The 287284-nt window shown below is 33.4% G+C and overlaps 30 protein-coding genes and 1 long non-coding RNA gene across 43 annotated transcripts; 19 read left to right on the top strand and 12 right to left on the bottom strand.

The window, feature by feature from the left end:
- The first annotated feature begins 8568 nt into the window (after positions 1-8568).
- Positions 8569-14740, top strand: LOC122588607 (copper methylamine oxidase-like). Its single transcript, XM_043760756.1, has 12 exons — positions 8569-8975; positions 10289-10398; positions 10490-10795; positions 10945-11057; positions 11144-11474; positions 11905-12120; positions 12857-13093; positions 13234-13419; positions 13577-13717; positions 13818-14086; positions 14170-14251; positions 14421-14740. Exons 1-12 carry the CDS (start codon positions 8786-8788, stop codon positions 14553-14555), a joined length of 2316 nt encoding a protein of 771 aa, XP_043616691.1. The 5' UTR covers positions 8569-8785; the 3' UTR covers positions 14556-14740.
- A 537-nt stretch (positions 14741-15277) lies between these two features.
- LOC122589071 lies at positions 15278-16398 on the top strand. The gene has a single exon (XM_043761316.1). The coding sequence runs from the start codon at positions 15294-15296 to the stop codon at positions 16272-16274; it is 981 nt and encodes a 326-aa protein (XP_043617251.1). The 5' UTR covers positions 15278-15293; the 3' UTR covers positions 16275-16398.
- Positions 16399-17631: 1233 nt separating this feature from the next.
- Positions 17632-18084, top strand: LOC122588301 (oleosin H2-like). Its single transcript, XM_043760415.1, has one exon. It carries the CDS (start codon positions 17632-17634, stop codon positions 18082-18084), a length of 453 nt encoding a protein of 150 aa, XP_043616350.1.
- A 1260-nt stretch (positions 18085-19344) lies between these two features.
- LOC122589917 (AP-1 complex subunit mu-2-like) lies at positions 19345-22598 on the top strand. The gene is made up of 13 exons (XM_043762250.1): positions 19345-19417; positions 19488-19629; positions 19976-20122; positions 20220-20282; positions 20409-20585; positions 20754-20857; positions 21012-21116; positions 21253-21349; positions 21461-21558; positions 21689-21830; positions 21922-22044; positions 22265-22382; positions 22508-22598. Exons 2-12 carry the CDS (start codon positions 19501-19503, stop codon positions 22361-22363), a joined length of 1284 nt encoding a protein of 427 aa, XP_043618185.1. The 5' UTR covers positions 19345-19417; positions 19488-19500; the 3' UTR covers positions 22364-22382; positions 22508-22598.
- On the bottom strand, positions 22594-33480 carry LOC122589916 (tryptophan aminotransferase-related protein 2-like). Its single transcript, XM_043762249.1, has 5 exons — positions 32807-33480; positions 25854-26154; positions 25089-25369; positions 23049-23350; positions 22594-22953 (listed from the first exon to the last, which is right to left on the bottom strand). The coding sequence occupies exons 1-5, from the start codon at positions 33208-33210 to the stop codon at positions 22772-22774; spliced, it is 1470 nt and encodes a 489-aa protein (XP_043618184.1). The 5' UTR covers positions 33211-33480; the 3' UTR covers positions 22594-22771.
- A 19622-nt stretch (positions 33481-53102) lies between these two features.
- On the bottom strand, positions 53103-56763 carry LOC122588746. 3 transcript variants are annotated; one of them, XM_043760925.1, is made up of 3 exons: positions 56466-56763; positions 56061-56348; positions 53103-54153 (listed from the first exon to the last, which is right to left on the bottom strand). In XM_043760925.1, exons 1-3 carry the CDS (start codon positions 56640-56642, stop codon positions 54028-54030), a joined length of 591 nt encoding a protein of 196 aa, XP_043616860.1. In that variant the 5' UTR covers positions 56643-56763; the 3' UTR covers positions 53103-54027. The 3 variants fall into 3 exon arrangements, with proteins under 3 accessions (XP_043616860.1, XP_043616861.1, XP_043616862.1); XM_043760926.1 differs by having other exon boundaries at positions 56061-56333; XM_043760927.1 differs by lacking the exon at positions 53103-54153 and adding an exon at positions 54176-55092.
- Positions 56764-65022: 8259 nt separating this feature from the next.
- On the top strand, positions 65023-68883 carry LOC122589191 (short-chain dehydrogenase TIC 32 B, chloroplastic). Its single transcript, XM_043761442.1, has 7 exons — positions 65023-65282; positions 66895-67126; positions 67226-67305; positions 67738-67891; positions 68036-68114; positions 68239-68326; positions 68450-68883. Exons 1-7 carry the CDS (start codon positions 65063-65065, stop codon positions 68686-68688), a joined length of 1092 nt encoding a protein of 363 aa, XP_043617377.1. The 5' UTR covers positions 65023-65062; the 3' UTR covers positions 68689-68883.
- A 14273-nt stretch (positions 68884-83156) lies between these two features.
- On the top strand, positions 83157-86961 carry LOC122587033 (LRR receptor-like serine/threonine-protein kinase RGI3). The gene is made up of 2 exons (XM_043759102.1): positions 83157-86181; positions 86266-86961. Exons 1-2 carry the CDS (start codon positions 83376-83378, stop codon positions 86727-86729), a joined length of 3270 nt encoding a protein of 1089 aa, XP_043615037.1. The 5' UTR covers positions 83157-83375; the 3' UTR covers positions 86730-86961.
- Positions 86962-89276: 2315 nt separating this feature from the next.
- Positions 89277-98801, top strand: LOC122589868 (2-oxoglutarate and iron-dependent oxygenase JMJD4). Of its 4 annotated transcripts, XM_043762193.1 has the most exons (10): positions 95380-95489; positions 95854-95948; positions 96195-96359; positions 96452-96614; positions 96740-96857; positions 97097-97166; positions 97266-97346; positions 97450-97506; positions 97590-97701; positions 98243-98801. In XM_043762193.1, the coding sequence occupies exons 3-10, from the start codon at positions 96237-96239 to the stop codon at positions 98686-98688; spliced, it is 1170 nt and encodes a 389-aa protein (XP_043618128.1). In that variant the 5' UTR covers positions 95380-95489; positions 95854-95948; positions 96195-96236; the 3' UTR covers positions 98689-98801. The 4 variants fall into 4 exon arrangements, with proteins under 4 accessions (XP_043618126.1, XP_043618125.1, XP_043618127.1 ...); XM_043762191.1 differs by lacking the exons at positions 95380-95489; positions 95854-95948 and adding an exon at positions 89277-89528 and having other exon boundaries at positions 97097-97133; XM_043762190.1 differs by lacking the exons at positions 95380-95489; positions 95854-95948 and adding an exon at positions 89277-89528.
- Positions 98802-99690: 889 nt separating this feature from the next.
- On the bottom strand, positions 99691-102594 carry LOC122588599. Its single transcript, XM_043760746.1, has 7 exons — positions 102157-102594; positions 101987-102073; positions 101663-101887; positions 101398-101562; positions 101244-101297; positions 100710-100856; positions 99691-100184 (listed from the first exon to the last, which is right to left on the bottom strand). Exons 1-7 carry the CDS (start codon positions 102340-102342, stop codon positions 99807-99809), a joined length of 1242 nt encoding a protein of 413 aa, XP_043616681.1. The 5' UTR covers positions 102343-102594; the 3' UTR covers positions 99691-99806.
- Positions 102595-109812: 7218 nt separating this feature from the next.
- LOC122586435 lies at positions 109813-111595 on the top strand. Its single transcript, XR_006321992.1, has 2 exons — positions 109813-109963; positions 111289-111595. It is a non-coding gene; the product is annotated as an uncharacterized LOC122586435 (long non-coding RNA).
- A 2079-nt stretch (positions 111596-113674) lies between these two features.
- On the top strand, positions 113675-114914 carry LOC122589517 (heme-binding protein 2-like). The gene is made up of 2 exons (XM_043761816.1): positions 113675-113977; positions 114304-114914. Exons 1-2 carry the CDS (start codon positions 113754-113756, stop codon positions 114725-114727), a joined length of 648 nt encoding a protein of 215 aa, XP_043617751.1. The 5' UTR covers positions 113675-113753; the 3' UTR covers positions 114728-114914.
- A 417-nt stretch (positions 114915-115331) lies between these two features.
- On the bottom strand, positions 115332-117700 carry LOC122589055 (probable apyrase 7). The gene is made up of 2 exons (XM_043761298.1): positions 116462-117700; positions 115332-115973 (listed from the first exon to the last, which is right to left on the bottom strand). The coding sequence occupies exons 1-2, from the start codon at positions 117573-117575 to the stop codon at positions 115438-115440; spliced, it is 1650 nt and encodes a 549-aa protein (XP_043617233.1). The 5' UTR covers positions 117576-117700; the 3' UTR covers positions 115332-115437.
- A 7765-nt stretch (positions 117701-125465) lies between these two features.
- Positions 125466-135576, top strand: LOC122586486 (protein MODIFIER OF SNC1 1). 2 transcript variants are annotated; one of them, XM_043758470.1, is made up of 11 exons: positions 125466-125656; positions 129102-129178; positions 129598-129678; positions 129760-129804; positions 129927-130290; positions 130411-130510; positions 131219-131269; positions 131367-132555; positions 132652-132862; positions 133000-135227; positions 135301-135576. In XM_043758470.1, the coding sequence occupies exons 2-10, from the start codon at positions 129147-129149 to the stop codon at positions 135142-135144; spliced, it is 4218 nt and encodes a 1405-aa protein (XP_043614405.1). In that variant the 5' UTR covers positions 125466-125656; positions 129102-129146; the 3' UTR covers positions 135145-135227; positions 135301-135576. The 2 variants fall into 2 exon arrangements, with proteins under 2 accessions (XP_043614405.1, XP_043614404.1); XM_043758469.1 differs by having other exon boundaries at positions 131189-131269.
- A 1326-nt stretch (positions 135577-136902) lies between these two features.
- LOC122589811 lies at positions 136903-139211 on the top strand. Of its 3 annotated transcripts, none has more exons than XM_043762133.1 (5): positions 136903-137001; positions 137183-137246; positions 137645-137766; positions 137897-138277; positions 138687-139211. In XM_043762133.1, the coding sequence occupies exons 4-5, from the start codon at positions 137946-137948 to the stop codon at positions 139072-139074; spliced, it is 720 nt and encodes a 239-aa protein (XP_043618068.1). In that variant the 5' UTR covers positions 136903-137001; positions 137183-137246; positions 137645-137766; positions 137897-137945; the 3' UTR covers positions 139075-139211. The 3 variants fall into 3 exon arrangements, with proteins under 3 accessions (XP_043618068.1, XP_043618069.1, XP_043618067.1); XM_043762134.1 differs by having other exon boundaries at positions 136917-136935; XM_043762132.1 differs by lacking the exons at positions 136903-137001; positions 137183-137246; positions 137645-137766 and having other exon boundaries at positions 137805-138277.
- A 389-nt stretch (positions 139212-139600) lies between these two features.
- LOC122589810 (protein MICRORCHIDIA 6-like) lies at positions 139601-179289 on the bottom strand. Its single transcript, XM_043762131.1, is given in 15 exon segments — positions 139601-139928; positions 140034-140082; positions 140196-140288; positions 140406-140552; positions 140643-140744; positions 140856-140954; positions 141040-141174; positions 141333-141411; positions 141807-141882; positions 141976-142065; positions 142160-142238; positions 142348-142382; positions 142489-142563; positions 142642-142971; positions 179214-179289. Coding segments are annotated over 14 exon segments (1464 nt in total). The 5' UTR covers positions 142955-142971; positions 179214-179289; the 3' UTR covers positions 139601-139836.
- Positions 149988-155501, top strand: LOC122589809 (protein MICRORCHIDIA 6-like). The gene is made up of 20 exons (XM_043762130.1): positions 149988-150139; positions 150676-151005; positions 151084-151158; positions 151265-151299; positions 151409-151487; positions 151584-151673; positions 151767-151842; positions 152236-152314; positions 152473-152607; positions 152693-152791; positions 152903-153004; positions 153095-153241; positions 153361-153453; positions 153567-153618; positions 153691-153802; positions 153887-154131; positions 154223-154317; positions 154436-154500; positions 154649-154691; positions 155139-155501. Exons 2-20 carry the CDS (start codon positions 150693-150695, stop codon positions 155235-155237), a joined length of 2034 nt encoding a protein of 677 aa, XP_043618065.1. The 5' UTR covers positions 149988-150139; positions 150676-150692; the 3' UTR covers positions 155238-155501.
- On the top strand, positions 160432-162502 carry LOC122588300. The gene is made up of 4 exons (XM_043760414.1): positions 160432-160506; positions 161058-161324; positions 161491-161592; positions 161678-162502. Exons 1-4 carry the CDS (start codon positions 160432-160434, stop codon positions 162041-162043), a joined length of 810 nt encoding a protein of 269 aa, XP_043616349.1. The 3' UTR covers positions 162044-162502.
- On the bottom strand, positions 166286-169532 carry LOC122589808 (LRR receptor-like serine/threonine-protein kinase GSO1). The gene has a single exon (XM_043762129.1). The coding sequence runs from the start codon at positions 169418-169420 to the stop codon at positions 166478-166480; it is 2943 nt and encodes a 980-aa protein (XP_043618064.1). The 5' UTR covers positions 169421-169532; the 3' UTR covers positions 166286-166477.
- On the bottom strand, positions 174167-179314 carry LOC122589813 (diphthine methyltransferase homolog). Its single transcript, XM_043762135.1, has 6 exons — positions 179214-179314; positions 177783-178519; positions 176209-176272; positions 175685-175806; positions 175174-175554; positions 174167-174764 (listed from the first exon to the last, which is right to left on the bottom strand). The coding sequence occupies exon 2, from the start codon at positions 178473-178475 to the stop codon at positions 177804-177806; it is 672 nt and encodes a 223-aa protein (XP_043618070.1). The 5' UTR covers positions 178476-178519; positions 179214-179314; the 3' UTR covers positions 174167-174764; positions 175174-175554; positions 175685-175806; positions 176209-176272; positions 177783-177803.
- Positions 174377-176235, bottom strand: LOC122588299. The gene is made up of 4 exons (XM_043760413.1): positions 176209-176235; positions 175685-175806; positions 175174-175554; positions 174377-174764 (listed from the first exon to the last, which is right to left on the bottom strand). The coding sequence occupies exons 1-4, from the start codon at positions 176233-176235 to the stop codon at positions 174377-174379; spliced, it is 918 nt and encodes a 305-aa protein (XP_043616348.1).
- A 6006-nt stretch (positions 179315-185320) lies between the features above and the next one.
- On the top strand, positions 185321-187893 carry LOC122589245 (diphthine methyltransferase homolog). Its single transcript, XM_043761510.1, has 3 exons — positions 185321-185494; positions 186021-186342; positions 187048-187893. The coding sequence occupies exons 2-3, from the start codon at positions 186033-186035 to the stop codon at positions 187761-187763; spliced, it is 1026 nt and encodes a 341-aa protein (XP_043617445.1). The 5' UTR covers positions 185321-185494; positions 186021-186032; the 3' UTR covers positions 187764-187893.
- A 2859-nt stretch (positions 187894-190752) lies between these two features.
- Positions 190753-196741, top strand: LOC122586699. The gene is made up of 12 exons (XM_043758683.1): positions 190753-191166; positions 192081-192216; positions 192440-192567; positions 192664-192865; positions 193106-193462; positions 193547-193691; positions 193802-193944; positions 194024-194193; positions 194277-194543; positions 194621-194676; positions 194963-195174; positions 195413-196741. The coding sequence occupies exons 1-12, from the start codon at positions 190918-190920 to the stop codon at positions 196582-196584; spliced, it is 3237 nt and encodes a 1078-aa protein (XP_043614618.1). The 5' UTR covers positions 190753-190917; the 3' UTR covers positions 196585-196741.
- An 843-nt stretch (positions 196742-197584) lies between these two features.
- Positions 197585-199256, top strand: LOC122589679 (glutaredoxin-C1). Its single transcript, XM_043762001.1, has 4 exons — positions 197585-197783; positions 198635-198723; positions 198799-198897; positions 198986-199256. The coding sequence occupies exons 1-4, from the start codon at positions 197677-197679 to the stop codon at positions 199078-199080; spliced, it is 390 nt and encodes a 129-aa protein (XP_043617936.1). The 5' UTR covers positions 197585-197676; the 3' UTR covers positions 199081-199256.
- Positions 199257-200268: 1012 nt separating this feature from the next.
- Positions 200269-204344, bottom strand: LOC122587206 (U3 small nucleolar ribonucleoprotein protein MPP10). The gene is made up of 12 exons (XM_043759308.1): positions 203595-204344; positions 203459-203505; positions 202993-203152; positions 202796-202909; positions 202503-202709; positions 202358-202399; positions 202092-202160; positions 201860-201931; positions 201700-201753; positions 201464-201605; positions 200636-200695; positions 200269-200548 (listed from the first exon to the last, which is right to left on the bottom strand). The coding sequence occupies exons 1-12, from the start codon at positions 204240-204242 to the stop codon at positions 200532-200534; spliced, it is 1632 nt and encodes a 543-aa protein (XP_043615243.1). The 5' UTR covers positions 204243-204344; the 3' UTR covers positions 200269-200531.
- Positions 204345-209538: 5194 nt separating this feature from the next.
- LOC122587207 lies at positions 209539-212628 on the bottom strand. Of its 2 annotated transcripts, XM_043759311.1 has the most exons (9): positions 212369-212628; positions 211562-211931; positions 211259-211292; positions 210924-211121; positions 210753-210842; positions 210601-210666; positions 210425-210516; positions 209988-210035; positions 209539-209893 (listed from the first exon to the last, which is right to left on the bottom strand). In XM_043759311.1, the coding sequence occupies exons 2-9, from the start codon at positions 211822-211824 to the stop codon at positions 209776-209778; spliced, it is 909 nt and encodes a 302-aa protein (XP_043615246.1). In that variant the 5' UTR covers positions 211825-211931; positions 212369-212628; the 3' UTR covers positions 209539-209775. The 2 variants fall into 2 exon arrangements, with proteins under 2 accessions (XP_043615246.1, XP_043615245.1); XM_043759310.1 differs by lacking the exon at positions 212369-212628 and having other exon boundaries at positions 211562-212135.
- A 14051-nt stretch (positions 212629-226679) lies between these two features.
- On the bottom strand, positions 226680-227696 carry LOC122588298. The gene has a single exon (XM_043760412.1). It carries the CDS (start codon positions 227694-227696, stop codon positions 226680-226682), a length of 1017 nt encoding a protein of 338 aa, XP_043616347.1.
- Positions 227697-245035: 17339 nt separating this feature from the next.
- LOC122589565 (BOI-related E3 ubiquitin-protein ligase 1-like) lies at positions 245036-247159 on the top strand. Of its 2 annotated transcripts, none has more exons than XM_043761866.1 (4): positions 245036-245254; positions 245707-245865; positions 245988-246310; positions 246607-247159. In XM_043761866.1, the coding sequence occupies exons 2-4, from the start codon at positions 245751-245753 to the stop codon at positions 247129-247131; spliced, it is 963 nt and encodes a 320-aa protein (XP_043617801.1). In that variant the 5' UTR covers positions 245036-245254; positions 245707-245750; the 3' UTR covers positions 247132-247159. The 2 variants fall into 2 exon arrangements, with proteins under 2 accessions (XP_043617801.1, XP_043617802.1); XM_043761867.1 differs by lacking the exon at positions 245036-245254 and adding an exon at positions 245485-245501.
- A 2326-nt stretch (positions 247160-249485) lies between these two features.
- LOC122589106 (probable boron transporter 2) lies at positions 249486-253786 on the bottom strand. Its single transcript, XM_043761350.1, has 12 exons — positions 253173-253786; positions 252978-253060; positions 252693-252885; positions 252451-252589; positions 252160-252325; positions 251463-251629; positions 251220-251393; positions 251047-251142; positions 250826-250963; positions 250427-250746; positions 250070-250340; positions 249486-249993 (listed from the first exon to the last, which is right to left on the bottom strand). The coding sequence occupies exons 1-12, from the start codon at positions 253274-253276 to the stop codon at positions 249682-249684; spliced, it is 2163 nt and encodes a 720-aa protein (XP_043617285.1). The 5' UTR covers positions 253277-253786; the 3' UTR covers positions 249486-249681.
- Positions 253787-263983: 10197 nt separating this feature from the next.
- On the top strand, positions 263984-267510 carry LOC122587399 (iron-sulfur cluster assembly protein 1-like). The gene is made up of 3 exons (XM_043759558.1): positions 263984-264333; positions 265382-265436; positions 267135-267510. Exons 1-3 carry the CDS (start codon positions 264048-264050, stop codon positions 267280-267282), a joined length of 489 nt encoding a protein of 162 aa, XP_043615493.1. The 5' UTR covers positions 263984-264047; the 3' UTR covers positions 267283-267510.
- A 10546-nt stretch (positions 267511-278056) lies between these two features.
- LOC122587013 (pantothenate kinase 2) lies at positions 278057-286950 on the top strand. Of its 3 annotated transcripts, none has more exons than XM_043759071.1 (23): positions 278057-278214; positions 278927-279244; positions 279371-279583; positions 280072-280094; positions 280166-280282; positions 280377-280496; positions 280589-280683; positions 280765-280858; positions 281318-281449; positions 282597-282709; positions 282825-283017; positions 284006-284214; positions 284349-284393; positions 284474-284522; positions 284627-284709; positions 284997-285113; positions 285190-285253; positions 285443-285589; positions 285670-285816; positions 285927-286010; positions 286087-286281; positions 286388-286459; positions 286591-286950. In XM_043759071.1, exons 2-23 carry the CDS (start codon positions 278977-278979, stop codon positions 286678-286680), a joined length of 2670 nt encoding a protein of 889 aa, XP_043615006.1. In that variant the 5' UTR covers positions 278057-278214; positions 278927-278976; the 3' UTR covers positions 286681-286950. The 3 variants fall into 3 exon arrangements, with proteins under 3 accessions (XP_043615006.1, XP_043615007.1, XP_043615005.1); XM_043759072.1 differs by having other exon boundaries at positions 278904-279244; positions 280087-280094; XM_043759070.1 differs by having other exon boundaries at positions 278904-279244.
- Positions 286951-287284: the final 334 nt, after the last annotated feature.

Here is a 287284-nt window from a genome sequence, read left to right as displayed (position 1 = left end):
TTTCCTACATTATAATTGAATACATTTTATATTCTTGAGCCAGGGCCTGTTTTTTTTTATATTATCGGATACGACTATTATAATTATGACAAACGACATTTAAAATTGCCTCTTTCACAAAAAAGTTCTAGACCCCGTCTCTACACAAGATTATACCACTTAGTGAAAATTTTCTCTAGACACTTTTTTTTGTTTTTTAAATTATTCTTTTTGATATATACATCTATCTAATTATTACTTCATCATAAACTTTATTTATAAATTTCCATTGGAGGTGCTTTAATTGCAACGATGGAGTGGTGGACCATAATTGATACTAGATTAATCACAAACATCAACTATATGATGAATTATTGATAAATAATGATATTATAATCTAATAATTTTAATTAATCCAATAACTAAACAAGTATAGCATATTTTAAGAATGGTATTTATCTCAATATATACATTATGCGACAATGATGTGCAATGTTTATATATGTCTTGATCTATCATGTCTTGGTTGTTAGGTAACTCGTTTCGTGTTAGGTGTAAAAACTTGGAATTGTATCAATTGTACTTATTCTCATTCGACGTAGAAGTATTAACATTAATATAGGAACATGTTACGTCCAGATCTATCTGTCATATATATAGCTAAAAGCTTTTCACTTTGTAAGAATAATTTATACTCTATAATTGATATCATAGATCGATAACTCATATCTGATAATAACAAACCATGTAATAAGTTCACAGATAATAGACAAATTAGTTAACCCACTTATACGTAGTCAGTCACTCACACTATCACTGTATCACAATATCATAGATTTATTATTTATAGATGAAAGAAGTGAATTTCAATTAATTATCTCGCGATTTCTATCAATGATTTAGATAATTAATATTTTTAAAGGCACAACGGATACCCCCAAACTTTGATGCGTCACGCCGGGTTCGAATCCTGACAATGCCCTAAATGGTTTGTTCTCCCATGTGTAACTGAATATAACATTGCTAAGTCCCTTCACTACATTTACATATAGCAGAATTTGAACCTATGATCATCTAAGAAAAAACTACAAAATGGAAAACTCCCTAACCATTTTACGGGCTTTTTTCCTTCTATGTAAGTATGAAAATCTTTTACCAGACATGCCATAAATAAGCATATTTTGCTTGTATTTAACATTACTTTTTATGTAAGTTCAATGTATTGTCTATGTTGTCTCAATATAACTATTGCCTTTAATTAAATATTTACTGATTTTACTATTTTCCTGTAATTAATTATTGATAGTTTTGTTTCAAATATTATTAGAGTATGTCATATATTTTTTGTTAGCTAGAAACTACATTAAATTGACAAGTCTTAAATTCCCATTTTTTCTGTTGATATACAATAAAAGTGGGACGACAGACTATTTAGGTCGGCGGGGGCACTATCACTCAGAATCCTTTAGTTGTGTATCTTTGCTAACAAATAAATCGAGCAATTTTTCAATTAGAATTAGAAAAATTGTTGGAACAGTTAAAAACGCCTAGTTACTCGTGGATACAATTCTACTCTATAGTCTATATTAATGTATTAAATATCACTGCAAATAATATTGCATATGTCTATAATTTTAATGAGCGTAAATAAATTTAAAATTTTTTCACGCTTTTGTGTGTAAAAATAAAAATGTGTAGAAATTTCTACACACTAAAAAGTGTGTAAAACTAAAAGTTCACACTTTTTAGTGTATACTAATGTATAAAGTATACATAAATTAAACAAATAATATAACCAACGACTACTCTAGACTACCCGTCAAAAGAATGATTGTTTTAAAATTAGTCGGCTTATAAAACGTATCATGTATATAGGTTAAAAATAATTAGTCTTACCATTATGTGGAAGAAAAAGATTGTTCAATACTTTTAAATTCTTGACCATCATCATTTCCTCTAACAACAATTATAAGTAGTCTAAATCTTCAACGACAACAACAAAAGAAATAAAAAAGATAACTGGTTTAACTGTCTCGAAGTATTAATTTTTATCATAATGTACCAAAGTTAACTAGATTAATACCTGTGAAGTCCCTCACTTGATGGTTTAACCCATAAGAGTATAATACAACAACTCAAGTAATCACTAGATAGGACTAGTATGAATATAAAAAGTCAAGTAAGCATTAGATTTGACTAGTATTACAATAAATATAAAGGCAAGAATATATATAAAGTAATACGTACTTGAGCAATATAAAGATAAGCAAGTAAAGTGAATGGTGAGACACAATGTAATTTTTCAAGTGTATTTTATTTATTGATGTTAAATAAAATATAAGGTTGTTGCGGAACAAGATATTACAAAGTAAGTATCTAAACAACCTATAAATTACAAATGATCTAATTTTGCTAAATAAACTCCTTGATCGAAATACTTAAAGTTGTGAAATATAACTGTTTAGATCGAGAGTATTTAAGCAAAAGCACCAAATTGCAAAAGTGTGTGTGTAATTTGGACGAGGGAAGTGACTTGGTATTATAGGCAAAAAAAATAAATATAATATTCTTTTTGCCGTACAAATATGGTTACATGCATTTAAGGAAATTACTTTAATTCCTTAAATGCATTGATTAAAGTACAAGAATAAAGTCACTTGATAGTGACTTGTCTTCTAATTAACCAACCACCTTTACATGCGTGTAAGGTTTTTAACAAAAGACAAATTGATTGTCCGGGTAAAGGCATGTAAAGGCATAAAGTCAATTCCTCGTAATCAGTGTTCAGACTTGTAAGGTCTAGAACACTGTCAAGGACTCCAGTCAGGCGATCTGGTAAGTCTTCCAGTGAGCTTCGCTGTTTATCAGACTTCAGTGAGAATGTTCTTCAGTGGAAAGATCTTGACTGGAGTGAAGTCCAGTGAACAAATCTGGTGGAATCCAGATTCCTGTACAAGTAAGTTGTTCACTGGTCTTCACATAATTTCTGGACAAATCTTCAGAGGGCTCCAGTAGTCACGTCTGGAGCGAGTCCAGTAAATCTGGACCTAACAATACTCGGTCATTGACCAGGTTAAAATCAATAATTATATACAGTACATACTTAAAGTATAATAATCAAATCCGTCAAGCATTATTTTCGTCTGAAAATGTAAATTTTAGATACAAATCCAAAGTTATCATCTATAAAAATATAATGAGTAACCTGGGACTGGTTATTGTAAAACAACTATTAAATTAAAATATATATGACAAGATCTTGACTCTTAAATCATTATCAAATTGATGCATGAAGATTCATGAAGCACAAGTATATATATTGATGTACGATGATTTTCATGATGCACAGTGATTTTCAGTGAGGATAAACTTATTATTTTATTTATTTTACATTAATAGTTGTTTTATTTCAGCTAGAACCTGAGTTATGATAAATAAATAAAGGATGAAAATAGAATGGTTTAACTATCTCGAAGTATTAGTTTTTATCACAATGTACCAAAGTTAATTTCGCGAGGCATAAAAAATCATACTTAAATGTAAGTATGTAACCATTGGCTTAAATTTCATTGGCCAGGAGTATCTTCTAAATCAACTATGTGGGTCTCGGGGGTGAGTTTACCCAAGGTCTCAAGTTCGAGTCTTGGGGTTCTCATATCAAATGAATTTTTCATGAGGAGGAGATTGGAGGTCCAAAAAATCTTTGATTAAAATTATCTGTAACACGTATGAATAGAAACTTATTTTACAAGAATAAAAAAATGTATGTATGTAACATAGCCAGCCACGTAAAAATAGAGTACACTTTTCAATATTGGTACGTGTGGGTGCAATTAAATAAAATGTGGTAAAGAAGAGGACTTATCATGAAATTATGATAAATGTACAAACTAATGCATAATCATCATTGGCTTATAATATATGTCAACTAGCGTAGTTAGATGCTCCTATCAACTTATCGATTTGTGCCCTTCCCAACCCAAAAGGCAAACCAGCACTTTTATGCACTCTTACAATAATAATCACTAAGACATTAGACATGGCTTAATATATCCATATCTGCAATTTCATGGCATGTTGTCATTTTATTACTACTTTACTTTCTTTCTTTTTTTTACCATATATTTTATGAGAAAAACCAATATATTGTTAAAAGTATGGAAGAAATATGTTTCTCCCTCACAATCTCCCTCATGAAAATCACATGTTTGAATATAAAATCTCTCCCCCTCCCTGAAAATCATGATGGAAACATGCTGCTAGAAGCATACTAGTTAACCTCATATTTTATAGAGGTAAGAAAGTCATAAAAAAAAACAATCATCGTGCTCTAGCTCCTAGCCATAGCCCAAACTCAAAGCATTTTTGCCAAACATAAGTCATATATTGTTTCACAAAATAATGATAAATTTTTTTTAGAAATAAAAAGGCTTATACAATTTCAAGTATTTCAAAATGATACTTAATTAAGCCTACGACATCTTAAGTGAAGGATTACATCTATCGCTCGATAAGTATATATGTTATCATTGTCTACGGTTTTAAGTATAGTTTGACCAAAGCCACGTGGCTACACCGCCGCCAAGGTCGTGCTTTGGGTGTGGTTAATTTGATGTTTCATGGTTTGACAAACTGTGTTTCATACTATACTTCAATGAAAGAATTAAGGTTAAAAGTAAAAATGAGATGAAAAGATTGATTATTTGATTGAGAGTACACTTCAATGCAAGTCGTAAGGCTTACAATGATAAGACCTTTTAGACCTTTTGATGCAACATAATGGCAATGTGAACAATGAAAATCAAAATTGCAGTCAAAAGAAGAATTCATTTTTTATTTTTATTTATACTTTCAAATTTTAATATCCAATTATATATATATATATATATATATATATAGGGGTGAGTTATTTTGAGAACTTCTAAAAAAAAAGAACTCAGGAATCAATCTGGACCACACATTCTTTCCCTCTTTCTCTCTGTTCATTTAAATAATAAAATTCATCCAAATCATTCAAAATGTTCTAACTCACAAACCGTAAATCGTTAGACGAAACAAAAAGCATGGGTAGTCTTAAAATTTCGTCCTCTTTCATTAGAGATCCAATTCGGTATACTTTTGACGACTTTTTAATTTTCGTTTTTTTTTGTAGTTACACATAACTTACACATGGGTAGGTTGAACTTACACATGACATGTGTAGGTTAAACAAAAATTATGATTCGGAACGGGCTTCGCCCTTGAGGATATTCATAAACCAAAGCTAGTGGGGGTGATAGGTCATAGAGGGTGATAGGTCATAGAGGGTGATAGGTCATAGGGGGTATAAGGTCATAGGGGGTGACCAGTGAGGGGTGATCTACCTAACGGGCTCCGCCCTTAGCCGCTATGGCTCCGCCATGGACTGACGGGCTCCGTCCTTGGCCACCATGGCTCTGCCATAGATTGATGGGCTTCGCCCTTGACCTTCATTGTTGTGTACATATGTTCATTTACTAATTTACATGTGAAAACAATGATCCTACACATGTGTAGGATGAACCTACACATGTGTAGGATGAACGTGATGGGAAAAAAAATGAAAATTAAAAAGTCGTCAAAATTATAACGAATTGGATCTCTAATGAAAGAGGATGAAATTATAAGATTACCTATGTTTTTTGTTTCGTCTAACGATTTACGGTTTGTGAAATAAAACATTTTAAATGATTTGGGTGAATTTTCTTATTTAATGGAAGAGAGAGAAAATATAAGAAAATGAGTGGTCCAGATTGGTTCCTGAGTTCTTTTTTTTTTAAGAGTTCTCAAAATAACTTTCATATGTATATATATATATATATATATATATATATATATATATTTAAACACAAGTATATAATACACTATGAACATCTTTTCAAACCATGAAGATTTTGAGCAATATGATACTCGTATTTAGATAATTTAAAAGAACAATATGACTTTGATAATGTCATATTCATCACGCATTAACATTATAAGATATTTATATCAAAGGTTATGTGTTAAAAGTTTAATCAGACATTTCTACTATTGATATACATACTAGATTTAGTCCCGTCTTAAATACACGAAAAGTTATTAATACTTTTAATTTAAAATATATTATTAAAAGTTAACAAACAAAAAAACCTTAGAATTTCAAATTATACAATATAAGGAAAAACTGATAATTAAATTGTAAGGAGTTTAATTAAGCGAAATAAAATAGTGTAACTTTGAAACAATTCGTCTTTTGTGATAGTTGTTTGTAGATATAATTTGTTTTTAGTAATTTAATTATTAATAATCATAAGCTATAAAGTGTTATTATTATATTTAAATTAAGTGTAAGTATTTTGTAAGATTTATCATAAAAGTTAAAAAGTTTTAATGGAAAAAGGAAATAAAAAATTAATGATAGCAATATAACTAATATATATTTTTTTTGTTGGACTATATTTTACGTATAGTTTTTAATTAGGATTTAGTCACATGTTTAATAATTTTATCTAAAAATGTAGTATGTCACTCAAATATTTATGCTTAACCCCTTAAAACAAATCAAATGTTAAGTTATATGAAGTATTATCAAAAGAAATTAACCATGAATCAAAATAATAACAATATTTGCGTGACTTAAAGAAAAATAAAATTTGTTTTAGTCATTTACAAGTTAGTGGTTAAAAGTATAAAAGAGTATATATATTGTATAAAAAAAATGAAATTTTTTAATAAAAATTTATACTACTTTTATAATAACAGTACAACTAATTTCATGTTAACAAAATCCCCTTATTAACAAAACCCAATTTTAGAAGGATATTGCATTTATAAGAAAAAAGAAAAATAATAATATTTTGATATATCCTATCTTATTATGTCAATCGATAGATAATCAATAGATTACTACTTTCCTAAACGATGTACAACTATAATCGATGTGTTTAGAAGGACTCTTGTACATGTAAGAGTTTTTTTTTTAATATTTTTTAAAATATATTTTAATCATATATTAAATGTATCTTACATATAATAATAATAATAATAATCAGGCTATGTTTATCAAAAAAATAAAAAATAATAATAATAATAATAATAAACAATGCCCCTAAGGCAATGGTTTAGTTTTTCTATTATGAAAACTATTCTTCAATTCATGTTCCACATCATAACGTATCAAGAACCTTTAAATCACATTTATTACCTTTAATTCATTTACCTAATAAAATACTACTAAAATTCAGTTACTTATAATTCATTTACCTAATAAAAATATAACAGACTCGTATAGACAATTTTTTAATACTTTGACTAATTATATATATGTCATACGTACGTATATATCAATCTTCTCTAATAAATGGTAAGACACACAAATCCTAAATGGTGTTGCAATTCATGCATTTTGAATAATAAATTAATGTTGATGTGTTGTTTCTTATGTGATGATGTGTTTAGCGAGCAGAAAATGAATATATACCGGGTGATAGATAGCAATTCAAGATTGTGATGGTTGAGATATAGCAATTCAAGATTGTGATACTTGATAAATGTTATCACATGCCGCCATCTTCTCTTCCATAACATGTTAAAATGTTTTTTTTCAAAGTAATATGTATATGATTACACTCACCCTTCATAGACACCTTATTTCGTTAAAGATTCAATTTGTTCGAGTACGTGGTTTTTTACCTCGTATTCTGCTAGTGACACATCTTACAAACCCTTTTTTATTTAATAAATTGATCTTTACAAATAGAAAAACCATTTTGTAGGCATAGTGTGTTTGTAGAAAAGATGTGCCTTTTCGAAAATTTAAAAAAATTGCCGAACGAAAGATTCATGATCAATAAGTCTCATCTTCTTCTACGGTTGGAGGCTTTGTTCAAATCCAAATTACTCATGACTAGATACTTTACAATAGAAAGTTTATATAAAAACATCATTACCATATAAACATTACATAAATAAATTCTTACGAGTAAATATATTTTTTCAAGGGATTGAGATATAAAAAACGAGTGTCACACTGTCAACGATAAAGATTGCGTGTTTAAATTCTTATAAATTTTGAATGACATCCGCTTCCTTTATGTACGTATTCACTGAAATTGCAACATGGTTTAAAATTTGTTTCTTACCGTCTTTTGAAGTAGATCGACACACTCACACACACACATATATATACATATATATATGACATATATAAAAGTAGTCAAAAGAGTAAATGATTTGTTTTACATGTTATATTTTAATAGTAGTTTTATTAGGTAAATTAGTTAATGTTAATAAATGTGACAAAAAAAAAAAAAATTTAAAAGTTCTTGATACGTGGTCATTTGGAACATTATGTGAAGAATACTTTCCATAATAAAAAAACTAAACCATTGGCTTAAGGCATTGTTTAGAAAATCCCTAATAATAATAATGAGTAAAGAATTAAATAAAAACTAGGAGTATTTCCAATTAGAATAAGATGTGGATTAGGAGGCTGCTTTGTCACGTGATACGGACTCTTGTTCTGTCATATCACCACTATATATATATACACACTTGCACACCCCCCCTCTAAAATCTGTTTTACTCCATTAGATTCACAGCCACCACCATCCTTGAATTGAATTGAATACATATATTCCTGTATATCTATATCTATATATATTTACAGTAACCTCGAATCAATCGATCAGAGTGTTGGGTGAGAGAGAGAGTGGTGCAACAGAGCAGAAACAGAATTTGGCTTCTGTATGTCAGCAGTAGATTGTACGCACTGCAGTGGATTTAGTCAGCTTGCTAACCCTTTACAATGGCCTCAGCTTCGAAAACGACGTCGCATTGTTCCGATCATGATGATTCTATCTCAATCCCCCGCCGCCATCAGATTGTCCCGGCCTCCGCTTCTTCCGCCGATGTCGTTGTCGTCGATGATCGCCCCCTTCCGATTCCCAATTCCGTGATCACCTCTTCTTCTTCTGATCCTTCTCCTTCCACCAAAGGTTGTTATCAATCAATCCCTCACTTTCTATATATACATGTATCAATTGTATTTTATTTATACGTACAATTAAGTAGATATCATCCGAATAATATTAATTAAATTATTAAATAATAATACGTATACGTGTACACACACATATATATATATATATATATATATATTTAGATAAGGATTATTATTAGAGATACAAGAGTTGGAAGGTGTTTGTATAAAATTAGGAAAAAGGTATATATGCTTGGCTAGTTGGTTTGTAAGTATAGAATCAGATGATGATGATGAATGAAGGGGTCAGATCCAGGTGTGTTTGCTGATGAGATTCGTCAACATGTGTTTCTTTTTAATTGTCACCTTTGTTTGGTGGGGCTTGGCTCATATGTCTAATCACTCTATATTCTGAAATAATTAGTTTTTCATATAAAATTTGTATACAATTATTTATATTGAAAGAAAGGATTAAGTGTTTTGGGTTGGTAAGATGTTTTTTTTTAGTTATAATTATTAGGTGAGTACAGACTGTAAGGATAGTTATGCAATTGTTTATTAGTAATAATCACTCTCGAATAAGGCGAATTCATACTAGTCATTAGTGAGTGTGTATGTGGGAGGTTAAGTGTCACTGTTAGGCCTTTGTTTATATTTAGTTTATGCCTTTTTTTTTTTTTTTGCAAATACATGGATTCTGATAAGGTGTTTACTATTTCATATACCAACTTTCTTTCTGGTGTGGGTTGCATCTGTTTTATGGCAAGCGTCTTGCTTTTTTTGGATATATGATAGTGGAAGGTTATTAATATTAATAAGTGAGTAACTTATAACCAACTGTCTAATAAATTTGACACTTGGTGATATTCACCTGAGTTGACTCTTGGATGCCCATGCATAACTAGTACCACTACAATGGCATAGGCATATGATATTCTATTATTATGATGCATTTGGTTTTGTTGATTTCGTTAGTTGTTCTTAATCAGCACTTGAGACAAAGTGGAAGGCACTACTCAGACCTTTATGATAAACTTACTGATCATGTCCTATCTTGGAATTTTCTGCTTGATTGAATTGTGTTTCTTGTTTTGTTTAGTACACTACAAACGTATAACATTGAGAGATTCACTGTCGCTTAAGGAAAGGGAGATATAGAGTGTAATATCTTAATTATGCATGCCAATTTATCTGGAATTGTATACTATACGATAATCTCTGATCTCATAAGCTCAAGAATGCAGCATTGACATCTTATTTGTTTCAACACTTGTATTTTAAATGGTTTATATGATGTTGTCAAATGGCTAATCGATCGGTAACATTTAGGAATCCAAGTCCTCACAAGGGCTCAAACCAGTCATCCTCTTGACCCTTTATCTGCTGCTGAAATCAAAGTAGCCGTGGCAACTGTCAGGGCAGCTGGAGCAACACCTGAGGTACTTCACAGGATAATGATTTTAAACTGAATTGTGGTATGATGGTACTTGTGATAGTACTTGTAACATTCTCAATTTCTCTCCTTTTCAGGTCAGAGATGGCATGCGATTTGTGGAAGTGGTTCTTTCAGAACCTGATAAAAGTGTTGTAGCACTTGCAGATGCATACTTCTTTCCACCATTCCAACCATCATTGTTACCCAGAAGCAAAGGAGGAGCTGTAATACCTACTAAACTTCCCCCAAGGAGAGCTCGACTTGTTGTTTATAATAAAAAATCAAATGAGACGAGTGTGTGGATTGTTGAACTATCTGAGGTACATGCAGCCACTCGAGGTGGACATCATCGGGGAAAAGTCATCTCATCACGAGTTGTCGTAGATGTTCAGCCTCCTATGGTAATTTTTATTTGCAACATAATGTCTTTCAGATTCTGAATTGTGAACATTTTACTAGATTGGAAATTCTTATTGTCAGCATGTGGGAAGAGCCATTGGACTTCTTAGCTTCACATTATTTGTTCTCATGATACTGTTATGTTTTATAGGATGCCGTGGAATATGCTGAATGTGAAGCCGTCGTGAAAGATTATCCTCCCTTCAGGGAGGCTATGAAGAAAAGGGGCATAGAGGATATGGATCTCCTGATGGTTGATGCTTGGTTAGTTAATATTACATGGAAACTTTTGGAGACATTACATACAATGGAACTTAACGTGTTTCTTTTTTTGTATTAAACTTGTTCAGGTGTGTTGGATATCATAGTGAAGCTGATTCTCCTAGCCGTAGATTAGCAAAACCACTTATATTTTGTAGGACAGAAAGTGATAGTCCAATGGAAAATGGATATGCACGTCCAGTTGAAGGCATATATGTTCTAGTTGATATGCAAAATATGATAGTACTAGAATTTGAAGATCGTAAGCTTGTCCCCCTACCACCAGCTGATCCATTGAGAAACTACACTCCTGGCCATACACGAGGTGGTGTCGATCGCAGTGATGTGAAGCCTCTACAAATACTTCAGCCTGATGGACCAAGTTTCCGTGTCAGTGGGAACTTTGTGGAGTGGCAAAAGGTAACGTTTGATGCGTCAAATGTCTGAGTATCTCTATTAGAACTTTTGAGCAATGGTCAATTGCATTGGTTATAAGTCATATTCTTGTAGAGGCTACAGGTCTTGTCAGATTTGCCCCCCCAAAAGAAGTCTGCGACTTTTAAAAACAATTGCATAGTTATCGTGTTAAAAGATATAAACATTATTATGGTAAGAGTAATCTGAAACTTTGAATAACACGTGTATATATGCAGAAGACTGGGAGCAACTTTTTATCTGACTGGTCTATTCCTTTCTTTTTTTTTTTAAAAAAAGAAACAAATCTGACCCAATGGACATAGAACACAACCCTATTGACCCGTTAAATGGTTAATAGGTTGAAATTACCACCTCTGCTTTATACGGTGCATGTTTAATAGGTGCTTATTTTTGTAATATATTTTGGTTGCAGTGGAATTTTCGTATTGGTTTCACCCCGAGAGAGGGTTTGGTCATACACTCGGTTGCGTATGTTGATGGTAGTCGAGGTAGAAGACCGATAGCTCATAGATTGAGCTTTGTGGAGATGGTTGTGCCCTATGGTGACCCAAATGATCCACATTACAGAAAGAATGCATTTGATGCTGGGGAAGATGGGCTTGGAAAGAATGCTCATTCTCTTAAGAAGGTTTGTTTCATTTTCCATTGTGTTAATGCTAAAACATCTTACATAGTGGATATTGAGTTTTAGAGATTTTAACTAATTGAGTATTCAATTGTGTTTGCATATATGTACATATTACGAATAAAACCAAAAAATAAAAACTGAATTACGATATACATTTAATATGTAATACAAGCGTATAATACTCCACTCTTATCATCTTTTGTATGTACGCAGTGGGTCATTAGTAACTAGTCAGCTATGAGAGAATTAACTTGTTTTTTCTTTTCTGAAATCTGAAAATAAGCCTGTTGTTGAAATTTTGGCTCTAGCTGCCCAAATGGGCACATCGGGCAGGATTTGTATTACATGTCAAACCAGGTTACCTTTTAGTTTGAGTCAATATTGGCCAGGTTGACTACCTAATACCTTTTTTACTTCATATTTTTGTTAAAAATAGTGAAGAACAAACTTCTGTAACAATAATGATCTAATCTTTTTAATGAACAATATAGGAAGTTGTACAGAGTTAAGTAAGCTTTGGGTGGCTTCTATATCATCAGACCGATTTCTTTTTTAGCTAAACTTTAATATTTATAACCATGTGATTCGTTTGCCATCAAACAGAAGGTGATCCAGTTTCACATTAAGGGTTACCCGAGTTGTAGGCTTGTAGCACCTCAATTTTATATAAATCTTCCAGATCATTCTGAGAGTGAGGACTGTTGTGATTCCAGGCTGACAATATTTATCTTCACAGGGATGTGATTGCTTAGGATACATCAAGTACTTCGATGCTCATTTTACAAACTTCATCGGAGGTGTTGAAACAATCGAGAACTGTGTATGTATGCATGAAGAGGACCATGGGATGCTCTGGAAGCACCAGGATTGGAGAACTGGCTTGGCAGAGGTCCGAAGATCCCGAAGGCTAACAGTTTCTTTTATTTGCACTGTTGCAAACTATGAGTATGGCTTCTATTGGCACTTCTATCAGGTCAGGTTTTCAACATCGCATTCAGAAGGAATAATTGTAGTGTTGCTATGTTTATGTTTCGTATTTTTGCAAAGATAGTGTTCTTTGATTACTTATATGAAATCAATGCAATTAATATGCATGTTGCTTGTTTCCTACAGGATGGCAAAATTGAAGCCGAAGTTAAACTCACTGGAATTCTCAGCTTAGGAGCATTGCAGCCAGGAGAAGTTAGAAAATATGGTACTACCATTGCACCGGGATTGTATGCACCAGTTCATCAACATTTTTTTGTTGCTAGAATGGACATGTCGGTTGATTGCAAGCCTGGAGAAGCGCATAATCAGGTATGCATGGTCTCTTTCGATATGTTTAGTGTTTCGGTAAAGGTTTGGATATATCGCTTTTCATTTTAATAATACTACTGAATTGGACTTCTTATACGTAATGTAAACTACTGAATTTACACACATATTGTAACTATCTACTGTGATGTTCTTGTAGGTTGTTGAAGTTGATGTTAAGGTTGAAGAACCAGGAAACAATAATGTTCATAACAATGCATTCTATACACAACAAACATTGCTTAAATCTGAATCTCAAGCAATGCGGGATTGTAATCCGTTATCTGCTCGTCATTGGATCGTAAGTCATGATTCATTCTCATTGTGAATTTCGTACTTTTAGTTTTTGCTTTGAGAATTATTTTACTTATCTGATTTATATTCTTCCCATCTATCTGCAGGTTCAAAACACCAGAACTGTGAATAGGACCGGACAACTGACAGGCTACAAACTTGTACCTGGTTCGAACTGCTTACCTTTAGCAGGTCCAGAAGCAAAGTTTTTAAGAAGGGCTGCCTTTCTGAAGCATAATCTGTGGGTTACACCTTATGCATCTGGCGAGGATTTTCCTGGAGGGGAATTTCCAAACCAAAACCCACGTGTTGGTGAAGGTCTGGCCTCATGGGTCCAGCAAAATCGCTCTCTCGAAGAAACTGATATTGTCCTCTGGTTAGTGAATTCATGCGTTAATCTGCCTATTTAACATTCATGAATTTATCTGATAATAATTTGTTATATAATAAATTTTATAGGTATATATTTGGGATCACTCATGTTCCTAGGTTAGAAGACTGGCCTGTGATGCCAGTGGAGCATATTGGGTTTATGCTTCAGGTATGTTTGCTTTGATATTCAGAATATTGTCACTTTTTCAATTTCTAAATTATTTGCTACAAAATGAGTTACTATCTAGATGGCAACACAATTTGTTTTATTCTCCCAACTTCTGTTACAAGCATTTGTTCATTTGTTGTGACTGAAATTCAAACTGCATAAATGACAGCCACATGGGTTCTTTAATTGCTCTCCGGCTGTGGACGTTCCTCCTGGAGCTTGCGAGTCAGATGTGAAAGACAGCCATGTTAAAGATACAATTTCTCCCAAGTCGGTGACAAATGGGTTATTATCCAAGCTTTAGTTCGATCATCCATCTCCCAACTTGTATTCCTTTTTATTTTATTGTGTCTAAGTTTAAGTTGAACTATGTTAGACAGAATGTTTTAAAGTTACTGGGTTTCCAATGCTGTCCTTTTGGTGATTGTATCTGAATCAGTACATCTTTTATTGGGGTTTTATTTTTATAGACTTCTGTTGAAGTTCCAATGTTGTTTATTAGGAATTTCCATCTCCATCTATTTCTTTTAACCCGTAAAATGGAAATCTGGACTTTTGTGTGCAAGTTCACACAATGCACAACACAGTTGACAGTATATGGTTTGCATATACTCCTATATAAATAATGGGGGGTTAACAAGTATGCATCTCTATACAGTTTATCAGTTTATGCAAGTGTATAGGTTATATTGTATGAAGATGTGTTTATGCATGAATTGCGACATGTATTGCGTATATCAGCCATTGTATATATTTGTATGTAGATAGTACATATGTATATGTCTCAACTGTGTTGTATATGTGATGTCAAATGGTGCAACTTTGTATACCACCGATTTTTGGACATCTACAGTATATGTTTTTTAGTGGGTATAAAAGAAATTTGTGTATTAAAATGCTGAAAATTTTAAACGAATATATTGGAGACGCTAGTCAACATATTGTTTTGTAACATTAGAGGACAAAGTTGTAATTATCCAATCCAATTGATGTAATTACATTACATATATAAAATCTACACGACAACAAGAAGTCAACAACAATGGAATCATTGGCAGCAGCAGGCAGAGGAGGTATGTTGTCCCTCCAATTATTCCAAATCCAACCGTCAATAACTCCCCGCTCATTTCAAACCCCCTTCTTCCCCAAACCCAGAAAACTAACAATCAAATCCCACAATCCAAACAACGCCTCAAACCCCCAAACCAAAGAAGAAGGTATCCCAATAGACCAAGTGAAAACCCTAGTCAAATTCAAATCCCGACACAATTTCATTCGAGTCCTCGAAATCTCCCGTAAATCCGACCACCCATTCGCAGGTTCCCGTCTTCTGTTGCTCGACACTCCCGGCAACATCCACAGCATTTCCTTTCTGTTAAAACTACTAACCGGGACTTATTTCGACGTTTTCGCTACATTCCCACCAATACTACCCCCAGGCCCATTAGGAATACTCGGGTTCGGAGCCGGGTCAGCAGCCAAGTTAATACTTGAATTATACCCACAAGGGGTGATCCACGGCTGGGAACTCGACCCATCTGTAATTCAAGTTGCTAGAGAGTATTTCGGGCTCTCAAAACTGGAAAGAAAGTACGACGACAGGCTGTTTATATACATCGGAAACGCGTTGAATGCGAGTATCGATGAGGGGTTTTCCGGGTTGTTGGTTGATTTGTTTAGTAACGGGTGTGTGATACCGGAGCTCCAGGATCCGGAAACGTGGATGAAAATGAAAAACAAGTTGAAGCGAGGGGGGCGGATAATGGTGAATGTGGGAGGGAGTTGTGTGGAAGCCGAAGATGTTAGGAAAGATGGAAAAGTGGTAATGGAAGAAACTCTGAAGGCAATGGAGAAAGTGTTTGAACAAGGGGAAGTGTGTGTCTTGAATGTTGGAAGAAGAAAAGAAGATAGCTCAATTGCCATGACTGGTGGACTGCCTCCTAATCTGGACTTGTGGAAGCAGAATTTGCCTAAATCTTTGAGGTTTTATGTTGATATGTGGAAAGTTCATGATTTTTGCTAGACTTAGAAAAATGTTTTTTTTTTTCTTTCATTGGTGTATGGTGACATTTTGTATGCATGTAACCTGTTTGATGAATTGCGTCACTACTCAATATAGTGGATTTAACATTTCAAATTTTCAACTACTTCGTATTTTTTTTCTCTAATTTTCAGTATTTTTTGGCCAGATATGCAGATTGTGTTTATATGGTGTTTATTATGTATCTGTTGTTCTGTACGTAGCTGAGGCTAACCGCAATATCAAGGCTGTATATTGGATCCTTAGGAAATACTCGTACATAGCGTTGTAGCTACACAATGCAATGGCTTTAGTGACTTATGCTTTCATGCTTCATATCAAACACAAAACCAATACATCAGTTGGTAATGCATCTACAGGCATCCTAGTCTTACCGATATCGTTCTTAAAAATCACTAAAAATAATACTGATCTTGGTCTCATATAAACTGATCCGATACATGTATTCTATGATACAAATGGTATGTCTTGATATCGAAACTGGAAACCACCCAAAGTGGATATGGATTTCGGGATTTTGGTCCCACCGGAGATTAATACCATTTTCCGGTACCAAACCAATACCGGATCGGAATTTTTGAAAAAGATTGTACATCTTTCTTTTTTTTCATTAACATTACATTCTTGAGTTTATTTTCAAAGGATAAGAAAGTGAATGATAAGAAAAAATCTTGTTTTTCTATTCATGAGTTTTTTTAATGAAAGAAATTAAGGGGAATAATAGGATAATTTAAATGTTTTAAACCCAACAGTTTTCTTGCCAAATTGGTTAGATTTGGAAGGAAAGAAAAAAAAATTTATGTGCAATTACCATTATAGTTTCAACCATTCCAACATAGTATTATAAAAGATATTTTTGTAAAAGTATCTCTTTTTCATTTATTTCTCATAAACTCAAGAATGTATTTTGTCTATTATATTTTTTCTTTCTATCATTATCTAATATTTGTGTGTGTGTGTTTTTTTAAAACTTGATAATGGAGTGTAAGGGTTATAAAAAGTCTAAAGAATAAAAAAGCCAAACTTCCATAACTTTCGGTCTCTTACTAGTCAAGGCCCACTGTGTTTGTGACTGGTGAGCCCAACAAACTCAACATCCAAAATACAATCTCTACTTTTCAATTAACAAATGATCATCTAATTCGCAAGTCAGCTTCTTCTTTTTTTTTTTTTCTTTTCTAATATAACATAAGGTGAACGTATTATCCATTTTCACATATGTCGCACTGCATGCGTTCCACGTGTATACAATAAACCATATACCCCTTACATACGGCACAGGTACGATTTCAATATATATATATATATATATTTTTTGAACCAACACCGACAATTATTAATGACCGAGCACCCCATGGACACAACCAAGTCCCATTTCCAGCAAACCAGCCACACCTATTCACCAAAAAAACTTGTTGCCGTCGTAACCGTTTTCCCTATCACTGGCTTCTTCCTCATTCTATCGTCTCTCATTCTCACTGGCACCCTTATCGGCCTCGCCGTCTCCACTCCGCTTTTCATCCTTTTCAGCCCGATACTCGTCCCGGCCTTCTTAACAATCGGGTTGGCGGTCACAGGGTTTATAGTTTCTGGAGCTTTTGGAATCTCGGGGTTGTCTTCTTTGACATATATTATGAGCTACTTGAAGAGGATGAGGGCCAATAGTGGTGGTGGGTGGGTCCATGATCAGTTGGATTATTCAAAAAGACGGGCTCAAGCTACTGCTGGATCATATGTGGGTCAGAAAGTTACGGATGTGGGCCACAGGACCCAACAAGCTACTGCTGGCTAGCTAGCTAGATCGTAATGAATTAAGCATTTGTTGCTATCTATTTATAAATTAAGTTGAATAAGTTTGATTAATTTGTGCTTCTTTTCGTTGTTTGATAATTTGTGCTAGTGATCATGTATATATTTTTCGTATAAGTTTATGAAAATAATTCAACTTCTCCTATCTCGCATGGAAACATGTACACATCCAATCTTTTACATCAATATATAGTTAAGTTATACTTCAATTCCCCTTTAAAAAAATAAAAATAAAGATCTTACACCGTCAAATTTTGACAATACGTCATTAAATATGATTTACAGGATTATATTTTACAAAACAAATAAAAAAAACACATTAATTTGATAAATAAAATTATCGTAAAAATCTAGTAGTGATTACCATCCTTACAGAAAGTAAATGTGAGGTTCAAAAACCTCTTCTGCCTTCATTCAGCCAAACATCTTGAGGGCAGTTTGTGAAAGGGTAAATGGGTCGAAATCTTTTGGTCTCATCTACCATCTTAATACTCAGAATACCATCTTAATACTCAAAACACATACCGTATATACTTTATGTCTGGTAAAACAATATCTTCACACATGATGCACAAGTCATATTTTCATTTACCTTTGACAAAGACTGAACCTATGACCTTACAATTTTTATCTTATAGACCCCATGATCGCTTGTAACAGTTGATTTATGATTAATTGGTAAATGGTATATATATATATATACTCACGTAATATTCTGGGTAGGCGTGAGTTTTCACTTCCCAACTGCGGCACTACATGGGGGCAAAGGGGCCAAATGCCCCCTTTGAAATTTAGATTTTGTAATGTATTTTAAAATTTTCATAAAGTTTTTAAAAAAATTTGTAAGGTTTTTAATATTTTGTCCTCTTTCGAACTTATTTTTTACGGGTTTATAATTTTAATATTTTTCTCCGATATATATAGTTAGTTGTTCTTTGACTCGCCATATCTGGAATAATAAAAACCTTATTCGTTTACTTATTTATCGAAAGACATACGGTGATTTAACGGGTAGTCGATCTCATGCTCTTTTCTTATAACACGATTCATCAATTCATCATCATTAATAAAAAAATAAAGTTGGTCAAGAAAAACTTGGGCTGAAGAACTCTAAAATTCCACCACTTATGCCATGATTATTGGGCTTATTGTACGCCTCTCGAGGCCCAAAAACTTATATAAAAGTCCAGAAGTGAGATTTACTCGACAGTCGACCCAGATAGCTAACGAATAATCTATCATCAATCGATCATTATACACGAATTGAATTACAACATCAATCTATCAAATTAACGATACAAATGTTTTGATCGCTGGTAATATATTAAAATTATTCGTTTGATCACATTATAAATATTGTTATGATCTGATTGTTGGCGCTGGCAGAATAATCATATATATGGCGGGGGCGGCTTCAGCATTATTCATACTCGATATCAAAGGATATGTTCTCATCTCTCGCCATTATCGTGCCGATGTTTCGTCCATTGAAGCCCAAAAGTTGTTCACCAAACTCCTTGAAAAAGAGGTTCGTACTCCGTCATATCCCTGTTAACTTTTTACTCACCTTATTTTAAGATGTATATAGAATCATGCATCTTACATATGAGAAATTGGACATTTTGTATCTATGGTTTATTCCACATTAATACATACAATTCTGAAATGTGCATATGTGTCTCGGACATCTTAATTTGAGTCATACGAATGTTAATCTAATGCTATTTTCCGATGAGTTCTAATTGTTCATATTCTTAGAGAATCAAAGGTTGATTATTATTATAATTAGAGAATTGCAATGTTATACGACGTATGATATATTTTTTTTTATATATATGCTAACTCAGCTCCCACAAAACAATTTCGAATAACAGGGAGATATACAGTCACAGGGTCCAGTGATCATCGACAATGGAGTCTCGTATGTGTTCATTCAGCACAAGAATGTGTATCTAATGACCGCATCAAGGCATAACTGTAATGTTGGCAGCCTACTTGTTTTTCTCCACCGGTTAGCTAGTGTGAGTCACCTTTACTATTTTGTACTAGTAAATATGCACGTTTCTTCAATTCGTATATATGTTTTGAGTTTCAACTTCTTATGAAATTAAAATGCAGGTTTTCAAGCATTACTTTAGGGAGTTTGAAGAGGAATCTCTTCGTGATAACTTTGTTGTAATCATAAGAATGAAAGAGAATTAATCACTGTTTTTAGTGTTGTAGATAGGGAAAACATATATATATATATATAGCTCTAATTTGGCATTTAATTAATTTGTTTCATGATTGATTTGTAAAACATGGCAGTATGAATTACTCGACGAGGTAATGGATTTTGGTTACCCTCAGTATACAGAAGCTAAGATCTTAAGTGAGTTTATAAAATCAGATGCTTATAGGATGGAAATTACTCAACGACCTCCAATGGCTGTCACCAATGCGGTTTCTTGGAGAAATGAAGGGATACACTACAAGAAGAATCAAGTACACGTGACTCTCTCATTTCTGTTATGATCATTATGTTGTACGACTGACTGAGATCACTGATGATGCCCTGCTATCTATCTATCTATCTATCTATCTATCTATCTATCTATCTATCTATCTATCTATCTATCTATCTATCTATCTATCTATCTATCTATCTATCAGGTCTTCCTTGATGTGGTCGAATCTGTTAACACACTGGTCTACAGCAATGGGCAGGTACTCCGATCAGATGTTGTTGGGGAATTGAAGATGAGAACATATTTAAGGTGCTATTTATACTAAAGTATCAGATTTTATTACTATTTTTTTTTTGTTTCTTTAGAAGAGCAGATTTTATTACCATTTATGTATGAATATGTAAAAATTTAATGCATCTCGAGTTATTGCTTGTCATTAAGAAAATGTATTTCTTTTGCATAGTGGCATGCCTGAGTGTAAGCTTGGGCTTAATGATAGACTTCTGTTGGAGGCTCAAGGTGGAACAAGAGGAAAAACCATTGATTTGGATGACATCAGATTTCATCAGTAAGTGCCTCAAGCTTATGTGTTTACATCTATCTCCATGACCTTGTTATCGATATGATCTTGCTCGAGTAAACACATGGGAACGTTTTAACTTCATCACTCTTTCTTATTCGTATCTATTATTCGCAATATATAGGTGTGTACGCCTGGCAAGGTTTGAGAGTGACAGGACTATATCATTTATACCTCCGGATGGATCGTTTGATCTGATGACTTATAGACATAGTACCCAGGTTGTTTTCAGTTATATACAACTTAACCTTTCCATTTGATGACTTATATCCTCTTAATTGCTTAACCTCGGGATCATTTTGCCTTTTTGACCACACTTCATATTCTGCTAGGTAAAACCTCTTATTTGGGTTGAGGCTATAATTGAAAAGCATGCACGAAGCAGAGTTGAAATGCTTATCAAAGCTCGAAGCCAGTTCAAGGAACGAAGGCAAGCCCCCTTTTTTAGTGCCAAGATCAAGTTCATTACCTTAAATGAGCAATTGTGAAACTTTAATTATGGTTATTAATTAAGATTTCAGATTGTATGTCATTTCATTCATTGTAATTATTTAATACAGCACTGCAACAAATGTACAAATTGACATACCTGTGCCATCTGATGCTACAAAACCTATTGTCCGGACAACAATGGGATCTGCATCATATGCTCCTGAACATGATTCACTAGTATGGAGGATCAGATCCTTCCCCGGCAACAAGGTAATGAAATGAACTGGAAATTTTGTCGCCTTTTATTGTTTGAAAGTGATATCCCGTATTCCCTTAACTGCTCGATCAACAATGCTGGCAGGAGTATATGTTAAGGGCAGAATTTAAACTTCCTAGCGTAACTTCTGAAGATGCAACTCCTGACAGAAAAGCTCCAATTCGTGTGAAGTTTGACATACCTTATTTTACCATTTCTGGAATTCAGGTTTAAATGTTTGAAAGTTGTATTAACTGAACTCGTTTTATGATTGGAGAAGAAAATTTGAGAATATTGTCATATTCTTGTGGACAGTATAGGTTCTATCTAATTTTCCTTCATCATGAACATATCTTAAAGACTACTAGAGACTTTGCCAGAAAAATGGAAAATCTAAAAGCAATCAAGTCAAACATTGCAACCCTGATTGTAAGTTGCTTTGTTGCAGGTTCGTTATCTCAAGGTTATTGAAAAAAGCGGATACCAGACGATTCCATGGGTGAGATACATCACAATGGCCGGGGAATATGAAATACGAATAACATGATAATTGATAATCATCTTCAGTGAGTGATTCTTACATTCATCATTTTTTTAAAACTCGAGGTTTTCTCTGCTTTTCCTTTCTTCAATGGCAGTCTCTACTTTTCACTTTCTTTGGCTTTACAAAACACAACTCTCACTTTTGCAGGATAATACAAGCCTACTTATTATATGGTACATAGGCAAGCAGATATTTTATGGGAAGTTTGAAATTCAATAAGTAGCCAGAAATCAGGAGCTGAACCTTCGTCACACGTGACTTTTCGGTTATTTCGATCATTAATGTTACTATGTTTTGTCAAGAACACGAACGACCTAAATATTCATGTAAAACATTACCAAGAAGAAGGGAAAAAAACATCTTTTTTTACATAGGCCTATTGCTAACCCGAATTCCCCACTAGAAGGATTGTCAAGAAATGATTGCAGGCAGCCTCTGAGTTAAGAGTTCAAACTCACTATCTCTACTCAGCATGCTGATCCTCACATATTCCGTGCTAGCCCCAAAGTGCTTTCCACCTCTGGTATGTATCTTATGTTTTCGGAGGAAGCTTTCACAATCACCAACTTTCTCGCATTTTAACCAAGCAAAGGCTGCAGAAAGACGAAAAAGGTCAGAATAACTAATATATACTCATCATGTATATCTCTTACACGTAAAACAACAATAGCTTTCATTATGCAATTACCAGGTAGCTGTCCAAAAGTCCGCCCACTGAAAGCACATGTCTCCACTGGAAAATATGGCAAACTGAAAAGTTCAGTCTTATTCACGGCTTCTCTAATTTTATTCCACCTTTCTGTCATGAGTTTGTAGCTAAAGTCGAAGAAACTCTCGGATTGTTTCTGGTGGGCATGGTCACAAGTATCAGCCACAGTTTGTAAAATCTTTGCTGCTCGGATCTGTGAATCTTTAGATACACCAATGGTGTTAATCTCTATAAATGCTGTCATTTTCTTAGCAATCTCTCTATCTTTGACAAGAGCCCAACTGCCACACATAATCAAAAACTCTTATTAAAGGTAGTTCCTTTCATTCAGAAGTTTTCAAGCTCATGAATTTTTATAATTAAGGATTGATTGCATAAAATGATAACCAACTTCAGTTCAATTTTTACTGATAATCAACATTTTCACATGATGAACTGCAGCAAGCTTCTGCCTTGATAGAACATAATAAATATCTAAGTGTTCAATTAGTTCAGTACCTCCTAGAAGAAAATGTCAACCTGGTTTATTGGGGGTTCATTGGTAAGCAAGGTTGTAAATAACGGTCGGCGGTTCCTTCGCGGCGGACGACCTTTAAGGTTAAATTACATTTCGCGGCGTTATAACGGAGACTATAAAATATAAAGGAATTTATATAAAAAAATATATATTAGCAATATCCTAACAAAATTAGTCAAAAAGGACCGTTAAATCCGTTATTTGACCGTTAAATCCGTTATAACAACCGTTAAATCCCGTTATAACGGCCGTTAAGGCCGTTAAATCCGTTATTTGACCTTTATTGACTCAGACCTTTAAATTTACCCTCCAACCCCTATAACGTAACGGTGGACCTCCGTTACCGTTATAACGGTTGTTAAGGCCGTTATTTACAACACTGTTGGTAAGGTCTTTGACCTTGGGGTAATTCACATGGGTTCGAGTCCTACTACTCTCATTAGTGGAAGTGGATTATTGGAGGGGTTTCCGGAAGTCGTAGGTAGCATCCTAGTCATTTGTGTAGTTTAAGAGCAGAAGTAAGATACTCTCATTAGTGGAAGTGGATTATTGGAGGGGTTTCCGGAAGTCATAGGTAGCATCCTAGTCATTTGTGTAGTTTAAGAGCAGAAGTAAGATAGATTGTTTTTCTAAAAATAAAAAAAAAATGTCAACATGGTTTATTTTTGACGAGAGAAAGGTACCTGCGCGTTGCGGCGGTGATGGAGGTGGCGGCGATGGTGGTGATGTAATGGCGGCGGTGGTAGTGGCGAGCGGCGGTAGGGGCGGTGGTGGCGGTGGCGCCGGTGAGTAGTGAAAGTTATTGATGTAATGTGGCTATGATGTATGGAACATCATACATGTGTACATTGTTGAAACTTAAAAATTAATATTGAAAATTTAAGTTTAATGTTAAAAAGCATAAGTATTTTTGCTTTATAATATAGTATAAATATAGATATAGATAGAAATTTGAGACTATTTTTGGGATATTGAAAAGTATGCTTAAATTTCTAAAAATGGATTTGTAATTTGAATTATAAGGCAGTATATAAGTATAGATATAGAAGGTTATATTTTGCTTTGTGAAAGTTTAAGGTTTATGATACTTTGGACAAAAATTGATTACCTTTATATTTGGCATGGATTTCTAACCCATGCAAATAATTTATCCTTTTTTTTGGCCTCTGAAGAGCTAGGGTCGTCTCACTCGCATTGCGAGCAGAGCCTAATCCTAAGGCGACTCGCTTTGTAATCCCAAAGGTGAACCACCGTGGCCACTTTTGGGGGGGTGTCATAGTTACAACTTGTGACCTTCACATTGAAAGGCAAGTCTTGCCATTGGACTACCACCTAGTAGTTAATCATTTATCCTATTCTTCATTACATAGTTTAGTGTTGTCATCAAGATTTTCGAGGGGGCAAAAGAACTTGGTGGTTTTGGAGATCAAAGTTTTTCGTTTGACCTCAAAAGATCAATGGTACTATTTTCCTCTTCAAGGAGAAATGCGATGAGAAATTACCCAATTCGGCTACCAGCATGGCCAGTGCTTTTGGAGACAGTGAAAAGCATTATATCATAGTCTGCCGCTAATACAATCGGTGTATATTGTGGCCAATAGTAAGCAAGATCATGAATCAGAATCCCTTTATCTCCTTTGACTACATCTTGCCTTGTAAATCCATCGGGGTTGTTAGGAGAAGTCACTAGCTCAATGTAGGGCTCTTCTTTATTAAACACATTTGCATCACCTGCCCATTTGTGTAGCCCTGATTTCAAGTAATCAGTCATCAATGGGTACGACTGCAAGTAACGATTACAAGTCAATCAAAATCAACACAAAAAAAGGTATATATTTGTTAAATTTCTACTTTGTTAGATCCCATGTGCATTCTCATATATTGAATAAGCCATTCTCATTTTATACGGCTTGTAAATTTAATCCGTTGACTTCTTAAGGGGTGTTATATTCCCCATATACAAGTCTAACGTAAGTTTAAGTACAAAGAAAACTAAATGCCTCCGTGTGACTCATGGGTGAGTGACCTAAACACATGCCTCACCCACACATAAAAAAACATCATTTAAGGAAGTGAAAGCATGGAGAACAAGTCATTGAATACTCATTGATACAGTAAACACAAGCTGATTATAGAAAGATTTTGTGACTTTGCTTCCACAAGAAGTGATCAGAATTAGTTCCAGAAAAATATGAATATAATAATGAAACCATGTGTGCCTTTATTAAGCAAATTAGTAACTTGTAAACTTAGGAGCAATAGTTTACCGAGTAGAATGGAGCAGCAGAAACCACATTCGTAGGCCCTGAAACATAGGGCGATGAAAGAGCGTAAATTGCAGCCTGATAAAGTTGTGAAGAGCCCGTTCCCACAACAATGTGGTGACCCTCTGTGACTGCATTGCCAACCACATTGTGTAGCCTCGTGATTGCACTTACGAGCTGTGGCTCCAAAAACCAGCAAACATTTGTAACATCTGAAAAGTAACTTATGTGTTGCCAACTGGAAGTCACAACCGTCGTTTCTTCCTTGTGCTTCCAAAAGTTCTCATACATCGTTGGGTCGCCACTGTATGTTCAAAACATCACACATTGCCAATTAAAATATACTCAATTAGTAAAATAATCGTCGGTCATGATATAGTGAAAGAATTCTTATAAGAAATGATGTGGTGACATGTGTAAAGATCCCAATTTGCACCTAATACTAGTAAACTAAGAAGGAAAATATCATATTCAAGCATCAGGGTTCCAATAATGTATGGAGTTAGCAGCCAGTTAGGTATGTTTGGCAGATCTTGTCTACCACATAGACATTAAGATCCACCCAGTGTGATCTGCTTACTGTGCGTATGTGGACTACATAGTGTTAGGCTAGACTTAAACAAGATATAGCTCGACGAGCCTTTTTTTAAGCAGCTTAGAGGTCTGTTTGAGGAAAGATTCGAGCTTAAACCATCTGAACTATGCTTGGTAAAACATTTTGGAAGCGTTTAGTTCTTGAAAATGTCATCTATTATTCCATTTTTAATTTTCTAAAAAATGGAAAGATTTTTGCTATCTTTAGAAAACAAATGAAAATTTTGAAAATGCATTTAAAACAAAAAAATGCTACTTTAATTTTCATATTAGAAATCGTGTTCTAATCTACTTGGTGGAGGGGTTTAGAGGAGAGTGAATATAATTTAAGGTTTTAAAGTTTGGAAAAAGAAAAATGAAAAAAAAAAAGTGTTTTTCGATTTTCATTGAAAAGTAGAAAATTTCCATTGAAAAGTAGGAAATAGTGTTTTATGTTTTCTTGAGATTAATTTTAAAACACTATAATTTAATCGCGTTTTCTGTTTTTGATATTTTCTAGAAAACAAATTTGAAAAACAATGAGTGTTTCCCCCACTAAACACCCCTTTAACCTCTGAAATTATGGTTTTTAAAACCCATAGGCTTCAAAAATCCCTTTTGGAGCCATGTCTACATGTGGTGTCAATACTATGGTCTATCAATAAAAAGGTCTTTTGGAGCCAAATTACAAAGCTTATTTGTACACGAGTTTCATAAAGTTTAACTCGAGAGGATGGAGTTCAGCTATCTTTGATTGTAGTACATGCAAAATGACTTATGGTATAAACTATATTTTGTTTGACTTAAGCTGCTTATTAATGTATGTTAAACAGTGTTTGCAATGGAAGTGACATGGTAACATGTTTATTTATGGACTTTAACCAAACCACATGAGGAATATAACTCAACACTCGTAATAATTAATAGTTGCTTTGCAAAAAAAGTTTTAATTAAAAATAGACGAGCATAATGTCCGCGCGTTGCAGCGGCTAAAAGGTGATGGAAGACGGTGGTGGAGATTGAGGGAGGCGGTGGAGGAGGGCGGCGGCGAAGGGTGATAAAAGGTCGATGAGAGCGTGTAATGATTAGAGACAATGTGGGAAAGGATGATATATAAAGGTTTTATGTATAAGTAGGGGTATTTTAGGAAGAAAAAAAATGCTTAATTTTAAGAAATCTAATCCTCTTTATAAGGGAGTTTATAAGGGAGTATAGAAGTTACAAATGAATGTGCTGGTGAGTTGTGACTTAGTTACAGTTTCAGAATAATTAAAGAACTACGAGAAATGATATAGGTAATAGGTACCATTGGTTTTAATATATTTATCATACTTACAACCTTTATAGGTACCATTAACTTTTTTTTTATTATTATTTATCATAATTTAGATACAATTCCAGATTAAAAAAATATAACAAATGATATAGGTACCATTAATTTTAATTTATTTATCATAATTTATAACTTTTTTTTACGCAAGCTTATGATATATAGATAAAAAGAACTACATATATCATCTTTGTTTTTTTTTTTATAGATACAATCCAAATATAGTATATTAATGGGAATTTTAAAGATCAATATGACAGACAGATAGACACTTGAAGTGTTTGACTCAACCATGAACAGTAGATATGGTTAAAAAAAGCAGCTAAAACACGCAAATGCCTATTGCTGCATTAATTATTATTTAAGTGAAAGCAAATAAAGGTTAATTATTTTACTACTATTATTGAAAAGATCGAGGTGCATGAAGAAAGCTAGAGACAGCAAAGCAATGAAAATGATTAAGGGTGGTGGTGGTGGTGGTGGTCTTAGAGGTAGTGGTGGGCGGTGGTGCTTCTACTAGTAGTGGTGTCGCTGGTGATAGAGAAATACGAGTATAAATTTATCTACTTTTTTTTTTAAACATTTATAGCTATTATCTACTATCTGCTATTTTCCCCCTCTTCTTAAATTTAAGTAAGTATTTACTAGGATTAATAATGCTTTACGTTTTTAACTTTTGGTTTATATTTATCAAAGAGACAAGATATAACTTTTTTTAAATCTTCCTATCAAATCATATATTTATTTTAAAACAATTACAAAAGTAAAACGTTAATTATAGTCTTAAGGACGGTCGTAATTGGACCTTCTATATCAAAAGTCCAACCTTGGATCTTATGATGAAAACATAACTATTATATACACGTTAATGACAACGCATTAACAAGACCTATTTTAGAATCATAACTAAATTAATTAAATTTCTTTATTTAGACTATTGTACCTTTTATAAATAATATAATGAATTACATATTCTTTTGAAAAGCATAAAGAATAAACTGCTAACACCTTCGATTTTGATATGTCCAGCTCAAGATCGAATCTTGATTGTGTCTTAAAATGTTTGTGCTTTCGGTCTTAATGGGTATAACATCAATTATAGATACTAAATATATTTAGCTCTTTGATTCATATCATCCATAAAGTTAAATAGTTAAATAATTTCAACATTTTACGTATGTATCACTTAATTTCACATCTTTTATCTATAGAAAAATTGAACTAACTAAAAGCATATATAAACACTTATTTATACGGTAATTCACATATTAGCAAGGTGATCATCAAGATATATATAACCAGATAAAAGGTGGAAATAAGGAGAAAGAAATAATAAGATAAAAGGTGGAAATAAAAGAAAGAAATGAAATGCACTTGTCAATAATTAAGTTTATTAACCATATCTTGTTTTATCTATTATTACTCATAAATACTTTTTTCCGCTTCAAAAATAAATATTCATATTTTTCGTTTTTAATCAATCAAATAGAGTTTAGTATTTAAATATATTTATCGGTTAAATATATAATAATTGCACATTTTTAAAATTAAATTGCATCTTAAGCCGTGTATTTTGATAGTAATAGAATAGATTGACATTTAAAAAAGAGAGTCTTGTTTAATCTTTTCTTTTTAAAAAAATGGAGTTTGTTTTGTAGTCCGAAGGAGTATTAGTTGCAAAGGCACATCAGAAGTAAAAGAGAAAAAGAAATATAGGTACGTGAATAGGAAATAAGTGGGGAGAATGGGCACAATAAGCCAGAATACACGTTTAGCAAGTAAAACGGTAAACCCGAGAATTGGTAAAGTCAAAAAAATTGTAAGGCAAAACGGGGTCAGAATACACAACACAACTTCTTAATCTTGGTGTTTTGTCTTTGTCTATCTTCTGACAATTAAACCGTATGTGTATGTATATTCATTTTCATTATTATTCTCTATTTTCCAAACCCAGCTCAATTTGGCTCGGCTCTTCTTATTTAAACTAATTGGCCGATGCTACGGTGTGAAATTTTCATTTGAAAACTAAAATTTATGTGAAACTAGAAAATTAGTCAAAACACACTGTCATCTGAATCTAACCCAATATATTTTAATTGTGTTTTCTAAAAACACAATGTGTTTTTATTGTGTAATCTAAAAGCACATTATGTTAAATTTTAAATCATAGTGTGTTTTTAATAGGCGTGAAAATCAGAAAATTGTTTAAACACGCTGTGATATGAAATTAACACAATGTGTTTTTAAAAAAAAATTAAAAACACATTGTCTTAAATTCATATCACCAGTGTGTTTTCACCAATTATCTAGTTTTCACAAAAAAAATTTAATTTTCAAATGATCACAAGCCATGTTACGATAAATAAAGTTTAAAACTAAGTAAATAAAACTTGGTCCACATGTTTGGCTGTTATTACGTGTATAAGGTGTATTTTATTTAGAGAAATTATTAATTTTTATGTATAATTAACTGAAAAATCATGACAATGATAAAATCAAAGGATAAAATTAGAATAGAGAATTAGTAAAATTCAAATATTATCAACTAATGATTTAAAATGATTTTTAGGCTGACTATGAGGATATATCATTTTCTTTTTATTTAACTCTCAAAAGTATATACCCTATTCTTGTTAAACTTTTAATTTTTGTTATTGCAATTTTTAAACCGATGATATAAGATAATTGAAAAATATTAAATTTACAAATTAATTACAAACTAATATTTACAAATTGATGTGACAAAATTGACTAATTACATGTAAAACTATTTTTCCTTTCTTTATTTTCTATCTTCATTTAATTTGTTATACATGTACCTATAGAAATTTGTTGCATAGGGATCCTCTCAAGTTATTTTCATTTTCAACATGTGAACTTAAGAAATTTAAAAGAATCTTCATCCTAATTTATTTGTTGTTAGTTTGTCATTATAACATAACGATAAGGTAGTAGAGGACATGGACGTTATGTATTTGGAATGTCAGCAATATTATGGTCTCAAAGATGCGTAATTGAATATATACAACGACACCAATGAGTAGACTAAGATAGTGTTTGTTAAGGTTTTAATAAAAAGATCATGACTTGATAAAAATAGTTAATCCATTAAGTTATTAAAAGTGTTTGTTTTTTTAGCTAAATAAACAAAAAACAAGTATGTTAACTTAATCCTTAAGTACATTATTAATCTGGACCCTACATGGAAGTTTATCTTATATTTGCGTTGGGGAACACATTAGTTTCGTAGGAAAAAAATTTGCATTTCGTTCAAAAACTTGTTGCCTGCATGCATAAATACTTTTTATATATATTAAAAGAGATCACTTAATTAGAAAAAATGAAAAATCTGGACGAAGTTTATCTTATATTTTCCACTTTTAGATCAAAATGCTTACATCTTTTTTAGTGGACTTTTAGTCAAAGACGATTTTATTCCTCCAACTTTCATTATTATTTTTTTCACACACTTATACAGTTCGACCTTTTACAACTTTTCACTATTTTTTTTCATAATATTGATTGCAAGCAATATAAGAAACACTTTTTTAAATGCAATCAAACGAATTATTACAAAAAATCATGTCCAATATTTTAATAACAAAGCAATATGAGAAACACTATTTTAAACGATTTTTTTAAACTATGATCCATATTTTAATGAGGATTTTTAATTACAAGTTACAGATTCTTGATTTTTTAATATTATAATTGATACTCCATATTCTAATTAGAGTTTTTCTTTATAAGATGATTAAAATATAAGATAAATCTATAATACAAGATAAATAAGGTAATCAAAGAAAATAATTTTTCTCTTTCCAATATACAAATTTTAACTATTTTGACATGATTCTTTTGCGTTTCACGCGGGATATAAGCTAGTTAGATAATTTGTTAACCTTAATAAATTTAAATAAATCTGTATGGCGTCGATCGTTTAACCGTTTACGATATTGTGTTAACAACGGATAAAATATGGGATTTTGTTAGTATAGACGGGACTTTTCCTTTTTCTTACCCATAAAAAGCTGAATGTATTAAATTGTTGAACGCATAAATAATGTATATATTATTAAGTAAAATATAATTAATTGAGGATTATTTTTGTTTATTAAGTACTAGACTTATGCTCGTGCAATACGGCGGTGGTAGGGGTAGCAATGGCGGAGGTGGTGCTGGTAACGGTGGTGGGGGCAGTAGTGGGGACGGTGATGGGGGCGACGATGGTGATGAATGTAAAAGTAATTGATGTTAAAGGTGGTATTGTAGTTATTTTAAGTGTTGGGGATTTGAACTGTAAATTATTTCATTAAGGGTATTATAGGTATATTACATGGAGATGGTTAAATTAATGAATAAAAAAGATAAGGGCATTTTTAGTTTTTCAAAAGTCAAAAAGTTTAAAGAAAAAAATAAGGTGGTTTGTTTTATTAGATAGTATTGAAAAAAGAATCATGAAATTTAAAATTAACTTCATAATTATTAAATTTAATTAAATAAAAAAAATAGATAGTATAGAAAAAATAATCATGAAATTTCAAATTAACTTCTTAATTATTAAATTTAATTAAATAAAAAAAGAACATTGTCTTAATTAACTTTTTAGTCGTTTATACCATTTTACTGTATCTGAGGTTAGATTTGTGAAGACGTTTTGTGCTATTATATATATGACCTTTTCTAAACAGTCTATTTTAAAATATTTGGCCAAATAGTTATTTTGGTAGGCAGATGATAGTATATTTGGTTTGGATATCCAATATAACTTGTTTTGTTCAAAGTTCTCCTACAATCTAGAAAATATAGAAGTTAAAGTAAAATACGAGTAATAATAAATAATAAATAAATAAAAATAAAGGGAATGAAAATACATATCTATAACTACTTCTAGCCATCCATAACAATACAAGCATTATGTTATAGATGGATAAAAAGTGATTTACATGTATCACTCCCCTAAAAATAACACTATTAATAAAGTAATGTCTACAATACTTATACTTAATTAGTTGGAGTTATATAATTAAGTAGTTATTTGAGGGGTACTTACTGATCAAGATTGATGACACGAGATTCCCCGCCATCTGGAGTAGGAGCAGGAGTAGAGCTAAACGACGTCGTAGCAGTTGGCGGTAGTTCACTATTTTCGTCTGTCTTTCTTAACTTATTATTATTATTATTGTGACAACCATCATCATGATTATTATTATTAAGACAGATATTATTATTATTATTATTATTTTGGTGAGTTGCAGAAGAAGAAGAAGGAGGAGGAGAATGAAGCCTCGCCCGCCAGCTGCTAGTATTCCAAAAGGAGGAGGAGGAAGTAATTCTTAGGGCATCAACATCATCGTAGTAATAATAATAAAAATAGCTTATCTGCCAAAGCAAACACATATTCATTGCTAGCGACACTACTAATACATTCTTCAACGAAAACAATACTTCCACCATCTCTCTCTCTCTCTCTTTAAATTCTAAAAAAAAAAAAATTAAATAAACGGGCAAATTAACATATGAGGGGTTTTTTTTTTTCTGAGCTAGTTATTTAGGGGAATGGATATAAAGAATGAATCTAGACAAATGAGGGATTAATTCGTGTACTGGTATTTTTATAAAATCGAGAGACGGGTGATTTGAGTTTTGTATTAAACCAAGAAGGAAGGATCAAATCAGGAGGGAAAAAGGGGGATGGTTGAGTTGTGGGGATGGAAGGAAATGGGCTTCTGCGCTTTGCTTACTGTTTCTTTTATTTTCCAGTTTTATAAAGTTTTTTTCCCCTTTTATAACTACCTTTTAATTTTAAAGCAAAAGAGCGATAACCAACACCAATTAAAATTCCAAAAAAGAATCATATTTGATGGACTCCTTAAATTAATAAATAAAAAGTTTAAAGTTATTAGATACCAAAGAAAATTAACTATTGTAATTAAAAAAGATGCTGCTAAAAAGTTATACAAAATATCTATCTATTGATGAATTGGTATATGGTGGAGTTCAAATTTTGGTATGAGCAAAATGATCCACGTAGCTTTTTCCATGATAGGTTTTCTTTGAAATTGGGGGATAGGAATCAGGAACGGAGTTATGAAATTTTTTATAAGAAGGCAAATTTAAAAGTCGTTTATCATATTTATAAGAGTCATATCCAATAATGTCAACAACAAAAAATGGGCTATAGCTCGATAATAGAAAATGAACCCCTAAAAGAAATGATATTACAATCTAATCTTGTAAACATTAATGCAATAAACCCAAAAGTATATATATATAACTTTTTATTAAAGAATTAACTTATATATATCTTTCTTACATGACTATCATGATAAATATTGGTAGTTGCTTGTGATATATATATTAATAACTTGAAAGAAAATATTTTTTTCGCATACAACTACGGTATCAATTTACTACACATTTACACACTTACTCAAACAAAGATAACAATTTCTTTGACCTTTTTCTTTTTTTGTTAAAAATCAAAACAAATCAAACTATTTACTCTTCTAATGGAAAAAATTATCTCAAAACTAATGCTTTGAAGATCAATGACTTTCAAATGATAGTCTTATGGCAATGAAGGTAACATTTGTATGTATTTCTAAGTTATTTTTTATAGAGACTAATTACGAATATACCATTTAAATTAAAAAATTACATTATATTAAGATTGGAATGGGGGCAGCTGCCCCCACTGCCCCACTTAACTCCGTCCATGATGGGAATATAAGACTGTTAGGTACCTAAGGTTAGATGCTTAGACATTTATTTATTAAACAATAAATAATAAAATATTAGTATATGAGGGGTTTTACATCTACACTTATGTGTCGGACATCCTTATATTCCCTTTTTCATATATATATATATATATATATATATATATATATATATATATATATATATATATATATCTTATATCAAAATTTGTCGACAAAGATATTTTGTTCGACTTCCTATTTTGTTTATTTCAACCCTAGAAAGCCTTAACATTTTCTTTGATGTGACTTAACTTGTATTCTTTGAATGGTCGTGGCAACAATTGCAAGAAGCCTTTAAAAAAAATTAGAAGCTAAATCACCAAGAACAATAAGTAAGCTAAATCACCAAGAACAATAAGTAGTTCATGAGTTTTTTATTAATTAATAGTTGGAAAAAAATATATATTTTAAACTCATCATTGTGAAAGCCCGCTAACCAAATGTATTACACACATTTCCTTGATCACAAAATTATACGGTGCTAGAATATGTCACACAGTTAAAGAAAACATAATAACGAAATTTGCTTTGAGTTGAACATACCCATTTATCTATTATACTAATCAAATGCCCGCGTGTTACGACGGTGAGATCGTGGGGGTGCTAAGTCATAAAGTGTGATAGGTCATAGAAGGGTGATCGATCATAGGCGGTGATAGGTCATAGGGGTGATCGGTGATGGAGTAATCTACCTAACGGGCTCCGCCTTTAGCCGTACAAGCTCCGCCCTCATATTTAAAAATTCGTCGAAGGTATAACGAATGAGATTTCTAATGAAAAAACATAAAATTTTAGAAACACTCATATAATTTTTATAATTTATCGATGTACGGTTTTTACGATAAAAGATTTTTAATGGATTAGAAGAATAAAAATGATTTATGGAAAGGAGAAAAAAAATGAGTGGTTGAAATTTGATGAGAGAGGAAAATAAGTGGTTGAGATTTAAGAGTATTACAGGTATATTATGTAATGATATTTAAGCAATGGATAAAAGAGAGGGGTAATTTAGGTAGATCAATATCTTTTTTGAAAAGATGAAAAAGAGTAAATGTTTATAAAATAGTTTAGATTTAGATAGTTTAGATTTAAATAATTAATTGTGCAAAGATAAAGATAAATCCTCTTACAATATCATCATAATAATCAAAAGTTTTCTAGAGAGAAAATGGACAATAGTTACTAATTAGCACCCTTAAGAGCTTTTTTTTTTGGCTTAAAAATTTCTTCCTAATTAATCCTAATATTTTCTATATTTATTTATTTTTTTGGAGGCCCTCTTTAATTCTCTTAATTTATTTATTTTTATCCTTAAAACTCTTCCAAAAATTATTATATATACCATCTAAATTTTATTTATGATTCTATTATCTTTAAAAAACCCTCACGGCATATATATACTTTCTCAAGAAAAACAAAAATGGTTTCGGCTTCTCAAGGAAAAAAAACAGATTTTTTTTTATTTGACATTTTGATATTTTACTAAGGTTATTTTAGGATTCTTATTTGGTTGTATACATTAAGATTTACATTTAGTTTTTTGATTTTTTTTGTTTGATTTTGAAGAACCGAAAGAGGATGATTGAAGACTGAACAAGTTGCTTACAAAAATTCATTGGTATGACAATCCTTTTACTCAGGGTATTATTTAGCATGGTGTGATAACAACGGCTCTAATTCACAAGTTTCAATAGGTAAAAGACATTATCATTTTTTTGATTTGTTTTGTCATATATCATTAACAAGACAATTTTCTAAACACTATGAAATTCTATGGTTTTCTCCTTATGTTATCTCACACTCACATTAGGATGCTACACTATAAACTGATCGATTTGCTTTTATTTTGATTTTGAGAACCAATTATTACTTAAGTTATCTAAAATCGGTTTTTCTTAATGCATTGTAGGTGTTAAATTGAGCGATTCTTCAAAGAAGCTTGGGAAGACCTTTGCAACTGATGCTTCTCTTTTTAAGGTATGCTTCTCTTTTTTTTTAAGGTACAATCTCCATAATCTTAGTATCATGTTTAGTAACAAAAATTCAATGGAGGCATTTTATAAGTTCTATAGTTAGTCAAAGACATTTTTTAAGAGCCATATCTTTTTTCATTAATATATGTTGTGCATGTATGGACTGTTTCGGAGTGGAACAATCCGAAGAAAATAAAAACGGTCGAGATGGTCTTTGTTGATGAATTGATATGTATTTTTTTTCAAATTATATACTATACACTTTTTCTTTATGTTTTTGTTGAACTTTTTGTTTCTTTTTTGTGCTTAACTCTAAATCGTTTAGTCTAAAATTGTTGGTTGTGTTTGTAGTAAGTTTAGATATAACAAACAACAACTTTTTTATTTAACTAAAGTTTTTAAAAAAAAAGTAAACTGAAATCAATATTTATATGGAGTTATTTTTCATGAGTTTCTTCTTTAACTTTCGTATTGATTAAGTTATGATATTGGTCATATTGATGGTTGGTCAAATCATACTGTTAATGTGTAAAATTTAAATCGTTAAGTTGTGCATCTCCTTTTTATTTTTATCAAGCAACTGCTTTTTATGGATGTTTATTATGTGTTATAAGTATGTGATAACTAAATTGTAGCATGCTTTTATGTCATAACCTATCATTATTCATTACTTGACTTATTTTGAGTTTCCTTGAAAACATGAGTACACCGTGTCCAAACTAACCAAGGATAAACAAGTCCTTGATGCTTTTAGAAAGGATACTAACACGGAAGCGGTAATATCTCTGATACAAATGTGTATCTTTTTTAGAGCGTTTTACTTACCTTTATATAATATGTCGTGGAGAGTTTAAAGTTTTAAATTTTTAATTAAAGGAAAACGTTAATGAAGATGATCCAACGACTCCATTGTTTCAATCCGATGATTATGGTAATCCTCCTATTCTTTTTACGGTAAACATATTCTTGGTTATGTTTTATTTTTTAGGTATTTTAATTTTATTAAGTACCTATTTAATATACTTGAATTCTAATTTTTTAGCTTTGATTAATATAATTTGAGACTACCCGTCTATTGAACGAGCCTGAGCACTATTTAGGATATAAACTTGTTCCAATAGTTTTGACATCATTTATTCTTATACGTACGATTAATGTTCTCCATGCATAATTAAAGGAAAAAACTATCAATAACATGTTTACCACATATATCGTTGTCAAAACATTAAAATCCGTAGACCCACTATATGATTGATATTGTTAGACTTTTTAGAGAATATGTGATAATAAAAGGAAATATGAAAAGGATGAGTGCCGAGTGGTGCGAATTATCAATTATGTATTTATGTGAACACAAAGCCCTAAACTTAAACCTTTGAGCTTGTTTAACTTATTTGTGGGTCCACCAAATCAAGCCTACTTCAGTGGGTCCATCTTTGAGGGCCCAGCCCAACACAGTCATTAAATTTAAAATCTTTCATTAGATTTTAGATTTTTAGAGCATCCTATAATGAGTAAAAATCTAGCAATTTTAGAAAACTAATTCATGATACTAAACGATAACACGTGCAATGTTGATGTTAGTTAGTTAGTTAGTTAGTTAGTTTTGTATCCGTTTTAGGAAATGATTAAAGATAGATACATGATGTATTTTAGATATGAATCATGATAAGTTGGATGGATAGAGTTGAAGAGGTTTCTGCTAAGAACCTATAGATATTACATTACGATCCAAAAGTTTAGTAATGCATCAAGAGATGCATAGTAATACGCAAAATAAATATATTAAATTTTCATAATAACAAAATTAATAATTAAAAGTTAATATGTAAAATTAACTATATTACCATAATCTCATTTCTTTTAATTATAATACTCATAATACTTTTATTTTTTACATAAATTTAAATATATTTTATATTTTTTTACAAAAAGCAATATTTTTACAGTTACATGTCATATTTACTATGACATTTATTTGGGACAAATAGGTAAATCTATCCACCTTGTACATTATAATGTAAACTTTGTTGTGAATGTCACATTGTTTTATATTATATTAATAAATGGGATGATATGTTTTTTGAGAATTTCATTAATACATTAGATAATCATTTTTTTTTATCTATATTTAATTTTATATCGTGATTAATACAAAATTATAACAAACATATATGTTGGTGGGCCACTGGTAAGATATTAGATCTTGTAGAAATCGATCAGGGTTCAAATTACACTTCCTACAATTATAGGAGTGGATGATTAGGGGGTAAGGTCTTAGATCTTGGAGAAATCGATCAGGGTTCGCATACTGCCCAATTGAATGTAATTGTGGTGCCTCGAATGCTAATTATTAACTACTAACTCGTTTTTGGAAATATATATATATGTTATAGGGGGACAATCATTTAATAACAGTCCTAAAATAAGAACACGGTGAGAACACTTAAAAACTACATTATGCATTAAAAGTCCATAAAAACTGACATAGTGCACAATTAATTATCATTATTTAAGTGTTAAACGACACATTGATCCGTCAAAATCGAAAAAATCACGTTTTTTGTTGGATGCACAAAACAAAAAAACATGGTTTTTTCGATTTTGATGCATCAATGTGTTATTAAACACTTAAATAATGATAATTAGTTATGCACTATGTTAGTTTTATGGACTTTTAATGCATCAAAATGATGTTTTTAAGTGTTCTCACCGTTCTTATTTTAAGAGTGTTCTTATCAGAGTGTTACTCATATGTTACATATATATACTAGATTATTTTCCCGCGTAATACGCGAAATAAAAGTATACAATAACATAGCTAATAGTCATCTGTTAGATGCATAAAAATTTAATGATGTTATGATTCTAAAATAATTTGTATCAAAGTTTTTCAGTATATTATATCTTATATAATGATATAAAGTTATACATATATAGTATTTACGAAAAATTATGATCAATATATATTTGAAAATGCATTTTTTTTATTATTATCAATAGTTTATAAAATATGGAATATCATTGATATAACTTTGTATAACTCGAATGGTTAGGACTTTTCTAAAAACTACACGAATACCCTTTCTCAAGATTTCAATCCTGTATAGTATCTTTACAATAGGCCACCAATTCCATTAACGTATGTTTTCTTTTAAGCCATGTATTTTTCAAAATGAATATTTTCAATAGGTATGTTACATACTTAATTTTATGACTTAAACCTAATCTATAATACAACTAATAATCATAAGCTTTATGAAAACAGTTTATGTATAGATACAATTATAACAAAATAGAAGAAAAAATGTTAACTATACACTCGTAAGAGTCATTAATGTACATAAAAAACAAAAAATATAATATTAAAAACCCATTATGATAAAAATTATACAATATTAAATTTTTTTTATCTCTCTATATAACTAAGAGAAAATATGTTTTTTTATGTGACATTTTTAGTTTTTTGTCATATTGGATTTTTAATGAGTTGTCATTTTTTCCTTTTAATTTGATATATACATGCTGCTATGTGTGATCTTAATCATCAATTATAATTTTAATCATCATTCATAATCCTAATGATTAATATTTATTTTTCTATTTTTATATGAGTATAAAGATGTTTATATACATTATATTATGTTTTTTTACTACTTCAATGATAATTATCTTTTTTCAAATGAGATTAATAATTATGTTTTTTATTATTAATTAAATAAATATCATAAAAAGAAATTTTATGATGTATAAATATTTATGTTTCATTAGTCATGCTTTAACATATTTGACATATATTATATATTTATAAACTATATTTTTATTGTTTGTATCAGTCGTAATCTGAAAGTTTTTTAAATTATCATAAATTATAAATAATCATAAACATCATTTTTCCATTGAATTTGTTATATTTATGTTGTCATGTATGATCTTAATCATCAAATTTTAATCCTTAATATTTAATACAATCTTAATCATTAATATTTATTTTTCTATTATATATATAAGTATAAAGATATTTATATACATTATATTATTTTTTTTTATTAACTCGGTGATAATTATCTTTTTCAAATGAGATTGTTTATTATATTGTGTTTTTTTTTAAGTTTAAATTTTCGTATAAGAAATTAGTACTTTTTTATATAGATGTCAATGGATTGATGGCCCATTGGTAAGGTTGTAAACCTTAGAAAAATTCATCAGGGTTTGAATTTCACTTCTACATTTGTAGAAGTGGATTATTGGGGGGGGGGGGGGGGGGGGAGATTTTTAGGTTTCATCACAGATATTCGTGGTTCAAGCTATGCGCGCATACCGCCCAATTGGAAGTCACTGTGGTGTCTCGAATGCTATAACTACTAACTATTAACTCGCTGTTTAAGGGGAAAAAAACTTTTTTATATAAATATATTGTAGATGGTAAAAAAGAATTGTTAAAAAAAACAAATATAATAGTAAAAATAAAGAAATCGAAAAAGATTCCCAAATTATAAATATTTAGATCCCACCAAATGCAGGTGGTGTCGAATTTACCTTAACATGCATACATGTAGTATTGAATTAAATATATTGTTTTTAGTTGTATGTGATAGTGTATAATTTTTTTTAAAAAAATTATATAAAGTATAAAGACTAATGTCGTGTTTTTTCAATAATAAATTTGGAAATAACATCATTATTTTGATCTAAGGGTTGTAATTAAAAGTTTGAGTTTATCTAACGGTTCTTACTTTTTCAAAAAAGAATTTAGGACCTTGTTATATATATATATTGGTAGATGCTATAAAACTATTTTCAAATAGTATTATCATCACTTTTGCAGCTGGTAGTATCTCATTTTATTTTTTTTGAATGACATAGCTCAACGGCATTATCTCTTTATATAATCAACTCTAATTTCAAAGGAAACCTAAGTTATGCTAAGGAAACTCATGTCTTCCGCCCAGAGAGCATTTTGTACAACCCTAAATTTGAACCCAAAACCTTAAGTTCTTAAGTCTTCTCGAGTACCAATCTGTATATTATGTTATATTTATTGTAACATAATAATATAATTATTTTTTCGCGTAATACGCGAACTAAACATATTAAGTTTTCATTATAACATAATTAATAGTTATAGATAAGACATATTGAAAGATGATGATATTATCATTCAAAAGTTTTTATATATTAGAGTTGTTTAATAGGATATACATGTTGAGTCTTAATGTAATTGATTAGATTTTGTTGATAACAAAAAGTGTGAAAAATATTAAAGTCTTTAATTGTAAGCCGGGTGAGTTTATGCCCCTTTAAGTTAGTCTAACTTGGATGTCTTTAGCTGAATGTTTATTTGTTTATTTATAATAGAATATTAATGTTAACTTTGAGGGGACTGATATATACAAATGCATGCATCATATGTTAAACTCAGTTATTATTCCAACTTTATATAATTTTAATATGTATATGTCTAACTTAGTTATTTTATGTAAATTAAAAAGACTAACTTTATACAATAAAAATAAATTTTTAATGGTCCTTTGCAAATAATACTCATGAGTCAAACATGGTAGGACAAATAAATACATCAACTTATCCATTGCCGTAAGATATATAATAAGGCATTTATATATATTAAATTAAATATATAAGGTTTAATTATCTAAAGTAGAATGACTAATGTTGTTTATACTTAATAATAAATTTGGTAATAATGCAATTATTTTGATCTAAGGGCTGTGATTAAATTTTTGAACTCATCTAACGGTCCTTACTTGTCCATAAAAGAATTTGGGACCTTGTTATATATATATATATATTGGTAGATTTGATACGAGTACTACGGTTGTCACTGTTATTTTCAATACACGTGTATTACTTTTTTCTCTTTTAGTTATGTTCATATATATATATATGTGTGTGTGTGTGTGTGAGATTATTACGATTCTTAATGTCCGTACGATGTACGGATTATATAATCTTATTATATATACAAAAAGGCAACTGATCTAACTTCAATTTACCAATCACAACTTTCAATTTCTCTAATTTAACTAAATTAGCACATGTCATAATATATAAAGAATAAAGAATATCTACCAATAAACTAAAACAGGATTGAGATGTTCTTGAACAACACGTGGCGTAATCCTTGATCGACACGTGTCCTTTTAATTTATTTATTTTATTAAACTAGCTTCTTTAATTGTATATAAATTCTATTTCTTTATTAGACCTAGAATCAAACTCTAACGCTTGTGTTATTACTACAAAAGATATATAACCTTATTTGATTGATCGTTTTCTCATTAATAAATTGTCTCTTTTTCCTCCTTGATTCTTCAACTCCTATTACTTATATTAATTACTTATAGTAATAAATTATTAACATGAATACTTCAAAAATTTGAGTTTAGATTCGAAAACACCAGGCTATTTGCCGTCATCCACTATGCTTACAAGTTTCAATTTTGATGTGATTTTAAAATCTTAACATAGATCTAAAACTCTAACTAAACATATATTATATTTATCATTACTGTGTGTAACTTAGCTTCCATAATCGGTTTACCTTAACCACAATTTATTTAATACTCACGAATCATGTACGAGGCATATTTGAATTTCTTTATGATACAATCTATATAGCTACGGTATATCGTACGAGTATTAGGACTAGTGTGACTAATAAATTTCTAAGTTTGGATACAAATCCTTTCACAAGTTTTAAATTGTATAATATATTTGTTTTATTAGATGTTTAAACTTAATATATATATATATATATATATATATATATATATATTAGTTGTTAATATTATTAATTATTTTTATAAATCATATATGGGAACTTAGTATAATAATAACAAACTATATAATTAGATATATATTAAATTTAAAGAATAGTATATGATTACAATTAGGTAATCATGAATTATACATCTTTTTTTAGTTACACCAAAGCGACACATGTTATGCAAAGAATGCGTCAAATGTCGATTAAATATTTTTTATTTTAAATATAAAGATTAGTATTTGATTACAATTATGAATTAGGAATGTTTTTTAATTATACCAAAAGTAACACATTTCGTTTAAAGAAAGTTCCAAATGTGGATAAACAAAATACACAATCATGTTTTAATATATTGGTAATGTGTATACACTAAGATATGCAAAATCTTACTATAAGTTTATAATCCAAGATGTTTCGTCATATCATAATCATAAAATCAATTTGTTTTAACAGGACCACTGGTGCCACAAAATAAAGTCTCAAATCTATAGATTACTCACTTATATGTTCTAAAAAGTCAAAAAATAACGAATTTTCGTCTGGTCACATTTAATTTTAATTATCTAATCATTCTCCAGCTCTTATTTCTTTTTGATATGATCTACAACTAATCCAATAACAAGTATTAAGTATAGCACATATAGTCAATTCATAATAGCCGAATACAACGTGTTTAACTCTTTGCAAACTCTTTCAATTCAATATCTCAATTTATTTTATTTTATTTTTTAGGGTTACATAGTCCCGTTGTATATGATGTGATCACCGATAATTCCCTAGCCGCTACTCGTTTTCGAGAAAAAATGGCCCGACACCACACACATGCCCTAGTATTTTGGTCGTCGTCGAGCAAAATGGCACCTTGATGACACATCGGTCTCAATTCCTTGATCTTTGCTAAGTGAAATTGGCACGTCAACACCATACACAACCTCATTTTCTTGGTCGTTGCGAAGCAAACGGACAGACGCCTCATATATAAACCCAAGGTTGTGGAATTCGGGAATCAGGATCAAATCGGAGAGGGGGGAGTCACGATTTTTTAAAAATCGGATCGGAATCAGAATCTGTGAATAGTAAGTATTTTATGTATAAAATAATAGTTTTCAAATTATATGTAAGAAAAAATTAAAAATATATATAAAACATCATACTTAAACATAACATAATTTTTCAACTTAAACATAATTGTCTATAAATAATAACATAATTCATAAAAGCTTTTAAAAAAAGTTTGACTTTGGTTGACCCGATCCGATATAGCCGAGTCTTGACCGATACGGCCGAGTCTTGACCAAGTTGACCCGAGTCTAGAACCCTGACCGATTTTCAAACCGAGTATGGAAAATTGGTATCGCGCCTATCTGCCGATACACGATTCAACTCGATAAAATTGGTTGTATCGGTCGAGTTTCACAACCTTGTATATACCCCATTAGCCCATTGGCTATTTCTATCCTTTGTTCCTGAGAAAAATATGCCCGGCGTCATGCTTTTATGTATAATCTACGTTTATTAATTGTCTATAACATGTACTTTAATTTGCTATCAACTTTAATTAACATTTATTTTATATAAATTTGTATCATGGCACTACTCGGGACTGTGAGAAGGGATGTTGGCTTAGAGACCCGGGTCAAATCTCGATTTTTCATGGTTTTGAACATTTACCTTTTAAGCGTATGGAAAACGTGTTAACACTCCCGTTCCGTAGAAGTGTGTGGGTTCCTATCTGCACCATAGTGCTCACCTTATAAGTAACTATTGAAGTTCAAATCATTAAAATCTAATACTTATCGTTTTAATATATATATATATATATATATATATATATATATATATATATATATCTTAACACGAATTATTTTGTTTTATTTACTTTTGACAATTTTGACATTAATTTTAAGTTCAATTTATGAGCTCTTATAGCTTTTCATCAAGTTGCTACTTGCTACTTGATTCTTATCAGCAAAATATATAAGTGCACCAAAATACCATATCTAATTTGTCGCATGCATCAACTTTTAAGTCATCTATTATATGTATCAAGTTTTTCATTTAGTCTATTAAGCCTCTCTTACTAAAGCTCTTCCTAAATCTCTTACTCACCTCTTTCTAAATGTCACGTCAGCATGTTCCAATTTAAGAACTACCCCTAACATTAAGACCTTTTTTCTCAATTATACATAAACTTTTTTTTATTCTATATAAAAACCAAAAAAGAACAAACAAACAAAACAAAACGATATCCCCCGTTCCCACCTCATCATCTCGTCCATTCCATTCCTAATTCTGAACACCCTCCAAATCGACGAGCTCCGAACAGTTGGTAGCAGTAGCATCGTTTTTCGACGAACTTGGAATCATTTTCGACGAGATTTTAGGACTCCTACTACTACCTGGCCTTATAGCATCTAGTCTATCATACTATCAAACTTCTAAGTAGGGATGGTTTTCGGTACCAAACCGATTAGTACCGAAACCGAAACCCATCAAATATAGGAACCAAATACCGTACCGAAATTATGGTATCGGTACTGGTTCGGTATCGATTCGATACCGATTTTTCAGTACCAAAACCGAATAATACCGAAATTTAAACAAACTAGCAAAAAAAACTATTGATTAAAGCAATTTGGAAGGGAGGATGCAAGCTACTAATATGCACGACTAATATGACTATTTTAAGAAAATTAATACTACACTGCAACACACCTGTTCAAATCGTAAATGATAATTTCATATGATAGTGGCCGCTCCATAATATTTACTCATTACTCTGAATTAATAATAGTTAAATATCTAATGTAATATACGTTTATCAAATCACAGATAACCACGTTTATGAGTATATTGTATTTTAAGGAGTACTCCTGTTGATGATTACATGTACCAAGTAACTCGTCCATTTATAAAGTTAAAAGTCGGTTCTATATCGGTTTTACTGGTACCGAACTGATTAATACCGAAACCGAAAATGACCCAAACTAAGAACCTATACTTAATCCCCATCGGTATCGATTTTCGGTACCAGTACCGGTTCGATTTTGGTATTTTGGTAATTTTGTTCAATCCCTACTTTTAAGTCATCTATTATATGTATCAAATTTAGTGTATCAAGCTTTAAAGTCTTTTTTAACACGCCATGAAACATGTGTAACTTAAAGAAAAAGAATAAAACATATATAAATATAGTAGGTATCTTACCCGCACGATGTGCGGCAATTAAAAAAATTGTTTAATACATAGAAAAGGTTTGTTTGGGAAAAAAAGTTATATATACATATATAGGTTCCCAATAACTGCTTAATAAATTATTCTATAAGTTTATTATTATGTAAATATTGATATGTAGTTCATGTTCAATTCCTAGATCAATATTACTTTGAATTACATTATATTACATTTTATCACCAATATTTACATAAATTAAAAATGAAACATATCAATAATCCCTTATAAAATAAATTGGCCTTCCTATTTTAGGAAATTCAGTACTTTTTTCAATATCTCCAAATTACCTCTAAATAACCCTAACAAATATATTTAAAATTGTCAATTTTTTCACCTAATTACTTTTTGCATCCAATCCTCGACTTATATTTAGAATGATAACCACGGTTAGACGCATCATCGTCGCATTTCATGAAAGTAACATAAACAGCTTGTACTACCATTACGACATCTCACGCATTATAAACCGTTGCTGCTGCAATGCGCAGACACTCTTCTAATATCTCATTAAGAATCACTATTATTTTGACTTAATTTATATTATATCTTATCATCAACATCAACATAAACTAACTATGAAACGTATCTTTAATCAAAATGTCAACAATATCACCAATTATCACTATTACGTTGATAACCAAACATTTACAAATCCACAAAAGCTATACTGTGACTTGTTATAATTGATCCTATTGATAGTACAGAGAATAGGTCTGTCATCAGAAGTTAATATAAGAGGCCTAAAAAAAACTTTTGGAGGGGAGATTTAAGATTCATTCAGAATGAAAAAAAAATAGATACCACAATGGTATATTTAATTTAATGTTTATTAAATGATGAAATAAGTCATGATGGTATGTATTTGCCAAAGAGATGGCTTGTGCTTGAATACCTCGTCATGTTGTAAATCAAATAAATAAGTAAATATTGTGTTATTATTCAAGAAAGATTTGAAATAAGATGATAAAATATGAAACTAAATTTTTTTGGCATATATATCGCAAAGACAATATAGATTGCCGAACTTAAAAATTATTTAAAGTTTTCATTGTAATATTTTTCTTAAATATGAATAAATAAGATAAATAATCAGAAAAAAGTAAGAGGATGCCACATAGATTATAATCCTATGTGGCAATTTTGTAAAATAGGTTTTAGTTTTTAGACCTTCTAAAATCATTCGAATTCCTACTGTTTTAATAATTATATAGATAATAGACGGTCTATATAAAAGATCTACTCGTAATACATATACTAGTTTATTACGAGTAGTTTGTTTAAAAAGCTGAAGTATTTAAATCTTAAATATTGTATGGATTTGTGAATACTACGTACATATGTATTAGTTTAAATTTAAAATGAAAATTATAGGCAGGGCAGGGATGTAGATAGTGTGGTCAATTTAGAATGCTAAATAGTAGTGGTCCGAGCCAGAAATAAATAGTATGGACCTTTTTCTCAGTGAGACCCAATTTGTTCTCACGTCATGTCCATCTCCATTCACAAGGTCCCCTACTGGGTATCTGACACGTCGTATGTTCTATAAATATTATTACATGCTTATTGTCTTTTAAGTTATTTTTTTTTTTAAAAACCAATAAAATCATTTACCATTAAATCATCTTTAACCCACCACAATGAATTTCAGTTTATTGATTATACGTCAGCAATACACTGACTCATAACACTAAACAACTTTTACCATTAACCGTCATATTGGAATTTCAATTTACTCGTGCTATATCAACAGACAACAATTACTTTAATATTAAAATTTATAACATATTAAATCAATTCAAGATACATTCTAAATTAGAAAGCCCATTTTATTATAATAATAAAAAAAATATTTCTCAACTAAAAGTTAAAACATAAAACAGATTTTAAAAAGCTTATTTATACTAGATTTTCTCATTTTCATATTTCAAAGGCTGGTGATTTTTTCACAGAGCTTTATTATTATTACAAGGAAATCAATTATAACTAGACTATTATACCCCTATATTAATTTAGTTATTTTCATATTTCATCTTCAAAAGTCAAGAAACACCCGAAAATCATTCATCGTCCTATCTCTTCCATACAACAACTCGAGTGACACAATCTCAATCATGATATAATGTTTTCCCTTTGGATGATTTTTCTAATTTTTTTTATAAAAAATCTAGTCTTCTCAAACGGAAGTGATGAAACAACATGCCTTCCCTATAAAAATCGTTTTTAAATCTACACCCTTCTTGTGGGTCAGATCTAAATACATGCATCTTTTATTTTTTCGTCTTTTGGTAAAATTGATTTCAATACAATAAGAATTAACTTTAGGAAAAATATGAGATTGTAAAAATTATTTGAGGAATATATATAATATATATTTGATTTTGATGGTTTACTAAGTGTGTGGAGCATTCGTATTTCACCATAATGAAAATTTTTGTTCTTACCATCTCCATTTACAGCAGAAATATAAATACTTGCCGTAGTCAATTGATGAGACGTTGTCAAACTTAAAATCAGGTAAAAAGAACATAAGGGCATAATGGTCCATTTGGATAAAACTTCAGTGTATAAATAAAAAATGGCAGTGAAAGAATCAACTCCCTATTTCAAAAGTTAGATCCCATTTGTAAACAATCTAGTACTTTTGGGGGTAAATTGGAAATAGCTATAACTTATTCCAATAAAGAAAGCAAAAAGACAAAACCTTACCCTTTCTTCTTCATCGAACAGAAGTTAGGAACTACACATCCAAATGTAGGTAAGTTCTTTTTTTCATAAAAAAATAATAATTGATTACAAATTAAAAAAAATAAAAATAATTAAGGAAAAAACCCAACACGCCCAAATAACAACGCGATGGCCAATGCACTGGGGTAATACGCTGACAAATACATCGATCCCTTTAACCCATTGCGGATTGCGCTGTATTTTTGGTGTGTTGAGCTGGATACGCCGAGCAAAACACCTGCGTTAAAGATGGTCTTATAGTGTAAACCAACGAATCATTGGTCACCATATATCACCAATTACATGCACCAATACTATCACGACACCATAATACTACATCACATTATCTAAAACGAATGAAAATTAAAATCACACCACCATTCTCATGATAAAGCATTGTATCTTGACATGCTCTTAATCCATATGAATGCTAGCGCCCCGAATTTCATCTATGATTGATTCAGTGGACCCTCTTTTTGAATTGAACACAACATTGTTTCTATTCCTCCAGAAGCACCACATCGAGTGACAATAACCAAATGCACTGCTTGCTTCCAATATGACTCGTCTCTTAGTTGTTGAGCTAAGATCGGGAGATCTCTAACTCAGAAGAAAAAGAAGCGAGCTATCCGACACCAATGTGACACATAATCCTAAATTCGAGCAGCAACTTCGCAAGAGCCAAACATATGTTCCACATTCTCGTCCTCCAAACTGCAAACCTGACACTCGAATGACGGGATATGAACATTCCTTCTAGCCAAATTATCTTTAGTCGGCAACCTCCCCAACCAAACCCGCCACGCCAGAAAGTTGACTTTGATAGGCACCCATTTATTTCAAACAAATGTATTATTTACTTGCACTTCACCCTGCTCCTGAAATCTGGCTCTTACCGAGTATCTATCTAAGTTACATACATCATTCCTCTAGACATCATCGTCTCCATCCTAAGATACGGATGTTATCAAATCTAGTAGCACATCTATGTCGACATTTTCCACCAGATTGAGTTGTCTAGCCCAATGGAAACATACAGTTTGACCTTCACTTCCAAAACGGACCCTATCCCTCACCAAATATAGTTTAACAGATTTCAGTTGAAATAAAGTTGGGAATCTGGTTCGTAGTGACACGTCAAGGACCCAAGTATCAAACCAAAAGAACAGATTAGAATTGGTACCTGGTGTCACATGAAAAGACGCTTGCAAATCATACCCGAAATCTGTAAAATGATTAGATATTTTGCATATCTGTTCCATGGGTCCGGAATTAACATCTTTCCAGGAATGAAGTTCCAGACTCTATAAGAATTATGAAAGCTCCAAATAACCATTCTCCATAAGTTTTTTGGCTCGGTTTTAAATCTCCACCACCACTTGGACAACATTGCCATATTCATCTCTGTACTCGTCAATTTTGTAACATTAGTTTATTTAATCTTGTAACATTAATCAAATAAGAAGTCCAAACGTTTTTGGCCCGACCTCTGTTTGTGAGGGTTTTTCCGTTCTTAATTGACACGACTTTTTCGACCCTTTTTGTAAACTTCGCAGTTCGAATTCCAAGATATGTCTATGACTTTGTTGCGTGTTGATTTCTAGGCATTGTATTTGTAATTGTAATTGTAACTTTTGTTTGTTGCTTCTAGTGCTTCACTAGATGCCTCATTTTGTAATATATTGTGGTTCCCAACAAAAATATGAATATATAATGATATGTAAAGAAAAGATGTTTGTATTATTGAAAATAAAATTAAAGATTTTATAATTTGTAAGAATTTTGTAAGAATATATTATAACAATTAACAACCAACTATGCATATAAGGGCGGGGTGACTTTAGAATTGGATACAAGCTAATTTATAATTGTAGTATAAATGGGTAATGATAGATCTTTTTAATTGATTCTCTAAACCGTAAAATCATGATTATACGGTACATATAAAAATCAAGAGATAAAATGATAAAAGATTATAAATGTATTACACATGCATGTTAAGACTGTTTATTTTTTACTTATAATAAACTTAATAATTAAGAACTTAATTATCCAGTCAAATTTAATTTTTCTTTTTGGACTTAATAAACAAAAATAACCGTCAATTATTTATATTTTACTTAATACATACAGACATTATTTATATATTCAATAACTTATTACACTCAACACTTAATGATTAGAAAAAAAAGGTTTGAGTTAAAAAAGAGTCAAATTTAAAATTTAAAAGCATATATGATGTCTGATTACATAATACAATGCCTCAGAAATACCATTATGCCTTACTGGCTTCAGTAGCACCATGCCAGAAAGTGACCATTGGAAAAGAAGAAAGATTACGCTTCACAATTTGTTACAATTACTTTTTAAGATTCCCTGTCTTTTCCAGGATTCCTAGTCTTGAAATAGGACTCAATATTATATTGGCCCAATAATAATAATATCAGTAGTCATTCATTGATACATATGACTACCCATCAGCCAATCCTCAAAAGTTAGTACATGCACTATGGAAAGTTGGAAACTATACAAAATCATTAAACCAAGTGTCGCATACACCTTTTTAATAAACGAAAGGTTGAGGTCACATTTCTTTATGCCATTTCTATTTCTCTTTTTTAAGGCTCGATCTCATCAAGGCACAAAATCACATATTAGGGGGTTGTCAATGGATAAAAGGAGGGTGAAAGATTCACCGCGTAAGCCGTAAGACCACCGCCACCGACGATAAGGGAGAGTGAGGGGAAGTTTACCGCAGAGGGTAGAGCGGGGGGTCTTCACATTTTCTACTGTTGGAGCAAAATAGTGGGTGAGGGGAATGAATGTCAACAAAATAGTGGAATGAGGGGTGAATAAAAGAAAGATAAAATGAAATAAGAGGATTGGTTGGAACTTGAAAGTGAGAGGAGGAAAAAAGTGACAACTCCACTGCCAACGCCCTTACCAATCCCTCTTGGGCCTTGTTGGCTCGTAATCGACTCTTGATGTTTGACGTTACGAGTTTAAATCTAAAAGTCAATACAATTTAACTAGGAAATAACATATTCAAATCTTAATTTAAACTAAATGAAAATGTTAAAATCAAGCCCCGGGTATATACTTTTAGGAATGTGCATAGAGCTGTAAAAACAAGACTTTATAAACAGTTTGTGAAATTGTTCGACGGAAAATTCTTCTATATTTATTATCTAATAAACAAACGGAAAGTATATTATGTTCGTTTAATTAGACGAACAACATGAATGTATGTATTGTTTGTTATGGTATGTTTGTGAATGTTCATTTACTCGTTAACGGGTTTTTGTAATACTTGGCCATCAACATAAATAAAAATGAGCATTATATGTATTTTAAATATTCATGGATGTTTGCTTATGTTCGTTTACTTTTTCAAAATGTGTGTTCGTTTTTAACTAAAAAGAACGAACATGTCGTTTGGTTAATTTATAACACTATACGTGGAGTCGTGGATACATCACATAGGCACCTACTATGTACACAATTAATATTGTTGTTGTCAAATTAGTTGGTAATTTTCTTCTTTTAATTTTCTGCAATGGCCCACCCCAAAAATACAGTAGTGGGCTGTTTTCATTTTTTACAATTCACAGCAATAACAAAAGTCTTGGGCTGTGATCCAGGTTTGAGAATCCAAACGAGGCAGCCTTGTATAGTTTAATCTAATAATAATGACATTCACATTCAACTATTCAACTATTCAGTTTTTAACCTCACGAGTCATGACATCCAGAAATACCAGCCCCATAATAAATATGACGAAAATGGATTAGACCACAAACAAAATCACTGAAAGGATCGACCTAATGCACAAAGGTTTTGGGAAGTCGTACTTAAAAGAGATCTTAATTGCAATATATGTGATTCTGGATCTTTTTATCAAGAATATTTCAACCAGATATACAATTATATGTACAGTCAAAGAGCCAATAAGCAAATGAAGTATATTCACAAATGGCGGGGAACTATAAACTGATTTATACAAACATTACATTAATTACAGGCTATTTATATCGGATCATATCATTTTGTTCTTCATCATCCCATCAAGAACGGCATTGAGATCCACCGCGGCCCCGTCCACTGTCAATTTCTTCACACAAGCTCTTACAAGATCCCTCCTGAAACCCATTGCTGTAACCTTGTCAACTATATCGTCGATAGGAAATGCACTACCATTTTCTTCAGAACATGATCCTTCTTCCAAATAAACTGCAGTTGGCAATGCATGAGGCAAGGGTTGAATTACAGGGATATGCGTGTGATTACTTCTATGATTCTCTTCATGGGAAAGAAAAGAACTCTCAACACATTTCACATATGAGGTTTCATATGAAGATGGCAGTCCTCCATGAGTGTGAGTGTCGGAAAACTTGGCAAATTCAGGCATATACTTAGCGTGAAACTCAGATTTGTAGTTTCTGGGGGATTCGACATGCATCAACTGGGGCAAACTAATAGATGCCGTATCATAAGATGGTACATTCACTGTTTTTGGAGAAGGATTGTTCACGAAAGGATGACCTTGACGACCAACTACACCTTGGCATGATTGTATATAATGTGAAAACTGATGGTCTACTTTGCTTTTTTGAGGTGCACAGAATTGCTGATTTGGAGGAATGACGTGTTGCTGAGCATTGGTTGTAGGAGATTGAGAAACTGATGGAAGATATGAAACAGGTTGTGAAAGAGTCCCTCCGTTTAATGGTAGTTGGTTGATAAATGGGGTGAGTGGTATATGGGAAGTTGAATGTGAAGCAGGCAAAGGTTGCTACTGCTGCGGGTTTGTTTGAGCAGCAAAATTGTTGTCCATCTTTGAAATTCTAAGTTTAGCAAGCTGAAGTTGTGTTTCAGCTATTTCATGTTGGTCTCTCAAATATAGAACACCATCTTGCACCTGAACAGATCAGGCTAAAGTAACTGAATAAAAATCATCAAAATTGGCTTGCGAACAGAAAAGTAATATCTACATTTCATTAAGATATATATGCCCTTTGAACTTTACAAAAGCAAGTTTCAAGCACTTCATTATGATGATATAACTGCGCACCATGTAATGCTAATGATGAGGTCCCACGATAGTTCAACTCTTTCAGCCTAATTGCCTAGCTATTTGGGGATGCTAAAAGTTCAACCAATTTCAGCAGAACTGTGTGCTACTGTGCTTACAGGAGAACTATGTGCTTACAGGCGCACACCTGGCGTAAACCAGACCCCTTATTTCACCATATAGCTACATCACTTCTAAATAGGTTGCAACCGAACTGAGCCGAGCTTTCAGCCTGCCAAGGCTTGAACTCAGCTAAAAAAACTGAGTAGGTTTGATTTCAGCTCGATAACTCGACGAGCTTTCAGTATGCAGGCTAGAGCTCAGATCAAAAAGTTCAATAATATACCAAAGTTTTTTTAAAAAATACCATAAGTTGGAAGCCAACGTTATAACTACAAGATAACAACATTTCAATTCTCCAACACTAACATTCTAAAACCTGAGTCTAACATTAACATAAATAAGAAGTAGAGTTAAAAATTAGTAACAAAAAGTTGAAATATTTCAAATACTTCAACAACATGCTCTAACCTGATAATGTACTTAAGCACACAAATACTTTGAACATTACTTAAATGCTTGATAATATACACTAGGCACACAAAGGTTGATAACCACTCGAGCTGGGCCATTAAAAGCTATAGCTCGACTCAATAAGCATTTCAAGCTTGCATTTAGGGCTCAGGCTCAGACAAGATAATAGCTCGACTCGATCTCAAGTTACTCGGTAAAGCTGGTTTCGGTTGCAGCCCTACTTCTACATACCGTTCTCTACCAAGTAAGTGCCTAAAGAAGTAAAGATACTTAAGATACTTACATTCACCAAAAAGTGTAATATAATCAGATGACTTTGTTACTTACATTCACCAAAAAGGCTTAAGAAAAAGCCCAGATACCCCAATAACAATAGCCCAAGTAAAATCAGTGAAGATATGCGAGGCGAAGAAAAATCTCTAAGGCGCCTTTCACTGAAAGGTGCCAATAAAATGTTGCTTCATGTCTCCTTCTATACCAAAACCGCCTAATGTAACCTGATGTGATCGAGCTGACCATTGACTAGGGTGGCCTAGCTTCCAGGCACAGCTTTTTTTTCCAAGGTCACTTTTGGTTATGTTTTATTTTAAACAGGACAAATGGGTTGAATGTTTCCCTAAGTGTGATTTTGCAAAACATACAACCACCTAAAATGCTTAAATCAAAAAAATTAAAATTACTTTACTCTTATGAACATACTATTTTCAAAGATGCAATTTCTACCCGAACCCATTACCCAACACGCCCACCCAACCATCTTGCCACCTCTAGGTACTACAATGGGTGTACTCATTTTACATATTACTTTACGGGCTAAAAAGGAACCTCAGAGACAAGACCTCTGGATTAAAAGAGGTCCTAGCTTTGGTCAGTTTCAGATGATTAGGAATAACCAAATAAGGTAAGCAATTTCAGAGATGATGACCCAAGGAGTGCCTGGTTGGTATTTTTCGAGTTTTTCTGAAACAAGGAACAGCGTTGGAGGGTTTAGTATTGATCAACATCTAAGATATTATGCATTAGACCCCCGAGAACCTGAACGATTAAAATTCTAAAATGTCATTGCTTTAGGGTAAATTAGCCAAGGCATTATTCCTTCCCATCTCATCCATAGGCAGCAATTATATTATACGGAGTATTTATTTATATATCCAACAAAACAAACACAAAGTCTATAATAACGAAACCTGCAGGTATAGAAACAATTACTAGTAACCAACCTCTTGTAAAATACTCTGCACCCGTCTCAGCTTCGTGTACGTCGTCCCGTGATACATCTCCTCATAATTCTTCGCATCCTCCACACACTTATCAATCTTACTAGCTTCGTCATCAAGACGAGACACTCGCGTGCCGATATCGTCAATCGCGTGTTGAAGTTTATCAGCAAGGCTCTTCATTCGATCATCTAAGTGAAACACCAAAGCCGCCTGATTATCAAAACCCCCAACTTCCTCTACTGATACATCATTTTCATTCACCACGCCATATGTCTGTATATCAATTTCCTTTTATATATTCACAGTTGTTTCTATTAATTACTGAGGAAACTCTAAGATTAACTATTAAAACAGTAAGGTGAAAAATAAAATAAAATAAAAAAATTGGGGGAAAAGTGGTTGTACCGAGAATATAGGATTGATATACTGCGGATGGAGATTAAAACCAAAACTACGATCATCATCGGAGTTATCATGATCGTAATTGTGTTCATAATCATCGTCATCGTCTAATTCACTGCGGTCATCGTGAGGGTTAGTGAAATGGTAAAAATCGTTGTTTCGAGACTTGTAATGTTCCATTTTTGTGTTTTTACTGCACCTAATTATAACCAGTAATTACTGGTATGATCAAACATGATTGTTGTAGTCGGCTTTGAGGTTAGCGCTCTCGGTGACGGTCGCTAGATTGCTAACATATTGATTTTACTTTTCTGCCTTGTAATCAATCCATCTTCTTCGTTATTAATTTCAATTATTAATCAAAGGGTAATGCTCTTAATTAATTAGCCTAAAAATCAATTAAGAAAAAAAATTAATGGATTACATATATTAACAAGTGGATATATTAGAATGGTTTTTAAGAGGATTGATTAGGGGGATTTATCATTTTACTTGATTAAAACAAAGGGATGATGATGCGCCAGTGTAATTAAGTAGCCATGTATTGTCGCGATCCAGCAAATGCACCACTCCCTTATCTCTAGTTAGGCCATAGCCAACCGATGGACTAGTTCGTGTTTTTCTTCACTGTCACGTCAACTTTTCTCTCTCTTAAAACACCTCTTCCTCATTCACTATTAACCCCACCTTTTCCTCAACTTTTATTTTATTCTTATTTTATATTTAACAAAATTATATAACTTAAAAAATAAATCAACTTTTATACTATTATGGGTTTGTGGGAAAGGCAAAAGTACTTGGGAAGTCAAATGTCCGCAACACGACAAATGGTGGGCAAACGAAACCGCTTACTGTGGCTTAGGGAAAATGTCAATCAAAGATGGTGAAGACGAAGAGTAATCTTATCATTATGTATTTCGTGTTTTTATCAAGTACTATGTTTTTTTATTTTGTGTTGTCTTTTTTATTGTAATGTGTTCGGATTATAAAATGTGTTGTCTTTTTTATTGTAATCTTTTTTTTATTAATATACAAATTCTCTTCTTCACATACATAAATATATACTACACATATACAAATAAAATCAAAAACAAAAACAAAAAAATACAAAACAAAATAAAATAAAATAAAAAAGATGAAGAAGTTGACCCACTTGCACGCCCTTTCTTCCGCCGTCCGAGTTCGTTCCATCGAAGGGGAGCCATCGACAAGCTCCACGAACGGTTGCTGCCAACGCCTTCTTCGTCGACTAGGTTGAGGAAGGGGTCACGAAGGACCCGTTGGCTACGGCCTTAGCATCTTGGAAAGTTGGAATATAAAATAAGCCACGTGACACAAGTGCAATCTTTTCAGGGTCGGACCAATAATGTTAGTGGGTTACCGGTTGCCTAAAGGCCAAAGCCACCAAAGGTGAAAAGCCACCAAAGTTTTAAGGTTTCGGGCTTAGATTTTAGCCTGTACTCTTGTTTCTGGGCTTATAAATTACTAAACCCTTAACTTTGGTACAAATTGATTCTGTTTCTAAACCAATATACAATGTTTATGTTTATTTCTATAATATACAACATAATTTTTGTTATGTATTTTCTTGCAACTCATTTTTATTGAACTTTTGTACTTGTCTAGTTATATTAGATTCAGTATAATTTTGAAAGAAAAGATGATTTAGTGATATTTTGAAGGAAGATATGTTTGTGACCTTGTGTTGAATGGAAGGGTACTCTTTTGCATATATATTTTCATATTTTAATATTTCAGATCTATATTTTTGTGAGTGCTTGACAATTAATGTTAAGAAAAAAAAAAACAACCTATGGAGTATAAAGCTTATTTGTTTTAATTGTTGTAGAGGTATCCAGTTTGGTCGAAGTATTGTTCATTTTGACAAGTCACATGAAATAGTTAAAATTTTTACATTACCTGGTGTGATTAAGATTGATTTTGTTTCATAATTAAACGTTGGTTTAGATGACCTAACCTGGTGTGATCAAGATTGATTTTGTTTCACGAGACGGGGTGCCCGCGCGATGCAGCAATGATTGTGGTAACGACAAAGGTGTGGCTGCGGCAATTGTGGCGATGATGTGCAGCGGTAAGGGTTAATATGGTTATTTAAGGATTCGAGAATTTATGTTGTAGTTTATTTTATTAAGAGTATTATAGGTATATAGGTAAAGATGTTTAAATTAGTGAATAAATAAGAAGGGTAATATGGTCATTTCAGGTTCTTAATTACTTAAAGAGGAAAGACAGTTTGCTTTATATAGTAGTATAGATAATTAAACGTTGGTTTAGATGACTTTATTTGAGAATTAAAGGTTTGTTTGGACGTAAGTGAATATTTTTTTGTTAAAAACTTAGAAATTAAGATGCCCCAAAATTAGCACGGTTAAAATCCATAAAAAAAGTTAAGTCGACTCTTTTCCTTTCCCAAGATGTATCATTCTATTTAGCTTTATCATACGGATAGTACATTTATTCATTCCATCACGTATTCATTCTTACACTCATATATGTACTACTCGTATATCTTAAATATCTTATTATAAATGAAACCAATGTAGATGGGACTAAGACCATTTTTAACCAATCATAGTAAAATTCAATATATTGATGGGACATCATATCAATGTACTGACTCACGACACTTCACTATTAACATTAACCCCTATAGAAAACTCAATTTTTTGGTTTCATATCATCAATTATATTTACTATTATAACCACATTAACATTAAATTAAAATACATATTATATTTAATATAAAACTAAAATTGTTTTACCAATTACCAATCACTTGAAAAGTTAACCTTCATATAACGTTTAATAACATACGAAAAAAGTGAAGGTGGAGTTGTTTCTTACCCAATTTGGGTGAAAAATATTTCACATCTTGTTTTTTTTATTTCATAAAAATCATCGAGGCCCAATCACTTATTTAATATATAAAAAATATTTTAAAGATAGTATGTGAAACATTAACCTTCCTTGCCGAAAAGTCGACATTTTGAAGGAAATACTGTTAGGATTCATAACTATTATCAATAACAATTATACGAGTACCCAACAGAATAAATCATATGCAATATAATTAGTTAACAAAGTAAAAGTGAATGTGTATCTTTTAGCTTAGCTTCCAATAGTAATAATAATAATGATGATTATTATTATTTAGGGTTTAAAGTAAAACTTCTCTACGATCGCACATTTAACACCCCTGTGTATTTATGCTAGTACCCGATCACGAACTCACAACCCTTTGTGTTTTAACCCTCGTAGTTGAACCCCAAAACCAAAAGACCCTTTGAGTTTTGTTTATATCAATCGAACCAAGAGAAGAGAGAAAATAGTTAGGCTTTTCACAAATTTAATTGTCTTAATTGAATGTGTGTAAAACCCTTAACCCTTATATATAGGGATTAAATGTAAGGGTTTTAATCTTAGTGAACATTAGTGGTATGTGAACAAGTTTAGTCAAGACCCTAAAAAGCCTTGAAATTTCCGGCCCATTAGTGGTGATTAGGAAACTTCCTTAATTCCTAATTTCTACTCAAGTCCTTCTCCTTTTAAAATATTTAATTAACAAACGTATATTTAACTTTAATTAACATTTATTAATCATTTCGTGAACATATTTACATAGAGTATACGTGTCATTTCATGTGACTTCGTAAACTTAAATATTTTCTTAACATGCATTTATATTAACGTGATCCCATACCAACAATTACACATTATCTGTTAACAGAGATGGTAATAATTGAGTAGTACTAGTAACACGTAGGCGTACATAGCACTACCTATATGACCTTCTCAAAGTAAAAACATGAAATTATTCGTTTGGTGACACTAAATAGTCCAAGACCCCACTCTAATTAAATTATGAATTAATCATATAGTTTGTTGGACTAGTTAAGTAACCTTTTGTTTCAAACAAGATTTGTAAACCCTAATCAATCGGGTGTAGAAATATTGGGATGAAAATGATTTCTACTTTAGGCTTTTAATCAATCCCATCCTCTTTTAGCAAATTTCTAAAGTCCCACAAACACAGAACAGTGTACAAGTATTAATGGACAAGGTATAAATCATGATTGCATCAAAAGTTGGTTTGGAAAATGGGATTTCACCCAAATGAGAAAATTAACCTTTAATTGTAATATCTACTTTGGTTGGAGGGGCAAGAAAACAGTAAAAGGCATGGGAAAGTAAAAAGAGAAGTGGTTGTGAAACAAGAGGCAGCTTAATGGATGATGTAAACAAGTGAGGAAGCAAATGGGGCCATTTTTGTTTTCCATTTCAAAACTCCATTGTTGAGTAGTCAACTTCAATGTTCCTCCATTGTATACACTTCTTCTTACACACCAACTCATCCTCTAGAAAGACTTATGTCATCTTTCCGATATATTATGTTGTCAGATACATATCTTACTGTATTTTGATATTAACTTGATATACAATATATATTTGAACATGATGTATAAAAGTTGAAAGAAAGTAAATAAAGGGGAGCATAACATTGTAATTGTTGATACGTCCAATGCATGTGATCGAGTTTTCCTTTTGCATGTATGAAGATAAATAGTCGTTGTGAAATCATAAAGCTTTGGATTATTATTATTTTTTTTTTAAAGGTGAATTTCGCTGAAAACTTCGTGTTGCGATTCGACAGCGAGAGGTCTAGCATACGTTGTCTTAACGGGATCCGCGCTAGAGAGCTCTCTCGAAGTAGAAATGCCTATTTCAAATACTCGATGGGGAAAACCCCCTACTAATCTGCCCGAAGGCACGACGATTAATATGAGTAAACCCTGTCCCTTCAGATTTGAACCTGTGTAAACCAAAGGCGAGCCCACATAAAGGGACTTATGTTATCCTAAGGCTTAACCACAAGACCTCATGTATGGAGAGATAGACTTTCAACCATTGAGCTAATGTTCAAGGAAAACTTTGAATTAGTTAGCATTAATGTTTCATTAATTGTAACATGAGAAGGGATGTGCATGTACGCCTACGCATATTTAGCTACAATGGTCAATGATATAAAGTAATACATGGATCGATCATATTTTTAATTAACTGAATAATAATACTCCAATTATCTTCATCTCCGCTATATATACATGTTAATGAAGAACGTTGAAAGTGGTACACAATTCGTCGTTGTGTTTATGATCCAAACAAACTCACCCAAAAGCCCAAATGCAAGTAAATTGGTTTGGTAATCAGTAAAAACCGAAAGTCACAACTAATGCACGTGTCTTTAATTTTAACAATAACTTTTTTTTCTTTTGTTTGTTTTTATTAGGCTTCATTAATGAACCAATTAATTAAATCAATGACGATGGGACGTGACGATGGGACGTTTGAATCAACAACTTTTTACTGCTTTTAATTTCGTGGTTAGTTTGATTGTAATTCAAATGGTTTATAAGTAGTTTCTTTTTTTTTTTTATGTTACCTACTTGTGTAATTGTTGTATACTAAATTTGTACTTTTGTATCTTTGATCTCTACTATTTTGTTAGTAGCTTTTTTATATAGTATATATATCTTTGCCGTTATAAAAAAATTTTAATCAATGACTAATAAGACAATATTGATCAAGCACTAGTATAAACTCAATCAACATTTCGTAATAAAATATTTTCGCGTCAAACACGAGCAAATAATATTATATTTTGTAAATTACCGTAAATTAACATTCAACTATTCAATGGACAAAAGACTAAAAAGGGATTAAGTGGGTGGAAATTTTGGACCATAAAGATAAAAGACAAGAAAAGATGTATACGTGAGTGACACGGTTGGTTGCACGCATGAAAAGCACTTTTAATTAATTTGTCCTCAATATTGTTTGGAAAAATGTACGTTTCCAAAAATATATAATTTGAATGCTATCATTTGACCTGTTTATACCCGGAAAATGCAAATGGGTCGAACGTAGTTTCATACCTGATAACAAACAATATAATGAGCTAGGGCCATGAATCATATTATGTGTTGACTAGCCGTAAGTCAATTAATGTTGATTTAGTAAATGATAAGATTTTCGAACAACATATATAGTGCTAACGAAAAAATGATAAATCTATATATATACTCTTTAATTAAGTAGTAATCTTCTCACCATTTAGTTAAAACAACCTCTAGATCTTACGAATTTATCCTTCGACTTTCTTTACTATTAAAAGTATACTCACATATTATACCTATAATATTTTTAGTGGACTTACAACAAAAATCCCGACCCCCAACCCTTTAAATATAACATTCTCTCTTTTACATCATATACTTTTATATTAATAATCACACATGCATGCAATCGTCGCCACCACCACCTGTTGCCCCCGCCCCCACCGCTAGAGTCATAGTCGTCACCACCATCACTACACGCGAATATTAGTTTAGTAATAATTTTCTTTAATTATTACAGTATCTCTTTAAATTTAACCTTAGATACGCATATAGCACTATCAACTATCAAACATATTAAATTAATTACATGTATCATTTTTAACGTTAAGTATCATTGTTTTCTAACATAAAATAAAACTATATATATACATGATATGGTAAAATTTAAGAAGGAAACATCTATAGATACACCTACCAATTCGTTATAAACATTCACTATACTTGAGGATACTAATTTACCGGTATCATATGGCTTATACAGGGTGGGTCGATGGGTATCTAATTGTGATACCGGGGTTAGGATTCCCCATTACCCTATACTTGAGTATACTAAAATTATATGGGAAGTATACTCATAAACACCCACCTTATAGAAAGTATACATATATATACTTTCGTATAATAGGTGTTTATGTCAAATTGAGATATTTATGTTGAATTACGGTGTTAATATAGCAGGAGCTAAAAAGAAAGACAAACTTATTAGGAATTGGGTTTTCATCTAGATGTGCACGTGTGAGAGAGAAGAAACAAATGAGTATGGATGTTACGCGGTTGTTTATGGGGCACACCCTTTTCTCAATTTCTTTCCGTTAATTATTCTAGTGGTTGGTGCATGGCCTAACATAATATATTTGGTCTTACAAGTTTTGGAGGTTTGTATAGATTGTGTTTGTTTGGTGAATATATATATATATGAATTATAAAATAGCAAGATAATTACCAAAGTTAAATGCGAAAATGACGCATTTGTCATGTAAAGCTTTGGATTTTAATAGAATATAGTGCGATGTGGAATAATCTTGTGGCCATACATCATGATGAGAGAACAATGCGTGTTTCAAACTAGATCACACATGTGTAATCTCATACGCATTATTATTTCTTCTTCTTCCAAATTCTTTAAGATACCAAAAAGGTGAAGGAGTGAGCTGAGTACGTACGTAGATAGTATCCGATATAATATCAGTAATATACTTTGCCCGGCTACTTTAATTTGTGAGTATATATATATTTTCTCGCCAAAACTTAACATTTGGTAATTAAGGTTATTTAGTTACTCTCTATGTCTATCAAGTTATGGTTCGATAACACACATACAGTTTTAAAACTTCGTTCGACTTTTTAATCTTTATTTTTATTTTTCACATGAAAAGATTTTCACATCGTTTTATATTTATATATTTTATATTAATATACATAGACATCGTAAAACTTGTGTAAAAAATTCACATTGATGATTTTTATTTTTTAGAACGTCAAGATCTTGTAAATTTAATTGTCTTTCTTGATTTAAATTAGAATGAACTTCTTTCATCACCGTGAAAGTCGGGCGACCGCTCCCTTATACGTGAATTGCTAGTGCAAGCTATCATACTCTACTTTCTACTATATTACACGAATATATTTTGGGATGAAACTAATAACTTTTGAAAATCATACCCTCAATAATTAATCCACCATATGAATGTAAGAAATGAGACTTTTGATGATTAACATACATGTATACATACATCACTGATTGGTCCGTAAAATATATCAACATAAATTAAATAATATTATGATTAAAAGGAAAAAAAAGGGTAAATGTGTGAGAACTCTCTGGTTCCATATACCGTTTTAGTACCCAGAGCGTATACCGTATAGAACTCATTTCCGGTAAGTCACCATCCCCACACATGAAATCACAAGATATAATTTCTCTATTTGCCTTTGACAAGTTTTGAACTTGTGACCTCTAGTCTTCATCTGTGAGCCTATGTGGTCACATGATATGATCGATGACAATATCACTAGGATTTCACCACATTGGTTTATATAGTTAAAAGAATATGTTACATTAACCTGAATAATCTGACTTTTATTTTTGTGTTGCATATTCCTATTTAACAGTATAGTAGACTATCAATGGTGTAGAAGATATTAAGACAATGTAGATAACATCAAGTGTAGAAAACAATATAATTACCAACTAGAAAGAACCGAACATTGTTAATCATATGTTCCTCCACTATTAATCACTTGCTTCAATTTCAAATAATTCACCTAGGCAATAAATACACAAGTCAAATATTTGACTTATATACTCACTCCAATTCCCACTCCCACTAATAAGTACGAGATATTGTTACTAGTGTGAAGGCCACCGGCCAGCTTATATATGGTGGACCATGGGATGGGAGAATGTTGAAACTTGCCATATATATTTGTGTGTGTATATTTAGTGTCATAGAAGTGGTGTGGAAGGTTGTGATAAAGCGTAGTAAACCAATTAGCATGAAAGGAACGGTGCGGTACTTGGCTGGGATCGCAGGTCAAAGTGGGTATGGATCAAAATCAACGGCTGATCAAGTTACTCAAGATTGTTCTTCCCTTCCTCCCAATCTTACTGCCATTGTCACAGGTACGTGCGTACGTATATATAGTAGTATATATTAATTCCTCTCCATCGATTATTTCCTTTTGCCGAAAAGCACGTACATACACTTGGTGTATTTTTACGTACGTTTAATTAATTAAGGCGATATCTGGCTATATATGTTTACTTGTTCAACGTTTGAATTGAACCATGAACTCTAGGCTCTAGCTAGCTAGCTTAGATTATTATATCTATATATGCCTGTAAAAATCTATAGTTATTATATGTATAGTACGTACGTACGCATATGAAGAAATTAATTAATATAGATAAAAAAAATAATCCTAGCTTGACTCGATCGACCTTCTCTGCTATTTGATGGTATTCTATCTAGCTAGACTAGCATCTAAATCCAAGCCCATTTGACTCTATATATTATGTGCTTATAGATCATCTTATCTTATATGTGGTAACTCGATCTTATATTTTACGGTGTGGCTATATATTGATCATACGTTAATTTTCTAACTTTGATCTGGTTTGAAATTTGATATAGCGATATTAATTAATTGCCAAGTACTATGGTACCTAGCTAATATTATTAGAAAGATGAGGTGTCATGAGGAAGGAGAGTCGATCGATCGGTTTGTAAGATAATTCATAGAAACCTATATAGATATATATTCTCACCAAAATCAAGGTTTCATTACTTAATTATATCTTTCACACGGGATTAGGAGGGAATGAATTCGAGTTTTTGTTTACGAGTATGATATTATTATAGGTTTGCTTTCGAATGTATATGCTTGTATATATAGTTTATAACTTTATAAACTTGGTTAAAAATTAAGTTAAATACTCTCTCTCTATATATATACTCGTATATATGAAGAGAATAATACTACCTTAGCTCAGTGGGGCCTTTATGTTTAGCAAGAAATGGTTTTGTCTTTCATGAATATCTTTTCTCATTGGTGTACATAATTTTATTCACTACTTTCCAGACAATCCCCATGACAATATCACAATCATGTTCACTCGGCCTTTTTATTTTGTTGTTGGCTTCATTCTTCCACTATTGCATATGACCTTTTTTTTCACAGTAATGTGGGGTCACATTTTTCTTTACTTGATATTTTTACTGTTTTGAGTTACTTCATATACGAGTATTAATTATGAGTAGTGATATTCATACAATAAAATTTAGCCATCTACAACAAAAATATAAAGTTTATTGCGCGGTGTATAATTGCATCATGCTATAATTGTTGTATATAGTTAAAATTTGTTGTAGTTATATCACTTCATATTAATTATAGTATATGTAATCTTTATTTATTTTGAGCGAGATAACTTAAAACAGTTGCTTAATTAAATACTTATAGTACTATACGACAACGAAAGGAAATGTATATTTTGGAAAGGGCGTGATATTCGTAATTTTTTAATTATATACCGCAAATATGTTTTATTGACTTGTACAGAATGATTTTATAACTATACTGTGTGGTAATTAAATATATCTAAGTTTTGTAATATGAATATCAATTCTCATTTTGGATTGCGGAAAAATTATTGTTCTGAGACGCTTAACAAGCTAGACGAACAACCACGTACATGTTGTTTATATTTCACCTTTTTGCTTTTCTAAATAAAGGGGCTACATCCGGGATAGGGGCAGAGACGGCACGAGTATTAGCAAAGAGAGGGGTGAGGATTGTGATTCCGGCCAGAGATCTACGAAAGGCAGCCCAAGTGAAGGAAAACATACAAAAGGAGCATCCCAATGCCGAGATTCTAGTTTTGGAGATTGATCTTAGCTCATTTGCTTCTATTAGGAAATTTTGTTCAGAGTTTTTGTCATTAAACCTGCCTCTTAATATTCTGATGTAAGTTACTTTCATGCATTCAAATATATATTACAAGGTTTAAACAATTTTGAATATTGATAGATAATATATATGGTATATATTTCTTTCGATCGATAGAAATAACGCAGGAAAATTTTCCCAAAAGTTGGAGTTCTCAGAAGACAAGTTTGAGATGACTTTTGCTACAAACTACTTAGGTAATTAATTTTTTTGAATTGTTTTTTTTCTGTTATTAATTATTTATATCATCAAAATATCACTTTATAATTAGTATTAAAATTAGTTTGAAAAGCTAAAAGAGAAAGTAACTTTAGGAAAATAGAGGTGAAAAACGAATTGAAGGTCAACTAACGTCGCATCGATTAGCACTATATATGAATAGTCGATGCACTTCAAATGGTGCTTGTAGTGTACCACCATGCATTATTAATAAATTTATTAAATGCGCGCAAAATAATAATGTAACAGTTAATAATTACGAGTAATTTGTTTGATCAAAATAATGTACAAATTAAAACTATATATATTGATCGAATTGAATACATATATGATAAATATTATTGTTGGCATGATATATTTGAAGTTTTGTTAAAACTGATAAAATTAACGTACGTACGTACGTAATGCAGGTCATTTCTTGTTAACCGAGCTACTGTTAGAAAAGATGATAGAAACGGCAACGGTGAGTGGAGTCCAAGGAAGAATAGTGAATGTTTCTTCAGTGATTCATACTTGGGTTAAAAAAGATCATTTCAGATTCACCCGAATGCTCCAACCAAAACAGTATGTGCCAAGCAAATTAATTAATTACTTTTCTATTTTCATTTAATTAATTTATACATCGACTGATATATACTTAATGATCGACGCACTCGCTGTACGTAATTTACCTACGTATACCATTTGTCTTCAATTTGTGATAAATAGTTATAATGGGACCCGAGCATATGCCCAATCAAAATTGGCTAACATAATGCATGCTAATGAACTCGCAAAACAATTGAAGGTACGTACGTACATACACACGTACTATTTAATTTATTATTTTATTTTTTTCACGAAATCAATCGATACTAGCCAATTAATTAATCGGTATATATATATACGTATTCGTTGGAATCAAATAACAGGCAACTAACGCGAACGTAACCATCAACTCACTTCACCCTGGGATTGTCAAAACCGGAATCATCAGAGATCATAAAGGCATCATCACAGGTAGCTATATATATAGATCCATCGATAAATATATATATAGTACAACATGGTATATACATAATGCAATCGTGGTTATATCTAATCGATCGAGCTTTGGTACGTACGTGTTGGATCTTCGATCAGATTCTATGTTTTTCATTGCTTCCAAGTTGCTAAAATCACCGTCACAAGGAGCATCGACCACATGTTATGTTGCTGTAAGCCCGAAAACAGCAGGGGTCACGGGGAGATATTTCGCAGATTGTAATGAGAGTGGTTGTTCTTGGCTTGCCAATGATGATTCCGAAGCACACAAGTTATATAAACAAACTCGGGCTCTCATCCATAAACGACTAGGACTCCAATTACCAAGATCATCTTGATCGATCATCGAAAATTACCTTTTATATATTATTCATAAAACTAAATATCATTGCTACTACTATATGTATCTAGCTAGCTAGCATGCATTTTGTATATGTGTAGATAGATATAAATGATCATGTATGTATCCCTACACGGCATGTGCCACGGCAAATTGAATGATAAAGTACGATCGACATGTTTAATTACTACCATACTACTACTAGTTCTAATACGCGTACGATGTACAATAGCTATATAAATTGTATAATAAAGAAAATTTAAATATTCTTCATACATGATTTATAAGTATGAAATAAATTATGGTTAAGGTAACCCGTTTATCAAACTAAGTTATAATAAACAATATTGATAAATATAATATATGTTTAGTTAAAATTTTAGATTTACATTAAATTTTTACAATCACATCAAAATCAGAACTTGTAAACATAGTGGATGACGGCTAATAACCTTGTGATTTCGGATCGTAAATTTAAATTTTTGAAGTTTTTATATTAATAACTTATTATAACTTTATAAGTAATATTAGTTGAAGATTGAGAAAAAAAATAGATAATTCTATTAATGTGAAATCTCTCAATCAAATTAATAAGGTTATAATTTGTTTTTTATCTATAAGTCAAGAGTTAGAGTTTAATTTTAAGTCTAAATTTTTTTTTTTTGAATCTATATACAATTAAAAAAAGTTAATTTAATTAAACTAATAAATTAAAAAGACACGTGTCAATCAAGTATTATGCTACATATTATTTTAAGAATATATCAAGTCTGTTTTAGTTTATTGTTAGATACTACTATTATAAAGGGCAGAATAATATTGCAAATTATTAACGTATCCTAATCAAATCCTAAACTGTAAATAACATATTTTGAATCTATATAGCCATTCCATATTATATTGTATGGATACACATGCATTACTGATTTCTCAATGTTAAATGTGTCTCAATATTAATTTTAGTATTTTTCTTTTTTTTCTTTCTAGGATGTAGATCATTTGTGATTTGTATTGTTTCATACTTTCATATGTACCCAAATAGCTCGTACAATAATATGCCTTTTAAGTTGTATCATAGTCTCTCGTTTATAGTGGATAACAGGCTCTTGTGTATAGCATTCTATAGATTGGTATACAAATAGAAGTCTAGCCAGAGATTTTAAACTAGAATGTAGAAATTAAGTTTTAAAATAGGGGGTTTATATATCCTAAGTTTCTAACCAGTTCCGTGTTCCTACATTATTTTTACACATGAAGTTTTGGACTGACCCAATTTAACTCAAAGTGTCTAAGACATGGGACATTCTATTATCAGTTCTTGTAAAATTTCATTTCATATCAACCATGTAAATCCGGGCCAAACATACATATTTTAGATCTTAAACATCAAAGTTATGCTAGTAGTATATAAAGGTCCCATAAAATAACATATAAATATTAAATAGTTATAATAGATATGATGATTTATGTTGAAACTTTTTAATTTATTGATATATTAAGGTCATCCACCAAATAAAACTTTCATATATGCCGCTCAAATATAAATCTGGTGTCATTTATATCAAGTTTAAATTGAGAAATAAACAATTTATAGTTTTTACAAATTGCGTAATGAACTTTAGTGTTTTTTTAAAGATCTGTTAAAAATGATACAAACAAAATATTCCCTTGAATTTTAGCCTTAATTTGAGGTGCATGTGGTTAACGTGGTATTTTTGATGACAGATCACTTTATAAGTTGTCCTTTATGAGTTCAATTTTCATATCTTTCATTTTATAGATATTTGTAGAGTTTTTCTGGATTTATTTGGTTGCCTTTATAAAAATAATATTCCCCGTATTAACTAGTTATCTTAAAAAAAGTATTCGTTGCCTTCAAAAGTTCAAATCCTCAAATTATATGTCATTCCAGTTTTAAAGGCCCATTCATAAAAATGGTTACAAACTTGAAAGGCAATCAAAGTTAAGCCTAGCCCATATATTTGAAAGCCTAGTACATAATTTAAGTCAAAACTAGGCCCTGTAGTGTGGAAAGAGTTTTTGTCAAATATTCAAAGCCCATATATCGAACTACTATACTCTCTCTAGTAGGCTAATAGCTAACCCATAAATCTTTAGAAAATGCTTTACAAATCTCTAATTCTCTATGTATATCTACTATAGAGGTGTACATATATGCAAAACCAACCGACAGGGATTGCAGAGAGAGCACTCATAAATTGTTAAACGATAGTGTGTTAATACGGGGAAATGAGCCTCAAAATTTAAGAATGACCATAGGTCTGGTTTGGGACGGGGAGTGCCAAATCCGAACCCAAAAACCCTATAAGACCCGAAGCAATGTTACAACAAATCACATCAAATAATTCAGGTTAACATGTCATAATAACAAAACTAACTTATCTTTTTTATTACGATAGTTAATTAAAAAAAAAACATAGATACAATATCATGAAACATGTCAATGTTCTGTTCCTTTGCGAATTACCTTGTTTTGTTGTTTCCACAAACGCCATCACCATGTAATAAGAATCACTTCTAATCGCATGTAAAGACAAATAATTCGGGAGTTATTTTCTGCATTTTGAGGCTCGAAAATAGTGCAAATGATCATTCTTCATTAAATTCTTTTTGACAAATATTTAAATCAAACTATCTATGATTTCAAGGGGAAATAATCCAGACATTACCTTGAAGACGAAATAATCTGAATATTACTACTTTTTTACAAACCCTTAATATGATTTTTTCTTTTTTCTTCTTTATAGTGGTATTTTAACTAAAATTAATATATACTATTCGTATTACTCTTATTTTTTTTCACATGTTTTACGTGAGTTTTGTAGTTTGTTTAAAAACCAGTATATGAAAAACGACCCATCACTAGCCAACGACACATTGATACGACAAAAAGACATTGCATTTGATTAGGACGACACAGGTGTGATAATGTGAAGGGTACCCTACGTTAAATATTACGGAGTATATTTTTATAGATATAAAGAATAAAGTGACTTTCACTTGAACTTTACTTCGCTACTATTTACTTAGATTTTTATGTTGGGGAAGGCTAGACGACTCCTTACATTGATAACAATTCCAAAGGGCTAGGGGAGCTGAAATAGTAGAATAATATCAAGAAACTAAATTTACAATATTACAATAAAAATAACTAATCGGACTAATTTGCTAGCTAGTGATGACGTGCGCCCTCCGGACATTGTTACGGACAATATATGGATTAAGGCTACGGAATCACACCCTTGTCCGTAGCGAGCTGTACCACAAGGTGTAGTGACGTCTTCACTCGCACATTACAGAAGTCGTACTACAGCTTAGCGAATGAGACAAAGTTTGTTATACAGTACGACACATCGAATAACGGTTCTGCCATAGAGACGTCATGGACCAAGGACCACCAGCTTGGCCCTTCCTTGTTGCCTATAAATACCTAGTCATCATCCCAACTTTGTGATAATTAATCCATGAAATCACGTACACACTCATTCACATACACTCAATACTTGGTAGCGTGGAAATGATACTTACTTCCACACCTATTGGGAACCGCTAACAAGTCCATTTCACATACAAATACATTCTAAGCAAGACCAAAATCCTTGTAAATTAAGCATAATACCAACAAATTTAGACCCGTGTAATTTTATGCTTAAACAAATAGACTTATAAATATATTCAAAAATCTAGTGGTAACATATTGTATATTTAAGTTTCGTTTAAAGAAAATCAATGACCTCATGCAATATCTCTTTTTGAATATTAGCAACTGATGGTGAAATATGTAGCATCAAATTTTTAATCAAGTTGGTAAATGCATCAATTGGTAGATATATTGACATCACATGCTGGTTGTCCACCGTAGCAAAAACAAGTTGATCTATTCTTCCAATTCTACGAACCTTATAAGAGTATAAGACCACCATGGGTGTTAGATATACTTAGTGTAATCGGAATTTAATGGTACTAATTAATTAATCAAAGGCACAATGCCATGAGAAAAAATATTTCACCAAGTGAAATTGGGTGAAATTCTTTTTCCAGATGCTAATTAATGCCAATGTTGCAAATTGTCGACACTCAAACGTTTGGTTTTTAATAATGAAACATGTAACCATATTAGTGAAGGTAATTTTGATTAAACAAAAAATGTTAGCTCACCTGTTTGGTAATTTTTGAATTGTAATTAACTTTTTATTTGAGCTAATATGCAATAATAATAAAATATAATTCTGTTCAACTCGATCCGCACACATAGTGTGCCTGGCATGTGGGTTATACAAGTTTGTGGAAGGGTAATTAATTGTCAAGAAACTGGTAATATATTAATTTTCAATCAAGAGGTGAAATACCTTCTTTGATCTAAAAAAGGTAATTAATTCAAGGTTTATATAAAAATGGGTATTCGTTACGTATTTTCAATATTCGTTCAAATTAAACGTACGTGTCTTTACACATAAACTTTCGTTAACTACGTAATATACTACTCGTAATATATGACTGCGGGAATCAAAAAAATTACGTGGCATCTAAATACATACATAAACGACTAAATTTAAGATAAATGAACATGATCGAGTCGTGATGTATGTATTCCGCATATCGACAAAAAATGAATTAATTACTTCTGTTTTAGTGATCGAAAATATTTTACCTCGATCTTAATCCAAAAAATCAAATCGATTGTTCGTTTAGTGACAAATAAACCCTTGTTAGAACTATGAGTTAATTATGATTATATATATGATAAGTGATTATTATATATACGTTAATGTGTTCTAAAAATGATTAAATGCATTAGTTTCTATAAGAATGGTCTTACTTTGATGTATATCGTGCAAGCATAGGTTTTTGTTATAGGAGTGAATAAAAGGATGTTCTCTAGAGCAAGCGAACGGTACGGATTTCGCCAACAACAGACTCCTCCTTGTTTGACAGCTCTTTCAACATCACGACGTATCTTGGCCAATATTCCGCCACCAGCCTTTCGCTTTTTACAGCTGATGTAGTAAAACTTCCGGCCACTGCTTCCACGGCAAGATGGGTCCTAAGCTAAAACGGATAAAGTGATGCAAAGTAATTGAAGTTAGCATGCGAGACGGATGAAAAAGACCAAAAACGACTTTAGGCAGAATTAAGTGAAGTTTAAGGATGAAGTTCGGGAGATTTATGAAGGAAGATCTGGAGCTGAAACAAGAAAACACGAACAAAGCGGAGTAGCCAGCGCCTTCAAAAGAGTTCCCAGCGGCGCTGGGTACATAGTCAACGCCACTGGGGCTAAGTCGGCAGATTTAGGATTTTTCGTATTTTGCCTATGAATACCGCATTATAAACCCTAAAAAGAGATCAGAGGTAAATAGGTCGAAAGTGACGGCTAGAGTTCAAATAATAGGGTTTCTCAATCATTCCAACCATCATTCCATTCATGCATCAAAGATTTTCTTCATCAACCATTGAAGATTGAAGATGGAGATCGATGTCCCAGTAAATCTAGGTTGTCTCTCCCGATGAACAATTGTTGATTATTTATTTGATAAATTTTATATTCAGTCGTGTAAACATTGAAGTTGAATTGTGGTTCATATGACTGATTGAATATTATTCGTTATTACTTGATTTGGATTTTTCTAAGACAATCTATTACGAGTTAACGGTTTGTGCTGAGTTCATTAGCTTTAGGGATTACTACAGGTCGTATAATTAGCACAGATTGTGCCCAAAATTGTTCTTGTCAATTAATAAAAATTATGTCTATGTGATTTTGAATATATATTCGGTAAAGTTTATCAAGTGAATTAATGTGACTATTGGGATTCGGGAGTGATGCTTTTTCCAATCACTGTTTACATCTTATAATTTACTTCTTGCTTATTTAGTTTAATTTGCATATTCTTTGTAGTTTATTAAAATAAGTTTTCTTATTATTCTCAAACCAACCGAAATTGTTCAAACTTGACTATAACTAGTATAAGGTATTTAGATTTATTTTTTATCGGTACTTCGACGTCGATCAATATATATATATATATTTCCGGTAGAACAGAGAGAAAGAAATACACTTAATTTTCGATCTGCGTCATTGAACTTATTTCAGGTGAAATGGGTTATGGGTCTGTGAGTCGTAAGAGTTGGTGGGTAGATCTATTAAAAAATTTATACAAGTTTATAATTATTTCTAGTCGGATCGAGTATTAATAGCCACAATATGTTATACTAAAATATATACAAGTGTTAAAAGTTTATCTTAACATTATCTTCGATTTCATACTAAACTTCATCTTTGTTAAGACTTATATTTTTCACAATATACGATACAAGTACAAGATTATTTGTAACCTGGTCATCGACTAGTATTAATCTAATTTGATTGGCTAGCTAGTTCAAGTTCTCAAAAGTAAAGCTAAACTGATAATGTAATTTATAGAAAAGGCTCTATAAACTGAAATGCGTTACTTCAAGTTGTTGAAAGCAACGTAGCCACTTTAGTTGATCTAAACGAGAATACGAGATTATTAATGAAAAATGTCTTTAGAGCCGAAAGATTAAAAGTTAACCTTAAAACAAGGCAGGAGCTGGCTTTCCAATAAATACAACCAACAAGTTCTCTCGTTACAAATCTTTATCAAGAAGGATTCATTTTTAAACTATTTTTAAAAATAATTATGATGTGTCATGTTTATAAATTTCTTCAAATGTTTTTATCTATTTATGATGTTATATTTAATCAAAAATCTTTTTAAAGATAAATAGCCTATTAAATATTTTCAAAATGTTTTCTTTTATTTATGATGTCTACAAATTTATTCTTTTATTCGAATCAAAGTAAATTCTTTTTAATATAATATTATAAAATGTCTTTTTATATTTTGTTAATGCAATATATACTAATATATATAAATTATTATGTTAACTAATTTAATATCTTCAAACCGAGTTATAATATATCAATAACAAAAATTATATACACTTTTTAAGATTTTTTTTGCTTTTAAAATTTTAGTAAAATGCCCGGGTTGAACCCGAGTTGATTAGCTAGTATATATATAAATAAAAATAAAAAAGAAAGCAAAGGCACCACTTGCAATATATGGAGATACTGTTGGATAGTGGAAAAGATGTGTTACTTGTGTAGTGAAAAGATGGAGAAAACAAACAGAGAAGGAAAGATCGTCAATATCATGCTATAAATGTACGTAGTTGATGATACATCATTGATACTATTTTTAAAATAGTTATGTAAACAAATTTATAAAAGGAATAAAGGATACAACGATATTTCAGAATCTTAATATAATAAAAAAAAGTTATCGATTATTAAGATTAATTATTAACTAAAGAACCTCCAACGAAGTAGGTTTGAATCCAGCGGAGGGAAATGATTTTCTTCCAATTAAATGTCGTATTTTCAAACGATTTAGTTGGCGGTTTTCCCTCCTATTAGATATTGGAGGTGAGAAAGCTCTTTATTATGGACCCGTTCAAGACAACGTATTTTATACCATATGCTGCAAGTAATCCACACATTTCAATATAAAATTTTTTTACTATAACACAGACCCGGATAAAACAACGTAAGTCAGATCCATGTTGCGAACAAATGATCCATATCTTTCAAAAAAAAAAAAAAAGATGGAGATAGTTTGACGGCAGTGTGGCGGCCAGTTGGGCCCACCCCTATTTTGGTATAATCTAATATTTTTAAACTTTAAAAGTAAATTTTAAATCGCTTATAAAAGTAAATAAGTACAATGGGTAAAACATAAAACTACTGCATTAAATAGCTCCCCTCAAAATATATATTCTGACTCGGTCTGTGCAGAGGCGGCTTTACTATATACATAGGTTAAGCATGGGCCTAAGGCCCCCAAAATACATAAGCCTCCATTTTTATATTTTGAGCTTAATGTTTTAGACTTTAGACTTTTTATGTTATATGTTATTACTAGAGAAGGGTAACAATAATGCACAAGAAATAAATAGGCAATTAAACTTTATTGCTTCATGTTTGACCTTTAGAAAAAAAGACACCATACAAATAAAGTTACAACCATCAAGGGAAAAAAGCGAAAAAAAAAACCCTAACTATTAAGAAAAATCCAATAGCTGATTTTCACTCTGATTTCTTAGTGCTTAAATCTTTATTATATGAAAGACTTTCTCCTAAAAATGGTGAATAATATTGTTTCTTTACGTTCATTTCACATAGCAGCCTAGTATATAAGATGAATTACTTTTTCTTTTTTTTTTTGAATTTTTGCCTTTTGTGTTTACTTTAATTTGTATGTTAATCAAGTAGGCCCCCAATATTAATCTTGTTTAAGGCCCCCAAAAAATTTAAGCCGGCACTGAGTTTATGTTAACTAACCAAGAAAAAAAAAACTCTTAGCAAAATGAAAACCCTCGCACATCACTTCAACATATATCACATACTTTAAAAATTGTTCTTAAAAATTATGCACTACTTCCCGACCATTCTTTAACTTTCTAAATCATAATTGTAAATTGATGATACGACCTCTAAAAGTTGGCACTAAAAGTATTAAAGTGAACGACCTTGTAAATTCAACCATATACCCCACTAAAGCATTATGGTGAATTCAGAATTCGTGATAGCCTTCAAAATCACCATACTGTATAGCTATCATTCTTTTATTAATTATTTTAATTTAATGATTTTTTTTCCATCTTATAATAAACAGACTTTATGTGTAGTGAATATTGATATATATTGACATTTTTTTGATAGTACATGTTATAATTGTAATGTAATGTAGTGTAATATATATACATTACAAGTTATATCCGTACGTACGTATTAAGCGGGGTTTTTTATTTTATTTATTACTGTGTATTATTTATTTTTTTGGCAAAAAGAAGTCATCTAACATCATACGTGGTCATCAGACTTGAGCGCATATACATCAGTGGGAGGTACAATTGTTCAAATGCTTCCAATCCTTGAGTAACTAACATTAATTGAATCCTACTTAATTGGCTACATGTGGATTATGGTGTATAAGAGGTATTAAATTTGAATGGTAAAAAAAAATATAAGTGAGAGAAATGAATGGTTACAAATGATTCGGATAATATTCACTTTTGTGGTATTATATGAGTATTAAGCAAATCTATTTAACAGATTAAGACCATCTTTAACTGCTCACTTTTTCATCAACATTTTTTTTTGTCACATTAGCAGCACCTCTACGTTGTCTATTTCTCTTAACTGTTCATTTTCAAATTTAATACCTTACTATATCACACAATCCATGCAATTAGTATGTTTGAAATAGGTCTAAGAATACGATAAAGTTAAGGAAAATGAACAACCTATTACATGCTTAAAAACTTGTACATTATATATTAAAAACCGCTCCCTGATTTTTCTAACAGCAAGGTACAAATTTAATGCACCCAATTAGTTTTTACTGACAACCTTAAGGGCTGTCACTAACAAAACCCTAAAGTAAATTGACATGATCAAGAGAATGATATGGATAGAAAAATAAAAATCATATTCCAGGTATCCAATATTTCAATTAGAGTTACTTTAATGTGTATATATTATATATATCTAGAGGAAATGTTAGGTAAAACAGACAGTACCTATCTTATGTAAAGCAGAGGAATTTTGTAAAATTCAGGGGGCTATGTATGTTTGTCAAATCCAAAAGTTTAATTTTAACTTTTTTAAAGTGGCAGTATCTAAGCTTAAATAAAGTTTACAGTACGGATCATTTTCTCATATATCTATCCAACTATGTAGACTAATTGAAAAGAATGATTTTCCGATGCATGGTATTGTCATCGCAAAATTCCCAACATGTTTAGAGACGTAATTACGTCATGACATCGTAAGAGAAATTGACTTTGACCGCAAAATTACTAAAGCTATCTCCAACGCTAAGGACGCCCTTAGGCGTATTTGAGCTGCCACATCATATCCTTACAGATTTTTATACATTCTTACAAATCCTTCAAATCTTATAATTTTATCTTCAACCATACAAACATCCTTACATATCCTTTTACCTCCACTAAAAACAAAAATATATTAGGTAAGGACAAGTAAGGAATGCCCTTAGGTAAGGGCGTCCTTCAAAATTTTTTTAATTTTGAACAAGCTTCAACGACAAATGATATCCAATAAGAGACGTTTAGCCACCACTTTGCGATGACATGTTGTTGCTAAATGAAAAATTGACTTCCAAAGTCAAAAGGCAAATATATTTTGTAGTTCAGCGGAATTTTAGGGACGTCAAAAATCGTTTTATTGTAATATTACTAGTTACTGATTCTTTCATAGAAAATCTCAAACATTTCTTATACTAATACTTCTTAATTTATAATATTGTTGGAACTTACTCCTGTTAACAAGATCTCATTTTAAATTCTAGTATCACATTATATATATAGGTTTTAGGTAAAATAAAACAAGAATTAAAGTAAAACAATGAATGAAAATTATTATGCATCATGAAAATCATCGTGCATTTTCGTGCATCATGAAAACAAGTATTAAAGTAAAACAATTGGTTCGTGAATCTTCGTGCATCAATTTAACCATGATCAAAGGGTCAAGAGCTTATCTTATTTGTTTACTTTAATACTTGTTTTACAATACCTAACCCATATATATATATAAGACTGTTGGGTATCTAAGCTAAATGTGGAACACTCACATATTGTTTTTTTAATCCATAAAAATCATGGGCCCATGCCTTTATTCATTAAAGAAATAATAAAATATTAGTATGTGAGGGGTTTCACACCTAACTTAGGTGTTAGACAGCTTTATATTCTATTTTCCCTATATATATATATATATGAAACTTTAAAGGATTATATATAAGACCTATAAGGAATTTTCTCATAGACTGGATGTTGAAGTTATATACATATACACACATAGTAATACTGGTATTTAACTAGTATATATTAATTATCATGTGACACCCTCTAATCCAATCTCGTGCTTAGATTCCCCTAATTGGGTATACTTGAAAGATAATTTAAGTAAAATAATACCCATACTACTCCATAACATGGATGATGAAGTATAACAAAATCCAAATCATATTCTCCACATACCTCTTGTCACGCGACATCACGTGATCCCACCTCCCTTAACCTTTTCCTAATGTTATATAATCATTTGTCCTAATAATATGAAAATGTATTTGAAAGTGCGAAGAACAAAAAGGATCGAATCTTTGGTATAATAATAATAATAATAATAATAATAATAATAATAATAATAATAATAATAATAATGTGAATGTTGTGTTGTCACTTGTTTAAATTGGATGAAAAACTACTCACATACTAATTTTTTAATAATGATTAAATGACTAGAATGGGATGGATAGCATAAAATAGAGTAACATAGTTTTGACCAAATCAGAGCAATTCCGGTTAGATCATTATATTGCTGGTGTGTGCTATATTTTTATAATTGGTACTAAATAATATATAAATAAAATGCACGTTAAACAAAACTACAAGTACCGTTTGCCTTATTGATTCGTAAGTAGAAGTCTAATTACATCACATGATTTTTTTATTTTATATTATTTTAATTTAATTACTGAAAAGGGGGGAAAGTGCAAGGTTAATTTAAAAGGAGGGGATGGATTTTGTAATTAAGTAGCTTTTTGTCTGATTACATGAACTTTCAAGTGGATTTAACAGATCTGTTCGATAAAAAAAAAAAAAAAATCGAAATGTTGTAAAGGCATTGTTTTTAACTCCCTGTAGATGTAGATCTAGATCCAATGTGGCAGGATTTGCAACGGCTGCTAATTAACTTGGCTTAGCTACATCATTAGTACGTACTTAAGATACAATAGTGTACTCATTGCTGAACCACCATATATCAGTTTTAGTACGTAACTGTTAAGATACCCTACGTAGACTATATATGTTTTATATTTTAAAATTCACGGATGCTAACGAAAATTATATTGCTATTAAAAATCGTGTATGAAACTTAATTGGTTCAAACTCTAAAGTCAGAAAATGACTAGATTTGAACCGGGACCAGTTGAATATAGTTCAAGTCTTGGCAGTTGGCACAGGACGTGAAAAGTTTTTATTGTCATTGGTGTTCGAGGAGACATGGCTTGTTTGCAGTTGCCAGCCAAATTTTTAGGGGTTTTTTTCCCCACTTTATTAGTTCTAGTTCTTTATACGGTTATATAATATAATATGTATGTATATGTATATGTATATTTGTTGTGTATATGTGTTGTGGATGTAGCACAACATTAATATAAGAAGAAATAATTAGATGCTAAACAATTATTGAGTATCCATATAAAAAACGAAGATTTTTGATACGATTATTTATTATTTTCCTACCAACGACTTGGTGATCAATCTATTTGATAATTCACAGATTCGTATATGTTAGTACCAAACTATGTGGAAATATGGATCTAAACATGGGTGTGAATTTTTATATGATTCCAAATCTAAAATTTGATAATTCATCCATAATCTATTCTATAGATTCCAAATCTTTTGTTTGACTCCTTGAACATTGCCACGGGTTATCATTATTTACTACTACTAATTCTCATAAAAAAAATATATTCTATTGTATAAGTTAGCTAGACAATATGAAATATCAAATAAAATAATATGACACCGGCCTCGATATGTATTCCTTAGGCACTTCAAACTCGATCCAAGATATATTCTAACATAATACTCCGTAACCTTTTCGGTTAACTCAAAAACCCTTAAAATATTAATTAGTACTCAAACATGAAATCATTTTTAACAACTTACGAGTGAATGTTTACACCTTTGGGCGGTATATATTTATACTAATCCTAATATCCGGATTGTCTGTATGATGTACAATATCTATATAAATTGTATCATAAAAAAATTTGAATATGATTTATATATGATTCGTGAGTATAAAATATTATGAAAATAAATATGAAGATGTCACGTATGAAAAATTATGTGGCAAATTCTAAAGGTAATTTTGAGTTGAAGTTAATAGTTTTATAAAGATAGGATAACTATTGTTTTATTATGATATAGATATAGATAGATATAAGTAAGTATAAGTATATATGTAGATTAATTTTAATTTTACCGTATATGATAAGATTTCAAATAGGTAATTTTGTGTAAAACTCATACTCCGACCAAGGTATTAAATTTGGTGCAAACTTTGGATAAAATTTGACTCTAAATTTGGTACATTGTCAACGGAGAAGATCGATTCAGATATATGCAAACTAACCGATATATTTTTGTGATCGTTTCTAAATCCTTTCATAACCATCTTTTAGACATTTTTAACTAGGGATCGATTGAAGGTTGTGGTATTCCATTATATCAAAATGTCACAAAGTTTCATTCTAACTCTTTTTTATTAAGGTCACTAAAACTTGAAAAAATACTTATGCATATTGAGAGAAAAAAAAAAAAAAAACTTTTTCATTTGGACCTTAAACATTTTTCACGCTAATAGTGTAGTGTAAATATTGATTTTACATGATATGTTACTTATTTATGAAGAGTATCTTTTATGCATTGTCTTCTTTCTTCTCACTGATTCACCTAATATAGGTGAAGATTTTGGCTCAAAGAATCAAAGTTTCAAGGACAAGGTATGTATCTATTTTCGAATAAAGTTAGGAGAAGATTGTACGTGTTAAAAGGATATCAAAAACATATAAAGTCCTTCACATGTGATTGTGATAAAAGTCATGTACTAAAAAAATACTACACTCAGATCTCTGCCTCTCTATTTTTAAATCAAATTAAACCAATGTGGACCCTATTTGTTCATGCATTTGGAACTTGTACTATACAGTTCTTCAATGCATCAATAGCTTTTATGATGATTGTGATAAAATGTACTTCCTTCATCGGAATGCATGTACTATGTTACAATAAGGATTTATGTTGCATCTTTTTCATCGCACATAATTTGCATGCATATTTGACTCAGTTTCTAAATGATTTGACAGTATGACTTGATTGTTAGTTAAAAAGGTACTCGTATATGACAGCATGAAAAAATTAAAAAGTTTGAAATGGATAGATGACGGTATGAATTTTAGTTCCTCAAATTTAGTTTTAGATTTGATTTATAGTACTTAATACATGTGGCGTATAAATCTCCAATTAACTTCGTATTGCACTATTGTAGTACATGATGGTTGCTCTTAAACCCATGAATGAAGCATTATCAAAATGGAGATATATAATTAATGTAAGTTATTGTTTTGTATTTATCATAGATGAAACATCCAAAACTTAAAGTTTACATCACTCACTCTCCACTTTCTTGTAGCCCCATGCTACAATAAATAATGCCAATTAACAGAAAACAACTATATATAATATAATTCCTGATATATACTCGTATACGAGTATTTTTTTTTACTGTAAACATAATGGCCTAGCTGTCCTTGGATCCGCAGATTCTGGGTCTCTCACTCACTATAACCTCCTTTTCTTCATATTTTTATAACACTCAGAAAAGAAAGAAAAACCCACCCCCACTAAACTAATCCTCCCACAACTCCACAAGACAAATGATTTGGTTTTTCTCACATTGTTCCTCCCTAGGCTCATCCCCTTCTTTCCCCTGCCTTTCATCGGAATTTGCAACATTTTTGTAATTCTTCTATTGTTGTAATGCCTGTCTTTCAAGCCTTCTTCTTTTTACTCTTCATTTTTAATATTCCATATTGTTCTTCTCTTAGCCCACAAGGTGAAGCTCTTCTTTCATGGAGAAAAACCTTAAAAGGACAAAATTTGCAAGTGTTGAATAATTGGGATTCAGCTAACGCAACCCCTTGTGGGTGGTTTGGTATCACTTGTGATGTTAATAATAATGTTGTTGAGTTGAGTTTGAGCTATGTGGATTTACTTGGAAGCATTCCTTCTGATTTCAGCTCGTTGACGAGTCTCAAAAAGCTTGTGCTTTCGGGAACGAATCTTACTGGTTCGATCCCGAAAGCAATTGGTTCCTTACAGAACCTTAACATATTGGATTTAAGTGACAATGGGTTAACCGGCGAAATCCCAAAAGAGCTGCGTGATCTCTCTAAGCTGGTGGAGCTTTACATCAACACGAACAGGCTTACAGGTTCACTTCCCAATGAAATTGGGAACCTCAAAAGCCTGGTCGTGTTGACATGCTATGACAATCAACTTGATGGAAGTATTCCATCAAGTATTGGTCAGCTGAAGAATCTTCAGGTGATCAGAGCCGGCGGAAACAAGAACATGGAAGGCCCGTTACCAAAAGAAATCGGTAATTGTACTAGTTTAGTAATGTTAGGTGTCGCGGAAACCAGCTTATCTGGTTTCCTACCACCAACAATTGGCAATCTAAAAAAACTCCAAACCTTAGCCATTTACACCACCTTACTTTCTGGCCAAATTCCAATGGAGCTCGGTGACTGCACCGAGCTCGAGAACATATACTTGTACGAAAACTCGCTCTCGGGCTCAGTTCCTAGTTCATTAGGCAACCTAAAAAACCTCAAAAACTTATTACTATGGCAAAACAGCTTAACTGGAATCATCCCACCCGAGCTAGGAAACTGTTTACAGCTTGTGCTAATCGATATTTCCATGAACACGTTAACCGGAGTCATTCCTGTAACGTTCGGGAACCTGACATTATTACAGGAGCTCCAGCTGAGTATGAATCAAATCTCTGGTTCGATGCCGACTCAGCTAGGAAACTGTACAAGTCTGACTCATATTGAACTCGATAACAATGCAATTACCGGTACCATTCCTTCTGAAATCGGAAACTTTGAAAACCTAACTCTGTTATTTTTATGGCAGAATCATTTAGAAGGTGCAATACCTAGTTCAATATCCTCATGTCAAAATCTAGAAGCGGTTGATTTGTCTCAGAACTCGCTGACTGGACCCATTCCTAAAGGTCTTTTTAATTTACAGAATCTAAACAAGTTGTTGCTTTTAGGTAACGATTTATCGGGTGAGATACCTTCAGAGATAGGAAACTGTTCATCGTTGATTCGTTTTCGTGCTAATAATAATCATTTGGTTGGATCCATTCCACCCGAGATCGGTAGATTAAGGAATTTAAACTTCCTTGATCTCGGGTCAAACCGGTTGACTGGAATCATTCCGTTAGAGATATCCGGATGCCAGAATCTTACCTTTCTAGATTTGCATTCGAATTCGTTATCCGGAAACTTACCTGCTAGTTTAGATAAGATTGTGTCCCTCCAGCTTATAGACGTATCCGAAAATGACATTGAAGGTGCTTTGAGTCCGAATCTCGGATCACTTGTTTCTTTAAACAAACTCGTGTTAAGTAGGAACAGGTTTTCTGGTTCAATTCCGTCGGAAATTGGTTCGTGCATGAATTTACAGTTACTTGATTTGAGTAGTAACGATTTTTCCGGCGAGATTCCAGCGAGTTTAGGTAAAATTCCGGCGTTAGAGATTGCGCTTAATCTTAGTTGTAACAAACTCTCCGGTAAGATACCGGGGGAGTTTGCCGCTTTGGATAAGTTAGGAGTACTAGATCTTTCTTACAATGAACTTTCTGGAGATTTACAAAATCTCGTGGACCTTGAAAATCTCGTGGCTCTTAATATCTCGCATAACGATTTTAAAGGTCACGTGCCCGATACACCTTTTTTCTCGAAATTACCACTTAGTGTGATGTCGAATAATCCTAAGTTGTGTTTGGCTGGAAATGAGTGTACCGCGGATAGCGGTGGGGGTTCGGGACGAAGCAAGGGTGCTCGGGTCGCGATGGTGGTGTTGATCTGTGTCGCGTGTGTTTTGTTATTAGCTGCATTTTACATTATACTTGCTGGGAAAATGCGTGCTCGGGAGCATGGTTTTGATGACGCTGACGTGGAGATGGGACCACCATGGGAGATCACTTTATACCAAAAACTAGACTTGTCAATTGCTGACATGGCAAAATACTTGACACCTGACAATGTAGTGGGCCGGGGTCGGTCCGGGGTAGTTTACCGGGCCAATATCCCATCGGGGTTTCCTATCGCAGTAAAAAGGTTTGTGTTGTCAGAGAATTACTCTGCTGCAGCGTTCTCATCGGAAATTGCCACCCTGGCACGTATCCGCCACAGGAATATTGTTCGTTTGTTGGGTTGGGCTGCCAATGGTAAAAACAAGTTGCTGCTTTATGACTTTCTGCCTAACGGTACGTTGGGCACCATGTTACATGAAGGTAACATCGAGGTGGTTGAGTGGGAAACAAGATTTAAGATAGCTTTAGGCGTGGCCGAGGGATTAGCCTACTTACACCATGACTGCGTGCCACCGATTCTCCATCGTGATATCAAGGTGGAGAACATATTGTTGGGCGATCGAAATGATGCCTGTTTGGCAGATTTCGGGCTTGCCAGATTGGTTGAAGACGACAACGCTTCATTTTCAGTGAAACCTCAGTTCGCAGGCTCCTATGGTTATATGGCTCCAGGTAAATTGCTTATCTTATTAAGTTTATGTAGTTGCTTATGATGTGAACAAGACTATTTACTAAATGACTATATTTTGTTTGCAGAATATGCTAGCATGTTAAAAATTACTGAAAAGAGTGACGTTTTTAGTTATGGAGTAGTACTTTTAGAGATCATAACCGGGAAAAAACCAGTTGACGAGTCATTTCCTGAAGGGCAACATGTTATTCAATGGGTTCGTGATCACCTCAAGAGCAAGAAAGATCCTGTACACATAATAGACGGAAAGCTACATGGCAATCCTGACTCACAAATACAGGAGATGTTACAATCCCTTGGAATAGCTCTCTTGTGTACAAGCAATCGACCTGAAGACAGGCCCACAATGAAAGACGTGGTGGCGTTGTTAAGAGAGATCAGACACGAGCCTACAACGGCAAATGAGGCACATAAAGAGACCAACAAGTCACAAAAAGACTCAAGTGGTCTGTTTTCATCATCCTCAGTAACCCCGGCTCAGTTTTTCGTTCAAGGTTCATCAAATACCTCGCTTGCTTACTCATCCTAATCCCAATTCATATGAAGATTGCAACAATAAAGTCCTAGATTTAGTTGATATATTAGCATTGTAAAAATGTTAAAAGAAGTGTGCTTTTATTATTCATTTTTTGTAATTTTTAGAGATTAGAAAATACAGAACAAGTTGGGAAAGGGATAGAGCCATAGAGGGCCATTCCTCAATTGAAAATTCTAATTATTATAAACAAGAATACAACTTCCCTTCTGTTTGAAGTTTATCATTTTCTGATTGTGGACGGGTGCAAATTGAGAGGGACAATGTCTCTTATAATTGAGTCACAGATATCACTGTCAAACTTTTAACACTTATGAATGGTTCATAATCTTTGATATTTCTAATTTATAGTTGTATGAGATAAGATTCGCCGACATATGATAGGGAATTTGATCATTAAACAAGAACTTCGATTACAATAATCAGAGTTGGTTCTTATAGACTCAAAGATTTAGCCGATACTTACAGCGTTTCGTTCTTTAGCTTTTCTTTGAAATGGATAGAGTTTACTTAAGATTATAAGTTATCTCAGATGCTGTAAATTAGCTGATTATGAACTACTCGTATTATCTTTAATGTTTATCATTTGTAACTTAGGTTATGATTATAATGTACAAGTATCTGCTCAGAGTTTGAGACTAAGATTGTGTAAATGCCAACTTGACAAAATGAGTCGTTCCTGTAACAAGTATTAGTAAACAAGGGCTAATCAAGAATACATCTGCAATTCTCATTACAAAAAGTATCGACTGTTCTGTTACCTCCAAATCAGCACAAGTTTTTCCTATAGATTTTGTACTAAGTTAAGTTGTGTAGCACACTGCAGGCCATGGAAATAAAGAAATATCAGACACGAAAGCACGTGGATATGTGTGGTTTAAGAAAGCATATGGAGATGTGTATGGTTTAAGAAAGTGAAGTGAAAACTTATCAACAAAAATAGAATCAGTCATACGTTTTGGGTAGGACTAAGATATGTTTGGAAATTCCCAAATAGGCCTCTCTTCTTGTTTCGTAGCTCTTAAACAAATCTAATATTGAGTATTGCTTTAAAAATACATCAAGTGTTACTCTCTAACCAATTCAAAAACTTTCTAAACATATTTAGTAATGGAAAACAATCTCTTTGCTTCAGTTTAACTTTTACTACCATATAATGTGCAGTGCATCCCCACAACAGAACAAATACAATAACCTGTCCAAAATGTCAAAATCAAAGTATACATAAAAAGAAAATGGAATGTTTTAAAACAAAAAGCAGAGAGATACACAAAAGCAATGATCACAATATTTGCATTGCATCAAAGCCTATCCAATCAACAAGTGATTGAAAATAAGAAAGACCCCATTTCGGTTGGATGACGGATCGTGTCATACTCAATGAAGGAGTACAAGGATGTTGTTTGATATGAGTTGTATAGCTTGTTTGTTTACTTGGCAATTTTCACAAAATCCTTTTGTGAGTGTGGCCCTCCTCCATATGGTGTTAATTCCCATCCATATTTTGTCCAAAAGTGGCAAGAACTTTGCTTACCTTCATGCATCTAGTTCATCAATTGGACCCCATGCCATGTGAGATTGATGTAAGTATATATGAATGAAATGCATAAATCATACAATAAAGTGTCAAAAACAACATAATATCGCTTGTAATTTCACTATTATCAACAGCATTATCATGTATTGTCTAAACAATGGCCTAACTAAGTAACTATTAGTCACGATATCATTATATCACTATGCTTCACAAAGTATAAGTTGATTGCAGATGCTACCTTTTCTTTTAATCTTGGTTATAGCAATTATGCAAGTTGTCAAAATATCTTACACGCAACAAAATTATGATTTTAGTTAATGAAGCTGACAGTTAGAAATAAATCCAGCTAGTGAAAAAAAAAAATTCAAGGAAGGGACCCTGCCCCGGTATTCCGTAGCTTGGATACCCACCTATACCACCCCGTAAGGTTATGGATGCCAGTGAAACAACTCCATTTAATTCCCACAGGATATGGGCATCTCCACGGATTGAACCCTCGTCATTTAAGACTTCCCTTATGGGCCCTAAGCATCATGGGTGACCGATACCACTGACTATTGCCACATTAAAAGCTAGTGGTGCACATATAAACAAATATATATGATGTATATTGTTTTTTAAACAAATGTGATTAATGGTTCGGTCCAGTTTTCATAAGATGGCTCACAATGCCTTTTATGAGTTTCCAAATTCTTAAATTTTAGTCTCAAACATGAAATTAGAAACTTAAAAGAAAAAAAAAATGAAAAAAAAATACACGAAATATGAAAAAGTCCAACAGACCTTCAACATGGGATGACTATGGACTGCAAACAAACCCGAAACTGGAAAGCCCAATTAAAAGTAATCCAGCCCAAGCAATCAAGAGATCTCTTCTATTGACCAAGGGGCAATTATGAGTTTGGTTTAATAATATAAGGATGTAAACCGTAAAGTGTGAAACTATTGTACTCCGATCAAATACGTTCTGCCGGACGAAAATAAACACAACACTCGATCGGGAAAAAAAAAAGGTGGGGGGAATGAGGGGGTTAAATATAACAGGGAGCGTTGAGAAAGTGAAAGGAGATGAAATGAGTTACAGTGAATTTATAGAGAAATATTTATCAAAAAACAAACCTGTAGTTATAACAGGAATCATGGATGACTGGAAAGCTTGTAAAGATTGGGTCTTGACCTCTAATGATGATGATGGAGCAAAAACAACACCTAATCTTGATTTCATTTCTTCCAATTTTGGTACTTCTAAAGTTCAGGTGTCTTTTTCTCCACCCCCTCAAAATACTCCAACTTTTATTTGTCCCTCCCCAAATTTTCTCTCTCTCTCTCTCTTTTTGTGTGTGTGTGTGTATAGTTTTGTATATTTAATATGGATTATTTAATGTGTTAATGTGAGAAGATAAAACTTAGGCTGTAAGAATGTGTGTCTGAAATTTAAAAGTTGATGCCTATAGATTGCCACAGTCTGATGTTAGAATAGAAAAGATTTACGGGATCAGCAATGAGTCATCATTTCCCAAGTTAAGAGATATTGTCTTGAGCCACAATTCACGTATCATATGGACAGCAAATCAACGATTTTCTTTCTATATTTAAGCCCTTAAGACTTTGTATAAATAGAGATCATGAGGTTATTGTAAAATTGTCAATAAATAATATTACAAAAACCTTTTCTATCTTTTTCTATATATCGTGACATGGTATCAAAGCCTCTCATTGGGGCCTCATCATCTACCTAGTAAAACCAAAACCATATCACCAGAAATCAAACCCAGCCACCATGATAGGAACTGCCGGCGGCGATGGGTCAGATTTGGCATTACAGTTAGCCAACCTGTTACAAAACCATACCAATTCACAACCCCAAAATCCAAAGTTATCTGATAATCTTCAGATAAATTTAAAATTGAATAGCCAAAACTACGCCTTATGGACTCGAATGATTCGAGTAGCCATTGGCGGACGATCAAAAAAACTGTTAGATCATTTAACCGAAAACCCACCATCAAAAACAACATCCGACAAATTTCAAACATGGGAACAGGAAGACCTAATTGTGTTTTCCTGGCTCATACAAAATATCGAACCAGTTTTAGCCGGAAATCTTACCGAGTTTGCCACTGCCAAAGAACTTTGGGCTGCATTAGCAACAACTTACAGTAGCGGGAAGGATAAGCTGCAGACTTTTAACCTTCATGTGAAGGCCAACGAACTCAAACAAGTCAATAAGCCCCTCGAAGAATTCTGGATCTCCTTACAAGGAGTATGGGGTGAAATCAATTGAATCGACCCAAACCCGATGAAGTGCTCGGAAGACATCAAAACTTTTTCAAAAATCAGATCCGATCAAAAATTATTTCAATTTTTGAGTGGTTTAGATCGGAAATTCGAACCGATTATACGAGAAATTCTTCGAGTCGATCCGCTCCCTACCGTCGAGGCTGCTTATGCCACCGTTCGAAAGGAAGCCGCTCACCAACTAATTATGGGAGCAACAACTAATGAAACCCAAGGAATAGCTTCCGGTTTAATCGCCGGAGATCTGACCTGCGGCGATTTTTTTTGTCAAAAGGGTTTCGCCGGAACGATGGTAAGAAAAAAGGGATTTTAGATGATAAATCTCACCTTAAGTGTGATAAGTGTGGCATGAAAAGACACACTAAAGAGCAATGTTTCGAAATCGTCGGATATCCCGACTGGTGGATCGGACCCAAAAAGGGTACAAAATCGGCCAAGGATAAAACCACCACCCCTACCGCCGCAACAAATTCAAACAAAGAAAGTAGCAGTGGCCAAGGATTTGGTGGAATTGCAGCGGCGGCCGGAGTTCAGAAGAAGGAGGAGCCATTTTTTTCTGTGGTGGAAGGTAAAAGGGAAAAAGGAACGTATGAACCCGATTCCCAAAATAAAATCCCTTTCCTTAAAAAATCTAGTAATTTCCTTTCTTTATCTACTAACCGATCGGATGGAAAAAAAGGGTCATGGGATGGACTTAAAACATATGATGGGCCGAAAAATGTAATGGGCCAAACCAGGTTTGTTGTTGTAGCCTAAGCCCATCACATTTAAATGGGAAAGCACTCAATGTCCATGAAAATCGTAAAGAATCAAGCGGGCCATGGATATTTGATTGTGGAGCAACGGATACAATGACATATGAATTATCCGATTTTTCAAAAATTTCAAAACCTATGAAAACACACATCGAAGCATCAAATAAAGGAAAAATGGATGTAAAAACTGGAGGAACAATTAAAATCTCACCAGATATCAAATTATCTAATTGTCTTTATGTTCCTTCTCTGTCACACAAACTCTTATCAATAAGTCATGTGACAAAAGAACTTAATTGTTCGGTTCTTATGCATCCAAATTTTTGTATTTTACAGGATATCAGGACGGGACAGATTATTGGGCGTGGCACTGAAAGAGGGGGACTGTATTATGTTGATGAAGTAAATTCAAGTGGAAATGTGATGCTAGCTCATGGAACAAGTGAAAGAGAAGCATGGTTATGGCATAGAAGACTCGGACATCCTTCAGTTAGTTATTTACATATTTTGTTTCCTAAACTTTTTCCGTTAAATAAACCAATTTCTTGTGAGACATGCATTTTGGCTAAAAGTCATAGACAAACCTATAAACCCAACAATACTAGAGTTCAAGTACCGTTTTCTTTGATTCATTCGGATGTGTGGGGTCCTGCCCCGGTCTTTGGAGGTCAAAATTTTCGCTATTATGTGATATTTATTGATGATTGCACCCGAATGACTTGGATTTACTTCTTAAAAAATAAATCTAAGGTTTATGATAGGTTTACTATTTTTTATGCCATGATCCAAACCCAGTTCCAAACGTCTATTAAAATTGTAAGATCAGACAATGGGGGAGAATATGTGAACTCACAAATGAATTCTTTTTTTCAATCCAAAGGGATAGTCCACCAAACCACATGCCCACATACCCCGGAACAAAATGGTGTTGCCGAAAGAAAAAACAGGCTTTTATTAGAAATGGCTAGAGCTCTAATAATTGAGTCATGTGTTCCCAAACTTTTTTGGCCAGAAGCTATATCCACGGCTACTTACTTAATAAACCGACTCCCAACAAAAATCCTCAAAATGAAAACTCCACTTAAAACTCTCACTCAATACCATACCTTACCACCGGCACTTACACTCCCACCTAAAGTGTTTGGATGTACTGTCTTTGTTCATGTTCCAAAATCTTATCGTGATAAACTTGACCCATGTGCTGAGAAGTGTGTTTTTGTTGGGTATGGAGTAACTCAAAAAGGGTATAGGTGTTATAATCCGAAAACTCGTCATATGTTCACCACTATGAACTGTGATTTCCTTGAAACCAAGTATTTCTATTCCTCGCCACACAGTGGTCAGGGGGAGGAACAAGATGACACACTGAGTTGGCTGGGATACACTTTAAGAGAAAGCTCTAGTACATTAGTTGATTCAGAACAAAGAACAGAAGAACAGTCTTTAGTACAGTCCCCTCAGCTTCAAAGCCCCAGTGTCACCGATAATATGAGTCCGAACCTGATATCCGAGGTATGTAATTCTTCACCTGATGTTACACTAGAAACAACCATACTAGATTCCTCGAATGAAAGTGTGCAGGAAAGTGAAGAACAGATAAGTACCGAGGTTCCAACAGTTCCAGAACCAGAACGATATGTGCTTCCACCAAGATCCACTAGAGGAATTCCTGCAAAGCGATTTTCTCCAGAAAAGTTTTCAAAGGGCTCCAAGTACCCAATGGCTAATGTAGTTACAGGCGATTTGTCTGAAGAAGGGAAAGTTTTTTTAGCAAAGTTATATTCAGAAGAGATTCCGTCAAATGTAGATCAATCCTTGAAGATTAAAAGGTGGAAGGATGCTATGGAAGTTGAAATGGATGCACTAAAAAAAATGAAACATGGGAGAAGTGTACATTGCCTCGGGGAAAGAGACCAGTAGGGTATCGGTGGATCTACACAGTTATATTTAAGCCAAATGGTGAGATTGAACGATATAAAGCTCGTCTGGTTGCTAAAGGATACACTCAGACATATGGTATTGACTATTCTGAAACATTCTCTCCGGTTGCAAAACTTGATACAATAAGGGTCTTGTTCTCTGTAGCAGCAAATCAAGATTGGCCTCTCCATCAGTTCGACGTTAAAAATGCCTTCTTACACGGAGAATTGAAAGAAGAAGTGTATATGGATCCTCCTCCCGGTTTCTCTCAGAATTTCAAGCCTGGAGAAGTATGCAAGTTAAAGAATTCAGTGTATGGACTGAAACAGTCACCTAGAGCCTGGTTTGGCAGGTTCACGCTAGCCATGAAGAAATTTGGGTATAAGCAAAGTAATTCTGATCATACTCTGTTTCTTAAACATCAAGGAAGTCGAATAACGTGTTTGATAATTTATGTTGATGATATGATTATCACCGGGAATGATGAAAGTGAAATTAAAAAGCTAAAAGAAGATTTATGTACAGAATTTGAAATGAAGGATTTGGGAGATCTAAGATATTTTCTTGGAATTGAGCTAAAAGAGGGATTTTCATTTGTCAAAAGAAGTACATTCTAGATTTTTTGGCAGAGACAGGGATGATTGACTGTAAACCAGCAGATACACCCATGGTTATCAATCAGAAATTGTTTATGAAGTTAGATGGTAAACTTGCTGATAAAAACAGATATCAGCGAATGGTGGGAAAGCTGATTTACCTTGCTCATACTCGTCCCGATATAGCATATGTTGTTGGAATAGTGAGCCAGTTCATGCACCAACCTCAAGAAGAACACATGGATGCAGTTCTAAGAATTATCAGATACCTCAAGGGAACCCCTGATCATGGAGTTCTGTTTAAAGCAAATGGTCATTTGAATATCCAAGTATTTACCGACGCTGACTGGGCTGGAGACAAGGGAAATAGAAGATCAACTTCAGGATATTTTTCTTTAGTAGGAGGTAATCTTGTTACATGGAAGAGCAAAAAGCAAAAAGTTGTTTCCTTGTCAAGTGCTGAAGTAGAATTCCGAGGTATTGCTAAAGGATTGGCAGAAGCATTGTGGATAAAGAAACTTGTGTCTGAGATAGGTTTTCTTCCAAAAGAGAGTATTAAAATCATGAGTGATAACGAAGCTGCTATCCAGATCTCAGAAAATCCTGTACAACATGACAGGACTAAACATGTAGAAGTTGACCGACATTTCATAAAAGAAAAACTTGAAGCTGGAATTATCAAGTTACCATTTGTCAAATCCGAAGATCAACTTGCAGATATCCTAACAAAGGCAGTGGGAACAGGCATACTTAACAAATGTCTCGACAAGTTGAATTTTGGTAAGCCCACTATTCAACTTGAGGGGGAGTGTTAGAATAGAAAAGATTTACGGGATCAGCAATGAGTCATCATTTCCCAAGTTAAGAGATATTGTCTTGAGCCACAATTCACGTATCATATGGACAACAAATCAATGATTTTCTTTCTATATTTAAGCCCTTAAGACTTTGTATAAATAGAGATCATGAGGTTATTGTAAAATTATCAATAAATAATATTACAAAAACCTTTTCTATCTTTTTCTATATATCGTGACATCTGATTGGTAAATACACTAGATTTTTATTTTCAAGAAAATTAAGTTTCAAATTTTGAGATCAAGTGGTAGAAAGTTTGTTAGGGGCTTAGGGCAATATTATCAAGTATTTTAGTTTCAGGCGTCCTTTTTTTTTGAAAATGGCTTTAAAGTTTATGCATTCAGTAAATGAGCCACAACTTCCCGACTTTTGAAAATGCTCATTGGCTACAAGGAACCAAGCTAGAAGGGTGTATTTAATGGTGGTATATGATGGGTGTTTTCCTTAGTCCCTTAATGTTGCCTTTACCATCTTCAAGCAATTACGGGTATAAAGCTCTGTATTAGTCTACTTTTCACCCGTGGTGCATTTCGTAGAATTGTCTTAATTTTTGTAGTTGTGGGAGTCTCACATGGCATCCTTACATAAAGAGTATTTTTTGATTGCTTAATAATTTTTTAATGGAGGTATCGTTCTCCCTTTGTTCCTTTGTCCGGAGGAGGCTTTCCTCTTCAGGTTACCTGACGTAGGCGGGTCTTTGATTCAGAGATACGCAGCCTAATGGGGTATTTTTTGACTTGTTTCTGAACCCTTTCTCTTGCCACCGGCCAACCTCAAGATGTGTACCTAGGTATGTTCGAACTTGAGACCTCTTGTGAGGACAAAAGATGCCTGACCACTAGGCTATCTTGGTGGTGGTTAGGTCTCCATCTTCCCTAAGACCCTAACCTAATAACAAAGAAGTAATTTAGTGGCAATTGCTTATTGTGAAGGCCGTGCCATCTAATTTACCTGCAGTTATCATACTCCATCCTCTCAGTTTGTAACTTCAATAAGATCCCGTAACCTTTTTCTCTCGAGTGATAGCATGTAATTTCAAATTTAATTTGTTGCCAAAAGCTACTACCTCCCTGATATAAATGAAAGAACGACATAGATAATGTAACTTGGATTTGATCCTGTTGATATATCTAGCACTTCATTTCATATTTAAGGTGGTGCCAAGAAGTTACTCCATTCCTGAATTAAAGGGGAAAAAAAGAAGCCATATTATCAAATAAAGATGTAACACGAAGTCACCGCCAACAAGGTATTCTGTTGTAGTGAACATGGTCCATCATAGAATATTACTGTGGTAAAAATTAGATATTCCCAATAAGGATATAAATGAAGGGGCAAGCACCGAATTTATACTTGTTATAAGTTTGTTATGCCAATAGTTTACTCAGTTTGACAAATCTTACAATTTAAATGCATGAGTACAATTTATGTAAATGCCATGAACTTTTACTGTGTATTGGCTTTAACTTTCTAGATTCCACTTTGTAACCCATAGGTTGCTGACTGTGGTAGCAGAGAATTTCAGAGGAGGTTTGACATGTCAGTTGCTGAGTTTATTGATCACTGGCGTAAGCTTTCTTCTGTTGAACACAGAAATCATTCGACCAATGAGTTGAAGGGGAATACCCTGCTCTATTTGAAAGACTGGCATTTCGTAAAGGTGCGTACAAGTAAGGGAAATCATGACCATTTGAAGCTGAACTAGCATTTAAATGGTTGTATACGGTTACCTTACATATTTAAAGATTGCAGGAGTACCCGGAGTATACTGCATATACAACTCCGCTGTTCTTTCATGATGATTGGCTAAATTTGTATCTTGACCGGTACCACATGCATCAAAACCCTGATACATACCAAAAGAGAGACGACATAAGCTCTTCTGATTACCGTTTTGTTTACATGGGTGCAAAAGGTTAGAGCATGTTGTCTTGCAAGACAGAGAACATTGTTCTTGTGTTTTGTTGTGAAGAACACGTGTTAACATTTAACTTATTTTCGAGTGTACTCATTCGTTTTTAATACTTCTTTCACATTCAGGAACGTGGACTCCTTTCCATGCTGATGTTTTTAGGTCTTATAGTTGGTCAGCCAATGTATGTGGCAAGAAACAATGGTACTTTCTATCTCCAGATCAATGTCACCTTGCCTTCGACAGGTATATTTAAGTAAATGCTAAGCCTTTAGCCTTGTTCACTTATATATAGCATCTATTATTTACGAGGTTTGATATCAAGTGCATGCAGACAACACTTATTAGTATGACATTTTTTTTCGAAAAGCTCTTGTTGGAATAACATTAATTTAATCCCGTTAACATTTAGGGAACTTAGATACTATAAAATGCCTTTTTTATTTTCCCTTGATGCTGTGTCTGATCGTTGTTTGTACATCCAGAAACATGAAAAGTTCTGTATATGACATCTTTGAAGAGGTTAGTGAAACAATATTCCCCAATTTTAAGAAGGTACTTTTCCTTTGTACATCACTAGCTACCAATAACATCTACCTATTAACTTTAACTTCTATATTAATTGATTTGCTTATGTGCATGTATTTTGTGCAGACTTTATGGTTGGAATGTACACAAGATAAAAATGAGATAATTTATGTTCCGAGTGGGTGGTATCATCAAGTTCACAATCTGGTACGTCAATTAGCGTAAATGAAAGTTGTTATATGCAGATTTTTTTTTTTTTGTGGTACTTGTATGATTGTTCTTGCATTCATGCTAAGTCTATTTATTACAGGAAGACACGATATCAATAAATCACAACTGGTTTAATGCCTATAACCTCTCATGGGTGGTAAGTACAACCAAATAAAGCAAAGCTCTTATTAGATATAGGTTTTTTCTAAACTGAAGTTATAATTTGTCTGTTACGTGTAGTGGGATCTTCTTTCGAAAGACTACAAGGAAGCTGTGGAGTATATTGAAGATATTAAAGACATATGTGATGATTTTGAGGGTCTCTGTCAGCGGAATCTTGCAGCTAATACAGGTATATGCGTAAACCATAGCTAATACATTAATCTCTTCATCATAGAAGATACACATGAGGGTTTGGATATGTGTTTAAACTGATTGTTGCAAGTTGAAGTTGGAATGTTCAGTTTAGAGTGTTTTGGGTAAAAGCGCTAGCTGATGATTTATGATATTCTGATTATTTAGATATAAAATAGTCAGATTTGGAGAAGCAAGTAAGAAATTGCATCAACAAAAATATTTACAGACATATATGTGTAAATACATATTTTATTCTTAGCTTTAATCAACTGATCGTCTGATTCTGATCCATCAACTTGTAATAGACTTACCAATCTCATGGCTTTAATCAGGCTCCACCTTTTTGGATGAAAGATTATTATAAGAACAATCTGATGATCATTAGTGATACTATTAACTACATTTTGTTATTGATAAACACACTATTAATAAATTCTTAGTGGTCTGTCTCCCTCATGGGATCAACCATTAGACTACCTTGTACAATCGTTTTACTATATTATTCCTGCAATTCACAAAGTAAATTTCTTGCACAGGCATGAATTTCTATGACTTCTTCACCTTCATGGTTCGTTATTCCTTTGCAAACATCGTCCAACTTCTTCATCTTGCTAGAAGGACCACATTCGGAAACCAGTGTTCCTCTCATAAAGCTCAACATTTGATCTTCAACCTCAAGTCTGCAAAAGACATTGCAATAAAGATGAAACTCACATGTTTGTCTGAAAATCATAACATCTTATTGGATTTCAAAAGTATTCTGGAGGAATCCACTTTCTTGGAACTATGTTCCCAACTGGAAATAACATATGATTCCATACACTATCAACATACACCGATTGTTGATACAAAGAAGTATTTGACGGAGGATTTGGTGGACCCGGGTCTTTGTAAATTGTTCAGCACTGTTATATGTAATCCTGAAAATCTAGCGATTCTTATAGATGACACTTTGCAATATCTCAAACATTCATTTGTTTAACCTGTTAACAAGCTGTGTTATTAAGATACAATGATAACATGGTATTAGGTGATGTTTATGAGTTCATTATTGTGCTTTCTTTATGTAAATTTTGACTGCCAGTTAACACAGAATACACATTGGTAACCACTCTAGCTATCGTTGGAGCTACCATTGACTTGTTTGTTGTATTTCTTTTTCATATATTTTGGATTTTGTGTTACAGGTTATAAAGGACAAAAACTAGATCTTGGAGTTATGCCCACGGTTCATTATTTCTTTAAATGCTCGAGAGTCAAGAATCAAGATGGGTTGGGTTTACAAGTATGTTTGTCTTATCTCCCTAAACTGTGCTGTAGTTGACTGTTTTAAGTAGTCCAAAATTTTGAAGTGTTAAGTGAGATATCATATTATATAGATTAATAACTTTTCCCAAAGCTAGGATTGTATAGTAGTTATAGGAGTTGTGTTTCTCCATCTCAATGGAAGTGTTCAATGATACTCGTACATTACTAGAGTCACCTAGCATATTAAACAAAATAACATAATCGTACATGTGCTACCATTGAGCTCCCCCTTTAATCAAGGATGATTTATTGACTAGTTGAAGTTGTATACTTACATGTTACATGATATGTATCTGTGGTACTACCATAACAGTTATGACCTGGTAGCTAGCGTAACCCCCAATCCTACCTCCGGTTGGTCCACGATGAGTTAAGGCTTATGGATTGAATAAGGACTGTGATGGTGATTGAGGGTGTTTGGTACACCAAACTTAGGTTACATTGATGGATGTTCCTTTCAGTATCAACAAATTAGAGAGAAGAGAAGTAGATATACAATCCATTGACTTCATTTTTAAGATATGATTGTTTCACACTATTGCACAATGCACATGCACCATAGAAAAAGCATGTGTCAACACTAAATAACAAACCATGATATATATCACTATACATAGAACACCTAATATACAAGACTTTTGATGGTGGAATATATAATCAATGATAACATATATTATGAAAGAAACTGATATTTATAGCTAGAGATATAAGAGTTTCAAAACTTATCCAACTCAAATTACTATATAGAGAAAGAATTAACCATATGAATATAATGGTTATAGATCGACTAAATTATTGACACCTTTGGTTCCTTCCAGGACCTCCATAATAGATATAATTCCCCCATATATTGTTTTTGCCTGCTTTTATATCATAACAATTTGGATGATCAGCCAAAAGATGGAGATTTGTTAGAGGAAGCAAGCTATTGTCCCAATCAACAACTTTCAAATTTCTAAAATAAGAAGCTTTTCCAAACCCTTCATCGGCGAAATGACCACTGCCCATTTGTGTTGAAGTGTGATATCCCCTTGATCTTGAGTTCACTATCTCCCCTCCAAACTGTATCATACTTGCATGTCTTTGTAGATGACTAAACAAGAACGACGGCCAATAGCCTATGAGTAGTCCTGACCCGAATTGGAGCCACCAATGTCCGTGTTTAGGGTCCTACACAAGCAAACAACTCTGTTTTAGTTTCGTATAATCTTGATGTAAGTTAGTAATTATAAATAACACGAACATCACCTAAAGGTAAAACAAACATATATACCAAGTAAACTTCACAATGGATCAATTATAGACACTTGGTATCAACTAATTAGTAATACACTAATAGTCTATACATTAGTTTAACAATATATGTCAACCACACAAAGAAAAAGTCTACACATGGGAGACACTTCCTCGAAGACAAAAAGAGAATCTTATAATTTAATACTGTGCTTGCAAGATCAGTGCTATAATATTGACAGAGAAACACTGTTGTGGAAGTTTTGGTCCATAAAAATGACAGAAAAAAGTAGTGCCCAAATGCATGTGCAACTAAAGCTTTGAATAACCATATACCTGATATATGCTAGCTATGTTAATTTAAAAACTTACTACTCGATCGTAATTGGTAACCCATATTTGAAATATAATAAGTAACTAGCTAAGATCTTGTTAATTATTAATTTAGCACTAAGTATGTACCTTCCATATCATGATGCCAATATCGAATTGTTTATTTTTGTAAGATGACCTTGGAGAGATTGCTGCACCTATTGCGATTCTATTGTTGGTTTGAACAAATCCTGAGCAAAGCAAGTTGTAGCATCCAGTGGTTTGGTATGCATCTGTCTGTTAAAGTATATTAATGATCAACCAACCCATATAATTAATAATAAGCTTAATTTATATTAACAGCATTATCGATCATAAGTAATTTAATGGTCGTGGTCCTGTAAAAAGTGGTTGCTTGGTGAAAATCTAACACTGACCACTAGAAGCAGCAAGTTCAACCCATTTAGTACTTTTGTAGCGGTGAATGGTGCAACTAATGTTAAAAAGGGAAATTCACTAAAATGTTAGACATTTTTGACACACTAGCAAGTTAATCGAAGAAATGAAATATAATTCAGACACATAATTATGTTTCAGGGTCAGCCCAACCCAAGCTGACCGACCCGACCATAGTCATTTTACAGCAAAAGCTAAGTAACACACGTTGATAGCTATAGAAATTACCGTCCAATAAGTGAAAAATCTAGGGTAACCATCTCCATATAACTCTGGGCTAACCTGTATAATCATCAATAATTGCTATTAATTAGATACTCATATTATTATTAGTGACTTGATATGTTAAAAATGTGGAGTAGCTAAAAATATAATTCGTTACCTGCCAACCAGCTTCCACTGTATTCAGATCATTGCCAAATGAACCAGAAATAACCCATAGCTGTGAAAGACTAAACTCATATGGATCTGTAACGGCCGGCGTCCATACATTTATACTGGCCTTAGCTCCATAGTATTGACCTCCATTCACAAATGCAACTGCATGCTGTATCCATATTTATCAATGAGCTTGTATGACATTTTATTATCTCTATATATATATTATTGTTAAACTTGACACTTAGGTGTATGTATGTACTAATTACTTCATGACCGCCGCTGGTTGTATCGCGCCTCACGCGTCTTATGATCTTTCTTCCAAAGCGTTTTACAGAAGTCGCACGTAAAACATCATGTTCTGTAGTTCTTCTGATTGGAACAGTTCCTTGTGGGCAGAACTCATTTGATTGTGTCCATAACTGCATAGTTTCTAATAAGGTGGTCTCTTCATCACTTGAGTTGTGTCCCTTTGGCCTTTCCAATGGTGGTTCCTACATTTTATTCAACACGTACTAGCTTTTAATACGTAGAAAGAAAGAACAAATAAATAAATAAAAACTGATCGAATAGTAGTTCAAAAGGAATTATACCAACGGTTTTTGGCCTTTGAGCTTAGGATGGTCAAATGCTGGTTGAAGATGAGATAAAACACAATCTATCAAGTCTCCATCAGGACTCTACTTAACATCACGTGTTACTTGACATTCAAGAAAACGGGGAAAAAAAATGAAATAACAAAAAAAAACAAGAATTAATGTACCTTGATGGATTTAATAGAAGGCTTGTTGATTTTCTTGAGATGATTTTGGATTCTTTTTAGCTTCTTTAACTCTTGCATTGGTTTGAAATCGGATTCGTTCTTCGGTAATGAGATGACAACAGGTAAAAACATGATAAGTAAGAAAACAAATGTGAATGTGGTTTTGGAATAAGAAGAAGAAGCCATAGTTTTTTTGTTTTCTTGATGTTTGGTTGTATTCTAAGGTAACATAGATTGGGTTTAATATAAATTTATGTGTGTTTGTATATAGTTGGAGTTGTCTCCTTCTAACAGATAGAAGTAAGATTTTATGAAGAAAACAACGACTCGAGTGCAAGAAACAGTTTTTGGTTTTATTCCAATATTTTGTCACAAGCTAGGAAGAAAACACACAAAACCCAGATGCATACAAGACAGAAGAAGCTTGAAGTTTCAAATTGGACAAAGAGTGTGTGAGTTTTTAAATGGGAAAATGACTAAACAAATTTGCAATCCCCTTTACATCTTAATGACATGTATGGTCATATAAGTCCAAGAAATATACCACTCACATAACCATTTTAAACTATACTCTGTCCGACTCAAAAAAAATGTACTCCAACCAAAAGAAATTAACAAATTAACATATGAGAAAATAATTCGTACTGTATCTAAGCTTAAGTATTGTTATTTTAAAAAAAGTTATAAATTAAACATTTGAATTTAATAAACATACATAGTTCCTAAATTTTACATAACCTCCCCATGAATTTTACATAATCCTACCCCACTTTATCTAAAATAAGTACTACATGCTTTATCTAAGAGGTAAAGGTGTAGTGCCAATAATTTGGCAAATTGGCTAAATTTAAACCAATAAGGAGATGCCAAGTGTGATAGCCAAAAACTTGCCAATACTAGCCGAAAACTTGCCAAATTTGTGGGTATAGTGCCAAAAGTTGTCACAACTAGCCGATGAAACTTTGACCAAAAAAACACGCTCCAAACGTTCAAAAGTTCAACCCCAACGTTCACTTGCATCGGCCAAAACTAGCCGATGAAACTTGCCAAATTGCCGATTAAACTTGCCGAGTCATGTGCTATGGTATAACCGATTAGCCGATTCTTGCCGATGAAACAAGCCGACTACACCCTTGCCCCTAACAAACCCTTTAACATGTATATATATATATATATATAGGTCTAGTGAATGATAACACAACCTTAGCTTGAAAAAGTGTATTAATAATATTTAATTAATTAAGGCCGAAATTGATATAAGAAAACAAGTGTCAGAGACACTTCAAGTTTTATACAAGATCTTGAGTTTGATTTTTAGGGATGATAAAACTTTGGGGGTTTTCCCTCTGAATACTTGTAATGGCTCATTATCAACATCTCGTTGTCTAGAGTACTTACAAGACTTCACCATTATACTGTAAGGTTTTCCCAATGTGATATATCGACTGAGATAAAAATACAACTTTTAAAGAATGAATAGTTATTTGAAGACAAACAAATGGATAGTTATTTGATGACAAACGAATATGATATGGACTAGAGAGACATTTTGAAAGGGAGTATTTTCGATTATTTTTATGAAGTTATAGATTTAATATTAAGTATCGAGTTGGGAAGCGATATTCGTACCATAAAATTTGATAATTTACCACTCTTGTGCATTGAATACATGTACAGTGTGCTTTGAAACATGTATAGTGTGGTAAATGCATTAAAATATGCGGTACAATTATCACTTCTCATTCGAGTTAGCTTAAAAGTAAAGAGGAGATGATTTGTGGTTAAAGTTTTGATACTATATAAGTCTAGCTATACCTTTACCTAAAGTGAACGGGGTTGAGAGTCTATTGGTATATAAGTTTTTTAACTTCGGGAGGATACACATTGTTTCGTGTCTCATATCTCACATTCATGGGAATGGATTAATGGAGTTTTTTCGAGGAATCTTAAGTTCTATCCAAGACATTCGTGTATGTAATAATAGGCATAAAATAAGATGTCGTTCAAAAATAAAACCTTTGCATAAAATTTTATACATAATTAGCCGATGAGGTTAATAGTTCATCGCATACATTTTTGACATTGCGGTTTTTCATCAGGGTTCGAATCATTTGTAGGATTGGATTATTGAGGGGTTTATATAACAATCATTTACCCAAATTTTATTCATGATTATTCGGGAAATAATTAGTAGGTGACACTTTCATATTTTTTTTACTAGCTAGACGGGTACATGCCAATGCAGTGGTCAGTGGTAGCGACGGAGGTGATGGGTGTCGGGGGTGGAGTCAGTAACGATGTGGTTATTAATGTAAAAATAATTTATATAAATGAGGTTAGTGTGGTTATTTTAAGAGTTGATGTATCATGTATGTTGTATTATAGGTATTATAGATGAAAATATTTAAATTAGTGAATAAAAAGGAATTGTAGTTTAGGTATTTTAAAGGCTGAAAGTTGGAGAAAAAAAAGATGTAGTTTTTTTTATACGAGAAGGTTACTCGCGCATTGTGACAGCATCAACGGGTAGCGCCGGTGTTGATTGACCTAGCGCCGAGGTTAACATATCAAGATTTAAAAATAAAATATTAAATATCTCAAATATCCCCAAATATCAATCCATGGAATATGATCTAGTTACGAATTCTATCAATCAAAGTCATTTAAACAATAAATATTAAATATTATTGATAATCAAATTAAAGTCATTTAAACTATAAATATTAAATATTATTGATGACACAATTAATATGTGTATGTTTTTAAGATATGCAATTTTTGTCACGGTAAATTTGAGATGGAATGAGTAAAAAGTAACGAGCATGGTACCCGCGCAATGCGGCGGCGATGACATTAGTTGCGATGTGATGGTATCGGCGTCAAGTGGTGTTGGTAATTGATATAAAAATATTTGATTTTTAGAAATAGTAAATATCTTTTAAAAGATTATGGGATGGTTGTGTAAGTTAATTAATTAAGGGTAAAATGGTAATTTTGCATGTCCTAAAATTATAAATTTTTAAACATAAAGATATAATTTTTATATAGTAGTAGAGATAATAAAAAAGAAATGAAATATAAAAAAGAAAAGATAAAAGAGATGGGAGATTGACCATGCATGTGGCACCCAGATGCCTAGAAAGTAGAGTTATTTACTCGCAATTCGCAAAACTCTTGTTTGGTTTCATAGGTAGTGCGGTCTGTCCCGATACGGCGATATGATATATATCTATATTACCTAATAAAGCAAATTTTTCTCAATTAATTATTTCTGTCTTTGAAATATTAAATTTGTCCTTGTACATTTTTTATTCCCATAATACTCTCTCCATCCTAAAATTAGGCACGCTCTAACCACTGTCCTTTTTTTGTAACCCGCAATTTTATTAACGCTGATATGAAAATTACTACCATCAACCGCTATCACTTCCGCCCACTGCCGTAGTATACCGCCGCTGCATCGCACGGGTATCCATCTAGTAACAATTAACATTAGGAGGCAACCCAAGGTTAATCATCTATTTTCTTCAATTTATTTTTCCTTTTGTCAAATAATTTACTAAATATTTAAAGAAATATTTGCTGAATAATATAATATTCATAATAAGGTGAGAGATGATATCAAAAGATAGGAGAATTATAACATCTAAAATCTTTTTATTTTGACAGTTAGGCTTAATTAATGTTACTTTTTTTTATGAGTTTTTGCTAAGTATTATGTGTTTAATATGTGATTATATGTAATTAATTTACTTAATGGAAAAAAACTTTGTTCTTTTAAATTCGAACATGGTTCTCCCCAAATCAAAGTTTTAAAATAGGGATTTTTTTTACCGTTAGGTTGTTGACCCGTTGATAGTTTAAAAAGAGAACATTTAAAAACTTAATTAGGAAAATATATCATTTTTCATGTTATGAAAAGTCCACGACTTTGTATATACCCTTTGGCCCTTTGCCTTTTTCTATAATCCAAAAAACGAAGTTTAAGATGACTTGTTCCAAGTAACACAAAGTTTTCAAGGTTGTACCTTAATTATGCATTCAACAATGAAAATCTATAGATCGTACTAATTTAACCTTATTTCAAACAACATCAAGCATCTATTCATGCATATCTATAGTTGTAGACTCATTTTCACTATTTGTGAGTTATATGATTACTATGCATCAAATGACAACTCTCATATATGTCTTTCACTATTATTGAGCTCCTTGATCATTTATGCTTTAAGGAAACTTTGCTTTTTGTACTATCAAAATGAAGGCTAGCTCCCATTATTGGACTGAAACTTTATCCAAGAAACGAAAAAAGAGACTATAAGGACTGTACATTGTGCATAAGTAGTTGCACATAAGGTTGTCAAAAGACACAAACTTTTCAAAGTAAATAATAGAAAACTCATCTTTCTTTATAGTCATTTGGACCCCTTAAGATAACCATATGGCAATGGTTTGCCACTAACTTAAAAAAGGACAAACGTTTATGGGCTTTTTGATATATTTCTTTTTCCTTTTTGTGGATTTAGGCACAAAATGCCCTCCACTTACTATGATAATTGAATTCAACTGTTTACTATATATAATTAGCATTCCTACATGTAAACAATAAAGCATTCAATTTTTTAAAGTAAGCTAGTTGTATGGAGAGCTGAAATTTTTCCAAAAGGGATACAGGTTTAAATCTCATAGGATAACATTCTTGGGTTACCAAAGAAATGGTTAGGAAACCACTTCTAATACTCCAGTTAAATTGTTACATTTGAGTTGAAAGTATTTTAATTTACACGAACTTATAATAATCTCATTCGTTCCCCATATAACAATAAAGCCACTAAAACGTGCTGGGATGAGTAAGACTTACGATAATTTTCTCTCAAGGTAATTGATTGATAAATGTATGAGATAGTTTTTTCATTTTTTAGTTTATCATATATTTTTAACATTAACTTAGCATTAATTTAGCAAATGAAATGCCACTAATTTCAAAGATAGTCAAGGCATGTAATCGATCAAATCATTACTGTAATGTCAAATATCACATACTGGTTGTATATATATATGTGTGTGTTCATCTTTACCAAAAGACACAAGTAAGTAATCGAAAACATGGTTATATGTATAAGAAGATACCAAACTTGAAACAGACAAATCCCACCAGCCAAAAGAAAAGTCACAAATGGCCCATAACCCTGACTGACTCCCTCCCATTATAAAGATGGCATGCATGCTTGTATAACAATAGCTCCATTTCAAAATCATTTTTCACTTTTACTAGAAAGAAAGCATTAACATAAAACGTACATATTAAGTTAAAAATATATAAAAGTTTCAACAATGATCGATAAAGATGAGAAAAAAGAAAAAATATAATTCATGTGTCAATAGTTAAGTCTGGTAAACGCCTAATTAGTCTAATCTTAATATAGTAAAATGACATGTTTTGCAAAGGTTAATAGACGATAAGGACGTTTTTATCTTTGTTTAAGTGTTTCAGGTCATAAGTGGTGAATTGGAGCTAAATGAATTGGAAATGAGCCAAGGATGCGAAAAACTGGAAATCTGAAGAAATCAAGGAGCATACCTTACGCCCATCACTGGCGTAGGTTACGTTGGGCAAAAATAAGCAGCGCCCAGTGCTATTTTAGTTTAATCAAATCGGTTTTAAGTCTATGCCTAGATTAATTAACTTTGTAAATTGTTTAACACTCTCCCATGATTCCCTGTGGAAACGATACTCGACTTACCCCTATTAATTAGTGGTATTTAGTTTATATTTTTGATCGGTCCTACGACATCGATCGAAGTCCATTTCCAAAAATCATAAAAAAAAAAACGTCCAAGTATATGGCAGTATGGCACACCCACGACGATCGAGGATGTGCTCAACCTACAGTTTGTGTCTTCTTTAAGTATCTGAAATGGTGGCCATCTTCATCTTGTTGGAGTATAATGTCTTCTCTAAGCTATGTAAAGTCTGACCTGCTTTATACATAGAAAAAGTTCATTCCCACTAAGTAAAATCATCCTCCAATTAAGTTGCAATTTCAGACCAGACATAAATACATAACCCAAACGTAATCCAATCGAGTATTAAGTGTACTAGTATCGTTCATGCGCGCATTCTGTCGAAAATTATCACCAAGCTCTTTTGAGCGAAACCTTGAAGTAGAAAATAACTTATATTGTCGTATCTTGTACGTGAAGACATCGAAACATCTAACCATCAAAATACTTTCGTGGTAGTTCAAAAAGTTAAATTGTGTCTATGTCTTGATAATAAACTAATATCAAATTTAAAAACTTTTGATAATTTTGTAACCTATGTATATATATCTAAAAGTTCTATGATGGTCGTGGAAAAATTTAGCGCATTCTTGACGTTTTATCGATGTGTACTTAATAGGTTATTGATTAGTGTACTAAATTGGGTTAATTAGGAGCTTAATTGCATTTGTTTAGTTACTATACGATATCATCATAGAGCAATGAGGTTAGTGGGGTTAATTAGGAGGTTAATTCATTTGTTTATTTACTAACGTATGTAAGACGATATGATCATAAATGAATGAGGTTAGTGGGATTAATTAGGAGGCTAATGCATTTGTTTATATTTGATAATGATGATAGTAATATGTATTATATATAAGTTGGATAAGGGGTTGGAAAATTTGCCGCTTTTTAGCTTTCATTTACGAGGATTAAAATAGGGATTAATTATTATCATCTTATTTTTTCATTATCAATCACCAACTATGCATTACACCCATTCATTGAATTGGACGTGGGTAAAGCGGTTAATGTTATTAAATGTGATGGGTTAATGTAACGTGGGTAAAACGTAGAGGTTGAGATGCAAAAGTGAGCTTATTAAATGATACTACATGTAAGAAAGCCAAGAGTTGTAGCAATTAACATCTCATTAACCCATCTTCTGGTAGTTGAAAAATCATCAGGTAAAGGATGTGTGTATATTTATACCAATATTCTAAACTTACCCCACATATTGTTTAGCTAATAACCCCAAAATCAAATATACTACTTCCATTTTAATAGAATCATTTTTTATCCGGACTCAAATTCTTCTACTTAATCAAGATATCAAATTTAGTCCTTCCATTTTAATAGAATCATTTTGTATCCGGACTCAAATTCTTCTATTTAATCAAGATATGCTTAATTTGTTGGAATTTTTCATTAATATAATTCTTTTAGGGTTTTTTATGTATTGAATTTGCGGATGTTGGTTTTTTGGTGATGACTTTTGGTACTGTATTAGATATCTATGATCAATTGATTGGATGCAATTTTATTACTGTATTATTTTTGCATTATTGATGTTATTTTCAAAGTAAGTAAAAAAGTGATTTAAACAGTTCATCTATCATTGATCTGTTAGTCTATTGTTTAGGGACAGATCGAGCAATAAAGCTCTTTCACCAGCAAGAAAAGAGAGTACATTAAATAAAAGGAACGGGCTGATGTAAGAAAGCACCTGAAATGGTAGTTTATGAAGGTTGGTGATGCTTATAAGTATAAACCATTGAGTCCTGATGTTTTTTGTTATTCATTTATTTATGTCCATTTCGGCATTTTGTTGTTCAAATTCATTCAATCAACCAATTTTTTTTTTGTTTGACTTATTTAAGGCAGAACAAAAAAAGAGTTCCATATTTAATTGATGATTTTGAAACTTCTTCAAGAAATGGCAACTTCGATGCAACAAATACGCTTGTAAGAGAGACACTTGGATCGCAATACAAAGAAAGACTAAGATGTTCTCAACTTCTCATAATAGAACAAGTGGCAGGTAAACAATTACTATTTCATTACTCATGTTTTTAGTGTTTTTTAATTTGTGTAAAATGATGATATTTTAGTCTAAAATTACGCCTTATAAGTAGCCTCCTTATTATCATATCCAGTATCATGTAATATACAGTTGCTGATGAGCATAGATTTGCAAGCACTGAACGGGTCAATACATAGGCCACTATGTTTTGAGGAATATGTTTCGGGAGGGTAATACATTCAAGACTTCTATTAGGTTATCATTCGTAGTTACAGTCCCCATATCTATTTTTTACCAATGTTTTTTTCTTGCTTGAGTCATTGGTGTTGTTTTTTAAGTTTTGTTGTGTGCATGTTGGTGAATACAGTGAGTCAATCACTGCTATGGTCGACACTTTGTATGAGCTTTTTGGTTTGGGCCCGTAAATGTTCAAGTAAAAAGCATGTCATGTGGTGTTTCTGGGTTTCTTATTTTGGATCTATAGTTTTTCTTTTACTTTTTGTCACGCGTGTTTAAAAACAAAAAAAATATAAAAAAAAAAACCCTGATGTTTGATCCTCATATCTACCCTGTCTGTGGCATTCAAAAACACTGTGGAGATCACGTCCATTCGTACAAAAAAAAATAGTTGGTACCTTTACACGTGTTCAGGTGGCAAGTGTCATAAAGGTATTACACGGAAGACAGGTTTTCCAAGTGCAAGGCCTGTAAGGCTAAAGTCGACTACTTGGGGACAACGTATGTGTATCTTTAGTTTCTTTAATTGAAATGTTTGAATGTTGTACCAGATGTGTATGGTTACCAGAAAAGCTTTCATAATTATCCAAGATTATTACGGGATTATCCATTCAAAAAGCGACGAGTGTACCGGCTAGATGATCACAATGTATCCTAAATGGTGATAATTACAGCAACAAGTTATTTTAATTTTAATAATACAATAAAAAACTGTCATTACCATAGATGTTGCCAAGAGTTGGAACTGTATAACCCAAGTTAATGCCTTATTCGATTTGAAAAATTTTGAAATACTATTGTTTAAAGGTATTGTTTTAGGATTTGCGTTATATTCATATAAAATATACACTTAAAAGAGACATGCATTAACATAGTTCTGTTTCATAGACCCTCATACTGTTTTGGGACAGTATTCAAAATACATGTTGGCATTGCTACTCCTTTTGTACGAAAACAATTGCCTACTCTTAATGATTGAAATTAGTTCGATTAATATTAAAAAGGAAAAATCCTTCTAATGCTCAACTTTTGTGAATTTCCTTTATATATGTGTTTATTTTGATCTAAGTCTGGTTGGATAATTCATATTATGTAAATCTTTGCAGATGCTAAATCTCTAATTGGAAGGCGGTACTCTTATCTATCAGTACTAAGTGATTTGATGAGTGACATGAAGTCATGAATCACTGGCCATTTGAAGTTGTCGTTGGCCCTAGAGACAAACCCGTGATTGTTGTCTCATACAAAAACGAAGTGAAGCAATTCTCTGTTGTATAAATCTCTTCCATGGTCATAAACAAGACGAAGAGAATGTAGGTGTATATGGCGTTTAAAGATGTGACTGTCTTGAAAAAAATGTAATAGACATTTATGACAATTAGTTAATACTCCCCCGTCTCATATTAAGTGTCATAATTTGACTTTTTGAGTCTTCTTCTTTCAACTTTGACCGTAAATATTTTTTGTCTGTGTTATATAACACTGATAAAACATATATAAATTGATTGAGTTTTAAATGTATTTTTCATTGATATAACTTTCATCAACTACTAATATATAACACAAACAAAGATATTTACGGTCAAAATCAGAAGAAAAAGACTTGACCAGTCACAGGACAATTAAAATGGGAAGGAGTAATAATGAACTTCGAACCACCATAAAAAATGCGTCCCTGCCTACTTGAATGACACGCAGCATCAGGCCACAAAGGACAAGCTATTGTTGATGCTTCTCATAAAATCAATCCTGATGCGATTGTATACAGAACAATCTAATGTGTAAATGACACATTAATTGTTGGATCATTCACAAATATCAACTAAAAGCAAGAAACACGAATACATCTAATTACCCAATTTGAAACCATCATATATGAGAGATCATCATCATTCATGTCTTCGGATATGTACATTCCATCACCTTCATTCTATTCTAACAACCTCGGCTCATTAACAGGCACACCGACATCAAACTCGAACTGAACAATAAAAAACTTCAAAATAAGACAAACTTACAAACATACAAACAACCCGTGAAGCCCGGCCGTGCAACGCACGGGCCTTCACTCTAGTTATTAGAAAAGGGGTACATTCTTTTTGGATTTGAATATAACATGACGTAATTGAACTTCTACGAATAAAGTGATAGAAATCATGATAAATATTTTGATTATTTAATGTCTTTAAAATCTAGTAATTTTTTTTTCTTGTTAATAATAGCTTTATGAGTTCTTGTTAACATGTATGAATAGTTGTATTTTATCATAAAATTGAGGGATAAACTTTTGATATATTTCATAAGATCCAGGGTAAATTTTGATATAAAAAATGGAAAATGATAAATCCTTCTTAAAGATTAGCCAAAAAATCCCCCTAAAATTTTAAGAATGTAACATGTGTTATTCACTAATTCTCTTTTATAATTTTGCCTCCAGATTTTTCCTCATCTCCTTCTAAGAAGATTTTTAAGTTATTTTGTTAAGATTTTTGTGACTTGTGACATACAATGTGACACAATGTGACATTGTGACTTGTTCAATGTGTTCTTGTATCCTAGGCTCCAAGTTTGCAAGTCCTAAGCCCATTTACATATCCGGCCCTGTTTAATCTTTATCATGCCCAAGTGTTATTGGATGAATCCATATCTCTTTACAATATCCCCCACTGACAAACAAACTCATACCAATGTGAAATTTTAAAATAAATTGTTCAAAACTTACCAAGTCCAAAAGATTTAGATTGTCCGGAATACCCTGAACCTAAGTGTCTTTGGTATCGACCACCATTGTCTGTCTGCATGGTATAACTCTGGTGACTTCAGTGGTAGAGTTATGATTTTAAAATTTTGGGTAGCGCACGTATAAGCCGTTTACAAATACTAACGAGTGTATTAAATAAACCAATAACTTTACAATTAAGCTGGAGTGGGTTGTGGGTGTATAAAACTTTAAGCTAATGAAATTTCAATTTTTACATCATTTAAACTTACCATGGCCGAAGTGGGAAAAAATGTTGTAATTACAGTTCACATCAATAATTTCTATTTTTCTGTGTAAAAATTCTAGCCCCCTCTCATTTTAGAAAGTTGAAAAGAAAAATTAGTTAGTAATGTAACTAAAATACCCTTAATGAACCTATTTTTTGAAAATAGTTAGATGTAAAATGATCATTCTATTCTTAATTAATTAATTTACACCACTAGTCTTTTATCTTTTAAGATATTCACATTACCGCCACCACGATCACTATTCGTCTTCACGACGTGGTATTGTGCTGGTCTATTTTTAAAAAACATAAAGGGTTGTTAATTGCAAAATGTATGTAAATTTAATGAAATTTTAATTTTCTTTTATTTCATGGTAGGTTAACTTTGAAAATTCTACATTATATTTTATTAAATTCCCATAATAAGAAAGAGCCTTAAGGTTTTTTTATATAAGAGAAAGGACAAAATAATTTTTATAAAAAATAAGACTCATTTGTTGAACAATAAGTTGGTTTACCGGTTGAATAAGAAAATGGAAATCATTTCCAAGTCGTCCTTCCTTCAATCAAATTAACTAGTGCAAATGAAGAACCTTAACACAACGGAGAAGATAAAAACATTAGCGATGGTAAGCATCTTATTATTATTATTATTAGGGCATCATAGCAAGGCTTATGAATCACCAGATTACACCGTCATCCATTCCGATTCCGATTTTGAGATCAGATTGTATGAACCATCCGTCTGGATGACCGCTCCCGTCAAACAAACTAACTTCCGTCAAGCTACTAACAATGGCTTCCATAGGTATCCATCTACCTACTTATTTACTTAATTTATGATTCAATTTACCTTATTCAATTACTGTTCACTAGTTTAATTAAATCTAATTATATATTTCAAATTAATATAACATTAAGCTAATGCCATTTTTGAAGGTGTGCAACAAATCGTTATCATTACATTACATTACATACTTAATAAAAACAAAACTTTCATATTCATATAACCTACATTAGCAAAAATTAGATTTTTATGTTACTTTTTTAGGAAATTTGCCAATACTATCTATCTGCTGAATTTAGTAGTTAGCGCGCGGTCTGATTGGACTAATAACTAGACAACGTTAACAGGTTGTTTCAATATATCGAAGGTGCGAATCTGAACAATTCTCGGGTATCAATGACTGTGCCCGTGTTAACAAGCCTTGTCCCAGGACTTGACTCATCAGCATACATAGTTCAATTCTACCTGCCTGCTAACTTCCAAGCGACGCCTCCACTTCCTCTTCCTGAACTTAACCTCAAACCCGATTCATGGCCTACCACTTGCAAAGCAGTCCGCCAGTTCTCTGGTTTTGCCAGAGAGAAGAATACAGTTAAAGAGGTTGAGAAGCTAACCACCAGCTTAAGCGGGTCACAATATTCTACTTCTTCCTCTAGTGAGTTTGCATACTCAATTGCACAATATAACTCCCCGTTGAAGTTCTTTGGCAGAGTAAATGAAGTTTGGATGGATGTTGAGGGTTGTGAATCTAATAACGTAGCTGCTTATTAGACCTTTGGGCGGGTTTCGCTTAGCTTTTTGATAAGCTGGCTCATGTTAACTTACACCACTAGGTTAGTACTTAATACCACCTGGCTTGTAACTTGTTTCTGTTTCGTTTGTAATTACTTGTATAGTGAAATAATATCAATGTCCAGGCTGTTGAACGTATCTTACCTAATGCACAAAGTTCCTGCAATATTACTGTCTATGTGTGTTTGATTAGTTTATGTTTACATTCGTTGTGTCCAGTTTATCTGAATGTGATAAAGAATGAACATGTGATTCTCATCTTATGTAGTTGATTTAAGACAGTAAATGTGAGAGGTAAATGGTATAGACAACCAGCCCTGCTACACAACTCGGCAACTTGTGACCTTAGTTGTTTGAACGCTTACCTCTTGCAATGGTAATCAGGCGTACTTTTTCAAAATAATTATACTTGTCTCATCTGGCATGCTAATTTTTACAGTATAACCAGAAATGTAAGAAGCAAAAAAGTGTTTCAGATCAACCAAGCCCTTTTGGTCCCATCTAAAAACTACTTGTTTTGACCCGTTACCCGCCCCACCCATTTTGGCAGCTCTAATACAAGGGCTTACAAAACACAACAGCAGAGCATGGAGTTTTGTCATCGTTATTCACAATTTGTAAAGAAAAATAATGAATCAATTGTTGATGTACAAGTAATAGTTACATGTATGAATCAACTGTCACGATCCCTAGGCAGGCCTACGTTTGGGACCAATGTAAGATGGCAAAGACGCCACCTTCCTTCCTAACATAGGCAACTTAACCTGGCTACGATATACAATAAATAGAAGAAATGCAAGAAGAACAAAAAGAAAGTAAGGTGAGAATATCACCCTCTTAAATCTAATATATGAAATGAAACTCTGAGCTCTAGAAGTGTCACTTTGCCATGAGTATTTTCCTTTAACTAATGCAGCTCCTAATGTCCAAGAAACTTCGCCTGGACCAAATATAATATCTTTATCGCCAACACAAAGGGTGTTTTCAATGAGTGAAACTACATAAGGAACTCGAAAACAGAAAAAATCAGCATACTTATGCTTTATTGGCAAGCTGGATAAACCAGCCAATGATCTTGAACAAATTTCCTGGCCTTTCTCCCACATGTTTGATAGTTTTGCTGATGAAGTCAAGTTTAACAAATTGTAAACAGCAAAGAATCCAGATAATGCATGGAAGCGTGCAACTGAATTATTACCTTCAAACTTATTGAGTATGTTTTCACCTGTAATAGAAGTTGGTGGTGAGTTATGTCTTACACTGTTAATGGTCAATCAAATACATCAAATAGATGGGACCCCTAAAATTAAAGGTTTCCTTTTCGACTAGATTTACTTATGGATGGGTCAATTTGAGCTTATATAATATCAAATGGGTCGAATAAAGCAGCTAGCTGAAGGAAATGGGTCGCCTGGGTAGAAAATTGTCAGAAGATTCAATTCATGGAGTCTCCTGAAATGTATCTTATTCAAAGGTTTAAATAAATATCTAAACCGTAAATAGCACAAGAATTATTTACTAAAAATGGAAGGCCCTGTCTGTTAAAACATGTACTAAAAGTGACTTGCTTTAATCGTACTCGCTTTGACATGTTACCTAACAGGAACACTCAACCCACCCATCTCTCCATCTCTAGATATAATGAAAATATTAAGTATGTAAACGAAGAAAACATGTAAACAAAAAAGAAGTTGACAAAAGATCTAAATTCACCACTCTTTGAAGAAAGTCCTTCGCAGTATGAATCATCTGATAGCTTTGACCAATTTGGCAAACTGCTTGAATTAATGGCTGCAACTCTTGCTAGCACTTTACATTTCTCCCAATTTGGATCCCCAACTAAATTCAAGGAAAAAGTATTAATTCCTCTCGTTTTCCTAGTTGAATTTCCTTTAAAGCAGCCATGGCAAGTGTAGTTATGCATAAATCCATAACCTAGACATGGATGGCTGATTTCAAAAGGTTCTAAATCCCTATTAATAAACGCTTTCGATTCACTAAGCATAACAACAGTTCTGTCAAAAGCTTCATTCAATCCAAAAGCCGGCAATGAAGCTGCCATAATCTTGTGCTCAAAAGAACCAATCTTTGAATCAAAAACACCATGATCATCCACTTTCGCCTCTTTGATCTCTGTAGCTACCTGCAACGAAGAACCTCCAAGATCAAGAAGGCCTAAAGTGGGCAATCTTGAAGTGTTCCCAAATACACCCATGTAACGATTCAGAGCAATCCAACCATAATAAGCCTCTTCTTCACCACTCAAAACCCGAATCCAATCTCTCCTATACTTAAACTCATGTAACTTAACAACATCCTCCACATCATCCAAAACCATCTTAACAACATCCTTACTCAACCTTCTTAATCCGGCCGTAGCCAACACAAATATCGGAGTATCTTTATGTCTGTCATAAGGCACCCAATTTTCCGCCCTACGAATCAATGGCTCTAAAGCCGCCTTAACCCCAGACGCATTCCCCACAAACTTATCTAACCCGGGCTCAGTTTGCATACAATGGTATGCACAACCATCTTTCCGATCATCGATCTTTGTTAAATTATCAGGAAAAGAACGTAACAAAACTGGAAATTTCAAATCTTGATTACTGAACTGATATACATTTACTCTTGTCCCACTACTTCCGCAGTCTAACACAACAGTGAAATATGAAGTATTTGTAGCAAAACCCAAACCCGGGTTACGAATAAAGAAATAACCAGTTAATATTAAAAGTGTAAGTGATACAATTGTGATGGCTAGTTTGAAGTGATGAAAAAGCCCCAAAATTGGAAGCTTTGATTTTGAAGGGGATTTGGGTTCCATTGTGATCAATCAATCAATCAATCAATCAATCAGATAGTGACTCCGGGATTTATGGGATCCGGGTGGTAGTGATGATCAAGCTTTTAGATGACTAAATTACAATGGATTGTCAATGTATATGTGAATTTTACATACCTTTGTTGTTACATAATACGAGTAAATAATTAGGGTGTCAAAGTGATATGTTGTATTACTTTAGGGGTAATTGTGTCAAGTTTAAACTAGTTGGTTAAGTCGGTTAGTGTGGTCTATATAAGTGTAACTCCTTACGATTGAATATCAGATTTGAACATTGATACAATTCTTCTTTTTCTCTGAAATCCTTTCTTCTTCAATTCCACTCGTAAAAATGGTATCAGAGCCGTCGATTCTCCGACGAGCTTCCGGTTCCGGTTACATCTCCGATTAAGATGCCGACTCAAGTTTCAGTAGCTTATTGATTCTCTCCCTCTTTAAAATCAAAAGAGACTGGATTTGTAGTGTTTCTTCTTTGTAAGTTCCGATCATTTCTCCGGCGAACCTTCCTTCTCCGGTGACCTATCCTTTATATAAAAAAAAAAAAATTCAGAAAAAAAAAACCCCCCTAATTTCCACAATTTCTTCATAAATTCTTCAAATTCAACAATAATCCACTTCAGTTCTTCACAAATTCATCTCAATTACTTCAATTCATCAATAATCCACTTCAATTTCACAAAAGTTTCGCCCTAATTTTGAAATTAATCACATATTCATCAGTAATTCAAAATAAATACCCTAATTCAGTATAAATCAATGGCGGCTCCGAAGTTTAATGGTGATGATGCTAAAGGTTGGAAAAAAAAATGCGAGGAATTCTTTTTGATGAAACACCTAATAATCGGAGAGTGATGTATGTTGCTATCAAATTTGAAGGCAGAGCATTACATTGGCATCAATTTTATGCAAAAACTAGTGGGAAGTCATTGTTGGATATGGAATGGGATGATTATTCAATAGCAACATTATTGCATTTTGGTGAGAAACCAGAATTAGAAGATGAAATCTTACACATTCAGAAGGAATTGAGCAATTTACAAATCACACTTGCACGAATAGAAGATAATGTGTCAAGACTGCAAAAACAATCATTGATGATACACGAATCTTCTGATGAGATTGAAGTTCAATTGGCTGAGTGTGAGGAGAAATCAGAAACTGAAGGTAGACATTCTCAAACTAATTCTTCTTCTTCCTTATGCTATAATGAGAGCAATTCAGCGAGTTTTGGAACTGAAATTAGAATAAATTTAGAAATAGAAGATAATGCACACTAGGTGTTTGATGAAATGCTTGACCAAAATTTGGTTGGATTTGAGGTTGGATTTAGTGATATCTCTCTATGTAGGACTATTTTAAGCAACAATTCAAACAATTCAGTAGGTTTTGTAGCTAAAAATGAAGTAAGCGAATCATGTGAAATTAATGCATATAAGGTGTTTGATGTAAGTCCTGAAAGAGTTATGGGTGAGAGTAATGCGGAAATTACGACTCAATTCAATGTTAAATCTGGCTGTGGGAATAATCATGTTGGGATTGTTATATTGGACGATAGTAGCAATCTTATTCTTAAGCATTTTACAGGTCAGATTGGAAGTTTAAGTCAAGATGTATTGGTTGAGGTTATGAAATTCCAAATTTTCAGTAATATTGTGTGTTTTGATGATTTTTGGGGACAAAAATCTCATAAGGAAGAAGTAGTAGGTACTCAACTAGCCATCGATTCATTTGGTTGGAAACCGGGTTGGATGGTAGTCAATAGAACAAAGGATAAGGAGATGGATGTGAGTAGCACTAGGGGAAGTGGACTATTAAGTTGTGTATCTATGTTTGAATGGAACCCAAATTGGATTGTTTCTGTGAAGAATGGACTTATTGGTTGTGATGATTCTGTGAGGAATGGACTCATGGCTTGTGATGTTTTTGATAAGAGTTCTTGGTTTATTGTTGATGAATTTTGTTTTGAATCAAAAGATGGACACAAATCAAATCATATTTTGTGTGATGTTTGTAATAGTCGAATGGTTATGGAAGTCATGAAAATTGAAACCTTTAGATGGAAACCTGGTTGGAACACTAGGATAGTTACTGGAAGGGTTTGTATCCATGAGAGTAATGGGGTTGATCATTTGTATATGTGTATGGGGAGAAAAGATACTGTGAAAGCATCGGGTTTTAATAAGAGTTGTTGGCGGTCAGATGGAAGGGTTGCTGCCAATAATAAGAAAGGTAATAATATTAGTTTAAGGTGGAATGATTTCATTGCTCGGGTTGCGGCTGAAGCTTTGATACATCTTGGAAATGGAAGCTCTGTAGCACTAGTGTTGTTAGATAATATGTATGATGACATGGGACAGTGGGGTCACATAACCGAATTTTGGGAATTAATGGAGGTTACCTGTTGCGTATGCTTAGATGATCCAACTATTGTTAAGGATACTGATGAAATTAATCGAATGGAAGAGATATTGCAGTGGTGTGGGGTCGGTATGGTGACTGAGTTACAAGGGAACCAAGTGATGGATGATTTATTAAAAACAGTAAGGATGACAATCGCAAGGTACATGAAGATTCTGAAGCTTTGTGGTTGGGAGATAAAACTCTTGCCAAGATTTGATCATATCAGAAAAATGGTCCTAAGAGGCGGCACGGAATTGGCAGTCAGAGTTGTTCATGGTAGACCTCGTGTTAGTTCATCTACTGTTGGCCCCTTCAGTGGATCTCATAATGAGCCTGCCAGGGGAACATACGAGCATAGATCTTTCAGTATTGTTTTGAAGAGAAAGTCCATTGAGGCCACACAACTGGAAGGATCAGTACTCGAATTTCCAATCAAAAGTTATGGGAATGGGCTGATCTTACAATGTTGTTTTCATATTCCAGTTTCTGTCAGGCCATATCACCAAACTGATGATAACATTCCATCCGAAATTGTCACGAGCTTGATGGTATCTGATAATCATCTTGGTCCATTAGGAATCCATTGGAAAGTTGTAGCATTTGATGTAAGAAGTATTACGTTTGACAAGTATTGGGGTTTAACAATTGACATTCCAAGGAAGAAAATCAAGAATGAGGAAGACTTAGGATCAATTGTTGAGCTCACTGATCATTTTGGAAGGATGTTTTGTGATCAATCAGAACAGTTTGCACAAGAAAATGTGACACCGAGCGTGCATTTCAACGAGTATCCACCAGTGATTAAGTTCACCAGTTGTATTTCAGCAACTAGCTATATACGACCAGTGAAGAATCAGTTCCCCAGTGAAGATAACCACTGGACAGTTTCAGTAACCGACTTCAGTGAGCTGCTTTAATCACTATGCTTCAGATTAGATGCTTCAGTAAGCAACTGGATTACTTCAGTGAACAACTTCAACAAGACGGTTCAGTTGATGTGCTTCAGACAAAATGCTCCGGTAGGCAACTAGACAACTTCGGTAAACAACTTCAGTGAGTTGCTTCAGTTGATTTGCTTCAAGCTTAATGCTCAAGTGAGTAACTTCATTCATAATATGGATCAGTCAAGATTGCAGTCAAGATATTGGACCATTGGGAGAGGTTGCCTATGGCTGAAACATCATGAAAGGATGTGGGAATTCCCAGATTCAATTCTGGATTTTGAGTGCTGCTGCTTGCTTATATGCATACCATTGTTTGAGGACAAACAATCCTTAAGGGGGGAGTATTGTTACATAATAAATAATTAGGGTGTCAAAGTGATATGTTGTATTACTTTAGGGGGTAATTGTGTCAAGTTTAAACTAGTTGGTTAAGTCGGTTAATGTGGTCTATATAAGTGTAATTTCTTACGATTGCATATCAGATTTGAATATTGATACAATTCTTCTTTTTCTCTGAAATCCTTTCTTCTTCAATTCCACTCGTAACATTTGTTGTTCACTTTAAAGCCCAGATTGACTGGACAAATGGTGGTGGTACCAGTCCGAATGAGCAGATCCTTGAATCTGTTGATACCACAGAACCTGCTCTTTTCATTGGTTCACTATTAGGGGGTTGTTTGGTTTGGCTTATTTGTACAAGGCTTCCATTCATTTTTATTTTTTTTATTTATTTTTTGGCAAAATACATAAAAAAGAACCTATTTACTTAAAAATTATAAAAAGAAAAACCTATTTTGTTTTCATTTATTTAAAGGATACAGTTTTCATAAATTTCCTAAAAAAGGGAATATCGTTAATTCTAGACGACAGGCTGCTATTAACTTCCTTAGTTTGCTTACGTGGCATTTAAAAAACAGATTATAATTTAAATAGTTAATTACACATTATACAGGGACCAAAAGTGTAATTAACTCAAATCTATATATCAATCTTTTTTCTTTCTTTTTTTTTATAATAAATTTATAACTCTACTGATTTATTTATTAAATATGTATAATCATGATTAATACTCTTCCACTAAATTAATTAACAAAACAGATTACATTAAACCCAATAAGTTAAAACAATAGTTTAATTAGATCACAACACATAGACACAATATACTAGTAACTTGGACCACACCGATACCATCAACACCTCGTATGGTTGATAATCGACGAGCCACTAGAACTGTGGTTCGGCCTCTCATTAGTCTTTCAAGTGCTTCTTGAAGCACACATTCAGATTCAGCATCTAGAGCACTAGCTTTCAGACGGTGGTTGGCCTCCCGAGAGTTGAACACCTCTTTCACCAATCACTGAGATTTCAACAGATCGCGACGGCTGACCTAGGTTTCAGACGGTGGTTGACCGCCGCTTGCCACCGACGTGACGACACCACCACCACTCTCCAACACCACCGCAAGTCCGCAACACCACCACTGTCGCGATTGTCCATGATGAAAACCAGAAAAAACCCACCATAACCGGTTTCTCCACTACCCACCACCACCACTAAACCAATACCGCCACCCATCACCACTACCGCACCTCACAAAAAAGTATAGACATAAACATAGATATAGATATAGATATATATCCGTATTTTATAATAGATTTGGATATAAATATTTGGCTTTATGATGCAAAACAAAAAGAACAGAAATTGATATGTATATATATATATAAGATGAGATGCGGAGGAGATTATAAAGCTTGAGGTAGTGATGAAGATGCAGTGGTTCAAAAGACAGAACCATTCATTTCCAATGTCTCTTCAATCTTCAAGATTATAAAGAAAGTGAAACTTTTAGATCCATAAATTGAATATAGATATCGATTGATACAGATACATATGGATCATAGATTGATGTATGGATTTGAGTTCATTGCACTTTTGGTCCCTATTGATTGATACAGATAAGTATACATACAAAGATTGATATATAGATTTGAGTTAATTACACATTTGGTCTCTATATAATGTGTAATTAACTCTTTAAATTATAATATTTTTTTAAAATGACACGTAAGCAAACTAACGAAGTTAACAGCAGTCTGTCGTCTAAAACTAACAATATTTTCTTTTTTAGAAAATTTATGAAAACTGTATCCTTTAAATAAACGAAAACAAAATAGGTTCCTTTTTTTAGAAATTTTAGGTAAATAGATTTCCTTTTTATGTATTTTGCCATTTTTTTATAACACTTAGTCGGTATTCGACATCAGATAACACCTCATCGTATAATGGTGAGACCTTGCACGTAATCTAGACTACGAGATGTAAACCATAAGCCGTTACAAGTGATTCAGAGGAAAAAAGCCACAGACTTGTCACTCATAAGAGTTGAACCCAAGACATGTGAAAAAATTAGGGATGCATCTGTCAGTAATTAATATGTCTAAAAAGACAATTGTTGTTTTAAAACAGCGCCACGTGTCGTCTAATGAAGGTTGCAATCCTGTTTTAATTTATTGGTAGATGCGGTACATTGTTATCAAACTATGACTTTATACACTCTCTCCGTCCCAATTTAAATGTCTAAATTTAACTTACTGAGTCTTTTTTTTTTAAATCTAATTTTGACCGTAAATATTTTTGTTTGTATAATATAATACTTGATAAAATTTATATCAGTGAAAAATACATCTAAAGCTCAATCTATCAATATATTTTATATCATTTATTGTATAACACACACGAAACAATACGGTCAAAGTTGTAAAATATATAGTTCAAAAGTCAAAAGAAGACATTTAAATTAGGATGGAGGGAGGATGATTTTTACCATTTAACGTAATAAATATAAAATAAATGAGTGGAATTATGGTGTTTAGAATAATTAAAAAAAATAAACGATTTTAAAATGACAACACTATTTTTGAGCATCTTTTATCTATTGTTTAATTTCAATATTTTACAAATTTAACATGTCATTAATTATATCTGACATATAAAAACTTTGAGCAACTATCACCCTTGCCTACATATGAGTAATTTGGAAGTGCATGAACAATTATATCTGATGAAAAAACCCTTTATTTGCTTTGCTCTTAAGGAAATAAAAGGAATTAGTTTTATCTGGTTATCTAATAGGTCAACCTTACAAGAAATTATTTGGTCTCAATTGAATAGCCTCAATTTGTAAATTTCCCATATGTTTAATTTTTCTGAACTTTGTATGCATCATTTAGTCTCTTGTTAGAAGTCATATTAATAATATTTTCAAGTTTAATGTTAAAAAAATATTTACATTTAACTTTATACCATTATTTTATATTATTTTATAAAAAGAAACAATTAACATATATATCCTATTAATAATTATGATACAAAATATTTTTTAAAATAATAGTATCATAAAATTTCAACTTGTCTTATTTATAATTATTAATTTGGTATCTAGTATAAGTCGTAAAGTAAACTAACATGTCTTACCCGCATAATATGCGTGAAATAAGTTAACTAAATACACTAAATAATATTAAACTATTCTGACATAACTGATTAATTTCATCGCATCTTAATATATAAAATGCACAATAATAACAAATAACATTACTAATCCCATGTAAATGTTAGAGGTCTTATTTCATTATTTAAATAGACCTGAAAATAACTTATATCTCAACTTTCTTTATACAAACTAGTTAATAAACACGGGTTTAACCCGAGTATTTTAACTAAAACTTTTAAAAGCAAAAAAATTATAAAAAAAAATATATGTAATTTTTGTTATTGACATATTATAACTTGGTTTGAAGATATTAAATTGACTAACATAACTTATATATACGAGGGTTGGTGTCCGCGCGTTGCGAAGGTTAAACGGTGATAATAATACCAAACAGTGGGGAAATCGATATGCGTGTGTGTAAATAGGAAGGAGAGAAAGAAGTGACTGTGTGTTAGATATTGATAAGATGTTTGTCTGATTGTTGTTAGAGATATAGAATTAGAGGTAACGTGTGAGGATATTGAATAGATTGTTGAATTTCTAAAATAGGGAGTCCAATATATTTTAGAGGAATCATAGATATATGGGTACCTATTGCATTAACAAAACATAAAAATATTTTTAAATAGAAATAGAAATTTAAAATAAGTATTTAATGAACAATTTATCTTTAAAAATATTCAATATTAAATATGACATCATAAATAAAATAAAATTTTTAGAAAAAATATAAACATGCCATATAATGTTGTTTTCTAAAAATAGTTTTGTAAGACAATTTTCTTTTATTATATATAAAGAATAAAGATATTAAGATCTAAAACTTGTAAAATACTATTTGAATGTTAATTATTTCATATTTTTATTTGATGATTTGAATGTTACTTATTTCTTACTTTTACTTGTGATTATGTCATTTTTTTGTTTTTTATTATCTATCGTTTTGACCATCGAGCGGGTAAGCCTAGTTCGACACTTTTCTAATTCCTATATAATTTTGGGCTTTAGCCTATTTCCGTTACAAGACCCACACCGACCCAACCATCAGTCTCCTCCCGAACCCCTTCGATTCTCCCCTTTGCATCACTTTCTCTTTTCACCACACACACGCACAACCTAGAGGTCCAGACCATCGGCTATCATCGCAGATCGCTCTTCTTATTCTAGATCCGATTTCTATATCTGTCTATCCTTATATCTCCATATCTATCTATCTATCTCCGGTGAGCATTTTTTTTATATCTCCCTGTATATTTATTAATAGTTTCCGTTTTTTATTTTTTATTATTAAAATTGTATATCATCGTTTATTAGTTATTACTAGATTAATAAATTGTAGTGTTAAAAGTTAGGGTTTGGAAATCAATCTGCAGGTTTGATAATGTTTATACAGGGAGTTCTTTTTTATTATTCTGCTTTTATTATTTATTTATTATTATATATATAGCGTAAGGTATACTCTTGTGAGCATATGACATGATTTATATTATATACGTACACCAATGCTCTGTATATTGACCAATTATGTTCCGATATTAGTTTGAATTATTGATGAGATACTTTTATTTGTTACTAATATGCTATTGGAACTGATGTGGTGAAAGTAAAAAGTAAGGAGCAGGTTTTTTTTTATGTATTTCTGAACGAGTCAATGGTCGATTATATAAGCTGATAGCTCACTTTATCTAGTGCTTATTTTGGTTATGTTATTTAAGACCAGAGAATGCTGGACTTTCTATTATGATTAGTTAGTGTAACTTCCTGATGTTTTTGACTAGAGGTGAGTAGCTAGTAGTTAATCATGTCTTTAGCACTTAAGCATGATGCAAGTTTTTTTTTTTTTTTTACTTGTTGGCATGGAGCTCTATGGGGTAGCAGACTGATGCATATTTTGAGTTTAGCATCAAGCGTTACCCGACACCAGACTGATGCTTATTTTGAATTTGAGTTTAGAATCGAAAGTTAAGGATGGAGCTGGGACAATATTATATATTGCTATTAAGCTTTACGGGAGACCAGACAGATGCATATATTGAGTTTGAGTTTAGAATCGAAAAGTTGAGGAGAAAAACGGGACAAGAGAACTACTTAGTTTAAAAAAAAACATTCACTTTTATATTCTACTTTGTACTAAGTGTCTGCTTAGTGCATAAATAATATAGTTATAGTTTTGATTGTGCAAGTTTCCATTTTTACCCATGTCTTTACAGTTTGCCATTTTCCAGTCAAGTCAAATGATATGTTTATTGTGTCAAGGGTAAAGTTTGAATTTTTTTTGCTAATAAAACTGCATTAAATGCACATCTATCTATAATATAACTAAAAGAGGAGGTTGGGGGTACACTTGGCACCCCTAATCCCCCTCCTTTAGCCTAAAACTCTCTCCTCATTAATCCTTTATTTTTTTAATATTTTTTTAATTATTAAAATCTAGGCCGACCTTATTTAATAAATTTTTTTTTTAATTGGTATGTATTTTTCAAATTATATACTCTACAATTTTTGTTTCAAATTATAGTCTAAAATTGTTGTTTGTGTTTGTCTTAAGTTTAAATATAACAAACATCAAATTTTTTATTTAACTAAAGTTGGAAAAAAAAGAGTTAACTGGATTCAATATTTATATGGAGTTAATTTCATATGTTTCCTTCTTTAGTTTTCGTAATTATAGTCTAAAATTGTTGTTTGTGTTTGTCTTAAGTTTAGATATAACAAACTGCAAATTTTATATTTAACTAAAGTTGGAAAAAGTACAATGAGGACTAGCTATTGGACAATTTGAGCAAGGTTATACTTAAATCAAAAGAATATCTGCATAAAACCTGGAAAAATTAGATGGGATTTATAAGAAATGCCACTTAGAATAGTCGGTCTTTACTGTATAACTTATTTTGAAACCCATAATAGGTGTATTTGTATATTAATTTAGTCTTAGCCGTTGATTTATATGTATTTGACAAGTATTTTTTTTTTCAATATATATTTATATAAATTTATGTTGAAGCAAAATCTATAAACTAGATAATTTGAAACTACCCGTCCATTGGACGGGCTTGAAGACTAGTTAAATAAAATGGGGAACGACAGATAGAATTACTTGTTAGACTAAGACTTTACTCTTTATCTTATTCTTCATGTATATGCTGTTGATCAATGATCACTGTGTTTCGCATATCAAAATACTTCTTAAAACCAACATTATGTATAAATATTGTTCAACATTTTGTAGATCACATTAAAATACATAAACACATCTTCTTTTTCACTAGACTTTGAGGAGTTATAACTTATAACTTGGCTGTCACCTTCAGAGTGTATTAACTATTGCACGTTGGGTATACACACAAGTCCTTTGATATAAACAAATGAAATGGACTAGTGAACGCTATTGCCTACACTTGAAAAATGTAAACGAATGGACGATATCTACGTGTTCATTTATTTAGCTAAATGAGTAAGATGTTGTGTCAATGTTCGTTTCTTTACTGTATAATTAACTTCAGACGGAACGGTTCACATACTGTTATCCGAACTTTTTGTTAGTTTACAGCCCTACACATAACTGATCTTAGACCACTTAAAATGTCATAAAACATTATCATTCTAGCCTACCTCTTGGACATATTCAACAATGATATATGTTAGTCATTACCTACTACCTCAGTTCATGGTCACTAATCTGATTAACATGATTCATCCCCATAAATATCAATAATTTTGTTTCTTAGGATGTTATCTAATGCCCCTTGTATATTTTTATTTTGTGTTTAAGCCATGAACCTGCTACATCTTTGATTTTGAGATATTTCCTACTATTTGCCTCTCTTTTTTAGAGTACTCCGTATTAAAGTAATTTAGCCAGTACAAAGTATCATTACAAATTTCTTGTGCGATCTTTGTCTTAAATCTGAAAGACAATCTCAAAAAAGAAGCTCTCTATTTTCAGACCGGTGGAATCTTATTATGGACACTAGAATTATAGTCAAATACTTATATTAATGTGAACAAGTTGAGGTGTTCTATCTATAATCTATTATGGGCCAACTGCCAAGGGAGTTATACATAGCAATTTTTAGTCTTTCCCTCTCTCTCTCTCTCTATATATATATATATATATATATATATATATATATTTATATCTATTCTCTTTTCCAAGTAGCATAACTAGAATCTAAAACCATGATCTTTGATTTCCGTTGTTCACATACCCTCTTAGCTTTCAAGGGGCATTCAATGATCACTCTCTTAGTCAGGCCGTGAGTTAGATATTATAAAGCAAGTTACAATAAGACTTGTGAAATATAATGCTTATAGGAATTGATTTAGTTTAGTTCCCTGCAAGTAGTTAGAATTGGACTGAGCTGGTTTGAGCTCTTACTGAATTGTGTGTCTCTGGTTTATACTTTGTTTTGAACTAATCAAGTATGCTGACTATATGATACTTGTGAGGAAAAAGAGGGGTTTTTTACTAATTTACTCATTTTTTATATTACTTGGTTTACGGTGTCCTTATTGAGTTATTGTTTATATGCAGATTTATTGATGTTGTAATCCTAATATAACATCTATTGCGCATGTTGTTTATATGCAGATTTCTACTCTGTTGCGCATATCCGAGTGTCTCCAGTTCTGTATGATAAGAAAACTAAATTTTGATTTCATTTGCAGGTTCTATTGATACCTCTTGGATGATCTTGGGATTACCTTTCAATAATGACGTCAAGTATGCTAGCTGGAGAGCGGAGGTATAGCGCTTTCACCTATATGTATCCCTCTGATTGTAGTTGCATGCTGTCTTGCCACATAGTATATTTTTAGTAAGCAAATAATCTGTGGGGAAAATGCCATCGTATTAGAAAGATTATCTTACAGTTTTTTAATTTACATATAGATATTCGTTTCCCTTTTTCAATTTTGAGTAGCATGGGAAATAACTATAGTGATGGTTTTGTTTGGGAAATTGAAAAGCCACTGGAAGGCGTAAGTGCTACATATATAAATTATATTAAGCAATCATGGTCATGGCATGTAGAAATCATTATACAATGGTATAAAATCTATGGACTTGAAGGAAAATCTAAATATCAGGATGAGTTCAGTGTGGAAATTTTTTTTAGAGTATAGTTACGATTGATGCATTTTAAGTTTCTATTATCTGTTTTAGGTGGGCCTCTGCAAGAAGAGGTGGTATGACTGTCTTGGGTAAAGTTGCGGTTCCTAAACCTATCAATTTACCTAGCCAAAAGTAAGCTTTTACCGCTCAATTATGTAATTGGCGTACGATCTATGTAGTAGTATACTGATGTTTTTGTGCTGCTGCTTCAAGGTTAGAGAATCATGGTCTGGATCCAAATGTGGAAATTGTTCCCAAGTGAGTATTGCTTCAATGCTTCTTCAACCATTCATTTACATACACTTTTTTCTTAAAATGTCTTATGCCATTTCTACCCTTTATCTCGTGTGTCAGTTAATATTTGTGTTTGTTACTAACAGGGGTAGTCTTAGCTGGGGCAGTCGGCCATCTTCATCTACCTCAAATCCTTGGGGCTCATCGGCAGTATCTCCAAATGCCGATGGTAGTTCTGTGTCACCTAGTGGCCGTCCTTCATCAGGTGGAGGTCTTAGTCGACCATCTACTGCTGGCAGTGATAGACACGAGCCTTCCACTACTACATGGGGTCCAAATTCTAGACCATCATCGGCATCTGCGGTATTGACATCAAACCAATCATCACTAACATCTTCGCGCCCACTCAGTGCAGAGACAAGACCAGGTAGTGCACACTTATCTCGTTTTGCCGAGCCTGCATATGATACTCCTGCGGCGTGGGGTCCTAATGGTACTGCTGATAAGCTGGTAAGTTATTATTCAATGCCTGCTGTCTCATAACAGATATGTTTGTGTGTTCTTCTTGAGCTGTTTGTTGTTTGTTACATTCAGATGTCATCTTATAATCAGCCTTTCTTTTTCTTGCAGTCAGTACCCTCCAAAGCTAATGACTTTTCCTTGAGCTCTGGAGATTTTCCAACATTGGGTTCAGAGAAAGATAATAGTGGGAAGAGCAGTGAACAACATGGTATTTTTTACTTGTTATGCTACAATTTTAAGCAATTACTGGGGCTGGTATATATTGTGACTGGATGTATCATTGTAGGTATTCTTGATTAACATGTGGGGATTTATTAAAATAGTTACTGTCATGAATTTTATTGCTTTTGTCTTTTGCTAGATGCCACATTTTTGTACCAAAAGGTTTCTAGTTTGTTTTTGCTTCATATGGGAGGTGAGGAGGTCTCTCCGTGGCCACTACAGAGATAGACGAGTCCGTAACAATACTGAAGAAATAATAATATAAGAAAAAACTGCTTAGCTACATGCCTACATAACCTGTGGACACTAATATCAGTAAGAACAAAAAAATGACCCAGGAAAAAGAATGTAGTTTGGTTGTTGAAAAGGTAGAAAAGATATAGATGAAAAGATGGAGAGCTTGAGGAATACGAAACATAAATATAATAAGACAGACTAAGAAGATTGGTACAGAGAAAAACTAGGCTCTAAACAAATATGTTTGAAGGTTTGAAATATGATGCTGATGGCTCATAGCTGGAGGCTATTATAGCTTTACATTAAAAAGCCCCAACTGATAAAGTCAATAAAACCATTTTTTGCTTTGCATTTACTTTCTTCTTGTCAGAAAATTGTTTTTGAAATTGCATTAGACTACATTTAGATTTTTTTTTGTGTGTGGCAGATCACGGTTCTCATGTACGTCCTGACTCAGGTGCTGGCAGGACTGCGCCCGCCGCTGACAGAAATGCAATGGCTCCAGCTGGTTTGTGTCTTTGCTTATGATTTTTCATTATTGCATCGGCTCCTGAAGTTGGACTATTTTAGCTACTACAATATGACTTATGTTTTCTTAAGTGCAGACCACAAGAGTGGAACTGTTGACACTTGGACAAGAGACAGTTCTCATCATTTTGAAGATGGAGTTCGTCCCAGTGCCGACAACTGGCAGCATGGGGACCCACAACAGTACATTAATCCTAATATTCCCCCTCAACATTTTGATGCCTGGCGTGGTCCACCAATGAATGCACCACCTGCTAGTGTTTGGTATAGAGGACCACCACCTGCAGGTCCACCATATCCTCCTGTTCCACGTGGCGGATATCCAATGGAATCCTACCATTACTATCGTCCTCAAATTTCCCCTAACTTGGCAAATTCACAATCTGGTCCTCCACCTGGGCCTGTTCCAAGAGGTCACCATCCAAGAAATGGAGATTTTTACAGGCCGCAGATGCATGAACCTTTTATTCGCCCAGGTATGCCTATTAGACCTGGCTTTTACCCTGGTCCAGTGCCTTATGATGGCTATTATGGTCCTCCGATGAACTACAATCCTAATGATCGTGATATGCAATTTATGGGAATGCCACCTGGGCCACCTGGGCCACCTGGACCACATGGGCCACATGGACCACCTGTCTACAACATGGGCCCTGCTCAAAACCCTCCAGAGCTTCACGATCTGCACTTCAGAAGTGGTGGGCGCGGATCAGTCGGAAATATGTTTGCTTCAGAAAAATTGGATTCTATTCCACCCGAGGAGTCTCGTGGGCCGTATAAAGTTCTTAGAAAACATGAAATTGGAAGGGATGCTGATCTGGAAGGAGAGAGTTGGGAGCAGAACTTAGAAAAGAGTGACCAGACAAGACCATCACTTCATAAGAATGAGCGGGGAACAGATATTAGAAAAAATGAAGACATGCCTTCAAGAAGAAACTTAGGCCACCAAGGTAATCTTTCTGACACTCCAAATTTGCATTCACTTGAGGGCTCACACAAGTCTAAAGCATCTAATGAGAGTTGGGGAAATAAGTTGTCGTTCCCGGAAGCACCTAATGATGTTCCAATTAACCAAAGAGATTCAAGCTTAATACAGAAGATTGAAGGTCTGAATGCAAAAGTGCGGGCTTCTGATTCTAAGGTGGATGCAGAGCAGAATAACAGGCAATTAGTTAGTCCTAATGACCACCCAATGATTGCATTCGGGACCATTTCTGACACAGGAGATCTTAAATCTACCACTGCCACTGTATCGTCATATTCAAGGTTTTTGATCTGCTGCTGTCATGGCAAACACATCATGCTCAAAGTTCATGATTTGTGTTTGGTGATGTCTTAGCTAACTACTAGTTCTTTTTTCAGACATTTGCATCATGGAGTGCGAAGTCGAGCCGAGCAACATAATAAAGGAAGAATAAACAATCAAGATACTGATGGGTGGAGAAAAAGACCTCAAATTCTAGGTTCAGAGGTTGCTACTTCAGTCTCTGCTGAGGCCGTCGATAACCCTGAAGCTATGAATACTGATGAATCTTTAGCTGCACTTGCTGATCCTGCTGATGGCCAAGCACAGGTATTTTGAATGGGCACTCAATTGCCGAACCTCCTCTATATTAATTTTAAACTTCATTTTTTTTTTGACTTATACCATGACTTACCATTAATCGCAAATCTTTGCATATGTACATATGTCTATATATGCATAATCAGCGTGCTAGGATGAGGGAGTTGGCAAAACAGCGTACAATCCAACTACAGCAGGAAGAGGAAGAAAGAATAAAAGAGCAGAAAGCAAAGGCTCTTGCAAAATTGGAAGAGTTGAATAGGCGTACCCTAGCAGCCGGAGATGGTTCAATCCAGAATGCAGAGAAAATTCTGACTAGTGCTCCGGGGCAGAAAGATGTGGATGGATTCCAGAAATCAACTGGACCGGTTATTGATTACAGCAAACTTGAGCCACCGAATCCAGTTTTGGATGTAAAAGCTCAAGCAGCTGCACAGATCAGTGAGACAAGTCAACAAGAGCCTGTTGACCAGTCATCACTTTCGAATCAAAGTGTTGCCAATGCAAATGATGCTGAAAGCAAAGGTGCTTTGCATGGTAATGATGGTAACTTTCACAGACAGAAGCGTGCTAGTCATAGACAAAAGCTGAGTGTACAAAGTGTAGATAGTCTGGCTGACAAGTCAACGAGTGGTACAGGAGAAGCACATATAGGTCCTGGAGGTGAAGCTACAAAGGACCATGCAAGTCATGCTGTATCAGGTGAACCTGGACCACATCAAGATTACAACTCTATATCGGTTGAATCAACACAGCAGAGAAAAAGAAATAGCAAGAGTAGCAAGAATAAACATAAACTTGATGATGCATCTGCATCAAGAGAAGGTGGTATTGCTACTGAAAGCGGAAAGCCAGAATCTCAAAATGACTTTAATTCAAGCACTATGTTGGTGACTGATGGCAAGAATTATATGCAATCTAATATGGAGGAATCCCATGATAGAGTAACAAACCAGTATAAACCTCAGCACCCCAGAAGGATGCCAAGAAATCCACAAGCTAATAGGACAACTGAGAGATTCCATGTTGGTGATGTTGCTGTGTGGGCCCCTGTGCGGGCCCCCAAAGAAGAGCGCGGAGATGATTACAGTCAGAAAGAATTGCAGGATGAAGCGTCTTTGCCTGCAAAGAGTATTAACTCGGGCCAGACTAATCTGAAAAGCAAAAGGGCAGAAATGGAAAGATATGTACCCAAGCCAGTGGCTAAAGAGCTGGCTCATCATGGAAGCATTAACCAATCAGCATTGCCGTCTTCACCTGGGAAAACTACATTAGAAGATATGCCAGATAAAGAAGACTTGGGTTCTCAACCAGAAATCCCTGTATCTGTGAGTGTGGGGACTACTGTGGAGTCTAAGAGTGGGGACAATAAGCAAAATAAACAGGCGAAACCCCATGGATGGAAGCAACGTGGACCGACTGATGTGCATCGTGATCATGGTTTTCAACAGGATTCAAAGAAAAATGATCACAAATCTAAGACCCATGAAGTCCCGATCCCTGTTTCAACTGAAACTAATGTTTCACATGAATGGGACCCATCTGATGGCTGGTTCATGCCAGATGAATATCCACCGAATGAAGCTATACCCGTCGCATCTTCTGTTAAGGATGAAGGCGGAGTCACGGGTAAAGGAAAAAGACCAGCTTACAAGGGTCAGAAGAGCACAATGAAAAGTCACAATGTCGATCACAAGGATGTCGGTGGTGCAGAAGTGGAGATAGAACAAACAGACAGGCCTGCTTCTTCCAAAGAAAACCGTTCTTCTCACTGGCAACCCAAACCTCAAGCATATAAGAGTGGTTGGTCCAGTGGAGTTCATAATGCTAGACCTGAGATTAAAAAGGTTCGACCTGACGAACCTGCTGCTGACTTCAAGGATGGCAGAGGAGCACCACATGAGGGCCATCATAAGTATAGGAGAGAAAGACAACCTGCGTTGTTCAGGCAACAACCCCACTCTTTAATAGAAGATGAAATCCCAATTGAGCAACAACATGGTACTACTGGTTTTAGGAAGTTTGGAGGTCAAAATAACCGTTCTGGTTGTCAAGACGATAGAAGGAAGCATAATCAGCATAATGCAAGTATAAACCGGGAACGGCAGAAACAGAATTTGCATTACGAGTACCAGCCAGTCGGATCCAACATTAACAGCAGTAATAAATCCAACATTCTCGATGCACCTGCAGATGGATCTGGTAATGCAGTTCCAAGGTACAAAGAGAGAGTTTCTGGTGCAGGTCAACAATCCAGACGAGGTGGAGGCAACTTTTATGGGCGACAATAATGATGGGTTTTTGTAATTGAAGAGAATTCCGAGGAGCTTCTTTTAACCTTTTTATTAGTCAGAAAATCGATCCGAGGTGTAAGGTAAAGATTGTGGTTATAACTTATAAGGTAGCAGCTTTATAATTTCTACTTAAATCTCTAATTGATATGGCAGGCACATGGAGCTGGGTTGTTTATAGGGCAAATGGTAACCAAGGAGAAATGTTCGGTTTACACGGGAAGTTAAAATCGAGAATCTTGGTTGCGGCGGTTGCTTATGTGCTTAGTGTCTTAAAAGATGTAATTGTTCTGAATGGTGTAATTCAGTCTAGATACGATGTGGAACCTGTGGATAATTTGTTGTCGAGATGAGGCCGTTCTTGTTTGCCCTATATTGGTTAAGTGGAAAACTTTGAATTTGTTTGCCTTAAATATTGGTGATTAGATAGAATTGATATGCGTTTTGTTGGATGTGTGTTTTACTTGATCTTTGCTAGCTAAGCAGATAGCCTACTGAGCAAGTAGGATGTATAATGATTCTAATTTTTTGGCAATCTTATTTCTTCCTATTGGAAATGTGGGTTTAGTGGTTAATGATTAGAAGAGGTGAAATTAGTCGGTTCGTTTTGACAAGAAACGTATATATTTTTTGTTATAAATAACTCTATAAATAACTGAATGTCAAATGCGTTTTTATTGTAAAAGACTTGTAAATACTCCGTAGTTGTTTTGAATTTAACCCGGCTGAAGTTTGCGGGACAGTGGTTAAATTTTATGATTCTTGACATTATTTTAATGTGGATGAAGTGCCCGTTTTGCCGAGGAGAAAATGAGTGTCTATAGTAGGATAATTGGAAGGATAAAAAAAAAGTGTCTATAGTCTATTTAGAAATTGATGGTCTGAAAAGAATTATTTAGGTTTTTGGCTTTTTTGAACAATTTGAATTGCAGGAGGAACAACGCTATCAGCATACTTGATGAAATTGTCTCTTGTTGGGTAAATGAAAGTTAAATCTCAGCCTTTCGGTCTTTGGTTGGACATAAGACAATAGTCTCTTTGTGACGAATGAGGTCTCGGATCAAACCTTGAAAGAGCAGGGTTTTATCCCTAATTAGTATCATGCTTTCGGACGACTAGTTAGGGAGGTTTTTCTTCCTACCGGGTATTGGAGGGTGAGAATATATGTAAAACTAGCTTAAGCTAGAGCCTTCGCTGCGATGATTAATTCACACCTTTCACAAGAATAAAAAATCTCTGCCTTTCTTTAGATGTTAATTAGTTTTCCTTCAATGCCAACACCTATGATACTTATTTATTATAACGACTCCTAGTAGGGAAGGCATTCGACTAGTGCATTTAGGTCATTCTTATTCACAACTCAACCCAACAAAACTATTCATTAAAAAACTACTTTCTCTTTTTTATATCCATCCAACCCAACTAAAACCAATTTTTACATCCCTATTAACAACCCAACCAAAATATATTTTTTACTATTAAATAAACTCAACTTTACACACTCACCAAATTAAATTATATCCACTCAACGTCATTAAAATATTTTTTTAAAAAAATAGGAACTATGAATCTGTACGAATATCACTACTTTTATCGGGAAATGATATTTGTACTGTACAAGTTAACAATGCACAGTTATGGTATATCTATCAAAAGAACTGGTACGAATATCACATCTTTTATCCGATAATATGAGTCAAAACCTTTATTCTACCAACAAAAAGGAAAATTAATATTAATATGTGAGTTGTGTTGCTCAAGAATCATCTTTTCTATCCAAATCTTTTTCAGGTTAGCTGAGCTCCTTCCCAACCCAAACAGAAACAGCTTCAGTTCTTGTTATAGTTGATCCCCAAAGTATAATTCTCAATCCTACAAAACACAAACACATTCTCTCACTTTTCTCTTTATGCAGTTCAATACACAACTGTATTTCTTGTAATCTTGGAAACTAAAACAAGAATATCCTGAAAATGTAGATCGAGTTTTTGTAGGTAGATTCCTAGCAGGTTAACGTTGTTTGTTTTACCTTTTTCAGGTTTTGTATATAATGCAGTTGCATATATGATTGAGTAATGGCATTAGTGATCCAACAAGTTCAGGTATTAAAAATGGGCTGTTGCTGTGTTTACTGCTTAATTTCTTTATGTAAGATTATACAACAAAACCTTCAGTGACGTAGGTAGCAAAATGGGTGGGTCGTGATATAGATAAACGGGTCAAAATAGGTAAATGGTTAGTGTGGGGCAAAATGATATATAGATTCTCTTGTATCATCATAGTACTGGCCGGTTGGTTCAAAGTGATAAGATTATTTATAACTTTTCAACATGTGAAGTTCTTATTGAAAATGAGTATTTATTACATGCAAGTCTTTTTTATGTAGCTAGAATTGGGCATTTTGGAATTTTGGTGCATATAGTTACACACTGTATTGTTATTGTTGCTTCCTAAAAGATGTAGCTGATTTTTTGATATATTTTGTATATCTCCTTTGAAGTGTTCATATACTCCTTTAAGGCCTATATCTTGGACTGGTAAGATCGAGTCGAAGAAATTTTTAGCAGCGTTTCCAAAGGTTGGAACATATGGTATTTTATAGAATCACACATCACTCTTATGGTAAGAGTTCATTATGGTTATTCTTACATTTTGATTTCCTGTATATTTTTCATATGGTAAAAGGCCGACAAAAATTCTATTTTAAGCACCATTTAACCTTGAACCTTGATGTTGTTGTGCTTGTATCCAGCATAACACTTCCTCCACTTATTCATGTATTAAAGCGGAAATCACTAAGAATGTTATCCTTTAAAGCCGGTATTCAAGATAACAAAGAAATAATGTATGATGCACAAGAGTTGCAAAACATTGAATCCCCGGTTACAGTTGAATCAAATGGGACCATAGCAGGCTCTGTAGCTGTGAAGAACCTATTCAAAAGTTGGTTGACATTGTTACGTATGCCTTCACCCCATCAACCAGCAGAAGGGATGCTAGAGGGGCCATTCTTGCACAATATAGTTGAAGCGGAGGACAGTGTTCAAGATAGTGGAAGAGGTGAGATATTGAAAATAGTTTGGTGCGACCTTTTGGGTTTGCATTCAACGATAAAGATAACCGCGATCATTTTGTGAGTAGCTCCTTCTGATCTTTCCTACATCTATATATCTAATGCTTGATTGAGTTCCGGTTAAAGTGATTGTTGGCGTGTTACGTGTTTTGGTCATTTGTATTGAGTTAGAATTTATGCCATGTTTCCGACTTTCCGGCATTTGGGATTTTCTAGATGTAGTATTGGTCATTCTCTTGTTCTCGTTTGGTTCATGGTATTGTTGAAAGTATATGTTGTCATTTCATGATCATTCTTAACATCAATTTCTTGAACGTCAAGTCCAATAATCAGATTATGAAACTTCAAATGGCAAATCCAAGTACTCCCTTAGATATTTGGCCTGTGAATATTTATGCAAATCCATATATATGATGGATCTCTACTTTTGAATTTTTGATTTGTTAATGGAGTAATGCTGATTTTGCAGCATACCCATGTACCTGGCAGTTAGTATGAAATATGGAGCAGAAGTTGTAAAGGAGCTGGCTCCTTTGTGGACCGGTGGACCTCTGATCGTGGCTGCATATGCAACCATGATTCAGTTGATATCCTCGCTCTATATTTTTAGCTTCAGGCAATCAGTTAAGCTACTAAAGAAGTCACCAATGGTGTACGATTATGTTGCTGGTGGCAAGCTCAATGACTTGATGATACCCGTGGCCCGTTTTTGGAGCTTAGGCAACAAAGAAATGTCGAAAAGAATGCTGAAAGATTTTCATCTATGGGTGGTGGATATATGTATGGACTATGTGGAATCAATATGGCCTTCTTATTGCAAGTTGATCAGGTTTTTGAAGAGAGCAAATTTCATCTAGGTTCTTGTATCACATCTATTAGAGTGGTTACAAACCGTAGGATAATTGTAGGCTCAAATGTAAGATTCTACTGTACCATCTTTGAAATTTCACATTATATAAATATGTTCAAATATAGCTGTTACTCGGCAGTTTTAGAGGAGTGAGCCAAAAGTTGCATTGTTTCAGTGTTTTTGCCAATACTTGTACTTTGAAGATAGTGTGGTTAACTAAACCATATACTACCACTCTTTATAAACAAAACTATAGAGTCAAAGGTCAAACATAACATAGCCAAAAGTCAACGTTGGTTGTTAAAAAGGTTTTTGCCTACCTACATCTAGCTAGACATTTATTTGTTTATATAATAGTCTGTTACTCAATGACTGTGTTTGACAATATCTTCAAAACAAAAATTACCCGCATACAATGAGAGTCCCTTAGCCACTGGATCTACGAGATTAGATAACTAGTATTCGAGTGCGGAAAATCCCGAACACTAGCAAACAACAATACAATAGACCGAACACGAGTAACAAAATACGGATGAGAATAATACGAAGCTTTGTATTAATTCGGTAATAACGATTACAACTAACACACGAGCTTACTTAAACCGAAAACAAACTAGAGAGATTTTTCTTAAGCATAAGGTTTAATCTCCTATTTATACTAATCGAATATGGACCGAAGCTATTACTCAAGACACGAACCCATAATCATTTCGGCCCATTGAGGTCTAGCTAGACCTCCCAAGGTCGACCTAGACCAAGCTAGACCATTCTAGACCGATCTAGCTACCGTTTCTATTAACTTGGTCGCGTTAAGTCGCACCAATTTAACCCGCATTCCTATTATGACCCGCATTACTATTCCTGTACATTTAGTGTTTGTTGTGAGTTGGTTCAATAAAATTGGTTTCAAGAACACCTACAAATATCAATAAGTTAATTAGATAAATGACCAGTTCAAACTCTTACCAACACCTCTGCCTCGACTGTCAGCATATTGGACAACCGGCTGAAATGCCTGAAAAGAAAAGCCAGCAACATTGCCAAATAAATAACCAGACTGGCCACTTTTTAGTTCAAAAACTAAATTAACGTCTCAAAACAAGTGAAAAAGGAATGAGAGCTAATCACCAGTATCAAACGGGTCGTATGGTAGATGTTAAAACCATGGTAGCTCACATTTGGAGCCTCCTTATCAAAGCCTATCGTTGTAACCACCGCACCCTTAATCGATAATCAAATAAACAATGGGTGAACATCGATACATCTCATACACACTTCTTGAAAAAATATAAGATAAAAATAAATGTGTGTATTTGTAATTTGTTAACTTATTACGACCTCGGAACCTCTGTCACTTTGAGGTTTATACAAGATATATTCCGTGTGCTTCAGATCGTTAGCAATATTATGATACATAACAACTTTCCCTCGCAGTACCATTGTGAAAGTCTCGGGTAATTTTAGATACAAGATGGATAGGTATGTCTGAAAAAAAGACGAGATGTAAAAATTTAAGAGGTCATATTAGAATTGTCAAAGAAGTTGATACAAATATTAATGAAGTTCTAAACCTACACGAAGAGAATAACGAAGCTGCTTAGAGATGTGCTGATCTGTCGCTGCCTTACGGGAACCTTCTTTCATTTTACCTTTTCCATCCCAGGTAATAAGGATGTCCTGAAAGCAAATTTGGCAATGATAAGTCACATTCAAATATTAAGATATGTATGAATGCATGGATGTATGGCAAAAACAAGGAGCTATATGTAAAAGGGAAAGGCTAAACACCTCAGGATCAGAGTCAAAATTAAGCTCCAAATTCCCGTCATCATCAAGCCATAAATTGTATATAATGACTTTTGTTCCGTGAGAACCAACATCTTCAAACTACATACATCAAGAACCTCATTATGTTTTATTGATATAATAATTTCCCAACCAGTGTAATAAAGAAATGGAGGACCAGAGTTACCTGCTTCAATAGTTCCTCTTCTGTTGAATATGGAGACCATTTCAAGATGACAGATAGGTTTGAGTTTGGGTTTTCATTACTTTGTGGATATAGGGGATCAAAAGTGCCTGTCATAAAGTTCCACTCGTAGTGAACCTGCAGTTTAGAGGGGAACTCGGATCACTCATATTTATTACGATTAGATATATACATTTTATATTGTAGGATCCTTTAGAAGTAAATTGAACTGATGAATTCAACCATGACAAATCAGCCACCAAAAAAACAAAGTATTTGAAATACTGAATTCTCACCATTGGGACTACTATCCTGTCATAGCCTGATTGAGTTAAAAATGTATATGATAGAAGTCCAATACTTTGGGTCAATGAACTGTCAATAAGAAAACATAGGATTACCATATATATTAGTGCACCTACATATAAATAAACTTACACACAAATACAGGATCGGAAAAGAATGGAGGATGAGAAAACAAGATTCGTGAAATTTTCCACTTTGATTCACAATTCAAATTCAGGAAATTCTTAATATTAGGTAACAAAGTTGCAACTTGTAACTTTATTCACAATTATGTATATATATATAATCGTGATCAAATAAAAAAAAAGATCTTTGAGTAAAATGTGAATCTAAGTTATAAATTATGTAAATCAGTGTCTTTTCATCCATCTCTCCGAATACCCTTCTCATCCAGTTATCCGAGCCTAAATGTAATAAAACCAAGAAAGATCTATTGATGATGATTAAGCCAATAGAGGTCAAACCTTCCAGTTAAGTAGCGGGTAAAAACTATCACATCTGCTCCAAGCCTCATAGTACTGGTCTTGAAGCCATTTCCATCTGAACGTGCCTACAAGTCAACCAATCAAAATGAAGGGACAAAACATACAATAGGCAAGAAAATGAAAAGGCCACATGTCCTGAACAACATACACTTCCCAATTGCAAACTCTGACTTCTTATCTGAAAACCCAAAGCTCAAACAATGGCGCATCGCTTCTGGGTCCATCCCACCGCCATCATCTAATTTGAGTAAAATAAAGTTAAATCAAAACCTCATATGCCAAAAAGAGACCTCTAGAGCATGTAAGAAGAAAAAAAATGTAAGAAATGGTACCTTGAATTAGCAAGCCTGTACTTCCATCTCTTGGGCTTATTACTTTATCTACAATTACATATGTAGCCTCCTTTTGTATCTACAAGAGATGCGAGATGCAATGACATGAAGCATGTGGAAGTACATAATAAAAGTTCAGTATAGTGTAACTCACAGAAGAGACAATATATGATAATAAAGTTCAATACCTCGTCCACCGCATTGTCAATCAGCTCGGCTATGGCTGAAGATGCAGGTTAACAGATGGTTTGTTATACATGTGAAAATTCTAAAACTTTATCCAGCACTAAGCAAGAAACAAAATGAAGATAGGGTTAAGCTTAACATACCACCAAATGCCCATTTGTGAGAAGTAGCATTTGAGTGAAGGAATTTTGGGTGTATGTGTAGATAACTAGAACCCGCTGTTACAGACATACTAAATCATTAGAAAAATTGAGAAAAACATGCATTGCAATATTATCATTAGAAAAGATGACTACGTTTAGTTGTTGACTTAGGAGCAAGATCATCATTGTAGGTTCCAGCTTTCCAAAACTGTCTACAAACCGGTGCAGCACACACTGGCGATGTTGAACAAAGGTTTGCGTCGTCTACTAGTGATTGTTCTTGATCCAACACACTTACACCACTAGAGCTCCAGTTTTCTTAAGCATCTTGTCTTACACCCTGAATCTTGGACTTTTTATGCGGCGGGGCATCACTATAACTATTCCCACCAAGATTCGACTCCGATTTAATAGGTCTACTCTCCTCTTCGAGATTATCAAAATTTAAAAACTCAGAAATGTCCATCAAGATTATTTCATTCACTGCAATGACACCGGAAAAAGTGAGCTATTAATGGACAAAAAAAGAAGGCCGAGATAATAAACTCAAAAGCAAGAGGATCCATTCACCATGGAAACCACCCTAACTACCATCCGGCTACCAAGATTTCTAGATAACAATATATTTAATTGATGCATAGCTAGAAAGTATAAAACTTTAATTAAAAAAAGGGAATTTGACACACAAATAATAATCTCTACAAGGCCAAACAACAATCTTGTTTACTAAATTAACAATAATTACAAGATGCACATTAACTAAACACAATTAACAATAATTACAAGATGCACATTAACTAAACAATATATTAAAAGTTACTAACTTACAGAATATTATTGGATGTGAATTTAATTTTGCATAGTATCACACTCGTTATAAAATTGTTAGCAATATTTTAGTGAATCTATCGCACTTCAATCACAATCTTGATATTGATATATACATATATATATACACACACACACATATACAACGAAAGCTACATTAAAAATGGAAATTAAGGTACATGCGATACACCTACCAGTGTGTTTGAAATTAAGAACAAAAAAGAAAGAAAGAAAGAAAGAGGGGGAAAAAATTGAAATGAAGAAATATTATGGCGGTGAGACTTGACGCTGTGTTCTCAAGTTTTTTTTTTTAAGAAAGGAAAAGATGAGAATTGAAATAAAGATAAAAGAAAGGATAAGAGATGGAAGATCTTATAAAATCTTATAAATTTTATGTTCTTGAGTTTTATGGAAATGAAAAGAAAAGAAATGAAAATATAATATTTTTATGTTTTGAGTTGAGGACAAGAGAAATTTGACAATTATGCCCTTTTAAAAAATGAACTTTAGTTTGATAACACTCCACCAATCCCGTTCTCACCTGCATTTCAAATAAGATAACTTAGATAATGACTAACTTAAAGAATAATATAAGGCTTGTATGTTCAAAAAAATATAAGGCTTGTGCTTTTAACAATCTTTGCAAGCTTGTATATAGTCACACTCATTTATGTACATGTCATCTGGATATATTCCAGCAGCTATAATATGAATTCAGTCTCTAAAGTAAGAATTAAAGCTACTAACAATAGAAATGCAATGTGCTTTCAAGATTACCTGTTGACTCGTCAAACTATCTACTTTTTACACCAAAAGAAAAGTAACAGCAATCACTATAACCTAATGCACAGTGGCGGATTCAAAATGTTATTAGGGGGTCACAGGCCCACTCTCAAATAGAAAAAAGCCCAACTATTTTTGTTAATTTTACTATTAAACCACAACTAAAAAAATAATTAAACTAGAGTTTGTTTTTTTTTCATTTTTTATTTATTTGTTTCTATTTTTTAAATCAATCCAATTAACACTTCTGTTTTCAATTCACATGCTATAAGGCAATTTCTCAATCCACTTCTTCATCATTACGAACATTCAATAGAAAGGTAATTAAATTTTATAAACCTTAAATCCTTCTTTTTTTTTTTTATAAAAACTATTTTAAAACATGAAACAATTAATTTGTTATTATTATTTTTTATAATGGCATAACTATTTGAATTGTTGGATGATATGACAATTTGCTATGAAGTTTGTTATTAAGAGTTACACATAAATAGTAATGTAATGTGTAATTTGTGAATTATTAATAAATTGTGGATTAGTTATATATATATATATATATATTTTTGTTAGGAAACATGGAAAACTATCAATATGCATGTTTATTTGTTTATGCAGGTTTTTTTGACAGGTTTCTTGCTTTTCATTTTTCTTTTTGTTTTGCATTCATATTAGTGTTGTCTAAGAGCTATTTATTGTCTTGTTTTGCAATTGTTTGGGAGCTTTTTCGCAGCTGTTTTGGTTTCGTGTTGTTATTGTGTCCTTTAGCGGCTGTTATTATTGTTGTTATTGCAGTTATTTGGACCTTATTTCGCAGTTGTTATAGCTCTCTTGATGTTCTAGTAATTTTTTTTTGTTTGCCCCACCCTCACACAAATCTCTGGATCCGCCACTGCTAATGCATACAGAAAACATAAAACCATAGCAAGCACTTGAAATACTTGCATAGAACAAAAACCACTTCCACTATTAACCTGATGCATTCAACACAAGCAGAATACCAAGCTTGCAAGCAACCTTATGCAGACCACTGCTAGTCTTACGGGGAAGCCGGGTAACAGCCCAACGAGTCACAACACCTTCGTAACCCTTACCTTTCGTTACCATGGCCATTTTGACAGTATTGGACAAACCCAGACCATTCCGACCTTACAAAAAACGGCCAAGTTTGACCCATTACCCATTTTGACAATATCAAAACTATTAAATGACCCCTACTCAATACTACATAAGTCAAAACTAACGAGATTCAAGCTCTCTTTTTCGAGTAGTTTCATCATTCCCTTTTTTGCTCATACTTAAGATCTGCATAAAAATATAATAGACCTAAAGTAGCAATAACTTCGAAAAAAACAGGTCAATAAATTTGAACAAAAGACTCTCATGCTTCAAAAATACATAACAAATCAGATATTAAGATAATGAGTAATGGTGGAGGTGACTATGTATTATTGATCAATGAGGAAAGTGTGGCCTAAATCATTATAAGAACACATGCTGAATCAAGTTCCAACCAAGATAAATAACAAATCAGTTTAGGTTAATTAGTATTTTTTTTTTCATAAACACACCAAACCTTGGTAGCCCTATTAACCTGATAATTCTAACATTGCTATTACTGTACTTTCTTGTCAATAATCATTGTTGATGAATAAAATAAACAAATAAGTGCAGAAAAAAACCCTAGATAATAACTTGAGAAAATCAATTAAAATATAGATGATTAAGATGCAAATAAGTTAATTACCTGAAGTGTGGAGATCGATGGTTGTGGAATAGAGAAGACTCTGTTGGCGCCAAAAAAAGAAGAAGTAGATGACTGGTTTGGAGGGAAGAAAAAGAGTATTATATAAAGGATAGATAGGGTATATTAGTAATTTGAGAATATGACCACTTGTTTTCCTTTGTAATCGGCCCAAATTTGAGCGGAAGATTTGATATGGAAATTGTATAGCTATCGTCCTTCCAAATCTTATCTAATCAATTCTTTTCTTTCTTTCTGAAAAAAACTCAAGAATCCATACTTTATTATTTTCTTTTCACATCACTTATTTTCCTTCTTAATTTACACTCAACAACTCAGTGCAAGTGTAATTATACCCAATTCCGATAGGTGAGATGTAGACAGTTTTTACTACTAATCTAAGCCTATAACATATATATATATATATATATATATATATATATATATATATATATATATATATATATAGACGCTTTACATTACAACAAAAACAATATAACAATTCATTATGATACTGCATGAATCTTACCAACACCAAAAAGGCAAAAACAGCCTGATGCTAGAACGGAGAAACCTGTCTGAAGGTGGAATGTGACTAGCTAGTGATATATCAAATTTTCCCTAACCACGAAATTATATTTCTTCTTAATTAATCTTCCAAAAAATATAATTAAGAAAACACAGTTAATAAAATTCACGCATCATGTTTTGATGTTCTTATTAAAAAAATAATTAAAAAAAAAGGTTAATAAAATGATTATTAAAAAAAAAAAGAGTTAGGCCTCGTTTGTTTTTCACAGAAATTTGTATGGGTGTTCATCAAACCGTCAAATCGTGAAAACCGAACCAAACTGGGGTACTTGGATTGGTTTTATCGGATTAAGTCGTTAAAGTCTGGTCTGCCATTTTAAGTTTTGAAAAACGGGGTCCTTGGTCCGGTTACAGTTTTAGCAAAACGTAACCGTCAAAACCAAACTGGACCAAAAGATATATATGTATGTCTATAATATATTTACTTCACATATATATATCAAGTTATCAACCTTACCGGAGATATTCCATTTAAGATTTACATATTTTAGTAGTATGTGTAATATATTACCAGCTATGTTAGTTTAGATATACTATAAAAGATCTTTTGGTAGACAATTATAAGATATTCTATTAAACAATATATTTATTTATATTAATCTACTTGTACTTTCATCCTTTCCTATTTTAACTTTATCCTTTTATTTTTTCATCTTCATTACTTCATCATTTTTCTACTCGAAGATGGAAATTATAAGTCTTGTCCTTCATTACCTATAATATTTCATATTTTGTAAGTATAAAACATAATATAATTATAACTTTATTAACGCTTTTATTATTAATATTAAGATCATAGTGTTTCTGACATCTAATTGTGTGATAAAAGAAAGAAAAAATATATATTATACGGAAAATATGCATAAAATTATTTGGAGATAAAAATGAAAAGAAAAAAGAAAAAAAGGATCACAAAGCCGTTGAACCGGTCAAACCGGACCAGCTTACATGGTTTGGTTTGGTCCGGTTAGACAATACACTTGGTCTGGTTTGATTTAAAATATGTTGAAACCGAAAATCCCGGTTTAGGTTTGAGATTTAGTCAAAACTGGACCAAACCGGGCCGCGAACACCCCTAGAAATTTCTGAATATCCTCTTAAGTCTGAATCAGAAGTTTCAAGAGGTTTTATGAAAATTGGGTGTTTCTTTTTCATTAAGATAAAGAGGTTCAAACATCTTAAAAACACCATATTCTCTCCGTTTACTTATTCTAAATATATCAAAGTTTGAACTGGCACATTATTACTCACCCTCGAGCCTAATTTCTCATGACCCACATGTGTTAGTCCTTGCCACCGCCAATCCGCTATTATCACTTGTCACCGATGTTTGCTGCCCACCTCCGACCACCACTATCAGTCACCCCCATCTCCTCTGCATACATCTATACATTGTACAGAAAGAACGAATATGACTCTTTTCTCTTCTTTTTTTTTGTTTGATATAGACTGAAGAATTTTGGATGTAATAGATTGATGTATCACTGTGACTTTTGTTTGGTGTTGAGGGTGAGAAAGGTCAAAAGATTTTGCAGATGATGGAACATAGTTGGAGTTTTGTTTTCTTTTATTATTACAAGTGATCGCGACCGCGTGTTGCAGCGGTGAGACTGTGGGGTGATAGGTAAAGTATGATAATGTCTTAGTCGTAAGGGCTCCGCCCTCGGATTTAAAAATTCGTCGAAAGTATATCGAATGACATCTCTATTGATAGAGCATGAAATTTTAATAACATCCATACAGTTTTTATAATTTATCGATATTCACGTTTTGAGATAAAAGATTTTAATAACATCCATACAGTTTTTATAATTTATCGAATGACATCTCTATTGATAGTGTCTTAGTCGTAAGGTCTTGCTTTTGTTAAAATGTGAAAATGGGCAGGTGTAAATTTCAGCAAATTGTGAAGTTGTATTTGGACGAAAATAGCGTCAAATGGGTAAACGACCCATTTATGGTGTTCATGGGTTTTGAAACTAGACTAAGTTGTAAATATGTCTATAACGTGTTTATAATGTTGTTGGTAATCTCTGAAATGTGTTTTGTGAAGTTCGTTTTGGAATTTGGAGGTCACAAGTTCGATTTAGTGTCAAAAATGTTTTTAGGGTTGCTGATATGGTGCCCACTGCGGCGCAGTGGTGGTGATTTTACCCACTACGGCGCAGTGGTTTTCCTCGTCCAGGATTTGTGTTCTTCCCACTGCGGCGCAGTGGGAGGGTGTTAAGTCCACTGCGGCGCAGTGGGGCTTTGTTCCTTTCTTTGCCGAGGCTTTCCACAGCGGCGCAGTGGGAGGGTGTTAAGTCCACTGCGGCGCAGTGGGGCTTTGTTCCTTTCTTTGCCGAGGCTTTCCACTGCGGCGCAGTGGGGAGTGCTCGACCCACTGCGGCGCAGTGGTGTGTAAAAAAAAAAATTAAAAAAATTGTATTTTTCGGTTTATCGAGTCTTGTCCTTTCAGTAAGGTTAAAAGATTTTGCAGATGATGGAACATAGATGGAGTTTTGTTTTCTTTTATTATTACAAGAGATCGCGACCGCGTGTTGCAACGGTGAGACTGTGGGGTGATACGTAAAGTTATAAAATATGATAGTGTCTTAGTCGTAAGGGTTCCTCCCTCGGATTTAAACATTCGTCGAAAGTATATCGAATGACATTATTATTGATAGAGCATGAAATTTTAATAACACCCATACAGTTTTTATAATTTATCGATATCCAGGTTTTGAGATCAAAGATTTTGAATAAATTAAAGGAATAAAATGATTTAAGAAAAAAAATGAGTTGTTGAGATTTGAAGATAGAGAACGAAATTAGTGGTTGAAATTTAAAGTTATTATAAGTATATTAGGTAGAAATGTTTAAATTAGTGAATAAATGACAAGGGTATTTTGGGTAGTTTAAATCATCTTTTCTTATAAAAAAAAGACAAAATATTTATAAATATAAATAATGGATGGTTTATTTTTTCCACTAAAAGGAGGTAGTTACAAGTTGACTTGAATACTGGATGTATATTCTATATAGTAAAAAAACCACACTATTGGTTATGTCCAGTTAAGGCCATTTTACATACATGAAGTAAAAGAAGGACATGCCAGATTTATGGAACATCATGTACAATAAGGATCTTTGGAGTCTTGTTAGAAAAATTATGAGGACTAATGCCTCCTTAAGAAATAGTTAGACTCACTCCTTATGAAACTCGAATCGGCTACTCTTTTATACTTCATTATAACTACAATCAACAACATATGAAGATATTTTACAACATGTGTCTAAAAGTTTGTCATCTCATATTCAGATGTCACCTCATACGCCTAGGTGTCATCATAACTTAGTTTAAGTTTTCACTTTACAGTTTAAAAAAGAACTTTCACAACTATAGGATTTGAATCCACCAATAACCAATTATATTAATATATTATATGAAGAAAAAAAATTAAATAGATTTTAGTTCAGAGTTGATTTAATGGGTGGAAGTTATTTATAAAAAATTGTTTTTCTTTAACCTAGAATTCCTCTTTTAAATTTTGAGCAACACCATTTAGACCGAACAACAGCATCGATCGAAACACAAGTTTTTCTTTCAAGAACCAACCCCCCCCAAGTCTCACCGCCATAATATTTCGTTATATTTTTTCTTAACTCCAAACCCTAATTTTTTTCCCCCTCTTTCTTTCTTTTTTGTTCTTAATTTCAAACACACTGGTAGGTGTATCGCATGTACCTTAATTTCCATTTTTAATGTAGCTTTCGTTGTATATGTGTGTGTGTGTATATATATGTATATATCAATATCAAGATTGTGATTGAAGTGCGATAGATTCACTAAAATATTGCTAACAATTTATAACGAGTGTGATACTATGCAAAATTAAATTCACATCCAATAATATTCTGTAAGTTAGTAACTTTTAATATATTGTTTAGTTAATGTGCATCTTGTAATTATTGTTAATTGTGTTTAGTTAATGTGCATCTTGTAATTATTGTTAATTTAGTAAACAAGATTGTTGTTTGGCCTTGTAGAGATTATTATTTGTGTGTCAAATTCCCTTTTTTTAATTAAAGTTTTATACTTTCTAGCTATGCATCAATTAAATATATTGTTATCTAGAAATCTTGGTAGCCGGATGGTAGTTAGGGTGGTTTCCATGGTGAATGGATCCGCTTGCTTTTGAGTTTATTTTCTCGGGCTTCTTTTTCTGCCCGTTAATAGCTCACTTTTTTCGGTGTCATTGCAGTGAATGAAATAATCTTGATGGACATTTCTGAGTTTTTAAATTTTGATAATCTCGAAGAGGAGAGTCGACCTGTTAAATCGGAGTCGAATCTTGGTGGGCATAATTATAGTGATGCCCCGCCGCATAAAAAGTCCAAGATTCAGGGTGTAAGACAAGATGCTGAAGAAAACTGGAGCTCTAGTGGTGTAAGTGTGTTGGATCAAGAACAATCACTAGTAGATGACGCAAACCTTTGTTCAACATCGCCAGTGTGTGCTGCACCGGTTTGTAGACAGTTTTGGAAAGCTGGAACCTACAATGATGATCTTGCTCCTAAGTCAACAACTAAATGTAGTCATCTTTTCTAATGATAATATTGCAATGCATGTTTTTCTCAATTTTTCTAATGATTTAATATGTCTGTAACAGCGGGTTCTAGTTATCTACACATACACCCAAAGTTCCTTCACTCAAATGCTACTTCTCACAAATGGGCATTTGGTGGTATGTTAAGCTTAACCCTATCTTCATTTTGTTTCTTGCTTAGTGCTGGATAAAGTTTTAGAATTTTCACATGTATAACAAACCATCTGTTAACTTGCATCTTCAGCCATAGCCGAGCTTATTGACAATGCGGTGGACGAGGTATTGAACTTTATTATCATATATTGTCTCTTCTGTGAGTTACACTATACTGAACTTTTATTATGTACTTCCACATGCTTCATGTCATTGCATCTCGCATCTCTTGTAGATACAAAAGGAGGCTACATATGTAATTGTAGATAAAGTAATAAGCCCAAGAGATGGAAGTACAGGCTTGCTAATTCAAGGTACCATTTCTTACATTTTTTTTTTCTTCTTCCATGCTCTAGAGGTCTCTTTTTGGCATATGAGGTTTTGATTTAACTTTATTTTACTCAAATTAGATGATGGCGGTGGGATGGACCCAGAAGCGATGCGCCATTGTTTGAGCTTTGGGTTTTCAGATAAGAAGTCAGAGTTTGCAATTGGGAAGTGTATGTTGTTCAGGACATGTGGCCTTTTCATTTTCTTGCCTATTGTATGTTTTGTCCCTTCATTTTGATTGGTTGACTTGTAGACACGTTCAGATGGAAATGGCTTCAAGACCAGTACTATGAGGCTTGGAGCAGATGTGATAGTTTTTACCCGCTACTTAACTGGAAGGTTTGACCTCTATTGGCTTAATCATCATCAATAGATCTTTCTTGGTTTTATTACATTTAGGCTCGGATAACTGGATGAGAAGGGTATTCGGAGAGATGGATGAAAAGACATTGATTTACATAATTTATAACTTAGATTCACATTTTACTCAAAGATCTTTTTTTTTATTTGATCACGATTATATATATACATAATTGTGAATAAAGTTACAAGTTGCAACTTTGTTACCTAATATTAAGAATTTCATCAATTTGAATTGTGAATCAAAGTGGAAAATTTCACGAATCTTGTTTCCTCATCCTCCATTCTTTTCCGATCCTGTATTTGTGTGTAAGTTTATTTATATGTAGGTGCACTAATATATATGGTAATCCTATGTTTTCTTATTGACAGTTCATTGACCCAAAGTATTGGACTTCTATCATATACATTTTTAACTCAATCAGGCTATGACAGGATAGTAGTCCCAATGGTGAGAATTCAGTATTTCAAATACTTTGTTTTTTTGGTGGCTGATTTGTCATGGTTGAATTCATCAGTTCGATTTACTTCTAAAGGATCCTTCAATATAAAATGTATATATCTAATCCTAATAAATATGAGTGATCCGAATTCCCCTCTAAACTGCAGGTTCACTACGAGTGGAACTTTATGACAGGCACTTTTGATCCCCTATATCCACAAAGTAATGAAAACCCAAACTCAAACCTATCTGTCATCTTGAAATGGTCTCCATATTCAACAGAAGAGGAACTATTGAAGCAGGTAAGTCTGGTCCTCCATTTCTTTATTACACTGGTTGGGAAATTACTATATCAATAAAACATAATGAGGTTCTTGATGTATGTAGTTTGAAGATGTTGGTTCTCACGGAACAAAAGTCATTATATACAATTTATGGCTTGATGATGACGGGAATTTGGAGCTTAATTTTGACTCTGATCCTGAGGTGTTTAGCCTTTCCCTTTTACATATAGCTCCTTGTTTTTGCCATACATCCATGCATTCATACATATCGTAATATTTGAATGTGACTTATCATTGCCAAATTTGCTTTCAGGACATCCTTATTACCTGGGATGGAAAAGGTAAAATGAAAGAAGGTTCCCGTAAGGCAGCGACAGATCAGCACATCTCTAAGCAGCTTCGTTATTCTCTTCGTGTAGGTTTAGAACTTCATTAATATTTGTATCAACTTCTTTGACAATTCTAATATGACCTCTTAAATTTTTACATCTCGTCTTTTTTTCAGACATACCTATCCATCTTGTATCTAAAATTACCCGAGACTTTCACAATGGTACTGCGAGGGAAAGTTGTTATGTATCATAATATTGCTAACGATCTGAAGCACACGGAATATATCTTGTATAAACCTCAAAGTGACGGACGTTCGGAGGTCGTAATTAGTTAACAAATTACAAATACTTACACATTTATTTTTATCTTATATTTTTTCAAGAAGTGTGTATGAGATGTATCGATATTCACCCATTGTTTATTTGATTATCGATTCAGGGTGCGGTGGTTACAACGATAGGCTTTGATAAGGAGGCTCCAAATGTGAGCATCCATGGTTTTAACATCTACCATAAGAACCGTTTGATACTGGTGATTAGCTCTCATTCCTTTTTCACTTGTTTTGAGACGTTAATTTAGTTTTTGAACTAAAAAGTGGCCAGTCTGGTTATTTATTTGGCAATGTTGCTGGCTTTTCTTTTCAGGCATTTCAGCCTGTTGTCCAATATGCTGACAGTCGAGGCAGAGGTGTTGTTGGTAAGAGTTTGAACCCTGGTCATTTGTTAAAGGAAAATGAGTTTTATCTAATTAACTTATTGATTTTTGTAGGTGTTCTTGAAACCAATTTTATTGAACCAACTCACAACAAACAAGATTTTGAGAAAACCTCTGTTTTTCAAAAACTTGTGACCCGTCTGAAAGAAATGACATGGGAATACTGGTAAGCAATATTCTGTGTAAGCCTACCTATGTACGCTGTTCCTCTAAATCTATGTTTGATGCCCAAGTCATTAAATATGTTTAGGGATTATCATTGTGGACTGATTGGTTATCAAATTAAGAAAAAGGCGCGCCCCCCGTCTGCAACTAGTTTTGTGCATCAGCATCTTGTTGATCGTTGTATTAGTAGGAAAGGCTTATCTAGTTCTGTCCCCAATAAAAAACCTCCGTTTATAGCTACTTTAAACAGCAAGGCTGCTTTTTCTTCTCGTTCCCCACCTGTAAAACCAGTGGAGTTAATATCAAACTTCCCTCCAGGTTTTAAAGAAGGTACGCAGTAAACAAATCTAATGTAAAAAGTAAAGGTTCAAAATTCTTCATATATACTTTTATTCATCATGTTCTTTGATTGTTTTTAAAGGGTCAAATTTGAAAAGGAAGTTGACAGGCGACTCTCAAAGTTTCCGGTCGGATCCCCATATGGGGAGTGGCCTTGTTGATGTCAACTCTAATCTGGTAATGATATATTCCCAGTATTTTTTAACGTTAAAGATTTAAGTCCAGCTGTTGCCTTTATCTTTTTTTTTTTTTTTTAAATGTTTGAATTTTAAGTTCAATGATTTTTTATGTGTAGACACATTTGGGAAACAATGGAGGGGCATTAAGCGTGATAGATGAAAACAGAAAGCTCAAAGCCCAGTAAGATTTACTTGTATCACTGTATCCTTTATTTTGTGATTATTTCACTGGTTTTCTCTGTCCAAGAATCATCATGTGTGTCTAGTTATGTTCGGATGTACTTAGTTGCAAATAAGAGAATCTTGATGGTTTAATTGCTCTCTTTCAGATGCTTGGAGTTTGAGAAGGTAGAAGAAGAACTTAAGCACAAGGTACAATTGTTTCCTTGCATTTATTAGGGATTCCATAAACGTTTGACATATTTATAAATGATAATAGATCTGGCAACCCATTTACTTCTGAAAAGGCCACCTAGTGTTTTCATCTCAAATAGGCCAGATAAGAAGTTTTTAACCTAAAAAGAGGTACAGTTCAAATGGTTGAATGTCACTCTAAGTAATAATTTTATGCATACTATCTTCTATATTTTTTTAATTCCGTGTCTTAAAATCTAATTCTGACGATAGTATTTTGTAATCATACACATCAATGGACAAAATAGTGTTTCACTGTTTTGGATCAATCTGATCCGACATGATACAACAAATACCGGAATCGACTTGTTTCAGTTAGTACCAGTTTTTGATCTATTCTGTTCACCTTGCCGCCGACTAGGGCATTATGTTTTTATTGATTTATGGCTCATGTATTAATGGCAGGTTGCATTGCTTAAAACGGAATTGGGAGATGCACAAATGGAGTATGATCGTTTGTTGAGTGAATTGCAGGTCCTGGAGATTGTGAAGGGTGAAAACTAACTGGATTATTAGGTGTAAAGTTTTGTGTTTTGTTAGTTCATTTATTAGGTCTGTTACTTGGGTAATCCCTTCGTTGGAAGATTCCTGCATTGTTCAGATCCGTAAAAGATTTGACGCTTTTGACCTTGGACGTTTGATCTTGAAGGTATTGCCCACATGACAACATTTCAATCTGTAATGTTTTGATGTTTGTAAAATTTAGGCAGTAAAACTAACATGAGTTATTGATGTTTTTGTTCTACTTGGTATGGAATTTTTAAAGCCTCAATGTTGTGCCAATTGTGAAAGAGCTTATATTATGGGAGGTGATAAACCTGCCATTTCAGCTGATACATTAATTCAATTGATTGTATAGTAAGAAATGAATTTTAAAGGTAGTAAAGGCGAGTGCCTTTTCATTGGCATTAAGCGTGGAGAGTCTTGCTTATATGGTTAGGCTGTTTAAAGGTTACTAAGGTTTTATGGGTTTATAGGTTTGGAACCCTTTAATTATTATTCTGTACTATCCCTGTTTCTGAATCAACATTGGGTTCAAGTGACGTTATACGAAGTCTCCTGGTAGCTGCAGCAGTTAACTAAGACCCAAAAAGGCATCTGGGATAGGGTCATTAAGAGTATAAAATGGTTGCGTAGGTAGAAGTACACCAAGCTAATCTCACTAGTCTTGACTTCATTATTTTCTTTCTCTTAGATCTTACTTAGCTATTGGATTAACAGCATGGAGAAGAAGTATTCCTATTATTTTTGTATTTGCTGAAATTGTACGGGGAACCCTCTTTTTTCAGACGTACTAACATACTAGGTTTTTCTTTTTCTTCTTTTTTTTTTTTTTTTTTTTTTTTTAATTTATCAAACTAATCAACTTAAATTTAATGATAGCTTTTTATCATCTTAACCAATGAATTTAAAACGGGTATTTTAATTAACTGGTGTCCGGTGGTTGAATTGGTTAGAGGTTGGCAGAAAAAGCATACTTATGTAATTTAACTAATAAACATGGCAGTTACCTAACTATTTGCCTACGCAACTCCCACTCTGATCTGGGTACTAGAAAAGTAGAAAATGCTATCGAATCTCAGGTGGGATTGATGCTGGTACCCCCTATTGATAGTTCTCGGGATTGGTATCGGTACAACATTGGGTATTGCCGCACGCCACTATCACCCGTCACTGTCGCCACCATTGCATCGCCACCACTGTCGCCACTATTGCATCGTCACCACCGCTGCCACTTCCACCACCGCTGCTACCACCACACGCCGCCACTACCCATTGTTGCCGTCACCATTGCTGTCATTACCCCGCTGCATTGTGCGGATACCCATAGTCATATTAGTTGTCTAACTTTACATTTCATGGACATGGACCAAAGTAGTCATATTAGTTGTCTAACTTTACATTTCATGGACATGGACCAAAGTGATATATATGAGACTGTTATGCACCCAACTTAGGTGAAAAACCCTTCACATAGCAATTTTTTAATATTTTGAATTAATGTTTGGTCCCCATGATTTTTATGGTTTAAAAAAAAAGTATGTGAGAGATTTTTCACCAAACTTAGGTGCATAACAGTCTTATATTCCTTTCCTCATATATATATATATATATATATATATATGAAAAAGGTTACAAAATAATATTTAAAAAAATAAATAACATAGGGGCTAATATAAAAAAATAGATTTTTGAAAATAAAAAAAAATAACTATGACATCATAAATTTGTAGAGAATAGCTTAAGAAAAAATATGAGCATGTCACCTACAAAAAAAAGTTCTAAAAACAATTTTGTTTTATTTATATAATATATATATATATATATACATGGTAGGGTCATGACCCATCTTGTTTGCCAATTTAGCCCAGCCACTGGACTCCAGTAGTCCGCTTGACCATCTCCAAACCGGCCCCAACTTGTGGCAATACAAATAAATGAACATTGAACAATCCAGATCCAGATACAACATATGATACATATACAATTATTAATTTATTATTATTATTATTATTATTAATAGTATATAGTACGGTCAGGCCATTACCGACTATGCATTATGCAAGTTGCACCACCTTACCTGCCCGGTTGCCCTAAACCCTACCATAAATAGCAACACTTATCAACCATATTCTTTGCAGCCTCCATTTCTTTCTTTCTTTCATATATGTTTTTGGCAAACATTCATATTTCTTAACTTGCATTTAAACAAGCAGTTCATGTCAATATGAACTAAACTGCTTATTTATTGTCTATCTTTCCTTTTTTATATCAAGTCCTTAGTTTTTTTTTTTTTGTTTTTTTTTTTTGAGATTTATGCCTTACGAATCTACCTTTCTATATCTAGAAAGTGTGTACAACTACTAGATTTGCTTTTATCATTTACTACTGCAAAATTCTTCCATCCGCATGCGACGTGTAGTGGGCACTGCGGCCATATCTTTGCGGATATCATTGCTTTTAAACGTTTATTTCTATAAATGAATGTTTATTGGCCATTTTAGAGATACTATATATGGATGTGCAGTATATTCGCATCCATTTTTTCTCTTAACTTTTCAAATGGCCCACATTTAATTTTTTGACTTTTTACGTACTAGTACTATATTTATCTGTATTCTGTAGTGCCCATTTTATTTTCCTTTATTTTCATTTACATTATAGATCTGAGTTTAGCTAGCTAGCTAGAAGAAAATTTGGATTTACAGGAAGTAATCTTTGATTATATGGCATAATTACTAACAACTTAAGATTAGAAATAATTACTTTGAAATAATTTAATAGTAAATACTGTATGAAAATTAGAAATCTACTTGTTTGAAATTGAATCTCCCTATGATTGAAGAAAAAATAGTTTCAGCCTTATCTGAATTTCTTTGTTGAATTCTAAATATATTTTTTCTGAGGGAGATTTAATTTTACACATTTATACATGAATATATTTGAAATGATACTCTGGGTCCTACTTTCAATTAATTACATATGCATAAAATAAAATTTAAAGTATTGTAAACATAGCTTATGAATTTCTTATTATTGCTTGGGTATATGGTATTGATAAATTCACAGTATATATTTCTTATCTACAGTCATTTTTATTTTAAACCAATAATTATTTTTTTGTATATGACCAAAATATATGTGACAAAAATATAGTGTGTTTATTACAACTTTTGTTGCATGTACACATTAAAAAAGTCTTATGATCGAATGACTAAAACTAAGACCCAGTATTGGAAAAATTAAGCTGTCATAGTGTAAAAAGAAATTTGTTTGAAGCAAACATGAAAGTATATGTAAGGGTGCAAAGTGAAATCTGTTTCAACGAAGGGTAAAATAAGAAATGGACATGTATTTTCATGAACTGTTGGCTGAGAAACTTTTTGCCTGCTTTCAGTAAGATTCGAATGTGAATAGTGACGGATTTGGATTGGAATTTATTAAGTTGGGACACTAAAAAAGAAGAGAAATAATAAATCTTCCTAAAATAAATAGTCTAAAACATTTTCTATGACGTATAAAAAATCAAGGAATTAGTGGATTACTCGACTATCTAATAGTTTTAAAATGATATTTAGGCTTAATATTTAGGAAAGATAAATTGTTTTCCTAAAAAAATAATTAACCCGGAATAAAAGAAATTATCCATCAAAGCAAGTAAAAACTAAGACTATGATAAGGGAGACTTCCATTGGTCATGACATAGTGTTTTTGTCACTTATTTAGATCTTGATGGTCAATTAGTCATGACATAGTGTCTTTCTGATGAAAATGCAATCATATGACCTCATAAGCAATGTTTTATCTTACTGACTCTGTCTGATCTGGCTTTGCATAAATATATCTACGCGCCCGTATCTCGACCACCATTTTTGGTAATTTGACCAGGCAGATTTTGCAACGACCCTCGCTGCAATAACCCTCGCCACGTCAGCATTCCACTCACCGCTTTAAATGTTTGACCCGACCGTTACTCCACTTATTGCAGCGACCCTCGCTGCAATAAGTTAACCCGGAACCGTTTTTAAACACCGATCCACCCATCCATCTATTCTATCATTTTCCTTCTTCCACCCTTCAAAATATAACATTTTCTTACACTTTTTCTTCCTCCACCCATCTATTGCAGTACCGCCGCCAGCCACCACCGTCCACCGCTAGCCACCACCGTGCAGTACCGCCAGCCTTCTCTTCCTCCACCATCTATTGCAGTACCGTCGCCAGCCACCACCGTGCAGTACCGCCAGCCGCCGCCGCCGTCCACCGCCACCGCAGTACCGCCAGTGTCGGGATTATCCTCCCCCAAATTCCGGTCGGTCGTCCTCCCCCAAATTTTCAAGCCATTTCAAATTGTGGTATGTATTTTATGCTTTTCCCAATATCCAAACCATTATTTTTTAGTATCTAGACCATTACTAATTTTTGCAGCGACCCTCGCTGCAAAAAGTGAAAAAATTCGAGCCTCCATGGTATGTTAGTATAGTTTTTGTATATATATCAGTTTTGTTAATTTGTTAGAATTATTAGTTGTTTATAGGATTTTAATAGGTTTGTTAGTATATTGGTATGTTATTATTAGTTTTGTTAGTTTTGTTAATTAGTTAGTTTTGTTAGAATATTGATATGTTAGTATAGTTTTTGTATATTTATTAGTTTTGTTAGTTTTGTTAGAATATTGGTATGTTAGTATAGTTTTTGTATATTTATTAGTTTTGTTAGGATTATTAGTTGTTTATAGGATTTTAATAGGTTTGTTAGTATAGTTAGTTTTGATTTGTTGATAATTTAGTGATTTGTTAGGAGCCACGAATTTGTTTTGTTAGTGATTTGTTAGAATATATATCTTTAAATGCAAAAATGACGTAGATTAAAATTTGTTAAAAAATTGATTAAAATAAGTAGCCAAGATTATGTTAAAAATATATGTATTGAACTAAATATACAAAATTATTTAAAAATTTGAATTAAAAATTTTGATTAAATAAACTACCTTAGACGTATTAAAAATTACTATAAAGTTAAATTTAAAAGTATAAAAGTAAATTTATATTGTATAAACGGAGTTCTAAAAATTATTATCAAGTAAAAAAGATATATATAAAAGTAATTAAATTTGTGATAATTTTGTTATATGATTTGTATTTTGCAAAAAACGTATAATATGATTTGTATTTTGCAGTATAGATGACGACTTACCATGGCGGTGATGACGGCAATAAAGACCCACATCGACCATGGTGGAAGATTACATGGGGCTGCAAAGGCAGCGGCGGTAAGGAATTTGGTTTTTTTATAATTCATATTTTAATTTAATATTTTTTTACTAACTTGTCTTTTTAGAATTTGGTTCTTTATAATTCATATTTTAATTTAATATTTTTTTTACTAACTTGTTTTTTTAATTTTTGCTAGCCCCACGAAAGGGAAGGGGAGGGGGCCCTGTCAAAATTTAAATCTGGAGGCTGAGTTCGCGAAAAAGGGTCGCTTGTCGATCGACTTTGACACGAGCAACTTAAAAACGTGGCAGGCTTTCGGCCCAAATTCTTCTATGTATAAGAGCCTCATTGGCACCTTGGTTCGCCACATCCCTCAGACATACGACTCCTGGGACCATGTGCCTGTTGAAAGAAAGGATTTTATCATCCCGACTCTGAACGTAAAAAATTATTCATTTTTAACTTCGTCTTTGATGTTTGTATCAATTTTTAATTTCGCTAACTTTTACTTTTATAAATTGCAGACTCGGTTCAAATTGGACCACTTTATTCAGATTCCTAACCCCGAGGATCCTATCAGGCGGGGGTTCAGGCTGTGTGTTGATAGGGACTGCTCCGATCAGTATCGGCTCCGAAAGAGCCAGTTCAAGAGAGCCCACTTTTCCAAAAAGGGGGGCTGGATGCAGTTCCCCAGTTGGAACAGGCTGTTCCTCCAGAGAGTATGTCACAGGAGGACTGGAGAGCTTTGTTGGGGTATTACCAGAGGGAGGACCGGGTGAAGCAGTCGGCGAGAAACAGCACGAACAGGGGCAAGCAAGTTCTTGCGGGGACCCATGGTCGTAAGTCTTACTCTCAGTACGTCCACCAGGAGAAGGTTAGTTATGAATTATATATGTATTAAATATATATACTTGTGTTTAAAAGTATAAGTTTAATAATGTATATTTCTTATAATATATATGTATTAAATATAAATACTTGTGTTTAAAAGGATAAATTAAAGAATGTATATGTCTTATGATAAATTGATATGTTTACAGGTTGAAAAAAACAAGGATGTGGACTTGGTGGATTTGTTCGAGATTAAGCACAAGAAGATGAAGGATAAACAATGGGAACACCCGATGGCTGAAGAAATACATGTATGTGTCTCTATGTAGGATTTTATATTTTTTAGTATTAAATGTTAATTAATCAACCTTATGTATAATGTAACGTTTTTTACAGTCTCAGCTCAAGAAGAAGAAGGAGGAGGCTGAACAGGACCCCGTTCCAACACCAGATCCTGACATTGTCATGGATGTACGGGGACCCCGGGCAGGGCATCGTCGAGGCATAGAGCGGGTCATCAGGCAGATGGGTACCGAGGCGTATGACTATACGCATCTTACCCAGGGACAACCACGTGCATCATTCGACTTGAACAATGACCCACCTCAGCCTAGCCAGACGTCCTCCTTATTTGAGGAATTATTTAACTATTCTAGTTATGCACAGGCTCCTTTTCCTCCCCAGCCGTCCCAGCAGTTGCCCACAGCTAGTCCACACCTTACACCTGCATTTTCTCAAGTCTTTTCCGATCTCATTTTTTAATCGTTTAATTTCATCGACCATTATATCAAGAGCTGTCACAGATACAACACAAAGCAGGTCTTTCAAACATGGGTAGTTGTGTTTACCAGCTCTGTAAATCCTGCTTTCTTCCAGTTGGCCCTTGATTTCTGTATCTTGACCGAGGAGGACATCATTAACACATTGAATTATTCTTTGAAATGTACATCTCCCCTGTAACTCGGACTTGAGGAGTGAATGCTCAGCCTCAACTCTGTTGGTAGTGTAGTTACGGTAGTTGAGGTGCTGATCTACCCAAAAGGACACAAACTTTTCCTTGTACGGGGAAAGCCACTCCTTCTGTAGGTACTTGTAAACCTCTGTCAATTTAAAATTTGATTAGCTTGTGTAGTCATGTGATTTACCAAAAATTAGAAAAAAAAATAAACTTCAAAAGCACTTCACTTACTGTCTAAACGAGGACCCATCTTCTCTTTTAAATATGATAAATTGTTGGTGTACTCTTCTAGTGTGCGGGACTCGTAAAGTTTTTTCCACCATCCGTAAAAAGGCCCCCATTTCCCTTCCCCTTTTAACGATGGCATGCTAAATTTGTCTATGTTCCTCCATATGTGCACTCTACACAGTAAATGGTATGCTTCAGGCATAACGGTTTTGCATGCTTTCATTAGCGCCAGATCCCGGTCTGTGAGTACCACACGCACAGCAAAGCCTTCACCTAACGTCGACTTCAAACACTCCAACACCCATCTATAATTATGCTCTTGTTTGCTTATGATAAACGCATATGATATGCTAAAGGTCCTGTTTGTTGGAGTGACACCAACGATCTCGACCAATGGCATGTTGTACATATTAGTTTTGTACGTGGCGTCTATTTGGATAACATAAGAAAATGCACGCCACAACTTAAATGATGTCGGATGTATAAAAAACAGATTCTCCAACCGACCAGATACACTGTTTGTTGTATGATAATACAAGTAATTATGCTCCTTAAGCAAACTGAACATAACCTGTTTCGTTTGAACAATATGACGTACATATGTCGTTTCAGATACTCTATCATAGTAAATAAATAAAAAGATATGTAAATTTGATATAATATACCTGCATTGGAGTGTTCCCATGTTTTTCGGCCGCCTTCTTCCGCATAGCTTTTTGGAAATTGTAAATGTCATCACTGCGGGTCAAGTTTCCTGGAAATTTTTCTTTCAATAGCTTTAACATCCTACGGGGCGTACTACCACGATGATATTCTTCTTCCAGAAACAATCTCTCCTCTTCAGTCAACCTTCTTGCGTGCGCGTAACCCTCCAGATTCTCAGCTGGATAGTGATTATGTGTGTCGTCTACAACGGTTATCCTCCAACCATCATCAGTCAAACGACCGATTAATCTAAAGGGGCACTGACATTTAAGTGTCTTTTTAACGAGCCCGCCTATCCTATCATCCATTTTCCCAGAAAGATTACAGACTATCGTCACTTTATTTTTTACACCAGCTAAGTTGGAATTTGTTCGTCGTTTGATTAACACATAACCAAGCTGCAATCCTGTACTTTTGGCCCAGTTGAACAATTCTTCGTGTGAATCGAACACCTAAATTAGTTATTTTTTATAAATTATCATTAAATTGTATACTTATAAATATCTAACATTTTAAATATGCAATAAATATAACAACGAAACACAAATTAAATAGTACTAAAATATAAATATTCTAATGATATTTGCATAAATTAGTTTTTTTTTAACAAATTATCATTAATTTGTATACTAACATTTTAAAATTGCAATAAATTTAACATCCTAACACAAATTAAATAGTACTAAAATATAAATATTTTAATGATATTTGCATAAATTAGTTTTTTTAAAAAAAATTATCATTAATTTGTATACTAATAAATATCTAACATTTTAAAATTACAATATCTAACATTTTAAAATTGCAATAAATTTAACATCCTAACACAAATTGAATAGTACTAAGATATAAATATTTTAATGATATTTGCATAAATTAGTTTTTTTTAAAAAAATTATCATTAATTTGTATACTAATAAATATCTAAGATTTTAAAATTACAATATCTAACATTTTAAAATTGCAATAAATTTAACATCCTAACACAAATTAAATAGTACTAAAATATAAATATTCTAATGATATTTGCCTAAATTAGTTTTTTTTAAAAAAATTATCATTAATTTGTATACTAATAAATATCTAACATTTTAAATATGCAATATCTAACATTTTAAATATGCAATAAATTTAACAAAAAAACACAAATTAAATACTACTAAAATATAAACTAATAATGATATTTGCCTAAATTAGTTTTTTTTAAAGTTAACAAGGATACCTGATCGGTGTGGAAAACCCTAGCGTCGTAGTCAAAATGAGGGGCCGCCTCTGGTATGTCAAATTCTTCATCAGGTTCTTCTAAGTGAAGTTCAAAACCTTCCGCACCCATTTCGCCCCATATACTTTCAAAATCCATCTGAAATAAAATCTAATGTATATCTATATATCTATATCTATATATATAAATGAAAACAATAATATATATATATATATATATTGTGAGAAATAGAAAGAACAATAATATATATATCTAAAGATTGTGACAAATAGAAAGAATAAATTTACTAAAGATTGTGAGAAAGAACAATTAGAAAGAACAGATAGAAAGAACAATTACAACTTGAAAGCGATTGTGAGAAAAACGGACGCTACGAGTTTCCATATATAGAACCGCACGTACACTGTGGACTTGATGGTCCACAGTGGAGTTTGGTCGCTGCAAAAAGTGGATATAAACAAACTCCACTGTGGACCATTAAGTCCACAGTGTACGGTTTCGTACATTGACTTTTTGCAGCGACCCTCGCTGCAAAAAGTGTGGTCATTTTACTAAAAAACTGGTCGGGTCACCAGGCGCCTATACATCTAAGTTAGCAAATGTAACACAGTATTCACCAAAAACAAGGAAGTTCATTTTCTACATGTTGAAAACAGTATGTAAAAGATGCAGTAGTTGAAGTAAGTATCAGAAAATGTCACAACTCACAATTACTTTGCACACTTTTTTTTTGCAATTTAGCTTAACAAAAGCTGCACATAGTAACAAGTCAAAGCTCAAAACTAAGCTAAAAACTTCTGATTAACGCATAGAGCACAACTAAAACCAACGTCAAGATTCAAGAGGATAATTGATTCTACCCCCTATGTACGCATATACCACTTTTAGTTAAAGCCTAAACTCGTGACATTTCTGTGCCGTTACTAAAAGATCTGTGACATCTTGTCATGGAGATCTCTTTATGCAGTTGCACCTCCAATTAAGTAATCAAAAAAAGTCTCCTAACTTGACCATCACTTTTAGTTCCACCTCCAAATTTACATTTCTTATCGGACCCAACACACCAAATTTTAATACAATCATTGTCATTGAGAACAAAAGGAAAGTTTGGGGTTAGGGTTTCACCGTTATAACCGTGCCGTTAGCAGAATTGAGATCGGATAAGGTCCATCTGGTCAATTGAATATCGAATTTAATGCAAATGTGTTTAGATGAGATACCGGCGTCGTCTTAATTAATTGCGACGGTGTGTCCACGAGATACACGGCTGATTTTGACGACGGAATGAGAGGGGGTACTGTAGGGTTTCGCCTTGTCTTGGTCCCTTTTCAATTATTAGTTCCATTGTTTGCTATTGCTTGTATATATATATATAACTGTGAGAGAGATGGAGAATATTTGTGCTTTGAATATTTGGCGCTTCAATTTTCACGGAATTACATTTCGGATCGGGTCAGTTATCCGGATTGTGTTGAGACAGGTTTGGACTTTGGTAAAACCTAACTGGATTATTACTCCATAACATATCCAAAAATTTTGTGTTTAAGAGATAATCATAAAGTTTGATCAAATTTACCAATTGTGCATTAGATATATATGTAATTAAATTTGTCCAGTATACTAAATTTATCAAAATCAATTGTACCAATATCGCTTCTTCTTTTAAAAGGATGCTACTACAGACTCTTTTTCTAACATATACATCTCTAAAACGTTGCGTACGACCCTCTTTTATCATTCAATAAACCTAATCATAAAAGGTAATAGCAAGCGGACGACGAGTGAGCGTATTGGGACCTCTCTAATGCTTACCAAAGTCTCATGGAGGTAGAGGAACTACTTGCAAATATCAATGTTACCATTTGGAACATACTATGACAGACAACAGAGCTAACAAAAACACAAGTTTGATTGAATTTGTGACATCTCCAACAGGCTCAAATAAGATACACCACCACTTTTAACAAAACCTACTGAATCACACCATGAATCTCTTCCTCTCTTCTACACAATATTTCACATGTATATTCAAATAATGCCCATACAAATATTATATCATAACCAAACCAAACCAAAAAACAACCTAAACTAAAGCTCTCATAGAATTTTCTCTACTCATACTGCTACTATGATGAAAAATACAACTCGTCATGGAAACATCCTTCTTAGAATGCTCACATTGCAACAGTGTCATCTTATTCAAATCCCAATACTCATCACTCTTAATCACTCTATCTCCATAACTACCCCATTTCTCATCTTTCCCCACTCCATCCCCACCACCACCACCATTACCGTTCTCTGCATTTGATATCGAAGCTTGTTTCCATCTACACCATATCCTCAGCATTATATACAACATGTATAAACATATCACCGTTGCACTGAACACAATCGCTACCACAATCCCAGCAGCCGCCGTGTTTGAAAGATGTTTTCCGTTTTCTTGGTTTGGTTCCGAACATGATTGTAAAGGTGGACCGCATAACTTGTCGTTGAATGTAAAACAAGTAGATGGAAATCTTGAAAATGTTGATGGGATTTCGCCTTGGAAGTGATTACCTGTGAGATTGAGTTTATGGAGACTTGTTAGTCTTCCCAGTGATTCTGGTATTCGCCCATGAAGTTCGTTGAATGAAAGATTTAATCTTTCTAACTTTACAAGATTCGCGAGAGAAACTGGGATTTCACCAATGAGATGGTTCCTGCTTAAGTCAAGAATTACTTGTAGTTCGGTCAGAGTTCCTAGTTCGGGTGGGATTGGGCCTGTTAATGAGTTTTCTGACAGGCGTAACTCAAACAGTTTCTGACATCCACCAAGTGTTGAAGGGATTGTCCCGGAGAGATTGTTTCTTTGAAGTTTTAATACGTTTAGACCGTTTAGATTCCCAATCTCTTCTGGGATTAAACCTGAAAGCCTGTTTTGGTTGACAGAAAGCTTGAGTAATCTTGAACAGTTACCGAGTGCTTTTGGCAATGTTCCATTGAAATTGTTGAGGGAAAGATCGAGCTCCCCAAGTTCATTCATCGTTCCTAACCATGACGGAACAATGCCAGAAAGCTGGTTGTTGCTGACCAAAAAATGGCTCATCTTTTTGCAGTTTGAGAGTTCCAATGGTAGGTCTCCTGTGAAGTAATTAGATGAAAGATCAAGAAAGTTGAGATCACTTAGTTGGCCAAATTGGGAAGGAATGGTGCCATTTAGATGATTATTAGCAAGCCGTATGCGCATTAGATTCTTGGACATGGCTACTTCAGAAGGGATACGACCAGAGAAGCTGTTATTTGTTAGATCCAATATAGACAACAAATTTGAGCCCGAAACAGGATGAATTGAACCATAGAATTTGTTATGAGAAACATTAATAATTGTGAGATTTTTCAGGAGAAATAAAGACTCTGGAAGAGGGCCTGAGAATGAGTTATTGTATAGGCTAAGAAGCGAAAGCTCGGTGAGATATCCAAATGTTTCTGGGATTGATCCTGTTAGCTCATTATCGCCTAAAGATAGCGTTTTAAGCTTTTTGCAGTATCCCAAACTTAATGGAATAGGGCCTGACAGATCATTTTGCCTCAGCTGAAGAAAAACTAGATTCTTGAGCTTCCCTATAGTTTCAGGAATTGGGCCAGTAAAATGGTTACCGAAAAAATCAATATCGCTTAAACTGGAACAGTTCATTAAATCGTCTGGTATCTTTCCCGACAACTGAGTATCGTACATATACAGGAAACTTAACTTCTGCAGCTTTCCGATTTCTTTGGGAATTTCACCTGTAATCATATTGTCATGCAAATAAAGGCTCACCAAGTTACTCAGGTTCCCAATTTCAGGAGGCAGCGGCCCTGAAAAACTGTTGTTGTTTAACAAAAGATCGGTGAGATTCTTCAGATTATCGATCCTAGATGGTATTTCGTTCTCAAAGTTATTACCAGAAATTTCTAATATTTCAATTGAAGGACAGCTTAGCAAACTCAAAGGAAAGTTGCCAGAGAGATTGTTTCCTGAGAAGAAAACATAGCGCAAACTTGAGTTTCTAGAGCAAAGTTTATTGGGAAAGCCGGTGAAAGTATTACCCGACAAAACTAAAGCTTCAAGGTTATTGTTTGATTGGAAATCGAGAAGGGTTATGTTTCCGGAAAGATTGTTTCTTGAAAGATCAAGATTCTGGAGTTTGGGATGTCGGGCTAAATTCAATGGGATTTCACCTGTCAACTGATTCCCAAGCAGATTTAAGTATATCAGGCTGGAAATCCCGGATAACTCGGATGGAATGGAGCCCGAGAGGGAATTATTCGCCAAATTCAAGATTTCAAGGAACTGAAGTTGCCCTAGTGAAGCAGGAATGTCACCTTCAAGCCGGTTGTTTGATGCTGCAAATTCTTGTAGTTGTTGACATTCACTGATCTCTTGTGGAATAGTTCCTCCAAGATTGTTGCTTTGTAAGTGGAAAGATTTTAGTTGCTTTAATTTGCCAATTTCAGATGGAATGCTTCCATTAAATTGGCAGAAAGCAAGTGCTAACACTCTTAACTCGGTTAGCTCACCAATACTATTGATAATTTCTCCTGTTAACAAATTATCTCCTACTCGAAGAACTTGTAATTTCTTCAAGAGACGGAACTCTAAAGGAATGTTACCTGAGAGATAATTTGAGAACAAAAGGAGTTCTTGAAGGTCTTGAAGCTTCCCAATCTCGGGAGGGATAACACCCGTGAGTGAATTCATAGAAAGATCGAGTCTTTGAAGTGAAACCAGCCGTGAGAAGTCAGGAGATATTGTTCCTGACAGACCCGAGTTAGAAAGATTTAAACCAATGATACTTGTTTGATCTTTTGAACATTGCAAGCCATTCCATGTGCACATGTTTGATTTAGGAGACCAATTGCTAAAGACTCCCATCGAATAGATGAATTGTGATTGAATTTTGAGCAACCAAAAGGAATCATTTGAAGTAGCTCCATGTGAAGCATTTAGGAAAGAACTGAGTAGTATAAACAGAAAGATTGTATTTGGCATGTTATCCATTAAAGTACCTTGGATTGAATGACTAAAAGAAAAAGATCATCGTTTTGTTCATGAAAACAAACAAAAAGAGGAAAGATACTAAAAATGAGATGAAATCTTGGTGAAAGATGAAGGTGAAGAAGATGGAGGGATAATGGGCTTAGAAAGACAAGTTGATATGGGACAGATCGAAGTTCATGTAATCATGTTTGTGTACAAAGTTTATAATGATTGTTAAGTTGCATGAAAAGTGAGTGCACCTTTTAACTTCCTAAACTTTATATAAGCCTTTGTTTCTCCCATTTAAGATATTATTTTAAACACTTTTCACAACTTTTATTTAAGTTTATGATGATTGTAGCCTGATCACATATGCTGATTTGGCCGGAGATTTTTCTAGAAGCAGTCTCAAAACCTAAAGGTATGGCTCTTTACATTTTACCTCCCCGTCCATGTCCCATTCATAACGAGATTAAGTATCATCGATGTTGACATTGGCAGTATAACTATCTATACTAATCTTTTATTAGAAAAGCGTGTTTTAACCTAGACTATAATGGATTCTTAGATAAGTTTTCTTAAACATTGGTTTTATTCCATAGATTTCTGCCTCTACTTAGTTTTCAGTATTACTTTGCGCAACAGCGCAAGGTTTAGTATTTAAAACAATTCCAAATGGGTATTCTAGGAAAGAAAGTATAAGAAGATAAGATTGTGATGGTTGAGAAGGAAAAAGAGAATTTGGGGGAGACCCACTTGCTCTTGATGGATTGGACCAGATTAATTAAGCCCTAATATCCAATTCATATCCAATAAAAAAAACTTTTAGAATCTTAAAGTACATCAGTACATCACAAAACTTGGATTGAATCTGTTAACTTTGTATGTGAAGTCAAAGTTTCCTCATTTTAGTCAAGTTAATTGGTATGAACCCATTTACTCATCATGGAAAATGTAATATATGTGTCCTAAGGGTGATGAATATGAGGCGTTGTTATCCTTTCATGATGAAATTCAATTCATAGGAGAAGAAAAAGAGTCAAACTTGGGTATAATCTAGAAAGGCGATATATACATGCTTTGACTTCATTTTGATATGCATCTTCTTAAATTTTGTTACTCTTTCATTTTCAAGATATGTATGTATTGTATTGTATTGTATTGTATTGTAAAGTCATCTCTTTTGATATAAGAAGAGCATCATATCTCATGCCAAAGGGTATTTACCATGGGGATAGTATTTGTATTGCTGTTCCAATTTTCGTAAATGCAAGCCCTTAAATTTAGAGAGAAGGGGGGGGGGGATTATTTATTTTAATCATGTGAGAAAGAGAAAATGGAGAAGATGATGTGAGGAGCACTACAGTACTGCTGTAGTACTCATTGAAGATATATGAGAATAATGCGAGTCCAAATCTCACTGAAGATAGTTGTATGGATTATTACTTGGTTTCCACAAATTTGTCTTTAAGCTTCATATATGGAAAAAGGATGGTTCTTGTTTCAAGGACTAAATTGCGGGAACATTTTGATTTTGCCGTTACCTTATGGACGATTTTCCGTGCAGTGTTATCATTGCTTGACAAACCTAAGATGGTAATAGGACATATAACCAGATCATTCGGGATTAGTCCTAAACAACTTCTTCAACTCAAATCACTCCACCAAATCCTCACCTAATACTAATTAATTGCAATAACCAAAAGTTACAAATTTGAATAACCACCACATGGAAGTTTAGACTCTTCTGAAATGTCTCTTAATCCTCAACCATATGTGTTCTTTTCAATGTCAAAAATCATGTTTCAGTTGCACATGGTGCATTCATAGTCATACTTTGTGCTATAATAGATAGAATACTCAAGAGAGATTCCCTTGTGGGATTGAAACCAAAAAAAGAAAGGACAAGGAGTTGGCTTGATACTTGTTACATGTTTATATTTTCAAATTGTGTGTGTGTAGTGGGTAGCTAGACAAGCTTTATGTCTTTCAATATCACCTTTCCTTAGTGTTTGTGTAATCAAAGAAGATGCAACCACTTTGGACTTATGTCCCATGAAGTTTTGTCCCATCAAAAACCCATTTAAGACTACCATTCTTGGTGGACCTTTGGACCATCCATCACCCTTGAGTGCTTTTGTACTCATCTATTCATGAGTCCTATTTTACATGCCAATTTTAGCATTAAAAAAAGGCGTTAAGCTTACTCGTTAGTAATCACATTTCATTTTCGTGATCCAATCGTATGTGAAAATCGCTAAACAAGATGAGTATAACCCGTAAACATAACGGTCACATCTTCTTGTTCTTTTCAAGAATATTGTAACCCGGAATTTCTTTGTACCTAATCTTGAAGAATACTATGTTCACTAGATATAAAACAGGAGTAAAAACAAAGTAAATGACAAGAAACCGGGACATTTAATATGAAGAGATGGAATGAAATTAAAGAATTGTTGGATTATTATAGTAATAGACAACATAAAAAAACTTAGTAAAGAGAAAACATATATATGGACAAGACATAAAATCCAAGGTAGCAGGTAATGTAGATTAATAATGAATGTCTAATAATTGTAATCATTTAATAGTGATTTAGGGGTGGAAAAGAAGTGCTAAAAGGCTATTACTTTTGGTTATTGCATAATTGTTTTACGTCTTAGAAGAAAGTCAATAAGCAAAGGAGATAGAACAAAAGTTAGGATGGTCCATTGCGTTGAAGATCAAGTACATGCCAAGAGTTGTTATTGATGATATCCTTGTTTATATTATAACGGATGATAGCAACAACTATTGCTTTTGTGTACAAATAAGATGAACATACATACAACAAACTGTACTCGGTCTCGACATAGGGTATGGAATAAAAAGATGAACATATGGTTTACAAATACTTATTAAATTTGTATACATTAGGTTTGACCTGTCAAAACACTTTTGTGCATTTAATTTTTTTTATAAATAGTAGATGACTTCATATGATCATAAGAAAACATTAGTCAAAATAGTAATGTAGATGTTTTGAGCAGTTGACAGTGCTATATACAATATTCTGCCTTTTCAGCCCATTCAACATGTTCTGTTTCGGCTAAGGGTTCTTTACATGTAGACACATTCAAGTTAAACTACAGTCCATCTTGACCTACCCAAAAATGGTAGTGTAAAAGTTCTTAACTACTAGAAGTATAAGAAATGATCATGGCCAAAACATGCAGATTGATCAATAAAGATGTGAAGAAACGAATGATGTAACGTTAAGGATCAAGTGAAGATGACGTTAGTCTTAAACATGGGTTCTCAGTTTTATCAATCCGATATGATTAAAGCTTCAATATTACTGTATTCTCATCTAATCAATCATAAAGACACAAATCACCTTCTTTAGAATCAGATAACCCAACACATGATAAAAAAGAAAGAAGTTTAGTGATGTGTCATGTGTGAGTTAAATATCGTGAATTCCCGATTTACAAATAAAGTGACTTAAGATTAAACATGAATTTACTTTTATATTTACCTTTTGGTTTTTGTTATACAACCACACATGAAAAGATATAGATCGACACTAGGTCTGGCAAAATGGGCGGGGCGGGCGGGTTAGGGTAACAGGTCAAAACGGGTGCGGGTCTAAGTGGGTCATAATAGGAATGGGGGTTAAATTGGTGCGAGTTAACGCGGGTTGGGTCGATTCAACACGAATCAAACACTAAATGTACAGGAATAGTCAATAGACTTAAATCCAAAATCTTTTCTAGAACGCTCCAAATGTTAACCAACTATGTAAAGCATATGAATGTTGTATGTTGGTGCATTTCCGGGTGACAACATCATTATAGAAGTTTATCTTGAGTCATTTGTATATGTAATTATTAAACGATACATTTTTGTATGTAATAAGGTCAAAATGCGACCAAGTTAATAGAAACGGTAGCTAGATCGGTCTAGAATGGTCTAGCTTGGTCTAGGTCGACCTTGGGAGGTCTAGCTAGACCTCAATGGGCCGAAATGATTATGGGTTCGTGTCTTCAGTAATAGCTTCGGTCCATATTCGATTAGTATAAATAGGAGATTAAACCTTATGCTTAAGAAAAATCTCTCTAGTTCGTTTTCGGTTTAAGTAAGCTCGTGTGTTAATTGTAGTCGTTATTACCGAATTAATACAAAGCTTCGTTTTATTCTCATCCGTATTTTGTTACTCGTGCTCGGTTTATTGTATTGTTGTTTGCTAGTGTTCGGGATTTTCCGCACTCGAATACTAGTTATCCAATCTCGTAGATTCGGTGGCTGGACTTTCATTGTATGCGGGTAATTTTTGTTTTGAAGATATTGTCAAACACAGTCATTGAGTAACAGACTATTATATAAACAAATAAATGTCTAGCTAGATGTAGGTAATACAATAGGCAAAAACCTTTTTAACAACCAACGTTGACTTTTGGCCATGTTATGTTTGACCTTTGACTCTATAGTTTTGTTTATAAAGAGTGGTAGTATATGGTTTAGTTAACCACACTATCTTCAAAGTACAAGTATTGGCAAAAACACTGAAACAATGCAACTTTTGGCTCACTCCTCTAAAACTGCCGAGTAACAGCTATATTTGAACATATTTATATAATGTGAAATTTCAAAGATGGTACAGTTGCATTTACCATTTTCATAATTTATTAATGATAAATGGCAGTGTAATACTAGTTGATAAGCATACCCTAATGAGATATTGATATATTCAAAGAAAACTCTTATTGTTTAAAGGTAGCTGACATGTATCGTTTAAATACATCTTCAATCATGTTTTAATTATACTGGTAGATATATGAACAATTGAACACAATCCGTATCAAAATGGGATTGCTGGTCTGTCTCAACTCGTGCTTACAAAAATTACTCAAAAAATATGAGTACAATAGAATCTTACATTTGAGCCTACAATTATCCTACGGTTTGTAACCACTCTAATAGATGTGATACAAGAACCTAGATGAAATTTGCTCTCTTCAAAAACCTGATCAACTTGCAATAAGAAGGCCATATTGATTCCACATAGTCCATACATATATCCACCACCCATAGATGAAAATCTTTCAGCATTCTTTTCGACATTTCTTTGTTGCCTAAGCTCCAAAAACGGGCCACGGGTATCATCAGTTCATTGAGCTTGCCACCAGCAACATAATCGTACACCATTGGTGACTTCTTTAGTAGCTTAACTGATTGCCTGAAGCTAAAAATATAGAGCGAGGATATCAACTGAATCATGGTTGCATATGCAGCCACGATCAGAGGTCCACCGGTCCACAAAGGAGCCAGCTCCTTTACAACTTCTGCTCCATATTTCATACTAACTGCCAGGTACATGGGTATGCTGCAAAATCAGTATTACTCCATTAACAAATCAAAAATTCAAAAGTAGAGATCCATCATATATATGGATTTGCATAAATATTCACAGGCCAAATATCTACGGGAATACTTGGATTTACCATTTGAAGTTTCATAATCTGATTATTGGACTTGATGTTCAAGAAATTGATGTTAGGAATGATCATGAAATGACAACATATACTTTCAAAAATACCATGAACCAAACGAGAACAAGAGAATGACCAATACTACATCTACAAAATCCCAAATGCCGGAAAGTCGGAAACATGGCATAAATTCTAACTCAATACAAATGACCAAAACACGTAACACGCCAACAATCACTTTAACCGGAACTCAATCAAGCATTAGATATATAGATGTAGGAAAAATCAGAAGGAGCTACTCACAAAATGATTGCGGTTATCTTTATCGTTGAATGCAAACCCAAACGGTTGCACCAAACTATTTTCAATATCTCACCTCTTCCACTATCTTGAACACTGTCCTCCGCTTCAACTATATTGTGCAAGAATGGCCCCTCTAGCATCCCTTCTGCTGGTTGATGGGGTGAAGGCATACGTAACAATGTCAACCAACTTTTGAATAGGTTCTGCACAGCTACAGACCCTGCTATGGTCCCATTTGATTCAACTGTAACCGGGGATTCAATGTTTTGAAACTCTTTTGCATCATACATTATTTCTTTGTTATCTTGAATACCGGCTTTAAAGGATAACATTCTTAGTGATTTCCGCTTTAATACATGAATAAGTGGAGGAAGTGTTATGCTGGATACAAGCACAACAACATCAAGGTTCAAGGTTAAATGGTGCTTTAAATAGAATTTTTGTCGGCCTTTTACCATATGAAAAATATACAGGAAATCAAAATGTAAGAATAAACATAATGAACTCTTACCATAAGAGTGATGTGTGATTCGATAAAATACCATATGTTCCAACCTTTGGAAACGCTGCTAAAAATTTCTTCGACTCGATCTTACCAGTCCAAGATATAGGCCTTAAAGGAGTATATGAACACTTCAAAGGAGATATACAAAATATATCAAAAAATCAGCTACATCTTTTAGGAAGCAACAATAACAATACAGTGTGTAACTATATGCACCAAAAATTCCAAAATGCCCAATTCTAGCTACATAAAAAAGACTTGCATGTAATAAATACTCATTTTCAATAAGAACTTCACATGTTGAAAAAGTTATAAATAATCTTATCACTTTGAACCAACCCGGCCAGTACTATGATGATACAAGAGAATCTATATATCATTTTGCCCCACACTAACCATTTACCTATTTTTGACCCGTTTATCTATATCACGACCCACCCATTTTGCTACCTACGTCACTGAAGGTTTTGTTGTTTAATCTTACATAAAGAAATTAAGCAGTAAACACAGCAACAGCCCATTTTTAATACCTGAACTTGTTGGATCACTAATGCCATTACTCAATCATATATGCAACTGCATTATATACAAAACCTGAAAAAGGTAAAACAAACAACGTTAACCAGCTAGGAATCTACCTACAAAAACTCGATCTACATTTCCAGGATATTCTTGTTTTAGTTTCCAAGATTACAAGAAATACAGTTGTGTATTGAACTGCATAAAGAGAAAAGTGAGAGAATGTGTTTGTGTTTTGTAGGATTGAGAATTATACTTTGGTGATCAACTATAACAAGAACTGAAGCCATTCCTTCCTTGAATTTTAGTCTAACTCGGGCATGTTTAAACATGATTTTGAGCATAATAAGTCAATTATTGAGAATAACATTATGTGGGAATGGGAAACCCTTTTGGTCATATCTTCTCAATTTACACACTTTTTCTAGAGTAGTTTTCATATGTTTCTACTTGGCAACAGTCCTTGAATGGAGTGTTTCTGTCTATAAGTATGGGTGGATTGAGAGTGGTAGAAAACAAAGGTAAGTGAACATGATTATGAGGCCAAAATAGAAGGAGCAATCCATCATTCTCAAAACTATAGCAAACTGCCAATATGCAATACAACAGAATGAGTGGTCCTTCATCATTTACTAATGAGTGGTAACTTTTTCCTTTGACTGTACCTAACTTACCTTCGTTTTTAGTTTATGTTCACCAGGATGTATTTACAGGGGTTAAAAGAAATATTCCTTTCTACATTATTTATGATAACTTGCATTTTTAAAGAGGTTATTTCTTTGACTATATAAAAGGTCATATAACTAGTAACTTTACCTGGTTTTGAAAGTCTAATGTGGGCATGTAAATGGGTAAACAGATGAGGGTGTCCTTATTCAGGTTATCTTGGAAGGACGAGTCTTTTTGACTCGGATGTATGTGACCTTAATCAGAGTATCCCGTGACCATTCCCAATCCTTTCATGGCTACCCCCAAGATTGCACCTACTAAAGTTCAAATCTAAGACCTCTGGTAAAGATCTCATGATGTTCATCGCTAGGCTACTTTGGAGGTGCTCTAATGTGGACTTGTGAGAGGATATAACCATTATAATTTAAAGAGACAACAGTGGAGAATTTCTAAATGCTTCCAAATCAAATTGCAACGCCTACTCAAGATGATTGCGACTTAGAGAGCCACCTAAGAAAATATTCTAGCTTCCAAATTCTTTATGGCCTACAAGTATTTTTAGTGTAGTCCCCTATATATTATCTCTAGACAACTGGTTATAACCACAAAAAATCTATTTCACTTTAGCCTCATCTAAATTCAATTATGAAAGCTAAAAGAAATTTCAACCCTATGTATCCTTGACAATTAATCAGAAAAGGACACAGTTTTAAGAAGACCTTTGCTTTTTGATATTGTATATGAAGAAACATAGATAGATCTAGTTATCATGAACATGAAAAATCTTGCAGAAGTAAAACAAGTGAATTTAGAAATTTATCGTCTTAAATAGATTAATGAATGTTCAAACATTCTAAAATACAAAATATTTATCAGTATGGTACATAATGTAGCATGACACGTGAAGTAAGATTACCTGGGGAATGTGAAATACATATTAGAATATATCACTTTCTGGCACCCATACTCGAAGGAGTTGGTCATAAAATGAGCAGGTAGCAACTATAGTTTTCTCTTTTTTGTCTTCTTGGTGTATACTCCCTCTATACCAATCTGCTCCATAAGCAAGGGATTCATGCTTCTTGTATGTTTCCACAACTTTGACTTCATTTCCATCGACCTTAACAATGGCAAACCCGTTGTGCATACAAGCGGCCAGAATCAACCCAGGCACTACAGAATAGTTCTTGATTCTCCAAACTCCACCACCTAAATTGATTGATGTTTCATTTACAGGCCTTGAGATAGATCTTACATCCCATATTCTTAAGTGTTCATCATAACTTCCGGTAAACAAAGTATGAGGATTATGAGGAGACTTTGCAATACAACATACACCCATCTGATGGGCTTTTGAATTCTGAAATGCCATTTGAGATGGACCGTTTCGTAAGTCCCAGCCCATAAATTTGCAGTCATCTGAGCCTGTGTAGACTAGATGTGGTTGGTCTGGGTCGAAAGTGGTAGCCCAAACTTCGAAGTCATGGGCTTTCCATTCTTGCAATATACTTACTTTGGTCTCTTCAAAAGAGATTACTGAGACTGAACCATCAGAAAGGCCCACCGAGATGGAAGTAGCCGAAGGGTTCCAGTCTAAGCAAAGACACATATCAGGGCTGACAATTTGGTTATGTGCCTCTTTCAGAGCATCCCCTGTAAACATAAGTGCCTCATCAAAGTGGAAAAAAAAAGTGCCTCACCAAAACTATCAGTTGTAACTAAAATACAATGATCTGATAGAGAAGGTTTCAAGTTCATAAACTATTTAAAAATTCTACTTTATCAAACATCAAAATGATTACGTTGAAACATAACATGATGATTATAATGAATACTCGATCAGATATAAACCACATAAATGAGTAACCATTATTTTAATTGATGGATCCATTCACCATGGAAACCGCCCTAACTACCATCCGGCTACCAAGATTTCTAGATAACAATATATTTAATTGATGCATAGCTAGAAAGTATAAAACTTTAATTAAAAAAAGGGAATTTGACACACAAATAATAATCTCTACAAGGCCAAACAACAATCTTGTTTACTAAATTAACAATAATTACAAGATGCACATTAACTAAACACAATTAACAATAATTACAAGATGCACATTAACTAAACAATATATTAAAAGTTACTAACTTACAGAATATTATTGGATGTGAATTTAATTTTGCATAGTATCACACTCGTTATAAAATTGTTAGCAATATTTTAGTGAATCTATCGCACTTCAATCACAATCTTGATATTGATATATACATATATATATACACACACACACATATACAACGAAAGCTACATTAAAAATGGAAATTAAGGTACATGCGATACACCTACCAGTGTGTTTGAAATTAAGAACAAAAAAGAAAGAAAGAGGGGGAAAAAAATTAGGGTTTGGAGTTAAGAAAAAATATAACGAAATATTATGGCGGTGAGACTTGGGGGGGGGGGTTGGTTCTTGAAAGAAAAACTTGTGTTTCGATCGATGCTGTTGTTCGGTCTAAATGGTGTTGCTCAAAATTTAAAAGAGGAATTCTAGGTTAAAGAAAAACAATTTTTTATAAATAACTTCCACCCATTAAATCAACTCTAAACTAAAATCTATTTAATTTTTTTTCTTCATATAATATATTAATATAATTGGTTATTGGTGGATTCAAATCCTATAGTTGTAAAAGTTCTTTTTTATACTGTAAAGTGAAAACTTAAACTAAGTTATGATGATTTTTTTACTATATAGAATATATTAATATATTGTGGTTTTTTTACTATATAGAATATACATCCAATATTCAAGTCAACTTGTAACTATCTCCTTTTAGTGGAAAAAATAAACCATCCATTATTTATATTTATAAATATTTTGCCTTTTTTTTATAAGAAAAGATGATTTAAACTACCCAAAATACCCTTATCATTTATTCACTAATTTAAACATTTCTACGTAATATACTTATAATAACTTTAAATCTCAACCACTAATTTTGTTCTCTATCTTCAAATCTTAACAACTCATTTTTTTTCTTAAATCATTTTATTCCTTTAATTTATTCAAAATCTTTTATCTCAAAACCTGGATATCGAAAAATTATAAAAATTGTATGGGTGTTATTAAAATTTCATGCTCTATCAATAATAATGTCATTCGATATACTTTCGACGAATTTTTAAATCCGAGGGCGGAACCCTTACGACTAAGACACTATCATATTTTATGACTTTACCTATCACCCCACAGTCTCACCACTGCAACACGCGGTCGCAATCTCTTGTAATAATAAAAGAAAACAAAACTCCAGCTATGTTCCATCATCTGCAAAATCTTTTGACCTTTCTCACTGAAATGACAAGACTCGATAAACCGAAAAATACAATTATTTTTAATTTTTTTTTTTACACACCACTGCGCCGCAGTGGAAAGCCTCGGCAAAGAAAGGAACAAAGCCCCACTGCGCCGCAGTGGACTTAACACCCTCCCACTGCGCCGCAGTGGACTTAACACCCTCCCACTGCGCCGCAGTGGGAAGAACACAAATCCTGGACGAGGAAAACCATTGCGCCGTAGTGGGTAAAATCACCCCCACTGCGCCGCAGTGGGCACCATATCAGCAACCCTAAAAACATTTTTGACACTAAATCGAACTTGTGACCTCCAAATTCCAAAACGAACTTCACAAAACACATTTCAGAGATTACCAACAACATTATAAACACGTTATAGACATATTTACAACTTAGTCTAGTTTCAAAACCCATGAACACCATAAATGGGTCGTTTACCCATTTGACGCTATTTTCGTCCAAATACAACTCCACAATTTGCTGAAATTTACACCTGCCCATTTTCACATTTTAACAAAAGCAAGACCATCAAAACGAAATGTATCAAGAGCCAAAAGGAGAGGGACTTCTAAGCCTCTAAAAAGCCCAAGCTAGCCATTCGTCCATGAATGACCCAATACCTTCAAGTCTTGCAAAATTCAACTTCAAGCTCTATCAAATCTTTCGAATCAACCACACTAGTTCCTTCTTCCGGAACTACCTATAAAAGGGTAAACAACTAAAATATAAGCAAAGGCTTAGTGAATATACTTGCATACATTTACGAATACGAAGGAGAGCAAGGTACAAGGATTTTCACATGTAACCTATGGCATCGTCATGTCTCATTTACATATTCACCTTGCACAAAACATCACATATATGGATCCATATATAGCTAAACAACATAATCATGATCATCAATCGGGGTTCTTAGGCCACCGGAGGTTCTTAGGCCTCAATAGATCAACTATCGGGGTTCTTAGGCCCCGGAGGTTCTTAGGCCTCAACAAATACTATGCCCCACATGGGCTAACGCCGCATCAATTTCCACACATGGACAAATAAACTTCAACATGGTGGTCAACACCACCATGGACAAAAGGCTTCAACATGTGTGGTCAATTGATCCAACATATACATAAAGGTATGCAAATATACTCACCTCCTCCGCAAAAAGGGACAACAACGCTAAAACGAAAAAGCACAAGCAAGCTTCAACCTATAATCATATCATAAAAGTGCATAAGCTTACATTCACAACTTGACTAGCTCAACCTAGTCATACTCAATCACTAGCCTTTTTTAAACCCAAAACCCAACCCATTGGTCATTGAGTTACCTTCATCTTCATCATTAGGTAGTTCATTCTACCATTTCATCCACATTTCAATAACTAGCAAAAATTCCTCTTTTCTTACAAACTCAAAATATCACTTTGAACTTATAAATTTCATAATCAAACACATCATGTAACTCAATGACAACTAAGTTAACTAAGGAATTGGGAAAAATTAATCCATAATTCATTTTCTAGCAAAACTCCCAATTTGATTCATCCATGAACCCTAATTTCTCAATAGCATATAAAACAATGAAACAGAAATCAATACCTCACTATGGAAGATGATACTTAGGGTTTTCAATTCCCAATTTCTTCCCTTTTTCCTCTTAAATTTTCGGCCACCACCACAACCCACAAACCCTGATGTGACTAATTTATACCTATTACCCACATCATTATTGGCCATTTTACTATATGTTTTAAGTCGTTTTTGTATGCATTTGGCGCGTTTATGGTGTTTGTTAGTGTTTACAGGCTCTAAACAGGATACACGTTCATTTGGTACATTTTCGGATGATTATTGGCCAGGAAGTACGTTATGATGATGAGAGTTGATTTGAGTGGAAGAAACGACGGAGTTTGGCAAGTAATCGAGATCGGAATTAGATGGTTCTGTACAAGCAATGACTGCGCCGCAGTGGGGATGCACGTAGCCCACTGCGCCGCGGCCAATATCCTCGGAAACAAATGAAGATTGCCCCACTGCGCCGCAGTGGGGGTCGTAAGTGAATGAATGCGCCACAGTCAAAAAAGGAAGAAAGGAGGCCGTGGATTCATACTGCGCCGCAGTGGTGGTCACACAAGCCACTGCGCCGCAGTCGGCCGAAGTCAAAGTCAAATAATACCCCACTGCGCCGCAGTGAGGGAAGTCTCAACCCCACTGCGCCGCAGTGGGTGCACGGGAGAATCAGACTTGCCTTGTTTCTGCATCAGATTTTGGAGGAGTATAAATAGAAAACTCTAGGTCGAAAATTATCATCAAAAATCTTTCTAGGAGCTGTTCTACTAGGGTTTTTCTTCCTCCAATCAAGATTATTTCTTAGGCGGATTCGTTGAAGATTCACGGGCACCCATCTAGATCGTATCTACTTATTGTCTTGCATTTTTATTTTCTTCAAACGATTGGTACATCATGTTTCTCTTCTATTTTATTTATTATTGCGAATTGATCATGAGTGGCTAAACGTTTAATCATCCACCTTGATGAAACTAGACGGATAATGTGATTGCAATATTTTTTTTTTTAAATTAAAAAGGGTTTATTTGATTATCGTTGTTTAGTGATCTTGATGATGTTAACTCTTTTCATTAATTAATTTTGATATTGGTTGCATATGATTCTTCGTTGGTGGTACCAGCTGAATGTGTATGTGATTTTAAAACAGTTACTTGTCTATAAGTAATTATCACTAGTTCATGGTATGATAGTGAATATCATTTTAAGAAAAGATTAATTTTGTCAACGTGATTGATATCGGTTGGTGGTACCACGCTATTGTCACATAGGTTCAATTGATAATTTGATAGTCAATAAAATTGATTGTTAGAAGAATTGTCTTAGTTTTGGTGGTACCGGCTTGGGTAATTCGACTAGTAGTTAGGTGGTTCGATAATTTGTTCACGGTTGGTGGTACCAGGTGAGTAGCTTAATCTTGTCACAATTATCTTTAAACTCTAGAGAATTTGTTCTTCATTAAATGCAATCACATTTGAAGTCGAGGGAAGTCAAGGTGGATGACTTTTAATTATATTGTCTGAAGTGTTCTTTTAAATTTATGCAATTATTTTGCAAACCCATTTACTTTATTTGTTAAGAGGATTTTCGAAGCAACACCCGTTTTTCAAACCATTTCATAAGCAACTAATCATTTTCAATCACTGAGAACGAACTCAGACTTATCTCTTAACTATATTACAAACGATCGGGTCCACTGCCCGTGAGTACGTAGTAATGAGTTTTTGGGTAGTTTTAGTTTTATAAATTTAAAGCTCGATTTTGCATATCAAACCCTAACTTTTTAAATCCTTGAATAAAGGTTATTTGATGGTGATTATTATTATGGATGTTTCTTATTCTTGAATTAGAAGGAATTAGCTTGATTTTGAGGGAATGAAATGAAATACATGTAGAGAATGAAAAAGAAGAAGAGGATAATGGGTGGAAGAGTGATTCATCACAAGTGAGATGGCTGGCACATCAGGGGCTTGCCACGCCCTCTTCTCTTTTTGTGGGTATTTTTACCTGCTATCCGTTAAAGTTCCAACTAAATTAACCCCATAACTAAAAACAAAATACTAGGAAATTAATTTAATGTCAAAACTATGAAAAGGGGTTAATTTCTTTTACCTTAAAATCTTGGGGTGTTACACCCACCCTCAACACCAAACAAAAGTCACAGTGATACATCAATCTATTACATCCAAAATTCTTCGATTTCTATCAAACAAAAAAAAAGAGAAAAGAGTCATATTTGTTCTTTCTGTACAATGTATAAATGTATGCGGAGGAGATGGGGGTGACTGATAGTGGTGGTCGGAGACAGGCAGCAAACATTGGTGACAAGTGATAATAGCGGATTGGCGGTGGCAAGGACTAACACATGTGGGTCATGAGAAATTAGGCTCGAGGGTGAGTAGTAATGTGCAAGTTCAAACTTTGATATATTCAAAAGAAGTAAGAGGAGATAATATGGTGTTTTTAAGATGTTTGAACCTCTTTATCTGAATGAAAAAGAAACACCCAATTTTCATAAAACCTCTTGAAACTTCTGATTCAGACTTAAGAGGATATTCAGAAATTTCTAGGGGTGTTCGCGACCCGGTTTGGTCCAGTTTTGACTAAATCTCAAACCTAAACCGGGATTTCCGGTTTCAACATACTTTAAACCAAACCAGACCAAGTGTATTGTCTAACCGGACCAAACCAACCCATGTAAGCTGGTCCGGTTTGACCGGTTCAACGGCTTTGTGATCCTTTTTTTCTTTTCATTTTTATCTCCAAATAATTTTATGTATATTTTCCGTATAATATATTTTTTTCTTTCTTTTATCACACAATTAGATGTCAAAAACACTATGATCTTAATATTAATAATAAAAGCGTTAATAAAGTTACAATTATATTATGTTTTATACTTACAAAATATGAAATATTAAAGGTAATGGAGGACAAGGCTTATAATTTATATCTTTGAGTAGAAAAATTATGAAGTAATGAAGATGAAAAAATAAAAGGATAAAGTCAAAATAGGAAAGGATGAAAGTACAAGTAGATTAATATAAATAAATATATTGTTTAATAGAATATCTTATAACTGTCTACCAAAAGATCTTTTACAGTATATCTAAACTAACATAGCTGGTAATATATTGCACATACTACTAAAATATGTAAATCTTAAATGGAATATCTCCGGTAAGGTTGATAACTTGATATGTATATGTGAAGTAAATATATTATAGACATACATATATATCTTTTGGCCTGGTTCGATTTTGACGGTTACATTTTGCTAAAACCGTAACTGAACCAAGGAACTCGGTTTTTCAAAACTTAAAATGGCAGATTAGACTTTAACGACCTAATCCGATAAAACCAATCCAAGTACTCCAGTTTGGTCCAGTTTTCACGATTTAACGGTTTGATGAACACCCATAGAAATTTACGTGAAAAACAAAAGAGGCCTAACTCTTTTTTTAATAATCATTTTATTAACTTTTTTTTATATATATATTTTTTATTATTATTATTATTTTTTTTAATAAGAACATCAAAACATGATGCGTGAGTTTTATTAACTGTTTTTCTTAATTATATTTTTTGGAAGATTAATTAAGAAGAAATCTAATTTCATGGTTAGGAAAAATTTGATATATCACTAGCTAGTCACATTCCACCCCCAGACAAGTTTCTCCGTTCTAGTATCAGGTTGATTTTGCCTTTTTGGTGCTGGTAAGATTCAAGCAGTATCATAATGAATTGTTATATTGTTTTAGTTGTAATGTAAAGCGTCTATATATATGTTATAGGCTTAGGTTAGTGGTAAAAACTGTCTACATCTCACCTATCGGAAACATTTGCTTCTGATTCTAAATTACACTTACAATTATTGATTGTTTCTGATTGTAAACATTTTCTTCACTCTAGTTCAAAATCACGGAAAAAAAAACTCAACGTAATAACGTGGCAAACACACTTGTTTCACGAGGTCGAAATTTGAAAGAATATTTGCATTTGTTTTTAAGTAATTTGAAGTTGTTATGAACTGATTTCTTCTAAAACATAATGTTTGGTTATCGATTTATGTTGCTAGCTGTCATTGTCTTCATCGGTGTTTGGCGCCCCTTTTCAGAAGTCAAATCTTTCATGTTCATTAGACTACTCATTTAATTCGGTCCATCCTTGTTTTTTTGTTAACCTGTTCGATGAAATGTCCAGCTGAAACTTATTAGCTTTTTTTCCATTCTTATTTTTAAAGTTTGCTTAAGTTATGGACGTGGGACATTGTAACTTAGACGGAAATGCTGACGTTGTGGAGTTTTGTCCCCATGATTCGTTCCACCATGTTCTGGCTGCTTCGACTTACACGCTGCAAGAGGGTGATAGGCCGAGTAGATCAGGAAGCATTTCTCTATTTAATGTGGACTTGGGTCGAGTTGATTTGTTTTGTAGGTTGAAAACGGCTGGCATCTTTGATATGAAATGGAACCCGGTTGGAGGGAATACTTCACGTCCGTTGCTTGCTCAAGCTGATGCTGATGGTTGCTTAAGGGTTCATGATTTGCAAAACTCAGTAGACGGTAAGTTAAATTGATGAAGCTGAACTTCCAATATGTAGATTAGTTTTCATTGTAAGTGCCTTGCAAAAAAACGGGTATTCATTGTAGGTTATTAGTTTGGTTATGGAAATTGAAAATCTGCAGTGTTGAGTCGAATGGAAATGTTTAATGTGACTAAGTATTGGGTGAGAAACGAGTTTTTTGCCGGATAATGAGTAATGTGTTTATAAAAGTACCATCAACAACACAATACTGACTCCCAATTTAAATGCCTGATTAATGCCAATTGGAGGAAGTTGTAGCTTTAAACAAGCACGAGAATGCTGAGATTTACTAATCTCAAGAGACCAGAAACTGATGAAATTAAAATAATGGTTACTCATTTATGTGGTTTATATCTGATCGAGTATTCATTATAATCATCATGTTATGTTTCAACGTAATCATTTTTATGTTTCAAGTTAATGAACTTGAAACCTTCTGTATCAGATCATTGTATTTTAGTTATGACTGATAGTTTGGTGAGGCATTTTTTTTTTCCACTTTGATGAGGCACTTATGTTTACATTATCTCAGTAATCTAGGTTCTGAATCTTCTTGGCTGATGATCAGTCACCTATGAAATTTATGCCATAAAGTATAACCCATCAATTGTACTTTGTTTATTGCTTTTGTTTTTTCTGTTCAACCACATGAGTTGCTGTAATCGTCATGAAATTGATGCAGGGGATGCTCTGAAAGAGGCACATAACCAAAAAGTCAGCCCTGATATGTGTCTTTGCTTAGACTGGAACCCTTCGGCTACTTCCATCTCGGTGGGCCTTTCTGATGGTTCAGTCTCAGTAATCTCTTTTGAAGAGACCAAAGTAAGTATATTGCAAGAATGGAAAGCCCATGACTTCGAAGTTTGGGCTACCACTTTCGACCCAAACCAACCACATCTAGTCTACACAGGCTCAGATGACTGCAAATTTATGGGCTGGGACTTACGAAACGGTCCATCTCAAATGGCATTTCAGAATTCAAAAGCCCATCAGATGGGTGTATGTTGTATTGCAAAGTCTCCTGATAATCCTCATACTTTGTTTACCGGAAGTTATGATGAACACTTAAGAATATGGGATGTAAGATCTATCTCAAGGCCTGTAAATGAAACATCAATCAATTTAGGTGGTGGAGTTTGGAGAATCAAGAACTATTCTGTAGTGCCTGGGTTGATTCTGGCCGCTTGTATGCACAACGGGTTTGCCATTGTTAAGGTCGATGGAAATGAAGTCAAAGTTGTGGAAACATACAAGAAGCATGAATCCCTTGCTTATGGAGCAGATTGGTATAGAGGGAGTATACACCAAGAAGACAAAAAAGAGAAAACTATAGTTGCTACCTGCTCATTTTATGACCAACTCCTTCGAGTATGGGTGCCAGAAAGTGATATATTCTAATATGTATTTCACATTCCCCAGGTAATCTTACTTCACGTGTCATGCTACATTATGTACCATACTGATAAATATTTTGTATTTTAGAATGTTTGAACATTCATTAATCTATTTAAGACGATAAATTTCTAAATTCACTTGTTTTACTTCTGCAAGATTTTTCATGTTCATGATAACTAGATCTATCTATGTTTCTTCATATACAATATCAAAAAGCAAAGGTCTTCTTAAAACTGTGTCCTTTTCTGATTAATTGTCAAGGATACATAGGGTTGAAATTTCTTTTAGCTTTCATAATTGAATTTAGATGAGGCTAAAGTGAAATAGATTTTTTGTGGTTATAACCAGTTGTCTAGAGATAATATATAGGGGACTACACTAAAAATACTTTGTAGGCCATAAAGAATTTGGAAGCTAGAATATTTTCTTAGGTGGCTCTCTAAGTCGCAATCATCTTGAGTAGGCGTTGCAATTTGATTTGGAAGCATTTAGAAATTCTCCACTGTTGTCTCTTTAAATTATAATGGTTATATCCTCCCAACAAGTCCACATTAGAGCACCTCCAAAGTAGCCTAGCGATGAACATCATGAGATCTTTACAAGAGGTCTTAGATTTGAACTTTAGTAGGTGCAATCTTGGGGGTAGCCATGAAAGGATTGGGAATGGTCACGGGATACTCTGATTAAGGTCACATACATCCGAGTCAAAAAGACTCGTCCTTCCAAGATAACCTGAATAAGGACACCCTCATCTGTTTACCCATTTACATGCCCACATTAGACTTCAAAACCAGGTAAAGTTACTAGTTGTATGACCTTTTATATAGTCAAAGAAATAACCTCTTTAAAAATGCAAGTTATCATAAATAATGTAGAAAGGAATATTTCTTTTAACCCCTGTAAATACATCCTGGTGAACATAAACTAAAAACGAAGGTAAGTTAGGTACAGTCAAAGGAAAAAGTTACCAAATGATGAAGGACCACTCATTCTGTTGTATTGCATGTTGGCAGTTTGCTATAATTTTGAGAATGATGGATTGCTCCTTCTATTTTGGCCTCATAATCATGATCACTTACCTTTGTTTTCTACCACTCTCAATCCACCCATACTTACAGACAGAAACACTCCATTCAAGGACTGTTGCCAAGTAGAAACATATGAAAACTACTCTAGAAAAAGTGTTTAAATTGAGAAGATATGACCAAAAGGGTTTCCCATTCCCACATAATGTTATTCTCAATAATTGACTTATTATGCTCAAAATCATGTTTAAACATGCCCGAGTTAGACTAAAATTTAAGGAAGGAATGGCATACAGGAAGCTGAAATTGCAATGGAATATATAGAGATAAGTGTATATGATGGAGGAAGGGAATAGATAGGCAAAAAAGTAGAATAGATTGGAAGATAGATATATGTACAGTCTAATTTTTTGTTTCTGCACAAAATGTAATGATCTGGATATTGATTAATAAAATGAGAGGCAGAAGCCTTTTTTTGAAAAGAAAAAAAAAAACATGCCCGAGTTAGGATGCGTTCAGTGATTCTAGCTTCTAACTTAAAAACTTCATCTGAAGACAAACGATTTGTGGGCATAGAACTTGAATAGTTTGGTTCAGATGGATCGTAGAGAATACAAGCGAAGAAGTAATATGTGCATTACATATTTTTTCCATACAAGATAACTACGAGCAATAAAATGCACCATGTAGAAGTAGTAAGGTGAGATTTAAACTCCAAACCTATTGGTTATAGTTACCAACCAGGTTACGTGTAAGCTTCATGTTCTACGATCCTTCAAATTTTAAGGCCTAATGTTTTGTATTCCCTACAACCTAATTATGAGTTTTTTTATATAAAAAAAAGTAGTATATTATTTTGATTTTGGACTAGAAAAGGTAATGTTGCTTAGGGAAAAACACGTATTTTGAAATTTGTTTCACTGTAGGTTCTAAGAGAAATATATATTTGGTCTGTCCTTGGTATACTATTTGCTGTCTAAGCATGTTACATGTCTTCCATTTTGTCTTCTCAACCAACATGTGTGTGCCACTGGCGGTTAGTATTATATAGAATCTTGGGTTTTTATTTAGAATGAGGATTCCATCAAGCTAGAATACTAATTTGAGTCAAGTTGGAAAAATCATGATCATTGGATTAAAATCAAGGGCCAAGATTCAATGATTATCATTAAATCTTGACCTTTGATTTTAATCTAAAGGCTATGATTCGTCTAACTTGACCCATGAAGTTGTTTTTCCGTTTATTTATGTCCTAAAATCTTAATTAACAATATGCATATAATCATTTATTATATTTTTAAATGAGTTTCAATCTACATTTTTCAACTGATTGACCCCTTAACAAAAACTAATAAATATACTCTTTTTAATCATTAATCAATCAAAAGTTTGAAGATATTTCTCTTAATTATTAATCAAAGTGTAATCACACAAATTAACACTTTTTGCAAGAGAATTCTAAGATAAAACTGTAATTTTCTAGTATTCAAATCCTTTTAACCATTGACCTAGAAAGGTCCAATTTTACCTTTTTATCTTCAGAGTAGTTAATTATGGATTTGAAGTTGAGCATATAATATTTGACAAACACAATCAATCAATGAATACATGATAGATAAAATTTGAGATTTGGATTTAATAGATTTAATTTCATATCTTAAAGATCAGATTCATAATAATAGACATGAAGATTTTGGTCCATTTAAATTCGACATTTTGCATTCTAGGCAGAGTATAAAGATATTGAAATGTAAACAGTGATACTTATACCCGATGATAGAAAGTGATTGCCAACATTACAATAAAGAAAGAGAGAATTTTAACAAATTATAGGTAAATAAAATAAAACAGCGAAAGACAAGGGTCCTTCCAGGAGATATCGATGGCCGAATCACAAGTCCTATTTTTCCTATAATTAAACATTTATTACATACATTTATTTACACTTTAAATCTCTCACTCTCAGTCTCACAAACACTTATCTATAGAAAAACTCACACTTGTGTATATGGACTGTCAGTTTTGTGCATTATTTCATCTTCTAAAAATCTCTCTCATCTCACCCACACATACTTACAGCCATGCATCTACTTCTTACTAAGCACTACTCTTGACCTCAAAACCACTCTCCAATGGCTGCTCTACTCAAACTCTCCCATACAAACCACACAAACAGAACAAGTTTCTCTACATGGCCCATTTGGGTGGTCTTCTTCATTCTTGGATTCTTTTGCATGAAATTAGTAGAGTGTGATACTTCAGAGATTTCTATCAAGTTACTAAAGAAACCTGAATTGGTATCTAATCTTGATTCCCCTGCATTTTCTTTCCAAGTTGGCAATGATGAATCTCCTTGCACCAGTTGCATCTCCACCTGCAAGGTCTGTGCATTCTCTTTGTTCTGTTTCTTGAACTCGGGATGCTAAAAAAGGCTGAAACTTGATTAAGATTCATACCTGTTTTCAAATGCTTCAAAGATTCAGACTTTTTGTTAGTAAAACATACTATGCAAATTATTATTGGTGATTAAGTTTATACTCGATATATACTTTAAGTGAAACTCTGAAACTTCACTTTAAGACCTATAGAATTACAATTCTTGTAAACCATGCAATGGTGGTCTTGAAGTGTCAGTTCTCAATTCACAGATATGTCTTGACTCTTGTGGTCAAACATGCAATTCTTTAACTCTATAATAAATATGAGTTTATTTTAGTACAAAAGGATTATTTTTTTTTGTTCCGGTATTAAATTTTTTTGTGGTTGAACACAATATCTTTGTGGATGTACAAAACTCTGCATCAATTTGCCAAATTTTTTTCTATCACATGTTTGACCACAAAAGTCAAAAGGTAGCCCCAGCTTGGAAATTGAGAGAAGTATCCAAAAGGAATGGATGCAACTTCCAATTGTGATATTTGCATTCAGAAAAATATGTTCACAAAGTGAAAAAGAATGTACTTTCTCCATCACAAAATTATTTTAAGACAAAAACATACAGGTGCAACTTATTTTTTAATAAAATGATAGTTTTACCCTTTGTCTAGTTGATGCCTTTTGTTTTTAGTTTTGTAAAATCCATCTAATGTATTGCATTATCGTTGGTGTGCGAATCTGGCATTTGTAACTAACCATTTTTAGTATGGACGATTTTTTTGAGACTATATGAAATAGTAAAGCAGACAATCATTTTGGGAATTGTAGAGTATTTAGAGTTAGTACTAATTTCAACCATTCAGTTAAAATCAGACTCCATGTGCAACATAGTGACATAAAAATTATTATTTGGCTGCAGCTGGATGATCTCCCACCATCAAATTGTTCATCCGGGGAAGTTTCTTATGTTAGATTGCGAGATGGGAACCATACATTTGAGGTGTGCACCAACGGGTCTCATCTGCTCCGTTGTGCTACATATAACTGGACCATTGGTTATTAAACTCTCCTTTATCCTTTTAGCCATTAGTCAAATATTAATTCCTATAGTAGCCATAATCAAGTACAAAACTTTTAGTACCGACAATTTTTCTTGTTATTTCAAAGAGATCTAGTATAAACTCTAAGATAAATAGGTCTATGTGTATAGATAAAATGCATCTTTTTTGAGGTACTGATTGTATTCAATCTAATTCTAGTTACCAATCGGCCCTGCAGATACTGTTCTCCCAACAGGATACGTTACAGCATCAACATCTTTTACAAATGCTTCAAGTGTTTCTGCGTATATATCGTTCAGTGAACCTTGTAGTGGATTTAGATGTTTGTCTGCGAATGACTGCAGCGTAAGTAGGTGCTTTATGGTGGTTTTACTAAATTTATGATTTTCTATGCACAGGTTATACTTTATGATCTAACTAAATCAGGTTTTCCACTTGCAGCTTCTAGTTTATGGTCCTGGCAACGTTATTCCAAGCACTCTAAAGACAGTCAAGCAGAATCTTGAATATTCTATTTCAGTAAATTTGTCTTCAACTACTGAGTTTGGAAGAGTTGTCTTAGTAACAGACAAAGATTTTTGTAGAGATACAGCTGGGAATCAATTTATACGAAACATGGCTTCCTGGTTCATAGTTCATTTTGGTGAGCTAATTTCTTTGATGTCAAACATAATAATTCTAAAAATCTAAAATTCTGTTAGAGTTTGAAACTTCTTGAAGAGTCCTGTTACATACATTAATTTTTAAAATAAATACTTTGAATACATATTTGTTTTCAAGTTTATAGCAATATGTAGTAAAAAGAAGCACATATTTTGACTTAAAAGTCAAAGTGTAAGTCAAGATTCAGTAATACTGATAAATTCTTGGCTTGTTTTTACAGACAGAAGAAATGTATATGTTGATCTACGGACTCATATACCCGAACAACTAATTCAACTTGATGATAGTGTTAGATCGGTTCAAGCGACTAATAGATACAAGAACCTGAAATTATATCTATATTTCACCGAACCTATAGTCAACACATCGGCCGAAGTCTTGAAATCTATCGAAGTTAGTCAAGGATCACTAGTTCTGGATACCAATAACAACGATAGCCTTGGTAATCGAAGATTCGGTTTTCAGTTTGTAGATATATCCAATACTGCCATTGTCACTGCGAGGCTAGACTCAGGATTAGTCCTAACCAGACAAGGCACTCCAGTTAGTCCTGTTGCACCAGTCACTTTTCTCTTTGGTACATATGTAGCTCGTTTCTATGGTTTTATTTGATTATTGTAAGGTCTTTAGTAGCTGATGTCCATGTTGGAAACCTCTGTAGATGTTCAACGGCCTAATGTAAGATTAAGCACAACTAGCCATATGAGGACTCAACAAAACCATATCCCGGTAATAATAAAGTTCATGAAGCCCGTTTTCGGATTTAATTCGTCTCAGTTATCTATTTCTGGAGGATGGTTGCAAAGGTCATTATTTCTTGTGCATTGAAACTATCTGACTATCGTGACGTGTAACCATAGTACACGGTTTTTAATGTTTTGATGTACCAATGAACTTACGCAGCCGATCTTTGCAGATTTCATGAAATAAGTAAGAGTGTCTACACTCTGGATATTCAACCAATTGAAGATATGATTTTTGTGCACGTTCCAGAAAATGTAACGACAGATGTAGCTGGAAACAAGAATCTAGCATCAAATATCTTAAAGCTATCTCACTGTATGAACTATTGAATTCATTTCTTACTATCATTCAGCTCAATCTAGAATCTACACTACTCAAATAAAAGCTTTTGCAGATACCGTACCAACTGCATCCATGGTTCTTTCGAGCTCTACAACTGCTGCTTTTGTGTTGACCGCCTTTGTTGCAACCTTGCTCACTGTCTCCACTGCTTCCCTCCAGAATTATGGTGCATTTGCAACACCATCTCCATTGTTAACTTCAAGCCCAGCTAGAATTCTTTTTGTAAGATACTTTCTTATCTGACTTACTATTCTTAGATTTGTTACTTTCTAACCTTGATTCGTTTAATTGCTTCGTTAAATCAGCGAATTGTATGTCACATTCAAATCTTTGTCTTAACTGGATGGTTGGCGGTTCCTTTGCCGATTGAATATAGTGAATTTGTAAAGGGATTAAGATGGAGTATACCATATTTCAGACTTCCATGGGAATCTGGTTATGTGAAGCCTATTTGGCCTACGAATCCACATTCATACGGTTCTAAAATCCATGATTTAGACACAAGTCTAGAAAAACCCGAATCGGTATATGGATTGCCACTCACTGCAATGGAGTATAAGTCGTTTTTTGAGGTTAGTGGGCTGTCGTTTCCCCAAACTGCATGTGTCTTCTGTTTTCTAAGATTTCTGATGATGGTTTGATCATGCAGAGCCAAAATGTTATTCCTGAGGCTGAATATATCACAGATTCAAATGATTCACACGGGTGAGTTCTTACTGTGCTGTATTCTATATGATCCAATGTATTTTGAGATTGCTTAATATGAGTTATAATCTTCTATGGACATAAACCATACATCCTTGTATTAAAGTGCGTAAGTACCATCCAAATACTCAAAACTGCATCTGCTTTATTAAGACGCAGTAAGCTGATACACTCTTAAATAAACTAGCTTATATACACTTACTAAGATACCCTGTAATTTTCTTTATGCTATATATTAATATGTATTTTTTCAGCTGTTTCAATTGAAATTGGATTCTATGTTCAGGTGGAGAAATTTCAACCGGATTATGTTTTGGCTGGCAGTCATGAGCGCTGGCTTGATTATTTTGCACATTTTGTTTCTTCTTATACTAAAACTAAGAAAGAAAACAGCGAAAGAGACCAGTTATGTTTCTGTTATATTTCCGAGATTCGAGGTCTTTCTGGTAATTCTTGCAGTTCCTTGTGTTTCTGCAGCCTCAGCATCACTACTAAAAGGTATTTGTACTTGGTCATTTAAGGTCAAACCTATCACTTTTTAAATTGAAAATGTTCATTAATTTTCTTACTATTCTAATTTAGAAAATTTTCCTCCTGTTTACATGTGCTATAGTTTTTACAAAATGTTTCAAAAGTACTTGAACAAAGCTAGATTCCCTCCCCTCCATTTACCGAGTTTGGAGATTAGTCTTTTTGACTTCAAAAGTCAAACTTATGTTTGGTTTTTTCTCCTCAGGTGGATCAGCTGCTGGGATTGCAGTGGGTGTTCTACTATTAGGAGCCGTGTTATTCCTGATACTAGCATTATTTATGTTCCTTTCTATTGGAATATCATTCGGGAAGCTACTTCAGTACAAAGAAGTTCACCACGAAGATCAAAAAATGCATTGGTATCAAGCACTAGTGAAGGTAACTTTGGGTCCTGGAAAGCGAGGCCAATGGACATGGATCAACACCTCAAACTCGAAACTGCTACTCATTTTAGGCCCTCTTTTCGAAGACCTAAGAGGACCACCAAAGTACATGCTCTCTCAAATTGCCGGAGGACTAGGTTATAACACAACTAGAGGCAGTATAATCGCATCAGATGATGAAAACGAAGATGCAGAGGCGCCATTTGTTCAAAAGGTATTTGGGATTTTAAGAATCTACTACATTTTCCTGGAGTCCATTAAACGGGTAACTTTAGGAATCTTAGTGGGTACTTTTTCAAGAAGCGGATACTCTGAAACACCCACGAAAACCTTACTATGTGTTACCTCATTTCAACTGTTTTTCATGGTCCTCAAGAAGCCATTTATCAAGAAAAAAGTTCAACTGGTGGAGATCATAGCAGTTGCGAGTCAAGTTGCAATCTTTGCTATATGTTTGGTTCTTTTGAGAAAGAATCTTTCTACCCATGATCAGACAAAGATCGGAATAGCCATGCTTTGCTTGTTCTTATTCACATTCATTGCCCAAATCTTGAACGAATGGAACTCTTTGATGTGTCAGATAAAACAACTTGACCCTGATAACAAATCTTTGTGGATGGGTTTAAAAATAGCATCATGGGGTATTCTTCTGCTTTTTGTCCCTATTAAGTTGATGAAAAGCATTGAGAGTCAGTTCCCGTTAAAAAGCCAGAGGCGCGAGGATGCCACAGTGTTGCCGGTTGGGAGATTTAGAAGCTCTAGTACACCAGATCGTCCATGGATGAAACAACTGAGAGATTTGGCCAAGTCTAGTTTTAGCAGAGAAAGTGGTACTGGTGGAACTCCAACTGACCCGTCAAGCAGTCAGACAAAATGGAGTGGGTTTTGGGGCGGAAAGAGAAGTACAAGTTCGTCAGAGAAAACATCCATGGATTCAAAAGCGAGACCGAAAGGAATGTATAAGGAATTTGAAGCCATTTTTGGGACCAAATAAGTTAATTTTATTCATCACTAATAAACATTTGCTAAATGGTGTCATGGAATTTAACTACCTTGTGAATATGATTAGTGTAAGAATGTGATTCTGTCACCGGCTTTGTCTTCTTTACAAGTAAACATTTGCTAAGCTTATAAACAATGTGATTTTGTCACTGCCTTCTTCTTGCTTACAAGTAAAGGTGAACAATCCAGCGTGAGACCCGATTCTTGACCCGGTTAAGCCAGTAGGCCGTACAAAGCTTTGTTAGATCATCTTGATATCACGACCTTACTTGAACAGGATCTGTTCTATAGGCTCGTACCGCTGTATCCTTAGATCATCTTGATATCAGGCGTTTTTTTTTATGTCCAACATAACAAATTACGAATGTACTATTTGAATATTCTGACTTGTTTTTTTTTTTTTGAAAGGCATTTTGCTTATTTATTTAGTTATATTCTTGACTTCTTATTATTATGTACTTACTGATTTGATGCATTTTGGTTTTAGTTATATACTTATATATTAGGCTGTGGTTCCAAATGTGATTTTGTTCTTTTGGGTCGTGGATGATATTTGTGGTATGATTCGCAAATAACAGGTTTAGGGTTTGATCCTCTACTTTTGTGGAGCTTTATGTGTAAGGCAGTGTCATCAATATTGACAAGACTATTAAGATGTACACAACATACATTATTTATTTATTTTTTTGCAAATTAAGACATTTCATTCATTTTTTTATTTTGTATTTTTTTATGAGATTTGATAAATGAACAAATAAACCAATAATAATTTTTATAGAAATTTTTAAAACCATTTTGGACTGACCAAATAAAATTATAAAAATGATTAATCTGTGACCCCCAACTAGAGGCCAAATACTTTTGGTTGACCAAATATTTTTAACCGGAATAAAGTTGAAGGGACTAAAGTTGTAAATGAGGGTCGAAAAGCCGTGTAGTAAAAGGAGATGCCAAATTTGCCAATGTAAATACGGACACTAAGCAAAAGCCGGCATTAAACACGTCATCAGCGTCGTCAGCATCAAAAATGAAATCGGTGTCTGCTTGATCAATAAGCCACCATTTTTGTAATAGTAGTATATAAATGGGAAGCGTGTGGAGCGGAGGAAGAACTACTTCTAAAGAAGAAAAAGAGATGGCTCTTTCTAAAGTCAAACAAACCATTTCCTCTAATCCCGCTGTCGTCTTCAGGTTTGTTTTTCCGATCTCAAATCCTCCTAGATATATACAGTATATCTACATCTGTATTGGTGTTTTATGTGTTGTTTTGTTTAATACGGAGTCAGTAATTGTTAAGTGTTTTGCCGTATATCGTTTTTTTCACCTACCTATGTTTTCTTTTGTTCGGAACAAGTGTTTTTTTTTTTTCCCTGTGGTTAAGAAAATGAAAATAAATAGGTTTTCATATTATATATAGCAGTTATTTCCCAACCTATTACATGTAACATTTGTTGTAATTGTCATCTCGAATACTGTTAAGTCGGTACCTTAATTAGGTTTAACTACAATACTATTAGTTAATGGGATTAATTGTTGTCTCCGCGATATAATTTGGTTTAAATAAACTTTGATTAGGTCCTTGACATCATCACACACACCATGATGGAAAAAATTGTCACATCAACACCACATTGAAAAACGATACTAAACACTTGCTAAATCACATCGATCCTTACTCTAGCAAAATGTTTAGATTAGCGGACAAACCCTAACCCAGTGATCCTTAAGATCCAATTGACCCTTGCTAGGTTTAAGTATTTCTCTTTGGGTACCACCCTAAAGAGTGGGAACCGATTTGAATACGTGACCTCTAGTAAAAACAAACTCTCACACACCAAAAAAAAAAAACAGATCTTAGGAAGCGCCACTCAAGAAAAGCACGCTTGAATCGTGCCCGGGGTTTTAACTAGACGTCACCACTAACTTGGCACGGTTGGAAATTCCTTGGATTCGTAGTTTTTGTGACATAGAAAAAGAAAAAAGTTCCATGGGGTTTATTTTCTGTGGGAAATTAATAAATTTATTACTCACATTTTGGGCAGCAAAACATGGTGTGGATACTGCAAGAAGGTGAAACAACTGTTCTCTGAGCTTAATGTTTCTTTCAAGCTTTATGAATTGGATGAAGAAAGTAAGTTTCTAATTTTTCCATTATGACTCGATTTTATCATTCATGAACCACTAACATATTTATTGAATTCGGAAGGTGATGGTGGAGAAATTCAATCTGCCTTAAAGGAGTTGACTGGTCAAAGCACTGTTCCTAACGTATTCATTGGTGGGAAGCATATTGGTGGTTGTGATGGTTAGTGTGTTTTTTTCCGACACTCTTGTTTATTTCCTGGTTTTTGTTATGGTGTGTTTGACTTGTATTATGTGGGTTTTGGTTGCAGCTGTTATGGAGCAGCACAGAGCTGGGAAGCTGGTGCCTATGCTAACTGAAGCCGGAGCCATTGGCAACACCTCTGCTCAGGTTTCCAGTATCTGAATGTTGAAGATTGTTATCGATCTCTGTTACTATGTTATATGTATGAATCCTATGTTTAAGGATCTCTGTAATAAAAGCTTTAACAAATCCAGTACGTCATTGTGCTACTGTGTACATGTATAACAATATTGTACTCTTTTTCTTATTTATATCTCAGCAATTACAGGATTATGACATTGCCAGTGTTCATTTTCTCAATAGTTCTCATAATCCTTTTTTTAGCATCTTTGTATGATCAAAAGGTTCGGAACTCAAAAAAATGCATTGGTGAATCGATGGCCGAAAAAAACCTCATGTCGCCGGTGTATGATTCAAATAAGAAATTTGAATTCTCTCACCCCTAAATTACCCTCTTCTTCTATTAGAATATGCTACAAAGTACAAACGTACAAACGAAACTTGATCGTAATCGATCTGCTACAAACGAGATCTTTACGGAATCTGTTACAGATGGATATAATTGCTACAAACGAGATTAGATCGGATACTGGTGCATGGTGGGAAAGGAGATAGTCGGCAACCCTTTCTAGTGGTGTATGATTTATATAAGAAATTTGAATCTATTTATGCATGTTTATGTATTGGATTTAGTATGATATAGAAATATAGGTATACATGGATACATATGAATGTGTGTTGATTTTTAAGTGTGTGTTATTTGATTGATGCTACTGTGTGAGATGAAAATTATAGAGTGTAATAAAAAAATGTTGTCTACTTGAGGTACCAAAAGTGAAAAAGTTGACAACTTGAGGTATCAAAACTGTAATTTTTCTCAAAAAAGGAGGGTCAAAAGACTAAAATACCCCTCACGTGAGGGCGTTAACGACAAAATTTAACACCGTATGAACGTGGTACCAAAACTGAAAAAAACACAAAACTTTAGGTATGAAAGCTGCAATTTTTTGAGTTGGAGACTAAAAGTGCAAAAGTTGCCAAGTTGAGGTACCAAAAATGTAATTTTCTCTTAAAAAAAAAGAACGAAGAAATTTCACCTTTGCAGGCCTAGTGTCGTCTAATACGTTTCTTGCTTATTGTAATTTCGATATCAATGTTACTAGCTTCTTGCTAGTATCGTTTATTCATAAATATTTCACCTTTACCGTAAATATTTAATAGAATGAAGAAATTTTCTCCCTAGTTGGTCATCACAATCAATTATGTTTATTTGAGCACAAGAGTAAACGGTTGGGATTAATTATCACTTTATAACCAAGTGTAAATAAATAAACCTGGCATGGAAATGAAATTCCATTAACTCAAACGATATATTCATTTCTGTTACCTCTATAAATATTAGAACAAAACTTTCCAGATGAATGAAAGGCAACCAGCCATCATTTGCTTTTCTGATCATTCCTTCGCACAACTGGTGCAGAATCAAAACTATCAGAAATCTTCCATTGTAGTTAAATGATCGGTCAAATAATAAACCGATATGTGCCAGAAACTCATGGTTCTCCCTTGCCTGATAGAATAGGAAAAACAAAAAAGGTTACATAACTATCCCGCAACAGATACTTGTATTATAACGTCAAGGGAATTTGGTAGTTACCATCATCTGCTGATATTGTGCTTTCGCGTGCCTTCTTCACTATCTTATTAGCGTTCTCAGCTGTCATCAAGATTTACGACAAACAATAAATCACATGACTTTGCTCGTCCAAGAGGAATAAGTGCTAATAACCCATATGAACAGGCAGTCTCTAGGTGGCATATTTGACAAATTTATGGAAAGGAAAAATGTGGTCCTTTGCCTTGAATTGGTCAAATAAGTAAAATTCTAGACGATGGTTAATATTATAACACAAGTCTCGCGGGTTGAAAGTCACAAACAATGTCTTCAGAATGCATAAAACCTTATAAACTAAAGAAAAATCAAAGTTATTGTATTCATATCGTTTTCGATCAAACTTAACTAATGACAAACAAAAGGAGAAAAGAAGTCTTCATGGGTTGGATTGATTACCCAGCCCTTCCATTCCCACTCATTGTCACCTTTTCTATAATCTACCCAGCATAGAAGACCAACCTATGTAATAAGTAAAATTTCAAAAAAGTTATTCTCCTTTGTCCCATGAAGATTGTAACATTTCTTTTTTGTGGAAAAGTTCCAAATTATAATCTCTCTTGTTTGCCTTTATAATCACTACCAATAGTTCCTTTGTGTGAATCTAGGCTTCCAAGTTTTCTCGTGTGTGTATTTCAACTTTTGAAGAAGCACTTAAGATTTCACTTAAGCTACTTGTCGAGTTAATATCATGTAAAGGGGGAACTTCATAACTGAATATGGCAATATTGTGCTGCCCTGGTTATTAATCAGAAACATTAAGCAAGCAAACACTAGAAAAAAAAGTTACTGGTGAGTGGTGACAATGGCTACCTTTAAACTTCCTTTTCTTATTAGCTCGCCTCCTCTTTCTATCTGCCTGTGTTAGTTCTGCTTCTTCTTTAATGTCTCCTTTGCCAGAAAATACTTCTTCAGGAGCCAGCATAGCTACATCCGAAACTGCCAAAGGTGCAATCTACATCCACGGGAAACAAATCAAATATGTGGCCAGCGAAATTGTGAACAGTCGAGATGCACTATTATGAAGTACATTGTATAAAAGTAGATACCTCTTCCATTGCAAGGGCAGGAACATTTGGTTGAATAGACATGTCTTCAATTATCTGTTTAAATCATTTAACCCATAAATTAATACAAAAAGAATCTCAAGTGGCGGAAGATTAACTTTTTGACAAATTGTTCGAAACAACAATACGTGAGGATACATACTGGTTTTGGAGTGAAGTGGAAGTGGGATAGGGCATCCAACTTCAGACATAATTTCTTGAAAATTTCTGTTGCCTAGCAATATAAAGGTGAATATGCATAAGAAACTTACAGTAAAATTGCAGTAGAAAAAAATTGCAATAGACCAATGTGTATAATCCAAAAGATTATAAAGCAAATAATATGACAACAAGAAGAGAAAAGTAGGTAGTATCCAAGCAAAGACAGGGTCTACCTCCTTCTTTTGCTCATCTAATATAGTCAATGCTTTTGACACCAGGCCGGTCTTCACAGCATACTCATCCTGCAGAAGGGATAAGAAGTAAAATAACTCGAATGCCACATGTAAATTGATGAAAACCACTAAGAACTTACTAATGTATTAATGTGCAGCAACACATATAATGCAAACTCTATGAGACCAATACACTGTGTATTAATATTTTAACATGCTTAATTTATTATCGACACGAACTGATAGAGCAAGTAGGAGATACTAACTGCATATATTTCGCCAAGGCCCTTCTTACTCTGATTCTCATCCTGCAAAGTTAACATGGAAACATCAATACACCAAGAAACATACATCAAACCAGCAATAAAGAAAAAACATTAAAACAATCAATATAGCAGTGTGATGCTTTACCAATTCCTTCATTTCCCTTGGTGCCTTGGAAGGTGAGCTAGGAGGCCTTTCGACATCATCAAAGTGACCCTCGGATATCCTTTTCATAATTAGTTCTTCAATGGACTGGGAAACCTCCTCTGTGATAACTGGTGGTGGATTTACATTGCGATCCCAATCCAAATCAACTTCTAAAGCACTATTCTTGGGTCTTTTAGTTGCACTTACCTGCAACCAAAGATTCAATCAAACAAGTTGCTATTAAAACTACTACATGTCACAAGACATGTCAACTAAAAAGTGAGAATTTGCACCTCTCCCCGCATGGTCCACGACTTTGCTGCTAAGTTCTCCCTCTCCACCTCCTCTATTTTAGCTCGCTGTTCTATAAGCTGCTTCTCATGTGTAGAAAGATTGGCATCCTTCACCTAAAAGATTTGAGAAAAATATAAACTAGACTGCTCGAGCTTTCCAGTAAAATAACACATATTTAAAAGCAAGTACACAATACCTCGTCATCAGATACCGCATCATCACCATCCTGATCACCCTCGTCTTTTGAATCCTCAGTTTCTTCTTCATCTCTCATCTCTACATCCTCCACCTCCTTGTGCACTATAGGTTTCTTATTTTCAGCACGTTTCTTATTAGATGTAAAGAAATCCTCATATCTAAAGTAGACAAAAACACATTTTCAGAACCCACATCTATCATAGATCCATAACACAAGTCCACATCCAAAAAACAAACAAAAACTGGTGCAATTAAGAAAAAAGAAGGCAAATGCTCATGCAATGTCATCATACAACATCTCAAAAGGAAATCCATCATCAGATAATTTTGTTATTTTTTTAAAAATGTGTTATCATTCACCAAGCAATACTTACTCGCACACACATATACACATATACCATAACCAAATCAAATTCACTAATACAATACATCACAAGACATACATAATTAGAAAAGATCATTACCTAGCATCTTCACCTTCTGAATCGTCATCATCGCCTTCACCAAACAACTACAATAGCCAATTCAATTTTTAAAAAAATTGATTTTATTTTATCATATCATATAATAAACAAATTAAAACCAACTCAATGTCCTCACCTCATCATCATCATCATCGTCTTCGTCATCTTCTTCTTCCCCAAACTCGTTTGCCGCTTTTGTCGCTGATTTTTTATTTTTCTTAACATCAATTCCGTACTCTTTAGCTTCATCATCTTCCATATATTCCTTCATTTTCTCAATACTAAAAAATCCATCCTCCAATCCACCTTCACCTCTCTTCTCATCATCCACATCATCATCATCATCATCCACCTCATCCTCATCATTATCGACATCATCCTCATCATCATCATCCTCCACGTCATGAATCACGTCATCATCATTTTCTACTTTCTCAAAACCTAAATCCTCATCAATATGTTGCTCAGATTCACCACTTTTGAAAATGTTTTTGAGCTGTTTTGGATCCTTTTCAAATTTGTCAACTTGACGGCGGATGGCGGAGATCAGCGGCTGAGATTGGAGGTCAATTTGCTGCCAAATCTGTTCGGCGTCAAACTTGTGGTCAACGAGAAGACGGTCAAATGGTGATTTAGATGTGTAGGGTTTCAGTGAAGCGAATAAGTGTTCTGAAGCGATACGAGCGGCGTTTGCGAGTTCAGGTGACGGAGTTAGGTACATCGGTGGCTCTGTTAGTTTCAGGTGGTGGAGTGCTTCTACTCCGGCGGAAGGTGTCGCCGCCATGATTAATTGGGTGGTTGGATGGATGGTTGAGCCAAAAGGGTTTTTGTTTAGGTATTCTAGGGTTTAAGGGCGAGAGGCTGTGTGTTGTGTTTTTTTTATTTAGAGAAAATGTTACAAATGGTCTTTGTGGTTTGTCATATTCGCATTTTGCCCCCTGTATTTTTTTTTCGTTGCAAATGGTCCCTGTATTTTTCATTTTCATTGCCAGACGTCCCTGACACTAACTTCGGTTAGTTTTTGTCCGTTAATAAGGGTATAATTGTCCATTTCAATTCAATCTCTTCACTTGATCATCTTCTTCAACTTTTATACCCATTTTTGTCATCTTCCTGTGAAACACAACCCATAATCCGATGATTTTACCATCCACCATATGTATTTTTTATTTTTATATTCATATTTATGCATATATAAATCAAATAAAAAAACAAACAAATATAAATACATACATATACACACAAATAGATATAGATAATTGATCTAGTATCCATCTATTAATCTATCAAATATCTTAAACACAAAACCAAGATTTTATATGGTTTTAAGGATTATATATCGAAATAAAAAACAATCTTTTTAAACAATAAAACCACTACTCTAAACACATCATTTCTTCATTTTCTTTTCTTTTGTATCTCGTGACCAACAAGAACCATGAAAAACAAGAGACTAACTTAAAATTCAGATCTAACAAATTGAATTGCAATTAGTAGCTATATTCTTATGTAGATAAATTTCACATTCAAAGTCTAAAGCTAAAAAAAATTCGCACTTTGATGATGTCCTGAAAGATTCAACTAAATTTAATTAAGATTATACTTTAGTAATTAATTAAAAAATATATATAGAAAACAATAATCTCAAATCATCATATGTAACAAAACCCACAGATTATTAATTAAATTATGGATATAGAAACTAACCTCAAACAAACAAAGTTTAAATATAATCCAAACATGTACATGGAACACAATTTCATACATCTTTCTTTCACTTTGTAAGTGAAGCTATTCCATATATACATCAATATCCATCCACCGGAATTTCAAATATTCAGATCAAAAACAAAACCACAGCTTCCGGTTTTAAAGTCCAATAATGCGGTTTGATATATAAAGTTTATCGGGGTCGATTAGAATAGGTGATTTACAATGGGTGTGGCAATAATAAAAAAACGATTGGAGGTCGTTCTCTTCGTCGTGAATCTGATCGGAGATAGTCGTCGCCTTTGGGGATTTGGTCGGAGCAGGTTAACGACGATGAGGATCTAATTAGAGCAACAATAACACGAATTTCGAAAAGATCTTGAAAATTATACTTAGGAATGGAGGAATGTGTGGGGTGGAGTAGGAGGAGCTTTTGAAGATAGATAAGGTTCAGATACATATATGTAAATGCATATATATGTATGTATGTATGTATGTTGTTTAAAAAAACTTTTATCACATATGGTCTTTGTGATTACTAAAAAGACGATTATACCCTCACGTGGTTCGCGCATGAAGGGTTTAAACGCCCAAAACTAACAGAAGTTAGTGTCAGGGACGTCTGGCAATGAAAATAAAAAACACAAGGACTATCTGCAACGAAAAAAAAGCATAGGGAGCAAAATGCGAATATGACAAACTACAAGGACCATTTGTGACATTTTCTCTTTTATTTATTTGTCTTTTTTTTAAAGGTATTTATTTATTTGTCTTCAAAAATTATTTTTTTTAAAACGATATTTTGTCTTCAAATTAAAAAAATAAAATTTCTATCCTATATATCACCTATGTATATTCTTACGGTGACAATGATGATATCAGCAGTGATGTGGTGTTGGCGATGATAATTGGTGGTGGTGGTGGTGGCGAGATTATTAATTAATATAAAAGGATGCACCAGATAAATACTTATCTTGCTCTAACTCGAATACTTAAGATAGATACCTAAGATGAAGTCCGTAACTTCACAATAATACTCGTAAATAACCCCTTCATAAAATTTAAACGTTGATGACAAACCCCGAAATATACAAATACCTTATCAATACACTATCAATCCCATTAATGAAACGCATGTTACAACTTAATAAAAATAATTGTGCTATTGTATATCATCAATTGGGAATGCATACATAAACACTACATTTATACTGTGAACCCTATAATAACGCTAATATACTATTTATCAGCATTGTGATATTCTCTCGCAAGTATATCAATCTTCAGTTTGGACTTCAAAAACATAAATTGGTGTGACGGAAAAGTCTTTGTAAAGACATATGCAATGTGATCATCTATAAATATAAAGTGAACATTCAACTTTCCGCAAGTTTTTTTCTCTAACAAAATGGAAATCAACCTATACATATTTTGTACGTGCATGGAATACAAGGTTTGCAAAGAGATAATTGGCCCCAAAATTGTCACACCATAAAAAAAAAGGTAAATTGGGAACCTCATAGTCCCATGTACCGCGTTAATACCTACACATAACCATTTCAAGTCTTTGTACATCAAGTTATTTCTACAAAAGAAATACACCACACAAAATCGGTTGAAGCAAGTGTATGTCGCACCATAATGTGGAGATAGTTTTCCATGTATTAACAAATGTTGTGAGGTGGTTGTTGTCGGCATAGTGTACGTTGTTCGCTTCACTCCATCACTATCACTATGTTATTAACTAGATTTTAGATTCGTGTCAAATACACGGGTTTAACATTATCATTATAAAAATTAGTATATGGAGAACAAAAATATGTATACGTTAAATGTAAAGATATACTTAAAAAGTAATTGAGATATTCAAATGTAAATCTCGAATATAAATCATATCAAGGCTGGATAGGGTTTCTTTTATACAAACTCTTTCAGAAAAGTGATATCTTAAATTTGATTACACAATTGACTGAGTTCTGATTGATGTATTGCAAAAAAAGTAATTTTATTTTTGTTAGTCATGGTTGTTAAAAAGAATAAAAATAGCAGCTCCGTGGGGTTTTCAATTATTTTGTATGTTATGCTTTTATTTGTAGAGCTCGGCTTATATAATAAGAATTTGTATCCTAAATATAGTTTGATTTTAATTACTAATAATAACAATGATTATCCTAATTACTGTATAGTCTGATTACAATTACTAACAACGACAATATTACAATTAGTTTGATTACAATTAATAATATAAAATAAAATATTGATATGAATATTAATTTGTATCAATCCAAATGTTTTAACTTCTCTATTTTTTAGCATTATTTTGTTATTAGATAAACATTATGTAATAAGTATTAACTAATTTTAAATATGGTTAAAAGTGTAAATTAATGATGAAGAACCAAAAACTGTAAATTACTTATTTTTAAATTGGGTTAAAAGGGTAAATTGGTGATGAAAAAACCAAAATGTGTAAATTAATTTAGACATGTGTTGAATTAATTTTAAAAAATTGGTCAATTAAGGTTAGGTCAGTTGTCTTTTAATATATATTAAGATTTAGATAAAAGATTTTTGGGACTGAGGTATTTTAGAGTTCATTTTTAACATACTCATTTAAATATTGTGAAATTAGTATTTTTATTTTTTTATTTGAGAATGGTAGGCATATTGGGAAGTCCTTACCAATTTGGTGAGGCATGAGGGTTTTCTCTAGCATTTAGCTGGTTTTCTTCAGAACGGTAGTGAGAATTCCACCGCCAGTCATGCCCTCGGATTGACTGTGCTTGTGACGTGGTCGATCTCTACCGAGCGATCAAGAGACATGCCGCTAAGTGCAATCAACAATGTTAGAAAAAAAAAAAGTTAATTATCATTTTCTTTGACAAGTTTTACAATATAATGTTGCATTTTTTATTTTATTTTTTTATGCTTTGTTTACCATTCGATTGATAGCTTATCTTAGAGCATCTCCAATGGTAGTTTTTTAAAAGCTTTTTGTAAAGCTTTTCACTATTTAAAAAAGCTTTTGTATCACTTTTTCTCCATTGGAGTGAAAAGTTTTTTACTAATAGCTTGACCATCTTCAAGTCTTTGGAGAACTATGACACTCTCTTTCTTCTTAGTTTTATTATTAAACAATATTTGAAAGACTTTTTTTTATAGCTTTTACCATTTGAGTAACAATTTGATCAAAAACTTTTTATAAAAAGCTTTTAAGAAAAAGCTTGACCATTGGAGATGCTCTTATAGACCACAATTTGGAGGCATAAAATTCTTGTATATATAACTTGATTCACCATTTTCCCAATTTACATACATGCATAAATCTTGTAGATACCTTAGGATACCCAGTTAGGCTTGTTCATCTTAGTTAAAGACTTGTCTTTCTGGACAACCTGGACAATAGTGCAGAGCTTGAGGCCATCTCAAGTCCTATACATGTTCAATTAAGCTGTTGAAATTGATGGATACATGCACTACCTTTATAGATGACTATTCATGCTAGTGCAGATCTCGCGGCTCCAACCAGTAGACTTCAAAATTGAAGCACATGATGTGGATGGCCACTTTGAAATGTCTAGCTTGGTGCAAAAAAGCATATAGAAGCTGTGGCATGTGGCCAATAACCCATAAACTGAATTAGTTCTAAGTGTATATAATTTTGTCGGCTGAGATGAAATGAAATGCAAAATTTAGCAAAAAATGAAAAATTCATCAAATGGGACAAGTATCATAAAAAAAAAAAAAAAAAAAAGGTGTACTGGCTAAGCCTTCTATTATGGCCCATTAGGTGCACAAGGAGATGCCCACACCTAAAGTTCAATGCCTTAGAATCTTGGATGAATATGATAGCAATTGCTTTTATGTAGACAGTCTATGACTAGTAAGAGGTAAACAGATTTGATAACACATTTGTTCAAGACTTATTATGCATAAAATCATACCAACATATCAAACTTTATCTTCTTCCAATTTTGCTTATTTGCTTTTCGGAATGTGTCCCAGTTACTTGAAATAATTTGTGCCATAAACTTTTAGCAATTCAACTCATGATAACAATAATGATCTAATTGAATTCTATGTTTCTTAAAGCTCTAAAATGGTGGGGTTTTAGAACATTTTGAATGGGGTTTTTTGGCTCAAAATCAGATGCACCAGAAAAGTGTAAAGTTCCCAATTCTGCAATTTCTTTTTGACCATGGTCTTAAGAAAAACCCATAAATTTCACAATGAAATTGATCAAAAAAGTTACTCTTCTGATTTAGGACACTTTTTGCATGTGTTTTTGTATATGATAATTTCACATTTTTCACCTATATCAATCAATTATCCAATAAAACATACAAGACAAGTTACTATTTGGTATGACAATGAAAAGGATCAAGAAACATGCCTTCTATAATGCTCCAAACTTGTGTATAATAACGTATAATTACAGCAAACAATTATATTCCAAACTTTCTAGGAATGCTATTAACATTCTAACAACTTTATCAGGCTCACATGAAAATCTTGGAGTTCCATCAATCTCTAATAATAATTCGCCATCGTCTTTAGAAAGAAGACTTTCCTTTTTTAGAAAGTCAAACCACGGTTATTCAGGTAAATTATAGAACGAATCGGGTAGAATCGGGGAACCATTTTGACAATAGACAATGTTTTAGTTTTATCACTAGTACAAAAATTCCATAACATGGCACTTGCAATAACGCCACTGTTAAGTACCTGCATACATACATATATCAACGATTAGAAGGCAGTTTTTTGGTGAAGACACATATATGCACAGACCTTCACTTTGTGTTCTAAGTGAACTTACCATAACGGAGAGAATGGAGACGAGAGATCAAGAAACGGATAAGGCCACCTGTTAGATTTAATTGATACGTAGTATGTTAGCAATGATCTTGATGAGCGAAACGAGTAATACGTGACTAGTATTTCCATCCATCTTTATTAAAGGTAGCTTTTTGGACCCTTTTACTTATGAATAGGTTGATCAAATATTCATCTAGATGTTTTTACTTAAAATGGGTATAAGTCAAACGGGTCAAGCGGATTGCTCCCAGAGTAACTGCAATCATAACTAAAGCTTTCAATGTATATTTAGAAAAACAATGGAGAACAAACTATTTGCAGGTCAACATGTAGTTTCAACCACATTCTGTTTGACCCATTACGCAACCTGAACATGACCATCTGATTACCCGTAATTTGTTATGTGTAGGCAGAGGAATAGAAAGGGTGATAGTTTACCAGATGTATATGCATGCATGAACGATCCACTGGAAAACAACAAAAACGCAAGTCCAAAGGACAAAGTATGCGATTCGAAACCAGGGGAAACGCTGAAAATGGAAACTTTCAAGGGTCATAAACGAAAAGAAAAAGTCCAAGGTCAATTTCTATGTAAATAAAGCAAAACAACTTACCATGCTGTTCAACGCAGTGTCACCAAGCAAAAACACAGCATTGATCGAATGCATATTTATTATGAACTGCACCATGTAATCCGCGAACAAAAAATCAAAAAACAAACACAAACTACATGTTTTCAAATCAAATAACAAGGGGTTGTACTTACAAAATTCAAGTTATAGTCTTTAATGGCAAGAAATGGGACTATGATAAACCAGAAAACACAGTCGGTAAGCACAACTGCGCCTGCCTGCATCTGAAAAACAGAATATCGTCATGACATTTCTTGTTTAGTAACTTTTCTATTTGTGTTCTTTGAATTTTTTTTTTTTAATACCTGAAATATGATCTGAAAAGTGTAACCCCAAAAGCCAGCGACTTGGCGAGGGTATCTTTGATCATTTGGGCCTGCAAATTTGGAACCATTTGGCAAACTGCTAATTTCAGCATGCTCTTCGTCGAATTCCTCACTTCTGTCACCACCAACTTTGTTACGATATTGGTTGCAGCCATAAATTGACAACAATGATCCGATCTGTGCATAGAAAGACACAAAAACCACAAATGCAAGAAAGTAAATATTAAAAAAAAAGAGGTTGAAACAAAACAGCTTTAATAAAGAAAGATAAAGGGAAAGTATGCAAAGAATCAGATGATGGGTATGAAACATACCGCGAAATATATAGTAATCAATGTAAAAGTCCATCTGCAAAACACCATATAGAAATTTCAGAATCAAAATGTTGCAAATCACAGGTTTTAAAAAGTTCATTAGAGTAGTGAAGAATCAGAATAAAGCCATTCTGATATTTTACTTTCAAAAAGTGATTAAAATCTTATAATTATACATTAACTAATAAAAATCCAAGCATAAACAAATGACTTAAACACCTTCAAGAAAGATTCTTTCTGCACCTGATGGTAACATGGGTAAATTGGTAAAGTAATGAATGAATTGAAGAACTGATAACTTACTGAGTGTAGTAGTAAAAAATGCTGCCTCCATCAACAATGGCATTTAGGATAATAAGAATCAATAGCACAAAAAATGCAAATATTCTGAATGTCATTAACCAAGCTGGATGGATTCCTGTCAAGCATGGCTTCCATAATTCATCATCATATAACACCCCTCCATAATCATCATTATTATCATTACCTTCTTCTTCTTCTCTTCTTCTAAATTTTCGACTCACGGGTCCTTCGTATTTCGTAATGAGATAACAAGCCATACCCATTGCAGTCAATATCCATATACATATTAAAAACACTCTCCAGTTTAACCAATAATTTGAGGTTGTTGTATCTTGCCCCAAAGATGGCTGCCAAGTGTTCTTTGACCCTCCTGTTATGAAATCCATTATCTCTTTTGTTGTTGCAACAATGTGTTCTTCTAAGGTAATTAACCAAATTGACCAACAATTAATGTGTTCTTCTAAGGTTACTAAACATGAAAAAGATAGGGAAGATTATGGTGGTCTAAATGTTTTGAATGAACTAAAATTTGGGAAAGCAAGAAACTTTAATAAAGATTAAGTTCAAGAAAGGAGATTATGATGATCAGGTGATATATAACAAAGAAGGGAGACTAAGAAAGACAAAAACTGATGCATGTTTTATGTTCATTAATGGCTGAAATGAAGCATAAAACACAAGATTCTAAACTTTAGGAATGAATTTGCACAGAAAGATATGGATTAAATAAGTGAGAAATGTAGAAAGAAAATGGAAAGATGTGAAGTTGTTAATTGCAAGCAAAGGAAAAGCTGATGAGATACTTACAAGAGAAAGCAAGGAGGGATGCAAGAATAACTAGAGATGCTTTGCTTCTTTGGTTCAGATAATTTTTTGTATTTATATTATTTTAAAACAGTGTAATGTACCCTCTTCAAGATTTATATATAAAAAAAATACTAATAACTGAAAAAAAGGGTGGGAGAGGGATGATGTGCTTGGAGCATAAGCTTTCTGCTTTAAAGGTGTTTTTATATGAGAAAGATTATGGTTTAGGAAACAGAGAGAGCTCTGTTTTGTATTGTGGTCTTATGTCACAATCTCAATGCAATATGCTTCTCCCATGCATTTATTTTATTCTTTTCAAATGGTGAGGTGGTGTTTGTCATCTGAGTTTTTCCATGAAAGTGAAGAGATAGTGTGAGGGGCCCATCATGCAAAATGCTTTAAAATGTGGATTTTGTGTTGGATTTTGGTATATGTTGTTGTACCCCATATCTGACTTTGTATAAACAAAACCGTAATTTAATTTTTTAAATTATGTAACTTTTTATTGTTTGATATCTTGTTGTAGTATTACAGTTTTCATCTAAAACAATAAATTTCTATGGAAACTCTTGGTAAAAAGTTTCAAATTTCAACAAACATCTTAAATACTATTGCCCATTAGTTATAACATACCAACATCTTTAAATACCATATTTATATTTATGAATATCTTAAATATTTAATTAATTACGTAATTCTTAAGACTTCGTTGATAGTTAGACTATGTTATTTCTAGCTAAAAATCACATATCTAAGCTTATCAAATTACTATATCTATACAAGAAAAGGAAATTATACATAAAAGATATGATGTCATACATGATTAGGATTAGGATTGCAAGTATGATTTGAAACATATGTTAGAAACTGTTTTATAACCTTTGTGAAAGGGAAACATTGGTTGTAATTAAAGATAAAAGTCTAGTGCTTAATTGATCGATGACATAAATAATCCACTTTAGTCATTTACATGTAAGAATCTAACATATTTTCATCATTTGCATATAAACATACTTTTTTGTCCATCATAACTTTGATCTTCTATTTAAATAGCTTTATATTTGATTTTATGTGAGATTTTAAAGTGGTAACATGACCATCTTGGACCATACCCTGATACCCTCTAAGTTTTCTGGTACAAATATTCCCACACCGATAAAAACACGCAAAGTATTTGCCGTCTCCACTTTCTTTGCAAAAACTATTCTTACGAAGAACAAAAAGAGAAGTAATCGTATTATTTACATTTTTTATTTACCACCCACTAAAAAAGGAGTTATTTTCAGGTAGGAACTGTTTGTTTTGTTATTTTCCTCTAGTTTTTTTATAATGTTTGTTTAGGAAACAATTACTTTAATCGAAAAAATCGCATCCGTTTATGTTTTATTTCATTTTCTTCTTACCTTCTACATATTATCTTTTTAAATTTTTTTTAAACGACAATTTAACTTACTATTACTCCTAAATTACAGGAATGTAAATTAGGACTTCCGAAAACCCCTCAATAATGCATCATAATAAATGTGAAGAGTGACACTCGAATTTAAGTAGATTATCCTAAAGTCAAAGAACTTACCAATGAGTTACCAACTCCATTAACAGTAAATATACTTAAATAAATTTTATTTTCACATATATTTGAGTCCCACTTCCATTTCTTACATTTGTGATGATGTATAAATAGGTACTAAAAGTAGGGGAATAAGTGGAGTGAAATGCTGAAAATGTCTTTCACATGAATTGCACATGGGGGACTTAACAGAATTAGGGATGAAGTACAAACCACAAAGATGATTTCGGCCGAAAAGTTAACTTAGGGATGAAAACTATAAAACTGACAAACCACATAGACAATTAACCCTTTTTGTAGGGGAAGTGATATTCGTACTATTTATATTGATGGAGGTACCACTATTACGCATTACCAACTTGTACAGTCAACTATATAATGTGTATATTGTGGTACATTAATTAATAATTGTGATACGATAATTATTCTCCTTTTTGTAATAGTCTTAAGTTTTGTCATATAGATATTCATGTAACTTAAAAATAAATGATAAGATAATATGACGTTTGAAAAAAAACTTTTACTTCTAACTCCATTAGTCTTTTTGTTACAAGCATTCCTAGCCATATGTTTAAAACTTGCTGAGCAAGACTTGGTAGAAACTTACGAGGAAAGCGTAGACACACAGCTAGCTATAGCAGTGTTGCATCGATCCAGACTTTCCAAGACTATGCATCAATGCATGAACAGTTGTATCATGTGCTCTGAAAATTAATAAACTTTCTAAACTTCATTTTGTTTATCACATCCAGAACGATTTATAGCCTAGATTTGTTTCACAACTATCGATCGTTGTTTGAATTCAGGTTCAGAAAAGATTACTCGCTTTGGGAAAACGAGTAACGATTTATATTTCTTTTCTAGAATGCAAATATTATTTTGAAAAAGTAGATTTGTTTAATCCAAATATGAACGAAAAAAAAAAGAAGACGACAAAATTGTGTTGACCGGCCTAGATATGACATGAATCGATATAGGTTTGCTTACGATGGTGATGCAACGAAATTGTTCTTTTATGTTACTTGGATTTTTAAACACTATGCGGCCGAAGATATTAAAAAAATATCAAATCAAAATCACAGTTTGAAAGCTAACTAGTCCTAATTATATAGATTGTATTATAAATAAATTCGAATATGTTTCACACATGATTGGTGAGTATGAAATAAAGTGTGGTCTAAGTAAACCGATGATCGAAGCTAAATTATAATAAACATTAATGATAAATATAATACTCGTATATGTTTAGTTAGAGTTTTGGATTTACCTTAATTTTTTACAATCACATCAACATCGAAACTTGTAAACATAGTGGATGACGACAAATATCGTTGTGATTTTATATTGTAAACTCAAAATTTTGAAATCTTAAGTAATATAAGTAATATGAGTTGAAGAAATGAGAAGGAAAAGTAGACAATTTTATTAATAAGAAAATGATCAATCAAATAATGTTATGATGTGTTTTGTATCTATTAGCCAAAAGTTAGAGTTTAATTTTAAGTCTAATAAGGAAATTGAATCTATATACAATTAAAAAAAACTAACTTAATAAAATAAATAAATTAAAATGACACGTATCGATCAAATATTACGTCACGTGTCGTTTCAAGTACATCTCAATCATGTTTTAGTTTATTGGTAGATATATATATCCGCGTGCGTGATATAATCTAGTGTTTTAATATATTTATAAATTATTATTTTGAGGTTAATTTTTAAAAAAGTTACTCTACGAAACAAATGAGGACTTGTAGAAGATCTAAAATTCATTATAAATACTATATTTAATCCTAGCTAATCATATATATGTTTCGTATACTAATCTATCAATAAATTAATAATAAACTTATTATGACAGATATCGTAGTTTAATTCAGATAGATGAGATTAAAAATAAACTATTAATTAAATAGATTTTTTTAATGAATATAACTAAAAAGATACTTGGCGTTTTAATACAACGTCATGTGTCGATCAAAGGATATTACAATACTGTTTTAGTTTATTGGTAGATAACTTTTAGCATATTTAGGTCAACAATATGTCAAACGATTAAAGATGGATAACTTCGGAAAGTTGGATACATGATTATTATAAATATAAAAAACAAACTGTTTAGAAAGGGAACAAGATGAAGTTAGAGGTGTAATTAAACCAAGTCAAAAGTCCTACTAGAACTCAAACTTGATTATCAAATTTGATGCTAGAATCTTAACTTGACTCGGCCTAACCAACCCTTATTTTTCAAGATTCAGCTCAACTCTACTTGATCAGCCTATTAAACCTAATAATATTGATTAAAACTAGTGTATGATGTCAATGATTTTAAGCTCAATTCAACAGTTTTGAAGTTGATTTGGTACTTTTGAGTTGGATATTATGATATTTGAACTCAACTCAAAAATCTACTCAAGTCGCTCAAACTCGTCACGAAAGTTTATATACTCACGAGCTCGACTCGACTAATTCAAAGTGGGTTTTCCAAATATTTTACGAGTTAATTTCAAGTAGCTCGAGGATATATAAGTTTGACTTGTTTACCTCCCAAAACCGATCGAAACATATTTTATTTATTATAACTAATCTTGAAAGTTTTATACTAATAAATCTAAGGGTAATTACATAAACCGTCTTTGTGATCTGTTAACTTTTTTCATTGTCCATCTCTCGTTGAAAATTTTGCATAAATCATCCCGGTAAGGATAAAGTAATGACACAAACCGTCCCCTGTCCAATTTGAATTACTAAAGTACCCTCTTTCAATATTTTAATAGTTAATACATAATAGAAAATTTTCATTTTTATTACCATGTACTCCAACATTTTTATTTACGATTATTCTCATTTTTTTTACCACAATATTTTTAGCACTCATTTAAATATAAGAGTAGACATTTATATTTTAAAGATGAGCAATGTACACAACTTATTGTGAAAGATATTTTTTATATAAAAAATAATTAATCTTTCTAACTCATCTTTCTAATAACCATCTTAAGGCCTAAACTCAATGTCAAGTGTAATCAATTAATTCTCTCTCATAATTTCATCATTTAATTGCATCATGTGTCATGATCATATTGTTGCGAGGATTTCTAAGAGGATGAGTTAGGAAGATTATTCATTTTTCTCTTTATATATATATTTATTTTATTAAAAATATTTTTTTTTTAAAATCAGGTGTGAAATGGTTGTTCACCTAAGTTGGGAGAGGAACGATTTCACATTTACTTTTATCTAAAACTTTTCGAATAGGGGTGATTTTTTTTCCGTATGCTTGTAGTTTTAGACTTTTTTTTTCTAAGAGTTATGGTTTGTTTTATCCGTTAAACTACACTAGATGGATGCCCGCGCGATGCAGCGGCGGTATACTGTAGTGGTGGGCGGAAGTGACAGCGGTTGATGGTAGTAATTTCCATATCAGCGTTAACAAAATTGCGGGTTACAAAAGAGGGATAATGGTTAGAGCGTGCGTGATTTTAGGGTGGAGGAAAACTTTTAAATAGGGGTGATTTTTTTTCCGTATGCTTGTAGTTTTAGACTTTTTTTTTTCTAAGAGTTATGGTTTGTTTTATCCGTTAAACTACACTAGATGGATACCCGCACGATGCAGCGGCGGTATACTGCGGTGTGGGCGAAAGTGACAGCGGTTGATGGTAGTAATTTCCATATCAGCCAGCGTTAACAAAATTACGGGTTACAAAAGAGGGATAATGGTTAGAGCGTGCCTGATTTTAGGGTGGAGAGGGTATTATGGGAATTAAAAATGTCCAAGGGCAAATTAGATATTTCAAAGACAGAAATAATTAATAGGGGGAGATTTTCTTTATTAGTACGTTAAACTACATGTGAAGCCAAAAAACATAAAACTATCAAAAGAAAAAAACTTGCTAGTTGCTACAAAGCTAATATATTTAAGAGGAATACGGTTACACTGATTTATATTAAGAACAACAAAACTCATTACATTAAAAAAAATCTACAACCTTACATAGTTACATCTATGCTTTTGCTATTTTTGCGCTTCTCTTACTTAAAATCTTTGTATTAAGTATTAAAATATTGAAAAGAGGCTAATTTAGTCATTTAATTGACTGAGGGATGGTTTATGTCATTAATTTATTCTTACAAGGAGGTATCATGCAAAAATTTCCAACAAAAGACGGATAGTAAAAAATGGAGAGATCACAGAGGCGGTTATTAGGCTTATCTCTAATGGGTGCCCTTGGGTGCCCTTAGATATCATTTGTCGTTGAAACTTGTTCAAAACTAAGAATTTTTTGAAGTATGCCCTTACTTGTCTTTACCTAATATATTTTTGTTTTTAGTGGAGGTAAAAAGATATGTAAGGATGTTTGTATGGTTGGAGATATATTATAAGATATGAAGGATTTTTAAGGATGTATAAAAATTTGTAAGGATATGATCTGGCAGCTCAAGAATACCTAAGGGCATCCTTAGCATTGGAGATAGCCTTAGTAACTAAACTACATACAAATACCCCTAGCCAAGAAGACCATAGTGAAAGACCTTGTTCAGACTTCAGAGTGGCCTGCTAAGTCTAATAAAAGTGACATTTAAAAGTGGTATCATATTAATTTGTTGCGCTAAGTGAAATAAACCTACAAGTCAATTAATACCAGGTATAGTGTAAAACCTTATTTTTCCCAAATAAGGAAGGCTACTGGAAATGAAGGATTCCTGTTATAGCTAACTAACGATCTAACATTATATAACAGTTTCAAAATAACACCTAGTTAATATGACAACAATTAAAACGAAAATTTAACTTTAAACATAACATGTGGTCCTTTTCTGTATAGGTTGTGGGGTACCTATATATATGATCAGTTGATCATCACATTTGCATGCAAAAGAGATAGAAATATTGGTGTGTGATATTAAAGCTGTACATCTAGAAATAAGCACTTAAAACATGAATCTAAAATGCAAATCACAACACAAGTCCTGAAATTGTGAATGAATTATTTATTTATTTATTTTTATCTAAGAGACCTTCACTTTTAAGTTATAATTCATTTTCATTCTTCTTCTTACCAAACTGAACCACCACAATGACCACGAACCCACACGGTTCATGAGGCCCCCGGACCCCGGTTAGACCAATCATATCATGAAGCGACAACCTTTTATTTTCAACCGGTTTATCTGGGTGGTCAAAACAAATTGGGAAAACCAACTCATGTAACATTCATATGCTTGAACAAGACACACACCAAAAATATCAAAGAAGCAGATGAGCAATGTATGTATAGAATAGACATACTGTCTAGTTTTTTACGATTTACTTATGACATCTAGATTCTAGAAACGGCACGCTACTACAATTTCTCAAAGCAAAATCTCGCATATATGCATAAATGCTATGCAGACAAAATCATAGCATTTCAGTTTTAATCAGGGCTAAAAAGCATATAAAAACATGTTTGAAAACATAAATTGCTAGGAGAAAAAGGCATACCTTTGGGTTTCATGGTAAACAACATTATTAATGCTGGTAATCAGAGAGCAGCCAAAACCAAAGAGTTCTGCAAATTAATCACACAGGTTTATATTTCACAATTTCATAAGAAATGTTTATATACTAAAGAGTATTTGCGTTGTTAAAGAATCCCAACACATTCAATGGTAGATAACTTTCCCTGTAGGGTAACCATAATATAACACTAACTTTTGTTACCGACAGGCTTGTTTATGTTATTTATATATGAGGAGCAAACCTAAGCTTAACCGAAAATAGTGAGCAAAAATCACAGAAAAGAGGAGGTAATTAAAAGAACGCTACACATGGGATAGAATATAGATGCTAAATAGCTCAATCAACAGTATATTTTAAGAAAGACAAACAGGTTGGCAATCAGTTCATATGTTTTGTGCAATGTACCAGACTAGCTACACAAGTACTTAACGCAAAATACTTAAAATATTCTAGCATATTTAAGTAATTGGATGACCCGGAACAAGAAAACAGGACATAATGTGCTAGCAAACAATAAACTAAACAAACCCCCCCCCCCCCCCCCCCCCCCCCCCCCCCCCCCCCCCCCCCCAAAAGTAGAAAACCATAAGCAGATGATCACAAAATACCATATATCACAAAAACTTTAGACTAATTTTGTAATTTACATTTAAGGATGAATGATAGATGCAAGATTTCACTCACCTCTGGCTTTATACTTCTAGAAAACATTATGTAACATGTACACTAGACGGCATTATTAAACCATAAAGCTTAATGTACAAACTCTTATTGTGATAAATTTAACCCCTCTATTACATGGTAGCAGCGCCTCAAAAAAGGAAAACTTGAAGTTGCAGGACGTTTCTTAAACCACCAAAAAAGTAGGCCTCTAATAACAATATAATCAACAAGCACACAAGAAACACATGAGCAGCTGATATTATATGTATAATATCTTAGGTGGTTAAGTCATGGTTCATATGATCTACATATATGTCTCATATCATATGACAACCAGTAGTTTGAATGTATGTAAGTTTCAACATGTTATTAACATATAACATACCTAGGAAAAAGTTTAACCATTTACTAATAATTTTCATACATTAATAAGTTGGTCCATTTAGACTCAGAAACAAAATAATTGCTGAAAATCATAGCTGCTTATGATACCAATTAAGGTTGCATAATTTTCACACACCTTTAAAAAAATACAGTGACCAAATTCTTCATGCCATCTCAGAATGTGCTTCATACAGTCATTCAGATCCTGAGGGCCCAAAACATGAAACAATAATGAATTTGAAGCCACTAAAGGAAAACCCGTTAGATGATCAAATAAATTAGCATTGTAAAAGTTTTTCGAATATAAACTAATGTCTGTTCATAGGTCAAATGCAGGCAGAATATTCAAGCAGAGGGGGGAAAAATGCACCCATGGCTATCCTCATCTACGCAAAGACATAAAAAACTGAAGGCTTGTCATCTTGATATGAATTCAATGAGCACGGACATCCGCAGCCTCTTTTTCGTCTTTCCAAAATATTGTGTCTAAGATTAACCAAGGATACCTTCTTTAGGTAAAAAAAATATATATAAATGTATAAAAAATTTTCTTGTTTTGCTATATGTATGTATCCAAATGTTAAAACATTTAGGGTATGTATCAATATTTTAATCCATTGCTACTGTAGATTTGTATGTATCCATTTATCACGAAACAAGTATTTTGTCCACCATAGAAGTTGTATCGTCAAACCGATGAGGCGATATGACATGACAATGATTTACAAGTATAAGTGATCACATACATTTAACATCAAAAATATAAAGGTTAATAAAAGTTTTTTTAAGTTGGATACATACAATAAAAAATCAAGTCAAGTTTGATACATTTTTTATGCAATTTTCCTATTGATCAATTAATGTTTGTATATACTTATAAATGTAAGCAATCTCGTCTCGAGCTAAACTTATCTTAAGTTGAATCCAGAGCCAAATATATTTTTGAGTCAAGTGGAATTTGGAAACAGAACGTTCCTGCTCTTCAGAATCGATTTAATGGCTGCGAAAAGCCCTAAAATCGGATGTTTGTAGAGATAATGACATGACAATATTAAGTAATACAAGATAAATAAATGGCTAAACATATACACCACTTTTTCAGCTTTCAAGTAGTAAGCATAATTGAATAAAAGAACGAAATTATACTTCTTTTGCATAACTTCGAGTGACACTCGGCTTCACCGTCTTCATAACCAGTAAGTGCACCTGCCATTAAAAAAAAATGAAAAATAAACTGCAATTTAAAAAGAAAAAACGCAGTAATGACAACTGGATTTTGTTCCTTGTTGAACCCTAACTAACTACTGTCATCCTTTTGTTCTTCGATTCATATATTTCTTAACGAGGTGCACTTTTAAATCTTGGCGCAAGCAATTTTTTTAAATTATTCCTATCTTCTAAAAAAAACACAATTTCTACGGTTCTACCCAGCCAAATAAAAGTGAAAGTCATATTAAATCGGCCCATGGGCTTGGTCTTTTGAAAAAAAGACTTTCTTATATAAGAGGGCTATCGGTTATGTATTGGGCTTATTTATACCAGGACCAGAACTCATCTCTTATTATACTAAAACACAGTTGCTCTAATAACTTATCAATCAATCACAACTCTCGATTTTTTAAATTTGACTTTTGTTTTCAATTTTGACTTTAATTTACACTTTTTTGTTTTCCATCACAAATATATACTTTTTACTTAACAATTTTAATATAATAAATAAATAATAATAATAGCTAATATATATATATACACGATACAATAATAGCTTATATTTATCCGATGGAATAATAACTGATATATATCAAATAAAAAATAATTAATTCAAAATAGATGAAATTTAATGTAAATATATTAATAACTATATTATTATTTTCTATTAAAGTGTTTAGTAATTGTCCTGACGCATATAAAAAAAACATATAAAAATATAATTCATTATAGGAAAAAACATATACCATTTTCATATTCTAATTGAAATATTTAAGATATCTTTCACCTAAAGATAAAATATTATTTCTAATAGTGTAAATTAAGAATATAATACACCACATGTAACAATAAAGCAAATAAAAAGATAGTAACCTATTATGATTTTTTGTAATGGCCAAATATCACTAAGTATGTCACAGTTTACAACTTTGATGAACATATTATATTTTGTAATATTCAAGATCGTTAAACATGTCAGGTAAACAACTACGATGAAAATATTTTTAGAAAAAATTTCAGTATAAAACTCAAAGTTTTGATATATTAATCAATTTTTGATTACTCAAAATAGTATATTAAATTTTAAACTATAATAAATTAACATCAAATATTGATAAGTCTGTAAGCCCTGTATTATACACGGAACAAAAATCTAGTTTTCGTTCTATACTACGGATGGACAAATTGTTTGCATGCTTCTTTATTGGATTGGATATAATATATGCATACCTACGGGCTACGGCTGGCTATACATATTTTAAATCGATAATCTTAAATATTGATTTGAATACCGCAAGGAGATGGAGTTTTTTCTATTTTTTTGATATATGTATCAGAATAGTAGTTAATGATAATGATAATTTGTTGTTACATGATGCTTGACAGATAATGTCCAAGTAGATCGATAATTTGACTCATAATATTCGAGTTTTTTTCCAAACTAGTGTAGTGTGTAAACTTATTTATCAAATTAGTATTGTTTTAAAAATATTTACCAAACTAGTATAGTTTAAAATAAAAGCTCTCTTTACATGATTAAATTTGAATTTGCCATTAAACCCAACTCAAAAAAACATCAAATTTGTATCAATGTTGGTAGATCGACCTCTACGACAGATTTCATGTGTCATGCCATTTTGAAAGTTATATTGATTAATTATCGTACCATATTTGGAGTTGATTCAATGAGTAATTTTGTATTTCATACCACATACGTTCATTTTGTTTCTCTAAATATGATTTGGAGCTCACTTAAGGTTAGTCTGTTTATCCACCAGTGTGTTTTTTAAATTTGCTTTTGTTTTGATGTTTAACTATTTTCAAATAAAAGCAGTATTTTAGATATTTGCGAGAACATATATAATTGTTGCGTACTTTCATAGATAACTTGTGTTAGTGTTTTTTTTTATTTCTTCAAGAAAATATCCAAAAAAAACAAACTTGTTTTGTTAGTTATGTCGATTATAATCAAATTAATAAAGTTTATTCCATATGCTTTTATTTAAAAAATTATAATGAAATAAAACTTTAAACTTATATCTTATTTGATCTGAAATTATTGTTCATCTATCTAAATGCTAACTTATGTATATTGTTTGATTAACAAAATAGATTAAACAATTGAAGGGGTAGTGGAAAAAGAAATTTTTTTTTATGAAATTATACTATTTTGGTAAATATTTTTGAAACTACACTATTTTGGTAAATAATTTTTCTCGTTACACTACTTTGAAAAAAAACTCTATAATATCCACATGAAACATAAGAACTTCATATTGATGGCTCAACGATCAAACTAATTGCATATATTTATTCACAAACCAATTAACTAATGAGATGTTTACCTTAACCTTACAATTCTTACATCTAATTAATCTCGAAAATGCTTCATTGAAGTTTGATGTATCTTTAGCGATAAATTTCTTAAAATCTATCATATATCCATTAATTCATTTCATCCAGTGGATATGGATGAATGAGATGGACTCATATATATATATATATATATATATGGAGATGGTAATATAAAGCTGTCGGGTATCTAAGCTTAGGTGTAGAACACTCACATATTGTTTTTTTAATCCATAAAAATCATGGGGGCCCATGCATTTATTCATTAAACAATAAATAGTAAAATATTAGTATGTGAGGGGTTTCACACCTAAGCTTAGGTGCCGAACAACTTTATATTCTCTTTTCCCTATGTATGTATGTATGTATGTATATATATAAATGGTTAATTACTTGGAAAGTGCTTCAACTTGTCACTTAAACTTTTTTTGGGGTTCGAAAAAAAGGTCTATTTGAATCTAGAAAACGACTAAAATACCTATTATGGGGTCACGACCGATTTATGCTTATGCGGACATTTATTAGCCAGTTACACCCTAAAAAAATTCCCACGTGTACATTATCACTTTCAAGATGCAAACATCCCAAATTTATACACACATTCACCATCACATATACATACAAGATTTCTATTACTTACTATCATCATCTTCATATCCCCTTTCTCTCTTTTCTTCTCTGATTGAGGGCACCTCACTGCGCCGCGCACTTGACGGAAAAACTTGGTTCAGCTCAAACACCCACTATTACGCCTGAAAAATGGTTTAATGGTTTATTCTCTTTAGCAGAAAGCATATATATATTGAAGTTGGAGAATATGGAAACTAATATAGATCTATATGTATAATCGATATTAATATCGATTTCCTCCCCCCTTCCCGTGGTTGAGAACCCTTGCCTTTCTTACTAGATTTCCTGTTGATGGGGAAGGTTTGGCAAAGAAGCTTGTGTCGGAAGAGAAGTGGAAAACTAAGCTGTTCGGGCTTAACTTGAACCTGATTGCCCTAGTAGGAGTCAGAATAAGGTTGAGGCTGTATAACGATTGATCTATATGTTGGAAATCATTGATCTGTATAATCGATTTTGCAACCCAAATCGATATTTAGAGATGGATTTGTAAAGCGATATTCTCATTAATATCCACATTTTCTTTCACATCATCTTTGTTAATATCGATCTGTAAAGCAACTCCATTTTTCTGATTCAAACTCCTCAATCTACACACCTTTTTTGGGTAAGGTTGCCAGAAATTTACTTGAGATGGTAAGGGAATGTGCCAAAAACTTGCATTCAATTGGCTACTTAAATCAAACTTTCGATGGTGAGACAATGTTCTAATTCAAACCTCTGATCCACTTTCTCAAGTTCATTGGCTACTCAGGCCTTTCCTTATAAGGAGGATAGTCCTTGGGAGTCCGGACTGCCATGTCAGCAGGACTCCCCTCAGTACTCTCCCTGCCTATGAGACAAGATTCTTTCGGACTTCTTTGTCACATCATCAATTCTTTTATATTTTTTTAATTAACAAAACACCATTCAAATAAATACTTTTATTATTAAATAAAACATTACAACACTTATTAAACTAACATTACAACACTTATTAAAAAAGTTAAGATCCTAATACTACAAAATAAAAATTACGAAAGTAGACATAATAAAAAAATCAACGTTGACGGTAATTTTCCGGAAGGTGTCAAACATGATCTACTAGAGCATTGCGAAGTCGATGGTACGTCCTTCTATCACGTATCTCTCCGATGACTCGCATTTGAGTTGCAACCCTTTCATCCTACGTACGTCTTGGCATATTAGTTGGATCGGACAAATAAACCTCCTCAAGGTCGGAAATTGTGTTACCGTTGTATTGAACAATCATGTTGTGTAGAATGACACGGGCATACATCATACGTTTTATCTTGTTCACCGAATACGGGCGGGCATTTTGTTTAAGGATTGCCCAACGACCTTGAAGCACCCTGAAAACTCGTTCGACATCCTTTCTTGCAGCCTCTTGGTAGTGCTTGAACTTTGTAGTCTTTGCGTCCATCGGGCATTTAAAAGACTTGACTAGTGTGACCCATTAAGGATAAATACCGTCAGCTAGATAATATTCCTTCGTAAACTCTTCGCCATTAATAGTACATTGCATTTCGGGGGCCCTATCTTGGAGTAGATGAAACGACAAGACTCGATAACTTGAAATCACGAAAGGTTTTTTTTTTTTTTATACATATGCCCCACTGGGAAGGGAATTAAGTTAGCTTGGAAGGATTCCGTAACAATTTTGATTTCACAATTTTTATATACATCTCTTACTATCTCCGTCCTCCCGTTCCCGACCTCAACTTGTAAGGTATGATCTAGACTCGATTTAGACATAGGAATAACATGAATCATCCTAGTTGCAACAAATGATCTATTCGCTCCGGAGTCAAAAAGAATTCGCATAGGCACATTATACATAAGAAAGGTACCTGTAACCACGTCATCAGCGTTCTTAGCTTGCTCCACGGTAAGTTGGAAGGACCTCCCCCGTTGATTACCGTGTGCCAATGCATTCTTTCTTTCTGCTTCTCTCCTTCGTTCTTCTTGTCTCTCTTCTTCGGTTAGCTTAGGACACGAACTATTCATATGTCCCTCTTCAAAACACTTAAAGCAAATGAGGGGCTTATGGGGCTTCGATCTACAATCTCGACCACATGGCCCGTCTTCCCACAGTTGTAACAAGCTTTCTCCCTACACGAGCCATGATAATTTCTCTTGCAAGTTTTGCAAAAGGGAGCATTTCTTCTAAAGGTATTACTACCGGAAGCACCATCTTGTTTAAACCTTTTATTCGGTGAATTATCCCCATCATACTTTCTATTCACCTCATTCTCGTCAACTCTAGTTTGCTCGATCTCGTAATCTCGAGCCACATCACACAACATGGAGAAAGACTCCATTTGACGTAAACTAATCCTCTCCCTCAGTCTCTTCTTCAACTTCATATAAAACTGCTTCTTCATCAATTGCTCATTCTCTAAAAACTCGGGACAGAATTGTGCCTTATCAAGAAATTGGGCACGAAACTCCGTCAAACTAAGGGTTCCTTGAGAATCATTGAGGAATTCACTCCTCAACCTAGTCACCTCCGCCTCTGATCTAAATTCTTTATAGAACATGGCTTTGAACTCAGGCCAATCCACGCTATCAAGTGCTCCCTTCTTCACCAACAATAAATTGTCCCACCATCTCTTTGCTTTATCCCTCAACATGCTCACAGCATACACCACTTTAAGATCTTCAGGGCATTGACTGGTGCGAAAAGACCCTTCAATCTCCGACACCCATCTGGTACAAACAATGGGGTTGCGGTCACCATGATATTCAGGAGGGTGACACACATCAAAATCCTTAAAAGAGAACTTCTTCTTGTGGAACTTCTCCCCCTTTACTTCCACCTCCTCATCTTCATTGTCCTTCTTACCCTTCCCTTTTCCATCTCTCTTTTCAAATTCCCGTTGAACATTTAGAGCCACCTCCTCTCTAATCATCTGGGCTATATGATCATTCATAGCCCCTTCCATTGTTTGGTTTAGCCTTTTAAGTAAAAGTGGAGTGTATTTCTCCAACGCCCTTCCAATTTGGTCGGAAATGTCCATGCTATTTTCCGGGAAGGTAACTTCCTCTTCGTCATGTCAATCGTGTTCTTTCTCTTCATGATGCTGATCCGTCATTCTATAATAAGAGTAAATAAATCGATTTAAATACGCAACCTATCTCTTTCTATGAGTCATAAGCCAAAACCTATAACTTTATACTAGACCGCTTCAAAGTTTGATGCGGTTGGTTTATAAATTTGTTAGTACTTCAATCACAATAAGGTCGGCTTCTTATTGTGCTTTAATACTAGCAAGTTCATAAGCTAACATCATCAAACACATATTCGGGTCCCATATAAAATTTCTAATACCTAAGGTCGAGTCTCAACTAAGGTTTAAGTTTAGGCACTCTCTACACGAGGGAATACCTAAATCCCTTAAACCTTGGCTCTGATACCACTTGAAACGACAAGACTCGATAACTTGAAAACACGAAAGTTTTTTTTTTTTATACATATGCCCCACTGCGCCGCAGTGAGGTCGAGTACTCCCACTGCGCCGCAGTGGGAAACCTCGGACCAAAACTGGAAGAACCCCACTGCGCCGCAGTAGGTTTGAAACACTCCCACTGCGCCGCAGTGGGAGGAAAGGAAAGTCTGGCCGTGGGATTCCACTGCGTCGCAGTGGACAAAACCTCCTCCACTGCGCCGTAGTGGCCCATAGTTCAGCAACATCAAAAATGTACTCACTTGAGATTTAACCAAAACCTTCAAACCATAAACAAAATTATAAGCAAGTTACATTCCAGAATTGAAAGTAAGAGAGTTAACCCGAAAACATTCATATTTGTCAAATTCGTTTGGTCCATGAACGGCTACACAACCTAATGGGTCGATTACCCATTTTGACATCTTACAACCAAACCAACTATCTTTAACAACGCCAAAAGACATGAACATGACCATTTACAAAACATATCAAAATATGACCAATAACAACCAAAATGTACCATGAGCCAAAGTCAAGAGGGACAACTAGGTTTCTAACCAAATTATGCTATTCTTCCGAGAATAGCCAAAGTACCTTCCAACTATCTACAATCCCTAGCAACTTCGTTCTCTATTCTTCAAGACAAGCAAACCTAGTTCCTTATTCCGGAACCACCTATAGTCAAAAGGGTAAACATCTGAAAGGTAAGCGAATGCCTAGTGAATATGCTTGCATAATATCATATAAACGAAGGAGGGCAATGCTCAAGGGACTGTTGTATATGGAATATGGCACCGTCTTGTCATATCCATAATACTCACCCTTGGGTTAGGCATTACATGGATCCATATAAGCAAATGATTACAATCACAACAATTATAACAATAACAAATGCTCCACATGAGCCTATGGCCACCAATTAGGCCTGTAATCAAACTCAACCATAAACATGGGACTTAACGCCAAATCAATTACCACCATGGACTCACTCAACATGATTGGTAATTGACCCGACGAATATACAATATATGCAAGTATACTCACCTCCTTCGTAGAAACAACAAATAATCAAGATAACCGCAAAAGCACAATATCAAGCTTTCAACCTATCATATATCATAATGCATACATAAGAAGATGTTCACTTTCCTAGCTATCTCAACATAGCTCAACAACCCTTTCACTAGCATTCTAACCTCTAACCCATTTCACTAAGTCATCGAGTTGCTTATTTAACAAATCTTTTCATATAAATTCCAAGGTTTCATCATCATCATCATTATTTCAATTACTAATAAAATCACCATTTTTCATAGTTGGAGTTTCACTACCAATATTCTCATTTAATTAAATTTTAACATAAGCAACTCAATAACTAACTCATTATATACAATAATTTGGGGGGGGGGGGGATTTCATACATGGACTCATCACTAGCAAAAACCCCCAATTTCATATTCTCAAAAACCCTAATTCCTAGTAAAGAAGGGAAATTAGGTTTGGAAGTGATTACCTCAGGGAATACAAGACCAAATCAATATTTGAATTCACAAATTTCTCCCCTCCCTTTTCCTTGAAATAGTCGACCACCTCCACCACTAACTAATCCACACCCTAACTTATAAATTCTTGAATGATATTAGATTATGGTTCTTGATAAGTTTTTGATTTGAGATTAGAAGTCAAGTTTGCATGAATTGAGATTGGATTGAAGAATCAAAGAGGATGAAGAAGATATTGGAGTAAGTTAGGTGATGGAAGTGAAGTGAAGAAGATTTTGCTTTTTCAAATGGGTAATTTTATTTCCAGAAATCTGAGATAAAACACTTTATAAGTGTTAATATATTAGACCCAACCCATTTGACTTTCATTGACCCTCCAACACTTAGTGAAATTTTTAGGCCAAAATGTGTGAAACACATAAAGTGAACATATGCAAATTCTAACAAATTGGAACTCCTAGATATGTTAGAATAAGCATATTCTGAAGGTTACAAGTCACGAAAAAATCAAACGGGCCTTACACATTTGAACAAATTTGGACAGACCTACTGCGGCCACAAGCACGGCAGGCCGCGCTTGCAACAGTACTCAGCTATAGTGCTACACATTTGCTCAAACATGAAGTTTGCGGTTTTTAGCTTGGAAATAGCGTATACATGCATAAATCAATATTTATATCCTTTAACAATCGTTTCGTGTATTGTTAATCATCATTAAAATGTGAGAGACGTCTTTATTCACTTCATCATGCCTAATATGCACCAACAATCTCCCCCTTTTTGATGATGACAACAATAAACGATAGGTATGTAAAGGTTATAAATATTGATCTCGTTAACGACATGCATACCTATTTTTCTCCCCCTTTGTCGCATCAAAAAGAATACAATGCATGGTATTAGAGCCGAGGTGACGATCTTTGGGACGTGTGGGTTATGTTAACAAATGGAAGCTCCCCCTTGATCAATGCTCCCCCTTGAAAGTTGCGTTATCTTTTGTACTTAAGTATTGGGTAACAAGGACAAATAGAAAGCACAAATACTAGCATAATAAGAAGCATCCACACAAGCATAGCACATAATAAAGTTCCCACTAGTCAACCAGCCATCCAACAGGTTCCTACCAAGCTACCAAAGTTCCTACATAACATTTGACAAGTACCAAGAGATAAACATTCCTACATAACAAGTACTAACAAACCAAGTTAGTTTCATTTGAAAGCTCCCAAGATCTTCTCAAGTAGCGTTTTAATTCCCAATTGCTCCTTAGCAATCCGTTTTTGTCCTCGATAAATCTCATCAAGCTTTTCTTCAGTAGGGCAAGAATAAAACGGATCATTTAAGTCATCCTCTTCATGAGTTCCACTTCCACTAGCATCTCCACTACAAAGTAGCGCCGTTTTCCCCTTATCAAGATCAAGAACGGGAGTTTTCCTAGGTCGTTTACCCTTTCCTATTCGGTCTTGAATGCCCATTCTAGTGAAAGTGATCGTTGATAACCCGGTCTTAGTAATTTTTCTAGGATTTTCAAGTGTGAGACCAAGATTGACAAAGAGGTTGGTCAAAAGCATGCAATATGGGAGACCCCTGGTCCCATTGGAAGGAAGACCAACCATTCGTTTAGCAATGAAGAAAGAGAGGTCTACTTTGATATTACAATCAAGATACCACAAAAGAGCACACATACAAGCTGGTACCTCGTTGTGACTCCCCGCTCTACACATAACATTCCAATCAAGAATTTTGTATCTAAGGTCGTGTGGGGATTTTAGATCAGTGCAACCTATGTTATCTTCGATGCTATTGGGGTCGAGACAAAGTTTTTCAATGACGTCATGTTTTACAAGTGATGAAGGTAGATGTTTTAAAGGCATACCCACTTTATAGAATTGTTCCCCGTCGGTTGGCACACCTAGTTTAGATCCAAAGGTTTTAAGGGACATCTGGTGAGCTCTTCCACCTAATGAGAATTTAACCCATTTTTTCTTGACATCAAACTCATACAAAGCATAGAACTCCCTAACTAGGTCATCATACACCGGACCTTTGTGAGTTAGAATACTCGACCAACCCATTCCATCAAATGGGCTGATAACCTCACTTGGGAATGCATCTTTATCTACAATCCTACCATCACACATTTGTTGGTTCTCAAGGTCTTCCATGATTTTTAGTTGCTCAGTTCTTTTGGCAAAACCCAACTTTTTAGGCATAGGGTAGTTTGGGTCAGCCATTTCCTAATAACAACACACTAGTTAGCCATTTTGACTCACTATACAAGTATCTACGAATGTGTGTGTGTGCCTATATGAACAACTATGTCGATTATTAATTGTCTCGACCAAAAAAATATGTGCCAAAAAATATTTTGAGACAACTTTCATCTTTTAATCTTTTGTTGTAAAGTAAGGATAACTACAATCATTTTGTAATATCGCAACCTTTTTAACAGCAATTGTGTGTGAGTGAGTGTCTGTAATAAATCATGTCAATGCTACTAATATGCACACAAATTTGTCTACAGTATATTTAAACTCAAAAACTCATGTCAATCTATGATTGTGTTTCCAAAAACTTATAAAAATTGAGTTTAAACAATGAATTGCGATTATAATGAAAAATCCCCAAATTTTAAACCCTAGAAATTCAAATAATGTATGAAATAAAGAAAAAGATAGAATTGAGGAGGTACCTTGTGTTGGAGAAATGAATGAGGAAATAAAAAATGAGAAACTATAACATGAACCCTACAATTTGAGTGGACATTGGCAGGGGAGAAGATGGATTTTGGGAGAGAAAGAAAATGTAAAAGATAAGGTAAAGTTAAAAAAATGTATCTTATCTGCACATACTACGGCTGCATAGCGCAGCTTGCTGTGTTTGCGTCTGCGTTTTTCAACAGTGGCCCTTTTAATTCCTTAAGTGCACAAAGTATGGCAATTGAGTACAGCCGACCGTGTTAGTGACCGTGCTACTACTGTAAAAACATCACTAGTTCAAATTTTCGATTTGGTCATGGCACATATTCCATCATACCCAACCCCAATCTCAAAGTGTTAAATGTTTCCTTTTTCAATGCCTTTGTAAAAATATCCGCAATATTTTCGGTGGTGTCGATTTTTTCAATGACGATGTTGCCCTTTTGAACATTATCTCTTAAAAAATGATGCCTAATCTCTATGTGTTTAGTCCTTGAGTGCAAAACCGGATTTTTACTAAGGTCAATGGCACTTTTATTGTCACACATAATGGGTATTTCATTTTGATGCTCATTATAATCCATAAACATTTGTTTCATCCAAAGGGCTTGAGCACAAGCACGACCGGCGGCTACATATTCGGCTTCAGTGGTTGAGAGCGCAACGGAAGTTTGTTTCTTAGAAAACCAAGAAGTAAGACATAGACCTACATAAGCACACACACCACTAGTACTTTTTCTATCAACAAGTGACCCACCTAAGTCGGAATCCGCATAACACATAATATCAACACCGGAGAATTTAGGATACCATAATCCGAGGTGCATTGTACCTTTAACATATCTAAATATTCGTTTAACCGCTTCATAGTGTGACAATTTAGGATTTTCTTGAAATCTAACACATAAGCACACACTATACATAATATCCGGTCTACTAGCGGTAAGATACAACAAACTACCAATCATGCCACGATATTTAGTATTATCCATAGATTCACCTTCTTCATCAATGCTAAGTCAAGTTGTAGTAGCCATAGGTGTATCTAATGGTTTAGAAGATTCCATTTCAAATTTTTTAAGCATTTCCTTGATATATTTAGATTGATTAATGAAAATGCCATCATCTAGTTGTTTAATTTGTAAGCCAAGAAAGAAATTAAGTTCACCCATCATGCTCATCTCAAATTCATCATGCATAAGGTTTGAAAATTCATCACACAAAGATTGATCCGTGGATCCAAATACAATATCATCTACATATATTTGCACAATTATTAGATGATGTTTTTTCTTTTTAATAAACAAGGTGCTATCTACTTTGCCCATTGCATATTCATGATCAATTAAGAATGTCTTCAACCTATCATACCAAGCTCTAGGTGCTTGTTTTAACCCATATAACGCCTTTTTGAGTTTGTAAACATGATTAGGTTTTTCAAAGTTTTCAAATCCCGGTGGTTGAGACACATATACATCTTCTTTAATTACACCATTCAAGAATGCACTTTTTACGTCCATTTGGTATAGCTTAAAATCATGAGCACAAGCATATGCAAGTAAAATTCGGATAGATTCTAGTCTAGCAACCGGGGCAAAAGTTTCATCATAATCAATTCCATCTTCTTGACAATATCCTAGAGCCACTAATCTAGCTTTATTTCTAGTGACATTACCATCTTCATCAAGTTTGTTTCTATATATCCATTTTAAACCAAATATGGTGTTTTCACTAGGTAAAGGAACTAATTCCCAAACATCATTTCTTTTAAATTGATTTAGTTCCTCTTGCATGGCCATTACCCAATTATCATCAACTATTGCTTCTTTAATATTTTTGGGTTCTATAGTAGACACAAAAGCACAATGAGAGTTTACATACATAGCATGAGATCTTGTTACTCTTTGATTTAAGTCGCCAATTACTTGATCTATGGGGTGGTCTTTTACCTCTTTTATGTTAACTATAGGTTGAGGTTCAACTTGTGGTGTTTCATTTTCATTGGTTGGTTCTACAATAGGTGGATTAGCTCTAACTTCTTCTTCAATAATGTCATCATCTACTAGAGGTAGCGATTTAGGTTTAGGTTCCGACTCATCAAATGTGACATCAAGTGAATCTTCTACAATATTAGTTTCCTTGTTTAGAATCCTATATGCTTTACTTATGGGTGAGTATCCTAGAAAGACTCCTTCATATGCCTTTGGATCAAATTTAGTTAGGTGATCTTTCTTATTTAGCACAAAACATTTACAACCAAAGACTCTAATATGTTTTAAAGACGGTTTCTTACCTTTTATTACTTCATAAGGCGTTTTGTTCATCATTGGTCTAAATAGAACTCTATTAAGTATGTAACATGAAGTTGACACGGCATCACACCAAAACTTTTGAGGAATAGATTGTTTATTTAACATAGTCCTACTCATTTCTTGAAGTGTTCTATTTTTCCTCTCAACAACCCCATTGGATTGAGGAGTGCGAGGAGCCGAAAAGTTATGTGTTACCCCATGTTTATCACAAAATTCCCCAAATTGAGCTTCGTTATCAAACTCCCTACCATGATCGGTTCGAATTGACACTATAGTACATCCTAGTTTATTTTGAATTTTTCTACCAAATATTTTGAATTTTTCAAAAGCTTCATTTTTATGTCTTAAAAAGAAAGTCCAAGTAAACCTAGAGTAGTCATCAACTATAACTAATGTATAAAAATTTCCTCCATAGCTTTGAACCGATGATGGGCCAAATAAATCCATATGTAAGAGTTCAAGACACCTTTTGGTTGAAATTACATTTTTAGGTTTGTGACTTGCCCTAACTTGCTTACCTACTTTACATGCATCACAAAAATGACAATCAAACTTCAACTTAGGCAAATCTCTTACACAATCCATAGATGACAATTTTTGAAGTTGTCGCATATTAGCATGTCCTAATCTCCTATGCCATAAGGTGGAAGTATCTTGTATAGTTGCTAAGCATATATCTAATTTTTTATAATCATTTAGTTTACATGTATATACACCTTGTTTTCGTTCACATCTTATTATAACTTCACCATTTTTAACAATTTCCGCATGAGATTCATCAAATATAACTTTTAGACCTTTATCACATAATTTACCAACACTTAACAAATTGAAAGCAAGATTTTTAACATGTGCAACCTTTTCAAACACAAACTTTTCGTGTGCGATGTTACCTTTACCGATTATTTTTCCTTTGACGTCACTTCCAAACACAACATCACCACCGTTGCATTTGGCATATGTGGAGAAGACATCCCGGTCTCCAGTCATGTGTTTTGAGCAACCACTATCGGTAATCCAATCATCCTTCTCAATTACTCTATTGTCACACACCTATATGTGAACACTACATTCAAACTCTTGGTACCCAATGTTTCATGGGTCCGGGGTTGTTAGCACTAAATATTCCTATTTTAACCCATTTCTTTACTACCTTTTGATGAAAATGATTTCTTCGTGTTCTTTGATAGTAATAATCATTAGTGCGATTTCTATAGAGTCTTTGTTGAGCACCATAAGTATTTGAAGTGTAGCTTTTTTCTTTTGAAAAACCATTTTGGAATTGGTTATTTGATTGGTAAAATTTATTTACTATATATGGTTTTTCAATCTTTAGAGATGGGTTTGAAACAGATATATATTCAATAGGGACTTTGCAAGGGTTAGGCAAATTTTTGTGTCCAAGGTTAGTTGACTGCAGACACTGAGTACGGCTGACCGTACCAGTGTCTGTGGTCAATCTGTATTGTGGTCTGTAGCTAACATACTGCAGACGCTGACCACAGTCGACCGTGCCTGCGTCCGCAGTTCCACTGACTCCTTTTTCCTTGACGAAAATTGTAGGTTTGATTTTGTTAGTCGATGCTTCTTCTTTATACCCAATTCCTGCCCTTGTACATTTTGTAGGCAAACTATCAAGCATATCTTCTAACATTTTAGTTCCTCTAGCAAATTTTAGAAAATAAAATTCTTTTTCCAAAGATTTTACCTTTATCTTTAAAATGGGACATTTTTGACAACTTGAACAAGGTAGTGTTTCACTCTTTCTCAACTCACTATTTTCTTTCATCAAAAGTACAATCAATCTTTTTTGTTCTTCAAGTTCTTGGTTTAATGATTCATTTTCCGATTTTAGAATTCCATTTTTTTTGCTAATTTTAGTGCTTAACATAGCAAGCTTTTCATAGTCATGTTCTAAATTTTCAAGAGAATAGATAGTATCGGAATGTACCTCATCTTCATCTTGTCTGACAAAACAAAGCTCGGTATCTTCATCTTCACTATCACTCCATGCTCCTTCTATACTTTTTGCTTTATTGATGGCTACAAAGCAATTTTCTTGAGATTCTTCTTCATCTTCCCAAGCTCCACCAACATAGGCTCTTTCATTTCTCTTCTTAGTGCATTCATTCACCAAGTGGTTAGGATCACCACAATTGAAGCACTTTCTTGTATTCTTCTTCTTCACATCACCTTGTGGTTTTCTTGTGTCATTTTGGGGAGGACGAACATTTTTTCCATTTCTTCTAAATATTCTTTTGAAGTTTCTCACCATACATGCCAATTCTTCATCATCATCTAGTTCATCTTCATCATCCCCATTTTCACTTGAGGTTTCAACATGTTTAGCTTTAAGAGCGATTGACTTGAATTTTTCTTTCTTCAACCTTGCTATTTCTTCATCTTTCTCCAAAATGACTTCATGAACCTTAAGGTTTCCAACGAGCTCATCCAAGGTCAACTTTTCAAAGTCTTTGGCTTCATCAATAGCCGTGACCTTCGGTCTCCATTTTGATGGAAGTGCCCTCAAGAATTTTCTCACATATTGCTTGCTTGTGTATGATGTACCTAATGCCTTCAAACTAGTGCAAATATTGTTAAATCTTGAATACCCTACATCTATCTTTTCATCATCACCAATGGAAAATTGCTCATATTGGGCAACTAACAATTCAATTTTATTTTCAATTACTTGAGCATTTCCTTGGTGAGTTACTACTAGGGTATCCCAAGCCTCTTTAGCATTTTTGCACATGAATACTCTTTCATATTCTTTTCTTGGTAAAGCATTATACAACATTAATTTTGCTTCATAATTTTTAGCAATATTTTGTTTGTGTTCCGGTTTCCAATCTTTCTTTTCAACTTTAATCCATTTCTTTTCCGCTAGTGACCAATCCTTTGCCTCATAGTCTCCCGTGACAATTCTATCCCATAAATCAATATCTTTTGCACAAACATAGGTTTCAAATCTTTGTTTCCAATAACAAAATCCTTCCGTTTTAAGAAGTGGTGGTCTTTGCATAGAGCACCCCTCATTATAATTACCACTTTTTTGTTCCATGGATACAAACTTGAGATTTTTGAAAATTTTTAATTTTTACAAAAATTAGAGCAACGTGCTATGATACCAATTGTAAGTGTAATCTAGGGGGGGGGTGAATAGATGACACCAACTTTTACTTCTTTTTGATTACTTATGTTTGAAAAATTTATTTGAAACTTGTTTGTGCTTAGCTTCACTCTATCAAACAATATATATACGTATGTTTGTAATAAACTTAAAATATAAAGAGATAGAGTAAGAAATATATCACCACACATATGAACACCACGATGTATAGTGGTTCGGGTGAATGTTAACGAATTCACCGTATCCACTCCTTGATTCACAAATCAAGAGTTAGTAGCACTAAATCCTCCAAAACCGGTGGAGAGTCCGCGGGTACAATCTTGACACTTCAAGACTCACTAATTCCTAACCACTAGGAAATATCAATTCTTGACACTTCAAGAATTATCACCACTCTAACCACTAGAGTTGATAAACACTCAAGAAGACCTATTCACCAAGCTCTTCTATCACTACTCACACTCACTAGTGTGATATTACAACTTGTAGTGAATTGACAATTATACAAATTTTAACTTACTACAATTTTTCACTCTTGCTAATTTATCAAATTGAAAGTAGATATGTATCTGAAAATGATCACTTTGAATCTCAGGAGGTTTTGTGTATGCAAGAGATGAGAATACTTGAAGCCAATATTGGAATATATAGGAAGAGAAAAATTCAGCCTGTTAGAACAGACAGACGCATGAGCAGCCGTGCTCAGTGGCCATGCTTCCTGCAGATTCACTTTATCACTTGGTTCTTGGCAAAAGTTTCAATCCGTTCAAGCAATGTCAAAATCAAACCCAAGCATCTTTCCATTTCCATAAGAGCATATAAATACTATTTAGAAAGTACATTAGATGCTTACTTCTAATGGAGATATCTTGAAGAGGGGAAGATCACATGAGGGTTTTGAAAATGAGTAAAGTCACTTTGTTTTGTTTGAGGAAGAAGGGATAAGATTTTGCTTTTTCAAATGGGTAATTTTATTTCCAGAAATCTGAGATAAAACACTTTATAAGTGTTAATATATTAGACCCAACCCATTTGACTTTCATTGACCCTCCAACACTTAGTGAAATTTTTAGGCCAAAATGTGTGAAACACATAAAGTGAACATATGCAAATTCTAACAAATTGGAACTCCTAGATATGTTAGAATAAGCATATTCTGAAGGTTACAAGTCACGAAAAAATCAAACGGGCCTTACACATTTGAACAAATTTGGACAGACCTACTGCGGCCACAAGCACGGCAGGCCGCGCTTGCAACAGTACTCAACTATAGTGCTACACATTTGCTCAAACATGAAGTTTGCGGTTTTTAGCTTGGAAATAGCGTATACATGCATAAATCAATATCTATATCCTTTAACAATCGTTTCGTGTATTGTTAATCATCATTAAAACGTGAGAGACGTCTTTATTCACTTCATCATGCCTAATATGCACCAACACCATGTATCTGTTCATGCTTACTTACCAAACGTTGGACATCTTGAGTTGTTGGCCTTCTCAAGTACTCAGTGTTATATAACTAATAAATACACTTGCAAAAGTTATTTAAACATTCAGTTGAAGTCGCACGACCCATATGTAAGTACTCATCTAATTGGTCGGCATTAGAAGCATACACCAATTGACGTATGGCGGAAGTACATTTTTGGAAAATGTTGAAACCAGCCTTACCACTACAATCAGTTTCTCTTTTTTGGAAAAACTGAAAATGTTTGGGTAGGGTTTCGACGACGCTAAAGTTGTGTATATCTTGGCATATACGAAGAAACATATGCCTGTGCATTCGAAATCTTTTTCGAAAATTATCGGCCGGGAAAGTTGGTGCATCAGAAAAGTAATCATTCAATAAACGCACCGTGGCTCCGGCATGATCTCGTGATAAAACCCTTCTGGTTCGAGGTACACGTGAACTCGACTCAACATCGTCTGCTTCGTCTTCGTTACAAACATCAAAAATTACGCCTGTGATCTCTGGATTAAATAGGGTGTTCATTTGCGTAACGGTTGAGTTTAGAAATTTGAAATCGTCACTTGATGATGAATTAGACATAATTTGATGAATGAAATGTATGTTTGATGAATGAAATGGTATGTAATAAAATGTTGTGTGTATAAATGAGAATAAGTTGGAGTGTTTAAATAGAAAAAAAAAATAACCGTTAGAAAAAAAAAACAAAAAAAAACCAAAGAATCAAACTATCCGTTGCTGAAGATTCCACTCGTGCCGTCCTTGGTCTTCTCTGGGAGGACTCCCCGCCTAGGACTCACCATGAGGACTCCCCATGGTCATAATGTCCTGCGTCATGGTCTTCGAAGACTACTTATAAGTAGAGGCCTTAACTTAAATAACGTGAGCTGCATTTCATTTTTATAAAATAACTTGCATTTTTTTTTTTTTGTAACAGTCATTCCCATTAGCTAACCCATTTTCAATCACGTGAGTTGCTTGGTAGACTGGTTATTAGCACGTTTAACCAACCGTATTGAACAATATTTTCCAATTCTATAATCAAAATGTGTCTACTTTTTACCTAAAATATATCTAATACATGATTTAATACTTCTCACCGTTCTTAATAAAGGGGTCTCAAAATAAATATAAAAAAAGTATAATATACTCCGTATATAGTTAGATTCTCTTTCAAGCACCCGTCCTTTTAATGTTGGGTTGTCCATATGATTTAAGTTATAAACTTTATTTGTAATTTTAGAATTTTCAAAACTCATTTTTGGAGACTGTTCAACAATTAAGAACAATATATCTTGTCGCCACATTATGCAGTTATTGAAATATCTTTTAGTAATATTTTAGGTGGAAATTATTATTGTAGAGTGAATATGAAATATGGTGCATAATAAATACAGATAAAGAAAAGGGAATGAAGATGTGGAAATGGTAAAATATTTAGAGATGGCTTGTTGAGCGGGAAAAGGGGGACGGGGCCAAGTCGGTCTAAAATTGATGTCGGAAAACGAGTAAACGTAAACGTGATACCCACGACCGCGGGAGACAAGCCGAAGCCTGGGCCAGTGGTTAGGACCATTTATATGGTCAGTCAGTCAGGGTGGGGGGTCATTATATTTTATGCATCATGTGGGTGGGTGTGGTTGGACCCACGATACAATTCAAACAAACAAACAAAGGAAAGATGCATAGAGTAAGGTGGTGGTCAAACCCCAACTACTCATCAACCCAATGAATAAATCAAAGCCTGACATCCATTCCCCCCTCACACACTTTCCTTGCTTTCTCCCCCTACCCCAACCCATCATATATCAAAATGTATCACTCGTCCCTCTTCTTCACCTTTTGATACTCTCGCCGTTCAAAAAAAAAAAAACACTTTTGATACTCTCAAATCTTTCTTGTAAATAACGAAAAGAATTACACTATTTATCTTTGCTTTTCACTTATTACTCTATATGCAGACTTTACGTAGCCCTCTGAATTTTACATAATCCCCTTAAAGATAAGTACTGTATTCTTTACCTAACATTTCTCACATTTTATTTATATTCATATAGTACTAGTGTACACTACTATTGTTATTCTTTGTATAAAAGCAAGCACAACGCACTCTTCGATGTGATTAAAGTCTTTTATATATGGTTTGATGTACTTTTGATGTTTTCTCATCATTTTACTCAACACTCTACGTATCTATAGATTACGTGTTGTCAGGTTGTTAGCTAAGTGAAGTATGATTTAAAGCATAACAATAACAATAATATCTAAATTACATATGTTAGAAATGTGATGTAAAGAGTCATATCCCCGTTTACAGAATATACAGTGTGGTGTTTTAGTGAAAATCTAAATGTTAAAAGGGCATCCAAAAGAATTGAAGATGATAATACGTTTGTCTTCGTTGGTAGCTTAGTGATAAAAAAGACACGGAATTTTATGAGGTTATGCGAGGTACACAACTATACTATGTCCACCAATAATATTATATACTCGTATAACGGTTTATTCTAGGATTTTCAATTTGACAATATAATATAATTTCTTAGAATGAATAAACATTTCAAGACGAGAGTAAGTACCCGCGCGTTACGACGGTGAGATGGTGGGGGTGATAACTAGGTCAGAGAGTGTGATAGTCAAATGCCTACGGCCTCCGCCCTCGGATTTAAAACTTCATTGAAAGTATATCGAATGACATCTCTAATGAAAGAGCATGAAATTTTAAGAACACCCATACAATTTTTATAATTTATCGACGTATGATTTTTGAGATAAAAGATTTTGAATGAATTGGAGGAATAAATGATTTATGGGGGAGAGAGAAAAAAGATGATTGGCTGAGATTTGATGAAAGAGAAAAGGTATTATAGTTATTTTGATAAATATAAAATAGATGAGAAAGGTATTTTGGAGATGTACTTAAAATCAATATTAAAAATTTCAATTCAACGTTGAAAATCTAGAAGGAATCTGCTTTATAATATAGTATAGATATCTTCAATTTGATTCTTGCACAAAGCCTCCAAAATTTCGGCTACAACCTTAATGAGGGACATGCATTATAAAAAAAAAAAGTCGAATCTCACTTCATATATATTCATTTAATCATAGTTTTACATGATTTATCTTTCCTTATGTTGGTCGTGAGACTGGATGGTTGGATCGCTATCATTTGATTATAACGACATCGTATTATAATTAATGAGCTGATTAATTTAAAATGATTTGTCGGGTTGGAAGCAAAACCCATCTTGTTTGATGTTTACTCATATTTTCTAATGAGAAACATATGCCGGCTAACAAGAGGTTGTGGATCTCCATGACCGTACTTTGAATAACTTTAATTATCCCATTTAGCATCTATCGATACTATTAAAATATCGATATACAAGGAAGTAGACTTGTCGATCTTTACGTTACAATATTGATAACATGTAACAATGCTTTAGCAATTTCTTATATAGTTCCTTTATTTTTTGTAATGCGGCGTGATCTTAAAACAACAAGAATACATAAATTAAGAGCAAAATAATTGAAATGAATAGCAAAGTATCATTTGATAAACGAATAGCAAAATAATTGAAATGGTAATATTTTAAAAAAATATTTTTCTAATAATCCTCTCTATATAAGACTACATGACAAAGTATCATGATTATGTTTTAAGAGAATTTTTAAAAGTATATATCATTTTCTTGAAATAATTAAGCTAACCAAACTAATTTGTTATCACTGATTATTAAATCACATAAAAATGTTTTGAATGGTGTTCGCTTCATTTAACTTATTTATTGATGAGTTAATATCATTTGTAAGTTAAAAAACAGTTTTGTAATTACACTTTAAAACTTTTAAAGTTTATTATAGAGATTTTCTCTGTGATTTGTCCAAGGGAATGATTAATCTTTCAAAAATAATAACCTAAAAGTTCTTCAAACTACCAAATGAAAGTCATGTGGAAAAATCAAAAAGTAAGAAAGATAATTAATGAAATCTAAATATCACTATCTAATAGTTTTAAGAGAATTTTTAAACTAATATATAAGATGCATGATAAATCATTTTTCCTTGTCAAAGTATACAAGTTTTATCTATACATTTCATAAATTATGTTTTTAATCCTGATTTTTGACCATTCTCTGCAATTTTGGACTAAAAGTCAACATTTTTGTACCAAATGGCTGATAGAGTGACAGGGCTCCAAAATGATCGAGTAAGAAATATAATTTATGAAAACTAATGATAAAACCTATAAATTTTGATTACTGTAACTTTCTAAGCTATTATAAAGATTGACAAATAAATTTGAGGCATATTAGTTTAATTATGCACGCAAATACTATAAATACTGATACTGATTAGCCTAACCAATAACCCACGCATTCAATCATCTCCATATCTATAAACCATAGAAATAACGATCACATTCTAAAAAAAGGATGGAGTGAATACAAGAAGAAGAAGATGATGACGATGCTTTTTGCAACGAAATAAAAACAGCCAAGCTAAAAGTTTGTTGGGAGTGTATGATAATTAATATGTACTACTAATAAATAAATTATAGCCCAATCGATAACCAACACAATACAACAACAACAGGACCTAATCTCTGCGTGGGGTATGAGGGAGGTAAGCTGTAGACAGTCTTACCTTTACACAAAGGTAGAGAGACTGCTTCCATAGGGACCTCCTGCCACAAAGGAATGTAAGATGGAAAATGAGAAATGTTTAGAAAATCATACCTGTCTGCCGAGAATCTGAAAAACAGAAATACCTGTCCGCTGGGTCCGGCTACTATGCGGGTCGAACGTTTATCAATCATGCATCCTACCGATATCTTAGAAACATGTTTGACAATACAATACCATAAACCATTAAACGTAAAAATATCTATATTCTAAAAAAGGGTGCTGATAATTTTTGGATTTTACCGAAATCATTTTGGTTCGTGGCCCATTGTAGATGAGTTTTGAAAATATGTTATGAGCTCATATCAGTCATCAGTTAAAGGAAAAATAATTTCTAAACATGTAAACTAATCCAACAATTAAAGTGGTATGAAAGTTATGGTTTCAAATTTTTACGTTTTTTGTTATCAAATAGATAAAGGACGAACTAACAAATGATGTTTTTGAAAAAATATAAAAAGAGTCAAAGAAAAAGTTTGTTGGGAGCGTCTGATAATATATACTTCCGCCGTCCCAATTTAAATGTCATAGTTTGATATTTTGGGTCTTTCTTGTTTAATTTTGACCGTTTAGATTTCTATTTATGTTATGTAATATTTGATGTAATATATATGAATCAGTTAGGTTTTAAATATATTTTATAACGATATAACTTTCGCTAAGTATTATAAAACAAAAAAAATAATATTAATGGTCAAAGTTGTGAAAGATTAACTTAGACAGTTAAACGTGGACATTTAAATTGGGACGGAGGAGTAAATAGTACTCGTAGTAAGTAAATAAATAAATTTGGTCCATAAATAAAATATGGCTCCCGAAAACAAATAAAAACAAGGAAAAGAGTGATGGATGGAAAACAGGAAAAGAGGAGAAATAGTAAAAGAGAAGCAGTGGAAATAATCAAACAACACGGTACTGACGTACGTCCGTCGGTAAACCCGTATATTCCCTCATGTCATGAAAAACGTTAATGAAATAAATTACTGGTGGTGGGAGGGAAAATCAAAAAAACAAGAAAGACCAATTAATAATAATAAAGCGCAACAAACAAAGAGAGAATTAAGATTAAGAATGGTGATAAAACAAGAAAGAATCCTTCAACATCAAGCTAGTTGGATTGGATCATCCATCCATCCATCCATGTATTTTTAATTTTGTATCTCTTTCTTTTTATTTACATCAAATTATTAATTTAACAAACACCACCACCACAACTACAAACCAACATATGGCATCCTCCTCCTAGCTCATTATTAACCATCACCATATCCACCACCACCTTCTTCTTTTGATATATTCATCTCTTTTCATTTTCCATATATAGGTATTCGATCTTCTCCATTCTACCCATCTTTCTTTCTTATTTTAGTAAGGGCAGGGCATTTTCTCTAATAGTCAAAACATACATGTAGTTTCCGGTTGATTTTTTTCATATTCATTAATTAGTCCCTTCATTAATTATATATACGTTGGAAAGTAATTAAAAACTTGTTGCGTTTTCATTAACTAAAGTGGCCCGTTTGTGAAACTGGGACAAACAATTGTATGGTATTCATCAAGATTTCCTACAAGTAAGAAAATTTTGTGTTTTCTTCACATCAAACTGTAAAGGGTTCTTGTTTATTACGATCGAGTATTATTGGATTGCTTTTCTTGCTGCAGTTTATTAATTTTCTTTTTGGTTTTTTAATTTGTACTCATTCTTGTGATTTTGATGCATAACAATATACTCGTATGTTTTTTGAGTATAATTTGTTTTGTATTTTTTGTTTTCAGAGAGATATTGGTGGCAACATATATAATAGTGGCCGGTAATTAATATGTTTGGGGGTGTTGCTAATGGTCATTCTGGATATACTACCTTCCATGAGGAACAACGTCAGTCACAGTATGATCTGGTCAGGGCATTGCCTCAGCTTCAGCTTTTTCAACAATGTGAGTTTTTTTGGCTTTCAACATTTATCACGACAACTGGTTCTCTTAGGTCTTCAAAAATTAACTTTGACTGTATGAGACGCATGATTATTGGTAGTGACTCAACTTTATATATGATGCAGTTCCCATTGATTATACACTCGAAAACATAAACTTTGTGGGAAACGAGCATGCTACGGTTTCAAGTCGACCTATGAAGAGGTCACGCGAACTAGGACCAATGTGCACACAGCAAAACCTTCACATATCTTCATGTCAAGATATTCAAAACCCTGTATCAACTGGACTAAAACTATCTTATGAAGACGATTCACACAATTCTTCTGTTACCTTCATGAGTGAAAACTTAAAAGCTGTCCACCCTGTCACTCATTCCCTTGCCAACAGTGTCAAAATGGAAATGGATCGCCAAAAAGAGTTCATTGATCATTATGTTAAAATTCAGGTAAGATTCTTATGGTTCCAATTGTCATTCGGGTTAGGCAGGTTGGGTAATGTGTCTAAAAGGTTTAGGTTGTAACGGGTCATTTTAGTACAAATTAAATTATGACCAGTCGGGTCGGATTTAGTTGCAACTTTTTTTCTTCAATTTTTATGATAGAAAACCATCTTCTCTTAGATACGAGTATATCATAATAATCCATCTGGCCAGTTTGAGATGCAGCACAACCTGAACTATATCATCATTTCCAGCTCAATTCCTTGTCGTTATAAGTCATTCAAGAGATTTGTGGTTTTCAGGAACAAAATATCGCCAAGGGTATAAGAGAACTGAATCAGAAACATACCGCATTGTTACTAAATACATTGGAGAAACAAGTAACAAGAAAGTTGAGTGAGAAAGACATCGAAATAGTCAACATGAACCGCAGAAATATGGAATTGGGGTTAAAAATAAAGCAACTCGCCATGGAAGCGCAAACTTGGCATTACAGAGCCAAATACAATGAGTCAGTTGTGAATGCCCTCAAGAATAATCTTCAACAAGTCATTGCACAGCAGCCTTTGCAAGGGAAGGAAGAAGGATTTGGTGATAGTGAGGTAGACGATGCTGCTTCTTATACAAATATAAATGCTTTGGGGAACCCAAATCAAACATTCTCTATGAAGCCGTTAAACTGCAAAGCGTGCAATGGTAAAGCAGTTTGTGTTTTGTTACTTCCATGTCGGCACTTGTGCCTGTGTAAAGATTGTGAAGCATTGACCGATATTTGCCCTGTTTGCCAGGCAACGAGAAATGAAACTGTACATGTTTTCATGTCCTAAAATCAGTGGTAAAATGATGTCTTTCATCTGGTGTTTTTGATTGAATGTGCAAATTATGCATAAAAATGGAATCTTGGTGATTGAAATTGTAGCAAACTTGCTCTGGATTTTTGTTGATGCTTTTGCTAGAGTATTAGTAACATGTTAGGATGGTTATATCACCAGGGAACATATTATAACTCAGAAAAAAGACGACTTGGTTTCTTTAGAACATGAGTTGTAGTTTTGTCAAAAATGTGATGGTGGTGGCATTGGGGATACTAATCGCTGGCTGTGGTGATTGGTGAACTACAATGGCACGATGCAAGGGATGAATACTCTTGTGTGCCAATTGCCACTACAGTTGTTGCGCCACTATAGACCCGTATCTAATGACCCATATCCATGAAACCATGATCCAATTGATTGTTTCAAATGAATATCAAGAACTAAAGAAGTAATGTCATTGCCATTTGACATTGACTCTCAGAGTCTCAGATGTAAATATCATGATCACTGTTACAATTAGAAGAAAATGCCCCTCTCATATTTTATCTTTCTGGAGTTAAACCGTTGATTTTAAAAGCCTACAAAATTGCTATCACGGAACTAGAATGGCCCTTTCCGTACGTGAGGCAATAAAGTATATTAAACACAAAACTGCATGAATTCCGCCGTTAAAAAAAAATAAATCTGCATGAAATACTAAAATGTGCTGAAAGCAGGTGTAGTGACTTTTTCTGTATGTTGGAATCAGTTGGATGATATATATGGTTATATCCTTCATTAACAATGGAGAGTTATTACTTAAAAACTGTTTTGGTAAATAACATCTATAGAAGCTGCAACATGTGCAGATGTACTCCTTGTGACTGCTCTAGTAATGCAATTTAGTTTTGTATCTAACTAGTTGATTGTGCTTTACCGTTATAGGCGTATGCACTAAGAACTGTCCTGCACAAATGGATGATTAATATATGGCACACCTGGTATTCAAATTTCAACAATATCTTATATCTAGCTCATAATTACCTTCCATTAGCTGCATACATCCTTTATCTTTTGCTTCCCACACTAGCAAAACAGAGAGGGATTCCTTTCAAATTACCTGGGGAAAGTCGAGTCTTTGGGACTGATGTAAGCTACTTAACTGTTATTCCGGTGGTTGTTTCCTCAACTTTTCGCTTCCCACACTAATATCCTAAAACATCTCCAGTTTCATGCTTTCTTATAGTAAAATCCAGCACAAGAAGCAATATTATGTTAACAAAAAAGTGTTAAGATAGACCCATTCCTATTAATGACTGTATAAATTAGCCTTGGCCCATTAATTTGCCCATTGGGTAGTCTGGCCCAACGTTCAATTATCCATACTACATTACTAGTTTACTACTGCCGAGCTACTGCTACATAAACCTTGTTCAATGTAAAATACATATTGTATACCTTTTACCAATAGATTGTCGCATTCTTTCTTTTTCCAGGTCAACTGAGGACTAAGTTTTGATGTTTAACCATTTGAGCCACCTTTTTCATGTTATCATAACTTTTACATATTTAAGGTTAAACTTATCATATTTAATTAGTTTACCTTAAAAACGTATTAACACCTTTTTACAAGCCGAATTGAAGATGTTCCATTCTATTTGTTTGTGCACCAAGTCATTGGACTCATTTGGCTTATTTTGTGTTTTTCTCAAACTATATACAAGTGAATATACACAATGATGGAAGTATTTATTAAGCTTCATTTGATGTCACATAAAGATAAACATGATAAAGTGGTAAACTATGGGACATCTTATAGAGTAGGGTCCCAAAAAAGTGACTATGCAGAAGTCACTGACAATTTGCTTCACAAAAAAGATCAGGCACATCAGTTTAAAATAAACATGAAGGTACAAGTTGATAAAATGTAGTGGATGAATCCTTTGAATTCCACTAGGAAATGTACCCTCTCATCTCATTCATCAAATCATTCAACAAACACTTGGTATGGGATTGAATTCTATTTTTCATTATGATTTAACTGGGGTTTGAAGTTTAATCAATGTACAATTTCACTTTCAAAGTACCATGATTAAAAAGCCAAGCATTCCACACAATCCACAGATATTTACAATTTGTCTGCCATCCAATCCACAGATATTTACAATTTCACTTTCAAAGTACCATGAGGAATAACACAATTTGTTATTCATGATTTAGAGTGTCGAACCTCCAATCCATAACACTAGTTTTAAAGAGATTGCATTTGGACACCACTTCATATTATTTCCCATATCTTGAAATGACTGTGACAGGTTGAACAATAATAACTTACACCTTCAACAAAATTAATATTTAGTCAACTAATAATGCATAGCAAAAAGAAGTTCACAAAATAGTTGCATATAAAGCTTTTATTCCATGATAAATTTGTAAAGTTGATTTGTGTTTTGCCCAGCCTATGCATACATATAGACCAATATAGATGGAAAATAAAATGTACACTCATCCCACACCGTTCATACAACACATGAAACGCAAGACATAACAAACGGTGAGTAAAATACAAACCATTTAGCTAGCTTAGCAAGATGATGAACCATTACTGTTTTGACCAAGGATTGATGGACCCGGACTAGGAGTTCTTTTGGTTTCTAGCCCTTTTCCTGGTGATTTAGGGCTCTTGTCCACCCTTACCTCAGTTAATTGCGGGCTGTGAACCTGTCGTGAGATAGGGGGACTGTACAGTGGCTTCATTTCTTCTGCTGGAGTTCGGGTCAAACTTGTAAGTTTTGGACTGCTAGTGTGACGAACCTCACCTCTACTTCTTGTTATAATCCCGTCAAGAACTTCTGCAGTATCGACTTGTTGGGCTCTTGACTGGGAGTTGTCATCCTGAAAGAACACAACGCTTTTGGTTTGAAAATGTTTGACTTGGTAATTGACTTTTTCTAATGATGAGATGACTTACACCAAAGGCCATATTGTAGGGCGTGGTTAATGCTTCTTCATATTCGGCTGCGTCCAAATCTTGAAGATGAACACCTTTAAAGAATTTAGGAAGTAAATATTGCCTTGCGGGAACAAGAAGCATGATCAAAAGTGGAAAAAGAACACCAGCTATTGGAATCCATGTTATGCCAAAGCACGCGAACAAATAAGCTGTTTGAAACAATGTAAAAGCAGCAACCGTTTTGAAAGGGACCGTTTCCACAAATGTAGCATGATTTTCTTCCAAAACCCTGGTCAATATTTTATCAAAATAGTATCAAGAACATAACTAAAAAAGGCGTTAGCACTTCAAAGCTGTAAAAGCAATGAGATTTACTTGTATCTTCGGCTTGGAGCAGTGAAAAGCAATAGTATTCTTTCCCAAAATTGATTTCCGGGTAAACTTTCAATGGCCATAAAAGCAAAGTAGCCCCAAAGAACAGAAGTGGGAATCTTTTTAAGCAATGGCATAGCAGCGAGACACCCACCAACCATAAACGCCTGTAGTGCATTGCTAAGTCGTTGTTCTTTAACTTCAACATGTAAAAGATCATCAACATCCTTATCGACATCAAAAATGGCCTCGTCGACTGGTGTGTTTATGTAACCACTACTCGAGGCTTGTTGAATAGTGGATTCTTTTAGCTCTTTCAATCCCTGTTTAAAAACAAGTAACTTACAAATATGCATGATCTATATATGCAAAATGTCTTGAACTATAGTGAATGTTATTTACCAGACTTGATGGATTTTGATAAACAAGTGGTGTCTGCATTTCGTTATATGCTTGTTGCATATTTTCATATAACTCGCTCAAGTTTGAATTTTTCTTTATACTATTTCGAGCGGTGTCCACAAGTTTTCTTCTTAGAAGCTGTTTCACGAGGGAAAGATAACATACACCCTTGATAAGACTTTGGTAGCAAAATTCTTAAGTATTTCATTAATTAAATATACCTGATGTTTCAGTGTGGCTAAGCTCTTGGTGTGCATTGGAGATTGTGGGATAACTCCATTGGCTGGAGGAATGCCAATTAGTCCACATAATAATGTCTGACCATAAAAAAGTAGAGGGTAAAGAGATGAGTGTATATCATGTCAGTTGATTAAAGCAATGAAGAGTTACTTACCAAAAATCCCAAAAGTAGGAGATCGTAATGATATGAAGAAGGTTTCTTTAAATTGAACTCTTTCTGTTGGGCAAGCTGAGATGCAACACTATGATCAAAATAGTAAAGCACCGCAATCATGGTTGCTGGGATTAAAGCTCCAACAATATACACAGGTGGCACACTCAACATATCCTGCAAGTCTTCTAAGTATGAGGAAAAGAGATATCTACACGGGTGATAATAGATTATCACACTTTATACCTTTGCAACTGTCCAGTTTGAATAGGCACCAGGAGACCATGGGTTCGGACTGAAAAGCCTCCGTGGTATCCCTTTAGGGATGTCATTAACCGGAATATATGAGACACCAGTCCAAATGACCACCATTACCGGAACACCATAATCCGCAATGAATCCCCGTAACCACCCTTTAGAGTGAGAAAAATTAAAAGTCAGATCACAAAATAAAGAGATAACCAGGCTGAGGAGACTATGCATACCAACTGCTTTATCGAGCTACAGACAATTGTTTTGCTTCATAAATAAAGGCGGCGACAAATTTGAACCATTTACTAATAGTAATGAATGGTTGATTCAGGCAATGTTCTGTCTCAAGTTCTCAACCAGATAAATATAAAAAACAACTTAAAAGGCAACGGGTCAAACGGGTTAAAAGGTACCCTGAGTGTAATCTTATGAATTAAAAAACCCAAGTCATTTTATAAAGTGGTTAGCCTAATACCGAAATTTTTAATCATATTTGGCATGCTAATAATATATAGAAAAGCTTTTGGACAGAAAGCATTTCAATCAGCAAACCTCCACCATTTACACCAGCACGGAAAATGACTTGTATTCAATATGCTCAAATCACCAACTCTACTCATCAAGATTCAAGATAAAAATAGAGGTAGTAAGTGTTTTACTTTTTTTGCACAGTCCTATGGTAAACACTAACCAGTTCCATAACGCCATGACCTTGCTTTACGGCTCTTCAAAGCAGTAAGAAGGAGCCCAAAGGACAAAACAATTGCAAATATTCCATTCCCAAACCGCCATGAAGGTTGAAATTTTGGCTCATTGGCATCTTCACTTTTTGGAATACCAAATTCCTCCACAACCCCCTATTGGAATGTACTTGTTAGATTAAAGTGAACAATATGCAGATATAATCATATGGTATCACTAGAAATTACAAATCATCCTAACCAGTAATAATAGTAAAATTAGTCTAAGGTGAAGAACTCACTTTAATAGCCTGCTGCATGAAGAGCATTGCGATTAGAAGACCAAACAACTCACCAGCCACACGTGTGAATCTATTGATAATCGAGCACGCACCAAGAATAGATAGCAAAACCAGCAAAAGAGCCGTCCACACACAGACCCTGTTCTCAGTGAGATTACACAGCTATATGAAACTTTATGTGCTAAACCTTTATAGGGTATGCAAGTTTAAGGCGTTAAGCCACATAAGTAGCTAGAAAGTACCATCCAGACCACGCGAGAAAAAGGGCCTTCCCTAAATCCTTCTGATCTTTTGCAAAGTTGAACATAAATGTGTACATTAACACTGTTGGCTCAGCCACACCAAGTATAAGTAGTGGCTGTCCTCCAACTATAGAGTGGATGATGCCACATAGCGCAGTTGATGCTAAAGTTTGAACTGCAGTTAAACTCCCTTCTGTAGAAAAAAAAGGCCATCATAAACGTTCATTTTAGGAAATACCCTTAAAAAAGTTAAACCATATTGAACAACTTAAAAAACTGCCTAACCCGTATCTCTTTCTAGTTGTTCCCCAAAAGATATAACTGGAATTGCTGAAGCAAAGAATATGTATGTTGTCGGAGCCAGAATCCTAATTAGAAAATCGTAAGACCAGTTCATTTCACATCGATTATATATAATTTACAAAACATATGCATAATAACTTATTTCTAACAAGATATAATCTGTAAAGAATCACAAACCTTATACCGGTACGGATGCCACTAGTCCAATCTTGCTTGTAGCACAATAGTCTTCCTTTAAGATCTTTCTTTATTCCACGAAAAGGAACAAATGTTTCTTCCATGACAACTCACGATATATAACGATTCAAACACTTATATATTTTTAGGAATGGGCTAAACACAAAGATATTTTACTTCAATATGATGGTTGAAAATTTTATGTCAATTTGTTGTATAAGACTATATATATGGACCCCTTAAGAAGTTCATAACTTCAAAAATATATATACACTTGATGATGATGATGATTACATCTCAGGGGAATAACAAAAAGAATTGTCAAAGAAATATGTTAGTAACAAATGTGAAAAAGATGAGGCTCAACTTCCCTACTTAAACTCCATAGACAAGTTATACAAGTATCAATACTAACGAAACGAATTCATCGACATATCGGAACTCATCAGTCTTGCAAAGCTCTTTCTCTTAGACAATTAATCAAACAGTAACAATGCAACATCAACCAACCCTACACTTACATGTTTCAAAAGCAACCACTGAGTATCTAAAAGTTCAAAAAAGCTTCAAGAGCTCAAAAAGAGGCCCAAAAACCGAGTTTTAACGAATACCCATTTATAAAAAAAAAACACAAGAATTGACCTTTAGAGGTTTAAACAGAATGGGTATTGCTAAAAATGATTAAAGTTTTAATCTTGGAATGATTTAACGAAAACCCATGTCAGAAAATAATAGAAAACAAAGATTCAAACGAGTTTCAAGAAACAAAGATGGAAGAACTCAAGAAAGTGCTTGTTTTAGCTCTTTACATTATCATATGTATATATGTATATATGAAATGAAAGATATGTGGAGGGGAAGTTTAAGAAGAAAAAAACATGTGTTTAGAAGAGAAGCTTAAAAATGAAATAGAAATGTACCAAACTGAACAGCTAGCAATAGATAGAGACAGACAGAGAGATTATAAGTCGTTTGGGGGAAGAACTTCAATGAGAGAGAGAGAGAGGGGGAGATGGGCTATAATGGCGTGAATGAGAGAAATAGTGTGTGGTGAGTAAGCTTAAATAAATACTTTGCATATTGTCCTGCACAAAACACACACAGATTCACTCACTCACTTGTACATACATGAAGACGAAAGTGACACATAACTAAAGTCTACACTTTAATTCAATAGTAAATATTTAAAAAATTAGACCTTGGGAGCCCTTGTAATGGTGCATGGTGTGGACAATGTCTTAACTTCCACTTCGGTGTCGTTTAGATGATCCATTACAAGAGGTAGTGTGGTAGTGATGTGGAAGCCTCAAGGTGGGTGTGTCCACCTTGGTAAGAGTTGGGTTATGATGATGTGGTTAATTTTTTTTTATTGTTTTTGATTGGTTGTTTTACCATTATGGGGTATAGGTTTGGAGGTTATTATTATGGAAGTGGTGTGGTTATGGTGTGGTTGTGGTGGAGTGATAATATGACACTATCATCTTGGTGTTGTAATACTACCATTACTAATACTCTAACAAGGTAATCTTTATTTAGGTCACATGACATTTTACGAATATTTCACTTAAATGTATATGTTAAAATTAATTAGGTTATTTTGCGATTCTTTTTTACTATCTAAAATTAATCTTGGTAGGCTTGATGAGTCGACGATGTTTTCTTTTATTTATGTTATTTGCAAGGACTTGTATCTGACTTAGATTGTTATTTGGTAATTGTATTTTCAGATATTATTCTTTTGATCAATCTCAAAATGTTTACCTACTAATGTATAACTTATTTCATAAAAAGCTTTTTTTAAACTAGCCGGAATTGTATTTAAAATAAATTAAATAGTTGTACAAATACAATTATAAATTATTGTAATTAGTGATCTGATCGTGTGACACTTTTACAAAATGAATAAAGTTACTACCGCTTGTGATTGTGGATTACGCTGGTCAAACTTATCAAATATGATCACATTAAATCTCAGTTAATTTCCAGTTTATTGTCCACATATATATTGGTATATTTTCGATGCCTATACCACAAAAACTATGAAACTAAACTTGCTACAATAAAAATGGATTGACGGTTTGGATCAATTTTATCAATTAGTTTGTTTAGTGTACCCTTGTCAGAATGTGATTAATTTTTCTTCAACCTATATTCACAGGTTTAATTAAGATTTCTTACAAGGTACCAAATAACTTGGTCTCCTGAAATTACATTATTTTCTTAGTAAATCTGAGTATATATATGTATGAGTGAACAATAAGTTGATGCTAATTTAAGCTCTAAGGATGATGACAATGGTATAGGTATGGGGCTAGGCATGTCCATGTCTAGTGGCAAACGCCGCCCCCAAGTTTAGGCATGACCTAGGCATGAAGCATTTAGGCATATATTGCCGAGAGGGGGGGGGGGGATAATAAATGATTTAAGGAGAGATAGGAGAGAGTAAGTTTGATTGGTAGAAAATAGTGGATGGTGAGACTTGGAGAGACATGGTTGCCACAGGTTAGACATGAAATAATATGACAATATATTTATTATTGGTAGATGGCTAGATATGGCTAGACATGAGAGTAACCATTGTCATCATCCTAACGTTTTAAACAGATTGGGAGAGAAAAAACATCAAAACTTGAAGGTATATAGTGTAGTATTGTATATTACTACGGGCCTGTTTGTTTTTTTAACTATTAAGTGACTAAATTGATTAATTAACAGAATGGATAAATAATGTATGTATGGATTAAGTCAATACAGTTGTTTTTTTTTATTAAGTCAGGAAAACAAACATTTTTGATGACTTAATGGATTAAATATTTTTAATTAAATGATAACTTAATTTATTAAGTCCCAAACAAACATCACCTAAAGTTGGTTATATCTCATCGAAAAATGAAAGTTATGCACATTTAATTTAAGTTAAAGGTGGTACTATCCAATCATATTTTAATTCTCTTAAATATCTCGATAAGAAAAGTTGCACCACGAACTTTTAACAAGTGACAACAACCATCATTATCAAAGAGTGTAAAGGGCTATTTCCGAAAAGGGCATGCAAATTTCATTTTATTTTATTTCACAATATATAATAATTATTATAATAGTAATGTATATATATTTTTTGTTCATACCTAACTTATTCTTGGCCACAAAATAATAGACACGCGATAGGTTTTTATTATTATCATCTTAGAATATTACTTAATCTATATCATGTATAATCTAGCTACATGACCTAATAATATACATAAGTATTGTGTGGACATAACATAAGCTATTACTGTCTATGCCAAGGATTTCTTTTATAAGTTGATACACAATCTTTCATTTGTTCTTTTGTTTGTTCATACGTTTGTCTACAATTATAAAATTGCTATCATATTATTCATACAGCATTGATGTAAAAATCAAGATAGTATTAGCGTACATATGCAGTATGAAACATCGACAAACGATGTATAGATAAAAGTGATGATATACATATGTTATATTAACCAATATAATAACCAGCACAGTTGCAATGTGGCATTGCCTGTGGTGGTAGTGGTGTGGTGGTGAGGGTGACTGTAAGTGGTCGAGACGGTGTCGAGTGGTATTAATTAATAATTAATGTAAAAGTAATTGATGTAAATGATTAGTGAAAATATATTAAAAGACACAGACTAATAATTTAATTTAATCATTAAAATTAAATTAGTCACTACTTCTCATACCTAAAAAAGTAATTTTCCAACACGGATAATATAATCTTTATAAAATAGTATAGATAATTGTGGGACATGTAAATAACATAAATATTTACACAATTCTGATTATTTTAGTTTTTTAAAGGCTTACAACGTTTTGGTAACTTTTTTTTCTTCCGAACAACTTGTATTTTGGTAACTTATCGGATCACAAGTCTAGAAACTAAAAGTGAATATTAATATTTCTCGTTGATATAGAAAGTTAGATGGTATAACATAAAAATTATCAGTTCAAACACATTTATAAAATTAGATATACGAATTGAAATCACTTATCACACTACTATTACACTAAGCTAGTATGTTTATATACTCACATATTTGTACTTTAGGTACCACAAAGTCACACAACTCCTCAACGATAATTCATTGGCTTGATTTTAGGTAGGTAAAGTTCGATGCATCTTATCTATTAATCAATCTATATTCGTAGATAACTTATTTTATATGTATATATGTATGTATGACACACATCTATATCTGTTTAATAAATTAATTTTTGCCTATGCCTACTTTTAATCAAGGACTACAATACTACAATATATTAAATAGTTATTTTGCTTATATGTTTTTTTTTATATACTCCTATCTACCAATAAACTAAAACAAGATTGCATATTTCTTAAGACGATATATGTCTAGTGGCGGAACTTGAATATTTACTATGGAGGGGCGAAACTCAATGACACATAAAATTTAGCTTTGTTAGAGAAACTAATATGTATAGTGAAAATTATTTTTGAACAATATATAAGAAAATTAGTATTAAAAATAAAAACTTTTGGAGGGGCTAGAACCCCTTTGGCCCCTTAAAAGTTCCATCCTTGCATATGTCACAAGCTTTTAATGACACGTGTCATATTTGACCTAATTGATAAATATGTAAATTTATATGGAAATCATATATAATCTTTATGTGTTGGAATATATATCTCTTACGTAATAGATTTTATAAAAGAAATATTTTAATCGATAAATATTAAAGTGTTCCCTAATTTAACTATGATATAACGTAAAATTAAAAGGAGTTTGACAATGTCTAAAATTCTATAATAGTTTGTTTAAATATAATAATATATGCATGTCTTATATAATTAGTCCAATTTATAATTTTTTTAGACATATTTTATGTCCTTTCAATTATCACTAGATCTGTTCTTTCATTTTAATTTTTTTTTGCTAATTTTTTTTATCAACTTAAATGAGAGTAAAGTATAATAACATTTGAATAATACATGATTTAAAAAAAAAAAAAAAAGTGCTTGAAACCAGGAACTTGGATATCTAATTAGATTGCATATGCGTTATATCAATCCGTACAACGTACGGGTATTAAGATTAGTATACTTATATATTTAGCAAGGAGTAACTCGAGTTATGGATTCGTTAATTTGGTATGTAAAATGTGAATTGAATGTTAAATCTTAATAGATATGCTTATGATGCATGTCTCTCACAATTAGAGTACCGTTAGATAGACTAAATGTTGTGAACTTGTGATGAAGCTTGTTCAAATTTTATTTTCTTTATAAAAATAATTGAAACATATATGTAATCGATTTATACATTAAGTATTAAGAATAGTAAGACCGAAAACTTAAGTGATCTCAATATGTTTTAAACTGTGATTCTGTGAAGTACTTGTACACTCGGGTTTGTTTAAACTTGCTATTTGTTCTCCAAATTGCACTAATTATATATTTTTTGATCATAAACAATTTCCTAGTAGATTTTTTTCTTTTTCCTTTTCAATGTGAAAGGACCCATAATAAAAGCTATAGGTTTATCAAAAGAACAGATAAGATTGCTTGATAACTAGTGTATATTTTTAGGATTAAAAGTGTTTTGATTGATGATATTGATTTTAGCATATGCCAAGTTGATATGTGGTTGAACTCAGCTTTCTATCTTTAGAAATGCATATGAGAGATATAACACTTTATTCATTTCATATATCTGAGGTTTTCAAATATTTGTCTAACTTTAAAAGTTTCATCAAATATTCAAATGATATATCAGGTTTAGTGTACGTACAAAAGAATATTGTAAACAAAATTTAAATCATACATTTTTACATTTAATATGATGCACTCTATAATATTGTATTAACCTAGTTATTTTTAATGTCTATGACATATACAAATTGACTATATATATCTTACGATTGATTTTATTTTTCTTAAAGAAAATTATTTGAACATGTTCCATCACATTCATTTGGTCTCTCTAATGCTAACATAATAGCGAGATACATGCATGTACCATAAAAGTATTTGTCATAATCTAATATTAATTTTGACATTGGTAATGGTATCACCTAATTTAAAATCATGTTTGTGAAATATGGCACTTGTTGTTTTAAATTTTTCAGCCACGTCCAGTTATGTTACTTAATAGATGAATATTTGGATAATAATTAATATTAAATTATTAGTAAGAAACATAAATATATTTTTATATTTCTAATGATTTTACATGATTTATGAATTAGAATATAAATTTTATTTATACATATTATAAAAATAACAATATGTTGTAATATATAAATTATAACCAGAAATATGATTGGTGATAAAAATATATATTTATGTTAACAATGAATATAATGGGACTTTAACATAAATACTTTTGTCATTTCAAGTATCTACATTTGAATATTAATTAATTAAAAACTTACTTATTTATATATGCTATCAAAAAATTAGGATTAAATGTTAAATTAAAGAGACATGTGATAAATGGAATATAAGGTTGTCTGACACCTAAGCTTAGGTGTGGAATCTCTTACATACTAATATTTTATTATTTCTTGTTTAATGAATAAATGCATGAGCCCTCATAATTTTTATGGATTAAAAAAATAATATATGAGTGTTCCACACCTGAACTTAGATACCTGACAGTCTTATATTTCCATCCCCTTAACATATTGGTATGTATTAACTATATATCTACTTTGAATATATTTACAATTACAATGTATAAGAACACATCCTTTTACATGATAGACGTAGAACATTTAAATTGAGAAGAATATAAATGAAATTGTAGTATTTGATGTGATATTTGACGTAAAATATCAAAAATATCAGTATTGTAGTATTGTACCAAAATGACTAATGACTCAATTGAAAATGAGCTTTTGGATCGAACGAGGTTTTAATAGATGCCATGAGTTTCTTCCTAAAATAACTAGTGGAACTGTGGAAGTGTGGAACTCACTACGCCTAATGTTTTCAAAATTCCACACTAATGCCTTATGCTTTCAAAATGGGCGTATGTTAATACATCAGTCATCAGTGTTAATTAGTAGACGTCCGTACAATATTATTTGAATAGCAGTAGCAGTGTCGGCGTGGTGACGACACCGCAACAAATGGTGGCGGTGGAGATGGATGGTGACGGTGACAACAAGCAATATAAGTTTAGATTACTTGTGTCTCGTCGCATTTGGTTAATATTAATTTTATGATATGATGTATAAGTCACATTTACATAAATCTTAATAGCAATAAAAATATCTTCAAAAGTATTTGAAGGGATAGGGATTTATCTGGTTTTAGTATATTATGTACCCTCCTTTATTTTAAGAGTTATAAAAAAAAAGCATGCAAAATATACCAATTGTTTTTAATGTACTTATTTTTATCTTTAAAAAGAGACATAAGAATTGCTCGATCAATTGTTCTATGAATTAATTTACACCCTAAACTTTTATCATTCTTATGTCTTTACTATCACTTTTACATCAATTACAATAACATCAACCTATACCACTCGACGTCAGCACTAGAACTCCGTCACGTCGTCGCCACCTATTATTGTGTGTGTACGCTTCGAACTGCGTCTATAGTTATATTATCAGGAGAAAACACATTGATCACAATAAATATACGAGTAATTTATTTCATATAACGGTTAATTGTTATCTTTGAAATTAACTTAAATTCAACACTTAAGATGATGAATATTAATTAAGAATTTGCTAACTAATGACTCTAGTACACTAGTCAAGAATCATTTAATGAATTGTTATTTCTTTATTAATAAAAAAATTATATTTAATATGTATTAATTCAACCTAACAATTTCTATTTTTAAATGAATAATTAATATGAGCACATATTTTCATATTTTAGGAAAGTTGGACCTCATTAAATACTTCATTGAATGTTAATTTCTTAATTAACTAGTACACTAGGGGGCACTAGTTAACAAATCTTAATGTTGTGATACGATTATTAGTGACCATTAATAAATATATTTTTATCTCCTGATCAAAATAAATTAGATTAGTTACATAGAGGCTATATATATATTACTCAAATCATTTATTGGTATATTGATCACAAGTAAATTTTTCCTTGTACTCGAATTACTTTATTCGCATTACATGAACTTAACATACGTACGCACATGTCATTTGATGTTACCTGCTTGTTTTACTAAAAGGAAAACTATGACGTGGAGTGTTAGTTTATCTTATCATCATATCATGTACTGTACGTAGTTCAAGGATATATAAAATCATGAATAAATGATCGACGACTCATTATTAGTCTCCCACTGAAGGCCAATATGTATAAGCTAGCTAGGTATATTTACATTAGATGGGGACTAGAATTAATCAACTATACGTGAAACATCAACTGATCAATCACTTTTATTTGTACACAAAGATTTTTGGCCTATCAATATATAGGCTTTCTCATATTGATTAAAAAAAAAAAAAGACATTAATTAATCGTTTGTTATCATGATTTGAAAGATAACAAATGTGAAAGATGTACACATAAATTCATATGAAATGCCATAAACATAATGATGAGCAAGCATATTCGGAAATAGTATATCGTGGACGTGGAGGTGGAGTAGGCATAAAATTAATGGTGACAAGAACGAAACAAACCAAGGAAATTGTTATATGAGGATAGAAGAGATGACATCGACGGCTCAAAAGAAGTAGACACTAAAGTAAAACATGTTGTTGGTCGTTATTGAATAATAATAACTAGCTAGGGAAGTGAAAGGATAGTAGACCAGCAATAGAAAACAAACCAGCACATACCTTATACCTAAAACCATTTTTTACATGTCGATCAACTTTATAAAGGCATCATAGCTATATATAATTAAACAATTATTAAGAATAACAAAAACCAAAAAGGTAGAAGTGCAAAACCAACATTTTAAATATTAAAATTTTGAGTTAGGGTTTAGAAAAGGGTCATATTGACCCCTCAAGAATTTAATAATTTTTCTAAACTTTCATCCTTCACAATTAAGCCTTTTTGGCATATACTACATGTTGCTCGTAGATAGAGATGTAGAAAAAAAACTGCTTTTGGAAAACCAGTTTCCTACTCGATTAAACCTAGGTTTGATGAAAATTGTTTCGAGTTTTGGAAAACCTGGGGTTTGAAACCAATTTGGTAAAGATTAGGTCAGATTTTATTTTGGGCAAAAAAAGGGAGAACCTGGTAAAAAAAAAAGAAAACCGGTTCATGTTTGACAAAAACCGGTTAGAACCCGGTTCGTGTTCGATTTAGACAAAATCCAATTTTGGGTGCCACTATTCGTAGATCTCATGATTTGAATGTGTTTGCACTGATACAAGTATCTTAAATTTGAAATCCTATACTTAAGCACCACATCTTCAATTAGTTAAAAACAAACAAACAAACAATTAATATTATACAACACTTTGAAGTCCTAGGTACTTATACTTGGAGTTTCCCGTTATGGTTCAAGCTAGTCTTAAAACGACGTATTTTCAAATACTTTCATGAAGTCTTACGTTTTATTCTAAGCATTCGAAATATCTACCCATAACTAAAACAAGATTCAAATGTTTTTGAAACAACACGTGGCGTAATTATTGATCGACACGTGTCCTTTTAATTTATTTATTTAATTAAATTAGCCTTTTCTAATTGTATATAGATTTAATTTCCTTATTAAGCATACAATTAAACTCTAACTATTTACGTATTAATACAAAAGAAAGTATTACCTTATTTGATTATAACAAGTTATTAACACGAAAACCTTAAAAATTTGTGTTTGTGATCCGAAATCACAAGGTTATTTGCCGTCATTCACTATGCTTACAAGTTTCGATTTTGATATAATTCTAAAAATTTAAGGTAAATCAAAAAACTTTAACTAAATATATATTATATTTATCATTAATGTTTATTATAGCTTAGCTTCAATAATCGGTTTAATTTAACCACAATTTATTTCATACTCATAAATCATGTATGAGTCATATTTAAATTTCTTTATAATACAATATACGAAGTATATAGATACCGTACATTATACGGGTATTAGGACTAATTACAGTAATAAAAGTATAATAGTTTGCCTTTAATAACAAAAACAACACTTAGAAGACTTTATTAGCCATTTTGTTGTATAAAGTAGTGACTTGGCAATTTGAGATGGTTCATGACGAATAACAACTAGATAGTGTTTCACAACATTTATATATAGAAAATCCATAAGATTATTAACACTTTTTTGATATATCTACTACAATTAATGGACACTTGTGTTATAAAAAATTGTACAAGTCTATAATGTATTCCATCTAGAAAATGTGAAATTTTTTTAATCAATATCCTTTATATGTAAGATATAAGATAATCATGCAAATGGTTTTTGGTGTGTTTAACAAAAGTCTTTAGAATATTTTTCAGAAACTTTACATAGAGTATCTTTTTATTCAAAATAAACGTTATATCCTGTTGTTGTATGTTCAAGCCCAAAAACAATTTATAATATTTATTTTTAACTTCTAAAGTGATTAAACTACGTATTTCAATACACTATTCGCCCCGTCATCACCATTAGTCACTTCTGGCGTTACCATCTCCGTCACATCGTGCGTGTAATGATAGAAGCTTTAATAGTAGTAATTTAGTATAAATTGAACAGCATTGGGCCTGGCAATAGATCAAAAGTCTTGGACCAAATTAGAATACAAGGCCCAGTATAACCGTCATCAGTTATGACCGCCAATCAAATATCCTTCATCATATATACCCCTAAAACTATTTAATTTAATCAATAATAATTTTCACATCACAGACTAAAATATCCATTTCAAGAAAGAACAAAAAAAAAAATGTTGAGGAACGCAACAAAGAGGATTCTAGGTGGGTTTGAAACCAGGGCGGCTCAGGCGCAGGTGCGGTGTTACCATGAGAGGGTGGTGGACCATTACAACAACCCCCGAAACGTGGGTGCGTTTGACAAGAATGATCCGACTGTTGGAACAGGGCTAGTCGGTGCACCCGCGTGTGGTGACGTCATGAAGCTGCAGATAAAAGTAGATGAAGAAACAGGAAAGATAACGGATGCTTGTTTCAAGACTTTTGGTTGTGGCTCCGCTATTGCCTCTTCTTCTGTTGGTTTGTTCTTTCCCCTTTTTCTTTTCTTTTCTTTTTGTAAACCCTAATTTTATCAATACTTAACTATCTGGCCCCATATATATTTACTTTAGATTGTATATATATATATATATATATATATAATTTTATTATACAAAGTGACTTACTTTAAGCTTATTGTAATCACATAGACGAAATTTACGCATCATCGAAATTAATTTAGAGGGGTTTATTGAGTTTGTGTTTATAACTAAACATTTTTAACTTTGAGGGGACCTTTCAAATGTTATCTGATTAGTTGTTGATAATGGAACGATAGAAACGTTAATTAGGAAAGTCGTTTTCCGACGTATTGTTTTTGTATGTTGAGATACTTTAGGTTAAGTTATAATATGTGTATATAGGAACACTTCATGTGTTTCTGCTCAAGGGTCTGCGGAAACCCATTTTCAATGATCAAGTGCGAAAACAGGCCACTTGATCTCCAATGAAGGAAAAACCACATCTCATATATATTTTCCGTTATGTCTAGTAGCTAATAGGGTTCCCTAGGAATTTTCTGTAAGCAGTCTTGATGCTTATTTGAAAACCATCGTTGAATTGAGAGGTTCCTTTGACTTGTGTCACTAAACCTTGAGGGATTGCTCACAAGGTTTTCTGAATAGTTCTAACTCAGTGTTGTATTCAGATAAACAGTGTATGGTCTTTATGTGCATATATAATCTAGGCTAATTGTAATTTATTTACTATAATAAACTCCTTGTGTTTTCGCTTAAGGGACTACTTTATACCCCTACAGTGATGAGGTGATTAAAGGCATCCAGTCTTCAACAATGATTTAAATTTAACATACTTTGTAAAACATGGCATTTGTACCACATTTTTGTTATGTAGAGTGGATAAATCCAATTAATAGTATTGGATCACTTATGGTGCCTGATTAGAATACCTTCGATTAAACAATAAGTTTTCAATAGCTTAAACTATACCCTACTTTATGATAGTTTGATGAATTGTTGGCTATTTTGGCTTAGTGTTAACTGTTGTAAATGTTAACCTTGTGTTTCAGCTACTGAATGGGTTAAAGGAAAACAGATGGAAGAAGTTCTGACCATCAAGAACACGTGAGTTATATTCCCTTTTAACATCTTGAATGTTTTAATAATCAATATATTTCCTTCTCATGATTAGCTTTACTGAAGTAGATTTTGTATACTTGTCTTCTTTTACTGGCGAGTTTATGATGTTCAGAATACCGAGAGATAATAAGGTTTTTGATATTCAAAGAGTGTAGCGAGACTCCATAGCCATTTTTAGTTTAGCTCCTGAAGTTGATTTTAAGCAACAGTTTCTCCCAGGGGCCTTAATTTAATGCAAGAAATCCTAATTTCCACAAAATCATTAGTCCTCATGTTAGATGTCCTTTTTAACTTGTCAGACACAACAATAATCACATCGCTTTAGCATAGATGCATAGTAAGATAGGTCTTTTTCTAAGATGTAGGAAAGAAGCTATTTCCTTTCCGAACTACTGTAGTAGTCATGGCGTACGATGCTGATAATAACACAAACACACGATGGGGCTATGCTTGATATCTTACAATATCAAAGTAAAGAGATTACTTGGAAGACCGAAATTTGAAACTGCTAAATGTTAAAGTTGCATAATAAAGTTGAAGGACTCTAAGCTAGTATATTAACTCTAGATAATCTTTTTGGGGCTCACAGAATGCATTGTGTTGTATCTTTTTGGAGATTCTGTTGCATTGGCTCTTTTTAATTGGTGCACCCCGTATCTGTTCTTTCTAGTGCTGTTTCACTTCTCTATCATGATGGCATGGATGGTTTGGACCTGATGATTAATGTACACAAACCTTGGTGTGAATATTAGTTGTAAGCGTAAGCCACAAAAGCAATCTCGTTCAATAGAAGTTTATGATATAAACACATTAATGAGTCGTCTATATTTGCGGAGTTGTAGATTGTTTGCGTTTTTTAGATGAGAATAATGCCCAACAGGCATATGGTTTACATGACTAGAGGAGACTTGATATGCTAAAGAAAAGTAAACAACAAACCTAGAATAAATATGGAACTAAACAGATTGCCAAACATGTTTTGTGCGAACGTACAAGTTTGGAACTGTAGCCAAAGGGATTCTAAAACGGAGAGGGATCCCTGTTCTGGCTACCCTGGGGAAGTCGAGCCTTTTGTTTTTGATGTATGCAGCCTAAGTGGTATTCCCGTGGCAGTTTTTTCCCGCGCTGTTTCAAGATGTTTATCTGGTGAGGTTCGAACACGTGTCTATTTTGAGACCTTTAGGATGCCTTACCACTAGGCAACCCTTGAGATGGTTAGTCCAATTGCATTCTGGGTAGCCTTGAAGACCTCTAAGAACTTCTGTCTCCATGGTTCCATTCTTATGGTGGCTTTGAAAGATTAAATATTCTTTCAAATTACCTTATAATCCCAGGACATGACAGCAATCATTGAGCCAAGAGCCCCCTTGTTCCATGACGTTTCTCTAGGCCTTGAGGGACAAAGTAGTCCACAAATATAACAGTTGATAACCATGGCATTAATAAACAATTGCAACTCTCTGACTGATCATGTTTCTCTTTCCTTCTAAACAACCATTCTTTTGGTATCATGCAAATTTTTTACTTAACCCTTAAATTATATGTTTGTGAATGTGAAGATATTATACGATATGGGCTTATACTGTAACTCTTTATATCTATTTATCAAAAAGGAAAAGCTGTTGTTATTGTCTTTATATCTGTTCGTGTATTCAAAGTTTTAAGTTGATATTTCTGTTGCAGAGAAATTGCAAAACACCTTTCCCTTCCTCCTGTGAAACTCCACTGCAGCATGCTTGCTGAAGATGCCATAAAGGCGGCAGTCAAAGATTATGAAACCAAGCGTGGTAAATCTGTTGCCAATCCTTCCGTGAAGGCGGCCGAGGCTTGATTATACCTGTCTGGGTATCTAAAACAGAGAACTCCTCGTGCCCTTGAATAATGCTCTTTTCCTTTTCTGTAATCTGTATTCTGCTCTCTTTTTATTTATTTTTTATCTTCTTTTTAGTGTGATAAAAAGTTAAAGATTTGAGGAGATATTTCATATGTATGTATTGAATCAAGAAAATCTTTCGACTGTTGTGTACGTTTGGTATAAAAATTGTGTTACCTTTCTTTATATAAGGAATTTTGGATATCCGAATACCTAAGAATTTTTTGAAGTAGAATAAGGTACTGAGTTACTTTCAGATTGATTTAAATATTCTTTTAGAGATGCGAGTGTACCATATGTTCTGATCGAAGTATCGAACGAAACATTATAGTTTAAGACCTATTAAGTGGTTTATTAGGCTGTGTTGTTAATTATTAAATTTTCAAGTTTTTCATGGAGCCTAATGGTGTTTTTCATGCATCATAAGCTTTGTCTTGTTTAATAAAAAAGTTATTGTCTGCTTTTACATAAAAACTCTCATGCTTCATACACTTTAAGATTAGACGACACAAATGGAAAAAGGTCCACATAGTTCATAGCTGTTAATTCATTATCCTTCCTTACTATAAGTAAAGTATTATAAATGATGATTGAAAATGATTTTTAATGGCGGTTATTTTCTGAAACAATATATTAACGCATATAATTCATAGCTGTTACGAATAAGAAAATCCTTTGATAAAAAACAAGAACTTTTGTTTCCAATAAAACTAGACTTAATGACCAAAATGGCGTATTTGGAAGACACCTCTGATTTCTTATACCACGAACACACTAAGCCCAATAACTAGAGTTGATCTAACTTTACCTATAAAGTTGGATTAACTTTAAATGATCCTAATCCCTTTTCTTTCTAGTTAACAGCCATCCACCAGTAGATGTCATCGTTGGCGACTTGGCGGCACCAACCACCACCAATGCAAGATAAGAATACTAGCTATCGGCCCTACATTGCTATTTTAGTATGGGAGCACATATTTGTACCACACCTTTTAATTATTACACCATGGTGTACAATTGATATAACAAACAATATAAGTATATAATGCATAAATGTGATGGATTTATTAAAATATGCGTTATGATTATCAATAAATATTCTTAAATTATTTTCTTAAATAGAAGTTTGATGATTGAATATTCATAAATTTTATATTCATAACAAACAATATATTACTTTATTTAATTTGAATAAAACTTTACAAAAAGATACCGTAAAGTTCATTTTATTTATATTTATTTTGATTTATTTTTTTTAACTTGTGCCTACTAAGAGTATCTCCAATGGTAGTATGTCTAGCAGTATGCTCTATCAAGCGTATTGAAGTTTCAGTATGCTATCATTGATTCATAGATGAAATGTTAAGTTTTATAGGTGAAAGAGATAAGTGAAGAGAGAAAAAACTTTGGTTGTGTTTGATTCACAGAGTTTAATGGAATCTGATGAAATTGAAATTGAATTACATTCCTTAGTGTATTTGGTTGTTTAAAGAAGAAAGAATCTCATTCTGTAGGAATGTAAACATTCCATCATTTGATGAAGTCTCTATTCTTTGGGTATGGAGGAAGGAATTTCATCCTTTCCGTCACTTAAATTTTCAAAAAATCAAAAACATTTCGTCAAATTCTATTCCTTCAAATTCAATTCTTTTGATAAATTTCATTCATTCCAAAAATATTCTGTAAACCAAATGCGCCTTTAAAAGACGAGAAGATTTAAAAATTCACGTAACATAGAAAAATGGAAAATGATGGATCCTGTAACGACCCAAACCTTTTTAAACAAAATCGAATAATTTTTTTTTTTTGTGTGCTGTAATAACACGATTTCTGCTCTTGATTCGATCTCAACTATGGTGGTTCATGTGTGTGTGTTCTTGGTGTGTTTAGTGTGTGTGATTTCTAGAGAGAGAGAGAGGGATTGGAACGATCTGAATTAAGTTGTATGTAAAGAATGAATCAAAGGCTTACAAATCTCATGTGGAAGGGGGCTATATATACCTTAAAGCTAAGTTTCACTAATGCCCCTTCCACATCTAAAATACTTACATTTTAACACCATTTTTTATCTCTAACATTCTTCCCCCTTAGTGATATATTGTAATGAATGAAGTACGTGTTATTTTGTCTTGTAGGAATTAAGTTGATGAGCCCGATTGTGAAGACAATTGGTGTGATGAAACAAGTCTTCAAAGCTTTCTCATCGTCTCTGGAGAACTTGAATTAATCTTGGTCTTGGACTTCTTGAAGTTAAAACATGATGAAATTCTCAATGTTCTTTTTGAACAGAGAATAAAATGAATGAGTCAAGAATCTTTGAAAATTGTTGAACCATGAATCAGAGTTGTCTTTTGAAGTGCGGAAGGTATAAACTTGGCTTTGGTTCTTCAATCTTCGATTCTTGAATGAAAATTTGTTTCCTTGGAATGAAGTATCAAAAACTTATACTCTCCCCCTTGATATATGCATTGGAGCTTCTTGATCAAGTATTCTTATATGACTTTGAAGATCTTGAATAAAATGTGTTGATGAAGACTCTTTTAAAGCTTTACTTCTTTGTCTTGAATCTTCCAATCAATCTTTCAACTTTTGTAGCTTTGATCTTTGTCATTTTGACTTAAACACTTTGGAGACTTGAATTAATCATGCTCCCCCTCAATTCATGAGTGTAAGCATTTTGGAGCATCTTTGAACATCATATCCTTATCTTTGTAATTATCCTTTTACAAGTCAAGAACTCAATTCTGAAAATGAACAACTCAAATCTGAAAATCTGAGCTCAATTGACTGAATTTCTATTAATTGCAAGTTTTCCCATCAATCCCTTACACTAAATATTCTCTCTTATCTTTTATCCGTAACCTCCATACACTCACTACAACCTTCTTGCTAACTCCATGTTTGCACAAATCAAGTTCAAAGGTTTTCTTTCTCAATCAATCATAATCTTTTTCTCCCCCTCATAATGACAAAGTTGGGAACCAATGACATTATGCAAACATTGATTGATCGAATACGAAAAGAAATATCACAAGTTAAAACTAGATTTGCATGGAGAAATATCAAACATCAACACATCAACCCAATTCAATAGACCTAACCCAAGGAATCCTAATGGTAACTAAAATGTAAGGTTGAAGTTGTTGGTACAAATGTTATAGTATGGTATTGGTGGTTTTTGTGTTTGTGAGATGAGAAATGGGAAAAACCGGATAAGGATAATCCGTTAACATGTTCAAAAATCAAAAGGATTAATGAAATGACCGATAGAAATGTATGACATTTTTCGAATTTCCTATGTATCATCGAAATATGCACAAAGCAATTTTCTAACATACTTTGGTCTTGTAGCTTTTCAACTACGAGATTGCTTTAAAGAATAGAAATCATGGTCAGTGTCACCTAAGGCATTCGATAACCACAATCTATTATCCTTAAAGACTTTTTAGGAAACATCTGAGGTCACTGATAGACTTCTCGTTTACTCAAAAATTACACTCGTGCAATTATGAGACCTACGTTCAACGTTGGAAAAGATATTAGCATTGGTAGGATTTCCATTTGATCATTGTGGAATATCATTTAAGATATCACTACAAATGTTCCGGCTATATCACATAGATATGCAATAATATCACAAATATATGACTCGAATGTGTCTTAAGAAAATGAAAATGATCAAATGAATGATCGAGCAAGATAGATCTAGACATAACGTGATCAAATGAAGTCGGGGACCGGAGGAGAGTGTCACCCTTATTCAATATCAACATCTTCCAAATGAAGAGTCAATAGAAATGCGAAAATCTCTGTGAGAAATGAAACAAGTATTTGTTAAGAAACACTTGAGTGGTTAGGTAAAGATGTGCATCGCTTCACTGGGTTCATGAAGTCTTTATCAAGATATCAACAAATGACATCCGATTGGAATGTGTTGTACCCGGCGAATTGAGAATTTTAGGGAAGGCTGTCACTTCTTTTTAACCCTTTTATCACAACATATCACCATAACCTCTCACTTTTCGACTTTACTCCCTCCATCCTATTTGCACGAAACCATCATCACTCAAAATACCCTTACAATCTAAAGATAGAATTGAATACTCCAGGGTTAGAACTTATCGGTGATGATGAAGTTCATGGAGTGAATGAATCTCTCAAGTGCAAACTAAACACCGAACTTCAATTGATGAGAATCATTTGAAAATCATCAAATGTGTGTAAGAAAATGATTTGAAACACATTTGAAGTTTTGAAATCACAAACTCCCCCTTAATCTATGCAAAGGTAGATCTTAAAAGTTTTTCATAGAACAGGTAGAGCAAAAATTGGTTTTTGTGAAGTCAAAAAGAGTAAAATCTTTGTTGTGATATATACATGGAAAATACAAAAAAAATTGAGAGTCTAAAAGTGAACAAGTTTTTAAGAAACACAAAGTTTTGCGTCAACAACAATGTTCATAGTAAGACTACTAGAGAGTACACAAAGGCGTTCAATCCTTCGCATCTTACATCAACAAGTTGGATGCAAATAAAACATTTAAGCACAAATTTAACTCAATCATTTGTTCAAGATGAGACAACTAGGGAGTACACAAAGGCGTTTAATCCGTCGCTTCTCATATCAACAATTGATAGTAACAAAATCTTTTTTTTTTTTTTAAATAATTCTTTTGAAAATAAATAAAACTTTTTTTTTAAGAACAGGTTATACACAGCTTATGTATAAGCCATTTTGAAATAAATAAATTGTTTAAGCACGGGTTACATACAGAGTATATGTAAGCCACGATTTCTGCTCTTGATTCGATCTCAACTATGGTGGTTCATGTGTGTGTGTTCTTGGTGTGTTTAGTGTGTGTGATTTCTAGAGAGAAAGAGAGGGATTGGAACGATCTGAATTAAGTTGTATGTAAAGAATGAATCAAAGGCTTACAAATCTCATGTGGAAGGGGGCTATATATACCTTAAAGCTAAGTTTCACTAATGTCTCTTCCACATCTAAAATACTTACATTTTAACACCATTTTTTATCTCTAACATTCTTCCCCTTGGTGTTGAAATGTAATACATGCACGACATCATCTATAAATACAAATTTGTTGATGAAGGTCTTCGAAGCTTTCTCATTGTCTTCAAGATCTTCCATCAAACTTGACTTTACGTCCTTTATCATCAATAAATCTTGAAATTGTCATGCAATGAATCTTTTCAGAGTAAATGCACTGCGGAAAATGGATTTGGCTTTTGAGCTTTTGAACCACTTTGCGGAAGCTTGATCTTGGCTCTTTTGGATTTGAACATGAAAGTCTCTTCTTGACAATCTTGACTTTGTCACACTTCCCCTAAATTAATGAATCTCTCTCTTGAAGCATTTGGACAAACATCATTTTCATCACAAACTTCCCCTCGATCAAACAATCATATTTGCATACCACCAACGCTTATGTATAGGGTGTACCCGCGGCGTACCCACCACGTTGGCGATAACTATCTTCAAAGAATAATTTGGGGATCACTTTAGTTAACAATTTATCTTTCTTTCCCTCAACTGATGAATTCTTCTTTCTTCCCATCAAAATTCAAGAAAGCACACACACTTGTTCGACTTCATTGTTCTCTTTCTTCCCCTCATGATGAATGTGTGGCCACATGTTCATCATGTCTCTTTGAAGTCGAAACTGGGGAATCAACCATTATGAAGTAGTAGTCCAATAAACAACATCTTTAGCCCGGGTTATACACTGACATGTGTATAAGCCATTTTCATCGAATCACTTATGAACAACCTTCGGGACCCATTTTTGTGTAGGCCCAATGGTTTTTGTCTTGACATTCCAAATGTACATGTCATCGATTCGACGAATAGAATCTGCACTCCACGGAGGATAAAAACTTGGCGTTGAGGAAAAGTGAATTTTCCGTGGGAGCAGTGGAGCAGCAAAGACATTCACTTTTTGCACTGCAAATGGTTTTGGTGCAAGATCAAATAACTCCTAAAGTGAATATTTGAATGTCCTTGACTCAGTTGACTTGGGCTTATAAACTGACTTTGGCTTAGTCTTTGTCAACTGAGCTTTTGCTTGGGAAATGAATTGAGAGTTGTCTTCAAATGATAAGAATGGAATGAGAGACTGTGTTCCATCAATAGTAGGCTTCAAAGAATACTTTCTATCCTTGAATAAGGCATAGTTAGTAAATTGAGAAGCTTTACGTTCAGCATGAGATGAAACTTTGATCTTTGAGCTCTTTGGGATGGACTCAGTGCAAACTTTCTTTGGAGCATCAAGTTCATTTGGAAGTATTGGGCTTGCATCATGATAAATTGAGCCATCATCACTTTGAGTGTCACCAGATGTTAATTGTGTTTGCAATTCCATCTCAAGTTCAGAGATTCTCTTTTGTAGAGATGTTTCATTTGATTGAAATTGCAAACAATTTTCTTCAAGAGTCTTGATTTTGTTGCAAACATCTTGTCTCTCCTTCTCAACTTTGTTCATCTCATCAATGAACTTGCTCTCCACAGTGAAGAAAATAGATGTCTCATTTTTCAACTGAGATTGAAAACTTGAAATCTTTTCTTGCAAAATACGTTCTCTTGATTTGCTTTCCAAGATAGTATCATTCAGCTTCTTGTTGGAAGTTTCCAATTCCTTTGATAGACTTGAAATCTTGGACTGCAAAAGATCTTGTTCTTTTTTAACATTTTCCATGTTGGACAATTTTAGATCATTTGCATGTTTGAGCTCTTTGTTTTCTTCTTTGAGATGTTGAACTTCAAATTGGAAATTGTGGTGTTGTTCCAGAATATCAAGTTAGCTTCTTTTCTTTCATATTCAGCCACAATACAATTTGTAGAAACATATTGAGCACCACATGAGCAAATTTTAGAAACATGATAATGAATCTCTTTCCAACTTGGTTCTAAGCCTGTTAAATCTTCTGACAAAGAATGAATAAAATCTTTTGTAATTTCGATTGACATTTTGTTGAGCAAAGGTGAAATGAAATGAAAGGTAATTGTGATTGAAATTGAAATGAAGAATTAAGAATTGAAAATTTTTTGAATTTCAGGTTTCCCTCCAAATTTTGCTGCCGAAATATGTTCTTATGAAACTTTGAATTTCATGTAAACTTTGGATATCATGATCATAGGAAAAATTTGATAATTTCTAAAAAAATTTCGCCAAAACCATGTCGAAAACGCACAAAAACGGACCGAAAATTTTTCGAACGCTAACAAACTTCAAATCTCCATGAATCATGCCATTTTAAGATCATGGGCAAAAATTATTTTTCCCGCTAACAAAAATTATTTTTCCCGCCATTTTAAGAATCATGCCATTTTAAGATCAAATCTCCATGAACCATGCCAAGTTTTTTTTGTTTTTTTTTTTATTTTTGGAATTGGAACGATCTTGTGAAGATTGTGTTAAGAAAGGAAAGATAAGACGGTTTTCAATGTAACTAAGACGGTCTTGAAGTGAACTGGGAAGTGGGACGATCTTGAAGTGAAATGGAAACTTGGACGATCTTGAAGTGAAATGGAAACTGGGACGATCTTGAAGTGAAATGGGACGGTCTTGGCAAGATCGTCTTATGTTCAGTGGTTGGGACGATCTTGTGCAAGATCGTCCTAGTAACTGTCAATGATTTTCCAAGGATCAAACACTTTCCAAGTGTTTGAATTGACCAAACCGATCCAAAAGGATTAGTTAGCCACAAACAAACACTTCACACCACACAACACTTGTCAGAACGATCTTGAGAGGATCGTCCTACAAGCCACAAAGCACTAGAAGGAAATAATGCAAGGTTCAGAGGCTAGGACAATCTTGGCAAGATCGTCCTAGTGCAAAGTCGTCCTAGGGCCATCATCTTCTTCATCAAAACAGTTTTGAACATGAACTCCATTAACAACTTCTAAAAGCTTCAATAACTTTTGATTTACTAGGAGTTAGAACTTGAAATCACTTGCAAACTGTTTGTTTTCACCTTAGCAACACACCGATTAACAAAATTCAACACAAAACACAACATATTCCAAACCCAAATTTTGAGCAAATGTTTTTGAATTTTCGAAAAGCAAATCAATGATATCTCCTTCGTTTCTCAACGGATTTTGATGAATTTTATATCAATTGAATCGTATTGAGAAGATGAATCGACCGGTGTACAAATTTCGAGGTAAAATCAACTGTAGAAAAATCCCACAGTTTGATCAAAAACGGTTTTTGAAATATAAACTTGAAAATTGGATTAGAAATGCACAAAATCGAGCTATGGATCGTTCAGATTAACTGATTGTGCTCTGATACCAAATGTAATAACACAATTTCTGCTCTTGATTCGATCTCAACTATGGTGGTTCATGTGTGTGTGTTCTTGGTGTGTTTAGTGTGTGTGATTTCTAGAGAGAGAGAGAGAGGGATTGGAACGATTTGAATTAAGTTGTATGTAAAGAATGAATCAAAGGCTTACAAATCTCATGTGGAAGGGGGCTATATATACCTTAAAGCTAAGTTTCACTAATGCCCCTTCCACATCTAAAATACTTACATTTTAACACCATTTTTTTTATCTCTAACATGTGCCCACTGCGGCGCAGTGAGGCAAAACACCTCCACTGCGGCGCAGTGGAAAACTTCGGCAGAAAAAGGATAAAGACTCATTGCGGCGCAGTGAGGCATCACACACCCACTGCGGCGCAGTGAATTTCCTCGGCAGCAGTTAACCAAAAGCCCACTGCGGCGCAGTGAGCTAGGACAGGCTCCCACTGCGGCGCAGTGGAGCTACCTGCAGCAAACTTTTGTTCAAAAATCAGGTTTCCTGCACTTGACTCTTTTTGTTAACACCAAAACACCATTTCAACTTCAACATTTCTAAATACCGAAACACAACATTTAAAGCATATAGATCACCCATACATTGAAATCATTCCTTTTTACAAGACTTTTGACTAACAAAATTCCACAAGCGGGTCGATAACCCTACTTGGGTGATTATCAAGTTAGTACAAATTCTACCATTACTAACGTTTCCAACGCAACTACAACTTTTCAGAAGTTCATTCAAAATAATTTGACCAAGGAACAAGTATCAAAAGCCAATGGGTACCAAAGAAATCATCTACCCAAATTATTCCAAAATGCCAACCTTCCGAATGGCAAGAGCTTCCAATTCTAACTTCACTCGATCGCTTCCTTACCTTTGCTACTACCAACTCCTATAAGAGACTAAAACATAAGCAACGCTTAGTGAATGCATACACATATAATCATAATAATGTCTTTTCCACTATGTGCATCAAGCACCATATAAGCCTAGCAAGCTAGCCTTTTCATACAATTTAAACAACATACATTCATTTTCAACATGGCCATGGACAATTTGGCTAGTAGGAATTTATCCACCTACTAGCTCTTACAAACATTCTGGACTAGTAGGAATTTACCCACCTACTAGTTCTAACAAACAACTATCAAATGGGTCATAGGAATTTACCCACCTATGACCTCTAGTAACAAGAACATGATTATATGCATATACACTCACCTTAAACTTGGTTAGTTGACACAACAAGGCTACAAGATCAACAATTTAATCTTCAACACCTATACAAGAGTAATCACATATCATCTATGAGTTCCATGACTCAACTACTTACATTCAACAACTCTAAGATTATGGTGTTTGGCTACTAAACACCTTCCAACAAATCTCCAAATTCTCAAAATAAAGCTTTATTTCATAAACACTAGCCAAACACCATGAGATTCTTACCAAATGGGATTCTCATTAACAACAAATTCTTTCAATCAATAATCCATATATCATTCAAATTTAGTTAGGGTTTTACTTGAAAACCCCAATAGCAAAAACCCCCAACTCTAAGGCTAAGAACCCTAAATTTTAATAACAAATCAAACTAGGGTTAAGAAATCAATACATCAAGAATGAGAGACAAAAAATTAGGGTTTTCAAATTGAAATTCTTCCCCTTTTTCTTCCTTAATATTTCGGCCACCACCACCTCCAAGAAAGCCCCAAACTTCAATTTCTAATTCAATTGGATTTGATTATTGTTATTGCTTTAGGATTACAATTCTTTACTTTTAGTTTTGAAGCTTCAATTGCATGAATTTGAAGAAGAATGAGAGGAAGAAGGTAGTAAGAAGGTTAAGTGGAAACTTAGTGGGAAAACATGAATCATCAAACTTGGTGGCTGGCTTTTCTCCCTGCTAGCCACGTCCTATTACATATTTTGTGGGTAAAATACCCGCTAGCCACTAAAGTTTCAACTAAATTAACCCCTTAACTCAAAACAAAATACTAGGAAATTAATTTAATGTCAATACTACAAAAATGGTAAATTTTCTATTACCTTAAAATACTGGGATGTTACAATCCTCCTTAGAAAAATGGCCTAATTACCTAATATGCGTATAAATCAATGAATAAAATTAAGAAAGAGAATAAGTGGATAACACATGTCATGTTTTAAGGTTATTTAGAGGATTATTATGCTATTTTTAAGAATATTTATTTATAAATTTCTAGAAAAATATAAGTGAAGAACTGTTAAAAATATCCTAGCCCCTGGACATTAGTTACGGGACCATTTGTCATTTTGTGCAATCCACTTTTCTATATTCAGTCATTTACATTTTCTATTTATAATATTTTTATATTAAAGATTTTCCAAGATCCTAAAGAGATCCCATAGTCGTACACTCAACTGGAGAAAGATAGATACACACACTTATTTTTTGTGTTTGACGAACTGTTTCAAAGACACTAATAATAATAAACGATCAAAAACAGACCAACAACTTCCTCCTCCTCAAATTCTCATAAATTTCTTCATCCTATCAAAATCCCAACAAACACTTGTTAGTTCTCTTTCTTTTCTTTCTTAACTACTAATTATAGTATTTATTTATGTCCAGTTCAGATTACATTTTGTTAGTTCACCCAATGTTAGTGTTTGTGTAGTTTAATCATTCATACATACATTAAAATAACATTAAATCCCTTCATTTATAAGCCGCATAGTTTGATAGTTTTTGTATTAATTATTAGTCTTCAATTCAATTTTATACTACAGCAGCCCCATGTTTATGTTTAAAATAATATGGTAAATAATTAATTAAAATAATATCTATTTCAGGGGCTCATTATTAATTACCTTCTTTTTTACAGTACAATTTATTAGCTCAGCTTTATAGTTAGCTTATTTAATTTCCATGTGCCATCATTAGTATATTGATTTGAGATATCATCATCATACATTATACACAAACGGATAAACGTATTTTATGTTTAGTTACCCGAGGAGGGCGGGTATTTGATTCAGATGTACACGGCCTAACTGGGTGTCCCTGTGGCCGTTTTTGAATTATTTCCCGGCCCGCCTTAAGATGTTTACCTAGTGAGGCTCTAACTTGTTAAGGAATCAGGTCGCCGACCTCCTTGGCGGTGGTTATATAATATGATGTTTGACTATTTTTTGATATGATTTTGTTATGTGTAAAATGTGTGATAATTTTATATATGTGAAATGCTGTTTGTTTATGAAAAGAAATAATTGAAGAATCCAAATAGGAGGTGGTTTGGTGAAAGAGAGTGATTGCATTAAATTATTATATATACGAATGGACGGGCTAAAAAAGGACGGACCAGTTATAGAAGCTAGTGATGGTATAAATGAAGATGCTACTAACAACAACGACATAGTTGACAAAGAAGATACAGGAAAAGAAATGTCCCCGCCTGTTGGTAATGCGATTCATAGGTCGACTTCACGCCCTCAACTCGATCTTAGTGGTGCAGCCATTCAAGGGAATTTCGAAGAACGAGACCCCACGATTTTGCTGCCTAATCAGTCCGATGATATATCTCATTTGGCATTAGACATTGGAGGTGATTCTTGTTCCGTGTTACTTTCTTTTTGTTAACTTAGGAGGATATACTTGTTCTTGGGTGTTACTAAATTTTTTTTAAATAATGCCATGGTATCGACATTTTTCTTGATATACTTTGTACCAGGGTCACTAATCAAGTTAGTTTATTTCTCAAGACATGAAGATCATGCTGTCAGTGACAAGAGGAAGAAGTCTGCAAAAGAGAGATTTGGTGTTATGAATGGTAGCAGGAGGAGTTTTCCAATTCTTGGAGGAAGGCTGCATTTTGTGAAGTTTGAAACAACCAAAATAAATGCATGTTTAGATTTCATCCACTCAAAGCAACTTCATCGTGGAGGTGTTGCTCTTTCTTATTTACCAACATAGAACTCTGTCTTGTCTAGAGGTGGTAAGTTGGATGGGTTGGGTAACGGGTCAAACGAGCTGGGTTGTGTTGACCCCCAAGCATGTTTTTCCCCCATATTTCAAAGTTTTTTAACTAATTTATGTATTAACTATGGTTACAAACAATAGTGTTACAACGATAAGCGGAGTGTTTAAATAAAACGATTTAGGAGGTTTTATGCATCAAAAATAGATCCCGGTGACATTCAAACTGTTTCCCTTTTAGCAATCTTTTTAGATTTGACCTGTTTGAGATAAACTACAACCCAAATCAACCTGTTCATAATAATAATTGGGTAGAAATTTCCACCTCCAGTCGTGTATTATGGTATCCATTACAGGCAAATGCTTATTTTTATTTCACATATATTTTACACCTAATTTAGCTTATTTTCTGTCATGTATAATTTGAATATCGGTGTCGTCATCCTCCAATAACAGAGAATGATAATGCAGTAATCAAGGTATATACATTCCCTTTTCATTATTGTTAAATTTTTCTTTGGTCTATTGACTAATTAGAATGTTTGAGAAGGCTACAGGTGGCGGGGCATACAAATTCGCAGATTTATTTAAGGAAAGACTTGGAGTTAGCATAGACAAAGAAGATGAAATGGATTGTCTTGTAGCTGGTGCAAACTTCCTGCTAAAGGTGCTACTGAAACCTTTTCTTTGGTGTCAATATATATGTTATGTTCATCCATACTCAAATATCAACTAGTCTTATATAAGTGAACTTTGTGCAGGCGATTCGCCATGAAGCCTTCACCCATAAAGAAGGTCATAAAGAATTTGTGCAGATAGACCATAATGATTTATACCCTTATCTTCTTGTTAATATCGGATCTGGAGTAAGCATGATAAAGGTACTTTCTTTGTTTTTCTTTTGTTACTTCCATCGTGTTTTATTCCGCATATATATGCATTTAGTTAAGGTTCAAATGTTGCATTAATGTAGGTTGATGGAGATGGGAAGTTTCAGAGGGTCAGCGGGACAAATGTAGGTGGTGGTACATATTGGGGATTAGGGAGACTGTTGACCAAGTGCAAGAGGTTACCCTTATCTTTTGTCCACTTCCAGACAAATCTTTCTTTTTCACATTGATGAATTTAACAATAGTATTCATCTTACAGTTTTGATGAGCTGCTCGAGTTGAGTCAAAGAGGAGATAATAGCTCTGTAGACATGCTTGTTGGGGATATTTATGGGGGGTTGGATTATTCAAAGGTAAATTGGTTTCAGTATGCAAGTTAATAGATTTTCAGTTATGTCCTTTTGTGGAACTAGAGGGGCCAAATTGGGTCGATCAGCAGGTTTGATGAACCGTCTGACGAGTACTTTTTGTGATATTATCGGTGGGGTTAACCTAGAGCACACTTATTTCAAATATTTTTATCGTTAAAAAAATACTTAGCATGTCAAATATGATTACAAACATAAGATAATTTCAATTATAATCTAATTGTTTTCAGTGAAATGATTTTGGAGTTTATAAATTAAAAATTCGCCTTGGGCTACTTTCGATCAAGTTTGCCTCTTTGACCTGATTCCTTTTTAGCTATTTTTTAAATCAACCTTGAGCTGTTAGCCACCACTTTATGCAACTCTTAGTCGTAAGGAAATTTAATAGCTTTTCACCCTTTTCTCCCTTAACATAATTACCTTTGATCACTCATGTCATTACAGATTGGACTCTCTGCATCAACAATTGCTTCCAGTTTTGGCAAGGCAATTTCTGAAAACAAGGAGATTGAAGACTACAGACCCGAAGACATTTCTCTGTCTCTCCTCCGTATGATCTCATACAATATCGGGCAGGTATAATATACAATGACATCGTTTTGGTATGCAAATTAGAACATCTTTTGCGTACTACAGCATTATGAAGATCAGGTTCTATAAGTGTAATACAGAACCATGACATGCTTATAAGAACATATCTTTTCCCCCTCCTTCCAAATTTTGTAATTAATAAGGGTGTTTAAAAGTTGTAGTACATAAACTAATAGTTCATAGTACTTTATTTACTAATGTTTATGTGCACATGTGTACTTAGCTGGCTAGTTATGCAATGTACCTAATGTAGCAAGGTATTGAATGTTTGACCACATGTGATATGGCCATCTAGTAAGATTAGATTAGTCTCCTTTATTAAAGATAATGGAATTGATTACTACTGGTTCTTGTCATAGAGTATATAAATAGTGAAATACTGAAATGACCGAGAAATTGAATAAAAAATTGACAATAGCATCTTGATTTCACCAGAGAAGTAAATATGATTCTGGTCATTTGAGTTTGTCCAACCTCTTTTTTCATAATTGTTTTGTTTTATGTGGCTGAAAATAACAGAAAGATAGGTGCATAAAAATAACAGAAAACTAATAGTGGCAACTTGTACAGGCCGGGTGGGTTGGTTACGGGTTTAAGCATGTTCAGGTCAAAATGACTCATTGTATGCATAGGCCTAATTGTGTGGGTCGGATTGGGTTGGATGACCCAAAACACTTTTATCCAAAATTTATACCATTTGAATAAATAGTTAGTGTGTCATATATGATTACAGAAACTTTATTCTCTCAAAACAATCTAAAGTTTTCAATAATATAATCTATTAGGTTTTTGTGCATTAAAAGACATTTTAGGTGACTTTCAGGTCAATTGACACATTGTGTTAAGTTAAACTTATTTTTTACCTGATTAACCCATTAGAGATAAAAACATGACCCATGTATCCTAACGAGTCTTTCTATCAGTTTATTTAACCTATTAGAGATTAAATTTTGAGTAATATAATCTATTAGGTTTTTGTGCATCAAAAGACATTTTAGGTGACTTTTGGGTCAATTGACGCATTGTGTTAAGTTAAACTTTTTTTTACCTAATTAACCCTTTAGAAATAAAACATGACCCATCTGTTAAGCTTAGTGCTTTTCATATATCTGACTTCAATTTATTTTTGTAGATTTCTTATTTAACCGCATTGCAACTTGGAATCAAGCGTATATTTTTTGGAGGATTTTTCATAAGGGGCCATGCTTATACCATGGATACTATTTCATTTGCTATCCAATTCTGGTAACCCTTCACTCTTACATTGTTTGGATAGTATTACTATCTTTTTCCATTGTGATTCTGTTCAAGCTAAAAGTAGCAACTTCCTCCCCTGAACTTGTGATAATTATGCATCAAGGTCAAAAGGAGGCGCACAGGCTATGTTTTTACGTCATGAAGGTTTTCTGGGAGCTTTAGGTGCATTTATGAGTTACGAAAAACATGGATTAGATGACTTAATGGTTCATCAGCTGGTGGAAAGGTTTCCAATGGGTGCTCCATACACTGGAGGAAAGATCCATGGTCCTCCACTTGGGGACTTGAATGAGAAGGCAAGTTTATGTTCACAAACATAACATGAGATTTTATGATCAAGGAAGTTATATATAGTTTAACGTTAATGCCTGATTTTCAGTTTTTAATTAACTTTTCTTGTGGAATCTGATGCAAATTGATAACTTTAAACTTGATGCAAACCTGTTTCACTAATGTTCATGTGAGCATGTTTCATTGCTTTTGAAGGGATGGTACTAGGTTCAGAATCTTGTGTGTAGCAATCGCAGAGGGATAAAAATTGTGTTACTTGAGTGTTTAGTTTCTTATTGTAACTTTTTCTTAACATATCCCTTTGTAGTATGATTCTTGTTGCCATATGCATTAACTGTAATGATGAAAATAAGACAATAATGTATGGGTTATCCAGAATTTGTGTTGTAATATTATTAGTTTCATATTCAGTACTAAGAGAAATTGGGAAGTGCTCTTTATCTTTTAGTCATAACTTTGCAATTACTTAATGTTGGACCCAGATGAAAAAGATAGATCCTTTTTCAGCTACAACATAGTACAGTAATGTTGAAACTCATGTTAATCTAACATTCAATTATGTACACGTCACTGCCAAAATCCGAAACAAATCATCGTTTCCAAATGTATTAGAATACTTTTCTTCCCTATTAAAGAGAATACATTTAAGGCATTTTTTTGTGCATTTCCAGAAGTTGACGTTTCTGTGACTGGAATTCGTGACATGGTAAAGGAGCAACCTAAACTGTTGTCTGTTGATGACCAACATGCTGTATATCTGTTTACCACATGGCTGTAGTTGTTTTTAAGATGACACTTTTCTTTGAACTAATTTATTTGGATTTGGGTTGCATTTCCTCATTGTATATAAATATTCAAAATGTTCATGTATTTGTGGCCTGTTGATCTGTGTTTCTCCATATGATATGTTCTCATGGATTTGCTCTTGTAGAATCTTTATACTATGCTTTATCCTTTTTAGAACATTATTGTAAATTACTCTACTTATTGCAGATATCGTGGATGGAGAAGTTTGTTCGAAAGGGAACTAAGATTACAGCTCCTGTTCCAATGGCTTCTCCAAGAACTACTGGTTTAGGTGGCTTTGAGGCCCCTTCATCAAAAGGAGATGCCCTACGTTCTGATGAAAGTAATCTAAATGTTGGTGTTCTTCATCTGGTTCCCTCATTAGAAGTGTTTCCGCTGTTGGCTGACCCTAAAACGTATGCAAGTTACAGATGTGTGTGTGTGTGTGTGTGTGTGAATCTCTTAAATTAATTTTATTTTGCGGAGGTATTTCTAGTAAAATAGAGGTAGTTTGGTCCTTGATCGATGCTTTAATGTTTGTTATTTACAGTTATGAACCAAACACCATTGATCTTGCAGATCCTAATGAGCTTGAGTAAGTTTCAACTTTTGTTTGAATGAATAAGATACAACAAATATTATTGTTACTTATGTTTGGTATCCATCTTGTTCTAGATATTGGTTCACAGTGCTATCTGATCATTTACCGGACCTTGTTGATAAGGTAAACATACTATGAATCTCTTTGATTTAATTTGATAATATGCCTCGTATCATACAGTTTGAGTTTTGTTATTTTAATTGTTAGTATCGTTATGGAATATACAGGCGGTGGCCAGTGAAGGTGGAACAGATGATGCTAAAAGACGGGGCAATGCCTTTGCTCGTGCATTTTCTGCCCACTTGGCAAGGTATCATACCTAGGAATATTTACCTTTCTAAAAGAAATATCTGAAAATTTATCAAATATTTTCCAACTTGTTAAGTTTTACAATGTCCACTTGTACATAACTAGTTAATGCTTAATAGTAGTGATAAATCTACAACTTTTAGCCATCTACAACAAATTACATATTTTACTGCACAATGTCCAGTTGTATAAAGCATGTATTGTTGTGGAAGGCTAATAATAGTTGTAGATTTGTTTAAAAGGGCAAGTAAAAGTTGTTGTAGATTTATAGCTCCTCCTTTGATATAGGTTGATGGAAGAGCCGGCTGCTTATGGGAAATTAGGACTGGCCAATCTTCTTGAGCTAAGAGAAGAGTGCTTAAGAGAATTCAACTTTTTTGATGCATATAGTACTATAAAACAGAGGTATAGTTTGCATCATGTTACGGTTTATCTGTAAACTCGTACCAGTTTTAATAATTCTATTTGGATCTTTCCACAGAGAGAACGAGGCATCTCTTGCGGTCTTGCCCGACCTTTTGATGGAGCTTGATAGTATGAGTGAGGTATAACTGCAGTCCATAATCTAAGAAAATTACTTTAATGCGGAAGATTCATTGCTTGAGATTGTTTCTTTTAATTGATTTAAGACGATATAATATATATGTAAGAAATAGACCAACACTATGGGAGTTATCCTAAATGTACATTGAACTGCCATATATTCAATGATGTGGAATTTCTTTCATTTGCAGGAAACAAGACTACTTACATTAATAGAAGGCGTGCTTGCTGCAAACATATTTGATTGGGGATCTCGTGCTTGTGTTGATCTTTATCACAAAGGAACGATTATTGAAATCTACAGAATGAGTCGCAAAAAGATGCAAAGACCATGGCGGGCAAGTGGATTAAAATATCATTTTAATACGAAACTTTGGAAACTATGACGGATAACATAGTGTTTGTGCATGTATTTTAGGTGGATGATTTTGATGCATTTAAGGAGAGAATGGGTTCTGGAAACGTTCGTCATAAACGAGCTTTGCTTTTTGTGGACAACGCGGGTGCTGATGTTGTTTTAGGAATGCTTCCCCTGGCCCGAGAACTTTTACGTCGTGGAACTGAAGTGAGTAAATATAAACATAAACAGTATTTCTGTATAATGTAAATTGAAATTATAATATAAATACTCAAGTACCTTTTGAAACCATAACTTTGAGATAACCATTCTTGCAGGTTGTTCTTGTTGCAAACTCCCTTCCAGCATTAAATGATGTTACTGCAATGGAACTTCCAGAAATTGTGGCCGAAGCTGCCAAGGTTTCATAAACTAATGTTATTACATGCCTTCACTTTTATGATTATGTAATAGAAGTAACGATTGTTATAATGGCAGCACTGTGACATTCTTCGTGGAGCTGCTGAAGCTGGCGGCCTACTTATGGATGCAATGATCAATGTTCAAGATAGTCCAAGAAAGAAGTCATCTTCTACTCCTTTAATGGTAGTTGAAAATGGATGTGGGAGCCCGTGCATTGACTTGAGGCAGGTCAGCTCTGATCTGGCCGCACTTGCCAAAGATGCTGACCTGGTATGCTCCTATAAACATGGAAGAATTCCGTTTTTTTGTGCAAAACATTATTATTGTAAGAGAACTTAACAACCTGATTGTGTGTTGGAAATTTTGTATCGTGTAGGTCATATTGGAAGGGATGGGGCGTTCTTTGCATACCAACTATAATGCTCGATTTAAATGTGATGCTCTAAAGGTAAGGAACCAAACCCACCACCAGTTTTAACCAATTAGTAAAATAGTTGATGCCTGTTATGTTACTCTCGATAAATGTCTTCCTTTTTTGGGTGTGATGTAACATGCGGTTATGAACAATGTTTTGTGTAGCTTGCGATGGTGAAGAATCAACGGCTGGCTGAAAAGTTGATAAAAGGGAACATATATGATTGTGTTTGTAGATATGAACCTGCTTGCTAGCTGATACTTGACAAACATTTCGTCTTGTTACTCTAAGCTACAAATATACTTGTTAGGTTCCTACTACCCATGGCCTATCATCGGATTTGACAATTCTTTTGTTATTGTATCATAACTCGTAAGCTCAAAAATATTTCATGTTTTATGCAAAAAAAAAGAAAAAAAAAAAAATTTGCTGAAATGTTTACCAAATAATTTGACATGACCTGTAAGAGTTGTGAATTATCGGTTTACTTTTAATGAATTAATACTTCCGGAAGTTTGGATCAATTGGTTAGCACCTTTAGTCTCTAAAGATAAAATTTATGAATTTGATCTTTACTGCTTGTCAAGTTGAAGGTCTTTTTAATTATTAGAATGAAACCCAAAAATAGTCTCTCTATCTTAGATAGTGGTAAGGTTGTTTGCATCTCAACTTTAACCTATATCGTCGAAGACGGTATTAGAACGCATAATTCATGTAGGTGTCCTTATGGTTGCCTTACCTCTTTCTTTTTAGTTTTGTCAACTTCAGCTTTCTGAAAATTAAATCCAACTAATAAATCATTCTCATTACCTTCTTTAATATGTTAATTGTATGTGAACAGTAACAGCTGCCCATCTT

Source organism: Erigeron canadensis, chromosome 2 (genome assembly GCF_010389155.1).
Source record: "Erigeron canadensis isolate Cc75 chromosome 2, C_canadensis_v1, whole genome shotgun sequence".
Lineage (NCBI taxonomy): Eukaryota > Viridiplantae > Streptophyta > Magnoliopsida > Asterales > Asteraceae > Erigeron > Erigeron canadensis.
Note: the sequence above shows the minus strand (reverse complement) of the source record. Positions and strands in the feature narration are given on the sequence as shown.

What these genes read in the sequence shown, in the direction of transcription:
- LOC122589809 (XM_043762130.1), top strand. Translation starts at nt 150,693, where the DNA reads ATGGACATTTCTGAGTTTTTAAATTTTGATAATCTCGAAGAGGAGAGT. An exon ending in AAGAGGAACTATTGAAGCAG is followed by an intron (nt 152,608 to 152,692) that starts GTAAGTCTGGTC and finishes TGATGTATGTAG; the next exon opens with TTTGAAGATGTTGGTTCTCA. An exon ending in TTGATGTCAACTCTAATCTG is followed by an intron (nt 154,318 to 154,435) that starts GTAATGATATAT and finishes TTTTATGTGTAG; the next exon opens with ACACATTTGGGAAACAATGG.
- LOC122588607 (XM_043760756.1), top strand. Translation starts at nt 8,786, where the DNA reads ATGGCCTCAGCTTCGAAAACGACGTCGCATTGTTCCGATCATGATGAT. An exon ending in ACTTTGTGGAGTGGCAAAAG is followed by an intron (nt 11,475 to 11,904) that starts GTAACGTTTGAT and finishes TTTTGGTTGCAG; the next exon opens with TGGAATTTTCGTATTGGTTT. An exon ending in CTGGAGAAGCGCATAATCAG is followed by an intron (nt 13,420 to 13,576) that starts GTATGCATGGTC and finishes ATGTTCTTGTAG; the next exon opens with GTTGTTGAAGTTGATGTTAA.
- LOC122587207 (XM_043759310.1), bottom strand. Translation starts at nt 211,947, where the DNA reads ATGGATTTCATAACAGGAGGGTCAAAGAACACTTGGCAGCCATCTTTG. An exon ending in CTTTTCAGATCATATTTCAG is followed by an intron (nt 210,843 to 210,923) that starts GTATTAAAAAAA and finishes TCTGTTTTTCAG; the next exon opens with ATGCAGGCAGGCGCAGTTGT. An exon ending in ACACTGCGTTGAACAGCATG is followed by an intron (nt 210,517 to 210,600) that starts GTAAGTTGTTTT and finishes TTCCATTTTCAG; the next exon opens with CGTTTCCCCTGGTTTCGAAT.
- LOC122588301 (XM_043760415.1), top strand. Translation starts at nt 17,632, where the DNA reads ATGACCGAGCACCCCATGGACACAACCAAGTCCCATTTCCAGCAAACC.
- LOC122589917 (XM_043762250.1), top strand. Translation starts at nt 19,501, where the DNA reads ATGGCGGGGGCGGCTTCAGCATTATTCATACTCGATATCAAAGGATAT. An exon ending in GTGATAACTTTGTTGTAATC is followed by an intron (nt 20,283 to 20,408) that starts ATAAGAATGAAA and finishes AAAACATGGCAG; the next exon opens with TATGAATTACTCGACGAGGT. An exon ending in AGCCAGTTCAAGGAACGAAG is followed by an intron (nt 21,559 to 21,688) that starts GCAAGCCCCCTT and finishes TATTTAATACAG; the next exon opens with CACTGCAACAAATGTACAAA.
- LOC122588300 (XM_043760414.1), top strand. Translation starts at nt 160,432, where the DNA reads ATGGCGGTGATGACGGCAATAAAGACCCACATCGACCATGGTGGAAGA. An exon ending in GGGCTGCAAAGGCAGCGGCG is followed by an intron (nt 160,507 to 161,057) that starts GTAAGGAATTTG and finishes GTGTGTTGATAG; the next exon opens with GGACTGCTCCGATCAGTATC. An exon ending in AGTACGTCCACCAGGAGAAG is followed by an intron (nt 161,325 to 161,490) that starts GTTAGTTATGAA and finishes ATATGTTTACAG; the next exon opens with GTTGAAAAAAACAAGGATGT.
- LOC122589055 (XM_043761298.1), bottom strand. Translation starts at nt 117,575, where the DNA reads ATGGAACCCAAATCCCCTTCAAAATCAAAGCTTCCAATTTTGGGGCTT. An exon ending in AGGACTTTCTTCAAAGAGTG is followed by an intron (nt 115,974 to 116,461) that starts GTGAATTTAGAT and finishes CTTCTATTACAG; the next exon opens with GTGAAAACATACTCAATAAG.
- LOC122589813 (XM_043762135.1), bottom strand. Translation starts at nt 178,475, where the DNA reads ATGTGTCTTTGCTTAGACTGGAACCCTTCGGCTACTTCCATCTCGGTG.
- LOC122588299 (XM_043760413.1), bottom strand. Translation starts at nt 176,235, where the DNA reads ATGGCATTAGTGATCCAACAAGTTCAG. An exon ending in TAGTGATCCAACAAGTTCAG is followed by an intron (nt 175,807 to 176,208) that starts GTATTAAAAATG and finishes TCTCCTTTGAAG; the next exon opens with TGTTCATATACTCCTTTAAG. An exon ending in AAGATAACCGCAATCATTTT is followed by an intron (nt 174,765 to 175,173) that starts GTGAGTAGCTCC and finishes CTGATTTTGCAG; the next exon opens with CATACCCATGTACCTGGCAG.
- LOC122589565 (XM_043761866.1), top strand. Translation starts at nt 245,751, where the DNA reads ATGTTTGGGGGTGTTGCTAATGGTCATTCTGGATATACTACCTTCCAT. An exon ending in GCTTCAGCTTTTTCAACAAT is followed by an intron (nt 245,866 to 245,987) that starts GTGAGTTTTTTT and finishes TATATGATGCAG; the next exon opens with TTCCCATTGATTATACACTC. An exon ending in ATCATTATGTTAAAATTCAG is followed by an intron (nt 246,311 to 246,606) that starts GTAAGATTCTTA and finishes TGTGGTTTTCAG; the next exon opens with GAACAAAATATCGCCAAGGG.
- LOC122589679 (XM_043762001.1), top strand. Translation starts at nt 197,677, where the DNA reads ATGGGAAGCGTGTGGAGCGGAGGAAGAACTACTTCTAAAGAAGAAAAA. An exon ending in AATCCCGCTGTCGTCTTCAG is followed by an intron (nt 197,784 to 198,634) that starts GTTTGTTTTTCC and finishes CATTTTGGGCAG; the next exon opens with CAAAACATGGTGTGGATACT. An exon ending in TTATGAATTGGATGAAGAAA is followed by an intron (nt 198,724 to 198,798) that starts GTAAGTTTCTAA and finishes TGAATTCGGAAG; the next exon opens with GTGATGGTGGAGAAATTCAA.
- LOC122587206 (XM_043759308.1), bottom strand. Translation starts at nt 204,242, where the DNA reads ATGGCGGCGACACCTTCCGCCGGAGTAGAAGCACTCCACCACCTGAAA. An exon ending in TCAGAAGGTGAAGATGCTAG is followed by an intron (nt 203,153 to 203,458) that starts GTAATGATCTTT and finishes TGTCTACTTTAG; the next exon opens with ATATGAGGATTTCTTTACAT. An exon ending in TAAGAAAAGGAAGTTTAAAG is followed by an intron (nt 200,696 to 201,463) that starts GTAGCCATTGTC and finishes TCTTGATGACAG; the next exon opens with CTGAGAACGCTAATAAGATA.
- LOC122589916 (XM_043762249.1), bottom strand. Translation starts at nt 33,210, where the DNA reads ATGGTGGAAGTATTGTTTTCGTTGAAGAATGTATTAGTAGTGTCGCTA. An exon ending in CGTGTCATCAATCTTGATCA is followed by an intron (nt 26,155 to 32,806) that starts GTAAGTACCCCT and finishes TTGAACATACAG; the next exon opens with TGGCGACCCAACGATGTATG. An exon ending in GACTTTTGGACAGCTACCTG is followed by an intron (nt 22,954 to 23,048) that starts GTAATTGCATAA and finishes GTCTTTCTGCAG; the next exon opens with CCTTTGCTTGGTTAAAATGC.
- LOC122589517 (XM_043761816.1), top strand. Translation starts at nt 113,754, where the DNA reads ATGAAGAACCTTAACACAACGGAGAAGATAAAAACATTAGCGATGGTA. An exon ending in ACTAACAATGGCTTCCATAG is followed by an intron (nt 113,978 to 114,303) that starts GTATCCATCTAC and finishes CAACGTTAACAG; the next exon opens with GTTGTTTCAATATATCGAAG.
- LOC122586699 (XM_043758683.1), top strand. Translation starts at nt 190,918, where the DNA reads ATGGCTGCTCTACTCAAACTCTCCCATACAAACCACACAAACAGAACA. An exon ending in GATTCAAATGATTCACACGG is followed by an intron (nt 194,677 to 194,962) that starts GTGAGTTCTTAC and finishes TTCTATGTTCAG; the next exon opens with GTGGAGAAATTTCAACCGGA. An exon ending in CTCAGCATCACTACTAAAAG is followed by an intron (nt 195,175 to 195,412) that starts GTATTTGTACTT and finishes TTTTCTCCTCAG; the next exon opens with GTGGATCAGCTGCTGGGATT.
- LOC122589245 (XM_043761510.1), top strand. Translation starts at nt 186,033, where the DNA reads ATGGACGTGGGACATTGTAACTTAGACGGAAATGCTGACGTTGTGGAG. An exon ending in TTTGCAAAACTCAGTAGACG is followed by an intron (nt 186,343 to 187,047) that starts GTAAGTTAAATT and finishes AAATTGATGCAG; the next exon opens with GGGATGCTCTGAAAGAGGCA.
- LOC122588599 (XM_043760746.1), bottom strand. Translation starts at nt 102,342, where the DNA reads ATGGCTTCTTCTTCTTATTCCAAAACCACATTCACATTTGTTTTCTTA. An exon ending in CTTCTATTAAATCCATCAAG is followed by an intron (nt 102,074 to 102,156) that starts GTACATTAATTC and finishes GATGTTAAGTAG; the next exon opens with AGTCCTGATGGAGACTTGAT. An exon ending in CAACCAGCGGCGGTCATGAA is followed by an intron (nt 101,563 to 101,662) that starts GTAATTAGTACA and finishes ATATGGATACAG; the next exon opens with CATGCAGTTGCATTTGTGAA.
- LOC122586486 (XM_043758469.1), top strand. Translation starts at nt 129,147, where the DNA reads ATGACGTCAAGTATGCTAGCTGGAGAGCGGAG. An exon ending in AAATGCAATGGCTCCAGCTG is followed by an intron (nt 131,270 to 131,366) that starts GTTTGTGTCTTT and finishes TCTTAAGTGCAG; the next exon opens with ACCACAAGAGTGGAACTGTT. An exon ending in CTGCTGATGGCCAAGCACAG is followed by an intron (nt 132,863 to 132,999) that starts GTATTTTGAATG and finishes ATGCATAATCAG; the next exon opens with CGTGCTAGGATGAGGGAGTT.
- LOC122589191 (XM_043761442.1), top strand. Translation starts at nt 65,063, where the DNA reads ATGTTGAAACTTGCCATATATATTTGTGTGTGTATATTTAGTGTCATA. An exon ending in CGAATGCTCCAACCAAAACA is followed by an intron (nt 67,892 to 68,035) that starts GTATGTGCCAAG and finishes TGTGATAAATAG; the next exon opens with TTATAATGGGACCCGAGCAT. An exon ending in AACTCGCAAAACAATTGAAG is followed by an intron (nt 68,115 to 68,238) that starts GTACGTACGTAC and finishes ATCAAATAACAG; the next exon opens with GCAACTAACGCGAACGTAAC.
- LOC122587013 (XM_043759071.1), top strand. Translation starts at nt 278,977, where the DNA reads ATGGACGGGCTAAAAAAGGACGGACCAGTTATAGAAGCTAGTGATGGT. An exon ending in TTGGGGACTTGAATGAGAAG is followed by an intron (nt 283,018 to 284,005) that starts GCAAGTTTATGT and finishes TACTTATTGCAG; the next exon opens with ATATCGTGGATGGAGAAGTT. An exon ending in TTAAATGTGATGCTCTAAAG is followed by an intron (nt 286,460 to 286,590) that starts GTAAGGAACCAA and finishes TGTTTTGTGTAG; the next exon opens with CTTGCGATGGTGAAGAATCA.
- LOC122588746 (XM_043760925.1), bottom strand. Translation starts at nt 56,642, where the DNA reads ATGGAACATTACAAGTCTCGAAACAACGATTTTTACCATTTCACTAAC. An exon ending in ATATCAATCCTATATTCTCG is followed by an intron (nt 56,349 to 56,465) that starts GTACAACCACTT and finishes AATATATAAAAG; the next exon opens with GAAATTGATATACAGACATA. An exon ending in TGCAGAGTATTTTACAAGAG is followed by an intron (nt 54,154 to 56,060) that starts GTTGGTTACTAG and finishes TGATCTGTTCAG; the next exon opens with GTGCAAGATGGTGTTCTATA.
- LOC122587033 (XM_043759102.1), top strand. Translation starts at nt 83,376, where the DNA reads ATGCCTGTCTTTCAAGCCTTCTTCTTTTTACTCTTCATTTTTAATATT. An exon ending in CTATGGTTATATGGCTCCAG is followed by an intron (nt 86,182 to 86,265) that starts GTAAATTGCTTA and finishes TTTTGTTTGCAG; the next exon opens with AATATGCTAGCATGTTAAAA.
- LOC122588298 (XM_043760412.1), bottom strand. Translation starts at nt 227,696, where the DNA reads ATGGACATTTCCGACCAAATTGGAAGGGCGTTGGAGAAATACACTCCA.
- LOC122589808 (XM_043762129.1), bottom strand. Translation starts at nt 169,420, where the DNA reads ATGGATAACATGCCAAATACAATCTTTCTGTTTATACTACTCAGTTCT.
- LOC122589071 (XM_043761316.1), top strand. Translation starts at nt 15,294, where the DNA reads ATGGAATCATTGGCAGCAGCAGGCAGAGGAGGTATGTTGTCCCTCCAA.
- LOC122587399 (XM_043759558.1), top strand. Translation starts at nt 264,048, where the DNA reads ATGTTGAGGAACGCAACAAAGAGGATTCTAGGTGGGTTTGAAACCAGG. An exon ending in TATTGCCTCTTCTTCTGTTG is followed by an intron (nt 264,334 to 265,381) that starts GTTTGTTCTTTC and finishes CTTGTGTTTCAG; the next exon opens with CTACTGAATGGGTTAAAGGA. An exon ending in GTTCTGACCATCAAGAACAC is followed by an intron (nt 265,437 to 267,134) that starts GTGAGTTATATT and finishes TTTCTGTTGCAG; the next exon opens with AGAAATTGCAAAACACCTTT.
- LOC122589868 (XM_043762190.1), top strand. Translation starts at nt 89,295, where the DNA reads ATGAGGGGGTTAAATATAACAGGGAGCGTTGAGAAAGTGAAAGGAGAT. An exon ending in TTGGTACTTCTAAAGTTCAG is followed by an intron (nt 89,529 to 96,194) that starts GTGTCTTTTTCT and finishes TGTAACCCATAG; the next exon opens with GTTGCTGACTGTGGTAGCAG. An exon ending in AAGACTGGCATTTCGTAAAG is followed by an intron (nt 96,360 to 96,451) that starts GTGCGTACAAGT and finishes TAAAGATTGCAG; the next exon opens with GAGTACCCGGAGTATACTGC.
- LOC122589811 (XM_043762132.1), top strand. Translation starts at nt 137,820, where the DNA reads ATGGTAAAAGGCCGACAAAAATTCTATTTTAAGCACCATTTAACCTTG. An exon ending in AAGATAACCGCGATCATTTT is followed by an intron (nt 138,278 to 138,686) that starts GTGAGTAGCTCC and finishes CTGATTTTGCAG; the next exon opens with CATACCCATGTACCTGGCAG.
- LOC122589106 (XM_043761350.1), bottom strand. Translation starts at nt 253,276, where the DNA reads ATGGAAGAAACATTTGTTCCTTTTCGTGGAATAAAGAAAGATCTTAAA. An exon ending in TAGCCACACTGAAACATCAG is followed by an intron (nt 250,964 to 251,046) that starts GTATATTTAATT and finishes CTCGTGAAACAG; the next exon opens with CTTCTAAGAAGAAAACTTGT. An exon ending in GCTCCAAGCCGAAGATACAA is followed by an intron (nt 250,341 to 250,426) that starts GTAAATCTCATT and finishes AATATTGACCAG; the next exon opens with GGTTTTGGAAGAAAATCATG.